Source organism: Oncorhynchus masou, chromosome 10 (genome assembly GCF_036934945.1).
Source record: "Oncorhynchus masou masou isolate Uvic2021 chromosome 10, UVic_Omas_1.1, whole genome shotgun sequence".
Taxonomy (NCBI): domain Eukaryota; kingdom Metazoa; phylum Chordata; class Actinopteri; order Salmoniformes; family Salmonidae; genus Oncorhynchus; species Oncorhynchus masou.
Genome location: NC_088221.1, coordinates 7,810,316 through 8,098,673, shown reverse-complemented (window position 1 = coordinate 8,098,673; position 288,358 = coordinate 7,810,316). Strand labels below are relative to the sequence as shown.

At 42.3% G+C, this 288,358-nt stretch overlaps 1 protein-coding gene across 3 annotated transcripts in view; it reads right to left on the bottom strand.

Moving 5' to 3' along the window:
* slc39a10 (solute carrier family 39 member 10) overlaps nt 1–75 on the bottom strand; it is a 72,308-nt gene extending 72,233 nt beyond the window's left edge. For 2 of the 3 annotated variants that reach the window (XM_064975740.1, XM_064975744.1), the window contains exon 1: nt 1–75. This exon is cut by the window's left edge and continues 3 nt beyond it. The gene's annotated coding sequence lies outside the window, so the exon portion shown is untranslated. The other variant, XM_064975741.1, reaches the window with a different exon arrangement.
* Nucleotides 76–288,358: the final 288,283 nt, after the last annotated feature.

Sequence of the window (288,358 nt, the reverse complement as noted above, 5' to 3'; positions counted from 1 at the left end):
ACTCGAGTGCCGTGTGCATCTCCTCTCAGCTCCGTACTCAAAAAAAAAAGCAACCCGTTCACTGAGCAGCAACGCACAAACAGCCAATGAGTTTCCAAGGGGGCCTGCTTCCCACGACAATCAAGAGGGCCTTTTCGGTACTGCAGTTTACAGGCCTAGAAAGACAATTCTTATAGACCGCCCGAAAGAGAAGTCACGTTTTTTAATTCCAAATAAGACACTTTAGTCATCAACTTTGTGAACAAAACATCAATTGAATTATTCAAGTAATTGTCTCGGAGGCAGGTTTTATCCCATCATTCACAGACTAAGTTATTAACATTTTAGATTCCATGCTTTGAAGTTGCGATCTTCTGTCACATGAACACGCTGAAGGGAAATCATTCACGCGTTCTCGTGCTGGGGGATTCTTTGCACCTGTTGAACATTGGCAGAAGAATAGAAAGCAATAGGAAGAGAAGCAGCAAAAACCTGAATGTACTGTCATGTTCAGCTTTCAACTTCACCAAACATGCTAAGCAGTCAAAAATCTACACACAAATTTGTGATCGCATTTTTTGTATGAATGTTGTCATGCATCTGTTTTAAGATCGATGGGTGATTTGTGTTAGCTTGCTTTAGCACCTTGACAAGGCATCTTGAAAACGCTCATGGTTGTTTTGCTTGTAATATGTGCTATTGTAGTTATAAACACAATGCTTGATAAGATAATTATGACATTATCTAAGTGACTGTTCAAATGCTGTCAATAAGCAACCAAACAGGCGGCATAACTGGTGGTGGCACAGCTGTCTGTGTGGGTCGCTACACAGACCCCCCACCACAAAGTCCCTCGTCCCTGAGAGAACAAACAAAGTCTCTGAAGCAACCCGGAGGTCTCCTTTGCCTGCATGGCCGCGATTGTCGCAGTGTGGCCAGATGTGAAACGGGGCACAGTCTGTGGCAGGGGGCTGCCCCTCTGGTGCCCAGGGGATGAAGACAGGGATATGGGGGACAAGGATGCGGGAACGGGGAACCACGCTGTGGAACACAGGGAGGGAGACTGTTGTCTGGAGCCTTGTCAGTGGTGCCTGGGGGTGGGTGCCTGGAGAATGTCATTGCCAGAGAGGGGAATTGTGGGGGTCCCTGGGGTTTGGGGAGAAGAGGCCCCTCTGTATGGGGCAAACCTGTCCCGGTGCAGTGCCACCTTTCTCCTCCTGGGAGAATGCTGCACCCGGTAAACAACCTCCCCTACCTTCTCCGGGATGCTGCAGGGCCCCAACCAGTGGCTGTCCAACTTGGGGCGTCTGCCTTTCTTTCTTAGGGGGCTATAGACCCAGACCAGCTCCCCAGCCACAAAGTGCCTTCCCCGGGTGTGCACGTCATAGTTCCTCTTTTGCCTCACACCTGCATTCACCAGCTGCTCTCTGGAAGGAGAAAGGAGCTCCCGCCGGGTGAAACAGTAGCGGCGCTCATGTTTGTCAAATGTTTTGCTGAAGTACGCCACCACTCTCTCCCCCTCTGGCCCCAACTGGGTCAGCACCCCACCCATGCCCACATTGCTCGCGACTGTGTCCAGGATAAAGGGCAAGGTAATGGCACGGTGGCCTCGATCACCTTTGAGGCTGTTGAAGGCCTTCTCACACTCCGCTGTCCAAGTGAAGGCCTTGTCCTTCAGCAGCAGGCGATTCAAGGGAACAGCAACGCTTGAGAAGAACCGTACAAACCTCCTGTAGTACCAGGCCAGGCCCAGGAAGCTCTTCAGCTGATGCTGGTCAGTGGGGGTGGGCCAGTCTTGGATAGCCCCCACCTTGTCCTCTATGGTGCTGGTACCCTCCTTCCCCACTCGGTGGCACAAGAAGGACACCTCTCTCCTCATGAAGTGGCACTTCTTGGGGTGAAGCTTCAGGCCTGCGGCAGCCACCCTCTCCAGCACACGCCGTAGCGCCCCCATGGCTGACTGGAAGGAGCTGCCGTGGGCCAGGATGTCGTCAAGGTATACCAGACACTGCTGTTGGGGGATGCCATCCAGAACCCTGTCCATCAAACGCTCAAAAGTAGCTGGAGCGTTGCACATGCCAAAGCACAGGACCTTGAACTACCCGTGTCCTCTCTTAGTGGAGAACGCAGTTTTGGCTCTGGCCTCTGGGGAGAGGGGCACCTGCCAGTAGCCACTGCGGAGGTCTGGTGAGGAGAACCAAGAGGACCCCCTAACCAGTTCCATCAACTCACCCCGTACCACGTATCGATATGAGTTCTTCCTGGTTACCTCATTCAGCTGCCTGTAGTCCGCACAGAACCTCCGCTTGCCCCCCTTCTTAGGAACCATGACGACAGGGGCTGCCTGAGGACTTGATGAAGTCTGCCCGCTGCATCTCCAACACAACCTTGTCTGCCGGCTGCTGGCGTGCCGCCGGGATACGACGGGGACGCATCTTGATGGGCCGAGCATCACCTGTGTCGATCTCATGCTGCACCAGATGAGTCTGACCCACCACTTCCTCACTCAGTGCAAAGCTGTCTTTGAGTTCAAACAGCAACTGCCACAACTGTTTCTGCTGCTCAGGTTCAAGACCAACACAGTTCCTCCCTCATATCTCCCTCACTGCAGACAATGTCCTCTCCTCTCCCATCTGGGTAGCTGGGCTGGGGGGAAAAGTCACACACATATGTGGGGGAGGCAGGGCAGCCATTAATCTCTGCTGCTTTAACTGTTGGAGTAAAGGGGTTGTTGTGTGAATGTCACATTAGGAGGGGCATGGTGACTGCCAGCCCTCCCTGGGGGACATTGGGCAATCCCGGCGCAGATAGCCTGGCTGGCTACACACCCAGCAGACCCCCGGGACCAGGGTGTGTGTTTCGTCCTGCCTATAGCGACACAGCACAAATTAGTTCAGTCATTTCAGCCGCCCATGCAGGTTTTTCTGGCTCTGGGCTGCTCTGCCCAGTGGGTCTGTCTCCCTGCACCCCAACCGAAGCCCCAGCCCACACAAGCTCCCTCTCCAAAGCCATCTCCGAGGCTATCTGCAGTGACTCAGGATGAGCCAGCTGGTCTGTATGCGCAGCTCCGTAGGAGAGAGCACCTGTATCTACTGGTCCCGTGCTAGCTCGCTCTGCATGGAGGGGGGCATGTGAGGATACGCCTGCCGAGAGAGGGCATTTTAAATCCCCATTCTCACGTACATAAGCGAGCCACGGTAGTCAGCTAGCTAGCTGGCTAACTTTTATCTATGTTTTTCTGACACCAATGTAATGGCTGGCTAGATCATAAAGGAAACATTGGCCAGAGGGTTGAGTTTACGATTTGTTAACAGGCTGTTTGGCTGTAGCTCACACCAAATGACTTAAAGGTACCCTATAAAACAACCGTGACATTCTCTTGTGAAGACCAGACGTAAGAGAGAGAACAATGGCTAAAAATGGTCTTAACTTACAATGCTCCATTCACCTACCAAACCACGCCATTCCACCAACCACCAGGATGCCCGGTGTTATGTTCTGTTAATTACTGATGTCCCCTGTAAGGATGGAGCACCCTTGGTCATACGCAGTGTTGTTCTATGTTATTCTGGTACTAACTAGTTTGAGTAATTGTGAAAGCTCCAGTTCAATTGCTTGTATTCAGTCTTTCTTATTACATAAATAAGTACTAAGTGTTAAGACACTACAATGGCGACGAGGATGATTACCTGCAGTGTGCATCACGAATACAGATGGAGTTCGTAGGAAGAGAGGAAGATTTTGACCCTGTAGCACAACAGCTAGCAAGCAGTGAAGATGAGGGGAGAGCTGACGAGAACGAGGCGGCAGATCAAAGACCCGTGGAGCCGGAGGTAAAGAGAATGGCTCGCATCGGGAAAATAGATGTGTTTGATGACACGCAAGAAAACTGGGCAACTTACATTGAACGGCTGGAACAGTACTTCATTGCAAACGACATTGCTGATAACAAAAGAGTACCAGCGTTGTTGAGTTTAATTGGCCCAAAAACATACGGTTTGCTAAGAGATCTGACTGCCCCTCTGAAGCCCTCAAATACAACATTCACAGAGATTGTGGAGATATTGCAAAATCACCTATCACCTAAACCAACCCTCATCGCGGAACGTTTTCGTTTCCACAAGAGAGATCAGAATGAGGGGGAGGGTGTTAGTACATATGTAGCAGTGTTGAAGAAACTGTCTGAACATTGCCAGTTGGGAGAGAACCTAAATGACACATTAAGAGATAGATTTGTTTGTGGACTGAAACATGAACACATTCATAAACGTTTGCTCACAGAATCAGAGCTCACGTATGCAAAGGCTGTTGAAATTGCTATGGCTATGGAAATCGCGACTAAAGATGCATTTGAGTTGCAAAGTAAAAGAAGTACTGATCTGTCACAAATTTCCCTGCACAAGTTTTCACGCAGTCGACAGCACCTCCGTGTGGCCGAAAAATGCAACAGGTGTGACAGAGATGGTCACAGAGCAGAGGACTGCCGTTTCAAAGACAAAATTTGTCACAAATGCAGTAGAAGGGGGCATATTCAAAGAGCATGCAAAGCAAAATTCAGTCACAACAGGAAAACTGAGAAAATTAAAGGGTCTGTGAATGCACTAGCAGAGAACAGTGGCAGTGATTCAGATGAACGATTAATTGGTACAATGGAGTTAAACACAGTGACTTCTCCCAGCAGTAGCATAATATGGGCGACACCAGATATCGAAGGCAAACCCCTCAAAATGGAGCTGGACACGGGATCTGCCGTGTCTATAATTTCCACTACTGTCTACAATGAGCACTTTAAGGCTATCAAGCTGAAGAACACAAATGTGTTGCTGAAGACATACTCAGGAGAGAGATTGAGCCCAATGGGGGCGTTGCAGGTCAGAGTGCATTATGGGGGGGCAAATACAGCAGTTACAGCTGTATGTGGTGCCTGGAACTGGCCCCCCATTATTTGGCAGGGAATGGCTTTCAAAAATAAAGCTGAATTGGTGTAACTTAAAAATGCTCCACACATTCCAGTCCAAAGAGAAAGGCACAGACCAAACACTGGAACACTTGCGAAAGAAATACAACACAGTTGTCAGTGATCAGATGGGAACAGTAAAAGGCTTCACAGCAAAACTTGTACTAAGAGATGACGCAACCCCAACATTCTGCAAAGCCAGATCTGTTCCATACTCCCTGAGACCAAAGGTGGAAGCGGAAATCGATCGCTTGCAGGATACAGGGATCCTGACGAAAGTGGACAGAAGCGAATGGGCCACACCCATAGTTCCTATTGTGAAGAAAGACGGGTCTGTTAGAATGTGTGGGGACTTCAAGGTAACTGTGAATTCAATGTTGCATGTGGACCAATACCCCCTACCACGTCTGGATGACATCTTTGCTGCACCAGCTGGTGGGAACACTTCAGTAAAATCGATCTGAAACAGGCTTACCTGCAGCTACTGGTTGAAGAGAGTTCCAAACAGTACCTGACAATAAACACACACAAAGGTCTATACAGGTATAACCGCCTGGTTTTTGGCATTGAGAAGCACTGGCACTAGTGTGGAGTGTCAAGAAATTCCACGCATACCTATATGGCAAGCGTTTCACACTGGTTACAGATCACCAGCCGTTGCTTTCCATTTTCAGTCCAAAAAAAGGCATTCCGGCAATGACAGCAGCCAGGTTACAGCAATATGCCCTGTTCCTTGCCAGTCATATGTATGACATTGAGTTTAAGCCGTCATCCCTCCACACAAATGCGGATGGATTAACCAGACTGCCGAGTACAAGAGAAAGACAAAGGAGGGTGGATGCAGTGGACTTGTTCCATACCGCTCAGCTCGAGGCCCTACCAGTCACAAGCACAGTTATCAAACAGGAGACAAGGAAAGATGTGACCTTGTCAAAAGTGTACACCTACACCATGTCAGGATGGCCAGCTACTGGCAGAAAGGAGCTGACTCCGTATTTCCAGCGGAGAAACGAAATTACAATGTACCAAGGATGTTTAATGTGGGGAATGAGAGTCATGATACCCCAGAAATGCCAACATCTAGTCTTGCAGCAACTACATGAAGGTCATGTTGGAATTGTCAAAATGAAGCTGCTCGCAAGGAGCCACTTCTGGTGGCCAGGTCTGGACCAACAGATAGAAAATATGGCAAAGAACTGTAGCGGATGTTTGGAAACCCTTCACATGCTTGCTCCTGTCCCAGTACACCCATGGGAATGGCCCGCAGCATCATGGCAGAGAATTCATGTGGACTACGCTGGTCCCTTTGAAAAGCACATGTTTCTGGTTATAGTTGATTCCCATTCCAAATGGCCAGAGGTGTTTTGCACTGACTCCTCCACCTCAGCTCAGACGATAGAGTGTCTCAGAACAACGTTTGCACGCTTCGTTTTGCCGCTGCAGCTGGTAAGTGACAACACGCAAGCTTTTGTAAGTGACGAGTTTACAAGATTCATGTCAGTAAATGGAATCAAACACTCAACCTCAGCTCTGTACCACCCTGCCACCAATGGGTTGGCAGGACGCTTTGTGCAAACCCTAAAGCAAGGACTCCGTGCAGCAAAACGAGACGAAGGGACTTTGCAAACAAAACTGGCCAAGTTCCTGGCCTCCTACCGAAACACCCCACATGCCACGACAAATGAAAGCCCAGCCACACTGATGTTCGGGAGGCCTCTCCGCACACAGCTGGACATCATGAAGCCAAACAGGCGTAATGAAGTGCTGAACAAACAAGCCAAGATGCTCTCCGGTGGCCGGGAGCGCCATCTCCAAACAGGACAGGAAGTGATGGTGCGAGACTACAGAAGAAGAGGGAAATGGACACAAACGGGACCCAGAACTTACCAGGTTCAAGATAGCCCAGACATAATGTGGCGGCGTCACATTAACCAAATGCATTCCACGGAAAACAGCACAACAATCGAGAGAGAACAGGCACAGAGAGCTCCTGAGAGTGACACACAGGGAACTGTAGAGGACGGTGGGTCAGTAAAGAGACCCCAGGCTGAAAGAAGGGAACGTGTTGATGAAGGTGCTGCTGTAGCAGAAGCTATACTGGAACAAGCACACACTGAGGATGTTCAGGAGCCTCCAGACAATCCGAGGCGCTACCCAGAACGAAGGCACCGTCCACCAGACAGACTAGACTTATAAACAAACAAACAAAAACGAACGGTTCAAGTTCAAATTAAAAGATGCAAAATAACTACAACAAGTTCTGGGAAATGTTTCAGTTGTGGTTCGGTAAAAGTAATTCTGATTGTATAAGAGAAGGAATGTTATGTTCTGTTAATTTCTGATGTCCCCTTTAAGGATGGAGCACCCTTGGTCATGCGCAGTGTTGTTCTATGTTATTCTGGTACTAACTAGTTTGAGTAAATGTGAAGCTCCAGTTCAATTGCTTGTAATTCAGAGTCTTTCTTATTACATAAATAAGTACTAAGTGTTAAGACACTACACCCGGCAGCAGAACTTTCCAGGCATTCCCGTGATTGACATATAGCAGGTTGATTGGCATGTTGGACCCCGTGAACACTGGGTACTGGTAAGTACAACACAACCAACTAATAGCATAACACAACACACAGCTGTCTGTGCGGGTTAGCCCACATAGTTAGCCCAAATTGAATGTCATTGATTTAGGAAAGCTATGTATCTATAGTTGGCTAGGTAAACACCATTACTATCTACACTAAACTAAAATATAAAAGCAACATGTTGGTACCGTGCTTCATGAGCTGGAAAATGAAATTGGAAACATTTTCCATACCAACAAAAAGCTTAACTCTCAAATGTAGTGAACAAATTTGTTTACCTCACTATTAGTGAGCATTTCTCCTTTGCCAAGATACTCCATCCACCTGACAGGTGTGAAATATCAAGAAGCTGATTAAACAGCATGATCATTACACAGGTGTACCTTGTGCTGGGGACAATAAAATGCCACTTGAAATGTGTCGTTCTGTCACACAATGCCACAGATTCAAGTTTTGAGGGAGCATGCAATTGGCATTGCAACTGCAGAAATGTCCATCAGAGCTGTTGCCAGAGAATTGAATGTTAATTTCTCTAACATAAGCTGCCGCCAACATCGTTTTAGAGAATTTGGCAGTACGTCCAACTGGCCTCAACCACAGACCACGTGTAACCATGCCAGCCGTGGACCTCCACATCCGGCTTCTTCACCTGAGGGATCATATGACGGGAGTTGGGGTGCTGAGGAGTGTTTCTGTCTATAATAATGCCCTTTTGTGGGAGGAAAACACACATGCCCTCCCAGGCCCACCCATGGTTGTACCTCTGCCCAGTCATGTGAAATCCATAGATTAGTGCCTGTTGAAATTAATTAAATGTAATGATTTTATTATTAGAACTGTAAATAAGTAAGATTTTTTAAATGGTTTCATGTTGCCTTTCAGGTATTTGTTCAGTATAGCTCAAATGTAAAGTAAAAATAAGACAGAGTGGAGTTACATTAATTAATCATTGTGTCTAAATTGCTTGACGGCAAAGTTATTTTAGAAGAATCAGGTAACGTGGTTTTAGGGGGAGTAGATATCCTGATAATCTAGACCACTGCCAGTTCTACCCAAACGTGGGGTCGGGGTCCCTTAAAATGGAAACGGGGTCAGACCCCTGGTAAAATCTGTAATGTTAACAAACAAATTACATATATAAAATGTTTATTAGAATGGACTTTGATGTCTTTATTTTGTGTTGGAACAGCCCTGGGGGACCTACAATGGAGTGAATATGATTATACAGCGCATTCGGAAAGTATTCAAACCCCTTGACTTTTTACAAATTTTGTTACGTTACAGCCTTATTCTGAAATTGATTCAATTTGATCTACATACTACCCCATAATGACAAAGTGAAAGCAGGTTTTTAGAAATGTTTCAAATGTATTAAAAATAAAAAACAGATACTTTATTTACATAAGTATTCAGAACTTTTGCTATGGGACTTGAAATTGAGCTCCTGTTTCCATTGATCATCCTTATGATGTTTCTGCAACTGGATTGTCCACCTGTGGTAAATTAAATTGATTGGACATGATTTGGAAAGGCACACAGCGTCTATATAAGGTCCCACAGTTGACAGAGAATGTCAGAGCAAAAACCGAGCCATGAGGTTGAAGGAATTGCCCATAGATTGCCCATAGATCTTTGAGACAGGATTGCGTAGGGGAAGGCTACCAAAAAATGTCTGCAGCATTGAAAGTTCACAAGAACATAGTGGCCTCCTTCATTCTAAAGCTCCAGAGTTCCTCTGTGGAGATGGGAGAACCTTCCAGAAGGACGACCATCCTGCAGCACTTCACCAATCAGGCCTTTATGGTAGTGGCCAGACGGAAGCCACTCCTTAGTAAAAATGCACATGACAGCTCGCTTGGAGTTTGCCAAAAGGCACCTAAAGGAAACGGAAACAAGATTCTCTGGTATGATGAAACCAAGATGGAACTCTTCGGCCTAAATGCCAAGCGTCACGTCTGGTGGACACCTGGCACCCTACCTACGGTGAAGCATGGTGGTGGCAGCATCATGCTGTGGTAATGTTTTTCACCCGCAGGGACTGGGATACTAGTCAGGATCAAGGGAAAGATGAACGGAGCAAAGTACAGAGAGATCCTTGATGAAAACCTGCTCCAGAGCACTTATGACCTCCGACTGGGGTGAAGGTTCACCTTCCAACAGACAGGACTACGACCCTAAGCACACAGCCAAGACAATGCAGGAGTGGTTTTTGGACAAGTCCTTGAGTGGCCCAGCCAGAGCCGGGACTTGAACTAGATCGAACATCTCTGGAGAGACCTGAAAATAACTGTGCAGCGACGTTCCTCGTCCAACCTGACAGAGCTTGAGAGGATACGCAGAGAAGAATGGGATATACAGGTGTGCCAAACTTGTAGTGTCATACCGTAGATGGCACTCGGCTGTAATCACTGCCAAAGGTGTTTTAACATAGTACTGAGTAAAGGGTCTGAATACTTATGTGAATGTGATATATACACTACCGTTCAAAAGTTTGGGGTCAGTTCGGTAGTTGATTATCTTTGGAGAAATGCTCAATAACAGGGATGTAAACTCATTTGTGTACCAAATTTGAGAGCAATACATTTGGCAGTTGGTAGCAAATGTCAGGTGGATGAATTGGAAACCAACCCAACACTCTCGTCTCTGCCCTTCTCTTTGAAGATTAATGTTTTGGGCATGATAACAAGAGAAAATTCTACCTCATCCCGATTGCTGTGCCCACCATTTTTTTCCTTCGCTGAGTGGTCACAATTCCCCAGGGAAAGACAAGGAATACAGTAGGTACAGAGGTAAGTAGCTACATTGATCATGCAAAATCATCTGCTGCACAGGATCACACTTACTGTGTAAGTAGCGTAGATGAGGCTGGGGTACTTTTGTTATAGTCAGGTGCCCTGACTCAGAAGCAGTGCGGCAGCCTGGAATTGACTGGTGTCTGCCTTGGCAGGACGCCGCTGAGGAGGAAGCCCTGCAGAGGGATGATTTTTCATTGTTGTGAGTGTCAGTTGTGTTCACATGCCACTCACCTGAGGTCCTCCTGTGTGTTTCAGTCTCGAAGCAACGCTGCCGCAGCTGCTGTTTTCTTGCCTCTACCAGAGAACTACATGGCTTATTACAGTGGTGCTGCAGGCCTCTGACGTCACTAGGCGATGTTCCCACACTTCAGTGGATCCAATGACGACAAACCATTGATCTCCATCTCATTTGGCTGTGATTTTATTTTTTTCCATGCTTCTTTATTGCATAACCCTTACCCATGACCCTTTCTTTATTGGGTGTTATTTACCTTTTGTTTTCACATGCCACTTAACTGAGTTCTGCCTGTGTGTTCCAGCTAAAATTTGTAATCACATGCCAGTTCCAGGCCAGCTGCTGCTGATTCCTTGCTGCAGGCCGCTGATGTCACCAGGCGATGTTCTCACACCTCAGCTGAGCAAAGGATCCAATACCAACAAACCATGCTGGAGATCTTCAATGGCACAGTAGTACAGCTTCTTGGTTAAATACGAAGATTCTCTTTTACTCTCTACAGTTGGATTGACAATGGTGCTTGTGTGCATCTAAAATGTTTTATGATCTTTGATGAGAGCCATCATCATATGGCTTTAGAAGTACAACACAGAAACTTTTCATCAAGCTATCCACACATCTTACATACTGTTTTCTGAAAGTTATTTTAAAACTGTGTTGGTCCCTTTCCTACAGGAAATAATCCATCTCGAAAATGAATTGGACTACCGGTTTCTGTCAAAACACCCACACTGTGATCGAAGTGACCTTTGTGGAAAGCCTAGAGATGGAATAGCTTGGATGTCATCAGACTTTTGGGCAAGTCATGATGAGGTTAAATGATGTCCTCTGTCTTTCTCACTCCTATCCTCTCTGTCACCCCTCTCCTCTCTCTCTCTTCTGTGCTCTCCCCTGTCTCCTCAAATCAAATTTTGGCCACATACACATGGTTAGCAGATGTTAATGCGAGTGTAGCGAAATGCTTGTGCTTCTAGTTCCGACCATGCAGTAATATCTAACAAGTAATCTAACAGTTTCACAACAACTACCTTAAACTCACAAGTGTAAAGGAATGAATAAGAATATGTACATATAAATATATGGATGAGCTATGGCTGAACGGCATAGGCAAGATGCAGTAGATGGTAGAGTACAGTATATCCATATGAGATGAGTAATGTAGAGTATGTGAACATTATATAATGTGGAATTGTTTAAAGTGACTAGTGATACATTTATTACATCCCATATTTTATTATTAAAGTGGCTATTGATTTGAGTCAGTATGTTGGCAGCAGCCACTCAATGTTAGTGATGGCTGTTTAACAGTCTGATGGCTTTGCGATAGAAGTTGTTTTTCAGTCTCTCGGTCCCAGCTTTAATGCACCTGTACTGACCTCGCCTTCTGGATGAAAATGGGGTGAACAGGCAGTGGCTCGTGTGGTTGTTGTCCTTGACAATCTTTTTGACCTTCCTGTGACATCGGGTGGTGTAGGTGTCCTGGAGGGCAGGTAGTTTTCCCCTGGTGATGCGTTGTGCAGACGGGACCACCCTCAGTAAAGCCTTGCAGTTGATGGCGGTGCAGTTGCCGTACCAGGCGGTGATACAGCCCGACAGGATGCTCTCGATTGTGCATCTGTAAAAGTTTGTGAGTGTTTTAGTTAACAAGCCAAATTTCTTTAGCCTCCTGAGGTTGAAGAGGCGCTGTTGCTCCTTCTTCACCACGCTGTCTGTGTGGGTGGACCATTTCAGTTTGTCCGTGATGTGTACACTGAGGAACTTAAACCTTTTCCACTACTGTCCCGTCGATGTGTATAAGGGGGTGCTGCCTCTGCTGTTTCCTGAAGTCCACGATCATCTCATTTGTTTTGTTGACATTGAGTGTGAGGTTATTTTCCTGACACCACACTTCGAGGGCCCTAACCTCCTCCCTGTAGGCCGTCTCGTCGTTGTTGGTAATCAAGCCTACCACTGTAGTGTCGTCTGCAAACTTGATGATTGAGTTGCCATGGCCACGCAGTCATGGGTGAACAGGGAGTACAGGAGAGGGCTGAGAACGATTATTTTTGTAATCTGCGATTCACTGTAGACACTGTCACATACGTCTTGTGTCTGAGCCGTTGAATTGCGACTCTGCTTTGTCTCTATACTGACGCTTAGCTTGTTTGATTGCCTTGGAGAGGGAATAGCTACACTGTTTGTATTCGGTCATGTTTCCAGTTGCCTTGCCATGATTAAAAGCAGTGGTTTGCGCTTTTAGTTTTACTCGAATGCTGCCATCAATCCAGGTTTCTGGTTGGGAAGGTTTTAATAGTCACTGTGGGTACAACATCACCGATGCACTTGCTAATAAACTCGCTCACCGAATCTGCATATACATCAATGTTGTTGTCTGAGGCGATCCGGAACGTATCCCAGTCCACACGATCGACGCAATTTTGAAGCGTGGAATCAGATTGTTCGGACCAGCGTTGAACAGACCTGAGCAAGGGCATTTCCTGTTTTAGTTTCTGTCTATAGGCTGGGAGCAACAAAATGGAGTCGTGGTCAGATTTGCCGAAAGGAGGGCGAGGGAGTGCTTTGTATGCATTGCGGAAGTTAGTGTAGCATTGATCCAGAATTTTGCCAGCCTGGGTCGCGCATTCGATATGCTGATATAATTTAGGGAGCCTTGTTTTCAGATTGGCCTTGTTAAAATCCCCAGGTTCAATATATGCAGCCTCAGGATGTATCCTGAGGGAAAAAAGTATTTGATCCCCTGCTGATTTTGTACGTTTGCCCACTGACAAAGAAATCATCCGTCTATAATTTTAATGGTAGGTTTAATTGAACAGTGAGAGACAGAATAACAACAACAAAATCCTGAAAAACGAATGTCAAAAATGTTATAAATTGATTTGCATTTTAATGAGGGAAATAAGTATTTGACCCCTCTGCAAAACATGACTTAGTACTTGGTGGCAAAACCCTTGTTGGCAATCACAGAGGTCAGACGTTTCTTGTAGTTGGCTACCAGTTTTGCACACATCTTAGGAGGGATTTTGTCCCACTCCTCTTTGCAGATCTTCTCCAAGTCATTAAATCAGCATGGGATCAAATACTTTTTTCCCTCACTGTATGTGGTTTCCCGTTTACATAGAATCCAATGAAGTTCTTTCAGGGCCATTGATGTGTCTGCTTGGAAGGATATAAAAGGCTGTGATTATAATCGAGAGAAGAGAAGAGAATTCTCTTGGTAGATAATGTGGTCTGCATTTGATTGTAAGGAATTCTAGGTCAGTGAACAAAAGTGTCACGCCTTGGTCTTAGTATTTTGTGTTTTAGTTAATTAGTTGGTCAGGCCAGGGTGTGACATGGGTTTATGTTATTGTGTTGTCGTATTGTTTTTTTTTGTAGGCATTGGGATTGTGGTTGATTAGGGGTGTGTTTAGTTTAGGTTGGCTGCCTGAGGCGGTTCTCAATTAGAGTCAGGTGATTCTTGTTGTCTCTGATAGGGAACCGTATTTAGGTAGCCTGGGTTTCACTGTGTATTTCGTGGGTGATTGTTCCTGTCTCTGTGTAGTTTCACCAGATAGGCTGTATATAGGTTTCACGTTCCGTTTGTTTTTTTTTGTGTATTTATTAGTTATTTCATGTATCCTTCCGTTTTTCCTTCATTAAAGACATGAGTAACCACCACGCTGCATTTCGGTCCGACTCTCTTTCAACAAACGAAGAACGCCGTTACAGAATCACCCACCACACACGGACCGAGCAGCGTGTTAGCAGGCAGCGACAGCAGGAGCAGCGAAGGGAGGTCGTTATAGACAGCAGAAGCATGGAGTATATGACGTGGGATGAAATAGACAGGTGGGCGGTCGACCCAGAGAGAGTGCCGGAGCCCGCCTGGGATTCGCTGGAGCAGTGCGAAGAGGGCTATAGGAGAATGGAGTTGGAGAGGCAATCACGACGGCGCAGAGGAAAGCCCATGATTCAGCCCCAAAAATTTATTGGGGGGGGGGGCTCAGAGGGAGATTGGCTGAGTCAGGAGACAGACCTGAGCCAACTCTCCCTGTTTATCGTGAGGAGCCAAGGAGGAGACCAGAACCGGTGTTGGAGGTGAGCGAAGCAGAGACTGTGAAGGAGTTAATGGGGAAATTGTAGGAGAGAGTAATGAGGGAGTTGCTAGTTTGGTGCTTTAAGTACAAGATTCGTCCGACGGAGCGTGTCGGGGATTTAATGGCACCTGGGTCAGCGCTCCATACTAGTCCTGAGGTGCGTGTTAGTCGGCTGGTGAGAAATGTGCCAGCCTCACGTACTAGGCCTCCTGTGTACCTACCTAGCCTTGCACGTCCTGTGCCAGTCCTGCTCTCAGGCTCTCCAGTACACCTTCACGGTCCAGTCCATCCTGTGCCACCTTCACACACCAGTCCTCCGGTAGCAGCTCCCAGCACCAGGCTTCCTGTGCGTGTCCTCGATCCAGTAAAACCAGTTCCAGTACCACGCACCAGGCCTTCAGTGCGCCTGGCCTGTTCAACGCAGCCAGCGCTTTCTCCCTCTCCTGCGCTGTCGGATTCTCCTGCCCGTTCAGCGCTTCTAGAGCCTTCCTCCTCTACAGCGCTGTTGGAGTCTCCTGTCTGTCCAGCGCTATCAGAGCCTTTCTCCTCTCCTGCGCTACCGGAGTCTCCCGCCTGTTCAGCGCTTCTAGAGCCTTCCTCCTCTACAGCGCTGCCGGAGCCTCCTGCCTGTTCGGAGCAGCCTGAGCTGACAGTCTGCATGGAGCAGCCAGAGCTGCCAGTCTGCATGGAGCAGCCAGAGCTGCCAGTCTGCATGGAGCAGCCAGAGCTGCCAGTCTGCATGAAGCAGCCAGAGCTGCCAGTCTGCATGGAGCAGCCAGAGCTGCCAGTCTGCATGGAGCAGCCAGAGCTGCCAGTCTGCATGGAGCAGCCAGAGCTGCCAGTCTGCATGGAGCAGCCAGAGCTGCCAGTCTGGATGGAGCTGCCAGTCTGCATGGAGCTGCCAGTCTGCAAGGAGCTGCCAGTCTGCAAGGAGCTGCCAGAGCTGTTAGTCTGCATGGAGCAGTCATAGCTGCCAGTCTGCAAGGAGCTGCCAGTCTGCAAGGTGCTGCCAGTCTGCAAGGAACTGCCAGAGCTGTTAGTCTGCATGGAGCAGCCAGAGCTGTCAGTCTGTAAGAAGCCGCCAGAGCTGTCAATCTGCATGGAGCAGCCAGAGCCGCAAGTCAGCATGGAGCAGCCAGAGCCGTCAGTCAGCATGAAGCAGCCAGAGCCGTCAGTCTGCCAGGATCCGCCAGTCAGCCAGACTCTTCCAGATCTGCCAGTCAGCCAGACTCTTCCAGATCTGCCAGTCAGCCAGACTCTTCCAGATCTGCCAGTCAGCCAGACTCTTCCAGATCTGCCAGTCAGCCAGACTCTTCCAGATCCGCCAGTCAGCCAGACTCTTCCAGATCCGCCAGTCAGCCAGGATCTTCCAGATCCGCCAGTCAGCCAGGATCTTCCAGATCCGCCAGTCAGCCAGACTCTTCCAGATCCGCTAGTCAACCAGACTCTTCCAGATCTGCTAGTCAACCAGACTCTTCCAGATCCGCCAGTCAGCCAGGATCTGCCAGGACTGCCAGCCAGCCAGGATCTGCCGGATTCAACTGCGTGGCTGGGCTTCCTCTCAGTCCCGAGCTGCCCCTCAGTCCCGAGCTGGCCCTCAGTCCCGAGCTTCCCCTCAGTCCTGAGCTGCTTCAGTCCCGAGCTGCCCCTCAGTCACGAGTTACTCCTCAGTTCAGTGGGGTTCTGGGTGAGGACTATTAGGCCATGGTCGGCGGCGAGGGTGGATTATCCCAGGACGCGAAGGGGAGGAACTATGACATTTATGGAGTGGGGTCCACGTCCCGAGCCGGAACCGCCACCATGGACAGACGCCCACCCGGACCCTCCCTATGGTTTTGAGGTGCGTCCGGGAGTCCGCACCTTAGGGGGGTGGTTCTGTCACGCCTTGGTCTTAGTATTTTGTGTTTTAGTTAATTAGTTGGTCAGGCCAGGGTGTGACATGCGTTTATGTTATTGTGTTGTCGTATTGGGGTTTTTTGTAGGCATTGGGATTGTGGTTGATTAGGGGTGTGTTTAGTTTAGGTTGGCTGCCTGAGGCGGTTCTCAATCAGAGTCAGGTGATTCTTGTTGTCTCTGATAGGGAACCGTATTTAGGTAGCCTGGGTTTCACTGTGTATTTCGTGGGTGATTGTTTCTGTCTCTGTGTAGTTTCACCAGATAGGCTGTATATAGGTTTCACGTTCCGTTTGTTGTTTTTTTTGTATTTATTAGTTATTTCATGTATCGTTCCGTTTTTCCTTCATTAAAGACATGAGTAACCACCACGCTGCATTTCGGTCCGACTCTCTTTCAACAAACGAAGAACGCCGTTACAAAAAGGACGTGAGTTTCTGTATGTTGTTATGATCACACCATGACTCGTTAATCATAAGGTATTCAACCTCGCCCTTCTTCTTACCAGAGAGATGATTGTTGCTGTCGGCGTGATGCCTGAAGAAACCGGGTGGCTGTAGCTACTCTGATAACATATCCCGATTGAGTCATGTTTTAGTGAAACAGTGTCACGCCCTGACCATAGTATTCTTTGTTTTCTTTATTGTTTTGGTTAGGTCAGGGTGTGACATGGGTGATGTATGTGTTTTTGTACTGTCTGAGGATTTTGTAGGTTTATGGGGTTGTTTACCATCTAGGTGTTTATATATGCCTATGGTTGCCTAGATTGGTTCTCAATTAGAGGCAGGTGTTTATCGTTGTCTCTGATTGGGAACCATATTTAGGCAGCCATCTTCTTTGGGTATTTCGTGGGTTATTGTCTATGTTATGTTGCCCGTTAGCTCAGTGTTTCGTTAGAGGTCACGTTCATCTTATCTTTTTGTTGTTTTGTTTAAGTGTTCTTCGTGTTCTTCCTTCAATAAAGAAGAATGTATTCTAACCACGCTGCGCTTTGGTCTACTCCATACGATGATCGTGACAGAATAACCCACCATAAAAGGACCAAGCAGCGTGATTGGGAGGAACAGCACTCATTGGAGAAATGAACCCGGGAGAAGGAAGAATGGGTAACAACCTGGGAGGATATTGAGAGTTGGTTGATCGATTCAGGGAGAGTGTCAGAGCCTGCATGGGATTCTTTGGAACAGTGCGAGGAGGGATACAGGAGAATGGAGGAACGGCGAAGATATAAGGGTACACGGTTAGCACGGAAGCCCGAGAGGCAGCCCCAAGATATTTTTTGGGGGGCACATGAGGAGATTGGCTAAGTCAGGTAGGAGACCTGAGCCAAGTCCTCGTGCTTACCGTGGGGAGCGTGTAACTGGTCAGGCACCGTGTTATGCAGAGATGCGCACGGTGTCTCCAGTGCGCATTTCTAGCCCGGTGCGCTATATTCCAGCTCCTCGCATTGGTCGGGCTCGAATGAGCATCCAGCCAGGACGGGTGTGTCAACTTTACACTCCAGACCTCCAGTACGCCTCCACAGCCCAGTATGTCCTGTGCCTGCTCCCCGCACTCGCACTGAGGTGCGTGTCCCCAGTCCAGTACCACCAGTGCCAACACCACGCACCAGGCTTCCTGTGCGTCTCCAGAGCCCTGTACGCCCTGTTCCTCCTCCCCGCACTCGCCCTGAGGTGCGTGTCTCCAGCCCGGTACCGTCAGGGCCGGCACCACACACCAGGCCACAAGTGCGCCTCCAGGGTCCAGTACTCCCTGTTCCTGCACCCCGCACTCGCCCTGAGGTGCGTGTCCTCGGCCCAGTACCACCCAACTGGCACCACGCACCAGGCTTACAGTGCGCCTCGCCAGTCCAGAGCGTCCGGCAACAGTACCCAGTCCAGAGCTTCCGGCTACAGTACCCAGTCCAGAGCGTCCAGAGCGTCCAGGCAACAGTACCCAGTCCAGAGCATCCGGCAACAGTACCCAGTCCAGAGCGTCCGGCAACAGTCTACAGACCGGAACCTCCTACGACGGGCCGCAGACCGGAAACCTCCTACGACGGGCCGCAGACCGGAACCTCCTACGACGGGTCGCAGTCCGAAACCTACCACGACGGGTCGCAGTCCGGAACCTACCATGACGGGTCACAGTCCAGAACCTACTACGACGGGTCCTACCTACTACGACCTACCAGGAACCTACCGGATCCGCCAGAGTCTCCCTCCAGTCCGGATTCGCCAGAGTCTCCCTCCAGTCCGTATCCCCCAGAGTCTCCCTCCAATCCAGAGGCGCCACTCACTCCAGACTCTACCATCAGTCCAGTGGCATCCTCTAATCTGTGGTCGGCGGTGAGGGTTCCCGCTCCAGAGACATTAAGTAAGTGTGACGAGTCAAATGGAGCGGGGTCCACGTCCTGAGCCAGAACCACCACCTCGGAGTCATGGTGGTGGTCCAAACAGAGAATCCGCTTCAGGAAAGTTGTATTCCTGGATCGTAATGTTGGTAAATTGACGTTGCTCTCATATCCAATAGTTCCTCCCGGCTGTATGTAATAAGACTCTACAGGACGTGGATATTGCAGCCCTCCTGATCAAGTTAAAAGTGTTCAGTATTCTCTGATTCTTAACATGATTTTTTGCTCATAATGGTAGATGTGGTGGATATACAGTTGAAGTCGGAAGATTACATACTTAGGTTGGAGTCATTAAAACTCGTTTTTCAACCACTCCACAAATTTCTTGTTAACAAACTATAGTTTTTGCAAGTCGGTTAGGACATTACTTTGTGCATGACACAAGTAATTTTTCCAACAATTGTTTATAGACAGATTATTTCACTTATAATTCACTGTATCACAATTTCAGTTTGTCAGAAGTTGACATACACTAAGTTGTCTGTGCCTTTAAACAGCTTGGAAAATGCCAGAAAATTATGTCATAGTGTTAGAAGCCTCTGATTGGCTAATTGATATCATTCGAGTCAATTGGAGGTGTACCTGTGGATGTATTTCAAGGCCTACCTTTAAACGCATATTGTAGACCTCCACAAGTCTGGTTCATCCTTGGGAGCAATTTCCAAATGCCTGAAGGTACCACATTAATCTAAACAATAGTACGTAATTATAAACACCATGGGACCACACAGCCGTCATAGCGCTCAGGAAGGAGACGCATTCTGTCTCCTAGAGATGAACGTACTTTGGTGCGAAATGTGCAAATCAATCCCAGAACAACAGCAAATGACCTTGTGAAGATGCTGGAGGAAACAGGTACAAAAGTATCTATATCCACAGTTAAACGAGTTCTATATTGACAACCTGAAAGGCTGCTCAACAAGGAAGAAGCCACTGCCATAAAAAAAGCCAGTCTACGGTTTGCAACTGCACATGGGGAGAAAGATTGTACTTTTTGGAGAAATGTCCTCTGGTCTGATAGAACTGTTTGGTCATAATGACCCTTGTTATGTTTGGAGGAAAAAGGTGGAGGCTTGCAAACCGAAGAACACCATCCCAACCGTGAAGCACGGGGGTGGCATCATCATGTTGTAGGGATGCTTTGCTGCAGGTGGGACTGGTCCACTTCACAAAATAGATGGCATCATGAGAAAATAAAATTATGTGGATATATTGAAGCAACATCTCAAGACATCAGCCAGGAAGTTGAAGCTTGGACGCAAATGGGTCTTCCAAATGGACAGTGACCCCAAGTATACTTGGTTGTGGCAAAAGGACGTAAGGACAACAGAGTCAAGGTATTGGACTGGCCATCACAAAACCCTGACCTTAACCCCATAGAAAATTTGTGGGCAGAACTGAAAAAGCGTGTGCGAGCAAGGAGGCCTACAAACCTGACTCAGTTACACCAGCTCTGTCAGGAGGAATGTCCAAAATTCACCCAACTTATTGTGGGAAGCTTGTGGAAGGCGACCCAAAACGTTTGACCCAAGTTAAACAATTTAAAGGCAATGCTACCAAATACTAATTGTGTGTATGTAAACTTGTGACCGACTGGGATTGTGATGAAAGAAATAAAAGCTGAAATAAATCCTTCCCTCTAATATTATTCTGACATTTCACATTCTTACAATAAAGTGGTGATCCTAACTGATCTAAGACAGGGAAATTTTACTAGGATTAAAGTTCAGGAATTGTGAAAAACTGAGTTTAAATATATTTGGCTAAGGTGTATGTAAACTTACAACTTCAGCTGTTTAGATGTGTGATATATTTCTAGTTGCACAAATGTCTTACTTACAATGACGTAGTCTGCTCACTATAATTTCCATCCAGTATATTTTTTACACGCATGCCTGGGGAACCCCTTAACTCCTCCTCCTTCTGGCTTCTCATATCCGTGCCCTGTTGATGGACACTATGCCCCCAGATGCAGAGAAGAGCCATCACCAGTTCAGCTCATCAAACTGTCAAATCTCTGGAAGGGACAACAGATATTTCTCAATTTTCCCTTGATTTGGCCTGTTTGCTACCCAGCCGAACGGATTAATGTTTTTATGCACAAATCCTTTCGCTGTTGTATTTTCACATTTTGTGTGTGTTTCTTAGAAGCTGGCAGGTTAGTTGGCGGGCTGTTCTGAAGTTTAAACATTTTCATTGTATAATATCTTCTCATAATTGGTTATTTATTACATATGAATAGACTGTGGAATTTCACTCTATAATGATTGGTCGGAGAGTTACTAAACAGTCTCCTGTAGTCATGTGAAGTGGAGTTCCTCCTCCACCAATCCCTCAGGGCTGCAGTGTTAAACGTCCAACTCCATTCTCTTATATCAACTGACACCGGACCAGCAGCAGTCAGTAAGTAACCTGACCCCACTGGAGGTCTTGATGGCATTTGTGTAGAACAAGAAAGAAAACAATCAGGTGACTTTATTGAACTATTTACTGATAACGTGTAGAAGCAGATTAGCATGTAGTTTACATCAGGGTGCACAACCTTTCACTTCTGTAAGGAGTTCTTTATCTTGTCCTTTTTACTCTGATGCAGCACTTGTTTTTGAATAGCAGAACAGAAATAAAGTACCTCGTGCCATACTCATGTTGAAAAGGCAGGTCGAAGAGATCTCTTTGCAGGGGTTAGAAAGTATAGACCCCGTAATATCACAGCAAACAGTATATCTGATTTCACTCCTAATATTTGTTTGCCATAACTCACAATGTCAGTGGCTCTGTAAATATATAATGTTGTGATCATCTTCTAGAATCCTGGAGTTTGTATATTATACTTTTTGTACATAAAACCTTTATCACATACTGTATAATTTTGAATTTGTGTACATGTTATACACTAGGTAACCGTATTGATTAGCTGGGACACAGATCAAATTATTAACAGGCAAATCGTCACTGCAGAAACTTTTCACAAATGTTTCATTGTGTAACAAGTATCTATTGTTGTGATTGCATTGTGATGAATAGAACATATACAAATGCAAGGGCTCCTGAAGTGCACATATAGAGCCAGCTAGAGTAAGTTTGATTTAGTCCTCAATAAGTTACTTGCATACATCTTGTATGTTTAGAGTGCATGGTTGTGGTCCCCACCAGTGGTGCTGCAAAAGCAGATTTCCCCTCCCCAACTTGTCACATTCACGCAGATTCACATCCAGAAACAATGGCAGAATGGCCAAAAGCTTCCTGCGTTCATGCCTGTGATGTTTCTGCTCATGCACGCACTGCTCCGGTACTGGTGCGCAGGCAGAGTAGTCCCAGTAAAACTGGAACTAGCAAGTTTGGCGTATGCGACCATGAGTAGATTACGATGAAAACAGTTGGAGGTTGTCTAGTTCTTATTATAGCTCAGTGATGGGTATGTGCAAATACCATTCACCAATGCACTTTGCAAATCTTCTGTAGGGGTCAGCGGAATGGTTTATGCTGGTCTACGGACTTCACGCAATACCTGATTTACAAGTGTGGAAGATGTTGCTTAACACCACAAACATGTCTGGTGGGGATGGCCATGTGACCCATTGACCTCAGCAGCGCTCGAGGAGCCAATGCTATCTTTTGGAAATGATAGGGTGCTCAAGGATTTCCCAGTCTGTTTTGTGATTGAAGACTTGAGGAAGATCTCAATTGCGTACTCCTCACATCCTCTCTTCTGTGGGTTTATTGCCACCACCAACTGGACGGGGTTAAAAAGATTAAAAGAAAATCTATACGTGATAGGGAAAACGAACTTAATCCACCCCAAATAAAATAGTACACTGACAAAAACCAAAACTCCCACTTCTTCCATCCTTCAAATCTCCATATCTCTCTTCTCAGGGCCTGTTCTAGGGACTGAGAGTGTGGTACGGCTTGTGACAATACTCTGTGCGAAGTCTTTCAGTCCCAGAAACCTTTCCGCCGCATCAACGATGATCTCTATTTTCCTGGACTTCCTCTCCACCTTGGCAGTGCAATTAATCACCATAGCTATAAAGGCCACAAAGTCCACCTTTAAAATAGCTGGGTCCTGATGTGGAAAGGCAACCTCAGCAGCCTGCAGTGAAGGCCTATCCACCATCATGGACTCTTCAGGAGCACCATTCAACCCTCAACCTTTTTAACAGCTGCTGAAAATGAAATGGCAGCCCTGACTTTGGCCATCTCATTCTCTTTCACCCTTGTTGGGCATTCCAAAAACATGACTTCATGTTTCCCACCACAATTGCAACATGTCACATTTTCATCACTTTTAAAACACATATGATCTCGGCTTCCCCCTTCTGTAAACACTTGGAACATGTCCAAAAGCTTTACAGTGATCACACTGCATTGGTCTTTGGATAAATGCTTACACTCTAGTTTATACAACCAACTGCAATTGAGGGAGAGACTCCATATTAGAAAACAAAATAACAGATACTCATCACTTTTTCCTTACTCACCACACGAGTCATCCGACATGCATCAATCCATCCAAGAATATTTTTCATCTCTGCAACATCGACCAGATATTACCCCCATTGGCATTGCCCTGTTCCTGAAGAGACACACACGACACGTCAAAGTTTTCAAATCGGTTGAGACGCAACACATTCAGCCTGATCCTCAGAAGTACAAAAGATCTTTAACAAGCCCGCCTCTCCTGATCCTCACAGCCTTCACTTTACCCCGTATGCTCTCCAACAGTTTCGATATCTCAAATGGATTCTTCAAGATAGGATTACCAATCAGCTGTTCCTCATTAACAAACCATAACCCTATAACATTCTCACCACTGTATGCTACTTTGCTCCATTCTTTTAGACAATAGTCCAATTCTTCATGATTCTACCGCCATTAGATTCAAGATCCACATCAGCGTCCAATTCCGCCATCTTTTCCTTCTTGTCAAAAAACCTAGCATCCTCGTCTCCTCAAAACACATTGGAGGAGGTCAGAGGGGGGCGATCTCTGGCTTTCTCATCCAATAGGTTTTGAGAAGGAGAAGGTAAGAGGTAATCTTCCCCTAATCAAAACCAGACTTCTTAATTGAACAAGAGCCACGGGGCGACACTACTTCAAGTCAGGCTGGGTGATGTCACCGCATGATGCTCGCGCTGGCTCCCGGCTAACCAGCTAACCAGGTATAGTGATACTGTCAGCAACCAAGTTTATAGAGTTTAGGACTCTTACGCAATACTCTCACTAAATACACAGGTTATTTAATTCTGGTGGGAAGTAACCCAGACAAGAGGCTGATACTGGAGTAAAATACCAATTAAAATGTATGTGAATGTCCCTAAAGGTCTGTGGTATAAAACCAAGAATGAAAAGTCCTGAGCTGTTCAACACTCCCCGCTCTATGGTGTCCGGTCGGCCCAAGGAGTGCTGTTGGTAATGGCTGTCCTCCAAGAAGCGGCCTCTGGGGGGGTTCAGAGTTCTAGGGAAGTCGTGTCAAGGGTGTTGACAATGTCCACATAAGAATTGGTGAAAGAGAAAACTGGGGACAGTAGGCTGTCTCACAATCGCTGGGTACCTCCTGTCTTAATGCTGTGACACTTGAACTTGACAATTATCTCTAATTTATCAAAAACAATACCGGATACAGAATAAATGTCAGTTCAAAGTGCTTGCTCGCACCCAGCCACCCACAAACACAGCAGTCCCACCATCAACTCCACCACCAGCGATAGCCTACAGCCAGGGCTGTGCACAGACCTTTCAGTGGGTACCATGTGTAAAAGCTGCTTTCTTGAGATTAAGGTAGTGTTTTGGTTATTTGTAACCCATATATTGTTGTTAGGGAAATTACTTTGCTGTTAGATAAAGTTGGCAACTATAAGTTGCATAGTACCAAATGACAAGGGGTAAAACATTATCTCCCAAAGGCTATGAGAAACACAGATCTGTCAAATGGGAGGAACTTTCGTTGCTTTTTAGTTACATGGAAGAAAAGCACACAGTAGGCGAAACCGTACCTGCTATATCAAGAAGTATGTCAAGGTCTGCTCCTATGTTCTCGGTTCTAAAATGAGCTCTTGATATCTGTTACATTACTCGCTCCTTGATCTTCCTCTTTTTGATATGATGGTAAAAATACAAACTGTCATGCTAATTCTGTCTGCAAACTAGCCCCGCTCCCCCCGCACACCAAAATCTGTGCACCAAGAAGCAATTTGATGCGTGGTAAATTTACTGTTGAAGAAAAATCCCCTTTATAATAAACCCATAATAACATTTGCGATGTGGCATGCGTTACATTTAAGCAGAGTCGTTTATAGGATTTCCACACATGGGGATTTTATTTTACCAAGGTCCTGAAATTTTGTTTGCCTTTTAAAAATGCATTTCATGCAATTCTACAGAATTTACATGACAGAAGGAAGTAGCTGAATATTTTTTAATACCACACAAATGACTGAAATAAGTGGCTGCTCAGACACTGACGAACTGAGATCAATCTGGTCTTGAATTCAAACAAACAATAGCCCAGGACAGTGAAGCGACACACAGATTGTGTATATTGCACAGAGTGTACAAAACATTATGGACACCTGCATATTGAGGTCACTTGTTAAATCCACTTCAATCAGTGTAAATAAAGGGTAGGAGAGGAGTTAAAGAAAGATTTTTAAGCCTTCAGACAATTGAGAAATGGATTCTGTATGTGAGCTGTTCAGAGGTATTAGGCTACAATAGAGATTTAAACTGAACAAGAATATTATTATTATTATTTTACTAGGCAAGTCAGTTAAGAACAAACTCTTTTTTTCAATGACGGCCTAGGAACAGTGGGTTAACTGCCTGTTCAGGGGTAGAAAGACAGATTTGTACCTTGTCAGCTCAGGGCTTTGAACTTTCAACCTTTCGGTTACTAGTCCAACGCTCTAACCACTAGGCAACCCTGGCGCCCCACAAACTCAACATGCAACAATATCATTTTTTTTACTGAGTTACAGTTCATAGAAGGAAATCAGTCAATTGGAATGAATTTGTTTGGCCCTAATCTATGGAATTCACATGCCTGGGCATTGGCACAGCCAGGGAGGGCATTGGTCCACCCACTGGGGAGCCAGTCCCGGCCAATCAGAATGAGTTTTTCTCACAAAAAGGCGTTATTGCAGACAGAATTTTGCTCTAAAATTCACTGTCAATTGTGGGACCTTATATAGACAGGTGTGTCTATATAGACAGGCTCAAGCTCAGGTGTGGCAGGTAGCCTAGTGGTTACAGCATTGGGCCAGTAACTGAAAGTTTGCTAGATCGAATCCCTGAGCCAACAAGATAAAAATCTGTTGTTCTGCCTCTGAACAAGGCAGTTAACCCACTGTTCCAAGGCTGTCTTTGTAAATAAGAAGTTGTTCTTAAATGACTTGCCTAGTTAAAGAAAGGTAAAATATATATATTTTTTAAATCATGTCCAATAAAATGAATTTACCACAGGTGGACTCCAACCAAGTTGTAGAAACATCTCAAGGATGATTAATGGAAACAGGACGCACCTGAGCTTAATTTCGAGTCTCATAGAAAAGGGTCTGAAAACTTATGTAACAAAGGTTTTTTGTTTTTTTATGTTTTCTAAGTTTGCAAAAAGTTCTAAAAACCTGTTTTCGCTTTGTCATTATAGGTCATTATGTGTAGATTTATGAGGAAAAGCATTCATTTAATCCAATTTAGAATAAAGCTGTAACGTAACAAAATGTGGAAAAGGGAAGGGGTCGGAATACCTTCCGAATGCACTGTAAATCATTATTTGAATATGTTTGTAACCTGTTGTTTAAAAGTGATAATGCCCCCGAAGCCAGTGTTTGGAGGATATATTGGAACGGTTTGCCGGCCCTCGACAATACCGTGCCAATATAACCTCCAAACACGCCTTCTCTGGCATTATCACTTAAATATACAGTACCAGTCAAACATTTGGACACACCTACTCATTCCAGGGTTTTTATTCATTTAAAAAATATATATACATTGTAGAATAATAGTGAAGACATCAAAACTATGAAATAACACATATGGAATCATGTAGTAACCAGAAAAATCTTTAAACAAATATATTTTATATTTGAGATTCTTCAAAGTAGCCACCCTTTGCCTTGACAGCTTTGCACACTCTTGGCATTCTCTCAACCAGCTTCATGAGGTAGCCACCTGGAATGCATTTCTATTAACAGGTGTACCTTAAAAGTTAATTTGTGGATTTTCTTTCCTTCTTAATGCGTTGGAGCCAGTTGTGTTGTGACAAAGTAGTGGTGGTATACAGAAGATAACCCTATTTGGTAAAAGTCCAAGTCCATATTATGACAAGAACCGCTCAAATAAGCAGAAGAGAAAGCGAAATGACAGTCCATCATTACTTTAAGACATGAAGGTCAGTCAATCCGGAAAATAACTTTTTCTTCAAGTGCAGTCGCAAAAAGCTCCATGATGAAACTGGCTCTCATGAGGATCAAAACACAGGAAAGAAAGACCCATAGTTACCTCTGCTGCAGAGGATAAGTTCATTAGAGTTACCAACCTCAGAAATTGCAGCCCAAATAAATGCTTCACAGAGTTCATGTAATAAACACATCTAAACATCAACTGTTCAGAGGAGACAGTGTGAATCAGGTCTTCATTGCCAAATTGCTGCAAAGAAACCACTACTAGAGGACACCGATAAGAAGAGAGACTTGTTTGGGCCAAGAAACATGAACAATGGACAATTAGACCGGTGGAAATGTGTCCTGAAATGTGTCCTGATGAGTCTAAATTTAAGATTTTTGGATCCAACAGCTGTGTCTTTGTGAGACAGAGTAGATGAGTGGATTATCTCTTCATGTGTAGTTCCCACCGTGAAGCATGGAGGAGGAGGTATGATGTGCTTTGCTGGTGACACTGTCTGTGATTTTATTTAGCATTCAAGGCACTCTACCACATCATTCTGCATCTATACACCATCCCATCTGGTTTGCGCTTAGTGGGACTTTCATTGACCCAACACCTCCAGGCTGTGTAAGTGCTATTTGACCAAAAAAGAGAGTGATGGAGTGCTGCATCAGATGACCTGGCCTCCACAATCACCCAACCTCAACCAAACTGAGATGGTTTGTGATGAGTTGGACCGCAGAGTGAAGGAAATGCAGCCAACAAGTGCTCAGCATTTGTGGGAACTCCTTCAAGACTGTTGGAAAAGCATTCCAGGTGAAGATGGTTGAGAGAATACCAACAGTGTGCAAAGCTGTCATTGAGGCAAAGGGTGGCTACTTTGAAGAATCTCACATACAAAATACATTTTGATTTATTTAACATTTATTTTGGTTATTACATGATTCCATGTGTTATTTCATAGCTTTGATGTATTCACTACTATTTTACAATGTAGAAAATACCAAAAATAAAGAAAAACCTTCGAATGAGTTGACGTGTCAACTGTTGACTGAAACTGTATATATATATATATATATATATATATATATATATATATATATATTTTCTTCTGTTTATACTGACATTTGGGCCCACCATGGGCCTTCTACCAAGTGCTTCATCACCTGTAAACCCCTGCATTAATCCCTGCATTAATCCACAGGCCTATGGTTGTCACAGACAGTTTTTAAGAGCTGAGGGTTGTGGTGTGCTTGAGAAATGGAGAAATGGACACTATCACAACTGATGACAGCTACCCTCTTCACACACAGCACTTACCTTAGGATGGGGGCGTGCTCTCATAATACGGACAAACCTCTCCAACTCGTCCTAGACCCGATATGATCTTTATCAGCAAATTTGCTCTTCTGGTTAACAAATAGGTTTTTATATGTCGGCTAGGCATTCTATATGTCAATAAATGCAGCGTTATTAGTGTAAAATAAATACGCTATAGGCTATGCAGAGTCGTGGTCGGGTGGATTCGGGTCCACTCAATCAAACAGCATTGTCAGATCGGGCCCAGGTCTCTGCTATTTTGGGTCCACCCAGACCCGTGAAGACCTCTACTCCAGAGACTCCTCTTCGATGCGCCCTACATCCTTTATACACCCGTTATACAGTATGCCATAAACTTGTAGATAATGTGTGAAGCATCTATGTGCTTATGAAGACTCTGTGTGCTTATGATGACCAAAAGTATGTGGTCACCACCTGCTTGTCAAACATCTCATTCCAAAATCATGGGCCTTAATATGGAGTTAGTCCCCCCTTTGCTGCCATAACAGCCTCCACTCTTCCATTACGCCACGTGAGCATTAGTGCCACAAGAGCACTGATATTGGGCAATATGGCCTGGCTCGCAGTCGGCAATCCAATTCATCCTAAATGTGTTCTATGGGGTTGAGGTCAGGGCTCTGTGCAGGCCATTCAAGTTCTTCCACACCAATCTCAATAAACCATTTCTGTACGGACCTCGCTTTGTGCACGGGGGCATTGTCATGATGAAACAGGAAAGGGCCTTCCCTAAACTGTTGCCACGATGTTGGAAGTATAGAATTGTCTAGAATGTCAGTGTATGTTGTATAATTAAGATTTCGCTTCACTAGAACTAAGGGGCCAAGCCCGAACCATGAAAAGCTGCCCCAGACCATTATTCATCATCCACCAAACTTTACAGTTAAAATCAAATCAAATGTATTTATATAGCCCTTTTTACAACAGCTGATATCTCAAAGTGCTGTACATAAACCCAGCCTAAAACCCCAAACAGCAAGCAATGCAGGTGTAGAAGCATGGTGGCTTGGAAAAACTCCCTAGAAAGGCCAAAACCTAGGAAGAAACCTAGAGAGGAACCAGGCTATGTGGGGTGGCCAGTCCTCTTCTGGCTGTGCCGGGTGGAGATAACAGAACATGGCCAAGATGTTCAAATGTTCATAAATGACCAGCATGGTCAAATAATATTAAGGCAGAACAGTTGAAACTGGAGCAGCAGCATGGCCAGGTGGACTGGGGACAGCAAGGAGTCATCATGTCAGGTAGTCCTGAGGCATGGTCCTAAGGCTCAAGTCCTCCAAGAGAGAGAAAGAAAGAGAGAACGAGAGAACTAGAGAGAGCACACTTAAATTCACACAGGAAACCGAATAGGACAGGAGAAGTACTCCAGATATAGCAAACTGACCCTAGCCCCCCGACACATAAACTACTGCAGCATAAATACTGGAGGCTGAGACAGGAGGGGTCAGGAGACACTGTGTCTCCATCCGAGGACACCCCCGGACAGGGCCAAACAGGAAGGATATAACCCCACCCACTTTGCTAGAGCACAACCCCCACACCACTAGAGGGATATATTCAACCACCAACTTACCATCCTGAGACAAGGCTGAGTATAGCCCACAAAGAGCTCCGCCACGGCACATCCCAAGGGGGGTTGTGCCCCCTTTAGCAGTTCTGTCTTGTCGCAAAATATTTTAGTTAGGGATGGAAATTTCAGGATTTTTGGTGGCCTTCCTAAGCCAGGATTCAGACACGGCTAGGACATCCGGGATTGCCGAGTGTGCTAAAGCAGTGAATAAAACAAACAGGGAGGAGGCTTCTAATGCATGCATGAAACCAAGGCTTTTACGGTTACAGAAGTAAAAAAATGAGAGCGCCTGGGGAATTGGAGTGGAGCTAGGGGCTGCAGGGCCTGGGTTAACCTCTACATCACCAGAGAAACAGAAGAGGAGTAGGATAAGGGTACGGCTAAAGACTATAAGAACTGACCGTCTAGTGTGTTCGGAACAGAGAGTAAAAGGAGGAGATTTCTGGGAGTGGAATAATAGATTCAAGGCATAATGTACAGATGTACAGTATGGTAGGATGTGAATACAGTGAAGGTAAACCTAGGCATTGAGTGACGATGAGAGAGGTTTTTTCTCTAGAGGCACCCTTTAAGTCAGCTGAGGTCACTGCATGTGTGGGGGGTGGAACAAAAGGGCTAGCTAAGGCATATTGAGCAGGGATGGAGGCTCTACAGTGAAATAAGACAATAATCACAAACCAAAACAGCAATAGACAAGGCATATTGACATTAGGGAGAGGCATGTTTAGCTGAGTGATCATAGGGTCCAGTGAGTAGCTAGGCGAGCTGGAGACACGGCGATTCAGACAGCTAGCGGGCCGGGGCTCGCAGGCTAGCAGATGGGCCTCGGGGGACAACGCAACGGAAAAGCCTGTTAAAACCCCCTCGGACGGTTAGGTCGGCAGACCAGTCGTGATGGATCGGCGCAATTAAAGGGTCCAGGCCAAATGGTAAAATAGGTATTGTAGCCGAAGAATTGGCTGATGGACCTCTTTGGCTAGCCGGGAGATGGGCCTAGCTCCAGGCTAGCTCCAGGCTAACAGGTGCTTGCTTCGGGATAGAGACGTTAGCCAGGACTAGCAACTCAGATAGCAGCTAGCTAGCTGCGATGATCCTTTGTAAAGGTTCAGAGCTTGCATTAGGAATCCGGAGATGTGGTATAGAAAAAGCAGTCCGATATTCTCTGCGTTGATTTCGCGCTGATGTCCAAGTTAACGGTGATGACCGCTAGCTAGTAGCTACTTAGCTGGCTAGCTTCTGATGGGGGTTCCATTTCTAAAGTGTAAAAAAATAGCAGGTCCATACCACATTGGGTGAGGCAGGTTGCAGGAGAGTATGTTCAGTCCGTAGATGGAAATTGAGATAAAATAAAATAAATATTCACAAAACATATACGAAGAAAAATACTCCAATCTCCGCTGTGGAGCTTTGCAGCCCCTTCAGGGTTATCTTTGGTCTCTTTGTTGCCTCTCTGATTAATGTTCTGCTTGCCTGGTCCATGAGTTTTGGTGGGCAGCCCTCTTTTTGGCAGGTTTGTTGTGGTGCCATATTATTTCAATAATTATTTTTTAATAATAGATTTAATGTGACACTTAGATTGCACACAGCTGGACTTTATTTAACTAATTATGTGACTTCTGAAGGTAATTGGTTGAACTATATCTTATTTAGGGGCTTCATATCAAAGGGGGTGAATACATATGCATGCACCACTTTTCCGTTTTTTTTGTTTTTTGAAACAAGTAGTTTTTTTCATTTCACTTCACCAATTTGGACTATTTTGTGTATGTCAATTGCCTGAAATCCAAATAAAAATCTATTTAAATTACAGGTTGTAATGCAACAAAATAGAAAAAATGCCAAGGGGGATGAATACTTTTGCACTGTAGCTGTTCTGGAAAGAGCCAAGAACTTGAGGAACATATCTTCCTCAACGAGGACTATCCCGAAGCTGTGCGCCAGAAGAGGAAAGAACTTATCCCAGCCATGAAAGCTGCCAGAGAGCGTGGGGACCTTGCTTAGCTCCACTATGACAGGCTCATTGTCCACCCTCCCTCCCAAAAGCCTGGAAGGGATGAGAGTGCTAAGCACATATATTATTTCTATATTTGATAATCTACCCAGCAAAGGGCTGAAAATAGCCCATATTAATATGTGTAGCCTTAGAAATAAGGTTCATGAAGTCAACTTTCTAACATCAGATAATGTTCATATCCATATATACATTTCTGAGACTCACTTAGATAGTTAATTTGATAATACAAAGACACTCCTCAGTAAAAGGCATATGACAGCCCACTTGGAGTTTACCAAAAGGCACCTAAAGGACTCTTAGACCATGAGAAACAAGGTTCCCTGGTCTGATGAAACCAAGATTGAACTCTTTGGACTGAATGCCAAGCGTTATGTCTGGTGGAAACTTGGCTCCATCCCTACGGTGAAGCATGGTGGTGGCAGCATTATGCTTTGGGACTTTTTACAGTGGCAGGGACTGGGAGACTAGTCAAGATCGAGGGAAAGATGAACGGAACAAAGTACAGAGAGATCCTTGACTGGGGCGAAGGTTCACCTTCCAATAGGACAACGACCTTAAGCACACAGCCAAGACAACACCAGAGTGGCTTCGGGATAAGACTCTGAATGTCCTTGAGTGGCCCAGCCAGACCTCAGACTTGAACCCGCTCAAACATCACCGGAGAAAGCTGAAAATAGCTGTGCAGTGACGCTCTCCATCCAATCTGACAGAGCTTGAGAAGATCTGTAGAGAAGAATGGGAGAAACTCCCCAAATACAGGTGTGCCAGTCTTGTAGTGTCATACCCAAGGAGTCTTGAGGCTGTAATCGCTCCCAAGGGTGCTTCAACAAAGTACTGATGAAAGGGTCTGAATAATACTTATGTAAATGTGATATTTCATTATATATTATATAATATATATTATATATATTTTTTTTGATAAATTAACAAATATTTAAAAAACAATGTTTTGCTTTGCATTATGGGTTATTGTGTATAGATTTATGAGGGGAAAAACTATTTAATACATTTTTGAATAAGGCTGTTACATAACAAAATGTATAAACGTGAGAAAACCTAAACAGCCTTATCTGGTGCAAACACAGAGACAGGAACAATCACCCAAAAACACACAGTGAAACCCAGGCTACCTAAGTATGATTCTCAATCAGAGACAACGAATGACACCTGCCTCTGATTGAATACCATACTAGGCCGAAACATAGAAATACCCAAATCATAGAAAATCAAACATAGACTGCCCACCCCAACTCACGCCCTGACCATACTAAATAATGACAAAACAAAGGAAATAAAGGTCAGAACGTGACAGCTGTTCTTGTCTATTAATGTTCTGTATTATGTCATGTTTTTTTTCCATCTACGTAACATTGCAAAAATCAGAAACTTTCTGTCCAAAAATGATGCAGAAAAATGTATCCATGCTTTTGTCACTTCTAGATTAGACTACTGCAATGCTCTACTTTCCAGCTACCCGGATAAAGCGCGAAATAAACTTCAGTTAGTGCTAAATACGGCTGCTAGAATCCTGAATAGAACCAAAAAATTTGATCATATTACTCCAGTGCTAGCCTCCCTACACTGGCTTCCTGTCAAGGCAAGGGCTGATTTCAAGGTTTTACTGCTAACCTACAAAGCATTTGTCAGGACCCGGTTACGAACCTGGGTCTCCGGAGTGAGAAACAGTCACTTAACCAACTGAGCCACAAATAGTCAGCAGAACCCAGAAGATGAGGCAGACACAGCAGTACTTAAGACGGTGTATTTAATAAAGTAAAAAGGAGAAGTCCTTCAATACAAAAAATGGCAAATCCAAAAGGTGGTAGGAATAGCACAAAAAGCCTCAAGAGATACTCAAAAATAAAAACAGAATTCCACAAGAGCATCCACCGGAATCAACAAGAATACACAGAACACTAGGGCTGGGTGCTAACATACAAACACAGAGCACAGAACTGAGGGAAACTAAGGGTTTAAATACAATCAGGGGAAACGAGGCACAGGTGCAAATAATAATGGGGAACAAGGGAAAAAACATGAGGTCAAAAAGCACAATGGGGGCATCTAGTGACCAAAACCCGGAACAACCCTGGCCAAATCCTGACAGAATCCCCCCCCTAGGAACGGCTCCTGACGTTCCTACCAGCTCTCTCAGGGTGGAGGGCCCTGAACTGACGAATGAGGTCAGGGTCCAGGATGTCTTTGGCAGGAACCCAGGAGCGCTCCTCGGGACCGTAGCCTTCCCAGTCCACCAGATACTGCCAGGACCGCTGCACCCGGCGGGAATCCAGTATCCGATGGACAGTATAAGCCGGCTGGCCTCCAATGACACGAGGCGGAGGGGGAGGTCTGTCTGCCGGGACAAGGGGAGAAAAAACAACAGGTTTTAACAATGAAATGTGAAATGTGGGATTAATCTTAAGGGATCTGGGTAAGTGTAGGTGATAAGAAACTGGGTTAACTCTCCTGGCAACCTTGAAGGGACCGATGTATTTTTGGGAAAGCTTGCGAGACTCCACCTGTAGAGGTAAGTCTCTTGTGGAGAGCCAGACTCTATGGCCTGGGCGCAGGGTAGGCCCGGGACGGCGACGTCTGTTGGCTTGTTGTTGGTACCTCTGTGAGGAACGCATAAGATTAAGACGGGTCTTCCTCCACATAAGCCGACAGCGTCTGACGAACTTCAAGGCTGAAGGCACTCTGACTTCTGCCTCCTGGTCCGGGAACAATGGAGGAGCATAGCCAAACTGACACTCGTGCGGGGACATACTAGTGGAGGAGGAGCGCAAGGTGTTGTGCGCGTATTCGGCCCAAACAATAAAGGATGACCATGTGGACGGGTTGTCACGAGTCATACATCGGAGGGTGGTTTCCAGCTCTTGATTCATCCTCTCTGTTTGGCTGTTGGACTCCGGATGGTACCCTGAAGATAGACTGGCAGAAGCCCCCATAAGTTGGCAGAAGGCCTTCCAAAACCTTGAGGCGAACTGGGGACCTCTGTCAGAAACCATATCTTGAGGAATGCCGAAGACTCGGAACACATGATTAATTACCAACTCAGCCGTTTCCTTGGCAGAAGGTAACTTAGTCAGAGGGACGAACCTGGCCGCCTTTGAAAACCTGTCGATTATGACTAGGATAGTAGTATTGCCATGGGATGGAGGAAGTCCAGTAATAAAGTCCAATGAGATATGGGACCAGGGTCTGTGGGGAACAGGTAAAGGGTGAAGGAGTCCTTGAGGGCGGAGGTGAGAAGATTTGCCCTGACAGCACACGGGACAGGCATTGACGAAAGTGGCAACGTCTTCTCTTATGGTAGGCCACCAGAACTTACGCTGGATGAACTCCAAGGTGCGACCTACGCCCGGATGACTGGTGAGGCGAGAGGAGTGCCCCCATAGAAGGACCTGAGTCCTCACTGCCTTGGGGACAAACAACCGATTGGCAGGACCTCCTTTCGGGTCCGGTTCGCTCACGTCTCACGGTATCCTCAACTTGCCACGAGATCGGAGCCACAATCTTAGCAGCAGGAAGGACAGGCATGTCCGTGTCATCTCGAATGGCAGGAGCGTAGACTCGGGACAGGGCATCCGGTTTGAGATTCTTCGACCCGGGCCGATAGGTGAGGATAAACTGGAATCGATTGAAGAAAAGAGACCATCTAGCTTGTCTAGAGTTCAACCGCTTCGCCTGCTGGATATACTCCAGATTTTTGTGGTCCGTAAGCACTTGAAACGGGTGAGAAGCCCCCTCGAGCCAGTGTCTCCATTCCTTCAATGCCATCTTAACCGCTAGGAGTTCACGATCCCCCACATCGTAGTTCCTCTCAGTCGGGGTAAGCCGGTGTGAGAAGAAAGCGCACGGATGAAGCTTCTTGTCTTCACCCTCTGAGACAGGACAGCTCCAACACCAACCTCTGATGCGTCTACCTCCACCACAAATGGTTCATCCGTAGTCGGTAGTATCAGGATGGGAGCAGAGAGAACGCGCTGCTTGAGTCCTTGGAAGGCCGTCTCAGCTTCTCTTCCCCACAAAAACCTTGCATTGCCACCCTTGGTTAAAGCTGAGAGAGGGGCTGCCACCAAGCTGAAGTTCTTGATGAACTTGCGGTAAAAGTTTGTGAAGCCCAGGAAACGTTGAACTTCCTTAACGGATTTGGGGGTGGGCCAATCCGCTACCGCCCCTACCTTCCTGGGGTCCATTTGGACTCGACCGGGTTCCACTACAAATCCCAGGAATTGTACTCGGGATGAATGGAATTCACATTTTTCCGGCTTAACGTACAGATGGCTGTCCAGGAGGCGTTTGAGTACTTGTCTGACATGCTTAGTGTGTTCTCGAAAAGCTCGAAAAGATGAGGATGTCATCCAAGTAAACGAACACAAATATGTTAAGCATATCCCTAAGCACATCGTTTATGAGCGCTTGGAACACCGCTGGGGCGTTGGTCAGGCCGAAGGGCATCACCAAGTATTCATAGTGACCAGTAGGCGTGTTGAAAGCGGTCTTCCACTCGTCACCAGGTCTGATCCGCACAAGATGGTATGCGTTCCGCAGGTCAAGCTTAGTGAAAACAACTGCTTCCTGGAGCAGCTCGAAGGCTGTGGCCATAAGGGGTAGCGGGTAACGGTTACGGACGGTTATGGCATTGAGTCCCCGGTAGTCGATGCAAGGACGTAATCCACCGTCTTTCTTGGCCACAAAGAAAAACCCTGCTCCCGCCGGGGAGGTGGATGGACGCATGAGGCCTGCTTCCAGAGCGTCCTTGATGTAGGTATCCATAGCAGCTCGTTCGGGTGGAGATAGGGAAAAGATCCGACCCCTGGGGGGCAAGTGCCCGGAAACAGGTCGATGGGGCAATCGTAAGGTCTATGGGGTGGTAGCATGGTGGCCCTCTGTTTGCTAAACACCAGTTTGAGGTCATGGTAACACTCGGGAACTCGGGTCAGGTCGATGGATTCTAAAGACTCGGGAGTAGAACTCGGGGAATTCTGGAAAATACAAGTAGCTTGGCACGTAGGACCCCACTGCTTGATAGTGCCCACAGACCAGTCGATGTGAGGGTTATGGCTGTGAAGCCAGGGGTATCCAAGGACGAGAGGGAACTCGGAACAGGAGATCAAATGAAAGTTCATCAATTCCTGGTGTTGTGAAACTGAAAGTCGCAAGGAGGTAGTGACATGAGTGACAAGTCCAGATCCCAAAGGGCTTCCATCCAATGTAGTGACCCTCATGGGTTCACTTAGAGGTTGAGGGAACGCCATTCTCCTTTGCCCAGACACCATCCATGAAGTTACCTGCGGCTCCAGAGTCTACCAAGGCTTGAAGGTGAAGCTTGTGGTTGTCCCAGGAGAGGGTGACTGGAATGAGCAGACGGGAGTTGGACGGATGGGAGGAGGTTATGTTTCCCGTTACAGTTCCCCCCGGTCTGTACGGGACAGAGCGTTTCCCTGGAGCCCGGGACACGTGGAACGGAAATGGCCCGGTTTGCCGCAATATAGACAGCGTCGCTCCCTCATCCGGCGGTCTCTCTCAGCCTGGGAGATGCGTCCAATATGCATGGGTTCCGATGGAGCCAGCGAGGATAAAGGTGGGGACTCAGAGCTGGGACTGATAGGGGCTAGAGGTCTACGGTTGAGTTCTCTCTCTCTCAGACGCTGGTCAATGCGTGAGGCCAACTTGATCAGGGACTCGAGATTGTCCGGTGGTTCCCGAGTGGCCAGTTCATCTTGGATAGTGTCGGAAAGGCCTTTCAGAAAGCACACCGTGAGCGCCTCGTTGTTCCAGCCACTTGCTGCTGCCACCGTGCGGAACTGGATGGCATAGTCCGTCACGCTGCGCCCACCTTGGTGGAGAGTCAGGAGCTGTTTGGCTGAGTCAGAACCACTGCTTGGGCCTTGAAACACTCGTTTGAATTCCTCAGCAAAGGCAGAGTAGCTGGCACAGCAGGAACTATGGGCATCCCACACAGCAGTAGCCCAGGCCAGGGCTTTTTCCGACAGCAGGGTGATGATATAAGCGATCTTAGACCGGTCGGTGGGAAACGACGAGGGTTGTAGCTCAAAGGAGAGAGAACATTGGGTGAGAAACCCTTTACAAGCACTTGGATCACCTGAGAACCGTTGGGGAGGTGGAAGACGAGGTTCAGCCAGGGGGTTAACTGCCATGGGTACGTGAATCTGAGGTACTGGGACGGGAACTGTTGCCGGGGTAAGACGATCAGATATTTGCTTAATGGAAGTCAGCATCTCCGACAGAAGATGAGAATGTCTAGCCATTAAGGCCTCTTGCTGAACCAGGGCGGCTTCGTGGCGTTGGACAGTCTCCTGGTGGTGGGACAGCATGGCAAAAAGGTCCTGGGAACTGGCTGCCTCTGGGTTCATTTTTGGCTCTGTGTTTCTGTCAGGACCCGGTTACGAACCTGGGTCTCCGGAGTGAGAAACAGTCACTTAACCAACTGAGCCACGAATAGTCAGCAGAACCCAGAAGATGAGGCAGACACAGCAGTACTTAAGACGGTGTATTTAATAAAGTAAAAAGGAGAAGTCCTTCAATACAAAAAATGGCAAATCCAAAAGGTGGTAGGAATAGCACAAAAAGCCTCAAGAGATACTCAAAAATAAAAACAGAATTCCAAAAGAGCATCCACCGGAATCGACAAGAATACACAGAACACTAGGGCTGGGTGCTAACATACAAACACAGAGCACAGAACTGAGGGAAACTAAGGGTTTAAATACAATCAGGGAAAACGAGGCACAGGTGCAAATAATAATGGGGAACAAGGGAAAAAACATGAGGTCAAAAAGCACAATGGGGGCATCTAGTGACCAAAACCCGGAACAACCCTGGCCAAATCCTGACAGCATTACATGGGCTTGCTCCTACCGATCTCTCTGATTTGGTCCTGCCGTACATACCTACACGTACGCTACGGTCACAAGACGCAGGCCTCCTAATTGTCCCTAGAATTTCTAAGCAAAAAACTGGAGGCAGGGCTTTCTCCTGTAGAGCTCCATTGTTATGGAATGGTCTGCCTATCCATGTGAGAGACGCAAACTCGGTCTCAACCTTTAAGTCTTTACTGAAGACTCATCTCTTCAGTGGGTCATATGATTGAGTGTAGTCTGGCCCAGGAGTGTGAAGGTGAACGGAAAGGCTCTGGAGCAACGAACCGACCCTTGCTGTCTCTGCCTGGCCGGTTCCCATCTTTCCACTGGGATTCTCTGCCTCTAACCCTATTACAGGGGCTGAGTCACTGGCTTACTAGGGCTCTTTCATACCGTCCCTAGGAGGGGTGCGTCACTTGAGTGGGTTGAGTCACTGTCTGGGTTGGCACCCCTTGGTCATATGCCATTGCGGAGAACTTTGTGGGCTATACTCGGCCTTGTCTCAGGATGGAAGTTGGTGGTTGAAGACATCCCTCTAGTGGTGTGGGGGATGTGCTTTGGCAAAGTGGGTGGGGTTATATCCTTCCTGTTTGGCCCTGTCCGGGGGTGTCCTCGGATGGAGCCACAGTGTCTCCTGACCCCTCCTGTATCAGCCTCCAGTATTTATGCTGCAGTAGTTTGTGTCGGGGGGCTAGGGTCAGTTTGTTATATCTGGAGTACTTCTCCTGTCCTATCCGGTGTCCTGTGTGAATTTAAGTATGCACTCTCTAATTCTCTCTTTCTCTCTTTTTTTCTCTCTCTCGGAGGACCTGAGCCCTAGGACCATGCTTCAGGACTACCTGACATGATGACTCCTTGCTGTCCCCAGTCCATCTGGCCTTGCTGCTGCTCCAGTTTCAACTGTTCTGCCTGTGATGATTATTATTTGACCATGCTGGTAATTTATGAACATTTGAACATCTTGGCCATGTTCTGTTACAATCTCCACCCGGCACAGCCAGAAGAGGACTGGCCACCCCACATAGCCTGGTTCCTCTCTAGGTTTCTTCCCAGGTTTTGGGCTTTCTAGGGAGTTTTTCCTAGCCACCGTGCTTCTACACCTGCATTGCTTGCTGTTTGGGGTTTTAGGCTGGGTTTCTGTACAGCACTTTGAGATATCAGCTTTGAAGGGCTATATAAATACATTTGATTTGATTTGATTTGTTTCATGTTTTGTGTAGACCCCAGGAAGAGTAGCTGCTGCTTTCATAACAGCTAATGAGGAACCTAATAAAATACCAAATAATCTGTTGTATCGCAGTACTCAGCATGCTAAAATGAATGGTGTGCTCTGTCATTTGTTGAGTTGTCCCAGCAAGTTAACACAAAGATATGGGTAAACACAAATTATCTCTAAAAAGGAACATCGGTGATTATAATCTCTTCTGCCCCTGACCATAATGCTTTTAAAATGATGCTCTCTAACCTTAAATGACAAAATTATTAAATAGGTGACCTAATCATTTTGTAGCCATTAGTTCAGTGCCTTGTTGCCAAATTTAATAGCAATTATGCAATTGATTATTAGAAAAAATTCAGCCTTTAGCAATTGCAACATTGCTGATGCCATTGATAACCCTCAGCAGCCACTAACCAATACATATTTCAGTAGGCCCTATACTACAAGATAAAATATGACATAGTTAGTGTAACTACACACCATCTATAAAGGCTGTAAACCTAAGGCTTTAAATCAAATCAAAAAAATCAAATCAAATTTTATTTGTCACATACACATGGTTAGCAGATGTTAATGCGTGTGTAGCGAAATGCTTGTGCTTCTAGTTCCGACAATGCAGTAATAACCAGCAAGTAATCTAACAATTCCTAAACTACTGTCTTATACACAGTGTAAGGGGATAAAGAATATGTACATAAGGATATATGAATGAGTGATGGTACAGAGCAGCATAGGCAAGATACAGTAGATGGTATCGAGTACAGTATATACATATGAGATGAGTATGTAAACAAAGTGGCATAGTTAAAGTGGCTAGTGATACATGTATTACATAAGGATGCAGTCGATGACATAGAGTACAGTATATACGTATGCATATGAGATGAATAATGTAGGGTAAGTAACATTATATAAGGTAGCATTGTTTAAAGTGGCTAGTGATATATTTACATCATTTCCCATAAATTCCCATTATTAAAGTGGCTGGAGTTGAGTCAGTGTCAGTGTGTTGGCAGCAGCCACTCAATGTTAGTGGTGGCTGTTTAACAGTCTGATGGCCTTGAGATAGAAGCTGTTTTTCAGTCTCTCGGTCCCAGCTTTGATGCACCTGTACTGACCTTGCCTTCTGGATGATAGCGGGGTGAACAGGCAGTGGCTCGGGTGGTTGATGTCCTTGATGATCTTTATGGCCTTCCTGTAACATCGGGTGGTGTAGGTGTCCTGGAGGGCAGGTAGTTTGCCCCCGGTGATGCGTTGTGCACACCTCACTACCCTCTGGAGAGCCTTATGGTTGAGGGCGGAGCAATTGCCGTACCAGGCGGTGATACAGCCCGCCAGGATGCTCTCGATTGTGCATCTGTAGAAGTTTGTGAGTGCTTTTGGTGAAAAGCCGAATTTCTTCAGCCTCCTGAGGTTGAAGAGGCGCTGCTGCGCCTTCTTCACGATGCTGTCTGTGTGAGTGGACCAATTCAGTTTGTCTGTGATGTGTATGCCGAGGAACTTAAAACTTGCTACTCTCTCCACTACTGTTCCATCGATGTGGATAGGGGGGTGTTCCCTCTGCTGTTTCCTGAAGTCCACAATCATCTCCTTAGTTTTGTTGACGTTGAGTGTGAGGTTATTTTCCTGACACCACACTCCGAGGGCCCTCACCTCCTCCCTGTAGACCGTCTCGTCGTTGTTGGTAATCAAGCCTACCACTGTTGTGTCGTCCGCAAACTTGATGATTGAGTTGGAGGCGTGCGTGGCCACGCAGTCGTGGGTGAACAGGGAGTACAGGAGAGGGCTCAGAACGCACCCTTGTGGGGCCCCAGTGTTGAGGATCAGCGGGGAGGAGATGTTGTTACCTACCCTCATCACCTGGGGGCGGCCCGTCAGGAAGTCCAGTACCCAGTTGCACAGGGCGGGGTCGAGACCCAGGGTCTCGAGCTTGATGACAACCTTGGAGGGTACTATGGTGTTGAATGCCAAGCTGTAGTCGATGAACAGCATTCTCACATAGGTATTCCTCTTGTCCAGATGGGTTAGGGCAGTGTGCAGTGTGGTTGAGATTGCATCGTCTGTGGATTTGGGCGGTAAGCAAATTGGAGTGGGTCTAGGGTGTCAGGTAGGGTGGAGGTGATATGGTCCTTGACTAGTCTCTCAAAGCACTTCATGATGACGGAAGTGAGTGCTACGGGGCGGTAGTCGTTTAGCTCAGTTACCTTAGCTTTCTTGGGAACAGGAACAATGGTGGCCCTCTTGAAGCATGTGGGAATAGCAGACTGGTATAGGGATTCATTGAATATGTCCGTAAACACACCAGCCAGCTGGTCTGCGCATGCTCGGAGGGCGGGGCTGGGGATGCCGTCTGGGCCTGCAGCCTTGCGAGGGTTAACACGTTTAAATGTTTTACTCACCTCGGCTGCAGTGAAGGAGAGACCGCATGTTTCCGTTGCAGGCCGTGTCAGTGGCACTGTATTGTCCTCAAAGCGGGCAAAAAAGTTATTTAGTCTGCCTGGGAGCAAGACATCCTGGTCCGTGACTGGGCTGGATTTCTTCCTGTAGTCCGTGATTGACTGTAGACCCTGCCACATGCCTCTTGTGTCTGAGCCGTTGAATTGAGATTCTACTTTGTCTCTGTACTGACGCTTAGCTTGTTTGATAGCCTTGCGGAGGGAATAGCTGGACTGTTTGTATTCAGTCATGTTACCAGACACCTTGCCCTGATTGAAAGCAGTGGTTCGCGCTTTCAGTTTCACGCGAATGCTGCCATCAATCCACGGTTTCTGGTTAGGGAATGTTTTAATCGTTGCTATGGGAACGATGTCTTCAACACACATTCTTATGAACTCGCACACCGAATCAGCGTATTCGTCAATGTTGTTATCTGACGCAATACGAAACATGTCCCAGTCCACGTGATGGAAGCAGTCTTGGAGTGTGGAGTCAGCTTGGTCGGACCAGCGTTGGACAGACCTCAGCGTGGGAGCTTATTTTTTTTGTTTCTGCCTGTAGGCAGGTATCAGCAAAATGGAGTCGTGGTATGCTTTTCCGAAAGGGGGGCGGGGCAGGGCCTTATATGCGTCGCGGAAGTTAGAGTAACAGTGATCCAAGGTTTTTCCGCCCCTGGTTGCACAATCAATATGCTGATAAAATTTAGGGAGTCTTGTTTTCAGATTAGCCTTGTTAAAATCCCCAGCAACAATGAATGCAGCCTCCGGATAAATGGTTTCCAGTTTGCAAAGAGTTAAATAAAGTTCGTTCAGAGCCATCGATGTGTCTGCTTGGGGGGGGGTATATACGGCTGTGATTATAATCGAAGAGAATTCTCTTGGTAGATAATGCGGTCTACATTTGATTGTGAGGAATTCTAAATCAGGTGAACAGAAGGATTTGAGTTCCTGTATGTTTCTTTCATCGCACCATGCCTCGTTAGCCATAAGGCATACACCCCCACCCCTCTTCTTATCAGAAAGGTGTTTGTTTCTGTCGGCGCGATGCGTGGAGAAACCCGTTGGCTGCATCGCTTCGGATAGCGTCTCTCCAGTGAGCCATGTTTCCGTGAAGCACAGAACGTTACAGTCTCTGATGTCCCTCTGGAATGCTACCCTTGCTCGGATTTCATCAACCTTGTTGTCAAGAGACTGGACATTGGCAAGAAGAATGCTAGGAAGTGGGGCACGATGTGCCCGTCTCCGTAGTCTGACCAGAAGACCGCCTCGTTTCCCTCTTTTCCGGAGTCGTTTTTTTAGGTCGCTGCATGCGATCCATTCCGTTGTCCTGTTTGTAAGGCAGAACACAGGATCCGCATCGCGAAAAACATATTCTTCGTACTGATGGTGAGTTGACGCTGATCTTATATACAGTAGTTCTTCTCGACTGTATGTAATGAAACCTAAGATGACCTGGGGTACTAATGTAAGAAATAACACGTAAAAAAACAAAAAACTGCATAGTTTCCTAGGAACGCGAAGCGAGGCGGCCATCTCTGTCGGCGCCGGAAGTAGAAAATAATAAGTGTACGCCCTCGTCATCAGGCTATTTAACAGTCTGATGGCCTTGAGATACATGCTGTTTTTCAGGCTCTCAGTCCCATCTTTGATACACCTGTACTGACTTTGCCTTCTGGATGATAGTGGGGTGAACAGGCCGTGGCTCAGGTGGTTGATGTCCTTAATGATCTTTTTGGCCTTCCTGTGACATTGGGTGCTGTAGGTAGAGGGCAGGCAGTGTGGCCCCGGTCATGCGTTGGGCAGGCCACACCACCCACTGGAGAGCCCTGTGGTTGCATGCGATGCAGTTGCCTTAACAGGCGGTGGTACAGCCAAACAGGATGCCCTCAATGGTGCATCTGTAAAAGTTTGTGAGGGTCTTAGGTGCCACGCCAAATTTCTTCAGTCTCCTGAGGTTGAAGAGGAGCTGTTGCGCCTTCTTCACCACACTCTCTGGTGGGTGGACAACTTCAGACAGTCAGTGATATGTACGACGAGGAATTTGAAGCTTTTCACCTTCTCCACTGCGGTCCCGACGATGTGGATAGGGGCATGCTCCCTCTGCTGTTTCCTGAAGTCCACAATCAGATCCTACAATTTATTGAGGGAGAGGTTATTTTCCTGGCACCACTCCGCCAGGGCGCTCACCTCCTACCTGTAGGCTGTCTTGTCATTGTTGGTATTCAGGCCTAATACTGTGGTTTCATCTGCAAATGTGATGATTGAGTTGGGGGTGTGCTTGGCCACCCGGTCATGGGAGAAAAAGAGTGCAGGAGGGTGAAGAGCTTTGAGGGCACAATGGTGTTGAACGCTGAGCTATAGTCAATGAATAGCATTCTCACGTAGGTGTTCCTTTTATTCATGTGGGAAAGGGCAGTGTGAAGTGCAATAGAGCCTTTCAAAGCACTTTCAAAGTACTTTATGACTACATACATGAGTGCTATGGGTCAGTAGTCATTTAGGCAGGTTACCTTGGTGTTCTTGAGCACAGGGACTGTGGTGGTCTGTTTGAAACATGTTGGTATTACAGACTCTGTCAGGGACAGGTTGAAAATGTCAGTGAAGACACTTGCCAGTTGGTCAGCGCATGCTCGGAGTACACGTCCTGGTAATCCGTCTGGCCCCGCGGCCTTGTGAATGTTGACCTGTTTAAAGGTCTTACTCACATCGGCTGCGGAGAGCGTGATCACACAGTCGCCTGGAACAGCTGGGGCTCTCATGCATAATTCAGTGTTGCTTGCCTCGAAGCGTGCATAGAATTAATTTATCTCTGGTAGACTCGGCTCACTGGGCAGCTCACGGCTGTGCTTACCTTTGTAGTCTGTAATAGTTTGCAAGCCCCACCACATCCGACAAGCATCGGAGCCGATGTAGTAGGATTCAATCTTAGTCCTGTATTGAAGCTTTGCCTGTTTGATGGTTGGTTGGAGGGCATAGCAGGAGTCCCGCTCCTTGAATGTAGCAGCTCTACCCTTTTGCTCAATGCGGATGTTGCCTGTAATCCAAGGCTTCTGGTTGAGGTATGTATGTACGGTCACTGTGGGGATGACATCATCGATGAAGCCAGTGACTGATGTGGTGTACTCCTCAATGCCATCCAAAGAATCCTGGAACATATTCCAGTATGTGCTAGCAAAACAGTTCTGTAGCTTAGCATCTGTGTCATCTGACCATTTCCGTATTGAGCGAGTCACTGGTACTCCCTGCTTTAGTTTTTGCTTGTAAGCAGGAATCAGGAGGATAGAGTTATGGTCAGATTTGCCAAATGGAGGGTGATGGAGAGCTTTGTATGCGTCTCTGTGTGTAGATTAAATGTGATCTAGTTTTTTCCCCCATTTGGTTGCACATGTAACATGTAACATTCTGGTAGAAATGAGGTAAAACAAATTTAAGTTTTCCTGCTTTAAAGTCCCCGGCCGCTAGGAGCGCCACCTCTCGATGAGCATTGAGTGCGGTTGAGTGCGATCTTAGTGCCAGCATCGTTTTGTGGTGGTAAATAGACAGCTATGAAAAATATCATGAGATGCTCTACCTAAGGCGATCAAAACCTTGAGACTTCATTAATTTTGTGCACCAGCTGTTATTGAAAAATAGACACAGACCACCACCCATTGTCTTACTGGAGGCAGCTGTTCTATCTTGCCGGTGCACGGAGATTCCAGCCAGTGTCACGTTGTGTATGTAGGTGGCAGGGAAGTCAAGCGCAGGAGAATTAAACTTGGTATAATTGGATTATTTTAATAACTTAAAACATAAACTCCAAAACCAAGTCCATAATAAAATAAATGTGGGTACAAGATCCCGTCTCACACCAAACCATAAAACATGAACATAACAATAAACAATCTCTGACAAGGACATGAGGGGAAACAGAGGGTTAAATACACAACAATTAACAAATGGAATTGGAAACAGGTGTGTAAGAAAACCAGACAAAACCAATGGAAAATTAAACATAGATCTATGATGGCTAGAAGACTGGTGAAGTTGACCACCAAGCACCGCCTGAACAAGCAGAGTTATTGACAGCCAGCTGTATGTTATCGATGTTGTCGTTCAGCCACGACTAGGTGAAACACAAGATATTACATTTTTTAATGTCCCGTTGGTAGGATATTCTTGATCGGAGCTCATCCAGTTTATTATTCCATGATTGCATGTTGGCTAATAGGACTTTTATTTATTTTTACCTTTATTTAACTAGGCAAGTCAGTTAAGAACAAAGTCTTATTTTCAATGACAGCCTAGGAACAGTTGGTTAACTGCCTGTTCAGGGGCAGAATGACAGATCTGCACCTTGTCAGCTTGGGGGTTTGAGCTTGCAACCTTGCGGTTGCTAGTCCAACGCTCTAACCACTAGGCTACCCTGCCGCCCTGATATTACATTTTTTAATGTCCCGTTGGTAGGATATTCTTAATCGGAGCTCATCCAGTTTATTATTCCATGATTGCACGTTGGCTAATAGGACTTTTATTTATTTTTACCTTTATTTAACTAGGCAAGTCAGTTAAGAACAAATTCTTATTTTCAATGACAGCCTAGGAACAGTTGGTTAACTGCCTGTTCAGGGGCAGAATGACAGATCTGCACCTTGTCAGCTCGGGGGTTTGAACTTGCAACTTTGCGGTTACTAGTCCAACGCTCTAACCACTAGGCTACCCTGCCGCCCCGACTGATGGTAGAGGCACCCACTTGCCGTCGGATTCTTACATGGCACCCCAACCTACGATGCCTATATCTCCTTCTCTTTTTCATGCGAATGACAGGGATTTAGGCCTTGTCCGGTGTCTGAAGTAAATCCTTAGCGCCCGACTCGTTAAAGAACAAATCTTTGTCCCGTAAACGCTGTTCTGATATCCAGAAGCTCTTTTCGGTCATACAGGACGGTGGCTGAAACATTATGTTCAAAATAAGTTGCAAATAATGTGAATAAACACACAAAATAGCACAATTGGCTCAGAGCGTCAGCCATCTCCTCCTGTGCCATTATATCAAATAGTTATATGAATAGTGTTTTTCAATTATGATATATTTAGCAAAACTGTCTAAATTAGTTTTTTTTTAATCATGAATTGTTGTGGCAATGTCAGACGAATCCAATTAAAACAAATGGAGCTGTTTGGTGGCCATATTGGGAAATGTGTATCCTATGGTTAAATCAGCAGTAGCTAGGCATCATTGTTTAGACTTTTTTGTAGCTTTATGTAAAGTTTGGTGCACTGCATGAAGGTATTTTGCAAAAATGGGTTACCTGTACCTCTTTGCTGGACATAATGTATTACTATGGGATTTCATATACGGTGCGATGTACAGAGCAGGTTTCACATCACGTCTTGATGTTAAGCAGGGGGACACGTCTGGCACTGCAGGATTTGAGTCCCTGGCGGCGTAGTGTGTTACTGATGGTAGGCTTTGTTACTTTGGTCCCAGCTCTCTGCAGGTCATTCACTAGGTCCCTCCGTGTGGTTCTGAAATTTTTGCTCACCGTTCTTGTGATCATTTTGACCCCACGGGGTGAGATCTTGCGTGGAGCCCCAGATCGAGGGAGATTACCAGTGGTCTTGTATGTCTTCCATTTCCTAATAATTGCTCCCGCAGTTGATTTCTTCAAACCAAGCTGCTTACCTATTGCAGATTCAGTCTTCCCAGCCTGGTGCAGGTCTACAATTTTGTTTCTGGTGTCCTTTGACAGCTCTTTGGTCTTGGCCATAGTGGAGTTTGGAGTGTGACTGTTTGAGGTTGTGGACAGGTGTCTTTTATACTGATAACAAGTTCAAACAGGTGCCATTAATACAGGGGAGGAGAGGAGCCTCTTAGAGAAGATGTTACAGGTCTGTGAGAGCCAGAAATCTTGTTTGTTTGTAGGTGACCAAATACTTATTTTCCACCATAATTTGCAAATAAATTCATGAAAAATCCTACAATGTGATTTTCTGGATTTTTTTTACTCATTTTGTCTGTCATAGTTGAAGTGTACCTATGAAGAAAATTACAGGCCTCTCTCATCTTTTGAAGTGGGAGAACTTGCACAATTGGTGGCTGACTAAATACTTTTTGGCCCCACTGTATATATATACATATATATACAGTGGGGCCAAAAAAAACAAAGTTGCGCCCTTGCTTTTGTCACCCCAAGGTGGATAAATATGTGAATCTTGGCCCGCTGGCCCATGGACTTTTGTGGTTGACTCATTGGCTCATTAATTTACTTTTACACAATTGTACATTTCATTACAAAGTCATATTGATTAGATCAAATTTCAGCGTCAGTGTGCAGTATTTCAACAGCTCAGCTATGGGTAGGATATATTTCTGTGTATGTTTGTGTGCCTAACGTCACAGGTAGGGTTTGGTATATTACTGGAATCTTTTCGAAGTTAAAAAGTAAACTACCAGAATTTTCCAGTTTTTATTTTTTTAGAAAAAGTGGCATTTTAGGGTGCTTCAGATTATCACAGGTGTCTGTAATTAACTCTGGGCCTCTGAGTGATTTTTAAATATAAATATAAACCATAAACTTGAATACCTTTGGTGTTTGATATGAGGGTTTCAGCATGAAATATCCTTTATTTTTCTTTTACGCTCTTATTTATTCTAATGTCAATATGTCTGCTGCAAATATTTTGATGCCAAACTGGTGTCAGTTGGAATAAAAGTCAATAGTTGGAGGAGTTGCAGAGTTAATTGAAAATAATGCCATTGTTGATTAGACGCTTTCTTAATTAATTTGCCTATTTTCTCTTGAACTGTATGGTCTATCCACTAGAAACACATGGACAAAATGGACACAGCTATAAAAAAAGGTACACTATGAATACATTTAAAAAAAAGTTATTCAAGTATAAATGACCATAATTACCATAGATTACCTGTTAATTACCAAAATCAATGACGATTCTGGTAACTTGGTAAATTACCGGTAGCTTTGTAGCCCTAGTCATGGGTCAGTGCCGCCCAGGCACTTGCTAGCACAGCTACTTTCTCCCTCCTTTTTGTCTGTTGCTGTTGATCAGAGTGAGATTAATCGAGGGGGGCTTGGCATCCATCTTCTCATATACTTCTCCAGTCATGAAGCCCTGAGGTTTTAGTGAGAGTCATAAAGCACAGGTGGGAGTGCTTTTCTGGGTCTCACTGTCATTTAGCCCCTGTATCTACCCCAGTAGGACCATATATGAAAAGGGCCAACAACTGCACTGAGTTACGAGGCCAGACTTAATCCGTGCCATATTTATGACACAGCGCGGGAAACCATTTTCCGCTGAAATGCCTCTTGCTGCAGATTACTGTGGTAGTATTTCCTGAACTGAAACTCTGTGGTTGTGACTTTGGAGGCAATCTACCTGACACAGCTTTAGTTGACAGACTCTGCACAGCTATAACTGGCTGAATAGCTGGCCAGCCCCTGACATTGACTGGTAAAAATGGCCCACTTTATCAAACAATGGTGGAGAGGTGCTTTTTATTGATGACGATAAAATACAACCTAACAAGACAAGCCTGTGGTACCAACCAACCCAAGCCTCTAGAAGCCTATCTATCACTTTTTTAAAAAAGAAATCAGGCCTATAAGGCCATTTTCCCAGACCCAAAATAAACCTTGTCCAGGACTAAAACACACTTTCAATGAATAATCTCCATTGGCTCTTTTAGTCCAGGACTAAGGCTTAATCTGGGTACAGAGAACCAACCCTTACTATAGACTTGAGGAGCAACAATCATAGATGTTATAAAATGCACACACATGATATGCCTCGTTAAGTACCTACATGAGTCAAATTCAGTTGACTATCTTTGATGTGGTTTCCTATATTTGATCCTGGTAAACAACGGGGACGTGCTGCTTTGGGGTGCCATGTTGGTATAAATCTTCTTTGCCACCATGCTGTTGTTACTGAGAGTTCTTGTCACTAGCAACCCGGCGGGCTCCCCGCGGCTCCCCATCTCTCCTGGAGGCCAGACAGAAAGGGAGGATGAGCGAAGAGTTTTATATTTTGGCTCATTAGCCACCTGTAACCCTATCTAACAACGGCCCATGGACTTTTCATTCCTTTTAATTGTGTTAACGCATTAGAAAGGCAAGTGCCATCGCTCATTTCCTCCCAGGCCGGTTGTCCTAGCCAAGTCTCTATCTCCCCCTCCTTCGATCGATGCAAGCAGGGAGGCTCCGCCAAACCATCTCCATCAGAGGTGGGAATTCGACCACTTAAATATCCATTGACAAAGTACCTGCTACACTTTGCCAGAAAAGAGTAGATCAAGATTTTATACTTGACCTTTATTTAAGCCCCACTGTCTGCAATGAAAAAATAAAGATGTAGAGTACAGTGACAGTGACAGGTGTGTGTGTGTGTGTGTGTGTGTGTGTGTGTGTGTGTGTGTGTGTGTGTGTGTGTGTGTGTGATGTAAATGGAGACATTATGATACAACCTATGAAATATCTGTTTTATTTGGATCTATCCAAATGCTGGGATTGAAAATAACTCACACATACTACTCGACACATCCGTCAAGGAATAGATTGTGGAGAAGGACCTATGGGTCATTGGTTTTCAGCCTGAGGTCTGGAGCCTCTTAGAGATCAATGAGAGGAATACATGGAGTCATTGAACACTACACTCTTTGAAGTTCATGTGCCATTTGGGTTGCTACACCGGCAGAAACTTTCCAGTTTTATTTCCTGTTTTACTTTCTGGCTGCTGGTCCACCCATCATGGCACATTGACTTGAATGGGTAGTCACATTCTAATAATTATATTTAGATGGTCACAAGACAAGACAGCTTGTGACTGTTCTGTCTTCCTTATCTTATTTCAAAGTTCCACTGTGCAATAATTACTTATTTGTAATTGAGATAAACAATTCAAACAACGGACTAAATTAGATTTTTTCCCCTGAATTTCCCCCCCTTAATTATCTGTTATTTGCAATATTGGTGATATTCATCAAAGCCATAAGGGCTATCTGCAGTATTGGATTAATGGTATAAAAACACACTGTATGAATTAGCAAATGAGTGTGCCAGGTACAGTGTAGGTACAGTGCATTCAGAAAGTATTCATACCCCATACCCATTGATATTTTGTTGTATTATAGCCTGAATTCAAAATTAATTTAATATATTTTTTCTTTCTCACCCATCTACACACAATAGCCCATAATGACAAAGTAAAAACATGTTTTTAGAAATGTTTTAAAATTTATTGCAAATGAAATACAGAAATATCTAATTTACATAAGTATTCACTCCCCTGAGTCAATACTTTAGTCTTTTTGGATACGTCTCTAAGAGATTTGCACACCTGGATTGTACACTATTTGGACATTATTATTAAAAAAAATATTTAAGCTCTGTCAAGTTGATTGTTGATCATTGCTAGATGGCCATTTTCAAGTCTTGCCATACACTTTTTACTTCAATCTACTTGAAAATGTAACTAGGCCACTCAGGACCATTCAGTGCCATCTTGGTAAGCAACTCCAGTGTAGATTTGGCCTTGTGTTTTCTGTTATTGTACAGCTGAAAGGTGAATTTGTCTCACAGTTTCTGTTGGAAAGCAGACTGTAACAGGTTTTCCCATAGGATTTTCCTGTGCCTATATCTGTATTCTGTTCCTAGCTCTATTCCGTTTCCTTAAACAAAAGTCCTTGATGATTACAAGCATACCCATAACATGATGCAGCCACCACCATGCTTGAAAATATGAAGAGTGGTACTCAGTGAATTGCCCCCAATTTCTTTTTCTTTTTTTTTGGGGGGGGGGAGTATTATTTAAGTGCCTTGTTGCAAACAGCATGCATGTTTTGGAATATTTGTATTCTGTACAGGCTTCCTTCTTTTCACTCTGTCATTTAGGTTAGTATTGTGTAGTAACTACAATGATTTTGATCCAACCTCAGTTTCCTCCTATCACATTCATTCAACTCTGTATCTATTTTAAAATCACTATTGGCCTAATGGTGAAATCCCTGAGCAGTTGCCTTCCGCTCTGGCAACTGAGTTAGGAAGGATGCCTGTATCTTTGTAATGATTGTATTGATGCACCATCCAAAGCTTAATTAATAACTTCACTATGCTCAAAGGGATATTCAATGTCTGCTTTTGTTATCCATCTACCAATAGGTGCCCTTCTTTGTGAGGTATTGGAAAACCTCCTTGGTCTTTGTGGTTGAATCTGTGATTGACATTCACAACTCAATTGATGGACCTTAATGGCACCTGTTTGAACTTGCTATCAGTATAAAAGACACCTGTCCACAACCTCAAACAGTCACACTCCAAACTCCACTATGGTCAAGACCAAAGAGCTGTCAAAGGACACCAGAAACAAAATTGTACACCTGCACCAGGCCGGGAAGACTGAATCTGCAATAGGTAAGCAGCTTGGTTGGAAGAAATCAACTGTGGGAGAAATTATTAGGAAATGGAAGACATACAAGACCACTGATAATCTCCCTCGATCTGGGGCTCCACGCAAGATCTCACCCCGTGGGGTCAAAATGATCACAAGAACGATGAGCAAAAATCCCAGAATCCCACGGGGGGGACCTAGTGAATGACCTGCAGAGAGCTGGGATCAAAGTAACAAAGCCTACCATTAGTAACACACTACGCTGCCAGGGACTCAAATCCTGCAGTGCCAGACGTGTCCCCCTGCTTAAGCCAGTACATGTCCAGGCCCGTCTGAAGTTTGCTAGAGAGCATTTGGATGATCCAGAAGAAGATTGGGGGGAATGTCATATGGTCAGATGAAACCAAAATATAACTTTTTGGTAAAACCTCAACTCGTCGTGTTTGGAGGACAGAGACTGCTGAGTTGCATCCAAAGAACACCATACCTACTGTGAAGCATGGGGGTGGAAACATCATGCATTAGGTCTGTTTTTCTGCAAAGGGACCAGGACGACTGATCCGTGTAAAGGAAAGAATGAATGGGGCCATGTATCGTGAGATTTTGAGTGAAAACCTCCTTCCATCAGCAAGGGCATTGAAGATGAAACGTGGCTGGGTCTTTCAGCATGACAATGATCCCAAACACACCGCCCAGGCAACGAAGGAGTGGCTTCATAAGAAGCATTTCAAAGTCCTGGAGTGGCCTAAGCCAGTCTCCAGATCTCAACCCCATAGAAAATCTTTGGGGGGAGTTGAAAGTCCTTGTTGCCCAGCAACAGCCCCAAAACATCACTGCTCTAGGGGAGATCTGCATGGAGGAATGGGCCAAAATACCAGCTACAGTGTGTGCAAACCTTGTGAAGACTTACAGAAAATGTTTGACCTCTGTCATTGCCAACAAAGGGTATATAACAAAGTATTGAGATAAACTTTTGTTATTGACTAAATACTTATTTTCCACCATAATTTGCTAATAAATTCATAAAAAAATCCTACAATGTGATTTTCTGGATTTTTTTTCTCATTTTGTCTGTCATAGTTGATGAATATTACAGGCCTCTCTCATCTTTTTAAGTGGGAGAACTTGCACAATTGGTGGCTGACTAAATACTTTTTTGCCCCACTGTATGTACTGAATGTGACCAGTTTATTTTTGGATGCAATGTTTAGACATTCACAGAAGTAGCATCAACATAACACAATCATCCAAACCAGAAAATGTAGACTACATCAGTCCTTGTGCTAACTGAGTAAATATTGATATAACACAAGCGGTCATACTTAGCTAACTCTTGCTGGACAGAAACCACAATATGAATTAGCTAATAGCAATTTACAATTCATAGCAATTTACAAGCTAATTACTATTTACAATTCATCACATCATGGGTGAGCTCACCATTGATCGAAATAATTTATTAAAACACTTTCTAAAAATGTAAAGTAATCCGACGATGGGTAGTTTGTGCGCGCCACCATGTTTGTTTTTTCATGTCAACCTAAGATAAGAAGAGGAGACAAGATGAGTTTGGACTGTTTGTAGAAGGTATGTCACTTCCCTTCATTCACTACCAGAAGTTTACTCAAAAGATGAGTGAACCATTCCCTCACCTCATTTTGTTATAACATCTTTGGTCTGACAAACATTTACTTGACACCCAGAATGCATTGTATAATGTCAACAAACATACCGTCACACATAGCTGGCAAATAGCTTATCATTAGCTCATCATAATCAGTACAAACTTCAAAAAAGTTTTTTACACACATCATAGGTGTCCATTACCATCTGTGCAATAATCAAAATGCATGATTTGTCATCAGTATTTGAAAACAAAACTGTAAGTACATTATGCACCATACATACTGTACATACATACTGTATGGTTCAGTAGATCCGAGAACACAATATATAAAAAATAAGGCACTTACTTTGATAGGAACGCACACATGTCCAAAGTTATTATTTGTAAGGAGAAGAACAATGAAGGCAATGCGAGCGCCAGCCAGAAAATGTCCCAGGTGAAGAAGTTAGTGCAAGACTGTGCAAATGTCTGCATACTTGGTCTGCTCCTGTGGAAACACTGGGAAAGTGCTTGGGCTTTCCTCAAAGAGAGAGAAGTTTGTCAGAAAACTCTCAAACATAAATTGTCTGCAACAGTGAAATGGGTTATTTCTATGTGAATTTATGAAGGGAGGTGGAATACACCTCAAATAAAACTGTTCTTAGAAAATAAACTTGTTAGAAAATAATTAGAAATGTACAAATTGAAACACAGCCTTTAGATAACTAGCAGGCAGAGTGTCTTGGTTTGAGGGCAGTTCGGGTTAACTGTCCTGTTGCGTAACAATAACATTTTGGAACAGTGAGTGAGTGCATTCTGACATCATGTGCATGAAAAAACTCACACTGGGGCAACCGTAAAAAAAAGACCAAATTGAAAGCTGAAATGTCTTTTGTCAGTAAGTATTCAAACCCTTTGTTATTTCAAGGCTAAACAAGTTCAGGAGTAAAAATGTGATTACCGAATCACATAATCATTTCAAGGGACTCATTCTGTGTTCAATAATAGGGGTTAACATAATTTTTGAATGACTACCACATCTCTGTACCACACACATACAATTATCTGTTAACAAGGTCCTTTGCTGTTGCTCTGGGATTGATTTGCACTTTTTGCACCAATGTACGTTTGTCTCTTTCCTGAGCGGTATGACAGCTGCGTGATCTCATGGTGTTAATACTTGCGTACTATTGTTTGTACCGATGAACGTGGCACCTTCAGGCGTTTGGAAATTGCTCCCAAGTATGAACCAGTCTTGTGAAGGTCCACAATTTTCTTCTGAGGTCTTGGCTGATCTCTTTTGATTTTCCCATGATGTCAAGCAAAGAGGCACTGAGTTTGAAGGTAGGCCTTGAATTACATCCACAGGTACACCTCCAATTGACTCAAAAGATGTCAATTAGCCTTCAGAACCTTCTAAAGCCATGACATCATTTTCTGGAATGTTTCAAGATGTTTAAAGGCACAGTCAACTTAGTGTATGTAAACTTATGACCCATTGGAATTGTGAGACAATGAATTACAAGTGAAATAATCTGTCTGTAAACAATTGTTGGAAAAATTGCTTAAATGTTAGAAGTAGATGTTCTAACCTACTAGCCAAAACTATAGTTTGTTAACAAGACATTTGTGGAGTGGTTAGAAAATTAGTTTCAATGACTCCAACCTAAGTGTATGTAAACTTCTGACTTCTGACAACTGAGCCCTATATTAAAGGCATGAGGCCAAGCCCCCCAAAAAAACAAATGATTGTGCTATTATTCAACACACATATGATATAGGTTACTGCACATTACAAGTGATGGGAAAAACATAAAACCCATAGATGTATCCATCTATTGTGCATTTGGAAAGTATTCAGACACCTTTATTTTTTACACATTTTGTTACATTACAGCCTTATTCTAAAATTGCTTAAATACATGTTTTTCCTCATCAATCTATAAATAATACCCAATAATGACAAAGCAAAAACAGTTTTTTAGTAATTTTAACAAATGTATCAAAAACAGAAACAGAAATACCTTATTTAGATAATTATTCAGACCCTTTGCTATGAGACTCAAATTTAATTCAAGTGCATCCGGTTTCCATTGATCATCCTTGAGATGTTTCTACATCTTGATTGGAGTTAACCTGTGGTAAATTCAATTGATTGGCATGATTGGGAAAGGCACACACCTGTTTAAATAAGGACCCACAGTTGACAGTGCATGTCAGAGAAAAAACCAAGCCATGAGGTTGAAGGAATTGTCAGTAAAGGCACAGATCTGGGGAAGGGTACCAAACATGAACACATTTCCCCAAGAACACAGTGTCTTCCATCATTCTTAAATGGGAAGAAGTTTGGAACCACCAAGACTCTTCCTAGAGCTGGCCGCCCGGACAAAATGAGCAATTGGGGGGGCCTTGGTCAAGGAGGTGACCAAGAACCCAATGGACACTCTGACAGAGCTCCACAGTTTCTCTGTGGAGATGAGATCACCTTCCAGAAGGACAACCAGGCGAAAGCCACTCTTCAGTAAAAGGCACATGACTGCCCGCTTGGAGTTTGCCAAAAGTCACCTGAAGGACTCTCTGATCATAAGAAACAAGATCTTATCTTGTCAGATGAAACCAAGACTGAAGTCTTTGGCATCTGAATGCCATGTGTCACATCTGGAGAAAACCTGGCACCGTCAGTACGGTGAAGCATGCAAATGGCAGCATCATGCTGTGGGGATGTTTTTCAGCAGCAGGACTGGGAGACTAGTCAGGATCGAGGGAAAGATGAATGGAGAAAAGTACATTGAGATTCTTGATGAAAACCTGCTCCAGAGCGCTCAGGACCTCAGACTTAGGGGCGGAGTCTTCCAACAGGACAACGACCCTAACGCACAGCCAAGACAACACTTCGGGGACAAGTCTCTGAATGTCCTTGAACCCGATAAAAAATCTCTTGAGAGATCTGATAATAACTGTGCAACGACACTCCCCATCCAACCTGACAGAGCATGAGAGGATATGCAGAGAAGAATGGGAGAAACTCTCCAAATACAGATGTGCGAAGCTTGTAGTGTCATACCCAAAAAGACTTGAGGCTGTAATTGCCAAAGGTGCTTCAACAAAGTTCCAAAGTAAACCATCTGAATATTTATGTAAGTGTGATATTTATGTTTATTTTTTTTAATTGGTTTGCAAACATTTTTAAAAACCTGTTTTTGCTTTGTCATTTATTCAATTTTAGAATAAGGCTGTAGTAACATAACAACATTTTGAAAAAGTCAAGGGGTCTGAATACTTTTTGAATGCACTGTATATGCTCTCTTGGGTAAATAAATGAAACAAAATCTTTTTGAGCGTGAACTGCATTACTGCACTGTATTATTTATTTACTTTTCTGCTCTTTTGCACACCAGTATCTCTACCTGTACATGACCATCTGATCATTTATCACTCCAGTGTTAATCTGCAAAATTGTAATTATTCGCCTACCTCCTCATGCCTTTTGCACACCATGTATATAGACTCTCTTTTTTTTCTTTTTTTTTCTACTGTGTTATTGACTTGTTAATTGTTTACTCCATGTGTAACTCTGTGTTGTCTGTTCACACTGCTATGCTTTATCTTGGCCAGGTCGCAGTTGTAAATGAGAACTTGTTCTCAACTAGCCTACCTGGTTAAATAAAGGTGGAAAAAAAATGGTATTATATTTTATTATATGGACTGGAATCGTTCAAACCATGATAAAGCAGGTGAGAACATGCGATTCTGGTGCAGAACATACAGTCTACAAAGTGACAAGTATAGTCTAGCAAATTTAAAAATATCATAGGGCCTATTTGTATAATTAGTAGGCTGAGGCATATATACCTTTCATAACATTTCCCCTAACTTCTTTAGCCTACCTCCTCTTTCTCTATTGTTGCTTCATTCCTTCCTCACTTTCAACAGTTAAATTAAATAATTATTGTTGTTCTTATCTTCATCATTCTAATGTATAATATAGGACTAGAATTAGATGCAGAAGGTTTTTACTTGTCTTCACAAAGATTGAATTGTTAGGGTCAATGTTCCCTCTAAGGTGCATGTGTGAGCAGGCGTGCAGTAGCCCAGAGACTGCCCTGCAGCTCCCCAGGACTGCTGCACAGAAGAAATACAGTATCAGCCCACAGAGAGAAGCACGAGATTGAACTTCACGCAACTTTCTAGCTTTCCCTGTGAGTTAACACTATCAACGTTTCCCTTTACGTTTGGCAATTGTGATCGAATCAACCCAACATTAGCCACTTTGAATGCAAGATAGCAAAACAAAACAAACTATGCAAGAGATTTTGTTGTAGGCAGAACACATCGGAGTAGGATTATATTGCATTGACATGCTCTACACAGACCTGTGCGGCATAACCAATCAGAGCTGCAGTAGGCTTATATGCAAATAGGACTTTGCCATATATTGATCTGTGCCATTTACTTTCAACTGGACTGTGTTTACAGGGATTCATTTTATCTCTATTTCTGAGATTTGTAACGCTTCTGCTTGGCTGGTTACTGTTTGTAATAATTTGTCAATTGGGCTATGTTCTGGGCTAGGTATGTTCTGGGCTAGGTATGCTTTCGCCGAAAAGCATTTGATAAATATGACACTGTGGTTGGTTTAACAAGAAGTTAATCTTTAAACCTATGTAAAATATGTTATGTTTTCTGAATTTTTATATTGAGCATTTCTGTAATTGAATTTGGCGCTCTGTAATCCTACTGGATGTTGGCCAGATGGGACGCTAGCGTCCCACGTACCCTAGAGAGGTTAAAGGACGGGAAACACGACTACAAATAGGAAACACGCCAACATTTTGCTCCTCCCCACCAACAAACAAAGACTTGTGGGAAGTTCTGTTTGTTAGGTCTGTGTTGGACTGATTGACCAGTGTTGGTCTGATTGGTCAGAATCCATGCTCCAAGACTGTTTTAACTACGTAAACTGGAATATGTTCAGAGTTGCCTCTGGGGCTAACATCAATGAATATGTCGACTCAGTCACCGAATTCATAAAAAAATGCATAGATGATGTGATACCGATGGTGTCTTTCAATTCTTACACAAATCAAAAACCGTGGATTGATGGCAGCCATGTAGGAAAACTGAAAGGGAGATGCTGCTTATAAACAAGGCAAGGTGACCGGGGACAATAGTATGGTTAAACAGTACAAATACGACCTACGCAGATCAATCAAGATGGCGAGACACAAGTTTAGAAACAAACTGGAGCAGCAATTCAGCGGTTCGGACACAAGGCGTATGTGGCAGGGTCTTCTAACAATCCCAGATTTCCAAAAAAGAAAGCCAGTCACTTCGCGGAAACCATTGCCGCTCTACCAGCCAAGCTAAAAACCTTTCTCTCACGCTTCGAGCAGATTGACTCTCAGCCGTCCCTGAGGACAGTGAGGGCTACATGGTTGCGGTCTCCACGGAAGACGCAAGTTCCTTTAGAAAATATTCACACCCTTTGACTTTTCTTACATTTTGTTATTTTACAGTCTGAATTTTAAATGGATTTAAATTGAGATTTTGTGTCACTGGCCTACACGCAATAACCCATTATGTCAAAGTGGAATTATGTTTTTAAATATGCTTACAAATAATAAAAAATGAAAATGTTGAATGTTCCTGAGTAGAGCACCATGAGATTGGCTCACATCATAGTTCTAAAACCTAGAGGGGTGCAGCTATCATTTCCATTTATTGCTTTTGTGATGACACAAGGTAGCACAATGGAGGGCTGCCGCCAGAAGTCAATTCTAATTTAAGTTGCTTCTAATTAAGTTACAGTTTTGACTAAAATCGGCATGAAAATCTATGGCAAGACTTGAAAAGGTCTGTTTAGCAATGATCAACAACCAACTTGACAGAGCTTGAAGAATTTTCAAAAGAATAATGTGCAATCCAGCTTCCAGAAAGACAGCTGTAAATTGCCTATTTGACCAAGAAGGAGAGTGATGTGGAGTGCTGCATCAGATGACCTGGCCTCCACAATCACGCCAAAGGTGATTCTTCCATTTCTCTCTAACATGACTCAGGTGTGTGAATAGTTATGTAAATTAGATATTTCTTTATTTCACTTTCAATAAATGTGCAAATATTTCATGTTTTCACTTTGTCATTATGGGGTATTAACTATTTTAATCCATTTTGAATTCAGTCTGTAACACAACAACATTTTGAATAAGTGAAGAGGTAAGAATAGCTTATTTTCATAATTCTTTTTACCCCTTTTTCTCCCCAATTGGTAGTTACAGTCTTGTTCCATCGCTGCAACACCTGTATGGACTTGGGAGAGGTGAAGGTCGAGAGGTCGAAACACGTCCCCGCCAAGCCGCACTGCTTCTTGACGCAGAGGAAGCAAAGGCCAAAGTTATAGTACGCTCCTGAAATCTGTTAGCTAACAAGCTAATGATATATGACACTGTCACAGCAGCGCTAAACAGCCACTTTCTGCCAACATGGAATGTGATTTTTAAAGAGCTCAAATTAATAAACACATTCAGGAAAGTGGGTAATCAGTGGACAGGTTCATCAGCTTTGCATGAGCTCAGTGAGCAATGTGATTATGGACAAGTACGTGATGATCTAATAAAGGACAGATTAGTGGTAGGTCTTTGTGACAGCCCTGTCAGAACAAATGCAGATGGATTCAGCCCCTCCCTCAGAGAAAGCTAAAATCATGGCTCGTTAAAAATAAATAATGAAGAAACAACAATTCTTACGAACAAAGACAAGTAGAGGCTATATTAGGAACACTAAGTTGCCTTTCCTCTAGGTGACCAAGATAAGAAAGCACTGCTAGTGACCAAACAGGGCTACACAGAGAAGTGACACACAGTGGAAAAACACAAATCAACAGACAAAATCATGTTCATGGTGTGGAAAGGGCCACCATTCTTTATGGTTTATCTTCTTTTTTTATGAGAAACATGATATGCATACAAGCAGGCAAAGTCAGTATTTCTGGAATCCCCCTCATTCCTTGATCTATAAAATGCAAGGACAGGTACAGTGCCTTAGGAAAGCATTCAGACCCCTAGACGTTTTCCACATTTTGCACAGCCTTATTCTAAAATGGATAAAATAAAACAAAATCCTCAACAATCTACGCACACGAACCCATAATGACATAAAACAGGTTGCTAGATTTTTCGCAAATGCATAAAATAAAACTGAAATACCTTATTTACACAAGTATTCAAACCCTTTGCATTGAGACTTGAAATTGAGCTCAGGTGCATCCTGTTTCCATTGATCATCCTTGAGATGTTTTTACAACTTGATTGTAAAATGGAAGAAGTTTGGAACCACCAAGATTCTTCCTAGAGCTGGACGACCGGCCAACCTGAGCAATCGGGCGAGAAGAGCCTTTGTCAAGGAGACGACCAAGAACCCAATGGTCACTCTGACAGAGCTCTAGAGTTCCTCTGTGGAGATGGGAGAAACTTCCAGAAGGACAAACATCTCTCCAGCACTCCAATCAGGCATATACGGTAGAGTGGTCAAACAGAAGCCAGTCCTTAGTAAAAGGCACATGACAGCCCGTTTTGAGTGGTCTGGTGAAACCAAGATTGAACTCTTTGGCCTGAATGCCAAGAGTCACGTCTGGAGGAAACCTGGCACCATCCCTATGGGGAAGCATGGTGGTGGCAGCATCGTGCTTTGGGGATGTTTTTCAGCAGCAGGGACTGGGAGACTAGTCAGGATCGAGGCAAAGATGAACTGAGCAAGGTACAGAGAGATCCTTGATGAAAATCTGCTCCAGAGCGCTCCGGAACTGAGACTGGGGCGAAGGTTCACCTTCCAACAGGACAATGACGCTAAACACACAGCCAAGACAATACAGGAGTTTCTTTGAGACAAGTCTCTGAATGTCTTTGAGTGGCCCAGCCAGAGCCCGGACTTGAACCCGATCGAACATCTCTGGAGAGACCTAAAAATAGCTGTTCAGCAACGCTCCCCATCCAACTGGACAGAGCTTGAGGGGATCTGCAGAGAAGAAGAGGAGAAACTCTCCAAATACAGGTGTGTCAACCTTGTAGCACCATACCCAAGAAGAGTCTAGGCTGTAATCGCTGCCAAAGGTGCTTCAACAAAGTACTGAGTAAAGGGTCTGAATACTTATGTAAATGTGATATTTAAATGTTTAAAAAAATTTCAACAGTTTTTGCCTTGTTATTATGGGGTATTGTGTGTAGATTGATGAGGGAATTTAAATAATCTTTTTTTTTGTTGAATATTATGTATTCTAAGCACGGAGCTAAGTACTCCCATGTACCAAATGGGCTATGTGCATGATGTGCCAGTCTGTGGGAAGAAATATTTTGGTGGTGGAGGTCACACACTAAATACTGCTTCCTGCTTCTTTGTTGATGCATTTTTCCTCATACTTGTGTAACTATACTGAACAAAAATATAAATGCAACATGCAACAATTTCAAATATTATACTGAGTTACAGTTCATAGAAGAAAATCAGTCAATTGAAATACATTTATTAGGCCCTTAATTTATGGATTTCAGATGACTGGGCAGCCATGGGTGGGCCTTGGGGGGCATAGGCCCACCTACTGGGGAGCCAGGCCCAGCCAATCAGAATTCGTTTTTCCCCTCAAAAGTACTTTACGACAGACATAAATACTCCTCAGCAGCACCCCCCGCTCCTTAGATGATCCCGCAGGTGAAGAAGCCGAATGTGGAGGTCCTGGGCTGGCATGGTTACACATGGTCTGCGGTTGTGAGGCCGGTTGGCTGTACTGCCAAATTCTCTAAAACAACGTTGGAGGCGGCTTTATGGTAGAAAAATTAACAATAAATTATCTGGCAACAGCTAGATAGCTGTTGGACATTCCTGCAGTCAGCATGCCAATTGCATGCTCCCCCAAAACTTGAGATAGCTGTGGATGTAGCGGCTCTCGTCGAAAGGAGTGGACCAAAGTGCAGCGTGGAAAGTGTTCATCATTTTATTATCAAAAAACACTCAAACAAAATAACAAAGCGAAAACAAAAGCGAACAGTTCTGTCAGGCACAGACACTAAACAGAAAACAAGACCCCACAAAACCCAAAAGTAAAATAACAACTTATATATGATCCCCAATCAGAGACAATGATAAAGGTCAGAGCGCGACAGTAAGGTCAGAGCGTGACAGAAACCCCCCCCCCCAAAGGTGCGGACTCCGGCCGCAAACGTGAACCTATAGGGGAGGGTCCAGTGTGGGAACCTATAGGGGAGGGTCCGGGTGGGTATCTACTCTCAGTAGGAGCTCCGGTGCGAGACGCAGACCACACTGTTTAATCAGATTCTTGATATGTCACACCTGTCAGGTGGATGGATTATCTTGGCAAAGGCAAAATGCTCACTAACTGGAATGTAAATACATTTGTGCACACATTTTGAGAGAAATAAGGATTTTGTGTGTATGGAACATTTCTGTGATCTTTCATTTCAGCTCATGAAACACAGGACCAACACTTTACATGTTGTGTTTATATTTTTGTTCAGTTACATAGCACCTATACTTTCAATTAATATAAAACAATAAAGAGTGTGTAAGGTCATCAGTTACTTACTGTGTAATGATGATTAAATTGTAAAGACCAAAATAATGAGAGTAATTATGGTATAGCAGGCCGTCGTTGTTATGCCGAATTTGTTCTTAACTGATTTGCCTAGCTAAATACAGGTTAAACAAAAAATAAAAAATTGGTCGATTAGATACACAGATAAGGCCATATTTATCACAAAGAAAGCAGAAGCCATGCGGCAAATCACAAAAAGAGTCTCTCTCTCCCGCTCTCTCTCTTCAGCACTCATTTTCCTATAAGACACCTGCAAAGCTGTGGTTTCCCTGGAGATCACACAGAATTTTTTATGAGATCTGTCACTCAGTGTAAGAATTTGTCCTATTCTTCATGCTCCCATCTTCTTTCTTTCTTTCTTTCTTTCTTTCTTTCTTTCTTTCTTTCTTTCTTTCTTTCTTTCTTTCTTTCTTTCTCGCTCTCTCTCGCTCTCTCTCTCACACCACCATACATTTTCACTGTACACATAATGCATTTAATGTGCCACATATACACTCACCAGACAGTTTATTAGTCACATGGTTGTGGTTTTCTATATAAAGCAGGTAGACAGGCATTGAGTCATTCAGTTACTGTTGGATTGAAGGTTATACAATGGGCAAAACAAGTGACCTAAGTGACATTGAGGGTCATCAATGCCAGGAATGCCGGATTCAGTATCTCAGAAACGGCAGCCCTCCTGTGCTTTTCACGCACGACACTGTAGAGTTTCTTAAGAATGGGGCAACAAAACAAAAACATCCTGTCAGTGGCAGTCCTATGGGTGAAAACAGCTCATTGATGAGCGGGATCAAAGGAGAATGACAATAATTGTGCAAGCTAAAAGGCATGCCACAAACAGACAAGTAATGGTGCAGTACAACAGTGGTGTGCAGAACGGCATCTCAGAATGCACAACTCGTCGATCCTTGTCACTGATAGGCTCTTGCAGCAGACGGCCACACCGGGTTCCACAACTATCAGCTAAAAACAAGAAGAAGCGGCAACAAGGGGCACGCGATCATCAACACTGGACAATTGAGGACTGGAAAAGCGTTGCCTGGTACTACGAATCCCAGTTCCTGTTGCATCATGCTGATAGCAGAGTCAGGATTTGGCATAGGCAGCATGAATCCTTGGTCCCATCCTGCCTGGTGCCAACCTTACAGGCTGGTGGTGGTGTACCGCCGTCCAATCTGCAGCAACTGCATGATGCTATCGCGTCAGCATGGACCAACATCTCTGTGGAATGTTTCTGGCTTGTAGAATCCATGCCTGAAGAATCCAGGTTGTTCTGGAGAAAAAGGGGGGTCCGACAATGTACTAGATGGGTATACCTAATAAGACTGCCTGTGAGTGTATATTATGTATAATACTCACATGTCTGGAAAATCATATTCTTATTATACCGATTTAAGCCAGTACATGTCCAGGCCTGTCTGAAGTTTGCTAGAGAGCATTTGGATGATCCAGAAGAAGATTGGGAGAATGTCATATGGTCAGATGAAACCAAAATATTACTTTTTGGTAAAAACTTAACTCGTCGTGTTTTGAGGACAAAGAATGCTGAGTTGCATCTAAAGAACACCATACCTACTGTGAAGCATGGGGTGGAAACATCATGCTTTGGGGCTGTTTTTTTGCAAAGGGACCAGAACGACTGATCCTGTAAAGGAAAGAATGAATGTGGCCATGTATCGTGAGATTTTGAGTGAAAACCTCCTTCCATCAGCAAGGGCATTGAAGATGAAATGTGGCTGGCTCTTTCAGCATGACAATGATCCCAAACACACCGCCCGGGCAATGAAGGAGTGGCCTGGTAAGAAGTATTTCAAAGTCCTGGAGTGGCCTAGCTAGTCTCCAGATCTCAACCCCATAGAAAATCTTTGGAGGGAGTTGAAAGTCCGTGTTTTATATATATATATATTTATAATTTATTTTTCAGATAACACTACAAACAGCCTACCCGACCGCTCGGAGGCATCCACATGGTCCTAAAGCATACCGTTGACCCATTTTGTATCACATTCCAATGATTAAAATGCGGGGGACAAAAATGGCATTTCAGAATGTGGGGGGACATGTCCCCTCTGCCACCAGTGACAGTTGCGCCCCTGGGCAAAAGTTGAATGATGATTTTCATTACGGGTGGGTTATATTTTGGGGTTATATTTTGGTTTGATCGCCAAGAATGAGGAGGTAGCTAAGACAGTCTTACATTCAAAAGCTTTCATTGTGCATTCATTCCATTTGTAGACATCTTTCACCACACAACCATTGATCCAAAATATAAGTTTACTGTGAAATATAATGAGTACATTGGTTTACTCATCAAAACACAACAATATCTTCTCAATTTAGTTATTTTAACTAGTTAATGCAATAGAAAGAAATGTAAGATACATGTTGGAAAATTGCCCTTTGAATGTAGTATGTTACAGTATTGTAAATTACAGAACATTGCACTTTTTCACATTAGGCAGTAATCATTCAAATAGACTGAACATCACATTTCCATAAATTCTTCACTGATGTCTATTAATAAAAATGATATGCAATATGATTTTATAAATTGTGTTAATTAAGAACTGATTCATATCCAAAGTAGGATTGATTACATTTTCGAAAAATACAGTTTAATACACATGTTATGAATCTACGTGATGAGGATTTTAGGTAAGATTTATTTTTCACTTGCATCAAAAATCAATTTCTTATCAATATTTTTCTCCAATTAAACCCTTACTCTCAGATTTAATTTAGACCAAATATGTATTCCTTCAACGAGGCTCCTCAGAAGCCATCCATGGCCCACAGCACAGCAATATAAAGCTCATTTGACATATACAGATTTCATTACGCTACAATCATTATCATAATTTTACGAGTTTTCTGTCACATTTGTTATGGAAATCTCTTTTCAGAGGGCCCCATCTCCCGACACACCAAATCCATTTTTCCACCTTCCGTCATGATCCATCAATTTAATTTGAATGATCACAAGTCTGCTTAGCCACGAGCAATTGCAGCGTTATTCAATAAGCCGGCGATGCCTCGTCATTATCTGCCAGTGGTGCCTGCTATCGTGGAGCAGGGATGACCCGACAAACAAGGAATATGTCTTCCAACACAGGCAGCTAGCTCATGGACATGCCACTTCACATGGAAATGTATGGATACAAGTTGAAGTGGTCAAAAGATTTAAGATTAAATCTTTATAGCATTAAAGATTCAAGGTCAATTGATCTCGTTCACCAATCATGTGTCTTATGATACACCAAGAGAGACCAGAGGTTTTGCATGTGATACTCAAGCCTCAATGAGAAAGACGGAATACAAAAAAGTGTTTTTGAGTTTGCCTGAGGCTGAGTAAAGAGAGAGGGACCATTTCCACTTCCTCTCCATTATGCATCAGTTGCAAAGCTTGTACCGAATTGTTCTGTAATTTAAAAAATTCATAGGCAATCTACGGCAGTCTATGGTAACTTTAGTAATTTATACTTGAATAATATTTGTATACAGTATGTGTGTCCATATTGTCAATGAGTTTTTGGTGGATAGCCCATATGGTTCAAGAGAAAATCAATAAAAGAAAAAGCATCTAATCAACAATGGCAACTCTGCCAACTATTGACTTTTTTCAATCAATTTGGGGGCAAAACATTTACATCAAAGACATATTGAGACACATTTACAACAAAGACACATGTTAAAATAAATAAAAGTGTGTAATTTTTGAAAATATACATATAAAGGATATTTCTTGCTGAAACCCTAAAATAAACACCAATGGTATTCACTATGTTGATGGTTCATATTAAGGAAAATGTTTTACAGATATATTATTCTACTTTACATTTTTAAATAATCTTATTCTTATACACTCTTAGTGTACAAAAAGATGACGTTGTTCCAAAAAACCTTGAAAGTTACATACATTTCGGTAGTTAACTGGTAAACTTAAACATACAGTGGGGCAAAAAAGTATTTAGTCAGCCACCAATTGTGCAAGTTCTCCCACTCAAAAATATGAGAGAGGCCTGTCATTTTAATTATAGGCACACTTCAACCATGACAGACAAAATGAGAAAAAAAATCCAGAAAATCACATTGTAGGATTTTTAATGAATTTATTAAAAAACTTAAGGAGGAAAATAAGTATTTGGTCACCTACAAACAAGCACGATTTCTGGCTCTCACAGACCTGTAACTTATTATTTAAGAGGCTCCTCTGTCCACCACTCGTTACCTGTATTAATGGCACCTGTTAGAATAACCAAATGTAAGTGTAACAGTGTTTCTTCCATCCCTCTTCTTACCCTATCCTGGGATCAAGCCAGGGACCTTCGGAACACATCATGTGACACCCATGAAGTAGCATTACCAGTTGTGCCACAAAAGCTAAGGCCCTTGCTGAGCAATGGAAACAACTATTTGTAAGTCTCACATCGTGTGATGTCACCGATTGAACGCAACTAGGGTACCGCTAACTGCCTACCTATTTCACATCGGTAACATAAGGTTACACACCAAAACAGACAACTCATTTTAGGGGAAGTTAATATCTCATCTAGCATCTATAACATATTCACCACAGTATGTACACCTGCAAGGACATTTAGCTGGATAAAAGTGCTGCATTAAGTGTTTCATGATGTCAGTTGACATTTGGATTGGAGGAAAAGGCTTTCAGCTTGAGTCCATTAATAAAAGTCCAAAACAAGAAGTGGAGGCGATAACCCAGAGTTATTCCTCCAAAGGTCAAGTTGAGCCTGGGTAATTACTGAGTGACGGGCCACATACAGCCTGGGAATTTGTTAGAGACAAGATAGCTGAAGAGAGCAGTGAAAAGGTAAGGACATAGTGAGTAGGGGAGAATAAAGAGAGGAAAAGTTTGCCCTTGAGTGATCTTCAACCATCTGGAACGAACAGTGTGCGCACGGGTGCGTGCACGTATTCGCGTGTGTGAAAAAGAATTGGCTTGGACTTCGCCAAAAAGGAACATGTACATACTTGGTATTCATATCACAAAATATATAAATGAGCTCTCCACAATGAATTTCAATAGAATAATAGACAAGATCCTGCAAACATGGAGATGAAAATACCTGTCTATTTATGGGGAAATTACATTGATTAACTCCTAAGTCATCTCAGTTTACTCACTTACTTATGGTGCCCCCTACTCCTGATGATTCGTTTTCAAATCATATGAGCAAAACATATTTAGCTTTATCTGGGCTGCTAAACCAGACACGATAAAGCATGCCTATCTATACAATGAGATTATTGTGGGTTGAGATTATTAAATATAAGAGTACTAAACCTCTTTCTAAAAGCTTCATTTATACAAAAGTTTTACTTGAACCCAAAATGGTTCTCAAGTAGATGACTAAGAAAAGCTCATCCATTGTTTAAAAATGTCCTTTTTGCCTTTGTGCAGATTGCCATATTTAATTTTCGATTAATTGAAAATGAAACTTTCTCTTTTTCAAACAAGCTGGTTACAATTTCAATGTCATCCCCCTTATAAGATAGAACAAATATTGCAACAAATATTATAGTTGTACTCAAATGTGCTGGGTTATAAAATACCTGTATTTATGGAAAATCTGTTTGACAAGGATATTTTGTTTTTAAATGATATTGTAAATGAGAATGGTACAGTTATGCCTTTCATGGAGTTATCGGAAGGTCTGCTCAATCCAAGATTACAACTAACTGATTACAGCATTACCCCAAAAATGGAGGAGGTACGAAGCAGCAGGAGGAGGTAGGCAACTGGTCTGTCTGCCCAATATACTTTAAAAGATCAAAACTGGTGGAGGAACAAAAATAGCATAAATAGGAAAGTACACCAGTTTAATTTGAGGACCAGGATGTTGACAGCTGTGTTTTACAGATTACAAAATAGCTGGGAAGAGATGTTTGATGTGCCGATTCCATGGCACAGGGTGTATGAGTTGATATATAAAATGACGCAAGTTTCAATCCTTCGTGCTCTTCAGCTACAATTATTGTACAGAATTCTTGCCACCAAGTTTGAAAATTTGTGGGCATACATTCATTGCAGCATAGCAGATTTTGTTGTGAGGATACAGAATGAATAGACCATTGGTTCTGGTATTGCCCTCAGTTAGTCTGTTTTTGGTCTCAGGTTCAGGAATGGCTGACAAAGCATAAAATTAATCTAAAATTTAACCTAGAAGTAGTGTTGTTGGGAGATCTGGAGGGAACTCATCAGTCAATTGCTAATATACTAAAACTCTCAGTAAAAGTATTTATCTTCAACTTGCTCTCTTTGGATTCTATTCCATATGATAGGTTCAAATTGTATGTTAAACATCAAAACATATTTGAAAAGGGTGAACAGCAGAGATAATTGGTGTAATGGAGTGCGTAATTGGCTGCAGGGAAGTCAGGCGCAGGTGAGCAGAAATGGGTAGCAAACAGAGCCCTTTATTGAGGCAAACAAAACACGGCACTCAGAAAACTAAACACACATGGGTTACAATAACCCGGTGCAAACCAGCCTGGAGTACACATACATTTACACATAACAATTCCACACACAGACATGGAGGGAAACAGAGGGTTATATGCAAGATGAGTAATGAGGGAATGCAAACCAGGTATGCGGGAAAACAAGACAAAACAAATGGAAAATGAAAGGTGGATCGGCGATGGCTAGAAGACCGGTGACATCGACCGCCGAACGCCGCCCGAACAAGGAGAGGGACCGACCTCGGCGGAAGTCGTGACAATTGGGATGGGCTGAGGGAAGCTGAAGGTTGGGATGTGGAACTGGAGACAAGCAGGAGTGGAGTTGCTGGACAGGGAACAGAATAATGGTCAAAGATAAAAGTAAAAAATAAAGTCAAAATAAACAACAACACAAAAGTAAGTTTGAATGACACTGAGGGGCAACTCTGTTACACCCCATGCCTATTTGCCTGAGACAGATGCCGCACGGGTGCTTGTACGCATGTACACGCATATATCCACACTCGCATTCAAACGCACACATGGCCTCCCGGGCTATTTGCATTGACCCCCCCCCCCCCTTTGTTTTTACACTGCTGCTACTCGCTGTTTATTATCTATGCATAGTCACTTTACCCCTACCTACATGTACAAATTACCTTGACTAACCTGTACCCCCGCACATTGACTCGATACCGGTATCCCCTTTATATAGCCTCATTATTGTTCTTTTGTTGTGTTACTTAATTATTTAAATTTTTTGATTTTAATATATTTAGTAAATAATTATTATTTGTATTTTTTTATTTTAGTATATTTAGTAAATAATAATGTTTCGTTTTGCTTAAAATGTCATTGTTGGTTAAAGAGTGTAAGAGTAAGCATTTCACAGTAAGGTTGTATTCAGCATATTATTATTTTTTTTACCTTTATTTAACTAGGCAAGTCAGTTAAGAACAAATTCTTATTTTCAATGATGGCCTAGGAACAGTGGGTTAACTGCTTGTTCAGGGGCAGAACGACAGATTTGTACCTTAACAGCTCGGGGGTATGAACTTGGACCTTCCAGTTACTAGGCCAACACTCTAACCACTAGGCTACCCTGCCGCCCCAAATACAATTGATTTTATTTTGTTGTGATGTGCGCACAAACGAACATACACACAGTGTCATGCCCTGACCATAGAGAGCTGTTTATTCTCTATGTTGGTTGGGGCGTGACATTGACTAGGGTGGGTTACCTAGGTGATTAATGATTTATGTTGGTCTGGTATGGTTCCCAATCAGAGGCAGCTGTTTATCGTTGTCTCTGATTGGGGATCATATTTAGGCAGCCATTTCCCCATTGTGCTTTGTGGGATCTTGACTATGTTTAGTTGCCCTTGAGCACTATTGTAGCAGTTTGTTCTGTTCGTGTATTGGTTTGTTTTGTTTTGCTTATAAAGATGTGGTCAAGTTATTATGACGATCGTGACACATAGTGCCACATATGCACTGGAAAGTATACAGTTGGCCTTGATGTTTTCTTTAATTTTTCACTGGTTGTTGGTGCATTGGACAGTGGAAAATATGTAAAGGAATTACCAAAAATGTTTAACCTCTTGAAACTCCCCATCCCGGATCCGGGATCGTGACTAAAGCCTCAGGCTCATTAGCATAACGCAACGTTAACGATTTCTGAAAATCGCAAATAAAATTAAAATAATGCGTTTGCTCTCAAGCTTAGCCTTTTCTTAACAACACTGTCATCTCAGATTTTCAAAATATGCTTTTGAACCATAGAAATTGACTAATTTGTGTAAGAGTATGCAAAGCTAGCATAGCATTTTGTGTAGCATGTAGCACGCAACATTTTCACAAAAGCCAGATAACCAAATAAATAAAATCATTAACTTTGAAGAGCTTCGGATGTTTTCAATGAGGAGACTCTCAGTTACATAGCAAATGTGCAGTTTTTCAAAAAATATTATTTGTGTAGGACAAATCGCTCCGTTTTGTTCACGTTTGGCTATGAAAAAACCCTGTATACAGTTATAGCCTGAAGCTCATTAGCATAATGTAACGTTAACGATTTCTGAAAATCGCAAATAAAATGAAAATAATGCATCTGCTCTCAAGCTTAGCCTTTTCTTAACAACACTGTCATCTCAGATTTTCAAAATATGCTTTTGAACCATAGAAATTGACTAATTTGTGTAAGAGTATGCAAAGCTAGCAATGCATTTTGAATAACATGTAGCACGCAACATTTTCACAAAAACCAGATAACCAAATAAATAAAATCATTTACCTTTGAAGAGCTTCTGATGTTTTCAATGAGGAGACTCTCAGTTACACACCAAATGCGCAGTGTTTCCTGAAAGCGTCTGTGTGTAGGAGAAATCGTTCCGTTTTCTACATTGCGCCTGGCTACTGAAATGAACCGAAAATGCAGTCACCTACAACGTAAAACTTTTTCCGGATTAACTACATAATATCGACCGAAACATGGCAAACGTTGTTTGGAATCAGTCCTCAAGGTGTTTTTTCACATATCTCTTCATTGACATGCAGTTCGTGGAAGCTTGCTTTACTCTCTGTATTGTTTGGAAAAATACTGGCAGGTGACTTTTGCGCACCAATTTCGGCGCAGGACACCGGGCGGACACGTGGTAAATGTGGTCTCTTATGGTCAATCTTCCAATGATCTGCCCACAAATACGTCACAATGCTGCAGACACCTTGGGGAAACGACAGAAAGGGCAGACTCATTCCTCTTGCGTTCACAGCCATATAAGGAGATCATGACAAACAGAGCCTCAAAAATCCTTGTCATTTCCTGGATGCCATCTCATCTTGGTTTTGCCTGAAGCTCACGTTAAAGGGCACGCACAGAGAAGATCTTTGTATTTCTGGACACGTCAGAGTGTTTTCTTTCGAACAGTAGCAATTATATGCATAGTCGAGCATCTTTTTGTGACAAAATATCTTGTTTAAAACGGGAACGTTTTTCATCCAAAAATGAAATTGCGCCCCTAGAGTTCCAAGAGTTTAAAAGAAATTACTGCAATTGAATTGGCTACAATGGGAAATCATAGTAGTCACAACCACAGTTGGGTCACCTGCTACTGTCCTCCCTTCCACTGGCATACTGTTATGTTCAGATCATAACAGTTTTTTTCTCTTTCTGGCGTCTGGTGGTTAAAGCAAGACCGTAAAAACATTATTTTATTATTTAACCTTTATTTAACCAGGAAAAGCCCATTGAGACTGTCACATTCTGACCATAGTTCTTTTGTGTTTTCTTTGTTTTAGTGTTGATCAGGACGTGAGCTGAGTGGGCATTCTATGTTGTATGTCTAGTTTGTCTATTTCTATGTGGCCTGATATGGTTCTCAATCAGTTAGTCATTGTCTCTGATTGGGAACCATATTTAGGTAGCCTGTTTTGTGTTGGGTTTTGTGGGTGGTTGTCTTCTGTCTTTGTGTTTATGCACCAGATAGGACTGTTTCTTTTTTTCACATTTGTTGTTTTGTATTTTGTAGTGTTCGCGTTTATTGTCCTTATTAAACATGTTGAACACTAACCACGCTGCATTTTGGTCCTACTCTCCTTCAACGGAAGAAAACCAATACAGAGACCCAGTCTCTTTTTCAAGGGAGACCTGACCAAGGCAGCAGCAACCATCAATACATTACAGAATTAAAACATACAACAACATGATCCAGCCTAAAAAAAGCATTTTACACTCCTCTGTTACCAAGTCTCCCATCAAAATTTTAAATTCATTCATTGGTACTAAGAAATCTAGATGAAGCACGGATTGTAGACTATTCCATGCCTGCAAGAAGAGAAGGCAGTCTTGCCTAATACTGTGAATGTCCTGGGGATTTTAAGTAGCAACCACCTAGCAGACCAGGTATGGTAACTGGTGGTGGTGAAGGAGACCAGACTACAGAGGTAAAGAGGGAGTTTACCCAAAAGGGCTTTGTAGATAAATACATACAAATGTAGCTTTCTGCGCACATAAAGAGAGGTCTAACCTATCATTTGGTACAAGGTGCAATGGTGGGTGATTGACTTGGCATTTGTAATAAAGTGCAAGGATGCATGATAAACAGTCCAGACTCTGTAAAACTGAGGAGGTTGCATGTATATACAACATGTTACCGTAATCAATTACAGTATGAAAAGTAGCCTGAACAAGCTTCTTTCTAGCCAATTTAAGCTTCCACACAATATTATCCATATGAACTTTAAAAGGACAACTTGTCATCAAACCATATACTTAGGTATTGGTAGGATGACACTTTTTCAATGCATAAGCCACCAGATGTTTCAATGCTAACCTTCTCTGGCAGAGTTCGAGCTCCTGTAAAATTAATGAATTTTGAAACGAGGCCTGCAGTGACTGAAAAGCAGTCTGGAGCTCTTAAACAGCCCGAACCAGAGAAGGAGCACATGAATATATGATTGTATCATCTGTATATAGATGTAACTTTGCTGGTTGCATCCAATTTCCCAAATCATTAATACAACTTGAGAACACACTCTCCTTCACACTCCTTCACACTCCTCTTCTTTCTTCTTTCTGTCCTGTCATTCTTCATGCTCCCATCTTCTTTCTTTCTTTCTTTCTCTCTCTCTCTCTCTCTCTCTCTCTCCTCATTAATGTCACCTAGCTCTTACTGACACCTACTACCTACACTCTTTCCATTTACTGTTAAAATAATCCTCACCCACTGAGCCCCAAATGACACCGGATTTCCATTGACGTTAAAAAATGAGTTGACATTTGATCAGTCCGCCCTGGCCAGACCAAATCTGATCCAGTCATAGATGTCTATACTTCACACATTTGGACAGCACAGTACAGTACAGCACAGTAAAGAAAAGTAGAGTACGGTAAAGAAAAGTTCAGTACAGTACAGTAGAGCACACTTGAATAGAGGACAGTATAATGTACTTTACTGTACTGAACTTTACTGTGCTGTACTTTACTGTGCTGTCCAAACTTACTTGTGAAACATTGATGTCTATGATTGTTTCAGATTTGGTCTTGTCCGGACTAACCAAATGCAGTCTTGTTTGGGGGGGGAGCTCATTACAATAATAGCCTGTGTGTAGAATAATACCCAAATATACAAAAGAAGGATATTGTATATTTCTACCTTTGTGTACCTATTCGGGATACATCTCCATTTATTTATTTTAATTTTTTTTACCTTTATTTTACTATGCAAGTCAGTTAAGAACAAATTCTTATTTTCAATACCGGCCTAGGAATAGTGGGTTAACTGCCTGTTCAGGGGCAGAACGCCAGATTTGTACCTTGTCAGCTTGGGGATTCAAACTTGCAGCCTTTTGGTTACTAGTCCAACCCTCTAACCACAAGGCTACCCTGCCGCCCCGACCATGAAGAGAATGATATTCATATCCATAATTATGCATTTCTGTATAGTACAGCTCAGAGACCCATGATGTCATTCTGTTACCGTAATTCTGTTACCGGATGTAAATTCACTTCACCTACTGTAGTTCAAAAAGCATAATAGTTTTGTTCAGACTCAAGGTTTCGTGTCATAGCTGACATCACCTTCTTTCTGCAGACATTTTTGAATCTTAATTCGAAGCAGATATTTAATTGTTAATTTGAAACAGAGTTTTTGGAGAAATTGGTCACATAAAAAACTAAGGGATATTTTAATTTGATATCAATGGTTTTTGTTTGGCATACATTTTAAAGTGATAAAAAAACACTATGTCACAGACGTGCAGGAAGTGCAAGAAGTTAATAAAATACCAGTCCTCCTTGTGACACAGGGTGGAACTAATAATTACCTCATATACCCACATTTACTCAAGGAACTGATGAGACATACCTTCTTTCCTCACACAGATTTAATGTGACACCCTCTCAGAAACACATCGGAGCAACTTTGCAAGTCTCACAAGCTTTAAATAAAGGTCCTTGCTCAGCCAGTCACTCACCCACTCAAAACACTTTGACTTCCCGCTAAGGAATTCACACAGAACTCAACACATCACTCTACTAGTCTGGTTATAATAAGAATATTTTTAAGATTGTGTCATTGTGTGTGATGTTGTTCCCCAAGATTATGCACCAAGTTGCATACAAGGACAAAATCAAATATTATATTTATTTAATTACAGCTGCATAGCTAATGTTATTCTTTGGTGTACAAACACTTTTTCATATCAATATTGTACATACATGTGATTGTAAAAGTTTTGTATATTTTGGTTTGGCCCATCGCGGGTTATCTGTATTTCCGTACCCCCCCTTTTGTTCTCTTTTGCCTGACCTTCGGCATAGCAAGGTGCCTGAGAGCTATGACTGCGCCAAGGGCTAACATATTGTGTATTGTCTCTTTGTGTGCAGGTCAAATAAAAATAATTGAACTAGCAGACCTCAAGTTGTGGCAGCGTCCTAATTAAAAGTACACAATGCAGAACGAACCACGCTACATTATGACATGACTATCATTAATGTGATGACATGCTATTTATCAAATATGTTTAATTATTACGTGATTAAATTAATCATGTAACAATTAACTCATTAGTAATTTGGGGCACCACAGGAAAAGTTTGTTTAATGAGTTACCATTTCTCAATTTAACTCAAGAATATATCAGACTATCTTGATATCATAACAGTCAATAATCAATAATTTCCTCATATCAGGCTCATTCTGAACGTTGCATAATCCCTAAATCTGCAGAAACCTGGGTCCCACTGATTATACCGTACCACACAAATTGATTTGACAAGCTAAATGATTTATTTAAGATAAACATACACGGTAAAGGTTATTGATTAGAAACTTAATACGATGACAACAGGTCCCAAGCGGACCAACACAATATGACACGTGTTACATAAGATGGAGATTTAAAGAGAAGAGAGCAAGAGAGAAAGCGAAACAGAACTTGGATACATTTGTAAACTACTCTTAATTTAGCCCTATTACCCCGAACTGGCCCCGAACTGCCACTCTTATGGGTAAGAAGTGCAATGCATGTATTTTCGTGTTGAAGATCTTCGTTGGGTATCTCTGTTGGGCCCTCTTCGAATGGCCTGTTCTTTCATTCTCAGGTGTAAGTCTCTGATTGTCCACAAGATGTGACAATGTCCATTCTCTTAGTTGTCTGTTTACTTGTACTAGTTCTGGAGGAGTCGTCTTCTGAGGACGGCTAATCAGCTGTGGATGATCCCAGCGTGGGAATGAAAGCAGTGTAGACAAACGATAACTTGAAGAGAATAACCAGATGGTTCTGCTTAAATTCACCTTCTTAGATACAGTGCTTTAGAACAGCTACTCAATCATAGCATTGATTGTTAAGAGGTTTCTTTGTCTTCTTCAACCTCGTGTTGCATTTCGGGTTTACGACTGTCCGTAGACCTTGGCAGCAGCGAGTGGTCATCCTAGTCTGATATGTTAATTCTTAACTCACATAACTCAACTCACCCTCTGGTAGAAAGGGGTCTTTATGTCTTCTGTCTTTATGACACATTCTGAGTTCCCAGGGGCATAGCTCGTTATGAGGCAAGGTATCACAATTTACTATAATCACAGTCTCATCATCACAAAAACATTATCTTTAATCTGGATATTTGCTCCACAATGTAAAGTATGTAAACATCATATACACATTATGAAATCTCTTCAAGTTACAATATTTTCATCAGAATGTCTTCATTTAACCTCTCTGTGCACGGAACCCACTAGCGGGCTGAAATTCCACAACATACGGTGATCGCTACATAAATAGTCATATTAAACATTCATGAAAATAGAAGTGTCTCACATGTATCGAAAGCCTAGAGTCTTGCTAATCCAACTGCGTTGTCAGATTGAAAAAAGGATTTACTGCGAAAGAATACGATGCTATTATCTGAGCATAGAGCCCCATAAAAAAATGTTTTTTAACCAGCACAGGCGTAACATAATCACAAACTGCATTAAAATAAATTGTTTACCTTTGACAATCTTCGTCTGTTTGCAATTCCAATGCTCATTGTTACACAATGAATGATCTTTTGTTTGATAAAATCCGTTTTTATAAGCCTAACACAAAACATTTTGTGAAACGCTTGTGTCATGAATTCCGTTTCATTCCATTTTCAACGACACATTCCAGGTAAATAACCCACACAGAACATGACTTTTCCAGTCATGTTTGGTTTCACTGCAATCAACTGGTTTGTTTGTAACACAATCAAACGTGATGGGCCATGACGTGGGACGTATTGACTGAAAGAAACCGATTTGAAGACAACAAGTCATGACATCATTGTGCACCAATGATTTGCCCACTCTTTCGTTGATTGACTGTCTTTTAACCCAATGACCACTGATTGTCTTGAAATCTAGCTGGGTAGATAGCCAATGAGCTGAGCTAAACAGCAATACGCCATGTTTATGTGTTGCAAGACCAACCCATGTAGTAAGCTCCAGCGTAACGAGAGTCATTCGCTATTGAAGTTTCATACCGGAAGGAGAAGCACATATTACGCACTGCATTGTTTGGAGAACGCGCAGATTCAGCTGTTTATATATGAATCATTATGGCGACTAAGTCAGGGAAAGCTAAATCTAAGTCAAGATATACAGATGTACACACAATTTTAGAATAAATTGATTGGGAAGGTGAGACAGAGATTGTTGTAAGACGCTTCATTTAGCGATTGTGGAGGAATTTTTTTTGAATGGGAGAGGACATCATTTGGACTGGTAAGTTCTTATCATGCTAATGCCCTTGTTTGAAATTTTGAATATAAAATATTATGTGATTTTTTAATTTATTTTCTAAGCAATATATTAACATGTAATTTCATGAAATGTGAGATGCGTGTGTCTGCCTCCCCACCCCAACCCACATGAAATAGCCTATTTGAGGCTGTTGAGGAGAGGGCACGTCCACATCAATGGCCAAAGTGAAATGGAGACAGTAGATACAGCTGGCCTGTTGTAATATAATAAAGACAGTAGATCTGGCTGGTCTGTCATAATATAATAGAGACAGTAGATCTAGCAGGTAATAATATATTCAACCTAATATATTCAACCTTCAACCTTCAACTCTCTATATATATCTGTTTATTATACCTGTTGATACCTGTTGATACAGGGCTCATATGTGAAACTATTCTAACTGAACATCTAACTGAATGGGAGTCTAATCCGGTGTCCTGTGCGAATTTAAGTATGCTCTCTCTAATTCTCTCTTTCTCCCTGTCGGAGGACCTGAGCCCAAGGACCATGCATCAAGACTACCTGGCATGATGACTCCTTGCTGTCCCCAGTCCACCTGGCCTTGCCGCTGTTCCAGTTTCAACTGTTCTTCCTGCGACTATGGAACCCTAAACTGTTCATTTTTACTCTTGAGGTGCTGTCCTGTTGCACCCTCTACAACCACTGTGATCTCCACCCAGCACAGCCCGAAGAGGACTGGCCACCCCTCATAGCCTGGTTCTTCTCTAGGTTTCTTCCTAGGTTTTTGCCATTTTAGGGAGTTTTTCCTAGCCACCGTGCTTCTACACCTGCATATTGCTTGCTGTTTGGGGTTTATGAATAGATTTGATTTGATAGAGGACTGAGGGTCTTCCAAATATTGAAAGTGTGTAAATAGTTACCCGTGTTATTTTGTAAATGTATATATATATATTTTTTCCATATATTTTTTAATTAATAATTTATTTATTTTTTTTTCCAAATTTGTTTTGGGGGGGGTTGTGTGTTAGAATACCATTTTGGTATTTTGTATATAGTTATTTGTTTCAAAATGTATACCTTCACCAATTTGTCCACTTGGGTACATTTGGGCAACTTGTGTGGGACACTTGGGTGACTTCACGATAAATGTCATGTAGCACACTCATTTTGGAAGTTATCATTCTGAAACTTTGCACAAGTACTGTTGCCCTCCTATATTTTTCACTGAAATTGTCCGCATCATCCTATCTGAATGTTTGTTTTATCTTGTTCATTTTAAAGATGATACAAAAATTAAAATAAAAAACGTATGTTTTTTTCATTGTTTTATCTAAACCAGATCTATTGTGTTATATTCTCCTACATTCAATTCACATGTACATAAACTTCAGAGTGTTTTCTTTCAAATGGTACCAAGAATATGCATATCCCTGGTTCTGTGCCTGAGCTATAGGCTGTTAGATTTGGGTATGTCTTCAGGTGGAAATTGCACAAAGTAGGGGGGAGCTGTAAGAGGTCATTAAAGATATCAACATTCATAAGGCCACAGGGCCAGACGGATGACCAGGCATGTACTCTCCAAGCATGTGCTGACCAACTGACAAGTGTCTCCACTGACATTTTCAACCTGTCCCTGACTGAGTCTGTAATACCAACATGTTTCAAGCAGACCACTATAGTCCCTGTGCCCAAGAACACTAAGGTAACCTGCCTAAATGACTACCGAACCATAGCACTCACGTAGGTACCCATGAAGTGCTTTGAAAGGCTGGTCATGGCTCACGTCAACACCATTATCCCAGAAACCCTAGACCCACTCCAATTTTCATACCATCCCAACAGATCCACAGATGATGCAATCTCGATTCCACTCCACACTGCCCTTTCCCACCTGGATAAAAGGAATACCTACATGAGGATGCTATTCATTGACTCCAGCTGACTACAGCTCAGTGTTCAACACCATAGAGCCCTCAAAGCTCATCACTAAGCTTAGGACCCTGGGACTAAACACCTCCCTCTGCAATTGGATCCTGGACTTCCTGATGCGCAGCCCCAGGTGGTTAGGGTAGGTAACAACACATCTGCCATGCTGATCCTCATCACGGGGCCCCTCAGGGGTGCATGCTCAGTCCCGTCCTGTACTCCCTGTTCACTCATGACTGCATGGCCAAGCACGACTCCAACACCATCATTAAGTTTGCAAACGACAAAAATGAGACCTGGCCGTGTGGTGCCAGGATAACAACATGTCCCTCAACGTGATCAAGACAAAGGAGATGATTGTGGACTACAGGAAAATGAGGACCGAGCAGTCCTGATGAGTCCTGTCTCTGCCAGTTCTGTGAAGAGTGGTTCAGACCATGAGTCAGATGATTACAATCCTTTTGAGCGAGGATGGAAGCCCCTCACAAAAGCGTCAAAGATGATAATGCAAAAAATGTACATTCATAATTCATTCTTCAATTCACTTGCCATCAAATAGATTTTTCACTGCTGTTTTTTTTAAATATTATTATTTTTACAGCTAATAGAGAGCATACTGAATAAAAAGGCTGTTGTAGAGGTTGTCATCAAGGAATACTCCAAAATATGATCAACATTCTTGTTTTGGTGATGACAGAGACACACAGGTAAGTTAACAGGAAGGATTCGTAATGACAATGGTCGAGCATTACTTGCCCCCATATCTGCTGAATGTTAAAACAACTTCTGTATCAGTATTTCAGTCACGTAATTGGTTCGGCTACTACTGACCATCCACTGCTACTGGTAGAAGATGTGTCTTCCATCATACTCGATGGGCATGATACTGCTTCATAAATCACTTCTGAAATTTAGCTGACTGGGAACCAATGCTGCTTGTGGAGATTCTGATTGCCGCTGTAGAGGCCAATCAATTCAAACATGACACGACAAAGAACTTTGAATTTAATGATAGACTTTTAATACACCCGTATCACAAGTCGGAGAGCCCCACGGGACCCACGACCTCTAGAGCTCTCCCTCTCCCTTTTATCTCCATGCATACATCTTTAGTTCATCCCCCAATGCAAATACAGTTACATCCAATCCGTGCGTCTTCTTTGTTCAGACCAGTAACGCCCACATCTGCTTTCGGCAGATTACAAGACCCTTGCTGTTCCTAAAACTAATATACGTCCCTCTAACCTATGACCTATGCTTTGACCCTGTAATTAGCTCCATGTGTTCTTTTGTATGTGTGTCTTTATCTCGGATCAGCAGACTGTGTGTTTTCTCTAGTTTTTGGTGTGTCCAGCCGTCTTGGCGCCTACATGTCTCCTTCTCTTCATGTGGTCTGTTTAGTGTTCAACTATTCTATACATCTATGGCCTCCTCTGGTCACCTCTCCTATACAATGGACAATGTATTTTACCAGAATGGCAAATGCACTCTATAAGTGTATCTCTTTCTTGTGTTACTATATTTATGCTCCTCCATATATGTCTATTTCCCAAATAACCCTCCTCTGGTGCTTAATAAGCACCAAAAACATATATGGAGCATAATTCCAACAGTTGATTAACAAAAATAAAGCTTCCTAATTAACTTAAACCAAACATCTCTAGTATTACATAAGAGTAAAATATCTAGTTAGAAACAATAAAAGAAATACATAACATTTTGTTGAAGCATGAGCATGTAGGTACAAAAGGTACTGTCTTTTTACCTCGTTCGACAGGTTCCTCTCTTCTCTTCCTGCTTTTATCATTTATCTTGATTGTGAGTGCGTGCATTATCTTCCTATTGTCCTCAGTTGCTCTTAGTCTGTCATTGTCACTGTTCTTTCGTGGTCCTAATTCCAATGGTTCATTATGGAGATCAGGTAAGAGCTGAAAAGTCAATTGTGGGGAAATCCTTTCTTTCATCTTGTAGGATTTCTGTTCTTCCTTGCACGATTTCTCCCTCTGCTCTTGGTTGGTGCTCCTCCTCCACTTTCTTCGCCTGTTGTTCCTCCCTCAGGCCGAACTGAGCCTCCACCTGGGAAGGCTTCCATTTCCGGGAAGAGATGTTCCCATTCTTTAGGTGATACCTCGGGGTCCCACTGTAGAGGGCTTCCGTCAACAGAGTCTGCCCCAACAAGTATATCATCAGAAGTAACAGACATGTTACCCCCCCCCACTTCTGGGCTTTCTGACCATACTGGAGGAGGCTTTGGTTGTTTGTCTCTTTTCTTTTCAGGCTCTTTTCCCCTGGTGCTTCTTCTGGGTGCGTTAGTTGGTGCACTCATCGTATCTTGGCTTGTAGCTGGTCTGCCATTTTCTTGATTCCTCTCTGGCGTTTTGATTGTCTCCGCTGCTCCTGCTCCCTCCAGGATCCCCTCTGGTGAATCAGCATCCTCTGTGTCCCCATCTCTGTATGGTTGTGTCCTTCTCTCCGTCGGGACTCGGATACAGTGGTTTAGATGACACCACGTCTTGCTTCCTTTCTCTTGGACGGCCATGTTTTTGGCTGCTGCCACCTCGTAGGGTCCTTCCCTCCTCGGCTGATCCCACTTCCTTCGGAATACTCTCGAACGTAGACTGGATCTCCTGGTATCACTGGGAGAGGTCCTTCTGGTCCCCTTGGATCATCAGATGTGGAACCTCTCGTCCTGGTTCAGGTTTCTGCCTTCTTTCTGTGGGGCATTCATACTTAAAGACTGTTCTATGATTACACCATACATTCTCTCACTTCCATCACTCATCACACAAACTGACATTCCAGCTGAAGCTGGAGAACCATTCTCCATCTGGTTTCCTAAACAAAAGACAAAACAAAAAACACAACATAACAGTATTGACAATGTTATGTGTTATGCATGACTGTATTCATAAATACTGAAATCTAAGACCATGACAATTCCCACTCTCTCTTCAGCTGACTCTATGCTTCCAGGATGTGTTTCTGCTGGACTCTACAAAAACGGAGGCCCTAATTAGCTTCCTCATGCTTTTATCCAGTCTTCCCCTTTCAGCCACAGGTTCTGAGAGGTGTTCCCAAATCATGTCATTTTTTACTTTTTTTTAAAACTCTATATCAACTGATAAGCCTGTGCATAACCTTAATCAACATCATTTCTTCTTGAATTAATTCAACACTGAATACAAATACCATCTATCCTTATTCACATGATACATTATCAAATAAAACAAATAACCCCCAAACTCAACCCATTATGTCTAGAGTGGAATCTAGTTTCTCTCTCTCTCTCTTTTGTTTTGTTTCACGTTCTCTGTCATGGTGTTTTCAAGCTCACCCATTATTCAGCTGGACCTTACTTCTTGTGAAACTTATGCACCCATCAAAGAGAGACATGACGATCTTTACCACTGCAGGTGCTGTGAGAGGTATATCCCCAGCCTGGTGTATGTTGATGTACACTCAGTCTCCAGAATTCAGCCCATGCCCTTCCATCTGACGTTTTATGTGCTGTCTTTTCCTGGGGGCATACATACTAACACATGGGTTATTTCCTGACAACAGACTTTCTTCTTATAGCAGGATCACTAAATCTTAATTTTTAAATAACAGCCCTATGTAAACATTCTGTTATGTAAACATTCTGTCTCAAATACCTGGCCTCTTGCCACAAAAATATTCATAATAATAGCCAAATTATGGTCCCTACAACACCTGCTGTAAGAATAATCAGTCAAGTGTCTTCCAGTTGAAAGAACATCCAATCCTAACAAAACTAAGTCCTAAGCTTCTCCAACTTTTGCTCTAGTGTTCAAAATGCCACTACTTATTATTTTTACCATAATCTAGGTGTGTGTAATGTTCTATTTACTTTTAGAATTGTCCCTATATTTTAATTGTCCCTACAAGACCAACTGTCCTTCCTTATCTGTTAATTATCCCGTAGGTCACATCCTATCCTAGAACACCATTTACCCACCCCCCCTTTGTTACCTGGCTCTGCCCAGGCAACAACCTTGCCTACTCTTAAACAATGACTTAGGTAAGATTAGTAAATTATCCTTATATCTGACATCATCATGTAGGAGCCCCTTTTAATTTTCCACATGTCCAATTCTCCCTTTAATCGTCAAGTTCTATGCTACATTAGACATATTAAAGAACCCTTTATCCTTAAAATCAAAATTCACTTGTGTAATTTAAAACTCATAAAATAAAAACTCATAAAATTCCATATTTGAGTGTGCCTCTTTAAAATACCTTTGCACCAAAACAAATAGTCCTAACAATGGTTTTAGGTGTATATACTTGCAGACCTGTTTTAATTTGGTCGTTTATGGCCTCATTCTCCCCAAGATTATAATCACAGGAAACATCTAAAATTGAGACACCTAAACATCAATATTCCCAGAAGAACACAACACTCCTAACTAGCATTCACTATGCTAATTCCGATTCAGAAACTCAAAAGTGAACTATAAACTAAACCTAAAGATGATTCCCCTTTAACTCAAATCATTAATCATAAGTTTTAAACAATGTCAATGTATATGATTACTTAAATGAACATGCTATCCTTAGATACAATTAACCCGATAACGTTATTGTATTACTTCTTCACCTCTGCCGCAAATGTCGTACATTTCTCAGTGTAAGAAATCCTAATCCCAGATATTTAATAAAAATATAAACGCGTTTTTCCTTGGCTCCTTCAACTCACATATTTTAGATAACTTCCATCCGTCCTGGTATGAAGAATCCTACTTAAACACACCAGAACTAATGCTTAATTAAGTTGAATCAACTCCTAGAATAACCAGTCTCATAGGAATCAAACAAGTAGGTATATGGACTTCTGAAAAGTGACTCAAAACAATAATGCACACATTTTCCTTCTAAAAGACACAAACAATTTTCTCCGGTACCCCCAGTCCGTGGCGACAACAGTGCCTTGCGAGTGATGTCATCAACAAGCGCTCAACCTTGGCTCAATCCGTAACAACTTTCAATGAATTGTTGGCTGTCTACAGCAACAGTATTTCGGGTTCGATGAACCAACCCTAATTTATCACATCTGTTGAATCCTGAATTAGAGTTTACAACATCAATCAACATTTCTCATCTTCCAATTCGCTAAATTTATTTCGATGGGCACAAATCTATCGTAATTATTTCCCCGTTATTATTCAGAGCATTTTAATTACGACTCTATTCCCAATATATTATTCCCAACAGATAATTTAGTGAACAGGCATCACTTCACCCTTATTTTAAGTTGAATGAGTTAGTCTTTCAATTTGAACCAAACAAACTATTTAATACGTTCAGTTTATATCTTATACCAATACTAGTGACTATAACTTTCTCTGCAAAAAATGTAATTACCACCAAGAACTCAGATATATATATTTTTAATTAACGCCTCGGCTGGGAACCGAACCCTTGATCGCAGTTTGTAAGACTGCTCCGCTCACCACTATAACAGCAATGCTATGAACCTGACTGAGATTCTCCGCAAATAGACCCATTTTACAGTTATCTATAGTTGTTTATCCAGCATCTGGACAACAGAAAATAGTCCTAATTTAAACGCTCAAACTTTTCCCTCAGTTGGGATTTACCCAAAGACCATAACCCCAAGGAACTGATAATTTCTCCTATGAACCCATGTTAAAATTAAAATAAACCAATTTGAATAACTAGTCAATTCAAAAAATAATAGAATTTCAAAGTGATGGTACACTTTGAATAGAGACTGGTGTTTCTCAATCATTTTATAATTAACTCCCACCTGTTCCAACAATTTCTAGTGAAGTTGATCAGTCTTCATGGGAAATTCTTAGGATCCAGGGCATTTGACACCATTAAAATGTTTCCACTCTCCTTTCTTTAGAAACAACTTAAATATATTTTCAAAAACATTTCCATCCTTCTGCATACCCAATTTGAAACCGAACTGAAAACCCATTGAAAATGTAACCCCTTCTTTCTGGAAAAGAAATGTACATTTCGTTAACATTCACCATGCCACCCTCTAAATCAGCAAGCCAACAGTAACACACATACTAAAATCCCCTCACTTTTCCCGAGCATGCGACAAAAGCTCCAGCCATGCACAGAACGCACAATTCCTCCCTGCTCGGCCATATGTATCCTACCCTTAGAAATTGAAAACACCCATACACTACAATTTGCTCTTCTTCTTAACTAATTCTACCACTTTTGTGATTTCTCATATACGTTTATTTTCCGTATTTTGACGCCAATAACAACTTCTCCACGCATTCAATCACCATTAAAACCCTAGTAAAACCTACTCTATAATGTCTACAACTGTATTACTGAATATTACAGAAGCCTTAATGTCTTATTCTAGTACAGCACCTCAAATATCACTGTGTTTTTATCTTTGCTTATACTAATACTTTAACTTTATTCAGTGTATTAAATCCCATTTCTTATTTATAATATAATGCACTTTCTTATCTCTTTATTTATCCTCTTGCTATTTTCTCTTTTAGCCTATTTTACTATTTAATTCCTGAGACTGTTTTTAAATTGCAGCTTCCTATTTCGTTTACAGGGCTCGTGATACTTTTTTAATACGTGTTCTAGACTTCTATTTTCATGCACTTTTCTCACTTTATTCTTGACCTCCTAGATTTATTTTAACCAGTATATTTTTTTAAAGTTATTTCTTCCTACTTCGCATTGAGAGTTAAATGCGCTCTCTTTCTCAAATTACACTTAGTTAACTGTCAGAGAGGCCAGCGCATTCCCAGTTGGTCACAGACACACAGCCTGTTCTTCCTCTTCTTTCTAATCTGCTCATTCATCACAAAGAATTATATTACCGCATTCATTCAATCCCTTTGTTTTTACCTAAAAACAAAACAGTTTATTACCTAACTTAATTCACTTCCTCTACATAAGCTGGTATTATCCTATAGGATTTTTCACGCATACCCTTCGTTTTTACCTAAAATCGACCTATAGTTTATCCCCTAGCTTAACCTGTTGCGTCGCGCAATCCCGGATCCGGGATTCTATTTATAGCCTCAAGCTCATTAGCATAACGCAACGTTAGCTATTCATGAAAATCGCAAATGAAATGAAATAAATATATTTGCTCTCAAGCTTAGACTTTTGTTAACAACACTGTCATCTCAGATTTTCAAAATATGCTTTTCAACCATAGCTAAACAAGCATTTGTGTAAGAGTATTGATTGCTAACATAGCTATAAGCCTAGAATTCAGCCAGCAACATTTTCACAAAAACAAGAAAATCATTCAAATAAAATCATTTACCTTTGAAGAACTTCAGATGTTTTCAATGAGGAGACTCTCAGTTAGATAGCAATTGTTCAGTTTTTCAAAAAAATATTATTTGTGTAGGACAAATCGCTCCGTTTTGTTCACGTTTGGCTATGAAAAAAACCTGTATACAGTTATAGCCTCAAGCTCATTAGCATAATGTAACGTTAACGATTTCTGAAAATCGCAAATAAAATGAAAATAATGCGCCTGCTCTCAAGCTTAGCCTTTTCTTAACAACACTGTCATCTCAGATTTTCAAAATATGCTTTTGAACCATAGCAATTCACTAATTTGTGTAAGAGTATGCTAAGCTAGCTTAGCATTTTGAGTAGCATTTAGCACGCAACATTTTCACAAAAACCAGATAAACAAATAAATAAAATAATTTACCTTTGAAGAGCTTTGGATGTTTTCAATGAGGAGACTCTCAGTTACATAGCAAATGTTCAGTTTTTCCTGAAAGAATCTTTGTGTAGGAGAAATCGCTCCGTTTTGTACATCACATTCGGCTACCGAAATGAACCGAAAATTCAGTCACCAACAACGTCAAACTTTTTCCGAATTAACTCCATAATATCGACCGAAACATGGCAAACGTTGTTTGGAATCAATCCTCAAGGTGTTTTTTCACATATCTCTTCATTGATATATCGTTCATGGAAGCCTGCTTTCTTCTCTGAATTCCATGGAAAAATACTTGCAGCTGAGGTTTGCGCACCAATTTTGGCGCAGGACACCGGGCGGACACCTGGTAAATGTGGTCTCTTATGGTCAATCTTCCAATGATATGCCTACAAATACGTCACAATGCTGCAGACACCTTGGGGGAAACGACAGAAAGGGCAGGCTCATTCCTCTCGCATTCACAGCCATATAAGGAGACAATGGAAAACGGAGCCTCAAAAATCCTGCTGATTTCCTGGATGCCGTTTCATCTTGGTTTTGCCTGTAGCTCACGTTCTAGGGCACGCACAGAGAATATCTTTGCAGTTCTGGAAACGTCAGAGTGTTTTCTTTCCAAAGCTATCAATTATATGCATAGTCGAGCATCTTTTTGTGACAAAATATTGCGCTTAAAACGGGCACGTCTTTTTATCCAAAAATGATATAGCGCCCCTAGAGTTTCAAGAGGTTAATGTCACTGATGATGGAATTTACCATTTTAATCAGGATCTCTTCTTTGTTTAGGATGGGACAATGACCTTTCCTCCATTCTTCTCCTGCTCCAATTGATTCATCCTCCATCACAAGGCCGCAAAAGACCAGGCAAAATGTCTGCATGTTCCAAAAGGGTTTGTATTGGCATTCTTATTTTTGGACAGTGCTGCAGCCGTTATGATGAACTAATGGTGCTTACTTCATCATCCTGGATTAGCAAGCCTTGCCATGCAAGTCAATGAGTGCTCTTGGTGCCTTCGATGAGCTTTTCAAGGCTCACTCTGTTTGTGGTACTGCTTTCAATACAATGCTGCGTAACATGTACACCTTCATACAAACAACTGTGTACAGCATAGACATTGGGAAGGTTAAGGAGACTCCAAGGGTTGCTGAGCTCAGAGCAAGACCCCTGCACTAATGTTGATTAACTTCTTATGGTATAGGCGACGCTTGCGTCCCACTTGGCCAAAAGCCAGGGAAAATGCAGCGCGGCAAATTCAAATAAAATTATAGAAAAATCTAACTTTCATTAAATAACACATGTAAGATACTAAATTAAAGCTGCACTTGTGAATCCAGCCAACATGTCTTATTTTAAAAAGGCTTTTCGGCGAAAGAAGCTATTATCTGACGATAGCACAACAGTAAACAAAGAGGGTAGCATATTTCAACCCTGCAGGCACTACACAAAAAGCAGAAATAAATTATAAAACATGCCTTACCTTTGACGAGCTTCTTTTGTTGGCACTCCAATATGTCCCAAAAACATCACAATTGGTCTTTTTGTTCAATGAATTCCGTCCATTTATATCCAGAATGTCCATTTATTTGGTGCGTTTGATCCAGAAAAAAACAGCTTCCAAATTGCGCAACGTCACTTCAAAAGTTGCCTGTAGTAAACTTTGCCAAAACATTTCAAACCACTTTTGTAATAAAACTTTAGGTATTTTTAAATGTTAATAATCGATCAAATTGAAGACGGGTCTATCTGTGTTCAATAGAGGAAGACTACAAACCAAGCTACTTTTCAAGTCTTGCGCAACTCTCAACAGTGTTACGCAGTTCCTAGATGGCCGTACTTCTTCATTTCACAAATTAACAACCTCAACCAAATTCCAAAGACTGGTGACATCCAGTGGAAGCGGTAGGAACTGAAAACAAGTTCCTATGAAATATCGTTTCCCAGTGAGACTCACTGAACAGAGACCTCAAAAAAAAAATCTGAACGGTCAGTCCTCAGGGTTTTGCCTGGTACATAAGTTCTGTTATACTCACAGACATGCTTCAAACAGTTTTAGAAACTTCAGAGTGTTTTCTATCAAAATCTACTTATAATATGCATATCTTATATTCTTGGCTTGAGTAGCAGGAAGTTGAAATTGGGTATGCTATTTATCCAAAAGTGAAAATGCTGCCCCCTATACCATAGGAAGTTAAGTTATGATGATGTGTTTTGTTTGCCATGTTAGTCATGGAAGTACCAACTTGCTCGTGAGGCATTTCAAGTTGATGCATGGAATGTGCCCTGGTAGAACTCTTAGACTAAAATGTGGTCAAGCAGATTGTTGTTGTGTATTTAGTGCATTTTCAGGCTTTAGGAAGCATTTCAAATTTTGTTAAATGCTAACTTGGATGCTAATAATCAGCCCAAAAGAATGCTGATTTTCCTTCAAATTGTAGTTGTAACCGTGTTGTATCAATATCTAACAAGAACACACTTGATATGTGTGCATCTGCTATTGCACACCTGCAGGCTGCAGGTGTATGTCAGACAACTGTAAATCATTTTGTATCTTCCATGGAAGAAGCAGTTCAAGAGATACAGGGTCAAGCTAAAGCGATATACAATATATCTTCAAAAGACACAGAAACTGTCAAGATATTGAAAATCCCTTCACATTGTTGAATTCGGTATCAAAAGAAACTGTTTATTTCATACAAAAATGGGGAACAGTTCAACCAGTTGAGAAAGTCCTTGGTGTTAGATTTGACAATAGAAAAAACAAAACTACTGGAACTCATGATCAAATAGTCATAACTGATACATTTTCTTACGTTCCAATTCAAGGCCATGCAGTCAATATTTAAGAACCCAAACACAAGTGGCATGTTTAACTCAGGGCACAATTTTAAAGATGGAGTTTACTTTGATTTGGAAGTTGGACTATATATGAAGAGACATCTCCTCTTTTCTAAAGAGAAACGGCATTGCAAAATCAACTATTTTATGACCACTTTGAGACTGCTGATCCATTGGGATCAAAAAAGGGTATTCAGGTAGGGAGGTATATATTTTACTTTGAGAAATATTCCCCCAAAGTTTAATTCAATTTTGGTAAATAATCACTTATGTACACTCTTCCGTACCCAGGACCTTAAAACCTTAAGGATTTGATTCCATTCTTGAGCCAATAGTAAGTGATTTGAAAGTTGAGACTGAAGGTATTGAAGTTCCCTTCTTCAGTGGTCATATACATGGCACTGTTGTCCAAGTAACTGGAGATAATCTTGGTATACAATACCTGTTTGGTTTTGTGGACTCATTTAGTGCTTGTTATTGTTGCCATTTTTGCCCCATTGAGAAAGTGGATTTTCATACTGTGTTCTCTGAGTATTTTTAATTTTACCTTTATTTAACTAGGCAAGTCAGTTAAGAACAAATTCTTATTTTCAATGACAGCCTAGGAACAGTGGGTTAACTGCCTGTTCAGGGGCAGAATGGCAGATTTGTACCTTGTCAGCTCGGGGATTTGGACTTGCAACCTTCCGGTTACTAGTACAACACTCTAACCACTAGGCTACCCTGCTGCCCTTTGACCCAAGAGTGACTTCATGAACAAAACACATGCACTCAGACCATTGTCAAACTATTCAGTCAAAACCAACACTACCTCATGTGTACGGTGTGAAGCATGCTTGCTTATTGAGCCCTCTGCAGTTCTGCAATAATACAAAAATGTTTCTCTTGATATAATGCATGGCATTTTAGAAGTAGTTGCACAATTGAAGCAAAACACAATTTATTTAAAAAGCAACCGAAGAGTTTTAAGAATGTCACTATGACCTTAGCCAAGAAACGCCAAAATTACATGGCATATAATTGGGAAACGTTCAGCCAGGATAGACTAGCTATAGGTCCAGGAAAGATGTCAAGGCTCAATGAGCTGAAAGAAAGCCACGAGATTGCTGACAAGTTGAATGTCTCAGTGCACACAAATGTTTTGTCAGTTAAAAATGGGTAATGTACCATGGTAGAGAATTGCGTCTCGATTTGGTCATATATGGTGAAGTAGTCATTGAAATGCCTCTATTTTACAACATTAAGGCTATTTTTCTGAAAGACGATTTTTTTGGGGGGGGATGGGTCAGCTCTTGAAACCTTATGATGATCATTTGCAATGATTTAAAGATGTTTTGTTGAGAAGTCCAACATGCAAGGTATTTCATGTAAATGACAGGTACCACAAACCTTTTGATTTGCTCATATCATATGGAGCAATGGATTGTTTTGACTACATTGTCCACTACTGTCACTTGATAACAGTTTAAGCCAGAGCTGAGACTTGTGTTTAAGGTTGTGAGAAACATATTTGTTTTTAATGTAAATGTCATAATTTTCCAACAAACAAATTGATTTGCTCATCTCATATGGAACAAGGGATTATTTTGACTACATTGTACTGTCACTTGATAACAGTTTAAGCCAGGGCTGAGACTAATGGTTTGGTAATAATAAACATATTTGAATGTTGAAACAGCTCTGCTTGAGTTTGTGAAATTCCAAGTGTTTCTACAAAATATAATTTCCATTTACATGGGGGAGGACTAAATTAATTAACACTGAAAAGAGTAAACACATTTTTATTCTAATAGGAGTCACCCTAGATCAACACTAGTGAGTGTCACTATAACACTCAGTGTTGATTACCTCTTAGTGTTACATTTGATCAACACCGGCCAGCGTAGTGCAGTGTTAACTTTTTGCACTCCCTCAGTGTTAAATCAACACTAGAAATGTAACACTTTCATGAGTGTACCTTTTAACTGTGTAGAGTGGGATCATATGTACTCGCTGACAGTGCTACATTTAACACTTAAAGTGTTGATTTAACACTTTCAAATTTACTGTGTACAGTTGAAGTCGGAAGTTTACATACACTTAGGTTGGAGTCATTAAAACTCGTTTTTGAACCAGCCCACACATTTCTTGTAAGCAAACTATAGTTTTGGCAAATCGTTTAGGACATCTACTTTGTGCATGACACAAGTAATTTTTCCAACAATTGTTTACAGACAGATTATTTCCTGTATCACAATTTCAGGAGGTCAGAAGTGTACATACACTAAGTTGACTGTGCCTTTAAACAGCTTGGACAATTCCAGAAAATGATGTCATGGCTTTAGAAGCTTCAGATATGCTAATTGACATCATTTGAGTCAATTGGAGGTGTACCTTTCGGTGTATTTCAAGGCCTACCTTCAAACTCAGTGCCTCTTTGCTTGACATCATGGGAAAATCACAAGCAATAAGCCAAGACCTCATAAAAAAAAGGTAAAATCCAGAAGTCTGGTTCATCCTTGGGAGGAATTTCCAAATGCCTGAAGGTACCATGTTCATCTGTACAAACAATAGTACGCAAGTATAAACAGCAGCCGTCCACGCCGCCATCACACCGCTCAGGATGGCGATGCGTTCTGTCTCCTAGAGATGAACGTACATTGGTGCGAAAAGTGCAAATCAATCCCAATGAATTATAAGTGAAATAATATGTCTGTAAACAATTGTTGGGAAAATGACTTGTGTCATGAACAAATTAGATGTCCAAACCGACTTGCCAAACTATAGTTTATTAACAAGAAATTTGTGGAGTGGTTGAAAAATGAGTTTTAATGACTCCAACCTAAGTATGTAAACTTCCGACTTCTCAAGTCGTTCAAAGTGAAAACACTACACAAGAAGTGGGGCAGCATAGGGTCACCCACAACCTGCAGATTTCTGCTTTAAAAAGGTCCAATGCACTCGTTTTTATCTCAATATCAAATAATTTCTGGGTAACAATTAAGTACCTTACCGTGATTGTTTTCGATTAAGAAAATTGTAAAAAAAATCTACAAAAATGAATACTTAGCAAACAGCAATTACTCAAGCAAGAATTTTGCTAGGACTTCTGGGAATGATCTCAGTGGGGAGGGAAAAACTGTAAATGAGCTGTTGGCGGAGATAGGGTTTATACAAAGGTAAGGGACACCCCTTCAAATTAGTGGATTTGGCTATTTCAGCCACATCCACCAATGACAGGTGTATACAATCGAGCACATGCGATCTCCATAGACAAACATTGGCAGTAGAATGGCCTTATTGAAGACCTCAGTGACTTTCAACGTGGCACCATAATAGAATGCCCTCCTCTCTGCCCTCCGGTGGATAATCGGAGACCCCTGAACAGAGCCATGAACCCCTCATAGGAACCCAACTCCTCTCCCAGACTGTCTTAGGGTCAGCAGGGAAATATTTGTCCGGGAGGGACAAACGGGCATCGCTGACATGGGTGGACTGTTGGATGGTCTGGGGTGCTGGCTCGACTTGTGATAAGAAAATCCTCCACACTTCCATAGAAGAAAACAAAAGTGTTAAAACAAATCAAAATATATTTTACATTTGAGATTCTTAAAACTTCTTGAAACTCCCCATCCCGGATCCGGGTTTGTGACTAAAGCCTCAGGCTCATTAGCATAACGCAACGTTAACGATTTCTGAAAATCGCAAATAAAATGAAAATAATGCGTCTGCTCTCAAGCTTAGCCTTTTCTTAACAACACTGTCATCTCAGATTTTCAAAATATGCTTTTGAACCATAGAAATTGACTAATTTGTGTAAGAGTATGCAAAGCTAGCATAGCATTTTGAGTAGCATTTAGCACGCAACATTTTCACAAAAACCAGATAACCAAATAAATAAAATCATTTACCTTTGAAGAGCTTCTGATGTTTTCAATGAGGAGACTCTCAGTTACATACCAAATGCGCAGTTTTTCCTGAAAGCGTCTGTGTGTAGGAGAAATCGTTCCGTTTTCTACATTGCGTCTGGCTACCAAAACGAACCGAAAATTCAGTCACCTACAACGTAAAACTTTTTCCGGATTAACTACATAATATCGACCGAAACATGGCAAACGTTGTTTGGAATCAATCCTCAAGGTGTTTTTTCACATATCTCTTCATTGATATGCAGTTCGTGGAAGCTTGCTTTCCTCTCTGTATCGCATGGAAAAATACTGGCAGGTGACTTTTGCGCACCAATTTCGGCGCAGGACACCGGGCGGACACCTGGTAAATGTGGTCTCTTATGGTCAATCTTCCAATGATCTGCCCACAAATACGTCACAATGCTGCAGACACCTTGGGGAAACGACAGAAAGGGTTGACTCACTCCTCTCGCATTCACAGCCATATAAGGAGACAATGGAAAACAGAGCCTCAAAAATCCTTGTAATTTCCTGGATGCCATATCATCTTGGTTTTGCCTGAAGCTCACGTTCTAGGGCACGCACAGAGAATATCTTGGTATTTCTGGACACGTCAGAGTGTTTTCTTTCGAATGGTATCAATTAGTCGAGCATCTTTTTGTGACAAAATATCTTGTTTAAAACGGGAATGTTTTTCATCCAAAAATGAAATAGCGCCCCCATAGATGTAAGAGGTTAAATGTAACCACCCTTTGCAAACTCTTGGCATTCTCTCAACCAGCTTCATGAGGTAGTCACCTGGAATGCATTTCAGTTAACAGTTGTGCCTTGTTAGAAAGATATTCAACAAATTAACTTTTTTCTTAATGTGTTTGAGCCAATAAGTAATACGCTGTGTTGTGACAAGGGAGGATTTAGTATACAGAAGATATTGTTGTGGAAATATTCGCTCAATCATATTTCTCAGATACCGGAACTTGTGAATTCAAATAGACTTTATTACAAAGTAACAAGCCGAGCTGGCCCATGGACCAAATCCCGGACTCATTCTCAGTCCACTCTTTTTATACAGTTTCATAGTCCCTCCACTTTATGATAATAACCATGTCTCCTCGGCTTTAGTCCACCAATGTTTCCAAATCTAAATGATTTCCTCTAGGCGGCGTTTCCCCTCCCCTCTAGTTCTTTGGATCAATGATATTGGTGGCACGCCAATACAATATTTCCAGAAAATAATAAGCACATATTACTATAGGAAATTATAAGATTGCTACATGCCATTATTGGACCATAATATTATTACAGGCCATTATAGGATTACATATAACTATAGTCCATTATAGAATTATACCAATAAGTACACTCGATCCCAGGATTACACATAGTGCCTTTGCTTACTCCCTTTAGTGCTATTTAGCCTTTTAACAAGAAACACATTATCATAACAGAAAACACCCATAATATCCCTATTTGGTAAAAGACCAAGTCTATACAATGGAAGGAACAGCTCAAATAGGCAAAGAGAAACAACAGTCCATCATTACTTTCAATACGGACATTTTCAAGAACTTTGAACATTTCTTCAAGCATCAAGCGTTAAGACGAAACTGGCTATCATGAGGACTGCCACAGGAATGGAAGACCCAGAGTTCCCAAAGTTCATTAGAGTTACTAGCCTCAGAAATTGCAGCCCAAATAAATGCTTCACAGAGTTCAAATAACAGACACATCTCAACATCAATTGCTCAGAGGAGACAGTGTGAATCAAGCCTTCATGGTCAAATTTCTGCAAAGAAAACAAAACTAAAGGACACCAATAAGATGAAGAGACTTGCTTGAACCAAGAAACACAGCAATGGACATTAGACCATTGAAAGTTTGTCCTTTGGTCTGGAGTCCAAGTTGGAGATTTTTGGTTCCAACCAATGTGTCTTTGTCAGACGTGGTGTGGGTGAACGGATGATCTCCACATGTGTATTTCCCACCATAAAGCATAGAGGAGGTGTTATGGTGGGGGGGGGGGGGTGCTTTGCTGGTGACACTATCTGTGATTTATTTAGACCTCAAAAGGCACACATAATCAGCATGATGTTGTGTCTTTGGCATCATTAAGGATTAATCTTTATCAAATGACTCTGTAATTATTATTACACGATTAAACTGATTAATCATGTAACTGTGATTAACTAGGAAGTCGGGGCACCAAGGAAAATATACAGATTACGAAGTTATAATTTTCCTAATATAACTTTTCAGATATTTTCATATCTGACCAATAGTCTTCTGATTAATGAATTCCTCTTTACCTCACGTTTACCTAGTCTCATTCCAAACGTAGTAAAAAATGTTGGTTATCTGCATGAACCCAGTCTTCACTATGAGCCATCCATACATCAATTGTCTTAAATAATTTATTTATTAACTAACTAAACAATCACAGAAGTGCACACACAAACAAACAAAGTAAATATGGTTACAAGAAATGATAGGCGAATGTGCCCTAGTGGGCTAAACCGGCATGGCGGCTTGTAAGACAAAAGGGGAGTGGGGGTCAGCTGAGAAGTCACTACAGAGTTGATAATTCTAAAAATTGAAATGCTAAACCTTTGCACATGAAAGCTCACTCATTCGGGAACAATTTCAATCAATATATATATTTACGCTCAGTGTGTCATCTGGCTTGCAGTACCCAAAAAGGGCAACGTCATGACAACGACAACCACAGCACTCTGCAGCAATATGCCATCCCATCTGGTGTTGGCTTAGTGTAACAATAATTTGTTTTTCAACATGACAATGACGCAACACAACTCCAGGCTGTGTAAGGGCTATTTTACTAAGAAGGAGAGTGATGGAGTGCTGCATCAGATGAATTGGCCTCCACAATTCCCCAACCTCAACCCAATTGAGATGGTTTGGGATGAGTCCGACTACAGAGTGAAGAAAAAGCAGCCAACAAGTGCTCAGCATATGTGGGAACTCCTTCAAGAATGTTGGAAAAGCATTACTGAAGCTGGTTGAGAGAATGCCAAGAGTGTGCAAAGCTGTCATCAAGGCAAAGAGTGGCTTCTTTGAAGAATCTCAAATATGAAATATATTTTGATTTGTTTAACACTTTTTCAATTACTACATGATTCCATGTGTGTTATTTCATATTTTTGATGTCTTTACTATTATTCTACAATGTCGAAAATAGTAAAAATAAAGAAAAACCCTTCAATGAGTAGATGTGTCCAAACTTTTGACTGATTCTGTATATTATGCCAAGTGATCATGTATAATGCTCCAGTTAGCAGAACAACCCATGATTGCAGTTCATATGAGAATGTGAGTACACCCTAAATAAATCACACACACAGTTAAAGATTGCCCGGTAGCTTGTTTACTAACAAAACAGTATGAAGCAGTAGAAAGGGCATGGGCATTTTATCATGATCTCGTTATGCAGCGATGCTGACTAGTGAGTCAGTGATCATTGATCCCTAATGGTGACATCCATTATGCTTAGAACGAGTACTGACAAAAGAGAGAAAGGAAACCAATTAAGCCATTGATGAAAGTTAAGTTTGCACAAAAAGTTTGCATACAATCATACTCGAAACTCAACACACTATGCAAAAAAGGTGTAAAAGCATAGCAAGTTCAGTATATTTACTGAAAATACAAGGAACTTTAACTCAAAATAAAGCCTCAATATTGAACAATTTATTTGAAGACAGTTGGCAACCTGCCAATAACATTTGGCCATAGAAATAACTAATAATTTCACCTCACTATACCTCTCCTGTTTTTAACACAGCTGAAGTGCCTGAGCAGGAGATCATGAAAATCCTAACTAACTAGTCCAAGGCACAGGATGTGTATGGAAATAATTCCGCACTTCCGAAGAAAAACTCCAGCACCTTGTGCTCTCCAGTCACTAATCTGGTAAATCTGTCAATTAAAGAAGTGTTCCCTGATGACTCGAAATATGCTGTCATAACACAAATCTTCAAGGCTGGAGATCCAACTGATGTGGCCAATTATAGGCCCTTCAGCATTCTCACAATTATATCCAGAAAATGTGGTGGCCAACCAACTCATAGCCCACCTAAACTCAGGTCACTCTCCTCTCCATCCAATGCAATTTGGTTTCAGGACACATCATTCAACTGAAACGGCAAAACTGTTTCTTTGTTGAGGAAATAAAGTCCAAACTTGCCAAAGGAAGAGTTGTGCGAGCTATTTTCCTGGATTTAAAGAATACATTTGACACTGTCAACCACAATGTGCTTGTTACAGGTTTTGTTTTTTCCATTTTTGGGAACAATAACTGACACTGACAGAGGGAACAGAGGGCACATATGTAACATACTAATCAGTGGAAATGGGAACCAGATGTGTTTAATCAAACAAGACAGTGACGATAACGAATCCCATTCAGTGAAGCCATTCAGTGACCTCCGGAACTGGTGAACAGAATGAGCAGCAGTACCTGGGGGGGATATGTGACACAACCCCATGACGCGCTGCACTAGCAGCGGGACGACACCGGCCTCAGGGACGACCACAGGGGCACAGTGCAGGTCGGTCCCCAAATACAGGTCTGGGCGTCGAAGGTGAAAATCCCTGGTCAGCGAAGCGTCCAGGATGTCCGCAGCAGGAACCAGGCACCGCTCCTCTGGTCTTACCCTGCCCAGTCGATGGGGTATTAGCGATGCGCAACCCCCCCCCGATGCCTCAAATCCAGAACCTCCTGGATTGAGTACGCCAGACCTCCCTCGATGTCCAGAGGAGGAGGCGGGGCATCACTGGGTCCAGCCTCAGCAAGGGGACCAGCCACCACCGGCCTAAGGAGAGACACATGAAAGGTTGCGTTAATGAGGTAATCAACACGGAGTTGTTGAAGGAACCCCTTGCATCTTACTGGTGTGCCATCGATGTTCTCCGGGAGGGACAGGGTTATTCCATGGACCGGCTCCGATGGAAAGGAGGTAGGTTGTGGTGTGGGAGCTGGTATCGGGATCGGTGCTGGAGACTGGAGGGACTGCACACTCCCCTCCAATCGCAGGATGGTTGCCAGCACACTGTCCATGGCGATACCAAGTCGATAGACCGTCCTTGTGGTGCTGTACAGTCCCTACAATGGTCGCCAGCTCGGCGTTTCCTGCTGTCTCCATTTTGCGGGTTGATTATTCTGTCACGCTGGTATAACGGATTTGGAGACAGGAGCAAGAATACACAATATGGGTTTTTGATACACCCAAAACAAACACATATACAAAAACACTGGGCTGTACCCCAAAAAAAAGAGTGAGGGTAAACCTCTTTGAACGATACAAGACGATACCCGTAATACACAATATCTAGCATGCAGGAAAACAGCTGCACCAATGCATAGGTACTCACACGACCAACCGACATGGGAACAATAACCAACAAATACAGAGGGCACATAGATAACATACTAATCAGGGGAAATGAGAACCAGGTGTGTATAATCAGGCAAGACAGTCCCGAGGTTGATGATAATGTGTCCCATTCAGTGAAGCCTAGAAAGCTGGTGACATAGACCTCCAGGAACTGGTGAACAGAATGAGCAGCAGTTCCGGGGGATCCGTGACAGATTGTTTAAAAAAATCTGACAAATCCGAGAGAGTTCCTCTGTGGAGATGGGAGAACCTTCCAAAAGGACAACCCTCTCTGCAGCACTCCAACAATCAGGCCTTTATGGTAGAGGGGCCAGAGAAGCCACTCCTCAGTAAAAGGCACATGACAGCCCGTTTGGAGTTTGCCAAGAGGCACCTAAAAGACTCTCAGACCATTAGAAACAAGATTCTCTGGTCTGATGCAACCAAGATTGAAGTCTTTCGCCTGAATGCCAAGCGTCACATCTGGAGGAAACCTGGCACCATCCCTATGGTGAAGCATGGTTGTGTCTCCCCATCCAACCTGACAGAGCTTGAGAGGAGCTGCAGAGAAGAAATACAGGTGTGCCAAGCTTATAGTGTCATACCCAAGAAGACTTGAGGCTGTAATCGCTGCCAAAGGTACCAGGATGACAAGAGCTTCAACAAGAGGGGATTGCTAAGGAGGCGGTTAGGGTGGGGTTGGTACAACCCTGGGAAGGACGAAGTTTGGTGGGAGGGAGGCGGGTAGGGTGGGGTTGGTACAACCCTGCGAAGGACGAAGTTGGGTGGGTGGGTCTCATTATATGTGCTGGTGGTCATACTGCAAATTAACTTGCAGCCTTGACTCACTCCCATATTGTGATGCTGAATTAAATCAAAATGAATATTGAACTGTTTCCGATCAACAAAAATGTTGTTGTATTGTACAGGAACAAATGACGACAAACATTTTAATGGGTTCAATTAATACATTTCTAATAGGATTCTGATTGGGGTGAATAAATACTACAAGTCTTATCAAAAACCTATACAAACCAATAGGATTACTTTTGATTTCCAATAGTTAAAAGGTAGTTTTATAGGATTCTGATAGAGGGGACACAAAATCCTATAATATTGCGAGAATCCAACAGGATTACTTTAGATTTCCAATGACAAATACGTCCAATAGGATTCTGATAGGAGTGACACGAAATCCTATAGGGTTGCGAGAATCCCATAGGATACCTTTTGTAGTCCAATAAGATTTCGATACAATTCTGATAGAGGTGACACAAGATCCTATTGATAGTGAGAATCCTATAGGATTCTATTGGCAAAATCACTGATCCTATAAGATGCTTTTACTAGGGTAAACAATAGGGCTGTAACAATACCAGTATTGCAATGTTTTTTTCCATGGCAAAAATTTAAAAATTAAGCAGATTGTCCTTTAAAAATCTGCTGTATGTACAATGTTGTGTGCTATAGCGTGGAACATAAATAAACATGACTCTGCTTGACAACATAATGATCTTTGTTTCTAACATTAGTGCTGTTTTTCTAAAGAAGTTAAATTCGCTTAAATACTAACAAGTATCGCAAAACTGGTATCGTCCAGGCACTAGTAAACAAGTAGTTTTGCGTCATACCCGTGGTATATTGTCTGATATACCACGACTTTCAGCCAACCAGCATCCAGGAGCCAAACTACCCAGTTTATAATTTGCAATATAGCCTAAGTCATTAGCTTGGCTTTTATTTCATATAATGCTTAGGCAGACAGTCAAAGAACAAGAAGAAGCACATAATGACAGCAGAGAAGATGCTGAGACAGACAGTACAACAGGGGGGCAAACATAATGGCTAGAGCAGGGGCACAGTTATAGCTATAGTGGTGAGTTGTATTTCCAGTGCTGAGTTGACGCCTGGCTCAGTGATGTAGGCTGGTAAAAAGACTGAATCTGACATAGTGTGGGAAGGCCGAGTCAAAAAACCTTTAGGATTAGTATTTTTCCATGATTCTACTGGAAATATACTAATTCTAAAGTTTTTTTGACTAGGGTAAAGGCCTTCCCACACTATGCAGTGGTGTAAAGTACTTAAGTAAAAATACTTAAGTAGTTTTTGGGGGTATCTGTACTTTACTTTAATATGAATATTTGTTGACCACTTTTACTTGACTACATTCCAAAATAAATTATGTACTTTTTACTCCATACATTTTCCCTGACAGCCAAAAGTACTCGTTACATTTTGAATGCTTAGCAGGACAGGGAAATGGTCTAATTCACACACTTATCTGTTATGTACTTGAGTGAAGACCCAAAAGCGGTTTAACAGAAACAGAGTTCTTTTAATGAAAAAACAGGAATGGCATAGATCCTCTTCCGACGTTGTCAATGGCACAATAGACTACCCGCAGAGAGGGCGACAAATGAAACATAAAGTCCCTCTGATGAATAGCTGGGTAGCGGCGACAGGCTGCAGGTCGCTCTGGGTCGGTGCGGGTCACAGAGGAATGGTAGTAGCTGATCACACGGAGCATATGATGAACTGGACACGGTGCAAACAAAAGATAGTTAATAGTGTACAGGATGCACCTGCCAGGCAGACTCCGACAGGATAGGACTAGGAGGAAGCAAACGAGACGATAGCTTGCTTCTGGCATGAGAAACACAAACGAGAATCTGACACCGAAAGTAGCAGGAACAGAGAGAGAAATAGAGACCTAATCAGAGGGAAAAAAGGGAACAGGTGGGGAAAGGGTGAACGAGCTAGTTAGGGGAGATGAGGAACAGCTGGAGAAGGAGAGAAAGAGAAGGTAACCTAATAAGACCAGCAGAGAGAGACAGAGTGAAGAGAAAGGACAGGAACAGACATAATAAGACATGACAGTACCCCCCCCACTCACCGAGCGCCTCCTGGCGCACTCGAGGAAGAAACCTGGCGGCAACGGAGGAAATCATCGATCAGCGAACGGTCCAGCACGTCCCGAGAGGGAACCCAACTCCTCTCCTCAGGACCGTACCCCTTCCAATCCACTAGGTACTGATGACCACGGCCCCGAGGACGCATGTCCAAAATCTTACGAACCCTGTAGATAGGTGCGCCCTCGACAAGGATGGGGGGGGAGGGACGAGCGGGGGCGCGAAGAACGGGCTTAACACAGGAGACATGGAAGACCGGGTGAACGCGACGAAGATATCGCGGGAGAAGAAGTCGCACTGCGACAGGATTAATGACTTGAGAAATACGGAACGGACCAATGAACCGCGGGGTCAACTTGCGAGAAGCTGTCTTAAGGGGAAGGTTCTGAGTGGAGAGCCATACTCTCTGACCGCAACAATATCTAGGACTCTTGGTTCTACGCTTATTAGCGGCCCTCACAGTCTGCGCCCTATAACGGCAAAGTGCCGACCTGACCCCCTTCCAGGTGCGCTCGCAACGCTGGACAAAAGCCTGAGCGGAGGGGACGCAGGACTCGGCGAGCTGAGATGAGAACAGCGGAGGTTGGTACCCGAGGCTACTCTGAAAAGGAGATAGACCGGTAGCAGACGAAGGAAGCGAGTTGTGGGCGTACTCTGCCCAGGGGAGCTGTTCTGACCAAGACGCAGGGTTACGAAAAGAAAGACTGCGTAAGATGCGACCAACAGTCTGATTGGCCCGTTCGGCTTGACCGTTAGACTGGGGATGGAAGCCGGACGAGAGACTGACGGAAGCCCCAATCAAACGGCAAAACTCCCTCCAAAATTGAGACGTGAACTGCGGGCCTCTGTCCGAAACGACGTCTGACGGAAGGCCATGAATTCGGAAAACATTCTCGATAATGATCTGAGCCGTCTCCTTAGCAGAAGGGAGCTTAGCGAGAGGAACAAAATGAGCCGCCTTAGAGAATCTATCGACAACCGTAAGAATAACTGTCTTCCCCGCTGATGAAGGCAGTCCGGTAATAAAATCTAAGGCGATGTGAGACCACGGTCGAGAGGGAATGGGAAGCGGTCTGAGACGGCCGGCAGGAGGAGAGTTCCCAGATTTAGTCTGCGCACAGACCGAACAAGCAGCGACAAATCGACGCGTGTCACGTTCCCGAGTGGGCCACCAGAAACGCTGGCGAATGGAAGCGAGCGTACCCCGAACGTCGGGGTGGCCGGCTAACTTGGCAGAGTGGGCCCACTGAAGAACGGCCAGACGAGTAGGAACGGGAACGAACAGAAGGTTCCTAGGACAAGCTCGCGGCGACGGAGTGTGAGTGAGTGCTTGCTTTACCTGCCTCTCAATTCCCCAGACAGTCAACCCGACAACACGCCCCTCAGGGAGAATCCCTCGGGGTCGGTGGAGACCTCAGAAGAACTGAAGAGACGAGATAAAGCATCAGGCTTGGTGTTCTTTGAGCCCGGACGATAAGAAATAACGAACTCGAAACGAGCGAAAAACAGAGCCCAACGAGCCTGACGCGCATTAAGTCGTTTGGCTGAACGGATGTACTCAAGGTTCCTATGGTCAGTCCAAACGACAAAAGGAACGGTCGCCCCCTCCAACCACTGTCGCCATTCGCCTAGGGCTAAGCGGATGGCGAGCAGTTCGCGATTACCAACATCATAGTTACGTTCCGACGGCGATAAGCGATGAGAAAAAACGCGCAAGGATGGACCTTGCCGTCAGAGAGGGAGCGCTGAGAAAGAATGGCTCCCACGCCCACCTCTGACGCGTCAACCTCAACAACAAACTGTCTAGAGATGTCAGGTGTAACAAGAATAGGTGCGGATGTAAAACGATTCTTGAGAAGATCAAAAGCTCCCTGGGCGGAAACGGACCACTTAAAGCACGTCTTAACAGAAGTAAGGGCTGTGAGGGGAGCTACCACCTGACCGAAATTACGGATGAAACGACGATAGAAATTCGCGAAGCCAAGAAAGCGCTGCAGCTCGACGCGTGACTTAGGAACGGGCCAATCAATGACAGCCTGGACCTTAGCGGGATCCATCTTAATGCCCTCAGCGGAAATAACGGAACCGAGAAAAGGGACAGAGGAGGCATGAAAAGTGCACTTCTCAGCCTTCACATAAAGACAGTTCTCTAAAAGGCGCTGGAGGACGCGTCGCACGTGCTGAACATGAATCGGGAGAGACGGTGAAAAAATCAGGATATCGTCCATGTAAACGAAAACAAAAATGTTCAGCATGTCTCTCAGGACGTCGTTAACTAGTGCCTGAAAGACAGCTGGAGCGTTAACGAGGCCGAAAGGAAGAACCCGGTATTCAAAGTGCCCTAACGGAGTGTTAAACGCCGTCTTCCACTCGTCCCCCTCCCTGATGCGCACGAGATGGTAGGCGTTACGAAGGTCCAATTTGGTGAAAAACCTGGCTCCCTGCAGGATCTCGAAGGCTGAAGACATAAGAGGAAGCGGATAACGATTCTTAACTGTTATGTCATTCAGCCCTCGATAATCCACGCATGGGCGCAGGGACCCGTCCTTCTTCTGAACAAAAAAAAACCCCGCTCCGGCGGGAGAGGAGGAGGAGACTATGGTACCGGCGTCGAGCGATACAGACAAATAATCCTCGAGAGCCTTACGTTCGGGAGCCGACAGAGAGTATAATCTACCCCGGGGGAGTAGTTCCCGGAAGGAGATCAATACTACAGTCATACGACCGGTGTGGAGGGAGAGAAGTGGCCTTGGAACGACTGAACACCGTGCGCAGATCGTGATACTCCTCCGGCACCCCTGTCAAATCACCAGGCTCCTCCTGTGAAGAAGAGACAGAGGAAACAGGAGGGATAGCAGACATTAAACAGGTCACATGACAAGAGACATTCCAGGATAGGATAGTATTACTAGACCAATTAATAGAAGGGTTATGGCGAACTAGCCAGGGATGACCCAAAACAACAGGTGTAAAAGGTGAACGAAAAATTAAAAAGGAAATGGTTTCGCTATGATTACCAGAGACAGTGAGGGTTAAAGGCAGCGTTTCACGCTGAATCTTGGGGAGAGAACTACCATCTAAAGCGAACAAGGCCGTGGGATCCCTTAACTGTCTGAGAGGAATGTCATGTTCCCGAGCCCAGGTCTCGTCCATAAAACAGCCCTCCGCCCCAGAGTCTATCAAGGCACTGCAGGAAGCAGATGAACCGGTCCAGCGGAGATGGACCGGAAAGGTAGTGCAGGATCTTGAAGGAGAGACCTGAGTAGTTGCGCTCACCAGTAGCCCTCCTCTTACTGATGAGCTCTGGCTTTTACTGGGCATGTGGTGACAAAATGACCAGCGGAGCCGCAGTAGAGACAGAGGCGGTTGGTGATTCTCCGTTCCTTCTCTTTGGCCGAGATGCGGATACCCCCCAGCTGCATAGGCTCAGCACCCGAACTGGCGGAGGAGGGTGGCAGTGATGTGGCAGGTGGCAGTGATGCGGAGAGGGGGGCAACGGAGAACGCGAGCTCCTTTCCACGAGCTCGGCGACGAAGATCAAACCGTCGCTCTATGCGAATAGCGAGAGCTATTAAGGAGTCCAGGCTGGAAGGAACCTCCCGGGAGAGAATCTCATCCTTAACCTCGGCGAGGAGACCCTCCAGAAAACGAGCGAGCAAAGCCGGCTCGTTCCAGTCACTAGAGGCAGCGAGAGTGCGAAACTCAATAGAATAATCCATTATGGATCGATTCCCCTGACATAGGGAAGACAGGGCCCTGGAAGCCTCTTCCCCAAAAACAGAACGGTCAAAAACCCGTATCATCTCCTCCTTAAAGTCCTGATACTGGTTAATACACTCAGCCCTCGCCTCCCAGATTGCCGTGCCCCACTCACGCGCCCGTCCGGTAAGGAGAGAAATGACGTAGGCGATGCGAGCTGTGCTCCTGGAGTAAGTGTTGGGCTGGAGAGAAAACACCACATCACACTGAGTGAGGAATGAGCGGCACTCAGTGGGCTCCCCAGAGTAACACGGTGGGTTATTGATCCTGGGCTCCGGAGACTCGGAAACCCTGGAAGTGGGCGGTGGATCGAGGTGGAGTTGGTGAACCTGTCTTGTGAGGTCGGAGACTTGGGCGGCCAGGGTCTCAACGGCATGTCGAGCAGCAGACAATTCCTCCTGGTGTCTGCCTAGCATCGCTCCCTGGATCTCGACGGCGGAGTGAAAAGGGTCCGGAGCCGCTGGGTCCATTCTTGGTCAGATTCTTCTGTTATGTACTTGAGTGAAGACCCAAAAGCGGTTTAACAGAAACAGAGTTCTTTTAATGAAAAAACAGGAATGGCATAGATCCTCTTCTGACGTTGTCAATGGCACAATAGACTACCCGCAGAGAGGGCGACAAATGAAACATAAAGTCCCTCTGATGAATAGCTGGGTAGCGGCGACAGGCTGCAGGTCGCTCTGGGTCGGTGCGGGTCACAGAGGAACGGTGGTAGCTGATCACACGGAGCATATGATGAACTGGACACGGTGCAAACAAAAGATAGTTAATAGTGTACAGGATGCACCTACCAGGCAGACTCCGACAGGATAGGACTAGGAGGAAGCAAACGAGACGATAGCTTGCTTCTGGCATGAGAAACACAAACGAGAATCTGACACCGAAAGTAGCAGGAACAGAGAGAGAAATAGAGGCCTAATCAGAGGGAAAAAAGGGAACAGGTGGGGAAAGGGTGAACGAGCTAGTTAGGGGAGATGAGGAACAGCTGGAGAAGGAGAGAAAGAGAAGGTAACCTAATAAGACCAGCAGAGAGAGACAGAGTGAAGAGAAAGGACAGGAACAGACATAATAAGACATGACACTTATCAATGTCATCCCTACTGCCTCAGTTCTGGCGGACTCACTAAACACATGCTTTATTTTTTAATTATATCTGAGAGTTGGAGCGTGCCCCTGTTTATCTGTAAATTAAACAAAAAAACTAGAAAATGTGGCCGTCTGCTTTGCTTAATATAATGAATTTGAAATGATTTATACTTGTACTTTTCCATTTGATATATGAGCACATTTTAGCAATTACATTTACTTTTGGTACTTAAGTAGTATTTACTCAAGTAGTATTTTACTGGTTGACTTTCACTTTTACTTGAGTCATTTTCTGTGAAGGTATCTTTACTTTTACTCAAGTACTTTTTCAACCACTGACTATGTCAGATTCAGTCTTTTACAATTATTACATGTCACACTGTGCGACATGACCTAATTAAAATCTTGACATCAACCTGGCCAGATTGTAAAATTTATTAGGAATAGGAGTTATTCATTCCCATGCACCACATAATGTCCGTATTTCCTACAGGGGAGACATTCAGCTCATTAAGTTCTCCTGGAGATCTGTAAGGTGCTGTATCATGTTCCCAAGGATGAGTACATGAAGGTAAGACATGCATGGCTGTTAATCACCACTTGGTATGTTGTATAACACATGGTAAACAGTCAACATTATGTACCCATTTGATGCTTTGACATTGCTGGCATTATGCCACTTGTTCTGACAGATTAAACTGAATTACTATAGGATGTGGAGGCTGCTGAGGGGATAATGGCTCATAATATTGGCTGGAATGGAGTGTAATGGCTGGAATAGAGTGAATGGAATGCTTATAATTTTTTTGGACCTTTATTTAACTAAACAGGTTAGTTAAGAACTAATTCTTATTTACAATGACGGCCTACCAAAAGGCAAAAGGCCTCCTGCGGTGGAGGGGGCTGGGATTAAAAATAAAAATAAATAAAAAATATAGGACAAAACACACATCACGACAAGAGAGACGACACACATAAAGATAGACCTAAGACAACATAGCATGGTAGCAACACAACAACATGGTAGCAACACAACATGGAAGCAGCACAACATGGTAGCAGCACAAAACAGGGTACAAAGATTGGGGATCAATCGCATGAAACCATGTGTTTAACACCATTCCATTCACTCTATTCCAGCCATTATTATGAGCTGTCCTCCCATCAGGAGCCTCCACTGGTATGTATGTGTAAAGGGAGAAAGAGAGAGAGACTATGAAGCACATTTGACATATTGTCTTCTTTCTAGACACCGACAACAGAGACGGAGTGGAGAGAAGTGGCAAAAGGTTTCCAAGACAAATGGCAGTTACCTCATTGACTCGACGTTATGGATGGAAAACACATCACTATTCTGACCCCTGACAAAAGTGGAAGCACATTCCATAATGCAGGCCTCTCTGCCGTACGTCCCCCCAGCGGAGTGCAAAATTGCTTAACAGCTGTAAACATTCACAGTATGGAGTTCTTCCATAGATTAAAAATTGAACATTTGTTATAGAATTTTTTTAGAAAAATAGAGTGACATTTGGTTTCACATTTTACAAAAATAACATATTTGGCCTGCCAATATAAGTACTGTATGTTGGCATTCAGGATTCTCAACTTAGAATTTCTTCTGTCTCATTAACTACTGCCAGTTGACAATCCAGCAAATGAACTTGCTCTGAGTCCACTGAATGGTCAGCACCCCCAAAAAAGAACACATTAGTTCTCTAAGTAACAGTCCCTCTCTGGATTTTAAGGCTCATTGCGCAAGCTTGTGAAGGTCATAGGCGGAGGAGGAGGTGGAGGCCGATTGAAATATTGAGGATGAAAGAAAGGTGTGTGTGTGTTTCTGTGCGCTCTCTATAGGGCCTGTACATTGGCTGTGCAGTGGGAGGATATGCCATGTAACGTTCCTGTTTATCATACAACATGGTTGTTATGTCTTGTCGAAGTTGCATCTTCAATGCTGGATCCTTTATTAGATGTATCTCACTGGCCACCTGTTTCCCACATATTTCCTCGCTACCTGCATTGTAACAGAACACGTTATCAGCTACTTGATTTAAAATGGCAACTTTCTCCAGCTCTAGCTTATTGTCATGATCCATTTTTGCCCTTTGGTTTTGGATTGCTTCTCTGAAAAGTTGTGCGGAGATGTGTCCTTTCCTCTGACCTGCTTGTAGATGATAGATCAGAAGCAACTTTTGTGGTGATCTCAGGAGTTAAAGGGCGTGAGGCAGGGTGGTGATGATCTATGCAGAGAGAATGTTGGTGATGCATGTTCTTCTGTCTTCTCTTCCTCTTAGTCCAGCTCGTCTTGATTATCAGCTGTAGGCTTGGTGGTGTGTGTAAGCAATAGTGCATCCAGCTGGAAGAAAATGTTGCTGCATTTGACCAACAATTCAATGCTGCATGATCGGTACAGGACATAGGGGAGAGTGGGGTAAGTTTAGCCAACGGGGAAAGTTGATCAAACTAAGTAGAGAATCAATCTTCAGGATGTTATTATCATATATACCCAATAACGTTCCAACCGGAGCATTAGTTTTTGTGTACAGAGTAATGGAACGCATGACGATATAATGAGTACTGCGCATAACCAGGAACTGGCATTCTGCCAGACCAGTGACTCATTCCCCTCCCATCCGGCCCCACATCACACTAGAGGCTTCATTCCACGTTCTACTGACTGTTGACATTTAGTGGAAGGCATAGGAAGTGCGAACAGATTCATATCTTACTTGATTGTAAATAGGCGATGAGCTGAAAATCAACCAGCCCCAGAATTTCCACTTCCTGTTTGGAAGTTTGCCTGCCCTATAAGTTCTGTTATACTCACAGACATAATTCAAACAGTTTTAGAAACTTCAGAGTGTTTTCTATCCAATAGTAATAATACTATGCATATATTAGTATCTGGGACAGAGTAGGAAACGCAATTCATCCAAAGTGAAAATTCTTCCCCCTATCCTTAAATGGTTTTAAACCCTTTACAATGAATATCTGTGAAGTTATTTGGATTTTTACGAATTACCTTTGAAAGACTGGACGTTTGTTTTTTTGCAGAGTTTATATACACTACCGGTCAAAAATTTTAGAACATCTACTCATTCAAGGGTTATTGTTTATATTTACTATTTTCTACATTGTAGAATAATAAACTATGAAATTACATATGTGGAATCATGTAGTAACTCAAAAAGTGTTAAACAAATCAACATATATTTTAGATTTGAGATTTTTCAAAGTAGCCTCCCTTTGCCTTGATGACAGCTTTGCACACACGTTGCGCATTCTCTCAACCTGCTTCACCTGGAATGCTTTTCCAACAGTCTTGATGGAGTTCCCACATATGCTGATCGCTTGGCTGCTTTTTCTTCACTCCACGGTCCGATTCATCCCAAACCAACTCCATTTGGTTGAGGTCGGGGCATTGTGGAGGCCAGGTCATCTGATGCAGCACTCCATCACTCTCCTTCTTGATAAAATAGCCCTTACACAGCCTGGCTCATTGTTATGTTGAAAAACAAACAATAGTTCCACTAAACCCAATCCAGATGGCTGCAGAATGCTGTGGTAGCGGTGCTGGTTAAGTGTGCCTTTTGAGGTCTAAATAAATCACAGACAGTGTCACCAGCAAAGACCCCCACACTACAACACCTCCTCCTCCATGCTTTACGGTGGGAAATACACATGCTGAGATCATCTGTTCACCCACACCGCATCTGAGGTTGGACCCAAAAATCTCCAACTGGACTCCAGACCAAAGGACACATTTCCACCGGTCTAATGTCCATTCCTGTGTTTCTTGGGTCAAGCAAGTCTCATCTTATTTGTGTCCTTTAGTAGTGGTCTCTTTGCAGCAATTCAACCATGAAGGCTTGCTTCATGCAGTATCCTCTGAACATTTATTTGGGTTTCAATTTCTGAGGCTGCTAACTCTAATGAATTTATCCTCTGCAGCAGAGGTACCTCGGGGTCTTCCATTCTTTTGGCGGGCCTCATGAGAGCCAGGTTCATCATAACGCTTGATGCTTTTTGCAACTGCACTTGAAGAATCTTTAAAAGTTCTTGAAAATGCACATATTGACTGACCATCATGTCTGCAAGTAATGATGGACTGATGTTTATCTTTGCTTTTTTGAGCTGATCTTGCCATTATATGGACTTGGTCTTTTACCAAATATGGCTATCTTCTGTATAACACCCTACCTTGTCACATCACAACTGATTGGCTCAAACACTTTAAGAGGGAAAGACATTCCACAAATTATCTTTTAAAAAGGCACACCTGTTACTTTAAATGCCTTCCAGGTGACTACCTCATGCAGCTGGTTGAGAGAATGCCAGGTGTGTGCAAAGCTGTCATCAAGGCAAAGGGTGGCTATTTGAAGAATCTAAAATCTAAAATATGTTTTGATTTGTTTTACACTTGATTTTGTTACCACATAATTCCATATGTGTTATTTCATAGTTTCATACAATGTAGAAAATAGTAAAAATAAAGAAAAGCCCTTGAATGAGTAGGTGTTCTAATACTTTTGACCGGAAGTGTAGATACTTTTCAGATTGTTCTATACAAAATGTGGGGTCTCTGTGAGGTCCTAAACCAAGCATAAGTGAAAATGATTGCCTTGGGGTAAGTTGAGCCAATGGCTATGGGTTAAGCTGAGTCAATGTTTGAGCAAATGTATGTGTTTTCTTCCAAGCCGTTATGTAAGGCATTATCCTTGGGATATGAGGTTAAATGTGTAAAAAAAGTGTTTGTTAGGTGTGATGCCTGTGTTAACAATAAATAAATATACTTTATATACATTGAGTATACCAAACATAAACATAAGGAACACGTTCCTAATATTGAGTTGCCCCCACCCCCCTTGCCCTCAGAACAGCTTAAATTTGTTGGGGGATTGACTCTACAAGGTGTCGAAAGCGTTCTACAGGAATGCTGGCCCATGTTAATTCCAATGCTTCCCACAGTTGTCAGGTTGGCTGGATGTCCTTTGAGTGGCGGATCATTCTAGATACACACGGTACACTGTTGAGCTTGGAAAACCCAGCGGTGTTGCAGTTCTTGACACAAACCTGTCCACCTGTCACCTAATAACGTAACCCGTTCAAAGGCACATACATTTTTTGTGTTGCCCAAACTACCTGCCCTCCAGTACACCTACAGCACCCGATGTCACCCGATGAAAACAACCAACCGAGCCACTGCCTGTTCACCCCACTACCATCCAGAAGGCGAGGTCAGTACAGGTGCATCAAAGCTGGGACCGAGAGACTGAAAAACAACTTATATCTCAAGGCCATCTGACTGCTAAACAGCCATCATTAGCACAGAGAGGCTGCTGCCTATATACAGACTATTCACTTTTATAATGCCACTTTAATAATGTTTACATATCTTGTATTACTCATCTCCTATGTATATATTGTATTCTATACTATATATTGCATCTTAGCCTATGCACTCTGACATTGCTTATCCATATATTTATATGTTATTATTCCATTCCTTTACTTAGATTTATGTGTATTAGGTATTTCTTGTGAAATTGTCAGATATTACTTGTTAGGTAGTGCTGCACTGTCAGACCTAGAAGCACAAGCATTTCGCTACACTAACAATAACATTTGCTATCCATGTGTATGTGACCAATACATTTTTATTTGAATTGTCTGAAGGCTTAAAAATCCTTATTTAACCTGTCTCCCCATCTACACTGATTGAAATTGATTTAGCATGTGACATCAATAAGGGATCATCATCATCCATGATCACCTGGTCAGTCTATCATGGAAAGAACATGAGAATTTCGCACTCAAGACATTCGGCACTCGTTTACAACCTAAGAATTTTCCCACGACATGGAGATTTTGTCTGCGATGACACAATTGTGGCTTGAGACGGTTAAAATCATACATGGTCTTGAGGTAAAACGTATCAAGGCTTGAATCCTAAATTAAAGTAACACTAAATACAAAGAGGAAATGACTGAATCGGGCACCTTGAGGAAACCACACATCAACACAACCAGACAAGCTTTAACCCGGAACCAACAGGGGAAAAGGAAACTGGGAAGATCCAGGAACAGCTGCAGAAGGTCTGTTGAGGCAGAACTTAAAGAAGCAGGAACATCTTTAAAAGAAGTGGAGAAAACCGCCCAACAACAAGCACACTGGGAAGAAAGAGCCATCGCAGAGCCATCACTCGAGCTGCACAGGTAACTTGCTTGGCAGATGAGACCACAGAACATTGTCAGAGGGGCTGGGTAGGGTGGAGGGGCGGAGTGGTTTTTATTCACAAACCTCATTAATAGTCCAAAGCAAAAGCTCCATCTAATTATGAACCTCGTTCATCAACCACAACAAGGGCCTGTCATTGATATTTAGCCCTGCAGTTTAAAAAAAAGTCTGCTTTATATGCTAAGCGAGTAGCCACAATGTATTGGCAAGTTCCCAATCTTGACACTAATGGTTTTCCATAATCTAATGAATGATGTATTAAGCTGGAGAAAACGAGGAGGAAGAGGCAAACAAAAGTAATTTAGTCAAACTCTTTGGTGGAGCGAGTGATAGAGTGAGAGGGTGAGAGAGAGTGGGTCATGTGACCTCTGGATGAGTCCAGCTAGCAGGAAGTAGGGTATTGTGATTGTAAATGAAAAATGTAGTAAAATGTTATTTGTCACATGCGTCGAATACAACTGGTGTAGACTTTACAGTGAAATGCTTGCTTACGAACCCTTTCCAACGGTGGAGATTTAAAAATTATGATAGTAAAAAAATAGTAACACACGAGGAATAAAATACACAAGAGTGGAGCTATAAAAAGAGAGTACAAGTAACAGATAATTTTGCAGCGGTATGAGGTATTTGCTGTAGATATGTACATGAAGGCAGGGTAAAGTGACTTGGCATCAAAACATATAATAAGTGTAAAATAAATAACAGAGTAGCAGCATTATTTGCTAAGTGTAAAAGTGTGTGTGTCAAATAAAATGTAATTACATGTCACTTGCATCGTAAAGAAGAGGTGTGGACTAACAGTGCATACTAACAGTCCTTTTCCAACAATGCAGTGTTACGTTACCCAATTTCTGTGTTATAGCTTGTGTATTTGAGTGTGTTTCAGGAGATGGCTTCCTGAATTCTCCCCAAGCAGCTGATTGGTCGACTTCATGGCTAATTGGAGAGCTGACCCCGCCCCCTTGTCAGGACGCAGCTCTCTCCAATTACCCATTTCTTCTGAAGCTATATAAAAGCCAGTGTTCTGTTCAGGAGGGAGATCATTGCTGAGAGATTGAATGTGATATAGATCATTGCTGAGAGAGGAGGTTGATGGCTGAGGTTTATAGCATGTTGGTATGTACTATGTTAGTTGTTGTTTTTTCTCAGTTTTGTCGTAAAGTGGAATGTTTTTTTCTGTTTCACTTGTTCCCAGGGGGGGAAGGGGAAGGCACCTAGGGAGTGATTAGGCAAGAGGCCCGCGGGTATACATATACCCGTAGTATATTCACTGTCTAGGCACACTAGGTAAGACCGGGGCGGACCACCCCTTGTACTTTGATTAGCGCACCAGGTGATGCTAAGTTAGATAGGTAGTGGTTAGGTAGGACAGGGGGCTTTGAGATTTACTTGCTTTGGTTCCGTCCAGCCCCTTTTCCCCATATTACCGTGTGAAGGAATAAATTCCTAGTAAACGGTAAATTCTCTGCCTTTTGTCATCCTTACTCACACCTACAGTCCATATCTCTTTCACTTCATGGAGAGTTGAGTTGTAGCAGGGTGTTGCGTTCCCTCTTCACAGAGGCGTGCGTAACACAGAAAGATAAAACATTTAATAAAAAAATATAAACATGAGGAATAGCAAGTAAAAATAACGTGGTTATTTACAGGGCGTGCGAGTCGATGTGAAGGGGTACGAAGTAATTGAGGTAACTACAGTGAGGGGGAGAAAGTATTTGATCCCCTGCTGATTTTGTATGTTTGCCCACTGACAAATAAATGATCAGTCTATAATTTTAATGGTAGGTTTATTTGAACAGAGACAGAATAACAAAAAGATCCAGAAAAAAGCATGTCAAAAATTTTATAAATTGATTAACATTTTAAATAGAGATAAGTATTTGACCCCTCTGCAAAACATGACTTAGTACTTGGTGGCAAAACCCTTGTTAGCAATCACAGAGGTCAGACGTTTCTTGTAGTTGACCACCAGGTTTGCACACATCTCAGGAGGGATTTTGTCCCACTCCTCTTTGCAGATCTTCTCCAAGTCATTAAGGTTTCAAGGCTGACGTTTGGCAACTCGAACCTACAGCTCCCTCCACAGATTTTCTATGGGATTAAGGTCTGGAGACTGCTAGGCCACTCCAGGACCTTAATGTGCTTCTTCTTGAGCCACTCCTTTGTTGCCTTAGCCGTGTGCTTTGGGTCATTGTCATGCTGGAATACCCATCCACAACCCATTTTCAATGCCCTGGCAGAGGGAAGGAGGTTCTCACCCAAGATTTGACGGTACATGGCCCCGTCCATCGTCCCTTTGATGCGGTGAAGTTGTCATGTCCCCTTAGCAGAAAAACACCCCCAAAGCATAATGTTTCCACCTCCATGTGCTGCCTTGGGGTCATAGGCAGCATTCCTACTCCAAACAAGGCGAGTTGAGTTGATGCAAAAGAGCTCCATTTTGGTCTCATCTGACCACAACACTTTCACCCAGTTGTCCTCTGAATCATTCAGATGTTAATTGACGAACTTCAGACGGGCATGTATATGTGCTTTCTTGAGCAGGGGGACCTTGTGGTCGCTGTAGGATTTTAGTTCTTCATGGCGTAGTGTGTTACCAATTGTTTTCTTGGTGACTATGGTCCCAGCTGCCTTGAGATAATTGACAAGATCCTCCTGTGTAGTTCTGGGCTGATTCTTCACCGTTCTCATTACCATTGCAACTCCACGAGGTGAGAACTTGCATGGAGCCCCAGGCCGAGGGAGATTGACAGTTTGTTTGTGTTTCTTCTATTTGCAAATAATCGCACCAACTGTTGTCACCTAACCAAGTTGCTTGGCGATGGTCTTGTAGCCCATTCCAGCCTTGTGTAGGTCTACAATCTTGTCCCTGACATCCTTGGAGAGCTCTTGGTCTTGGCCATGGTGGAGAGTTTGGAATCTGATTGATTGATTTATTCTGTGGACATGTATCTTTTATACAGGTAACAAACTGAGATTAGGAGCACTCCCTTTAAGAGTGTGCTCCTAATCTCAGCTCGTTACTTGCATAAAAGACACCTGGGAGCCAGAAATCTTTCTGATTGAGAGGGGGTCCTTATATAGGTAACGGTAAAGTCCTTATATAGTCCTTATATAGGTAACGGTAAAGTGAGTTAGTGCAAAAAAGGGTCATTGCAGATTTTTTTATTTAACTCGGCAAGTCATTTAAGAACAAATTCTTATTTACAATGACGGTCTACCCGGGCCGAACCCTAATGACTTTAGGTCAATTGTGCACCGCCTTATGGGACTCTCAATCATGGCCTGTTGTGATACAGCCTGGAATTGAACCAGGATCTGGAGTGATGCCTCTAGCACAGAGATGCAGTGCCTTAGACCACTGTGCCACTCGGGAGCACAAATAGTCTGGGTAGCCATTTGATTAGCTATATAGCAGTCTTAAATCTTTGAAGTAGAAGCTGTTCAAGGTCCTGTTGGTTCCAGACTTGGTGCACTGGTACCATTGCCATATGGTAGCAGAGATAAGTCTATGGCTTGAGTGGCTGGAGTCTTTGACAATTTTGGAGGGCCTTCCTCTGACACCCATTGCATAGAGGTCCTGGATGGCAGGGAGCTCGGCCCTAGTGATGTGCTGGGCCGTACTCAGCACCCTCTGTAGCGCATTGTGGTGTGTTTGTGTTGTGTCAGTATGCGTATGTGAGTATATATATATATATATATATATATATATATAAGTCTTGTGAGTGTGCATAGAGTCAGTCAAGATGCTCTAGATGGTGCAGCTGAAGAACGTAGGGCCCATGCCAAATATTTTCAGCCTCCTGAGGGGGAAGAGGCACTGGTGTGTCCTCTTCTCAGCTACGCGTTTTGTGTGGACCATGTTAATGTAACGACAGCCAAACGGACTGTGACAGAACACAGGAGGGCTCTATTTCTCAAAAGAGGACACACACACATACAGTGTATTGGTGTAATACTGTATCTTGGCAACAGCAGTTCTTTAAAGGATCTCTAGCAATGATAAAATAAACTCCTTCCACTTTTGCCTTTTTGCCCAAATTCGTGGGGCATGGACAATGTCGTGACGTTGTATTAGTTAACGTGACAACTGCTGCTCATCGAATGATTAACGGTTTATAATTGCGTGATTAAATGAATCAGGCAATTATTAACTCATAAACCAGTGGCACCACGTGAAAATTTGTTTGAGTTTCTATTTCCCAAATTAATTCAAAGAATATCAGAATATCGATTTTACAACAGTCGCTAATTAACTTCTTGCGACGAGCAATCCTGTATCCGGGAGCGTAATCATAGTCTCAAGCTCATTAGCATAACGCAACATTAACTATTCATGAAAATCGCAAATTAAATAAAATAAATCTATTTACTCAAGAGCTTAGCCTTTTGTTAACAACACTGTCATCTCAGATTTTCAAAATATGCTTTTCAACCATAGCTAGACAAGCATTTGTGTAAGAGTATTGATAGCTAGCATAGCATTAAGCCTAGCATTCAACAGGCAACATTTTCACAAAAACAAGAAAAGCATTCAGATAAAATAATTTACCTTTGAAGAACTTTGGAGGTTTTCAATGAGGAGATTCTCAGTTAGATAGCAAATGTTCATTTTTTTCCAAAAGATTATTTGTGTAGGAGAAATCGCTCCGTTTTGTTCATCACGTTTGGCTAAGAAAAACCCCCCGAAAATTCAGTCAATACAACGCCAAACTTTTTTCCAAATTAACTCCATAATATCGACAGAAACATGGCAAACGTTGTTTAGAATCAATCCTCAAGGTGTTTTTCACATATCTATTCGATGATAAATCATTCGTGGCAGTTGACTTTCTCCTCTGAATCAAATGGTAAAATGCGAGCATCTTTTCATGACAAAATATCTTGTTTAAAACGGGAACGTTTTTTTTATCCAAAATTTAAAAGAGCGCCCCCTATATCGAAGAGGTTAATCAATTTCCTCTACAGTCTCATTCTGAACATCACATAATCCGGGAATCTGTACAAACCCGGGTCCACCAATGAGTTCGTATTACACCAATTTTAGTTGATTTATTTACTAGAAAGCTAAAATGATAAAAGATACACAAAAACACAGTCTAGGCTATTGATTAGACCTTAGTATAAAGGGCCAACACACTATGAAGGGCTGTTGCCCAAAATGGGGATTTCAAAAAAAGAGAAAGTACACGAGAGAAACATACATTTGGGTGTGTGCTTATTTTACGCCTAACATTGCCCCGAACTGCCTCTCTTATGGGTCAGAAAATCACGTGTTGAAGGTCTCCGTGGATCACCGCGTGGACCGTTTAGGCTTCTCAAAGACACTTCTCTGGTGCAACTCTCTGGTTGTCCTCACGATGTCAGTGTCCTTTTGGCTTAGTGGCCTGATTCCTCACCCTTGTTCTGAAAGGGATCTTCAGAGGACAGCCAGCTCTGTAGCTCAGTAGGAATGGAAATAGTGTAGATACCACGATTCGATGGGCAGTAGAGGCCGGGTGGTCTGGTTGGAATTCACCCGCTTAATTTCTTAAGGCTAGGGTGCAGTATTTTGGAACACTCAAAAGTTTCCAAAACGGTTAAAATAATGTTGGTGAGTATAACAGAACTGATGTAGCAGGCGAAACCCTGGAGAATCCATCCGGAATTTTGTTGTTGTTGAGGTGACACCGTTTAAAATGCCTGTCTATGGGAAAATCAAAGGACGACCTCCCAGATTGCAGGTCCTAGAGCTTCCACTAGATGCCAACAGTCTTTAGAGTTTCAGGCTTGTTTTTTGAAAAATGAGCTAGAATTTTTAGTTTTTTTCTAGGTGGCTCCCATTTTGGCTGCAGTATTGTGGTGCATGTGGATGAGAGTGTGCATTTCGTTATTTATCTCCGGTAATGAACATACTATTCTCCGTCTTACATTTGATAGTTTATTTACATATTAGGGTTCCCGAGGATTGATTAGAAACGTTGTTTGACTTGTTTGGACAAAGTTTATTGGTAACTTCTGGGATTCATTTATATGCATTCTGAACGAGGGAAACCGGTGGATTACTGAGTCAAGACTTTTTTGGGATATAAAGAAGGACTTTATCGAACAAAAGGACCATTTGTTATGTAGCTGGGACCCTTGGGATTGCAACCAGAGGAAGATCTCCAAAGGTAAGTGATCTATTTTGTCGCTATTTCTGACTTTTGTGATGCCTCTGCTTGTTTGGAAAATGTTTAATGCTTTTGTATGCGGGGCACTGTCCGCATGGTATGCTTTCGCCGTAAAGCCTTTTTGAAATCTGACAAAGCAGCTGGATTAACAAGAAGTTAAGCTTTTAAGGTAAGACGTTTGTATTTTCATGAATGTTTAATATTACGAATTTTGAATTTCGCGCTTTGCAATTTCATCCGATGTTGGCCAGGTGGGTGGGACCTAGCCCAAATTAATGACAAAACAAAAGCTACAATTTAATATAGCTACATGTTACAATGTGACTAAGGCAAAATGCTAAATGTCCATTAAGTTACATGTCCTTGACAGAAGTCCACAAAAACATCACAATTCATGCTAACACGTAAAACTCTTATGTATTATAATAGTTGTCCAACTTAGAACAAGGTATTTATCAAATAAATATTCAAATACAGGGGACAGCTTGGTGCACAATACTTACAGTGCCTTCAGAGTGTATTCATACCCTTTTACTTTTTCCCAATTTAGTTGTATTAAAGCCTGAATTTAAAATTAACTCAATTGAGATTGTATGTCACTGGCCTACACGCAATAACCCACAATGTCAAAGTGGAATGATGTTTTTCAAAATCTTTACACATTAAAGAAAATGAGAAGCTAAAATGTTGAGTCAATAAGTATTCAACCCCTTTTGTTATGGCAAGCCTAAATAAGTACAAATTTGCATGGACTTACTCTGTGTGCAATAATAGTGATAAAATACAATTATTTAGAAGATCCGTCAGGTGAGCAATGAATTTCATACACAGATTCAAAAAACCAGGGAGGTTTTCCAACACCTCTCAAAGAAGGGCACCTATTGGTAGATGGGTAAAAAAAAAGACACTGAATGTCCCTTTGAGTTATTAATTACACTTTGGATGGTGTATCAATACAGTCAATCACTACAAAGACACAGGCGACCTTCCTAACTCAGTTACTGGAGAGGAAGGAAACTACTCAGGGATTTCACCACGAGGCCAATAGTGACTTTAAAACAGAGTTTAATAGCTGTGATAGGAGAAAACTGAGGATGTATCAACAACATTGTGGTTACTTCACAATACTAACCTAAATGACAGAGGGGAAAGAGGGAAGCCTGTACGGAATACAAATATCACAACTTGCATCCTCTTTGCAATGAGGCACAAAAATAAATCTGCAAACAATGTTTAAAATAAATACATTTAATGTTCTGAATACAAAGCGTTATGTTTAGGGCAAATCCAACACAATACATCAGTAAGTATCATCCTTCATATTTTCAAGCATGATGGTGGCTGCATCATGTTATGGGTACAGTATGCTGCATATCATCGGCAAGGACAAGGGAATTTTTTTTTTGATAAAAAGAAACAGAATAGAGCTAAGCACAGGCAAAATTCTATAGGAAAACCTGGCTTTCCAATAGACACTGGAAGACAAATTCACCTTTCAGCAAGACAATAACCTAAAGCACAAGGCCATATACACACTGGAGTTGCTTACCCAGATGACATTGAATGTTCCTGAGTGGCCTAGTTACAGTTTTGACTTAAATCGTCTTGAAAATCTATGGCAAGACTAGCAATGATGAACAACCAACTTGATAAAAAAAATAATGTGCAAATATGTACAACCCAGGTGTGCAAAGCTCACCCAGGAAGACTCACAGCTGTAATCGCTGCCAAAGGTGATTCTAACATTCTCATGAATGAGAATACTTATGTAAATTAGATATTATATTTTCAATAAATGAGCAAATATTTCTAAACATGTTTTCACTTTGTCATTATGAAGTATTGTGTGTAGATGAATGAGAGAACATCTATGTAATTCATTGTGTGTTCAGGCTGTAACACACGTGGAATAAGTCAATGGGTGTGAATATTTTCTGAAGGTACTGTACCTCCAGCAATGATAAAATGAACTAAACTTGAGGGCGCGAAGAACAGGATGTAACCACAGAACTGCAGCACCACATTATGCCAGTAAATATCACTCTTAACACATGCATAACATGACAAATTAATCATTTTGTAGAAAGTGACAACTCAACAGGGATATTTCTAATTATTTCACATGAAGTCCTTAGTGATGTGGACACTAAGGAACTTGAAGCTCTCGAACCACTCCACTACAGCCCCATTGATGTGGATAGGCGAGTGCTCTCCCCTCTTTCTCTTGTAGTTCACGATCAACTCCTTGGTCTTAGTGGTGTTGAAGGAGAGGTTGTTGTCCTGGCACTACACTGCCAGGTCTCTGACCACCTCCTTGTAGGCTGTCTCATCGCCATCGGTAATCAGGCCTACCACCATTGTGTCGTCAGTAAACTTGATGATGGTGTTGGAGTCATGCATGGGCATGCAGTTGTGGGTGAACAGGGAGAACAGGAGGGGACTAAGCACACACCCATGAGGGGCCCCTGTGTTAAGGGTCAGTGTAACGGAGGTGTTGTTGCCTACCCTCACCACCTGGGGCCTGCCCGTCAGGAAGTCCAGGATCCAGTTGCAGAGGGAGGTAGCTTCAGGGTCACTCGCTTCGTGAGGAGTATGGTGGGGACTATTGTGTTGAATGCTGAGCTGTAAGTATGAACAGCATTCTCACATAGTTATTTCCCTTCTTGTCCAGGCGGGAGAGGGCAGTGTGAAGTGCAATTGAGATTGCATCATGTCACGTAGAGTAGACCAGAAGGCTATACTGGAAAACCTAACCTCTATCAAAAATAAAAAGATGGCGGAGCCACAAAAGTTCTTCTGTGGAAGGGTGTTTATTTACATAGTGATTCCGGAACAAAAACAACAGTACTGCCATCAAACCTATACCTTATGGGACAACTAAAAACAATGCTGCCCCATTCACAGCTCAATCCAAAATGGCCTCCCCATGAATTGAAAGAGAGGCTGCGAAAGTATTCGGCCCCCTTGAACTTTGCGACCTTTTGTCACATTTCAGGCTTCAAACATAAAGATATAAAACTATTTTTTTGTGAAGAATCAACAACAAGTGGGACACAATCATGAAGTGGAACGACATTTATTGGATATTTCAAACTTTTAACAAATCAAAAACTGAAAAATTGGGCGTGCAAAATTGGTGGTCTCTTCAACTCTCTCTCTCTCTCTATATATATATATATATATATATATCTGTTTATTATACCTGTTGATACAGGGCTCATATATGAGACTATTCTAACTGAACATTTTCTTAACTGACATTGACTCCGAATGGGAGTCTTATCCGGTGTCCTGTGTGCATTTAACCTGTTGAAACTCTGGGGGCGCTATATCATTTTTGGATAAAAAGACGTGCCCGTTTTAAGCGCAATATTTTGTCACAAAAAGATGCTCGACTATGCATATAATTGATAGCTTTGGAAAGAAAACACTCTGACGTTTCCAGAACTGCAAAGATATTCTCTGTGCGTGCCCTAGAACGTGAGCTACAGGCAAAACCAAGATGAAACGGCATCTAGGAAATCTGCAGGATTTTTGAGGCTCCGTTTTCCATTGTCTCCTTATATGGCTGTGAATGCGAGAGGAATGAGCCTGCCCTTTCTGTCGTTTCCCCAAGGTGTCTGCAGCATTGTGACGTATTTGTAGGCATATCATTGGAAGATTGACCATAAGAGACCACATTTACCAGGTGTCCGCCCGGTGTCCTGCGCCGAAATTGGTGCGCAAACCTCAGCTGCAAGTATTTTTCCATGGAATTCATAGAAGAAAGCAGGCTTCCACGAACGATATATCAATGTAGAGATATGTGAAAAAACACCTTGAGGATTGATTCCAAACAACGTTTGCCATGTTTCGGTCGATATTATGGAGTTAATTCGGAAAAAGTTTGACGTTGTTGGTGACTGAATTTTCGGTTCGTTTCGGTAGCCAAATGTGATGTACAAAACGGAGCGATTTCTCCTACACAAAGATTCTTTCAGGAAAAACTGAACATTTGCTATGTAACTGAGAGTCTCCTCATTGCAAACATCCGAAGCTCTTCAAAGGTAAATGATTTTATTTATTTGGTTATCTGGTTTTTGTGTAAATGTTGCGTGCTAAATGCTACTCAAAATGCTAAGCTAGCTTAGCATACTCTTACATACCTTAAGGGAACATTTCGACATTTACCGTATGGTTAGTGAGAAAGTCCATATTGCAAATGTACCGTCCCTTACTAGACGTCCGAAAACATTTTTAAAATTCGGGGACGGCGTCGGGCCGAGCGGCAGGGCCAGACCTACCGGGAAGTCATCAAATGAACTTTGTCGGACATTCGGTTTTCGTTTTATAAAATAATCAAATTTTGGTCCATTTTTCCGATAAGCCGGAAAATCCCACGAGGGCATAAGCAATCATATTGCAATTTGACAAAACATCACGAATCACGACGGGCCATATCTCGAAAACTGAAAATATTTCGAAGCCGAAACTTGGTGAGCATAGGTTTGGCATAATGGGCAGTTGGCCCCGAACAAGATGGCGTCTAGGCCTCAACGGTTTTTGAGTTATGGCCATATTTCTGGGATTAAAGGTCCAAAATGAAAATAGAGAAATTATTTTTTCACTTCACGTCAAAGTCAAGGAGCCTCCGGTGTCAATAAAAAAAAATCAGCCATTTATCTATCGTCATTTAGGAGAAATCGTACGATGACAGATTTGTGATGTTCAAATATAGGTTTTTTTTTTTCAACAGTTACAGATCCAGTTGCAGGGTGTTCATACGAATATTTTTAAAGTGTGCTGCGGAGCTCTGCGACATTTCTGTGATTTTCTATGATTTTCTGAAATAACACACACTCACTAAACCCTCCGTATATAACTCAGTTCTTAACGTAAAGACTTAAAACTCAGGATTCTGTAAAGGCATACCCCAATGAGGATATGCGTTTATTTATAGCTTCCTGTGCCAACAGGAAGTGCCTTAAATGGTGTCATAGTGGCTGTATCCAAGGGTTATTCAAAACTTCATATGTGATTAGGCAACCCTCCTGAACTGTAAAATCACTCATTTCTCCCAACAGATGTCAAAGAAAAGCTCTCACACACACAGCAAGGATGGAGTGACAAAGCGCGGTGTTTAAAGACACAGAGAGCAGGCAATGGCATAAACATAATCCCAAGGCCGTGCCGAGTTCAACGAGATATCCCGCTTGACCGTAGCTCGCTCGGTCTAAGCGCAGCGACCATGAGAAAAGTAGGCCCAATATGAAGCCTGCACCAGAATGTCATTTGATTTTGGGTGACAGCGGCGGAACCGTTAGGTTTAGAAGGACAATTCAAACACAGGACTGTTCCTAAGGTCCTCCCGATCTGTGCAAGCCTAACCTTGACCGTGTGACATTAACCCTTCACAGGTAAAAGAAGGTGTTTACATAAAAACAGTTTGCATTGACTTCTCTACCCATAGGAATACATTGCCTGCTCCCCTAAATACAACCTGGAGTCTATATGGGTTATGAATGCTGTATGAACCTGTCTTCGGTACCAGTCCATCAGGCCACTATAAGGTCTACCTGTGTCGATTCTAGGCTTCCTGGGCCAACCGGAAGTGCTTAAAACCACCCTAAAAGTGTATATCCATACCCTGCCTGCAATTTGATGGACATAGTGCATTGAACCCTGTGTAAATCAGTCAATTCTTAACGTAAAGACTTAAAACTCAGGATTCTGTAAAAGCATAGCCCAATGAGGATATGTGTTGACTTATAGCTTCCTGTGTCAACCGGAAGTGCCATAATTGGTGTCTCAGGGGCTGTTTGGAAGGGTTAAAAAAATCAGATCTGTCCAAAACTTCATATGTGTGATTAGGCAACCCCCATGAACTGTAAATCAGTCATTTTTCCCATAAAAATTCAAAGGAAAACTAAATCACACAGATTCACAACTTGGATGGAGGGACTTATTGGGGTGCGTAGAGACTGACAGTGCCTCCAATAGTTAGCTTTGTTCGAGCTAAAAAAGAACCGTCAGACCTAGAGTTTCGAAACTTTAGAAACCTGTTCTAGACCTCAGGTCGATAGTGCGTGGTGAGTTACGGCGCTCTACAAGGTTCTCGGTCCGAGGAACAGCCTCGAACATTTGCAATGACTTCAATTCATTTTGACCATTACGAAAATGGCGACATTTAGAAAAGTCTCAGAGACACAAGACTAGGTGCATTGAAACCGGCTCGGCCCATAGACACGGACCCCAACGTTTCTGTCCGATAGCTCATTCAAGGACCCCATAGCAAGGCATGGAAAAAGTGGATTTTCAGCACCAATTAGAGTTTTACTCGGACACCAAATGACCTATCGAGCCGAAACTCGGGATTCGGGGTCGCCTCACATAGGTCTACACATAATGTCCGAACTGGCCCCGCAGCTAGAAAGTAACTATGTGTTTTATGGTTTTTTTATGGTTTGTACCGAAGGCCTTGTGAATTTTGGGCCAGCTCTGAAGTATGTGATACTTGGCTCCTAAACGAGTTGGGAAAAGTGGGTTTGGTGTCAGTTTGTATCAGTTTGGTGTCAGAATGATATCAAATTGACTGATGGACGGTGACTTGCAGGTGACTCTTGTCCATTTGCAATATGTTTAAGCGGTGAGGTACCATCACCAAAAGCGACATTCTGAAATCAACCATAACGAGCGATGGAGAGGTACCAGTATCACTGCCCAGCCATCCCGAGTTCATTGGGCCAGTCAATTTGGCATTCCTGCATGATTTTTATAGCATGACAAATTGGTGATGGTGAATGCCCAGTTAACCATATTGCAAATGCACAGTGACTTTGAAAGAGTGAGAAACATCACCAAATGGACATTCTGGAATCAACCCTAACGAGCGATGGAGATGTACCAGAATCACTGCCAAGCCATCCCGAGTTCATTGGGCCAGTCAATTTGGCATTCCTGCATGATTTTTATAGCATGACAAATTGGTGATGGTGAATGCCCAGTTAACCATATTGCAAATGCACAGTGACTTTAAAAGGGTGAGAAAACATTACCAAATGGACATTCTGAAATCAACACAAAAATGGCATCACCATAGTGTCCAGACTGTTCCGAGTCCAACGAGGCACCCCACTTGACCGTAGCTCGCTCGGTCTGAGCGCAGCGAGCATGAGAAAATAGGCCCACAATGAAGCCTGCACCACAATGTCATATGATTTTGGGTGACAGCGGCGGAACCGTTAGGTTTAGAAAGACAATTCAAACACAGGACTGTTCCTAAGGTCCTCCCGATCTGTGCAAGCCTAACCTTGACTGTGTGGCATTAACCTTTCACAGTTAAAAGAAGGTGTTTACATCAAAAAGTTTGCATTGACTTCTCTCCCCATAGGAATACATTGGCTTCACCTCGAAATTCAACCTGAGGCCTATGTGGGTTATGAATGCCTTATGAACCTGTCTTCTATGACATTCCATCAGACCACTATGAGGTCTACCTGTGTCGATTCTAAGCTTCCTGGAGCAACCGGAAGTGGTTAAATTCACCCAAAAGGTATTTGGATGTACATCACCACCAAAGGTGAAAATGACTCTGCATTCAACCCTGTGTAGATCAGTCAATTCTCAACGTAAAGACTTAAAACTCAGGATTCTGTAAGTTTCTATGTCAATCAAGACATGTGTGTATTTATAGCTTCCTGTGCCAACGGGAAGTGCCATAATTGGTGTCTCGGGCTGTTTGGAAGGGTTAAAAAAATCAGATCTGTCCAAAACTTCATATGTGTGATTAGGCAACCCCCATGAACTGTAAAATCAGTCATTTTCCCCATAAAAATTCAAAGGAAAACTAAATCACACAGATTCACAACTTGGATGGAGGGACGTATTATTGGGGTGCGTAGAGACTGACAGTGCCTCCAATAGTTAGCTTTGAATGATATCAAATTGACTGATGGACGGTGAATTGCAGGTGACTCTTGTCCATTTGCAATATGTTTAAGTTGTGAGATACCATCACCAAAAGCGACATTCTGAAATCAACACTAACGAGCGATGGAGAGGTACCAGTATCACTGCCCAGCCATCCCGAGTTCATCGGGCCAGTCAATTTGGCATTCCTGCATGATTTTTATAGCATGACAAATTGGTGATGGTGAATGCCCAGTTAACCATATTGCAAATGCACAGTGACTTTGCAAGAGTGAGAAACATCACCAAATGGACATTCTGGAATCAACCCTAACGAGCGATGGAGAGGTAGCAGAATCACTGCCCAGCCATCCCGAGTTCATCGGGCCAGTCAATTTTGCATTCCTGCACGAATTTTCAGTGACTTTGCAAAAGTGAGAAAACATTTGCAATATGTTTTAACAGTGAGGTACCATCACCAAAAGTGACATTCTGAAATCAACCCAAACGAGCGATGGAGAGGTACCAGAATCACTGCCTAGCCATCCCGAGGTCATCGGGCCAGTCAATTTGGCATTCCTGCACGATTTTTATGGCATGACAAATTGGTGATGGTGAATGCCCAGTTAACCATATTGCAAATGCACAGTGACTTTGCAAAAGTGAGAAAACATAAACAAATGGACATGATGAAATCAACACCACGAGTGATTGAAAGGAACAACAATCACTGCCCGGCCATCCCGAGTTCATCAGGCCAGTCAATTTTGCATTTCTGCAGGATTTGTGAGCATGTCAAATTTCTTATGACATTTGGCCCCCACAAAACATATGCCTTATGCACAAGTAAAAAAAAAAAAAAAATTATGATAATAAAATATGACTAAAGTATGTTGATACAGTTCTTATACGTGTGTAATTGACACAAAATTCGAAAGAATTTCGAACAACGGTCCAGAAAGCACTTTTTTAGGGGTGTGTGAAGTTTTTTATGAAATTTTGCAATTATTGACTTTTGACTTCTGACTTCCTATGAAATCATATTGCAAATGGAGAAAACACATGCAATAATGCGCAAGTAAAAAAATAAAAATAATTATGATAATAAAATTGGACAAAAGTATATTCATACAGTTCTTACACATGTGTAATTGACAAAAAAAGCGAAAGAATTTCGAAAAACAGTCCAGAAAGCACTTTTTTAAGGGGTGATAAGTTTTTGACAAAAAATCAATTTTTTCAAAATTTGGCTTTTGGATGTTGACTTGGAGTCCATTTTCAATATGAAAAACCACGGTGGAGCGCACACGCCACCTGTTGGATTTTTGAAGTGTTACAACTGGCAATAGCCATATGGCATTTGAAGTACATTTTGCATGAATCAACGCCGATTTGGGTGGTATTGGCAAAAATGAATGGCAAAAATGAATGGCAAACCATTGGCATAGTACAAACCATGTACACAATGGTGTACATGGTTTGTACTATGCCAATGGTTTGCCATTCATTTTTGTCCAATACAGGGGGGTATTCCCTTACATCAAAGTTGGATCAGCCTGTAGTGTGGTTTTCCACTTTAATTTTGAGTGTGACTCCAAATCCAGACCTCCATGGGTTGATTAAATTTGATTTCCATTGATAATTTGTGTGTGATTTTGTTGTCATCACATTCAACTATGTAAAGAAAAAAGTATTTAATAAGAATATTTCCTTCATTCAGATCTAGGATGTGTTATTTTAGTCTTCCCTTTATTTTTAATCAATAATTATTTTCAATTTTTTTTCAATTTTGAGGGGGTGTGTTAGAATACCATTTTGGTATTTTGTATATAGTTATGTTTCAAAATGTATACTTTCACCAATTTGGCCACTTGGGTACGTTTGGACTACTTGTGTGGGACACCTGGGTGACTTCATGATAAATGTCATGTATCACACTCATTTTGGAAGTTATCATTCTGAAACGTTGCACAAGTACTGTTGCCCTCTTATATTTGTCAATGAAAGTGTCCCCATCATCCTATCTGAATGTTTGTTTTGTCTTGTTCACTTTAAAGATGATGATACAAAAATAAAAATAAAACATTTTTTTTCCATTGTTTTATCTAAACCAGATCTATTGTGTGTTATACTCCTACATTCAATTCACATTTACACAAACTTGTCTTTCAAATGGTACCAAGAATAGGCATATCCTTGGTTCTGTGCCTGAGCTACAGGCTGTTAGATAAGGGTATATCTTCAGGTTGAAATTGCATAAAGTGGGGGGGAGCTGCAAGAGGTTTTAACAGGTACATTACAATTTCCAATCAACGACAGGGTGTCAATCATTGCAGAAAGACTTTTACCATTCACTTTAACAGGTACCAAGCCTGACTCTTCCCTAGTCTGTCTATTCTGAACAACATCCCCCTCTCTGGGTACATAACAGTAACCTGAGAGCTTGGATTGATGTAGCGGACACATTGAAGCTTTGTGCCACTGCTGCCGGCAGTAAAAACAGGTCAGACCCCTCCCATCAGAGCGAACTGCATGATCCCTTACCTCCCTCCTCCCAGACACATAACCCCCAGAGTTACCTCCACCATCTTTGGTATCTCTGATGTCCCTTGTGTCTCTGAGACTCCTTTGAGTGGGTGCTGCAGGTCGTGGTGGTCCCCCTTTACGTGGTCCCCTTTACTGCAGTGCAAGCTTGGCCGCCATAAGCCAGTCCATGGGCTCGTGTTTTCGGACCCAGGTTTGAATGTCGTGTGGTAGAACTTGTAGAAGTTGCTCGAGGATGACGACCTCAACGATTTCGTCCTGTGTCTTCTCCTCCTCCTACCCATCGTCGGTAAAGACCCTTAAGGCGGTGGTACATCTCTGTCGGCGACTCACCCGATGGCGTCAATGCAGCTCTGAAGTGTTGACGGTAGGTCTCTGGGGAGATGTCGAACTTCACCAGCAGCGCTTCCTTCAAGCCCTTGTAGACATTGGACAGCCCCTCATCCATTGCTGTGTAAGCCTCTAAGGCCTTGCCCGTGAGCAATGGGACAAGCCTGCAGGCACACTCTACCTCCGTCCACTGCCACGTCTTGGCCATGCGCTCAAACCTCAGCAGGTAGTTTTCAATGTCCTCCCCCCCTGCTGGTATGAGGGCATCTTTGGTTCCTTCCTCAGGAATGCTGGAAGATGGATGTTAACACTACTGGACTGGTCTCCTGGTGCTGGGGCTGGCCTCATTACTGCTTGGGGATCCTGCTGTGGAGTTGAAGTCCCTGCTGCGTTGAGCCTTTGTCATCATGGTGTTGGCAGACCCAATCTTGGGCTCTCACTGACGAGTTCCACTTGGTGAGGAGCTGTGAGGATAGATTGGCGTAGGCCCCGTAAATCCTGCTTGAGGTCTTCGTCCCTCCCCTCAAGGCAGGTGAAAAGTTGCAGGAAAAGGGCTACCACTGTTGGGTGTTGTTCTGGTCCACCAACTGCTCCTTCAGTCTGCTGGTCTTTTATGGCTGTATCTGCTGGTTCAACTGGTAGCTCAAACGGTTCTGGTTGTGTTTGGCCCCTTGGTCGGGCTCCTAGTTTCTCATACTTGACCTCTTCTTCACCAGACGATTCCATGGTATTCCACCCCGGTTCAACTTCAGGTACCTTTTCTGACAGTTGATGCTGCTGCTGAGAATGCAATCCTGTACGCATTCCTTTACCTCTCTTGTTGGAATTCACTGATTTGCGGTGCGCGTTCCCACCAATGCCACCATATGTCACGTAGAGTAGGCCAGAAGGCTATACTAAACCTAGCCTCTATCAAAATAAAAAGATGACAGAGCCGCAAAAGTTTTTCTGTGCAAGGGTGTTTATTTACATAGTGATTCCGGAACAAAAGCAACAATACTGCCATCAAACCTATATCTTACTGGGCAGCTTAAAAAAACAAAAAAAACAATGCTGCCCCATTCACAGCTCAATCCAAAATGGCCTCCCCATGAACTGAAAGAGAGGCTCCTTTTGTAGGGTTAGCCCCTCCCCTCAGAACAATTAACCCAAATTAATTAAGCAATTACCTAGTCAAACCTAAATTTTCCATTAACTAAACATACAAAAGGATATACATTGCAACACGTTTTTTAAACAATATCACCACATAACATTTACAAAATGACATCACTACTGACAGTGTCTTTCAATATTACATTTACATTAATGAGCCATTTGGGACAGGCACTACAAAGTCAGCCCAATTCTCTTTGCTTGGGTCCTTATCCAGCATACCCGGAAACTACAGAGATGGAGAGAGAGAGGAACAGAACAAACAAATGCGATCATCCATAACATCGATAAGTAAAATACATATTGCTTGTATTAAATACGAACATTGACATAATTGTGAAATGTATGTACTAAGACAGAGAAGTTAACTTGTGTGTCGACCCACATTGTTACCTTATCTGATAATGGAGCAGGGAGGAGTGATGAATGTGTGCGTGTGTTAAAGAACCAAATGCTGCCCCCGGCCAGTGACGGAATTTTGCGTCACACATCATCCGTGGATCTTTTGTGGCTGTATGCAAATTGGAGTGGGTCCAGGGTGCCTGGGATGATGGTGTTGATTTGTGTCATGACCAGCCTTTCAAAGCACGTTGTAATTACAGATGTAAGTGCTACAGGGCAATGGTCATTTAGGCAGGTTGCCTTGGAGTTCTTGGGAACAGGGACACTTCGGAGAAGAACCCTCTCTGTCTTGCGTTCATTAGCACCTCTTAATTAAAATGAGTTTAGTGATCAACCATGCATTGTGGGTAACAATACAAGAGAAGAATGCAGCAGAAAACGACACTTATACTGAACTGAAACACACAGCAAAACACAGTAACTGATATTACTGTTGTCTTGCAGTGCTTTACACTATGCCGCATTGTAAAATGATGACTACGCGCAACTTTGATTTCACAGTCATTTTCATTGCGTATCTGCAAATTAATTTTAAATTTACTGTGTCTTGAAACTGGAACTTAAGTAACCCATGATGAAGCTTGTGATCGAGCTATCTGAATTTGAAAACAACAACAAAAACAATAAACACTATTGTTTCTTTTGCAACAGCTGAGGCCAGTCATAGAAACAATTTGTATCTTACCAAAACAAAATAAAATGTTTATTGGATATTATCCTGCATAATACTATTTTCTATGCTCGTATTTTTTTAGTGCATACAAAGTCTTATATTATATTATATTAAAATGTTGCTCATAGCTCCACAATTTGCCCCCTAATTCACCTATTATTTTGCCTGTATCAAGTTTGATATGGTAAGGTTAATGGTTTCATTAGGCAACAAATCGACTGCCCAGGACTGCAAACGGCTTCGCCTCTTCTGTCCCTGCTATATTTCATAATTTGCCATTTACGCTTATGAAAATATTAAATTACAGGAAACATATTAGCCTGAGCTAACAACAGAGTGCTTTTATGGCAGCCAATGATTCAAGTCCTTCTATTTATAATACTGACCCGTGTCTATGGCAATGATTTACGGGAACAGAGAGAATCATTCTCCAACCACGTTTTAGTCAGGTAATCTGGTGGATTGTCTATCCGTCTCTTTATATAACATTTACAGGAGCCACACATCTCTCCCCTCACCCCACCCCCACATTTGTTATTTATTTTAACACATCAGGCATCAGAGAATCGAATACCTAATTTGTAGCATTGCAATGTGATATCATGTGCAGTGCTCAGCAATTGCCAAGTTATGTCTATGTATCAAAATGGCAGAATTGGGCCTGTCTATCTTTGTAAATATGGACGGTACATGGTTTAGCAAGCAGACAAACTCTTGCAGCTAACTCTGTGTGTGGCCATATGTTTAATTCATATCGCTGTGCTACATTTATTTTAAGGAGATGCAAGCCTGAGTGATCACAGTAACTGTAATAGGAGTCATAGGTGTTCCATGGCAATGAGGAGAAAACAGAAATAAGATTCAAAGATGAAGAGAGGGCATATCAAGTCAAGCTGGAGGTATAATCTGTCATAAAGTACCGACTACGCTACCTGGTGGAGGGTTTGCGCACCAGGACCAGAGCAGTGTTTCCCAAACTTGGTCCTGGGGACCCCAGGGGGTGCACATTTCCCCCCTAGCGCTACACAGCTAATTCAAATAATCAAAGCTTGAAAATAAATGTTTAATTTAACTTTTTTTTACCAAGTTAGTCAAGAGAGACCTGGATCAAGACAGTGCCATCAACACATCAGTATTAGACAAACAGGCATATGACATTAACTACATATGACAGAATGCAAACAGTCTTACAGCATATTAAGAAAACAGATTACAGTGCACATGATAGACAGTTAGTTGGTGGTCAGATCACGTCTCCGGAGCCGGTGAGTCGGAGGCATATATATTATTCAGGATGTAAAATTCATTGCGGCCAGCAGGTCAAACGAATGACTAAAATGAACGAGTCACTCAGAAAAACGAAGTATGACTCTCAAGTTAGTAAAAATAGTTGTTCACAAAGAAAGAATTGTTCGTGTTCTGCACATCACTACTGGATCCCAATAGGAATTACATATCACTTTGCAAGCCATCATAACGTGATGTTGCCTGTATAAACCAGGAGATTTCTATCACCACTGTGTTAGGATATAACAAAGGATTCTACCTAGCGTCAAAAAGGGTTCCTCTATGGGGACAAACCAAAAAATATATATTTTGTTCTACTTGGCACTGAACTGGTATGGTATGTTATGTGACAAAGGAAGTGGTTTTGTATGATATGTATTGTCCCATTATTCCACCACACACTTACTCATTGGAGTGTGGGTGTGTGTGACGTCTGGACTGCCTGCTTGCTGCCTCTCATATTGCCTGCTCATTGGTTCTCTCGTTATGCCCATTCATATTCAGTAACAGCCTCTGCTTCTCTTTGATTAATGCCTCACTTCATTCTCTGCTATGACTGGGCCCCCCACAATGCATTGCAAACCACTGCCTAGAGACCCCGTTTTCCCTTCTCACTCGTTACCAGGTATGTTTGATGACGACTCCCTGCTGACCAGACCGCCAATGCAGCCAGTAATAGTGTCACAATGGTGATAAATCAAACACAATGACCCAGTGAAGCTATTTCAGCTGTTTGAAAATAGATCCTCTGTTTTTTTGTATTGGGAGGTTACAGGTACAAAATTTAAAAGTATTATTATTTTATTATTTCATACATTGTACCTGTGGCTCGGAAGAAGAAGAAGAAGAAGAAGAAGAAAAAAAAAGAAGAGAAGAGAAAATGAAAACATTTCAAAAAGGTACATAACTGCAAAGTATTGAGGCGGCGCTCAGACGTAAGCAATATTTCTGCGCTATGTTGGAGTCAACAGAAATATAAAATTACAACATAAATATTCCCTTACCTTTGATGGTCTTCGATCAGCATGCTAACAGCTTCAGCTGAAACTAAGTGCAGAATCAAGTGCAAAATCAAGCTTTAGGACGTTATTAACGTACAAAACAATTGGCGATTCAACCGAAAGAACACAACTCTTCTCAGACGAGCTGGAACAAAGAATGCCATGTGTACAATTTGCGCCAGGACGCGCAGCTAAATTCTCGTGACACTTCAGTATTTTGCTCGCCAACGGGCCAAAACTCGCTGGAGTTTCTCCATTACTCGCCCTATTGAAAGAACACATCATGCTGAAGACACAGAAACTGTTCCCAGATCCGTAGCTGGTTGGGAAGGGTGGGGGCGATGACGTCAAAGTTGGGCCAACTTTCCTGATGAGAGAAATAGTTTGGGAGAATGGCTGCCCTGTGAGTTCTGCTTTACATACAGACATAATTCGAACGGTTTTAGAAGCTTTAGAGTGTTTTCTATTCAATAATAATTATTATATGCATATATTAGCAATTTTGGACAGATTTTTTTTCTGTTTACTATGGACACGCAATTCCTCCAAAAGGGGGCAGTATTGTCCTGAGCCTTAACAGGTTATTAAGTAATAACACATTTAGAATAATCAGGAAAAATGTACAGTGGAAAAATGATTGGAACAATTTCCTTGTTTGACAGATAGTTTTAATATTATGACTTATACTGTGGTACTATATTGGGTGTCAAGTTAAATCTTAAGTCCATGCTAAGGTCATAAAACAATTACCGGAGACATTTTGTTGAGCTATTAGATTTTTTTCGAGTCGTTACAGGAAATAAATACATTTTGGCAGAAGTTACCCACAATCGCCCTTGTGGTCCTGCAATTATGTTGTTAAGCCATGGGCTTTCACCGCCCTTGGAGGAAAACAATTGAAAATAAATTAATACAAATCTAATTCTTCACCCTCACATTTGTCTATAACTTGTTTATTCTGACAAAAGTCCATGCAGCGTTGAATTAAAATACACCAAATTAGCCAGAGCTTGCGATGAATCCATTTTTGTCCACAGAGTTTGAAAATTCAGCAGAGGGCAAAAAGCTTTTCAGCTTATATATAAGGGCAGCACTTAAAATCAAGCCCATCTACGAGGCCGAGCATCCAATGTATTTTTTTAGGGGGGGAAATTAATTTAAAACATTTTGGGAAAGAGTGTTTTTATCATTTGCACTTAAAATGGCTGAATATAGAATTATTGAAATCTTGGGCATGCATCTTTGTAAGTGGCCTTTATTGCCTCCCATTTTCTTTTAAGGCCACTATAGAAAGGAATTGTGGTAATGGCAGGCATCAATATGGCTGTAATGTCATTGAGTGACGCATCCCGGTCATTACCCGGGCAGCTAGAGAGGGGTTCCCGCTCTCGGTAATAACCGAGATGTCAGGAAAACAAACATTACTACCCAGGCATTATTTATGGCAGTGATTTTTTTCAGCATAAGTCGAGGAATAGGGCCATCGGTTGCCTGTCTGAAATTTCTGTCAGAAAAGTGAATGCGAGATCATGTGGGGTTGAGATGAATGTGAATGAATGAGGCTGTCTGTTTGCTTGTCTGGCAGCTGCCATGAAGGTCCATGGCTGGCAGTCCCCACTCCCAAGAAGCAGTCACTTGGGTTAAATGCAGTTCTTAGTGGAGAATTGTGTGTGAGTGTGTGGTGGACACAGCCAGAATAGGACTGGCCGCCCCTCAGAGCCTGGTTCCTCTCTAGGTTTCATCCTAGGTTGCTCCTGTTGTAGAGGGTTTTTCCTAGCCACCGTGCTTCTACATCTGCATTACTTGCTCTTTGGAGTTTTAGGATGGGTTTCTGTATAAGCACATCTGCTGATGTAAAAAGGGCTTTGTAAATACATTGTATTGACTGGTGTATGTGTGTGTGTGTTTGTGTAAGGGATATAAGAACATAAATCAATTTCGGAGAGACAGCCTATACAAAATAATGAGTTCTCAGTTCACATGGCAGTTTGACATACAATATCTATAGTCACGGTTGGGTAGGTTACATTCTAATTGCAATCCTTAATAGTTACTAGTTACTTCTCCAAAATTCTAATCAGTAATGTAACTTTGGATTACCCAAACTCAGTAATGCAATCTGATTACTGTCAGTTACTTTTGGATTACTTTACCCTTAAGAGGCGTTAGAAGAAGACAAAAAGTATCCATCAAACGCTTTCGTTGTGTCACCATAGTGGTCTAAACTTGGGTGTCATAATGTATTTTTTCCACAAACATTCTTTACGAATGTAAAAGTAATCCAATAAGTAAAAGTATCGTCAATCCAATTACAATATATTTGTTGGTAATATAACTGATTAGCTACAGTAAATTTTTTTGTAATCAGATTACATTATGAGGCTGTGTTGTCAATGTTTTTGTTCTACAAAGCTATGCCCAATTGATAAGTCAAAATCAATGAATTTCATTAATTCTTGCCCCACACAATCAATTATCAGTTCTAAACATGTATTTTTCTTCTCTATGCTACCTACAGCATGATCTAGGTATGCGCACACATGATAGACAGTTGGAGGTCTGAGCACGTCTCTGGAGCCGGTAAGTCAGAGGAGCATGTATTAATAATTCTGTAGAATTCGTTGCGGCCAGCAGGTCAAACAAACAACTAAAATGTACTCAGAAAAACGAACCATAACTCTAGAGAGTTATGATTGCGTGGTGCAAGAATTAATGAAATTCATTGATTTTGACTTATCAATTGGGCATAGCTTTGTAGAACAAAAAAATTGACAACACTACCTCAATAATGTAATCTGATTACAATTAACTGTAGCTAATCAGTCAGTAAAAAGAGTTCTTCAAAAATAAACATGTGTTTGCAATCTTGCCACCAATATAACTAGGCCCTAAAAATAAAGGCCTTGTGATATATGTAATGTATAGTCATGAAGAGTTTAATTTTAAATCCTAAAAAGGCTTGAGGAACCATTCATAGAGTCTTCTAGGATTAAACTTTTAGATAATAAAAGGGTTATTGGTAAAACCATTTATAGAGGTATCTAGGTAGCACCAAAAGGTGTTCCCCTATGGGGACAAACCAAAGAACCCAATATGGTTATACTTAGCATTTGTTTTACACTGAACTGCTATGGTATGTTACATAGAATGTGTTTATGTGTGATATGGCTTCTGTATAGGCCCATTATTCCACCAAACACTTACTCATTAGAGTAAGCGTGTGTGTGAGGTTTGGCCTGCCTGCCTGCTGTCTCTCTCCTTGCCCGCTCGTTGGTTCTCTAGTTATGCCCAGTCGCGTTCAGTAACAGCGCTCAGGCGCCGGGCCTTGTTAAGGCTTCGACACACAGCTGACGGTCATTGCTGTGCATTATTTATGGTGCACTTTCCCCTTTGTGTAACTGGCTTTGGAGCCTCTTATTAAAATGGACGTCACCTACCTGAGAGCCGAATGGATTTGTGACAATCCCCCAAGGCTAATTACGAAGTGCCACCCCCCCCAGCAACACAGCAACAGTCATCCTACATCAAGGCACCAGTAAAGAAAGCAGCTACCATTGAGGTGACAAAGTTAGAATGGAATTAATACAGGAGACCTTAATCCGAGCACTTCCAGGGATATGGTGAAGTGGAAAAAGGAATACTGCTAGCTACCTCACCTAGGTGCATGAATAAAGGAGCAACCTGGAAATAGGAAAGATATTCAGAATCTCTTGTAGCATACTATACATGAAGAATTTTTTGCTAGTCAACTTTCATTGTCCTCCAAGAGTTGTCTACAGGTATTTCACATTCCCAGAATGATGGTGAACTCTGGAAGGAGGTGCAGTTAACTCTAATGAACTTATCCTCTGCAGCAGAGGTAACTCTGGGTCTTCCTTTCCTGTGGCTGTCGTTATGAGAGCCAGTTTCGTCATAGCTCTTGATGGGTTTTGCGACTGCACTTGAAGAAACTTTAAAAGTAATTGAAATTTTCTGCATTGACTGACCTTCATGTCTTAACCTACCCAAATCTAACTGCCTGTAACTCAGGCCCTGAAGAAAGGATATGCATATTCTTGATACCATTTGAAAGTAAACACTTTGAAGTTTGTGGAAATGTGAAAGGAATGTAGGGGAATATAACACAATAGATCTGGTGAAAGATAATACAAAGAAAAAAACAACCATTCTTTTGTATTTTTTTGTACCTTCATCTTTGAAATGCAAGAGAAAGGCAGTAATGTATTACTTCAGCCCAGCTGCAATTTACATTATATGTGCAACGTTTTAGACTGATCCAATGAACCATTGCATTTCTGTTCAAATCTTTGTATCAAGACTGCCCAAATGTGCCTAATTTGTTTATTAATCATTTTCATGTTCAAAACTGTACACTGTGCATTTCCCTGTAATAGCTACTGTAAATTGGACAATGCAGTTAGATTAACAAGAATTGAAGCTTTCTGCCAATATCAGATACTGTATGTCTATGTCCTGGGAAATGTTCTTGTTACTTACAACCTCATGCTAATCGCATTATCCTAAGTTAAAGTAATGATGGACTGTCATTTCTCGTTGCTTATTTGAGCTGTTCTTTCCATAATATGGACTTGTTATTTTACCAAATAGGGCTATCTTCTGTATACCACCCCTATCCTGTCACAACATAACTGATTGGCTCAAGCATATTGAGAAGAAAATAACCTTTTAACAAGGCACACCTGTTCATTGAAATGCATTTCAGGTGACTACTTATTGAAGCTGGTTGAGAGAATGCCAAGAGTGTGCAAAGCTAGCTGTCATCAAAGGAAAGGGTGGCTACTTAGAAGAATCTAAAATATATTTAGATTGGTTTTACACTTTTTCAGTTACTACATGATTCCATATATGATATTTCATAATTTTGATGTCTATACTATTTCTTTACCTTTATTTTACTAGGCAAGTCAGTTAAGAACAAATTCTTATTTTCAATGACAGCCTAGGAACAGTGGGTTAACTGCCTGTTCAGGGGCAGAATGACAGATTTTGTACCTTGTCAGCTCGGGGATTTGAACTTGCAACCTTTTGGTTACTAGTCCAATGCTCTAACCACTAGGCTACACTGCCGCCCCAGTATTATTCTGCAAATAGAAAATAGTACAAGTAAAGAAAAACCCTGGAATAAGTAGGTGTGTCCAAACTTTTGACTGGTACTGTACATTTTGAAACATTTTTGCTACAATGCATATAAGGTTTAAAATTCATTCCAGAGATGTATGTAGATACATTTGCATCTTTGCTCAAATGCATATAATGACTGACAATATTCCAGAGATTTACATTTACATTTAAGTCATTTAGCAGACGCTCTTATCCAGAGCGACTTACAAATTGGTGAATTCACCTTCTGACATCCAGTGGAACAGCCACTTTACAATAGTGCATCTAAATCATTAAGGGGGGTGGTGAGAAGGATTACTTATCTTATCCTAGGTATTCCTTGAAGAGGTGGGGTTTCAGGTGTCTCCGGAAGGTGGTGATTGACTCCGCTGTCCTGGCGTCGTGAGGGAGTTTGTTCCACCATTGGGGGGCCAGAGCAGCGAACAGTTTTGACTGGGCTGAGCGGGAACTGTACTTCCTCAATGGTAGGGAGGCGAGCAGGCCAGAGGTGGATGAATGCAGTGCCCTTGCTTGGGTATAGGGCCTGATCAGAGCCTGGAGGTACTGCGGTGCCGTTCCCCTCACAGCTCCGTAGGCAAGCACCATGGTCTTGTAGCGGATGCGAGCTTCAACTGGAAGCCAGTGGAGAGAGCGGAGGAGCGGGGTGACGTGAGAGAACTTGGGAAGGTTGAACACCAGACGGGCTGCGGCGTTCTGGATGAGTTGTAGGGGTTTAATGGCACAGGCAGGGAGCCCAGCCAACAGCGAGTTGCAGTAATCCAGACGGGAGATGACAAGTGCCTGGATTAGGACCTGCGCCGCTTCCTGTGTGAGGCAGGGTCGTACTCTGCGGATGTTGTAGAGCATGAACCTACAGGAACGGGCCACCGCCATGATGTTGGTTGAGAACGACAGGGTGTTGTCCAGGATCACGCCAAGGTTCTTAGCGCTCTGGGAGGAGGACACAATGGAGTTGTCAACCGTGATGGCGAGATCATGGAACGGGCAGTCCTTCCCCGGGAGGAAGAGCAGCTCCATCTTGCCGAGGTTCAGCTTGAGGTGGTGATCCGTCATCCACACTGATATGTCTGCCAGACATGCAGAGATGCGATTCGCCACCTGGTCATCAGAAGGGGGAAAGGAGAAGATTAATTGTGTGTCGTCTGCATAGCAATGATAGGAGAGACCATGTGAGTTTATGACAGAGCCAAGTGACTTGGTGTATAGCGAGAATAGGAGAGGGCCTAGAACAGAGCCCTGGGGGACACCAGTGGTGAGAGCGCGTGGCGAGGAGACAGATTCTCGCCACGCCACCTGGTAGGAGCGACCTGTCAGGTAGGACGCAATCCAAGCGTGGGCCGCGCCGGAGATGCCCAACTCGGAGAGGGTGGAGAGGAGGATCTGATGGTTCACAGTATCGAAGGCAGCCGATAGGTCTAGAAGGATGAGAGCAGAGGAGAGAGAGTTAGCTTTAGCAGTGCGGAGCGCCTCCGTGATACAGAGAAGAGCAGTCTCAGTTGAATGACTAGTCTTGAAACCTGACTGATTTGGATCAAGAAGGTCATTCTGAGAGAGATAGTGTTTTGGAGAGAAAAGAAAGAAGGGATACTGGTCTGTAGTTGTTGACATCGGAGGGATCGAGTGTAGGTTTTTTCAGAAGGGGTGCAACTCTCGCTCTCTTGAAGACGGAAGGGACGTAGCCAGCGGTCAGGGATGAGTTGATGAGCGAGGTGAGGTAAGGGAGAAGGTCCCCGGAAATGGTCTGGAGAAGAGAGGAGGGGATAGGGTCAAGCGGGCAGGTTGTTGGGCCGTCACAAGAAGCGAGATTTCATCTGGAGAGAGAGGGGAGAAAGAGGTCAGAGCACAGGGTAGGGCAGTGTGAGCAGAACCAGCGGTGTCGTTTGACTTAGCAAACGAGGATCGGATGTCGTCGACCTTCTTTTCAAAATGGTTGACGAAGTCATCTGCAGAGAGGGAGGAGGGGGGGAGGGGGAGGAGGATTCAGGAGGGAGGAGAAGGTGGCAAAGAGCTTCCTAGGGTTAGAGGCAGATGCTTGGAATTTAGAGTGGTAGAAAGTGGCTTTAGCAGCAGAGACAGAGGAGGAAAATGTAGAGAGGAGGGAGTGAAAGGATGCCAGGTCCGCAGGGAGGCGAGTTTTCCTCCATTTCCGCTCGGCTGCCCGGAGCTCTGTTCTGTGAGCTCGCAATGAGTCATCGAGCCACGGAGCGGGAGGGGAGGACCGAGCCGGCCTGGAGGATAGGGGACATAGAGAGTCAAAGGATGCAGAAAGGGAAGAGAGGAGGGTTGAGGAGGCAGACTCAGGAGAAAGGTTGGAGAAGGTATGAGCAGAGGGAAGAGATGATAGGATGGAAGAGGAGAGAGTAGCGGGGAGAGAGAGCGAAGGTTGGGACGGCGCGATACCATCCGAGTAGGGGCAGTGTGGGAAGTGTTGGATGAGAGCGAGAGGGAAAAGGATACAAGGTAGTGGTCGGAGACTTGGAGGGGAGTTGCAATGAGGTTAGTGGAAGAACAGCATCTAGTAAAGATGAGGTCGAGCGTATTGCCTGCCTTGTGAGTAGGGGGAAGGTGAGAGGGTGAGGTCAAAGAGGAGAGGAGTGGAAAGAAGGAGGCAGAGAGGAATGAGTCAAAGGTAGACGTGGGGAGGTTAAAGTCGCCCAGGACTGTGAGAGGGGAGCCGTCCTCAGGAAAGGAGCTTATCAAGGCATCAAGCTCATTGATGAACTCTCCGAGGGAACCTGGAGGGCGATAAATGATAAGGATGTTAAGCTTGAAAGGGCTGGTAACTGTGACAGCATAGAATTCAAAGGAGGCGATAGATAGATGGGTAAGGGGAGAGAGAGAGAATGACCACTTGGGAGAGATGAGGATCCCGGTGCCACCACCCCGCTGACCAGAAGCTCTCGGGGTGTGCGAGAACACGTGGGCGGACGAAGAGAGAGCAGTAGGAGTAGCAGTGTTATCTGTGGTGATCCATGTTTCCGTCAGTGCCAGGAAGTCGAGGGACTGGAGGGAGGCATAGGCTGAGATGAACTCTGCCTTGTTGGCCGCAGATCGGCAGTTCCAGAGGCTACCGGAGACCAGGAACTCCACGTGGGTCGTGCGCGCTGGGACCACCAGATTAGGGTGGCCGCGGCCACGCGGTGTGGAGCGTTTGTATGGTCTGTGCAGAGAGGAGAGAACAGGGATAGATAGACACATAGTTGACAGGGTACAGAAGAGGCTACGCTAATGCAAAGGAGATTGGAATGACAAGTGGACTACACGTCTCGAACGTTCAGAAAGTTAAGCTTACGTAGCAAGAATCTTATAGACTAAAATGATTGAAATGATACAGTACTGCTGGAGTAGGCTAGCTGGTAGTGGCTGCGATGTAGCTAACCTAGAAAATCGCTCTAGGCTAAACAATTGACTTAGATACAAAGACGGCTATGTAGCTAGCTAGCTACGATCAAACAAAACAAACCGTTGTACTGTAATAGTTACTACAGTGCTGCTATTCGGGGGCTAGCTGGCTAGCTACGTTAAAAGAACGACAATAGCTGGCCAGCTAACCTAGAAAATCGCTCTAGGCTACACAATTGTCTTAGATACAAAGACGGCTATGTAGCTAGCTAGCTACGATCAAACAAAACAAACCGTTGTACTGTAATAGTTACTACAGTGCTGCTATTCGGGGGCTAGCTGGCTAGCTACGTTAAAAGAACGACAATAGCTGGCCAGCTAACCTAGAAAATCGCTCTAGACTACACAATTGTCTTAGATACAAAGACGGCTATGTAGCTGGCTAGCTACGATCAAACAAATCAAACCGTTGTACTGTAATGAAGTGAAATGAAAAATGTGATACTACCTGTGGAGCGACGCGGAATGTTGACCGGGTAGTTGGAGTTCAATTCGGTAGAGGTTGGCTAGCTGTTGGCTAGCTAGCTAGCAGCATTTCCTACGTTAAGGACGACAAATAGCTGGCTAGCTAACCTCGGTAAATTAAGATAATCACTCTAAGTCTACACACTCTAAACTGCACAATTATCTTGGATACGAAGACAGCGAAGACAACTATGTAGCTAGCTGACACTACGCTAATCGAGTCGTTCAGTTGAGTGTAATAGTTTCTACAGTGCTAGTGGACAGTGGATGTTAGCTAGCTGCTTAGCTAGCTGCTGGGCAGATACGTTAGGACGACGAAATACGATAATATGCAATTGTCGTTGATACAAAGACGGCTATGTAGCTAGCTAAGAAGAAATTGCTAAGATAAGAGATGCATGGATATGGGTGGCCAAAGTGGTTCCTAATTCAGCTTTTTAAATTACTCTTTACATATTGATCAATGGAGATCATGTTTTTGGTGACCAAGCTAAAACTTTGGGAGTGATAATATTGAAATTGTAATGGTAAATTGTGATGAGAACAATAACTTTTGATTTCACAATTTTTTTTTTACATTCTGTCATAAAAAGTACATGTTCAACTTAATAAAAAATATGTTTTCCCATCTCAAAAGGTACAAAAAAACTACTATGGTACGTTTAATTAAAGAGATCGTGCACTAGGATGTTTTTTTATATTTTCAGCTGTACAACACTCCACAATATATCAAAGCGTAGTTAGTTAGTGGTGTTCTGGTGCATTCATAACCAGGTGGGAATTTGCCCTTCTGGAAAGAAAATCCACTTGAACAGACCTACAACTGGTAATTACTGGTTAAATCAGCCATGAATCCCTTGTTGCAGGGGAATAAGAAGCTTGTTGTGTGCAACAAGGAGGGGTAGTTGAATGCAAGATAAAAAAATGTTTAACTTGTTAAAACATTTCTAGCCTGTCTATCTATGGGTAACATGGATGACATCTTATGCTCGACTCGCTCAGTTTTCCAACACAAAATGTCCAAAAAGAGTAGAACCAGCTCATCACCTTTTACGCTATGATTTGACTATTAGATGTTCAATATTTCTTTTTGGAATAATTAAAAAAATATAGTTTAATCATATTAAACATGAGAGTTCAGTTCACGTAACAGGGTTGACCTTAAAATGAGGGACAGATGTAAAGAAATCACTAAATTTTGTCAAAGCAACAAAATAACTAGGGCTTGACAATGATGGTGAAAATTATTATTAGAATTATATTTTTAGGGGTTAGTGGGTTAAAATCTTTCTGGAAATCACAGAGGGTGCTTGGAGGGGCATGTCAAAATATAGAAGATTTATTGAATTCCCCATGTGGTCTTTATTTCATATAACATGCTTTTAAAGTTCAATGTTGACGCAACATTTCTACTTAACATATCAAAGGGATGCAAAAGGACCATTAATTTCATGGAATGACCTTGTACACGTTAAGTTCTGCCCATTTGACGTTGGTTGCAATGCTCTCATCAAGTTTGTTTATTTCTCATATACACATGAAAGGCATGGAGTCACTTCATGACCGATAATGTATCATGTTTGTAGTCCTTTTTGTAGTAATTTAAATGCATGTCCGTGCTTTTGGTATGTGTCAAGTACAATACAAATGCATTTTGACAAAATGTATTGTAGCAGTGGCAGCCTATTAGAAGCCTCTGAGGGTTGGCTTCTGGGGGCGTGGCTTTGAAGTGATGCTTGTTGGCGTCCTATGAGATGGATTGTCATGCCAGTTAATTTGTTATGCTGTGTTCTGAGTGAAATTAGAGCATATATGGTCAGTTCTGCAGTTTGACATATGGGCATGTGACACTAGTGTTAATTTAATACTGTTGTAATTTTGCTATGATATCATTTGCTGTTCTTTTTACATTGCCATACATTTAAATAAAAAATATGCTGGAAAATGTTTTTGAAAATATTTACATATACATTGAAAAATATATTTACCAAAGATATTCTAAATATATTCTAAAATGCTATACATAATATTTAACATGTAAACTAGGTTTTCCAAACTAGGTGGGTGCACTTTTAGTTTTTTGCTATAGCATGACACTGCTGATTCAAATTACCAACTCATCATCCAGCCTTATTATTTCAATCATCTGTGTAGTGCTAGGGCAAAAAACAAATTGTGCACTCAGGGGGGCCCCATGACAGAGTTTGGGAAACCCTGTTCTAAACAAATGTATCTAAAAATATATTTGAAATGTATTATTTTTTTTCCGTATTGGTGTACCATATGTTTCTTTGGATAAAAGGGCATCCCAAGTATCTTATATTATTATCATTATATTATAGATGGAGAAAGAATGCAGAGTGATGCATGTGTTTTATATCAAAGGAGTGTTACAGGACTGGAATTAGCCTTGGTAGACTATGGTGTTCAAGGCATGATTAGTTGTACAATCCTCAGAAAAGATGTGTCAAATATTGTTGAACAACAGTAGAGTAATGTACTGTAGAGTAGTCCTGATCTACACAGGGTTATTACTATGCAGAACTTTACCATAAAGGATTTGAGATATATTTTCCTCCAAATTGTCTTGTTATTGGCACTGTGTAAACCAAATTGAAGAAATAGAGAATTTATGTAAAATACGCAATTCAATATTTTTGCATAAATCATCCATTGCAATGTATCGCTAAAAGGGGCTTTCTATAAAATGGGTTGAAGTAGTTGATGAAATAGGTGACATCCATTCATAAAACTACAATTTATGAATCGTCTTACACACACCAAAGTTCTATTTAGATCCTAAACATGAGAATAGTGTGCTATTAAAATCAAATGCAATCTGATTTGCAACCAGCAACCAGGTGGCCTGGTCGCAGATCTGTTTGTGCAGTCTTGCCAACTCCAGTGGTCAATCTTTGACATGGTTGACTGTACACCGCAAACAAATCTGGGACAAGGCAGATCAGGAGATTTCATCACATTATTTTCTTGACTGAACAAAATGATACTTTCTCTTTTATTCCTCTGAAACATACAGTACATCACTTTTAACATAGTTTTGGTTGATCATTATCAATTTATCACAATCAATAACACAAGTCCCTAATGTTTAAGCACACTTTGCCCTAACAATCAACCCATAACTTTGTGCCTAAATTAATTGGAATCTCCTAATGCAAAGAGAAGTGGAATGCCAGTCTACAAGACAAATCTCCACTCGCTGACCCATCAGCTCCCGATTTAGGTGTCCATGGCAACGATAGACTTGAATAAGCACGAGCGAGGAGGTACGTCATTAGGAGGTGCACTTTCTTTGCTCATCGTGTCTGCTGTAATAATAAAGAGTGGTAAACAATTTTCAAGGGCTCCAGTGCTTTGCGGTACCTCTGTGGTCTGTGATCTGACAGTGTATTCATTAACGAGCCACCTGTCATGGTGGATTCCTGCCTAATGCGGGATTACGCTATCAGTGCTGGCTGCAACAGCAGGTATATGTGCCGAAGCGTCATAGTAGCTCATATGAAAAGAAACGCTTCCCCAAAAGGATCCACGCCTCCAAGACCAGGGCTCTCCAAACCTATTCCTGGAAAGCTTATGTCCTGCCACAGTTTCGGCAAAAAGTTAAGGGATGGGGCTGGAGAAATGCAACCACTCAAGTCCATAGACTACACTATGGATGCAAGGACATAACCATCCATGATATCAACATGTAAGTTGCAGTTGCATATGTGATTTTTTTCACATGTTAAAATTTCACTTTCCAATGTGGAATTGCAAGTTGCAAAGTTTTTCACATATGAAATGGAAATTAGATTGTTGTACCCACATGTGAACTTGCAATTTCACATGTGAAAGTGAGGTTTTCATATGTGGTACTTTACATGTAAAACAGCTAATGTGATTTTCACATGTGAAAATCTAAATTTCAATTTCATATGTGAAAAACATGTCAATTGCTGTTTTTTGGGAAGCGTTTCCTTTCATATGAGCTTTACGCTTCGGCACATATACCTGTTGTCGCAGCCAGCACTGTTACCAGAAGTAAACTCAGTTTATTTTCAGCAAACTTAACATGTGTAAATATTTGTATGAACATAACAAGATTCAACAACTGAGACACAAACTGAACAAGTTCCACAGACATGTGACTAACAGAAATGGAAAAACGTGTCCCTGAACAAAGGGGGGACAAAATCAAAAGTAAGTCCGTATCTGGTGTGGCCACCAGCTGCATTAAGTACTGCAGTGCATCTCCTTATGGACTGCACCAGATTTGCCAGTTCTTGCTGTGAGATATTACCCCACTCATCCACCAAGGCACCTGCAAGTTCCCAGACATTTGTCGAGGGAATGACCCTAGATCTCATCCTCCGATCCAACAGGACCCAGACGTGCTCAATGGGATTGAGATCCAGGCTCATGGCAGAACACTGACGTTCCTGTCTTACAGGAAATCATGCACAGAATGAGCAGTATGGCTGGTGGCATTGTCATGCTGGAGGGTCATTTTAGGATGAGCCTGCAGGAAGGCTACTATATGAGGGAGGAGGATGTCTTCCCTGTAACGCACAGCGCAAATACGACCATCACCCTGGTGAGACAAAACCACGACTCGTCAGTGAAGAGCACTTTTTGCCAGTCTTGTCTGGTCCAGCGACGGTGGGTTTTTGCCCATAGGCGACGTTGTTGCTGGGAATGTCTGGTGAGGACCTGCATTACAACAGGCCTACAAGCCCTCAGTCCAACCTCTCTCAGCCTATTGCGGACAGTCCAAGCGCTGATGGAGGGATTGTGCATTCCTGGTTGTTGCCATCCTGTACCTGTCCCGCAGGTGTGATGTTCGGATATACCGAGCCTGTGCAGGTGTTACACGTGGTTTTCCACTGCGAGGAGGATCGGCTGTCCTTCCTGTCTCCCTGTAGCGCTGTCTTAGTGATCTTACAGTACGGACATCGCAATTTATTGTCCTGGTGACATCTGCAGTCCTCATGCCTCCTTGCAGCGTGACTAAGGTATGTTCATGCAGATGAGCGGGGACCCTGGGCTTCTTTCTTTTGGAGTTTTTCAGTGTCAGTAGAATGGCCTCTTTTAGTATTCGTAGTTTAAGTTTTCATAACTGTGAACTGCAATTGCCTACCATATGTAAACTGTTAGTGTCTTAACTACTGTTCCACAGGTGCATGTCCGTTAATTGTTTATGGTTCATTGAACAAGAACGAGAAACAGTGTTTTATGCCTTTACAATGAAGATCTGTGAAGTTATTTGGAGTTTTACAAATTATCTTTGAAAGACAGGGTCCTGAAAAAGGGACATTTCTTTAAATGCTGAGTTTAGATGGAAGTGGTAAAAAAAATATTGCATGAATCCATATTTGTTATTTCATAGTTGTGATGTCTTAACAATGTCTCTACAATGTTGAACATAGTAAAAATATAGAAAAACCCTGGAATGAGAAGGTGTGTCCAAACTTTTGACTGGTACATTATATATATTATTTTTATACATGAGGGATTGGAAAGGATTCAGACATATGGCTCCTGAGTGGCGCAGTGGTCTAAGGTACTGCATCTCAGTGTAAGACGCATCCCAACCGTCCCTGGTTCAAATCCAGGCTGTTTCACATCTGGCCATGATTGGGAGTCGAATGGGGTGGTGCACTATTGGCCCAATGTTGTCTGGGGTAGGCCATCATTGTAAATTAAATAAATTGTTCTTAACTGAATTGGCTAGTTAAATAAAGGTAAAATAAAACATTGATAGAAGCTGCAGTGATCAACCCCCTATATATTTTTATTATGTTCTTTCACCTCAGCCATTGCACACTAGCTTTTTTATTCACCCTTGGTATGACGGTGAAATCTTTGATAAGTTTCCTTCTTCTCCATCAGCTAATTTTCAAAGGAAGGTTAGATGTGGATGTTATACACCATGTGACACACATCCACATCTTAACACCACCATTTTGAAATGTCAGAGGCTGTAGGGGGTGAAAATCATCAAATGAGTAGGAGTTGATTTGGGAACTGGGTTGATTGGGAACATGTCTATAGAACATCCAGCAAACTTGCCAATTTTTCGTTATGGCAAAATTCTCCTCATAGCATCCCCATAACATATAGGCTCCAATATATAGCTATTGGTAACATACTTTGGTAACATACCTTGGTAACATACCTTGGTAACATATCTTGGTAACATACTGGGGAACCTCTGTCATGCTCTTCGGGAACGTTTAGATGTCTCAGAACATCTTTACTAACATTCAAAGAGTTCAGTACTATATAAGACAGTTTTCTGGGTTGGACCAAACCCACAACGATGCATTCTTATGGCTGAGACAATATTAAGACAATGTGAAGTCGGTGCATTTGATCACAACAAAAAAATATTTTAAAGATATAGTTTTGTGAGAAACATATGTATTCTGCAGCATAAACACTGAGATCATACTCATGTACTGACATGCCTGTACCCACAGATACTCAAAGCAGGCAGCACATGTTGCTGGGTTGCCAACGTCTTCCTTGGAAGTACAAATCCATCTGTTGCAGAGGCCTCCTCTTCTCAATCATATAAACTCATGCAGATGACTGTCCAGTAAAAAATTACCCTGATCTGTATATCAAATCTATTAGATTGAGTTAATGCACTTTCTTCACATTTTGCTGCCTTAAAATTTAATCTAAAAAGGCATTAAATTAGTTTTTTTCCATACAGATCTACACAACCTACTCCACATTTTTGAAAGTGAAAAAATATATATCAAAAATGTTAACAAAATAATGAAGATTTCTCAATTGTATGTCTTCACAACCCAGAGTGGAAGCACCTTTGGCAACCATTACAGTTGTGAATAATTTTGAATAAGAATCTACAACTTTGCACAACTCTTAGAGCAACTGTTTGTGACCAACCGCCTCGATCTTATGTAGAAATGGTGTATTTTACATTTGATAAAAGTAGAGACTTAGAGCTAGACAATTGTATATCATACACCACAGATGAGGAACAAATGGGAAAGTAATTCTGCTTTGAAAGTTGACAAACTTGTAACCCCACTTCAGAAAATTGCCCTTCAATAGTTTTGGACACCTACTGGAGAGCTCTTATTTTACAACACCCATTCAGCATCGTTCACACCCACTTAAGCTTGAGCCCCACCAATCTCATGTGAGGCCATGTGCTAAATAGTAGCACATGGAGAGTATCATAGTGTACAACCAAAGATTTCAAGACAAATGGCTGGTTCATACTGCTTCTATCGACATATCTGTATACAGTCGTCGCAGTGACATTATAAAAATTCTAATGTCGTTCGACATCAAACGTTGTCGTTATGAAGAAGTACAAACACAAAAATGACAGGCAGCATGACATCAGCCTCGGGTACAAAACAGCATAACTGGTGCAATTTAACACCAATAAACCTATCAGTTTAAAAATGAATGTAGTATGTGTCAATCTAGCAAACCAGTCAACTAAAATAAACTTTCTAAACAATGTTTTTGGCTATTTTCTAGCTTGTTAGATGGTGTAAACCGTACAGTGAAATGGTTACTTGCATAGTGGAGTATTTTGTTCAGACATCTAGCGAGCTAAACAGCTAGCTATCTAAAAAAATTAACCATAAGCCCAAGTCATAACGCTACTACCCAGCATGAATCTACAGGTAGCTAAAGCTAACCAACTAGCTAGGTTCAATGTTAGCTAGCTAACCATAGGCTATAACTAGCAATGCAAATGGCTCTGAGATACGAATAACATTAATACACAGTGTCACAGATCATACACGTAATGTAAGCTAGCGAGCCAGCCAGCTAGCTAACAGTACACTCTAACTTTATAACAAAATTAAAAATGTATAATATCTGAAAATGTAGCTAGCTAGACTCTCTTACCGTATACACGGAGAACGATTCTCCCCCTCTGTCACTGATGCCATGGTTACCCTTAGTTTAAAGATTGAATCCAGACAGGTGTTTTATACAACAGCCTTCTGTGTTCTCTTTTCAACTTCATTTGCAATCAAATGCTCCAATTTTCCCCATCTACCTAGCTATCATACTCTACTTCCTCTGGGCATTCCTCTGATTTCAAAACTCGGTCCTCCAAAGTGAGCACCTGAGAATCACTTGAGCAGTTCTTCATGATATTTTGCAAAAATGCTGATATAGAAAAGATGACCTACACATACTATGCAGCTCATGTTACAGACAGAAGCGTGCTACATGACAGACCAATCAAAACTCATCTCTCGGCATGTCCAGCCCATCCATTGCCTCAGCCAATCATGGCTAGCTGGAAGGTTCCTATCTTTCCGTGGCTAAACCAACTAGACTAGTAATTATTTTTTCATGTTTACAGATGGCATACACGTTTGTTTTTAACGCACATGAAAAATCACATGTCCCGGAAAGTATTTCTGCCAAAAAAAGCATTTACGCTGAAAACGTTATGTATGTCCCAGCCACTATAGTGGATATCAACAAAGTAACCATAAGAACGGGGGTGCTTTTTGCCCTTCTCTTTAACTAAAGGTATGGCATCTCCTCAGGTCCCCCCTCAATTCGAGCCCTGGTTCTGGGTTCCAAGATTTCTCTTCATCAGACAAGGGGTTATTTGCAGGTACACACAGGATGTGAGAGACCCTTCAACTATTCTACTTCAGTTTTGATTTTCCTACACACCTGTGAAAATACCTTACTTCAGGTGTGTAAAGGTGAAATTAAGTCAGGGTTTCTCTATTCAAGTCTGAAAACTTACAGAACTTATTGCAGCAATGGACATATGTATTACCCATTTACCATTTTATGTATCGTTTTGTAGCCTTGAACAGATACACATTACCATCACAAAACAATGTATTTTTGTAGTGATCTAAGCACAGTATTCCTTTAGAGCTGCATGTATTCCTTTTAGAGCTGAATCATGTTTCACTCACATGGACAGAATCATACGCTGCCAGAGACCTTGTCACAAGGGGGTGGGTGTGTTGTAACAAATTGAGGTCATCCGTAACCTGCCATGACCCATCACTAAGTGTCCACCTTGGGCCTCGGCAATGACAGCAGATGATTTCTGACACAGGGATGTGGCTTGCAGGGGAATGGCAGCTCCTCCTGACTGTACACCTCTAACCTGTGACATGGCCATTCCAGGCTGTGCCCCCACATCAGAGGGCACTACATTAGCATGAGGCAAACAATGGAATGTACAGATGAAAGCAAGTACACATGAAGCATTCATTTCCTATGTCTGCAAATACAGTGCCTTCGGAAAGTATTCTGACCCCTTGACTTTTTCCACATTTAGTCTTATTCAAAAAATGTATTACATAAATCCTCAGCAATCTACACATAATACCCGATAATGAAAAAGCGGAAAACCATTTTTTAGAAATGTTTGAAAATGTATTAAAAATAAAAAACAGAAATGTCTTATTTACATAAGTATTCAGACCCTGTGCTATGAGACTCGACATTGAGGTGCATCCTGTTTCTATTAATCATCCTTGATGTTTCTACAACTTGAATGGAGTACACAGGTGATAAATTCAATTGATTGGACATGATTTGAAAAGACAACTACCTGCCTATATTAGGTCCCACAGTTGACAGTGCATGACAGAGCAAAAACTAAGACAAGTTGTAGAAACATGGAGTTTGGAGTTTGCCAAAAGACACATACAGACTAATACCTTGAGAAACAAGATTCTCTGGTCTGATGAAACCAAGATTGAACTCTTTGGCCTGAATGCCAAGCGTCACGTTTGGAGGAAAACTTGCACCATCCCTACGGTGAAGCATGGTGGTGGCAGCATCATGCTGTGGGGATGTTTTTCAGCAGCAGGGACTGGGAGACCAGTCTGGATTGAGGCAAAGATGAATAGAGCAAATTACAGAAAGATCTTTAATGAAAACCTGCCCCAGAGTGCTCAGGACCTCAGACTGGGGCAAAGGTTCACCTTCCAACTGGACAATGACCCTAAGCACACAGCCAAGACAACGCAGCATTGGCTTTGGGACAAGTCTGTGGAATGTCCTTGAGTTGCCAAGCTAGATCCCGGACTTCAAACATCAAATACAGGTGTGCCATGCTTGTAGTGTCATACCCAAGAATACTTGGAGGCTATGATCATTTCCAAAAGTGCTTCAACAAAGTACTGAGTCAGAATACTTATGTAAATTATGTAAACATTTCTTAAAACCTTTTTTTGCTTTGTCATTAATGTGAAAAAAGTCAAGGGGTCTGAATACTTGCCGAAGGCACTGTAAGTGCCTATTCCCTCCGCAAGGCTATCAAACAAGCTAAGCGTCAGTATAGAGACAAAGTAGAATCTCAATTCAACGGCTCAGACACAAGAGGTATGTGGCAGGGTCTACAGTCAATCACGGATTACAAAAAGAAAACCAGCCTCGTCAAGGACCAGGATGTCTTGCTCCCAGGCAGACTAAATTACTTTTTTTCCCGCTTTGAGGACTGTGCCACTGACACGGCCTGCAACCAAAACATGCGGCCTCTCCTTCGGCCCAGACGGCATCCCCAGCCGCGCCCTCAGAGCATGAGCAGACCAGCTGTCTGGTGTGTTTACGGACATATTCAATCAATCCCTATCCCACTCTGCTGTTCCCACATGCTTCAAGAGGGCCACCATTGTTCCTGTTCCCAAGAAAGCTAAGGTAACTGAGCTAAACGACTACCGCCCGTAGCACTCACTTCCGTCATCATGAAGTGCTTTGAGAGACTAGTCAAGGACCATATCACCTCCACCCTACCTGACACCCTAGACCCACTCCAATTTGCTTACTGCCCAAATAGGTCCACAGACGATGCAATCTCAACCACACTGCACACTGCCCTAACCCATCTGGACAAGAGGAATACCTATGTGAGAATGCTGTTCATCGACTACAGCTCGGCATTTAACACCATAGTACCCTCCAAGCTTGTCATCAAGCTCGAGACCCTGGGTCTCGACCCCGCCCTGTGCAACTGGGTACTGGATTTCCTGATGGGACGCCCCCAGGTGGTGAGGGTAGGCAACAACAACTCCACCCCGCTGATCCTCAACACTGGGGCCCCACAAGGGTGCGTTCTGAGCCCTCTCCTGTACTCCCTGTTCACCCACGACTGCGCGGCCACGCACGCCTCCAACTCAATCATCAAGTTTGCGGACGACACAACAGTGGTAGGCTTGATTACCAACAACGACGAGACGGCCTACAGGGAGGAGGTGAGGGCCCTCGGAGTGTGGTGTCAGGAAAATAACCTCACACTCAACGTCAACAAAACTAAGGAGATGATTGTGGACTTCAGGAAACAGCAGAGGGAACACCCCCCTATCCACATCGATGGAACAGTAGTGGAGAGGGTAGTAAGTTTTAAGTTCCTCTGCATACACATCACAGACAAACTGAATTGGTCCACTCACACAGCCAGCATCGTAAAGAAGGCGCAGCAGCGCCTCTTCAACCTCAGGAGGCTGAAGAAACAGCCTTTCAATGAGATACACCCAAAAAACAATTTCAGACCCCAAGTCAATAAGGTTTAATCGTAAATTCACAAGTCACTGATTTCATTTGGGAAGAGTGACATAAGTTCCCACCTGTGCAGTCTAAATTTTTCCAAACCCAGTGGTGGGTACAATCATACCAGTTGCAATTATTAGGGGTTCCCAGTGAAGCTGTTGTTATTATTAGAATATTTTACTTTCCTTGACATCTTCAAATAACTCAAGCATAGACTTTTCGTCTATAATTTGGCACCGAGATACTAGAGGCAATGAGTAACTTGGTCAAAAATTGGACTGTATCCTTGTCACAAATTGCGTACATAATAATATCATCTACATATAGATATATATTTTTTTTACAGAATTACCAATAGCATTTATATAAATAGTGAAAAAACACAGGTCTTAGTACCGACCCTTGTGGAACACCTTTATGTACTTCAAGACATTCGGACTTAACCCTATCAATCACGATGACCTGAGTTCTGTCACTAAGATAATCATGAAACCATGAGCAGGAGTCAGAACCCAGGCCAATCAAGAACAACTTGTTAAATAAAATAGCATGATCAACAGTACCAAACGCTTTTGACACGTCAAAAAACAAGGCACCACAATTAATTTTAGTGTCTAAAGCATTGGCAATGTCATTGACAACTAATACGGTTGCTATGATAGTGCTGTGCCCTGGCCTAAACCCAGACTGTTTTACATTCATAATACCACAATCATTTCAAACTTTGTAAGCAAGGTTTTAAATGATTATGTTTAAGTCATATGATATCTGTTTTGGATTCTTGCGATCAATTTGCAGTCTACAAATCATTTGTAAATGTTCCGGCACTAAGACATTGGCTCAAGAAAATATTGTCCTGCAACTGAATATAATTGATGATCCCTGGTCTATGTCATGGAAAGTGCAGGTGTTCTTAATATTTTGTATAGTCAGTATGCATCTGGCATTTTGCATTAATTCCGGATGTAATATGTTTTTGGCAACTGTTTGGTTTTGTGGCACTAAACCATTTCCTATACAGAGATGAAGTCGTAAGCTTACATACACTTAGGTTGGAGTCATTAAAACTTGTTTTTCAACCACTCCACAAATGTCTTGTTAACAAACTATAGTTTTGGCAAGTTGGATAGGATACCTACTTTGTGCATGACACAAGTCAGTTTCCCAACAACTGTTTACAGGCAGATTATTTCATTTATAATTCACTGTATCACAATTCCAGTCAGTCAGAAGTTTATATACACTCAGTTGACTGTGCCTTTAAACAGCTTGGAAAATTCCAGAAAATGATGTCATGGCTTTAGAAGCTTCTGTTTGGCTAATTTACATAATTTGAGTTAATTGGAGGTGTACCTGTGGATATATTTCAAGGCCTACCTTCAAACTCAGTGCCTCTGTGATTGACATCATGGGGAAATCAAAAGACGTCAGCCAAGACCTCAGAAAAACTTTTGTAGACCTCCACAAGTCTGGTTCATCCTTGGGAGCCATTTCAAAATGCCTGAAAGTACCACGTTCAAACAATAGTACGCAAGTATAAACACCATGGAGCCATCATACCGCTCAGAAAGGAGATGCGTTCTGTCTCCTATTTTGGTGCGAAAGTGCAAATCAATCCCAGAACAACAGCAAAGAACCTTGTGAAGATGCTGGAGGAAACAGGTAAAAAATAATCTATATCCACAGTAAAATAAATCCTATATCGACATAACCTGGAAGGCCGCTCAGCAAGGAAGAAGCCACTGCTGCAAAGTTGCCATAAAAACGCCAGAATACGGTTTACAACTGCGCATGGGGAAAAAAATCATACTTTTTGGAGAAATGTCCTCTGGTCTGATGAAACAAAAATAGAACTGTTTGGCAATAATGACCATCATTATATTTGGAGGAAAAAGGGGGATGCTTGCAAGCTGAAGAACACCATCCCAACCGTGAAGCACAGGGGTGGCAGCATCATGTTGTAGGAGTGCGTTGCTGCAGGAAGGACTGGTGCACTTCACAAAATAGATGGCATCATGAGGTAAGGAAAATTATGTGCATACACTGAAGCAACATCTCAAGACATCTGTCAGGAAGTTAAAGCTTTGTCGCAAATGGGTCTTCCAAATGGACAATGATGCCAAGTATACTTCCAAAGTTGTGGAAAAATGTCTTAAGGACAACAAAGTCAAGGTATTGGTGTGGCCATCACGAAGTCTTGACCTCAATCCTATAGAAAATTTGTGGGCAGAACTAAAAAGCGTGTGCGAGCAAGGAGGCCGACAAACCTGACTCAGTTACACCAGCTCTGTCAAGAGGAATGGGCCAAAATTCACCCAAATTATTGTGGGAAGCTTGTGGAAGGCTACCCAAAACTTTTGACCCAAGTTGAGCACTGTAAAGGCAATGCTACCAAATACTAATTTAGTGTATGTAAACTTCTAACCCACTGGGAATGTGATGAAAGAAATAAAAGCTGAAATAAATCATCCTCTCTGCTATTATTCTAACATTTCACAGTCGTAAAATAAAGTGGTGATCCTAACTGACCTAAAACAGGGATTTTTTACTAGGATTAAATTTCAGGGATTGTGAAAAACTGAGTTTATATGTATTTGGCCAAGGTGTATGTAAACTTTCAACTTCAACTGTATATACACTACCGGTATATATAGAACTGTTGACGGGTAGTGTATACTGTACATACTGTACCAGTCAAAAGTTTGGGGTTCTTCTTCATTTTTACTATATTCTACATTGTAGAACAAAATGGAAGACATTAAAACCATGAAATAAGTCTTGTGATTTTGGAGGCCAGGTCATCTGAACCATCACTCTCCTTCTTCGTCAAATAGCCCTTACACAGCCTGGAGGTGTGTTGGGTCATTGTCTTATTGAAAAACTAATGATAGGCTAAATTAATGCAGACCAGATGGGATGGCGTATCGCTGCAGGATGCTGTGGTAGCCATGGTTGTTGAGTGTGCCTTGAATTCTAAATAAATCACAGACAGTGTCACCAGCGAAGCACCCCCACACCTTCTTCTCCTTGCTTCACGGTGGGAACCACACATGCAGAGATCATCAGTTCACCTACTCTGCGTTTCACAAAGACACAGCAGTTGGAACCATAAATCTCAAATTGTTCCACCAGTCGGATATCCATTGCTTGGTTTCTTTGTCACAATTCAAAGGCCATGAAGGCCTGATTAACACAGTCTCCACTGAACAGTTGATGTTGAGATGTGTCTGTTACTTGAAGGCTGGTAACTCTAATGAACTAATCCTGCAGCAGAGGTAACTCTGGGTCTTCCTTTCCTGTTGCGGTCCTCATCAGAGCTAGTTTCATCATAGCGCTTGATGGTTTTTGCGACTGCACTTGAATTTTTTTTTAAAGTTCTTGACATTTTCCAAATTGACTGACCTTCATGTCTTAAAGTAATGATGGACTGTGGACTCCCATGTCTCAGCCGGTCCTACACCTCTGCCAGCTCTTCGGGCTTCTACACCTCAGCCAGCTTGTCTGGCGCCCATGCCTCGGCCAGCCCGTCAGGCTCACGCAGGTGGTACACCAGTTGGCTCCCATAAAGGGGCGGGGTACTGTCACGCCTACTACTGCTCTCCCTCTCTGGTGCTTGAGAGCACCAGGCTGCCCTTCATTACGCACACCTGTCACCATCATTACGCACAACTACGCAATTTTAGACTCACCTGGACTCCTTTACATTGTTGATCACCCCCTCTATTTTTGTCTGCTCCTCAGTTTATTCCCTGTGACAGTATTGATGTTGTTATTTTTCCCCTGTCCAGACGCTGTTCCTGTTCTGTTTCATTCATGTCCGTTGTTTATTAAATGTTCACTCCCTGTACCTGCTTCTCATCTCCAGCGTCAATCCTTGCAGAAATGGCAAGTCGGAGCGAGCCAACCAGGACCTAGAAACTACTCTGCACTGCCTGGTCTCTGCCAACCCCACCACCCGGAGCCAGCAGCTTGTGTGGGTCGAATACGCCCGCAACACCCTTCCCTGCTCTGCCACGGGCCTAACACCCTTTGAGAGTTCCTGGAGTATCAGCAACCGCTCTTCTCTGAGCAAGAAGAAGTGGTCGGCATAGCTTCAGCCCAGATGTTTGTCCGCCGCTGTCGTCGTACCTGGAGGAGAGCCCGGTTGACCCTCCTCAAGACCAACTCCAGGTCTCGACGACAAGCGGATCGCCACCAGACCCTGGCTCCCTGGTATTGTCTGTCTGAGCAGACGGTAAGGCTGTCCACCTGGGATCTACCCCTCCGAGTGGAATCCCGGTTTATTGGCACTTTTCCCATCTCCAAAGTCATTAGCCCCTCTGCTGTTTGTCTTCTGTTGCTCCGTACCCTCCATATACATCCCACCTTTAATGTGTCCAGAGTAAAACTTCTTGATATTACCCATCCCGCATGTGGGAGCGTAATCATCGCCTCAAACTAATTAGCATAACGCAGCGGACATAAATATCCCAAGAAAATGTTCCTAGTCATGAAAATCACAAATGAAATATATTGAGACACAGATCACCCTGTCATCTCAGATTTTCAAAATATGCTTTACAGCCAACGCTAGACAAGCATTTGCAAGTTTATCATGGCATAATGCTATGCTAGGCTCTGCTAGCAGCAGGCAACATTTTCACGAAAGTAAGAAAAAGCAATCAAATTAAATAATTTACCTCTGAAGAACTTCTGATGTTTTCACTCAGGAGACTCCCAGTTAGATAGCAAAATGTTCCTTTTTTCCAAAAAGATTATTTTTGTAGGCGAAATAGCTCCGTTTGTTCTTCACGTTTGGCTGAGAAATCGACCGGAAAATGCAGTCACTACAACGTCAAACTTTTTTCCAAATTAGCTCCATAATATTGACAGAAACATGGCAAACGTTGTTCAGAATCAATCCTCAAGGTGTTTTTCACATATCTATTTGATAAAATATCCACCTGGACAATTGGTTTCTCATAAGAAGCGATTGGAATAATGGCTACCTCAGTACTTTACGTAAGATCTTCTGCAGGAGCCATTTGCTCAATGTGGTCATTTATGGCTATTCTTCCATATAAATGCGTAGAAAGACGTCACAATGCTGTAGACACCTTGGGGAATACGTAGAAAGCAGTCATTGGCATGCAGGGCTTTCAAAATATGGGGCACTTCCTGGGTGGATTTTTATATGGGTTTCGCCTGTAACATCAGTTCTGTTGCACTCACAGACAATATCTTTGCAGTCTTGGAAACGTCAGAGTGTTTCCTATCCAAAGCTGTCAATTATATGCATAGTCGAGCATCTTGTCGTGACAAAATATCCCATTTAAAACGGGAACGTTTTTTATCCAAAAATGAAAATACTGCCCCCTAGTTACAAAAGGTTGAACCCATGTCTCACAGACATTTGTCTCCTGTTTCCAGGCCCACCCCTCTCCCCGGTCTCATCAACGGCCAACCTGCATACAAAGTTCAACCTCGGGGCAGGGGGTTCCAGTACCTGGTTGACTGGGAGGGTTATGGCCCGGAGGAGAGGTGCTGGGTCCCCGATCGGGACATCCTGGACCCAGGCCTCATTGTCGATTTCTAACTGCAGCACCCCGGTCAACCAGGTATAAGCCCACATAGGACGCCAGGTGGTACCCCTAGAGGGGGGGGGGGGTACTGTCACACCCTGATCTATTTCACCTGTCTTTGTGCTCGTCTCCACCCCCTCCAGGTGTCACCCATCATCCCCTGTGTATTTATACATGTGTTCTCTGTTCGTCTGTTGCCAGTTCATTTTGTTTGTGAAACCTACTTGCGCTTGTTCCCCTGCTCCGGTCTGTTCTTGCCCCTGTTTTCTAGTCCTTCCCAGTTTTGACCGTTCTACCTGCCCTGGCCCTGAGCCTGCCTGCCGTTCTATACCTTGCCCCACCTTCTGGATTATTGACCCCTGCCTGACCTGACTCTGAGACTGCCTGACGTTCTCAACCTTTCGCACCTTCTCTGGATTACTGACCTCTTTCAGCCTTTGAACTGTCGTTTGACTGCCCTTCTAGAAATAAACCTTTGTTTCTTCGACACTGTGTGCATCTGGGTCATACCTAAACCTGATAATTCATTATATTCTTCTTTGAAGCCTCATATCATTATTTCTCTGTATTCCACACTAAAGGTTTGGCAAGGCTATTCTTGGTGGCTGTGGACAGCATCCTCAACAAGAGCATCTGAATAAAATATTGGGAAATCATATAATCTTCACACCCCCATATACACTGCTCAAAAAAATAAAGGGAACACTTAAACAACACTTCAAGTCAATCACATTTCTGTGAAATCAAACTGTCCACTTAGGAAGCAACACTGATTGACAATAAATTTCACATGCTGTTGTGCAAATGGAATAGACAACAGGTGGAAATTATAGGCAATTAGCAAGACACCCGCAATAAAGGAGTGGTTCTGCAGGTGGTGACCACAGACCACTTATCAGTTCCTATGCTTCCTGGCTGATGTTTTGGTCACTTTTGAATGCTGGTGGTGCTTTCACTCTAGTGGTAGCATGAGACGGAGTCTACAACCCACACAAGTGGCTCAGGTAGTGCAGCTCATCGAGAATGGCACATCAATGCGAGCAATGGCAAGAAGGTTTGCTGTGTCTGTCAGCGTAGTGTCCAGAGCATGGAGGCGCTACCAGGAGACAGGCCAGTACATCAGGAGATGTGGAGGAGACCGTAGGAGGGCAACAACCCAGCAGCAGGACCGCTACCTCCGCCTTTGTGCAAGGAGGAGAAGGAGGAGCACTGCCAGAGCCCTGCAAAATGACCTCCAGCAGGCCACAAATGTGCATGTGTCTGCTCAAATGGTCAGAAACAGACTTCATGAGGGTGGTATGAAGGCCGATGTCCACAGGTGAGGGTTGTGCTTTCAGCCCAACACCGTGCAGGACGTTTGGCATTTGCCAGAGAACACCAAGATTGGCAAATTCGCCACTGGCGCCCTGTGCTCTTCACAGATGAAAGCAGGTTCACACTGAGCACATGTGACAGACGTGACAGTCTGGAGACGCCGTGGAGAACGTTCTGCTGCCTGCAACATCCTCCAGCATGACCGGTTTGGCGGTGGGTCAGTCATGGTGTGGGGTGGCATTTCTTTCCTCCATGTGCTCGCTAGAAGTAGCCTGACTGCCATTAGGTACCGAGATGAGATCCTCAGACCCCTTGTGAGACCATATGCTGGTGCGGTTGGCCTTGGGTTCCTCCGAATGCAAGACAAACCTCATGTGGCAGGAGTGTGTCAGCAGTTCCTGCAAGAGGAAGGCAATTATGCTATGGACTGGCCCGCCTGTTCCCCAGACCTGAATCCAATTGAGCACATCTGGGACATCATGTCTCGCTCCATCCACCAATGCCACGTTGCACCACAGACTGTCCAGGAGATGGTGGATGCATTAATCCAGGTCTGGGAGGAGATCCCTCAGGAGACCATCCGCCACCTCATCAGGAGCATGCCCAGGCGTTGTAGGGAGGTCATACAGGCACGTGGAGGCCACACACACTACTGAGCCTCATTTTGACTTGTTTTAAGGACATTACATCAAAGTTGGATCAGCCTGTAGTGTGGTTTTCCACTTTAATTTTGAGTGTGACTCCAAATCCAGACCTCCATGGGTTGATAAATTTGATTTCCATTGATCATTTTTGTGTGATTTTGTTGTCAGCACATTCAACTATGTAAAGAAAAAAATATTTAATAAGAATATTTCATTCATTCAGATCTAGGATGTGTTATTTTAGCGTTCCCTTAATTTTTTGAGCAGTGTATTTAAAAGCCCCACTCTTGTAGCTCTTTCCCACTTACGTGTACAGGTCAAATGACCCCCATCCCCCCGACATTTTATGGTAGCGATGCTCAAAGGAAGATGACACAGAGGTGGTCTGGTTATCCTCTGTAACAGGCAAAAGGAACTGAGTGGATTGCGTGTGTGTTGTGTACTGTAGGTACAATCCGCTGGATTGCCTGTTTGTTACGTTTATGCAGAGCTACCCTTATGCTCTTGCAATCATCTAATGCTGAAAGAATGTGGGTGCCTCTTGTAATCCATCAGTGTCCAAATAATACAATTTCAAGTGTACTGCTCTTAGCCGATGCTTTCACATGAGCCATGTCATTTTGACTTCCTATTTAAAGACCTTACCAGACCCTGAAAACGATTGTTAACTTGTCTAACTGGTCTTACTTAGTTAACATCAGTCCAAAGATGTTATAATAAACAGGTAATTTGACTTATGGTGCTTTCACGCCAACTGAGAATGCCGAAAAATATGAGGTAAAATCATGACGCCAGTGATCTTCAGGTTGGAAAGTCGGAGCGCTAGAAAGAGGCCTGAGTTCCAGAATTGGAATTCCTAGTTGGATGACCGCTCAAAAATATCTTTTGCAGAATGAGCTTGTTTTTTTCCCCAGAGTTCCCAGTTGACTTGAATGCACTGAAGTCAGTGGTCGGAGATTTCTGTGTTCCCAATTCCTAGTTGTTTTGAACAGGGCATCAGATTTTAAGTATGGTATCTCAAGGTTGCCAGCTCAGACCCCCCTTCAAGGAGTTTCATTTTTATTTAGTGTACAAATTTCTCCTGTGTTTGCCCCCCATTTATTGATAAATCCCCCATCACAGTAATATTTCCTGCATCATATCCGCCCACGATACATTCCCCCATTTCTACCCCCCATTGATTTAAATGAACCCCCCCACAAATGCCACTAAAATAGTTTCATCCCTGTTTAGCGTTTGCACTACAGTTAGGCTAGGCAGTAGGCCTGTATTTGTTTTGATGATCTATGAGATGAAAACATTGTGATTTGTCAAAAATGGTAAACTACTTCTCAAGTCGTTTGCTCCGGTTCTTGTATACACTGTAACAAGTACATTGAAGATTTGTAATATGCTGAAAAGTGAGCAAACTAAGTTCATATTTATCAGGCAATGGGCACAACCATCTTTGACTTTGTTTATGTGTGTCTTTTACAATAAAAGGTGAAATTGAGGAATGAAGTTGTGAAGACCTTTTATTTCTCATTAGTACAAATATTGCTTTGATGCTTTTCAGACAACAATGGTGTTTAGCCGCGATTGTTGCATCATACGTTCTGTTGCTACTTTTCCATTCACATATTTGCGATGGTACAATGCAGGGACCACTCAACTATGATCAAAACATACAGTTTGTGATCCTACGCGTCAAAGGGTTAATGGTTATTTAATAATTTGTATATGCATTCTAAACCATTAATAAATGGTTTATAACAAATTGGTCAAAACATTGCGATAGCCAGTCAGTCCTTGCTAAATAATAAGCCACTGTTCCCTCCAGCTATTAACCATTTATAAATGCACTTACAAATGCGTATAATATTGAACCCTTATATATCATCATTCAACAAAATTTTCAATGGTTGCACAGAACTACCCATTCTGGATACGGGTTTGAATTCGACAACATACGGTGTACCCTACAAATAGTCAAGTTAAACATTCCTGAAAATACAAGTGTCTCACATGCTTCAAAAGCCTAGAATCTTGCTAATCCAACGGAGTTGTCATATTAAAAAAACTATTTATTGCGAAAGAATACGCTGCGATTATCTGAGCACAGAAACCCATATCAAACTGCTTATTCAACCAGCACCTGCGTAATAAAATCACAGATTGCATTGAAATAAATCGTTTACCTTTGAAGATCTTGCGCTGGTTACAATCCCAAGGCTCATTTTTACACAATGAATTTTGTTTAAATACATTTTTTATAGCCTAACACGAAACATTTTTCGAACTCTTATCTCGTTGAATTTCGTGTCATTCAATTTATTTATTTTTATTTTTTTATTTTTTTTATTTTACCCCCTTTTCTCCCCAATTTCGTGGTATCCAATTGTTTAGTAGCTACTATCTTGTCTCATCGCTACAACTCCCGTACGGGCTCGAGAGAGACGAAGGTTGAAAGTCATGCGTCCTCCGATACACAACCCAACCAAGCCGCACTGCTTCTTAACACAGCGCCATCCAACCCGGAAGCCAGCCACACCAATGTGTCGGAGGAAACACCGTGCACCTGTCAACCTTGGTTAGCGCGCCCGGCCCGCCACAGGAGTCGCTGGTGCGCGATGAGACAAGGATTTCCCTACCGGCCAAACCCTCCCTAACCCGGACGACGCTAGGCCAATTGTGCGTTGCTCCACGGACCTCCCGGTCGCGGCCGGTTACGATAGAGCCTAGGCGCGAACCCAGAGTCTCTGGTGGCACAGCTGGCGCTGCAAAACAGCGCCCTTAACCACTGCATCAAGCGGGAGGCTGTGTCATTCAATTTTCGACATAACATCCAACGTAAATACACAGACTTTCCCTGACTTTATCCAGTCATGTTTGGTTTCCTTGCAATCAACTGTTTGTTTTTCTAACACAACCAAACTTGATGGGTCATTTTGCGGGATGTATTGACCCGAAAAAAACGATTGGAAGACAACAAGTGACGAGCCCATTGTGCACCAATTATATGACCACTGTCTCATTGATTGACTGTATTTTAACCCAATGTCCACTGATCATCTTGAAAACTAGCTGGGTAGATAGCCAATGAGCAGAGGTAAACGGCAATATCCCATGGTTCTTTGTTGTAAGACAAACCTATGTATTGAACGCTAGCGTAAGGAGCTTTCTTTCGCCATTGCCCATTCTACCGTGAAGGAGCGACGCTTATTACGCACAGCAGTATTTAGGTGGCTTCAGCATCTTCAGCTGTTAAAAACCTCTTAAGGATAGGGGGCAGTATTTCCCATTTGGATGAATTGCGTGCCCATAGTGAACTGCATCAAAATCTGTCCTAAATTGCTAATATATGCATCTTATTAATATTATTATTATTGGATAGAAAACACTCTGAAGCTTCTAAAACCGTTTGAATTATGTCTGTGAGTATAACAGAACTCACAGGGCAGGCAATCTTCCAAACTAGTTTTGGAATCCTGAAAGTTGGGCAACTTTGACGTCATCGCCCCCTCCCTTCCCAAAAAGTTATGGATCTGGAAATACTTCCTATGTCTTCCACTAGATGTCCTCATTCAGTAGAAAGTGTAATCGAGCATTTGCTGTGAACTTTGACCTAATGGGGAGGAATTTGCTACAGTGTCGCAAAAGATTCACGTGCTTGAGGGCGCATATGCGTTGGAGGGCTTTGTCTGTTCCAGTCAGCCCCAGATGAACTAGGATTGTCCGGTTGGAATGCCATTAGTTTTGTACGTTTATAACATCCTTAACTTCATGCGACGAGCAATCCCGTATCCGGGATCCTATTTATAGCCTCAAGCTCATTAGCATAACGCAACGTTAACTATTCATGAAAATCGCAAATGAAATGAAATAAATATATTTGCTCTCAAGCTTAGACTTTTGTTAACAATACGGTCATCTCAGATTTTCAAAATATGCTATTGAACTACAGCTAAACAAGCATTTGTGTAAGAGTATTGATAGCTAGCATAGCTATAAGCCTAGAATTCAGCCAGCAACATTTTCACAAAAACAAGAAAAGCATTCAAATAAAATCATTTACCTTTGAAGAACTTCAGAAGTTTTCAATGAGAAGACTGTTAGATAGCAAATGTTCAGTTTTTCAAAAAAATATTATTTGTGTAAGGACAAATCGCTCCGTTTTGTTCACGTTTGGCTACGAAAAAAACCTGTATCCAGTTATAGCCTCAAGCTCATTAGCATAACGCAACGTTAACTATTCATAAAAATCGCAAATGAAATGAAATAAATATGCTAGCTCTCAATTTGCTCTCAAGCTTAGCCTTTTCTTAACAACACTGTCATCTCAGATTTTCAAAATATGCTTTTCAACCATAGCAAAACAAACATTTGTGTAAGAGTATTGATAGCTAGCGTAGCATTTAGTGTAGCATTTAGCGGGCAACATTTTCACAAAAACCAGAAAAGCATTCAAATAAAATAATTTTCCTTTGAAGAACTTCGGATGTTTTCAATGAGGAGACTCTCAGTTAGATAGCAAATGTTAAATTTTTCCCTGAAAGATTCTTTGTGTAGGAGAAATCGCTCCGTTTTGTACATCACATTTGGCTACCAAATAAAAACGAAAATTCAGTCACCAAAACGCCGAACTTTTTTCCAAATTAACTCCATAATATCGACTGAAACAGGGCAAACGTTGTTTAGAATCAATCCTCAAGGTGTTTTTCACATATCTCTTCATTGATATATTGTTCGTGGAAGTCTGCTTTCTCCTCTCAATCACATGGAAAAATACTTGCAGCTGAAGTTTACGCACCAATTTCGACGCAGGACACCGGGCGGACACCTGGTAAATGTGGTCTCATGGTCAATCTTCCAATGATGTGCCTACAAATACGTCACAATGCTGCAGACATCTTGGGGAACGGCAGAAATTGTAGGCTCGTTCAGGGCGCATTCACAGCCATATAAGGATACATTGGAAAACAGCGCTTCAAAAATTTAGCTAATTTCCTGTTTGAAGTTTCATCTTGGTTTCGCCTGTAGCATCAGTTCTGTGGCACTCACAGGAAATATCTTTGCAGTTTTGGAAACGTCAGAGTGTTTTCCTTCCAAAGAAAGAACGTTTTCTTTGTCAATTATATGCATAGTCGAGCATCTTTTCATGACAAAATATCTTGTTTAAAACGGGAACGTTTTTTTATCCAAAAATGAAATACTGTCTTTCCCCATGACTGTTATGTCCTGCAAAAGGTTTCTAGTTCTCTCACAGGCGCTTCATATCAGTGACCCAAAGGTTGATGAAGAGAATGAGAAGATGAGAGGCACAGCAACGTTTGATAGACTGTGAAAAATCAAACCTCTCTACCACAGCATTGTTGAGGCCTGCAAGACGTACTTTCAGCCAGCCCAGAACTTGTCAATCAATGAGAGGATGGTAGCCTCAAAGGCCAGAATTGGCCTCAAACAATACATGAGAAACAAACCAACCAAGTGGGGTTACAAGCTGTTTGTGTTGGCTGATTCTCTGTATGCCTACACATGCAATTTATTTGTATGGGGAAAAACAGTTTTGCTACCGGTAAGGGACTTAGCTATGACTCTGTAATGGAGTTATTGGATTTTCAACTGCTAGGGAAGGGCTACAAACTGTTTGTGGATAACTTCTACACTAGCCCTACCCTGTTTGCAGAACGCGAACTAAGGAAGCTGGATGTGTGGGCTTATGGCACCATTCGTACCAACAGGGTGGGCTTTCCGAAGATGAAGGTGAACGACATGCCTAAGCATGCTGAGCGGGGGATGGATCCATGACGATGGCCTGCTTTTTGTAAAGTGGATGGATACCAGAGAGGTGGTGATGTGCACAACAATCCACCAGGCCTTCAATGGGGATCATGTTATCAGGCGTGTGAAGGAAGATGCCGGGGTATGGACCACCAAAAATGTCCCCATTCCAACTGCAGTAAAGGACTACAACAAGAACATGGGAGGTGTAGAACCTATCAGATGAGCTGATAGGCTATTACAATGTTCTACATAAGACATTGAAATGGTACAAGACCTTCTTCTATCATTACATCGACATTGCTGTGGTGAATGCATTCATCCTACACAAGCAAATGGCTAAGAGCTGTGGAAAGCCCTTCCTCTCACAGAAAGCCTTCAGAGAGCAGCTCATCAAGGAGCTTGCTGTCTACAGCACCACTGCACCAAGCCCTGTCCCTTCTGCTCCTGCAACAAGTGTTCATCTGCCCAAAAATATTTGTGCAGGCATGGATGTGCCTAAGGGCCAAAAGGGCACAGCATGGCGGCGTTGCTGTGTTGTTTGCAAGATGAAGTCTCCCATCACATGCTCAGTGACCCTCTGTTTTACATCAGAAAGAGACTGCTATGGCATCTGGCATCATCAGCAGAATATTGTCTAGAGTTTTGGCAAAGTTGGTGGGGTTATATGGCAAAGTGGGTGGGGGCTAGGGTCAGTATGTTATATCTGGAGTACTTTTCCTGTCTTATCCGGTGTCTTGTGTGAATTTAAGTCTGCTCTCTCTTTCCTTCTTTCTCTAGGAGGACCTGAGCCCTTGGACCATGCTTCAGGACTACCTGCCATGATGACTCCTTGCTGTCCCCAGTCCACCTGGCCTTGCTGCTGTTCCAGTTTCAACTGTTCTGCCTGCGACTATGGAACCCTAAACTGTTAATTTTTACTCGAGGTGCTGTCCTGTTGCACCCTCTACAACCACTGTGATCTCCACCTGGCACAGCCAGAAGAGGACTGGCCACCCCTCATAGCCTGGTTCCTCTCTAGGTTTCTTCCTAGGTTTTTGCCTTTCTAGGGAGTTTTTCCTAGCCACCGTGCTTCTACAACTGCATTGCTTGCTGTTTGGGGTTTTAGGCTGGGGTTATATAAATAGTTTGGATTTGATAGAGGCCTGAGGGTCTTCCAAATATTGAAAGTGTGTAAATAGTTGCCCATGTTATTTTGTAAATGTATATACTGTATATATTTTTTTTCATATATATTTTTTCTATTTTTTTTTCTTCACATTGCTTTTCTCTATTTTTTTTTGGGGTGGGGGTGTGTTAGAATACAATTTTGGTATTTTGTATATAGTTATTTGTTTCAAAATGTATACCTTCACCAATTTGGTCACTTGGGTACATTTGAGCTACTTGTCTGGGACATAATAAATATCATGTAGCACAATCATTTTGTAAGTTATCAGTCTGAAACTTTGCACAGGTACTGTTGCCCTCTTATATTTTCCACTGAAATTACCCCATCATCCTATCTGAATGTTTGTTTTATCTTGTTCATTTTAAAGATGATGATACAAAAAAACAAAAACAAATGTTTTTTTTTCTTTGTATTACCTACACCAGATCTATTGTGTAATATTCAATTCACATTTACACAAACTTCAGAGTGTTTTCTTTCAAATGGTACCAAGAATATGCATATCCCTGGTTCTGTGCCTGAGCTACAGGCTGTTAGATCTGGGTATGTCTTCAGGCGGAAATTGCACAAAGTAGGGGGGTGGCTCTAAGAGGTTTTAAACAATAGTTTTCTCACGTTTGGGTGTGGTGCATTGTTGCTCTGTCCCAGGAACATAAATGGTTGGTTTTCAGACCAATGGCCAACTCCCATTATGTGTCTTGCCCATCATTTGAAACCCTGATGATGCATTGGTACACTTACTTATTCCAGGAATGAAAGCCTCATCTGATGATCTCAAACCATATTATTGATGTGGTTTGCTGGTTTCAGAGAAATTTCCCTACTTTGTGACATCTGCTCATCTGTTAAATGTGCTTGATATAATAACCACCTGGAATGTGCTGCTCAGCAAGCTAAGTAGGTAGCTAAGTTGCCATGCAAATGTATTCTTCCCCCTTGGCGTTTCTCCTATTTTGTTGCATTACAACCTGGAATTGAAATGTATTTTTATTTGGATTTCATGTAATGGATTACACAAAATTGGGGAAGTGAAATTAAAAAAATTACTTGTTTAAAAAAATAAAATAAACAGAAAAGTGGCGCATGCATATGTATTCACCCCCTTTGCTATGAAGCCCCTAAATAAGATCTGGTGCAACCAATTACCTTCAGATGTCACATAATTAGTTAAATAAAGTCCACCTGTGTGTAATCCAAGTGTCACATGATCTGTCCATTGATCTCAGTATATATGCACCTGTTCTGAAAGGCCCCAGAGTCTGCAACACCACTAAGCAAGCGGCACCACTAAGCAAGCGGCACCATGAAGACCAAGAAGCTCTTCAAACACACCAGGGACAAAGTTGTGGAGAAGTACAGATCAGGGTTGGGTTATAAAAAATATCAGAACTTCACACGGAGCACCATTAAATCCATTGTAAAAAATGGAAAGAATATGACATTACAACAAACCTGCCAAGAGAGGGACGCCCACCAAAACTCACGGACAAAGCAAGAAGGACATTAATCAGAGAGGCAACAAGACACCAAAGTTAACCCTGAAGGAGCTGCAAAGTTCTACAGCGGAAATTGGAATATCTGTCCTTAGGACCACTTTAAGAGGTACACTCCACAGAGCCTGGCTTTACGTAAGAGTGGCCAGAATAAAGCCATTGCTTATAGAAAACAAATAATCAAACACATTTGTTGTTCGCCAAAAGGCATGTGGGAGACTCCCCAAACATATGGAAGAAGGCACTCTAGTCAGATGAAACTAAAATTGAGATTTTTGGCCATCAAGGAGATGCCATGTCTGGAGCAAACCCAACACCTCTGATCAAGTATGGCGATGGCAGCATCATGCTATGAGGATGTTTTTCATCGGCAGGGACTGGGAAACTGGTCAGAATTGAAGGAATGATGGATGGCACTAAATAAAGGGAAATTCTTGAGGGGATCCTGTTTCAGTCTTCCACAAATTTGAGACAGGGACGGAGATTAACCTTCAAGCAGGAAAATGACCCTAAGCATCCTGCTAAAGCAACACTCTAGTGGTTTAAGGGGAAACATTTAAAGGTCTTGGAATGGCCTAGTCGAAGCCCAGACCTTAATCCAATTGGGAATCTGTGGTATGACTTAAATATTGCTGAAAACCAGCGGAAACCATCCAACTTGAAGGAGCTGGAGCAGATTTTCCTTGAAGAATGGGCAAAAAACCCAGTGGCTAGATGAGCCAAGCTTATAGAGAAATAACACAAGAGACTTGCAGCTGTAATTGCTACAAAAGGTGGCTCTACAAAGTATTGCTTTTGGTGGGGTGAATAGTTATGCATGCTCAGGTTCAGTTTTTTTGGCTTATTTCTTTATTTGTTTCACAATAAAAAATATTTTGCGTCTTCAAAGTGGTAGGCATGTTGTGCAAATCAAATGATTCAACCCCCCCAAAAGCTAGGTAACACTGCATTATGTATAACCTAAAACATGTATTTGAATATAGAAATTCTGCCAAACAATTTAGCACAATATAAGCTTTGGCATGATATAATTAACTTGCTAAGTAGATCATGTTTTCTGACTAGTGAGCTTCACTAGCTAGCAAACGTTAGCTGACAACTTCCTAGCTACCACCATCATAACAGAATTTCCATGTAATTTGTTTAGCTATCTTTTTTTGAATTAGCATGCTAGCTAGCTTATCTATCCTTTGAACACAGGTACTGTCTCCATTTAGGTTGCTGATAAGATAGCTAGCTAGCATCGTTTGTCAGCACAGTAGTGGTTCCAATTTTAAGACAACATTTCTATGTAGCTAACTAGATAACTACATTTGGATAACTATCTAACCTCTTTAATCCTTGGTAGCTAGCTATTAGTGTTAGCAAGTAATGTTTGAACATTAGCATAGGAAGCTATTATCATTATTGTGCAGCAGCAACTTAATCCAGACCACATTTTAAAGTTTGAACTGAATGTCTTTCTTAAACAGTGTAAGAGGAGTTTCATGCTAAACAATAGCCCCTCCCATATGAATGGAGGGAGGTGTTTATATATTTTTTAATTTCAACTTTATTTAACCAGGTAGGCAAGTTGAGAACAAGTTCTCATTTACAACTGCGACCTGGCCAAGATAAAGCAAAGCAGTTCGACACATATATAACAACACAAAGTTACACATGGAGTAAAACAAACATACAGTCAATAATACAGTAGAAAAATAAGTATATATACAATGTGCGCAAATGAGGTGAGTTGAGGGAGGTAAAAGGCAATAAATAGGCCATGGTAGCAAAGTAAATGCAATATAGCAATTAAAACACTGGAATGGTAGATTTCACAGTAGATGAGTGTGCAAAGTAGCAAAATAAATAAATACAGTAGGGGAAGAGGTAGTTGTTTGGGCCATTTTTACAGTGGGGCAAAAAAGTATTTAGTCAGCCACCAATTGTGCAAGTTCTCCCACTTAAAAAGATGAGAGAGAAGCCTGTAAATGTCATCATAGGTACACGTCAACTATGACTGACAAAATGAGGGAAAAAAATCCAGAAAATCACATTGTAAGATTTTTAATGAATTTATTTGCAAATGATGGTGGAAAATAAGTATGTGGTCACCTACAAACAAGCAAGATTTCTGGCTCTCACAGACCTGTGACTTCTTCTTTAAGAGGCTCCTCTGTCCTCCAATATTTACCTGTATTAATGGCACCTGTTTGAACTTGTTGTCAGTATAAAAGACACCTGTCCATAACCTCAAACAGTCACTCTCCAAACTCCACTATGGCCAAGACCAAAGAGCTGTCAAAGGACACCAGAAACAAAATTGTAGACCTGCTCCAGGCTGTGAAGACTGAATCTGCAATAGGTAAGCAGCTTGGTTTGAAGAGATCAACTGTGGGAGCAATTATTAGGAAATCGAAGACATACAAGACCACTGATAATCTCCCTCGATCTGGGGCTCCACGCAAGATCTCACCCTGTGGGGTCAAAATGAAGAACAGTGAGCAAAAATCCCAGAACCACACTGGGGGACCTAGTGCTGGGACCAAAGTAACAAAGCCTACCATCAGTAACACACTACGCCACCAGGGACTCAAATCCCGCAGTGCCAGACGTGTCCCCCTGCTTAAGCCAGTACATGTCCAGTCCCGGCTGAAGTTTGCTAGAGAGCATTTGGATGATCCAGAAGAAAATTGGGAGAATGTCATATGGTCAGATGAAACCAAAATATAACTTTTTGGTAAAAACTCAACTCGTCGTGTTTGAAGGACAAAGAAGGCTGAGTTGCATCCAAAGAACACCATACCTACTGTGAAGCATGGGGGTGGAAACATCATGCTTTGGGGCTGTTTTTCTGCAAAGGTACCAGGATGACTGAGCCGTGTAAAGGAAAGAATGAATGGGGCCATGTATCGTGAGATTTTGAGTGAAAACCTCCTTCCATCAGCAAGGGCATTGAAGATGAAACGTGGCAGGGTCTTTCAGCATGACAATGATCCCAAACACACCGCCCGGGCAACGAAGGAGTGGGTTCGTAAGAGGTCCTGGAGTGGTCTAGCCAGTCTGCAGATCTCAACCCCATAGAAAATCTTTGGAGGGAGTTGAAAGTCCGTGTTGCCCAGCAACAGCCCCAAAACATCACTACTCTAGAGGAGATCTGCATGGAGGAATGGGCCAAAATACCAGCAACAGTGTGTGAAAACCTTGTGAAGACTTACAGAAAACGTTTGACCTCTGTCATTGCCAACAAAGGGTATATAACAAAGTATTGAGATAAACTTTTGTTATTGACCAAATACTTATTTTCCACCATAATTTGCAAATAAAATCATTAAAAATCCTACATTGTGATCTTCTGGATTTACAGGCCTCTCTCATCTTTTTAAGCGGGAGAACTTGCACAACTGGCGGATGACTAAATACTTTTTTGCCCCACTGTAGATGGGCTATGTACAGGTGTAGTGATCTGTGAGCTGCTGCTTCAAGGTAGTGAGGGAGATAAGTGTTCCAGTTTCAGAGACTGTTGTAGTTCATCTCAGTCATTGGCAGCAGAGAACTGGAAGGAGAGGCGGCCAAAGGAGGAATTGGATTTGGGGGTGACAAGTGAGATAAAGCTGCTGGAACGCGTGCTACGGGTGGGTGCAGCTATGGTGACCAGCGAGCAGAGACAAGGCGGGACTTTACCTAGCAGGGTTTTGTAGATTACCTGGAGTCAGTGGGTTTGGCGAGGGCCAGCCAGCGAGAGCATACAGGTTGCAGTGGTGGGTAGTATATGGGGCTTTGGTGACAAAATGTTGAATGGGGATGACCAGCTCGGACACCAAGGTAACATCCATGAGACTCACATCGGCCCCCGAGTCGATGTGGGTTAAGCCAGGTATGCATTTTTGAAATTGAAGACAAAATCCCCATGTCCTTACCTACTCCAGCAGCATGGCCTTCACCAAAGCTCATTTAATGTGAGCTGGTCAGAGATGCAATCTGAGGGCTACAGATCCCGTCTTTGAGCGTCCCAAAATTTTTTTACATTAAAAAAACAATCTGCAATGCTCTTCTAATATGAGATGTGCAAATAAAAGTTTTGAGAACGATGATCAGCAATAGACAATGAGAGCTTGACAGAGAAGAAGCCAGTGAGATGTTGAGGTTGTTTTGCATTACCCAGAATGTGTAGACTAGCAGGAGCGATGACTAAGACTAGTTGTAAACGTCTGCTTCCAACTCACACTCTCAAACACATAGATCCCCTGAACGCAGCTCAATTTCCAACCCACTTTCCAGCTCACACTCTCAAACACATAGATCCCCTGAACGCAGCTCACGCTCCAGATCCCAATCACCTGAATTCTGATCACCTATTCACACACCTGAATGTCATTATCACACACTATTAGTTCCATTCTTTGCACCCTATCATTGTAAGTTATTGTTTGTTTTGTTACATGCTTCCATAAGGAGCTCTGTTATTACTGTAATTTAATCCTCCCGTGTATGATCGTTTTTGCCTGCCTCACTAATAATGTTTTTTCCCTGCCTGTAATCTTTCTTTTTGAATGCCCTGTTTGACCTTCTGCCTGCCCCTGGACCCAGCTACCTGCCTCCTCCTGTGGTCCTTTACAAATTAACACCTACTGCAGCCTGCGCTTGAAACCAGCTCTCTGTCTCCCATCGTGTTCATTACAGAATAACTCAACAAAAAAATGACAGATGGATTCAGCAGAGCTGCAGCTACGTCTAGCCCAACAGGAGGAACAAATCGATCAACTCTGCGACCTCCTTCGCCAGTCCACTCCTGCATCACCGACATCAGGTGTCACATCCTCCTCTTGTACATCTCCCCCCATATCCATGCCTAATAAATATGACGGCTCCCCGGGGAAATGTCAAGGATTTCTTATGCTAACAGGTCACACCGGGGACCTGTTATGTGAGCTACATAGACCATCACTCCGCTGACTTCACCTCTGACAAAGACAGGGTTAACTTTGTCAGCCCCTACTCACAGGCAAAGCTCTGGATTGGGTCACAGCCCTGTAGTTTCCACACCCTCTTCAAGGAGGTGTTCGACCATTCAGTTTCAGGTCGTCACACCTGTTCGTCTCACCTGTTATGTGAGCTGCGATAGGGCCGTCGCTCCACCACTGAGTATGCCCTTGAGTTCCGCACCATGGCTGCCGGCAATGGATTGAATGAACCAGCTCTCCTTACAGTCTACCGGAGGGGTCTTAATCGGGAGTTACAGACTGAACTGGCCCGCAGAGGAGATTTAACGGACCTAAATCCATATCCATTGACAACCTACTGGTGGACCGCAGACCTATACAGTCGCCCATGGCCTGCGAGTCTTCCATGCCATTCTCTTGTCCACTACGGTCTTATAGCCCCCAACCCATGCAACTCGGCCACGCCCCTCTCACGCCTGCCGAGAGACATTGGAGGTTACATTGAAATCTATGCCTCTATTGTGGAGAGAAAAACCACCTACTAAATAGCTGTCTGATTCGCCCCCTTACGAAGGGGTGACCACAACTCCTCCACTTCCGCACGGGTAAGCACCTATAGATTTTTGAATATTACCAAAAGGCAGTTTGGTATCCCGGCTCTTCTTTCTGCGAAAGGAGTCACTCAGTTTGTGGGGGGACTAGTGGACTCAGGGGCTGCAGGTAATTTAATTGACGAACAATTGGCACAACAGTTAAGGGTCAAACTAATCCCTGTTAATCCTCCTTTTAGGATTAATGCGCTGGATGAACAACCTCTCGGAACTGGTCTTGTGACATGCATGACCGAAAATATCACCCATCAGATTGGTTTCCTTCACTCTGAGGTCATTCAGATAATGATGTTATCTTCGCCCAAAGGACTCATCCTCCTAGCTTAACCCTGGCTCAGCTTGCACGAACATGCCATCTCCTGGCGGAAAGTGGAACTGCTGTCAAGGACTTCCACCTACTTTAACTTCTTGGATATAGGGGGCGCTCTTTTAAGTTTTGGATAAAAAAACATTCCCGTTTTAAACAAGATATTTTGTCACGAAAAGATGCTCGACTATGCATATAATTGACAGCTCTCTGACGCACTCTGACGTTTCCAAAACTGCAAAGATATTGTCTGTGAGTGGCACAGAACTGATGCTACAGGCGAAACCAAGATGAAATTTCAAACAGGAAGTGCCCCAGATTTTGAAGGCGCTGTGTTCCAATGTCTCCTTATATGGCTGTGAATTGGTCAGGAATGAGCTTACACTTTCTGTCGTTTCCCCAAGGTGTCTGCAGCATTGTGACGTATTTGTAGGCATATCATTGGAAGATTGACCATTTTACACTACGTATACCAGGTGCTCGCTTGGTGTCCTCCGTCGCAATTATTGCGTAATCTCCAGCTGCGTGTATTTGCTTCCGAGGAGAAACCCAACTGCCACGAATGATTTATCATTGAATAGATATGTTAAAAAAACCTTGAGGATTGATTCTAAACAACGTTTGCCATGTTTCTGTCGATATTATGGAGTTAATTTTGAAAAAAGTTTGGTGTTGTAATGACTGAATTTTCGTTTTTTTTTCTTAGCCAAAGGTGATGAACAAAACGGAGCGATTTCTCCTACACAAATAATCTTTTTGGAAAAAATGAACATTTGCTATCTAACTGAGAGTCTCCTCATTGAAAACATCTGAAGTTCTTCAAAGGTTAATGATTTTATTTGAATGCTTTTCTTGTTTTTGTGAAAATGTTGCCTGCCGAATGCTAGGCTTAATGCTATGCTAGCTATCAATACTCTTACACAAATGCTTGTGTAGCTATGGTTGAAAAGCATATTTTGAAATTCTGAGATGACAGTGTTGTTAACAAAAGGCTAAGCTTGTGAGTGAATATATTTCTTTCATTTAATTTCATTTGCGATTTTTATGAATAGTTAACGTTGTGTTGTGGTAATGAGCTTGAGGCTATGATTACGCTCCCGAATACGGGATTGCTCGACGCAAGAAGTTAAGAACTGCTTCAATCTACCCTGTCGAGCCAACTCTATAGAAGGATCGGAATCTGCCAATCCAACCCACATCCCACCTGTATATGCCCAGTTCAAGAGTGTCTTCAAGAAAAAGGTGTCCAGTCTGCCCCTTTATCTCCCGGAGGACTGCGCGATCAACCTCCTTCTTGGGGCATCGCCCACTAAGTGTCGGATCTACCCCTTATTCATCTCAGAGAATGAGGCTATGGACATAGGAGAGGCCCTCGACATGGGATTCATCCATCCATCCACATCTCCGGCTGCGTCCAGTTTATTCTTTGGGGGGGAAAAGGATGGTGGTCTCTGTCCCTGCATAGATTACCGACCCCTCAAAGACCTTACCATCAAGAATCGCTTCCCTCTTCCTCTGATTCCGGCCGCGCTAGAACAAGTTGAACAGGCTACCTTCTACTCCAAACTGGACCTACGTAGTGCTTACAACCTGGTCCGTATCCGAAGTGGGAATGAGTGGAAGACGGCGTTCATCACCGCTAGGTATCACTACGAATACCTCTCACTCCATTGCAGAACACGTACAGCATATGCAAGAGGTCCTCCAATGGCTACATGACCACCATCTTTATGTCAAGGCTGAGAAGAGCACCTTTCACATTACTATGGTAACCTTCCTAGGTATCGTTTTGACACCAGGAGGGGGTCAAAATGGACGAAGGAAAGGTCACGGCCGTGCTTAACTGTCCCAAACCTACCACCCGATTCATCCAAAACTGCAGCAGCACTACCGCTCCTCTCTCAGCTCTCACCAGTCAAAAATCCCATACCTTCCAATGGACCAACACCGCCCTTACTGCATTTGAAACCTTGAAAAGCCTCTTCACGTCTGCACCCATCCTTACACAGCCAGATCCTAGCCTTCCTGTGGTTCTGGAGGTTGATGCATCTGAGGTTGATGTAGGAGCGGTTCTCTCTCAGCGGATAGGGACACCTCCCAAATTACACACATGTGGCTTCTTTTCCAAGAAACTGTCACCCACTGAGAGGAACTATGATGTCGGGAACCGAGAGCTCCTCACCATTAAGTTGGCTATCGAAGAGTGACGCAACTGGTTAGAGGGAGCTCATCACCCATTCCTTGTCCTTACCGACCACCACAATCTGGAGTTCTTAAGAAGTATTACATGACTAATGCCATACTCCACCTACTGCCAGAATCAGTTTAATATCGAGTTATTTGTGGGCATGTAAACATACTCATTGTTTTCATGAGACAGGTGGTATCGAGAATCCTCATGACCAAGTGAAGTACACTACACAACTTTATAAATCCTAACATCGCTGAGCCTCTAACATTAAACGACTGTCTTTCCTGTATTTTTTTGTCTTGCCAACGTATCGGTGCACACACTAAACTATATGGCACAGACAGGGGGTTACCCATTGTTTTGAGAAGGAGGCAAGGAGAGAGGAGGTGAGGAATCAAGGAAATGCAAATGAGATCCTCCCCATGTCTCTGTCTCTATCCCATCTCTCCTCTCCAAAACTCTGTGTCAGTGGCATGTCTGTTGCATACCTGCAGAGGGAGCCGTGGTACTTTTCAATTGTTGCCATTGCTTTTGACATGGGAGACTGCTCCAATGAGTAAGGACTGGTTTTCCATTAGATAAGCCCATGGCTCGCTGACGTTGATGGAACAATGATGGTGCAAGGGCACAAGTAGTCGAATATACCATTAGACTTGATGAAATTATCTTATAACACTGCGTAGGGCTACATTAAAAGCTTGATCATATAACATGGAATGGGGGGAAATACTGATATCACGCACGTGTAAAATGTCAGAGAGCTTACAGTTGATAGACAGATGGACTGACAGATATATACATTATATCTATACATACACTACCTTTCAAAAGTTTGGGGTCACTTATAAAATTCTTTGTTTTTGAAAGAAAAGCAAAAAATGTTGTCCATTAAAACATCACATTGATCAGAAATACAGTGTAGACATTGGTAACGTTGTAAATGACTATTGTAGCTGGAAACAACAGATCCTGGAATATCTACATAGGCATACAGAGGCCCATTATCAGCAACCATCTCTCCTGTTTTCCAATGACACGTTGTGTTAGCTAATCCAAGTCTATCATTTTAAAATAATAATTGATCATTATAAAACCATTTTGTAATTATATTAGCACAGCTGAAAACTGTTGTGCTGATTTAAAGAAGGAATACACCTGGCCTTCTTTAGACTAGTTCAGTATCTGGAGCATCAGCATTTGTGGGATTGATTACAGGCTCGAAATGGCCAGAAAAAAAGTCCTTTCTTCTGAAACTCGTCAGTCTATTCTTGTTCTGAGAAATTAAGGCTATTCCAGGTGAGAAAATGCAAAGAATCTGAGGATCTCATACAATGCTTTGCATGACTCCCTTCACAGAACAGCACAAACTGGCTCTAACCAGGATATAAAGAGGAGTGGGAGGCCCCAGTGCACAACTGAGCAAGAAGATAAGTACATTAGAGTGTCTAGTTTGAGAAATAGACAATAGCGGTATCCTGTCCTGTGTAGCCTATATCCTGTCTATCATTCCAAAGTAGTAATGTATATATTTTACATTAGTTTGCTGGTAAAATGTGGATATATATTCTGTGAGACCACCAAATTCTCATGGCCATTGTTACTTTGTCTCTAAATGTAGTCGACCTGTGTCCCACTGTTTGCATAGCAAAGGCTAATATTTTGCTTTTACATTGCAGTAACGTCGTTTTTGTTATAGTTGTGGTATGAGTTTTTGTGTTTTGGACAGTATGTATGGCTTCAGTGTGTCCTGTTTGTTCAATATATCAAATTACTTTTCCACTGGGAGGCAGGGGCGTAGATATGGGTAGGCCTGGGTGGAAACAGCCCCCACCCCCAGTAATTGAAGATTGTGGAGCCAGTACCACTCAGGTTCAGACCCAAAAAACCTTTTGTCCCAAAGTCAGACAGCACTCAAACATACTACACCCTCTTCTAGCTGGTAAAGCTCTACTTCACCACCTTTGTGCTGGGGACACTAGTGCCTTTTGGGTAGTCTAATTTTGTCAAAATAACTATGTATTTGACCTAATTTTCTTATTATGCCATAAATAGCACATGTTCAACTTTACAACAAACATGTTTTCCCATCTCAAGAGGTTACATTCAGAAAAAATACGATAAAAGTGACTCCTACAAGGTTTACCATAACAGGGTGTACCGTAACAAGGTTGACAATTTCAACTTATCAGCCATTACACCCTTTCATGACCCAGATGCAGACACAATAGGCGGATAGTACAGTTCTCAGATGATTTACTGTATACACGGGGAAAGCAAGGGGCAGGTCGAGGACAGGCAAGTGTTCGTGATTAGGTCAGAGTCAGGCAGATACAGGACGGCAGGAAGGCTCAGGGTCGGGAGACAAAGGGCTGTGAGACATTTAATTCTGGACACATGAAAAGTGGGATGTGTACGGAGGATACAGGGCAACAGAAGACAAACAGCAGAGGGGCTAAGGACTCTAGAACTGGGAAAGGACCAATTAATTGGAGGGGAGTTTACGTGACTCTACCTGGAGGGGAAGATCTCGCGTGGACAGACATGCTCTCTACTCAAAACAGTAGTGGGGAGCAGGGGTCTGGTGGCGGTCTGCCTGTCGTTGGTACCTGGAGGTTTGCTTGAGAAGAGCGGCCAAGGCTCTCTTCCAGGTGCAGAAACAGCGACGGACGAACACCTGGGAAGAAGGTGTGCTGACCTCTGCCTCTTGCTCTGGGAAGAGCGGGGGCTGACGTAGGGAACACTCAAAAGGCAAGAGACCCGTAAAAGGGAAGGGTGTTGCAAGAATATTTCACCCACACGAGTTGCTGGCTCCAGGTGGTGGGATTAGTGGAGACGAGGCAGCAAAGAGTCGTCTCCAGGTCCTGATTGGCTCACTCCGATTGGCCGTTGGACTGCGGATGAAAACCAGAGGACAGGCTGGCCGACGACCAAAAAAGGGTGTAGAACGCCTTCCAGGACCGGAACGAGAACTGGGGACCACGATCGGAGATCATGTCAACTGGCAGTCCATGGATCTGGAAGACGTGCTACACCATGAGCTGGGCCATCTCCGTAACTGAGGGCAACGTAGGAAAGGGAAAAAAATGGGCGGCTTTGGAAAACCGGTCCATCACACGGCGGGAGGCCCTTGACGAAGTCCAAGGATATATGGTACCAGGGGCGGTGAGGGACAGGAAGTGGTTGAAGGAGGCCAGCTGGAGCTTGCCACTGAGTCTTGTTCTGTGCACACACAGTACAGGTGGAAACTAATACAGAGACATCAGGAAACATGGTGGGCCACCAAAAATGTTGTCGGACGAAATACAAGGTCCAACGGGAGCCAGGATGACAGGTGAGTCTCGAGGAATGTGTCCCCCCAGACTCTCGATTCCCCAGACAATAGCAGCCGCTAGATGGGAAGTAGAGAGGATGGTCTCGGGGTTCGAGGGTGTAGTAGCGGGGCTGTACAGACGTGAGAGCGCATCAGGCTCAACATTCTTGGACCCTGGGCAATAGGAAATAGTGAAATGGAAGCAAGTGAATATCAGCGCCCACCTCGCCTGCCTGGAGTTGATGCGCTTGGCGGTGCTGAGATATTCCAGGTTCTTATGGTCCGTCCACACCAAAAATGTCTGTTCCGCCCCTTCTAATCAGTGCCTCCACTCCTCCAACGCCATCTTGACAGCGAGTAATTCTCGATTTCCCACGTTGTAGTTCCTCTTGGCGGGGGTAAGGCAATGAGAAAGGAAGGTACATGGATGCAGCTTCTGGGCCTGGGCAGAGCGTTGGGGCAGGGCAGCCACCACTCCGACATCTGAGGAGTCGACCTCCACCACAAACTGACGGGACAGGTCCGGATGTATTAAGATGGGGGCTGTAGTGAATCACTGCTTGAGGTCAGAGAATGCCCAGTCAGTTGCTGGAGACCATGTGAATGACACCTTGGGAGAGGGGGGAAGCAAGGATGCTGTAACCTCGGATGAACCAACGGTAGAAAAATCTAAATCAAAGATGATCCAAAATCCCCAAAAATCGAAGATGTCATAGCAGTCGGGCATTTTTTGTCTTCGTCTTGTCATGTCCCGTGTATATATCTTTTTTATTTATTTTTCTCCACATATATTTATCTTAACCCCAACTTCAACATACTCTCCTGCAACTCACCTCACCCAATGTGGTATGGATCTGCTATTTTCTTTACTTTAGAACCGGAAGCCCCAACAGAAGCTAGCCAGCTAACTAGTTACGAGCTAGTAGTCAGCTAGCCACTGCTAGCTGTCATCAGCCAACCTTTAGCAAGGACAACTTCTGCCAGTCTGTACAGCGTGTTTCAACCCAGAGCTTATTGGACTCCTTTTCCTCCATATCACCGGATCCCTACCGCAAGCTCTGAACCTCTTAACCAGGATCATCGCAGCTAGCTAGCTGGCTAACGTCTCTGTCCCGAAGCAAGCACCAAATATCCTGGAGCTAGCCTATACTAGGCCCATCTCCTGGCTAGCCGAAGAGGACCATCAGTCACTCCTTGGGCTACAATATCTATTTTGCCAATTGGCCTGGACCCTTTAACTGCCGATACGGAGCCCCGCCGATCCATCACGACTGGATTACCGACGTAATTCCGCCTGAGGGGGTGCCCATCTGCTAGCCTGCTAGCCGCTGCCCACTAGCTGTCTGAATCGCCGTGTCTCCAGCCCGTTCAGCTACTCATTGGATCTTATGATCACTCGGCCACACATGCCTCTCCCTAATGTCAATATGCTTTGTCTATTTCTGTTTTGGTTAGTGATTATTGTCTTATTTCACTGCAGAGCCTCCAGCCCTGCTCACTTTGCCTCAGCTAACCCTCGTGTCCCAACTCCCACACATGCGGTGACTCCACCTGGTTAATTTGATATCTATAGAGACAATACCTCTCTCATCGTCACTCAATGCATAGGTTTATCTCAACTGTATGCACATACCTTTGTCTGTACATTATGCATTGAATCTATTCTACCTGCTCAGAAACCTGCTGCTTTTACTCTGTTCCAAATGTACTAGAGGACCAGTTCTTATAGCCCTTAGCCGTACCCTTATCCTACTCCTCCTCTTCTCCTCTGGTGATGTAGAGGTTAATCCAAGCCCTGCAGAGCCTTGCTCCACTCCCATTCCCCAGGCCCTCCCATTTGTTGACTTCTGTAACCATAAAAGCCTTGGTTTCATGCATGTTAACATTAGAAGCCTCCTCCCAAAGTTAGTTTTATTCACTGCTTTAGCACACCAGCTGTCCTAGGTCGTGTCTGAATCCTGGCTTAGGAAGGCCACCAAAAACCCTGAAATGTCAATCCCTAACTATAACATTTTCTGACAAGATATAACTGCCAAAGGGCAGTTGCAATCTGCTGAAGAGATAGCCTGCAGAGTTCTGTCTTACTATCCAGGTCTGTTCCCAAACAATTTGAGCTTCTACTTTTAAAAATCCACCTTTCCAGAAACAAGTCTCTCACCGTTGTCGCTTGCTATAGACCGTCTTCTTCCCCCAGCTCTGCCCTGGCCCATCTTCTTCCCCCAGCTCTGCCATAGGTGAATTGATTGCCCCCTATCTATCTTCAGAGCTCATGCTGTTAGGTGACCTAAACTGGGACATGCTTAACCTCTTTGAACTCTAGGGGCAGTATTTCATTTTTGGATAAAAAACGTTCCCGTTTTAAACAAGATATTTTGTCACGAAACGATGCTCGACTATGCATATAATTGACAGTTTTGGAAAGAAAACACTCTGACGTTTCCAAAACTAAAAAAAGATATCTGTGAGTGCCACAGAACTGATGCTACAGGCGAAACCAAGATTAAACTTCAAACAGGAAATGAGCAAAATATTTGAAGCGCTGTTTTCCAATGTCTCCCTATATGGCTGTGAATGCGCAAGGATAGAGCCCACAATTTCTGTCGTTTCCCCAAGGTGTCTGCAGCATTGTGACGTATTTGTAGGCATATCATTGGAAGATTGACCATAAGAGACCACATTTACCAGGTGTCAGCCCGGTGTCCTGCGTCGAAATTGGTGCGTAAACTTCAGCTGCAAGTATTTTCCCATTTAACTCAGAGAAGAAAGCAGACTTCCACGAACAATATATCAATGAAGAGATATGTGAAAAACACCTTGAGGATTGATTCTAAACAACGTTTGCCATGTTTCAGTCGGTATTATGGAGTTAATTTGGAAAAAAGTTTGGCGTTTTGGTGACTGAATTTTCGTTTTTTTTTGGTAGCCAAAAGTGATGGACAAAACGGAGCGATTTCTCCTACACAAAGAATCTTTCAGGAGAACTGAACATTTGCTATCTAACTGAGAGTCTCCTCATTGAAAACATCCGAAGTTCTTCAAAGGAAAATGATTTTATTTGAATGCTTTTCTGGTTTTTGTGAAAATGTTGCCCGCTAAATGCTACGCTAAATGCTACGCTAGCTATCAATACTCTTACACAAATGTTTGTTTTGCTATGGTTGAAAAGCATATTTTGAAAATCTGAGATGACAGTGTTGTTCAGAAAAGGCTAAGCTTGAGAGCTAGCATATTTATTTAATTTCATTTGCGATTTTCATAAATAGTTAACGTTACGTTATGCTAATGAGCTTGAGGCTATAACTGGATACAGGTTTTTTTCATAGCCAAACGTGAACAAAACGGAGCGATTTGTCCTACACAAATAATATTTTTTTGAAAAACTGAACATTTGCTATCTAACTGAGAGTCTCCTCATTGAAAACATCTGAAGTTCTTCAAAGGTAAATGATTTTATTTGAATGCTTTTCTTGTTTTTGTGAAAATGTTGCTGGCTGAATTCTAGGCTTATAGCTATGCTAGCTATCAATACTCTTACACAAATGCTTCTTTAGCTATGGTTGAAAAGCATACTTTGAAAATCTGAGATGACAGTGTTGTTAACAAAAGTCTAAGCTTGAGAGCAAATATATTTATTTAATTTCATTTGCGATTTTCATGAATAGTTAACGTTGCGTTATGCTAATGAGCTTGAGGCTATAAATAGGATCCCGGATCCGGGATTGCTCGTCTCATGAAGTTAACACCCTGGCCATTCTCCAATCTAAGCTTGATGACCTCAATCTCACACAAATGATCCATGAACCTACCAGCTACAACCCCAAATCCGTAAACACAGGCACCCTCATAGATATCATCCTAACCAACCTGCCCTCCAAATACACCTCTGCTGTCTTCAACCAGGTTCTCAGCGATCACTGCCTCATTGCTTGCGTCTGTAATGGGTCTGCGGTCAAACGATCTCCCCTCATCACTGTCAAACGCTCCCTAAAACACTGATGAGCAGGCCTTTCTAATTGACCTGACCTGGGTATCCTGGAAGGATATTGACCTCATTCCATCAGTAGAAGATGCCTGGTTATTCTTTAAAAGTGCCTTCCTATTAAATAAGCGTGCCCCATTAAAAAAAATGTAGAACCAGGAACAGATATAGCCCGTGGTTCACTCCAGACCTGACTGCCCTTGACCAGCACAAAAACATCCTGTGGCGTAGGACATTAGCATCAAATAGCGACCCGATATTCAACTTTTCAGGGATGTTAGGAACCAATACACACAGGCAATTAGGAAAGCAAAGGCTAGCTTTTTCAAACAGAATTTTGCATCCTGCAACAGAAACTCCAAAAAGCGAAGGGAAAATGTAAATTCCAAGGAGAATAAGAGCACCTCCCAGCTGCCCACTGCACTGAGGCTAGGAAACACTGTCACCATCGATAAATCCATAATCATTTAGAATTTCAATGAGCATTTTTCTTACGGTTGGCCATGCTTTCCACCTGGCCATCCCTACCCTGGTTAACAGCCCTGCACCACCCACAGCAACCTACCCAAGCCTTCCCATTTCTCCTTCACCCAAATCCAGATAGCTGATGTTCTGAAAGAGCTGCAAAATCTGGACCCTACAAATCAGCAGGGCTAGACAATCTGGACCCTCTCTTTCGAAAATTATCAGCCGAAAATGTTGCAACCCCTTTTACTAGCCTGTTCAACCTCTCTTTCGTATCGTCTGAGATCGCCAAAGATTGGAAAGCTGCTGCGGTCATCCCTCTCTTCAAAGGGGAGACACTCTAGACCAAAACTGCTACAGACCTACTGTATATATATCCTACCCTGCCTTTCTAAGGTCTTCGAAAGCCAAGTTAACAAACAGATCACCACCGACCATTTCAAATCCCACCGTACCTTCTCCACTATGCAATCTGGTTTCCAAGCTGGTCATGAGTGCACCTCAGCGATGCGTAAGGTCCTAAACGATATCATAACCGCCATCGATAAGAGACAATACTGTGCAGCTGCCTTCATCAACCTGTCAATCACCACATTTTATCAGACTCAACAGCCTTGGTTTCTCAAATGATTGCCTCGCCTTGTTCACCAACTACTTATCAGACAGAGTTCAGTGTGTCTAATCGGAGGGCCTGTTGTCCGGACCTCTGGCAGTCTCTATGGGGGTGCCACAGGGTTAAATCCTCAGGCCGACTTTTTTCTCTGTATACATCAATGATGTTACTCTTGCTGCTGGTGATTCTCTGATCCACCTCTACGCAGACGACACCATTCTGTATACTTCTGGCCCTTCTTTGGACACTGTGTTAACTAACCGTCAGGCGAGCCTCAATGCCATACAACACTCCATCAGTGGCCTCCAACTGCTCTTAAACGCAAATAAAACTAAATGCATACTCTTCAACCGATCGCTGCCTGCACCTGCCCACCCGTTCAGCAGCTCTACTCTGGACGGTTCTGACTTAGAATAAGTGGACAACTACAAATACCTAGGTGTCTGGTTAGACTGTAAACTCTCCTTCCAGACTCACATTAAGCATCTCCAATCCAAAATAAATTCTAGAATAGGCTTCCTATTTCAAAACAAAGCATCCTTCACTCATGCTGCCAAACATTCCCTCGTAAAACTAACTATCCTGCCGATCCTTGACTTCGGCAATGTCATTAACAAAATAGCCTCCAACACTCTACTCAGCAAATTGGATGCAGGCTATCACCGTGCCCTCCTTTTTGTCACCAAAGCCCCATATACTACCCAACACTGCGACCTGTATGGCTAGCCCTCGCTTCATATTCATTGCCAAACCCACTGGCTCCAGGTCATCGATAACTCTTCGCTTGGTAAAGCCCCGCCTTATCTCAGCTCACTGGTCACCATAGTAGCACCAACCCGTAGCACGTGCTCCAGCAGGTATATTTCACTGGTTCCCCCCAAAGCCAATTCCTCCTTTGGCTGCCTTTCCTTCCAGTTCTCTGCTGTCAATGACTCAAACAAATTTCAAAAATCATATCTCCCTCACTAACTTTAAGCACCAGCTCAAAGCAGCTCAGAGATCACTGCACCTGTACACAGCCCATCTGTCAATAGTCCATCCAACTACTTCATCCCCATACTGTTTTTTTTCTCCTTCGCACCCCAGGTGTTCTACTTGCACATTCATCATTTGCACATCTATCACTCCAGTGTTTAATTTGCTAAACTGTATTCATTTCGCCACTATGGCATATTTATTGCCTTTCCTCCCTTATTTTACCTCATTTGCACACACTGTATATATACTTTTTTTCTCTATTGTGTTGACTGTATGTTTGTTTATTCCTTGTGTAACTCTGTGTTGTTGTTTGTGTCGCACTGCTTTGCTTTATCTTGGCCAGGTCACAGTTGTAAAGGAGAACTTGTTCTCAACTATCCTTCCTGGTTAAATGTAGATATTTGTTGGGTTGCCAACCAAACACAAAAGCTAAAGTTATCTTACAAACGAATGTAACATTCAATCTTAAAATGAGTTTCACATCCATGGCCACATTTTGAGGTTACTTTTAAATGTCTTATTATGTAATCATATAAAACATGCCTATTCAAAATAGCATGCATAGGTTGTCACAGGTCTGGTGAGATCTTCACAAATGCTGTAATAATCTGTGCAGAATCTCGAACGGCATTGATCGCTCTTGCACCATTTACTTTAAATGTAATCTCAACTAAAATGCAGTTCATTTGGTACTGCTATTAGATCAAAATCTGACATTGTATTCCCATTTGAACTTTGCCTTTAAATGGTTGAAAGTTCAGTCAGGTGGCAACTAAACCAAAATGGTTTTTCTATTGGAATTTGGTTGTGGTTTTTGATGGTTAAAAGCTTTGTGACAACACATTGGATATTGAACTTTCTTTGGACCTTCTTTTTGAGTGGGTGAATATAAATCCTAATCTCATTGATCAAATATTACCCCATTATCCACATTTAAATTATGTGGTGTGCCCTGTGGGTAATTGGGTAAATATGACACAACATGGATAGACATTGTTTTATTATATATGGACAATAGTTTTATGAATCAAATGTCTATTCCCTCAGCCTCTCCAGTCTCCTCTGAGATGCAACACAATCAAAATGCCTGTTTTTATTTTACCTTTATTTAACCAGGCAATTCAGTTAAGAACAATTTCTTATTTTCAATGACGGCCTAGGAACAGTGGGTTAACTGCCTGTTCAGGGGCAGAACGACAGCTTTGTACCTTGTCAGCTCGGGGGTTTGAACTTGCAACCATCCGGTTACTAGTCCAAAGCTCTAACCACTAGGCTACCCTGCTGCCCCAAATGCCTGTAACTGGACTGATTCAAAATATGCCCATGTCATCCAAGTTCTGTCACATCGGGATCCATATGTCACACTGTCCATTTTCACTGTGAACTACGTTATTCTCCAATTCGCCATTAAGGTCCACACAAACTCGTTCAACCTTCACACCTCAGTGTCAGTCCCTGTACTCAGGATGAGCCAAGCAGCATTCAAAAGGGCTACGGGAGTCTGCTCTCTGCTAAGCACCCCTTTCTCCACCCCCTATTCATCCTCCCCCTATTCCCCCCACCATTGCCCTTCGGACAACTGCCCCCAAAGAGGAGCTTTTACAGACACTATCGGGGGCCCGCTCACTGTGAAAGTGCAGAACCCATGGTGAGCGGAAGGCTGGTGGACCGTGGCGGCTTCATTAGGGCTGGTACATTAACCGTAAATCCTCCCGGGTCTGCTACTGGGAGCCTGTGGGTAGTAGCTGGGGGGTCAATCTGCAATAAAAGGCATCCATTTTTACGGCCCGGGCGCCGGTGGAGACCTCCCACTCCACTCTGAGCCATTAACTCCTCTTTATGGCAAGTAGGGGGCCAGTCACCGAGCTCCCCAAAATACCTCACTTCACCTTCACCTGACCTGACGCCCGGGGTGGGAGCATTGATGACTTCATAAGGTACAGGTGCCGGAAAGGCAGCTGTTGACTGTCATTTTAAGCAAGAGAGATAAACTCAGGAAAACTCCTTCGATAAAGGCCTCTCTTGGTCTCACAAACCCATAGACAAACTACTTGTAGTGGTTCAACTGTAAATAATTCCTCAATGTTAACCTAAATCTTTATTTGTGATGATTGTGTTTAGATGTCCAGATTTCAACTTGGCAATATCATTGTAATGACCTTGTGATGACCTTGCAAACACAGATATAGCTCTTTCCTGTTGCAACAATATAAAAAGCCACTTTTTCGGAACCCCTGAGGGTATAAAATTGACTGAAGATTTAAAAGTGCAGTCTTTGGGGAAGGAAGCTAACCGGTCTTCGGAAATAACATGGAATAAGGAATCCTGTGGGACAGATCCAGAGAGTCCCATAGTGCCACAGTGCACTTTCAGTTCCAGTTGCACCGCTCACCTCATGTTAGCACAGACAAATGGATGTGCATTAGCTGGGAGGAGGAAAAGGCTACATCAGCAGTAGGGCCAAACGGAGCCATGCCACCTCTCTAAAGAACCTCTATCCAAAAACAAAAAATGCAACAATATTGCTTCCACTTCTCTGATCAAACCTAAATGTGTGTGTAAAACATGCAAATGAAAATGTAATGACCAAGAAAAAAATGTTTTTTAAAAATGTATAAAAATAAATAAATATCGCATTTACTTAAAGTATTCAGACCCTTTACTTATTACTTTGTTGAAGCACCTTTGGCAGCGATTACAGCCTTGAGTCTTATTGTGTATGATGCGAGAAGCGTGGCACAACTGTATTTGGGGAGTTTCTCCCATTCTTCTCTGCAGAAGAAATGGGACATTTCTAGCTTCCAGGAATTGTGTACAGATCTTTGCAACATGGGGCCATGTATTATCATGCGGAAACATGAGGCGATGGCAGTGGATGAACGGCAAGACAATGGGCCTCAGGATAGCGTCACGGTATCTCTGTGCATTCAAATTGCCATTGATAAAATGCAATTTTGTATTTTACATTTTAAAGTCACCTTTTATTGCCCCCAGAACAAGGCTTTTTAATCAGCTTCTTGATATGCCACACCTGTCAGGTAGATGGATTATCTTGGCAAAGGTGAAATGCTCACTAACAAGGCAAATTTGTGCACAAAATTTTTCAGAAATATGGAACATGTGTGTGATCTTTTATTTCAACTCATGAAACATGGGGACCAAAACTTCAAGTTACATTTATATTTTTGTTCATATATATATATAAATCTTGCTTGTTTGTTATTGCCAAAATACTTATTTTCCACCATAATTTTTTAATAAATTAAATAAAAATCCTACAATGTGATTTTCTGGATTTTTTTCACATTTTGTCTGTCATAGTTGAAGTGTACCTATGACGAAAATTACAGGCCTCTCTCATCTTTTTAAGTGGGAGAACTTGCTCAATTGGTGGCTGACTAAATACTTTTTTGCCCCACTGTATATATAAACGTGCTATCAGTGTCAACTGCGTTTATTTTCAACAAACTTAACGTGTGTAAATAATTGTATGAACATAAGATTCAACAACTGAGATATACACTGAACAAGTTCCACAGACTTGTGACTAACAGAAATGGAATGTGTCCCTGAACAAAGGGTTGGTCAAAATCAAAAGTAACAGTCAGTATCTGGTGTGGCCACCAGCTGTATTAAGTATTGCAATACATCTCCTCCTCATGGACTGCACCAGATTTGCCAGTTCTTGCTGTGAGATGGTACACCCACTCTTCCACCAATGCACCTGCAAGTTCCCAGACATTTCTGGGGGGAACGGCCCAAACCCTCCCCCTCCGACCCAACAGGTCCCAGACGTGCTCAATGGGATTGAGATCCAGGCTCTTCGCTGGCCATGGCAGAACACTGACATTCCTGTTTTGCAGGAAATCACACACAGAATGAGCAATATGGCTGGTGGCATTATCATGCTGGAGGGTGTGGTGGCATATTTCTGCTTTACCAAATGAGGAGAGTTACAAACTTCACACACCAGTCAGAGTTCTTCTTAAACTACATATTTAATAACAATAGCTTTGCAATAGCAATTTGACTCTCAATGATGCGCTATCTCTAATAAACCATTGAAAGTGACAACAGAAAAGTACAAAGGTCTTATATAGCCAAGATACACCCCTCTCAACCTACATAACGAACCACAGGTCTTAGGAACAGTTCACAAAGAAACAATTTTACTTGAGAGAGAGGAGTATCCCTTAGCCTGATAACATTCACAATAAATTATCGCTCAGTTTAGTCCCTCAGACGAGGTTCTAATCTAATTTCTGGTACTTCATAGCACAGAACCATTACCTCATGTTATCTGGAATGCTCATTAGGTTTTATCACCCAAAGACATCATAAATCTCCTCTGTCAGTTCTATCTCATAGAGGCCCATCCTCAGAAGAACACACACACAATAATTAAAAGACTCCATTTTACACTCCGTTTGACTCTCCTGCGCCTGACTTCCCTGCCACCTATACACACGACACTCTGAATCTCTGACCTTAAAAATATGAAGTCAGCAGGAGAGGACACTACACTCATTGAGGTGGAGGAACACGTCGGGAACAAGCAGAGGAGATTGACTGTTTGAGCACCGTCATGGATCCCATTGTCCAGAATATGCACCACTGGGAGAGACGGGAGTTTCTCCAGCGCCTCCACCACCACAACCGGGATCTCCCTTGAATGTTTTCCCCCCTCCTGAACCGAACAAGATCCATTTAACCCTACCCACGGGATACCATGGAAATACTGCCGGCTGCTAGGGTTTCCTCCTTAAACTAAACTTGTATCTGGCCACGGTCTCCCCAGTACCATCGGACCGTGAGAAGAGTTGCGCCCTCGTCTAATGCCTCACCGGGAAAGCCCTGGAGTTGGCCATCGGTGTGTGTAGAGAGGAGGATGCGGCGTTGGACCATTTTGAGGAGTTCACCCGCCATTTCCGGATAGTATTCGACCACCCACCCAGGTGAGCGCCTCTATCATCTGAGGCAGGAGACGAGGAGTGCACAGGAGTTTGCTTTGGAGTTTAGGATCTTGGCTGCCACCGCTGGATGGAGCGACAGGGCGCTGATCGACCATTTCCGTTGTAGTCTACGCGAGGACGTCCGTCGGGAGCTGGCCTGTAGAGACACCACCCTCACCTTCAACCAGCTGGTGGACATGTTTATGCTGGACAACATGCTGGCTACTCGTGGACGTCTAGATTGGGGTCTGGTTGTTCCATCCTCCCGCACCCTCTCTCCCGAACCTATGGAATTGGGAGGGATGGTGCTCAGGGAGACCGGAGGGGGTTCCCGCTCGAGCACCATCTATGGTTGCAGAGAGCACACTTCTGGTTGGTGCCGGGTTGGTTCCTCTGGGAATAGAGAAGGCAGGCAGGGCACTCTGGCATCACCCCAGGTGAGTAGGCACCATTCTCATCCAGAGCCCTCTGTTGCACAAATGTTTCTCTCTGTCACTTTTCTGGGGTTTTTCCCTGCATTCCGAGTATAAGGAGCTAGTAGATTCAGGTGCGGCTGGGAATTTCATTAACCTCTTGAAACTCCCCATCCCGGATCCGGGATTGTGACTAAGCCTCAGGCTCATTAGCATAACGCAACGTTAACGATTTCTGAAAATCGCAAATAAAATTAAAATAATGCGTTTGCTCTCAAGCTTAGCCTTTTCTTAACAACACTGTCATCTCAGATTTTCAAAATATGCTTTTGAACCATAGAAATTGACTAATTTGTGTAAGAGTATGCAAAGCTAGCATAGCATTTTGTGTAGCATGTAGCACGCAACATTTTCACAAAAGCCAGATAACCAAATAAATAAAATCATTTACCTTTGAAGAGCTTCTGATGTTTTCAATGAGGAGACTCCCAGCCACATACCAGATGCGCAGTGTTTCCTGAAAGCGTCTGTGTGTAGGAGAAATCGTTCCGTTTTCTACATTGCGCCTGGCTACCGAAATGAACCGAAAATGCAGTCACCTACAACGTGAAACTTTTTCCGGATTAACTACATAATATCGACGAAACATGGCAAACGTTGTTTGGAATCAATCCTCAAGGTGTTTTTTCACATATCTCTTCATTGACATGCAGTTCGTGGAAGCTTGCTTCTCTCTCTGTGCCCCATGGAAAAATACTGGCAGGTGACTTTTGCGCACCAATTTCGGCGCAGGACACCGGGCGGACACGTGGTAAATGTGGTCTCTTATGGTCAATCTTCCAACGATCTGCCTACAAATACGTCACAATGCTGCAGACACCTTGGGGAAACGACAGAAAGGGCAGACTCATTCCTCTTGCGTTCACAGCCATATAAGGAGATCATGAAAGACAGAGCCTCAAAAATCCTTGTCATTTCCTGGATGCCAAGTCATCTTGGTTTTGCCTGAAGCTCACGTTAAAGGGCACGCACAGAGAAGATATTTGTATTTCTGGACACGTCAGAGTGTTTTCTTTCGAACAGTAGCAATTATATGCATAGTCGAGCATCTTTTTGTGACAAAATATCTTGTTTAAAACGGGAACGTTTTTCTTCCAAAAATGAAATAGCGCCACCATAAGTGTAAGAGGTTAATAAAAATGTTGCTCATAATTTAGGGATCCCTATTGTTTCTGTGGATATGCCTTTCCCTATTCATGCCTTAGATAGTCGACCATTATGGTCAGGGTTTATCCTCTCGTGACTCCCCATCCCGCTGCGGGAGCATAATCATCGACTGACACTAATTAGCATAACGCAACGGACAGAAATATTCTTAGAAAATATTCCTATTTATGAAAATCACAAGTGAAATATATTGAGACACAGCTTTGCCTTTTGTTAATCACCGTGTCATCTCAGATTTTCAAAATATGCTTTACAGCCAAAGCTAGACAAGCATTTGTGTAAGTTTTTTTCGATAGCCTAGCATAGCATTTTGTGCAGCTAGCTGCAGGTAACTTGGTCACGGAAATCAGAAAAGCAATCAAATTAAATCGTTTACCTTTGATGAGCTTCGGATGTTTTCATCACTAACTCCCAGTTAGGTAGCCAATGTTCCTTTTTTCCAAAAATATTATTTTTGTAGGCGAAATAGCTTCGTTTGTTCTTAACGTTTGGCTGAGAAATCGCCGGGAAATTGCAGTCACGAAAACTCCGAAAACTATTCCAAATTAGCTCCATAATATCAACAGAAACGTGGCAAATGTTGTTTATAATCAATCCTCAAGGTGTTTTTCAAATATCTATTCGATAATATATCCACCGGGACAATTGGTTTTTCAGTAGGACCAATTGGAATAATGGCTACCTCTGTATTTTACGAGAGAATCACTCTGGGAGCCATCAGGTGACCAGTTGTAGCCGCTTACGGGTATTCATTTACATTACATTTAAGTCATTTAGCAGACGCTCTTATCCAGAGCGACTTACAATATTCTTCAACATAAATGCGTAAAACACAGTCACAATGCTGTAGACACCTTGGGGAATACGGAGAAAAAGTAATTTGGTTGATAGCCCATTCACTGCTCAATAGGGACGCATTGGAACGCAGCGCTTTCAAAACATGAGGCACTTCCGGATTGGATTTTTCTCAGGCTTTCGCCTACAATATCAGTTCTGTAATACTCACAGACAATATTTTTACAGTTTTGGAAACTTTAGAGTGTTTTCTATCCTAAGCTGTCAATTATATGCATATTCTAGCATCTTTTCCTGATAAAATATCCTGTTTAATACTGGAACGTTATTTTTCCAAAAATGAAAATACTGCCCCCTAGTCACAAAAGGATTTATCAGGGAGGTCACCGTACCTTTGTGTATGATAACACAGGAGGGTCACAAGGAGAAGATTAGGCTTTTCCTTATTGATTATTAATTGGCTGACTCCAACCACGGTCTTTTCGAAGAAGCACAGCCCGGCGGAGCGAAACTTTGATGTGGGGGACCAGGAGCTGTTAGCTGTCGTAAAAACCTTGAAGGCGTGGAGGCATTGGCTTGAGGGGGCTAAACACCCTTTTCTCATCTGGACTGACCACCGCAATCTGGAGTACATCCGGCAGGCGAAGAGACTGAATCCTCGCCAGGCAAGGTGGGCCATGTTTTTCACTTGTTTTGTGTTTACCCTTTCTTACAGACCAGGCTCCCAGAACGTCAAGGCAGATGCATTGTCTCGGCTGTATGACACAGAGGAGCGGTCCATGGATCCCACTCCCATACTCCCAGCTTCGTGTTTGGTGGCGCCAGTAGTGTGGGAGCAGGATGCAGACATTAAGCGGGCGTCACGTGCAGAGCCGTCTCCCCCTGAGTGTCCAGCTGGTCATCTGTACGTTCCATCTGCCGTCTGCGACCGATTGATCTATTGGGCTCACACGTCACCTTCTGGTCATCCTGGGATAGGTCGGACGATGCGCTGTCTTGATGGGAGGTACTGGTGGCCCACTTTAGCTAAGGACGTGAGGATTTATGTGTCCTCCTGCTCTGTGTGCGCCCAGTGCAAGGCTGCTAGACACACGCCCAGGGGTAGGCTACAACCTTTACCCTTTCCTCAACGGCCGTGGTTGCAACTGTCGGTGGATTTTTTGACTGATTTTCCACCTTCACAGGGTTACACCACGATCCTTGTTGTTGTGGATCGGTTTTCGAAGTCCTGTCATCTCCTCCCTTTGCCCAGTCTCCCTATGGCCTTACAAACTGCAGAGGCCCTGTTTACACACGTTTTCCGGCACTATAGGGTGCCTGAGGATATAGTGTCTGATCGGGGTCCCCAGTTCACATCAAGGGTCTGGAAGGCATTCATGGAACGTCTGGGGATCTCGGTTAGTCTTACCTCAGGTTTTCACCCCAAGACTAATGGGCAGATGGAGAGAGTTAACCAGGATATGGATAGGTTTCTGCGGTTTTATTGCCAGGACCGGCCTGGGGAGTGGGCGAAGTTCATGCCCTGGCCAGAGATGACCCAGAACTCGCTACGTCACTCCTCCACTAACCTTACTCCTTTTCAATGTGTATTAGGGTATTAGGTTCCTTGGCATCAGAGTCAGACCGAGGCTCCTGCGGTGGACAATTGGTTTTGGCGCGCTGAGGAAACCTGGGAGGCAGCCCACATCCACTTTCTGCGCGCCATAAGGCTCCAGAAAATTGACGCCGCAGTGAGGCCCCGGTGCTCGCACCAGGGGACATGGTCTGGCTCTCGACCCGAAACCTGCCCCTCCGCCTGCTCTGCCGGAAGCTGGGTCCACTGTTTGTGGGGCCATTTAAAGTCCTGAGGAGAGTGAACGAGGTATGTTATAGGTTACAACTGCCCACTAATTACCGTAATAACCCCTCGTTCCATGTGTCTCTCCTCAGGCCGGTGGTGGCTGGCCCGCTGAAGTGCGTGATGTTCCTCCACCTCCTCTAGACATTGAGGGGGTCCCGGCGTACTCTGTTCGATCCATTTTGGATTTGAGACGTCGGGCGAGGGGCCTTCAGTACCTCGTGGACTGGGAGAGGTACGGGCCGGAGGAGAGATGCTGGGTTCCGGTGGAGGACGTGTTAGATCCTTCCATGTTAAAAGAATTCCACCGTCTCCATCCGGATCGCCCTGCACCTCGCCCTCTGGGTCGTCCCCGAGGCCGGTGTCGACGCTCTGCTGGAGCCGCGCGTCAGGGGAGGGTACTGTCACGACTTCTGCCGAAGTCGTTGCCTCTCCTTGTTCGGGCGGTGCTCGGCGGTCGACGTCACCGGTCTTCTCGCCATCATTGATCCATTTTTCATTTTTCATTGGTTTTGTCTTGTCTTCCCACACACCTGTTTTCAATCCCATACACATGTATTTCCCATCATATCTTTGTCAGAGCTCCCAGCATCTGTATCTGACTCACTAAGAATTTCCTCCAAAGTCTCTTTCCTGGTATACCTGGCTTTTGTCATCTTTTTAACCCCTGTTGGGTAGTTTGCTTGTTGTTTCTTTCGTTTTAACATCCCAAATAAGACATTTTTATGCCAAAGCGATGAATCCGTTCAAAATACTGTGATGTGCTCTGTGCGTTCTGAGTACATCGTTTCACAATGCCGGTAGCAGTGGGCCGCATTACCTAAAAAAACTACTGAAGCCCTACGCAGTCCCACCCAAGTCATCTGTACTGATTGTAAAGCACATCTTATTGGCTACATGACTACATCTTTCATTTTACCCACTCCCCAGTCTAATGCTATACCCCAGGTCAAAAGATAAAAACATCACACTTTTTGTGCACAAATATGTAGTCACAGGGTGGACATTTGATGTTCTAATTCAGCCATACAATATTGGAGAACATTGACAATAGACTACTTTTGTTCATAAGAACCTAACCCATGTAGCTCTAGCTCAAACACAGACCAAATCTAAGCTTACCTTGTAAGATGTTTCTTGTTTAGTGAAAACAAAGTATAAAATTAGCTTCTTGACTGTCTGGAATGTGAATAAATAATTTTAGGTCGCAGGTCGACAAATAAAATATTGTTCGCATCTGTGGAGACTTTCACCACATATCAATGTGTGACCTGCCCTTTTTTGGCTATATGCTCACATACAGTGCCTTGCGAAAGTATTCGGCCCCCTTGAACTTTGCGATCTTTTGACACATTTCAGGCTTCAAACATAAAGATATAAAACTGTATTTTTTTGTGAGGAATCAACAACAAGTGGGACACAATCATGAAGTGGAACGACATTTATTGGATATTTCAAACTTTTTTAACAAATCAAAAACTGAAAAATTGGGCGTGCAAAATTATTCAGCCCCCTTAAGTTAATACTTTGTAGTGCCACCTTTTGCTGCGATTACAGCTGTAAGTCGATTGGGGTATGTCTCTATCAGTTTTGCACATCGAGAGACTGAAATGTTTTCCCATTCCTCCTTGCAAAACAGCTCGAGCTCAGTGAGGTTGGATGGAGAGCATTTGTGAACAGCAGTTTTCAGTTCTTTCCACAGATTCTCGATTGGATTCAGGTCTGGACTTTGACTTGGCCATTCTAACACCTGGATATGTTTATTTTTGAACCATTCCATTGTAGATTTTGCTTTATGTTTTGGATCATTGTCTTGTTGGAAGACAAATCTCCGTCCCAGTCTCAGGTCTTTTGCAGACTCCATCAGGTTTTCTTCCAGAATGGTCCTGTATTTGGCTCCATCCATCTTCCCATCAATTTTAACCATCTTCCCTGTCCCTGCTGAAGAAAAGCAGGCCCAAACCATGATGCTGCCACCACCATGCTTGACAGTGGGTATGGTGTGTTCAGGGTGATGAGCTGTGTTGCTTTTACGCCAAACATAACGTTTTGCATTGTTGCCAAAAAGTTCAATTTTGGTTTCATCTGACCAGAGCACCTTCTTCCACATGTTTGGTGTGTCTCCCAGGTGGCTTGTGGCAAACTTTAAACAACACTTTTTATGGATATCTTTAAGAAATGGCTTTCTTCTTGCCACTCTTCCATAAAGGCCAGATTTGTGCAATATACGACTGATTGTTGCCCAATGGACAGAGTCTCCCACCTCAGCTGTAGATCTCTGCAGTTCATCCAGAGTGATCATGGGCCTCTTGGCTGCATCTCTGATCAGTCTTCCCCTTGTATGAGCTGAAAGTTTAGAGGGACGGCCAGGTCTTGGTAGATTTGCAGTGGTCTGATACTCCTTCCATTTCAATATTATCGCTTGCACAGTGCTTCTTGGGATGTTTAAAGCTTGGGACATCTTTTTGTATCCAAATCCGGCTTTAAACTTCTTCACAACAGTATCTCGGACCTGCCTGGTGTGTTCCTTGTTCTTCATGATGCTCTCTGCGCTTTTAACGGACCTCTGAGACTATCACAGTGCAGGTGCATTTATACGGAGACTTGATTACACACAGGTGGATTGTATTTATCATCATTAGTCATTTAGGTCAACATTGGATCATTCAGAGATCCTCACTGAACTTCTGGAGAGAGTTTGCTGCACTGAAAGTAAAGGGGCTGAATAATTTTGCACGCCCAATTTTTCAGTTTTTGATATGTTAAAAAAGTTTGAAATATCCAATAAATGTCGTTCCACTTCATGATTGTGTCCCACTTGTTGTTGATTCTTCACAAAAATTACAGTTTTATATCTTTATGTTTGAAGCCTGAAATATTGCAAAAGGTCGCAAAGTTCAAGGGGGCCGAATACTTTCGCAAGGCACTGTATGGTACTAAGTTGCACCAAAGCTTTCAGGAGACACCCTGTATTCATGGATAGGGGATACCGTTCTCATTTTGGATGATATTGAATAAAAAATGGATAGAAGGTTCCCTATTTAGGGGACCCTACATTCAAGTGGTTCACGCCATGTTAAATTTACAGGAAGTTTCCACGAGAAAAACCTCTTGGTTTTTCATCCTCTCTGGTAAGGCTCATGTTATTTGCAATCTCAGTTGAACTGACAGCAATGGTAGACTATGTCATCAGATGCAACTGACAAAGTGGCTGTCTTGCCATAAGTTAGTGTCTACTACTTGAAGTTAAATTGTAGTCTTGTGACATGTCCCTGCCAAGGTTCTCGGCAGTGCACATCAACCAAAAGCTCTGATTATACAGTTCCCCGACCTGTCATCTAAGTCTGTCATGCATGGTCTAACATGAAATATGGAGTGACTCTTATGTTAGTGATACCTGAGGGAGAAAGAGACAGAGAAACTAGGCTGTCCTTCAATACTCCACTGTGCAACACGGAATGGGGGCTCGTTGGTAAGTCACATATTCAAAGTTCATTGCACATCAGGGAAAGACACTGTGCACAGAGCTAAAATTCAAGCTGTCACAAGTTGACTCATAATCGTAAATGATGCTCCACCTCTAGCTCACCAACACACAGCAACACACAAGAGAAGGTGAGATATTGTTTTATTACCTATTGTTACCCATAGTTGTATGAATCGAAGTTGCAATTACAGCAAGGTACAATAGAAGGTTGAGGGACAAGATTTTAATTTGAGAACGAATGCGTAAAACTATTCTTAATACGAATAATAATATGCCATAACCTAACATATGCTAAATTGTGTGAGGTCAGTAGAATGATATGACCAGATTATTTCTGGCTTTGAGAAATTTAGCATTTTGACATGTAAGGCGGTTGTGGATATATTTCATCATTATTTATCACTGCATTACCTCCCAATATTATATATATAACCAGGTGCAGATGGCCCAATACATTCCAGCTTTGGGGCTTTCACAGCTAGCACATTTGTCAGATACCTGGACATCGGCCACCAGTGTGTCACAGCAAGATGGTGTGTGCATGTGTGTGTGTGTGAATGTTTTCATGCATGCTCCTGTATGTATGTGTTAGTTTGTACCTATGTATGTATGTGTGGCATGTGCACATGCGCTGTATGTAAATTGTGTGTGTGTGCGACTGCCTCTGCAAACATCTAGCCACAGGTTTGCCCCGCCCACCTTCTGCCCTGCAGCACCTGGCCTTTGTGACTAGCCAAGATGCTGTCACCTTAAAGCAGAGTCTGAGGCCATCTGTCAACTCCCATCAATGGCAGCACCTGCAGAACCACCTGTCTACACAGTCTTGTCACCTCAGGAGGCCAGAGATGGGGACAGGTTTGGGGAATCTCACAGGTTGAGATGATGACCTGAATTAGAATGTTGGGTTTTGACATCCTAGAGTAGTTGATATGAAAGTATGAAAAGTGGTATACAGTCCTATGTATTTATGCACTGTAACAAACATTTAATTGCGGCTCTTTGCTCAAGCATTTTGGATTTGAGATCCAATTATTAATATTCTGCGACAATACAGAATGTCACCTTTTGAGGGTCTTTACTATTTAGTCATAAAAGCACTTTATGTCTCTAGTACCCCCTTCGAAGAACATAAAATATTTAGACATATTCACTTATAGTTTATTAAAGTAGTCAAAATGTTAGTATAAATTCTCATTTCCCTTGCATACACCTCTACAAACTCATTGGGTGCATTTGCCGTTTATTTTGGTTCTGTTTTGGGTCATGTCTTGCCCAATAGTAACTGAATGGTGAATGATGTTGGGTGTCAATTTGGAGTCATTCTTTGAAAATAGAAGATGTTTCTCAACACTCTTACAGATGTGCTATCTTAATTTCATCATGTTGTTGTTGCAGAGAATTTAGCAAATGCAAATTGTAGTGTTTTCAAGGTTTCTAATTTTCACTTTCACAATTCATTTCGATGCTGCCATGATCATAAAAATCATGAATTAATCATGAATAATGAGGAGTGATAATGTTACAGAGGCACAAGATGATAAGTTTATTTTTATTTTTTATTTTAATATTACAAAAAACACAAGGAAGGGGTAACATTAAAATATTAGAAAATGAATGACAAATAATACAGCATCAAGACACTATCAAACATGTATCAGTCTTTCCGCAACAGAGCCATCCTTATGTGTGAGGGTGCATGTGCATGATAGTGATATAAAATATATCATAGTTTCCTTTTTCATGATCACAATCTTGTGAAACCCGAACCCTCCAAGATCCACCTCACAGTTCCCCAATAGCTGTCCCTCAACCATTCTGGACCCCTCCCACAGTCCCCCCCACGGGAAAAAATAAATAAGGTAAATTCCCATTCCCCACCCCCAATAACCCCCCAATGCACCAACAACCAAGAGAATGAACTAAAGAGAAAAAAGGAAAAGACAGAAGAAAACAGCAAACAACAATGCAAAAAAAATACAAAAAAATTATACATTTAAAACAAAGGACACAAAGGACAACTGAAATCATTACAGCAAAGCCAACTGTATATGTTTGTGTGCATGTCTGGCACTACTACATGTATGTGTCACGTTCTGACCTTTATTTCCTTTGGTCAGGGCGTGAGTTGGGTGGGCAGTCTATGTTTGTTTGTTCAATATTTTGGGTATTTCTATGTTTCGGCCTAGTATGGTTCTCAATCAGAGGCAGGTGTCATTAGTTGTCTCTGATTGAGAATCATACTTAGGTAGCCTGGGTTTCACTGTGTGGTTGTGGGTGATTTGTTCCTATCTCTGTGTCTGCGCCAGATAGGACTGTTTAGGGTTTTCATATTTCTTGGTTTTTGTAGTCAGTTGTTCATGTGTACATTTACGTATTAAAAAGAACCATGGACATTTACCACGCCGCATATTGGTCCTCTGATCCTTTTCGACCTCTCCTCTTCGGAAGAAGAGGAGGAAATCCCTCACAGTATGTATGTGTTCTTGTATGTGTTTATTTGAATGAGAGTGTGTGTATATGCATGTGTACGAACACCTGCACGGCATCAGCCTCAGGCAAACCGGCATTAGTTGTAAAAACACTGCCACTTAGTGTCATTCAAATGTACTTTTATTAGCCCATCCCATCTATCTCTGCTGGCCACCCACTTCGTGTTTCTACGCAACACATATCTTTCAACTATGCTATGATGTTTGACATACAATTTCGATCTATCTAATCGAATAGAATCTACAGATTGCGTGTTGAAGATAAATAGTTTTACTTAGAGTGTTAGTATATTAGTAATTGACTGACTTGACTGACTCCTAACACTACTATTTCTACGGTCAATTTTAGATCAATTCTATGCATTTCAGCCATTCCTGAACCTGAGACCAGAAACAGGTTATCCGAGGGCAATACCAAAATATATGGTCTATTAATTCAGTATCCTCACAACAATATCTACAGAGCTTAGATGATTTTATGCCCCAAATATTCAACATTTTGTTGTTGCAAGAATTCTATATAATAATTTTAGCTGAAAAGCACGAAGTCTTGAATCTTGCGTTGTCTTATATATCAATTCATAAACCCTGTACCATGGAATCGGTACATAAAAAATCTATTCCCAACTGTTTTGCAATCTGTATTGCACAGTTGTAAATATCCTGGTCCACAAATGAAACTAGTATACTTTCCTATTTATGCTATTTTTATTCCTCTGCCAGTTTTGATCCTTTAGACAGACCATTTCCCTACCTCCTCCCGCTGCCACCCACCTCCTCCATTATTGGGGTAATGCTGTAATCAATTGGTTGTACTCTTGGATTGAGCAGACCTTCCCGTAGAATTCTGATAACTCCATGAAGGACATAACTCTACCATTACAATATCATTTAAGAACAAAATATCCTTTTCAAACAAGACGATAAGTTAGTATTTTGTATAATTTAGCTGGCTAGCTCCAGAACATTGACCCCTAATTTTTCATCTTGTGTGGATATTTTTTGTGTGTGGATAATTATCCACAGGGTAACTGTCAACTTTTGAGTCTGAAAATGGACACATGTGAGGTTAAGGAATCTACATTGTAAGTATCAATTTGATGTTCATGAACATTTGTCACAACCTGATTTGGTTGGGGTGCTTAGTGGATAAACTTTACCCTAACCTTTTTCCTAACCGTAACCTCATTCTCCTAACCTGCCACATGAATTCACCTAACCTGGCATGATAATTCACCTAACTTGATATGTTAATTATCACAACCTGGCTATTTAGTTATCCTAACCTGGAATTCACCTAACCTGCCACCAGGGTCTACGGAACCATTGCTAACAGTGGAGCCTGACCAATTCAGGTAGCCCAACCTCATTGGGTCATCACACATTAACCCCTAATTCTTCATATTGTGTGGATTTTCTTTCACTGACTCTGTCACATTATCCTCAGGGTAACTGTCAACTTGTTTATATACCTTATTTTCAAATACGGATGACAAGTCCACAGAGGTAATTTGTAGATTATATTTTGTTTTTCAGAAGCGACCTTCCATTGACTTTCTGAGATCACAAAAGGAAACAAAACATTTTTGAGTATTATTGTTTGTATTTTGTGCCTTTTTGTATGTATTTGACATGCATTTAAAAAAATGTCTTGCACTTATATCACCATATATTATGAAATATGTATTACTCATATACAAAAATATTTGTATTATGTTAAATGTATTTAAAACAAATGCATCTAAAAATACGAATAACACATGTATGTAAAATGAATACTACCACATACTCTGTATGTAAGAAATATTAAAACATTCATAAAACAGCCAAAGTTGAATAAATGAATAAATGAATACTACCACATAATAGTAATAGATGTATTTAGATATGGGGCTGCAGGTAGCCTAGTGGTTAGAGTGTTGGGCCAGTGACCAAAAGTTTCCCTGAGCCCTGAGCTGACAAATCTGTCCTTCTACACTTGATCAAGGCAGTTAAATAGCATTGTTCCGTCATTGTAAATAAGAATTTGCCTAGTTAAATTAAAAATATATATTAATTCAAATATTAGTACATGTATTTGAAGTATATGTCAAAATATTAGGCTGTGGCGTGGGCGTAATAATTGATGTACTGTAACAGGCCCACAATGTGGTTACTAAATTCTGATTTGGATATATTTGGCTGTTTTTGCTGCATATTTTTTTTCAGGTTTAGAAGTGACTGTGAAATGCTAACTAAAGTTTGTATAAGCTGGTAGCATAGCTAGCATACCACAATTGGTGGTGGAAGTCAAGGTTGTTTTTAACTGTAATGCAGTTGATTGCTAAAGATGAAATGAACATATATTGGAGTTGACATCCATGAAAGCATTACATGATTTTTACCTCAACATAGTGAACTACACATATAGTACAAGTCAAAAGTTTGGACACCTACTAATTCAAGGGTTTTTCTTTATTTTCACGATTTTCTACATTTTAGAATAATAGTGAAGACATCAAAACTATGAAATAACACACATGGAATCATGTAGTAACCAAAGTGTTAAACAGATCCAAATATATTTTATATTTGAGATTCTTCAAAGTATCCTCCCTTTGCCTTGATGACAGCTTTGCACACTCTTGGCATTCTCCCAACCAGCTTCGTGCGGAATGCTTTCCCAACAATTTTGAAGGAGTTCCCACATATGCTGAGTACTTGTTGGCTGCTTTTTCTTCACTCTGCAGTCCAACTCATCCCAAACCATCTTAACTGGGTTGAGGTTGGGTGATTGTGGAGGCCAGGTCATCTGATGCAGCACCGTCACTCTCCTTCTTGGTCAAATAGCCCTTCCACAGCCTGGATGTGTGTTTTAGGCCATTATCTTGTTGAAAAAACAAATGATAGTTCCACTAAGCACAAACCAGATGGAATTGAGTATCACTGCAGAATGCTGAGGTAGCCATACTGGTTAAGTGTGCCTTGAATCCTAAACAAATCACCAACAGTGTCACCAGCAAAGCACCCCCACACCATCACACCTTCTCCTCCATGCTTCACAGTGGGAATCACACATGCGGAAATCATCCATTCACCTACTCTGCGTCTCACAAAGACATGGCGGTTGGAACCAAAAATGTTAACTTTGGACTCGTAGACCAAAGGACAAATTTCCACAGTTCTAATGTCAATTTCTCGTGTTTCTTGGGCCAAGAAAGTCTCCTCCTCCTATTGGTGTCTTTTATCAGTGGTTTCTTTGCAGTAATTTGACCATGCAATTTCACTCAGTCTCCTCTGAACAGTTGTTGTTGAGATGTCAGTTACGTTGTGAAGCATTTATTAGTGCTGCAATTTCTGAGGCTGGTAACTCTCTCATTAGCAAAGGGTCTGAATACTTATGTAAATAAGGTATTTCTGTTATCTGATTATTTTTAACGTTTTCAAACATAAAAAATAACTGTTTTCACTTTGTGTGTAGATTGATGAGGGAAAACATTTATTTAATCCATTTTAGAAGAAGGCTGTTATGTAACAAAATGTGGAAAAAGTCAATGGGTCTGAATATTTTCCAAATGCACTCTGTATCATTAATTTAAAAGTAAAGAAAATGGATGTACCAATCGCAGATGGCCTCTTTAAGGCATGCATAGCCTGTTCTATTGTAAAGATAACCTGCATTTCAAACCTGTCAGTTATCAACGTTTATTGACAAAGAGAATGAATTGGAATTATACCATAATGAGCATTCTTGTACATGTACTCTTTTGTAAATATTTTCTGTTAATAGTTCACAAAAATGCATTGGCTGCCTATGCATCTTCTTTCTTGGATTACACACAGGAGGCACTGTTTTCCCGCAGTTCTGTTAACGACGGCAAGCTAGCAAGTTAGTACACGGGCTAGCTAACTATCATAGCAGGCGGGAGGCGACACTATGTGCTATATAGATAACTAGCAAGCTAGTACATGGGTCCCTAACTGGCAAGCTAGCTAGATAGCTAGCACACTGTGTTGTTCCAGCCTTCACCCAATGTCTTTCACACCCACCTGTCGGGCACTGTTTTTCCACAGTTCTGTTGATGAAGGTGAACGCAGATGCAGGAATGCCCACATGCAGGAACGTCCAAAATTTTAATATAATATAATTTTTATATTTATGGAAGCCATCTATCTTTCGTTCTCAGAATTGCACTATTGTGTTGTAGTCTACCATGTAAAGCAACACTGTAATAGATTATACTCCAGAAGTAAAGTACAAAATCTATCTTAATCGTCTCATAGAAGGATCATTTTTCTTTTAAAACATAGATGAGTTTTTCTACATCCTGTCAAAAAGCCTTTAACCTTTGGCTAGATTCAATACTTTTAAATGGCCTATGATAGATAAACGGTTTGGAATAACCTTTTTTTGCTTATTTTGTGTTGTTTCATAACCCCTGTCACAAGACAACTCAGTACAAAATAAACCCAAAAGCATTAATTACTTCAATTTGGCATGGTGAAAGCAATTTCTTATTCCAATTTCATTAGAATGTGAATGGGATACAAAATAAATAAAGCTGATTTTGTGGATTGCACAGAACTACCATGCGCCAGTGATTTCTGAATTCGCTGTGCAATTTACACCCCCTACTGCAATTTAAGGACTGATTACGCTTTCACGCTTCTGCAATTTTAATATTTTGCGGGCACCCCAAACTACACTCACAATCCTCCACCCCTCATTTGAATACTGATTCACAGGCCCATAGGGTGGCGAGCTCTGAATAAATACAGAGTGTAATCAGCATTCGCAAACCCTGAGTAGAAAATTAGTGTGGACCTCTTGGCCACGGAATGCATTGCATCATTTTCTGTCTAAAATTGGTCAGGAAAGGTCACACATAATACCCCTGAGACCACAAAATAGACAAATATCAATAATGTGTGATTACTTCATTATAAGATACTACAGGCTACTGTAATTAAGCAAAAAGGATTGAGGTAATTGTATTTCAAAAAGTCGTAAATGTCTGATTGCAATCTTATGCTTTATGTCATGATTATTGTGTATAACAACAACATGGATTCTTGATAGGGGTTTATATTGGTATTTTATTCACTCTTAGAAAATATGTGTTGTTGAACACAATTTATGTGTATTCACGGAATTAATCTGTAAAAAGCTGAAAACCATACAATACACCCTAACTGTGGCCCACACTCTGAGAAGTGAAGTGACAACTAAAAGCCTGGAGTGAGCCAGCCAGCACAGTTGGGGGAATACAAAACAAGAAAATAGGTAAACATACTCTCCATGTGAATGATATGACTATTTGATAAGGCTATTACGGAGCCGACACGGTCACAGCTGTTAGTTGGTCATTGTTGGTCATTGCTCTCATAACATGTGAGGATGACACATAGCTTGGTTAAATCTCTCAATATGCAGAGCCAATTCCAGGTATAAGAGACATAAGCGGCCGCACAGGGCCCCCGGACTCTAGGGGGCCTCCGTATTGAGAGTAATAATAGTAGACAACATCAGGTGCAATTTCGAAATGTGTTTTTTGTATCAGCAGTTTTTCTTTTGTTATGTCAGTCATTGATAGTCACTCAATTAGCCATGTCAGCTAACCATTTTTTGATTGGTAATTAGTCTAGACAACTATCTAAATGTGTAATTATGGCCAAATACCGACTGGGCAAACAGGGCACATGCTCAAAGGCCCTAACCTCCAGGGGGCCCACATTGATTTTGTTAGTCATTCTCCCTCAGATATCATTGTTAACATATTAACGTCTCTCCACCCCATGGCAAATGGGTTGAATTGTAGGAGATTAGCTGTAAATGTTTTCTGTCTGCCCTATGGCTAAATGTGTAGAAATACAGGAAATTACCTATAAAACTTAAATGATTCTCTCCAGCATCAGGAGGGGGGTGACTAAAATGTTTTGCCGCGAGGTGCGGGGTCCCCCAACCAAATCTTGCTTAGTATGCATCTGTGAGGCATCCCAGTATATATACTGTATTTTAACAATGTTTATGTTTATTTTTGTGTAAAGGTACTGTGACGCTAACTTAACTAGCTAGCTGGCTAGTAGTGACACGAGGAGCAGAGCTGCACGATGTCGTTGTCATCTCTTGGTAAATTGTCCTTGAAGCTACCAAGTTAGCTAATGTTATCCTGTTAAAGGTTGCTGGATCAAATCCCTGAGCTGGCAAGGTAAAAATATATCGTTCTGCCTGTGAGCAAGACAGTTAACCCACTGTTTCCCAGGCATGGATATCGATTATGGCAGCCCCCCGCACCTCTCTGATTTAGAGGGGTTGGGTTAAATGCGGAAGACACATTTCAGTTGAATGCATTCAGTTGTACAACTGACTAGGTATCCCCCTTTCACTTTTCTTTAACTGTTATTTTCCTAATGTAGCTCGTTAGTATTTTAAAGACATTTCGTGTTTGTTTATGTTTTCCAGCCTTGATCCTCCGAACAGACCAGTCCACCAGAACATAACGTCCCCTTTCATTCCAACGTTCCACTCTGGTCCCCACCTTGAGTGCTTAAGATCATCTGAGGACTTAAAAAGGATCAGGATGTCCTTGAAATATTGTCATAATTTGCTGTCTAAAATTGGCATGTACACAGGATCAGAAATGATAAATAAATAAGTAAAGATACATGAATAAATAAATGAAGTGTCTATTCTCACAGCAGTAAAAGGAAGAAAGGCAGGGAATGGCCCGGGCCACTGATGGATGGGAGCGCCAACTTTCTCCTCAAGAAGTTGACACTTAAACACGGTCAGTAAATAACTCATGAACAAGTACATCACAAACTGGGTCAATGGGAGTCACAATGGTTGTGTTGTTTATAAATATATAGATGCTACAAATGTGTGATTTTTGTGTTAGAGGGAAGACACTGACTCCAGACAAAGTATGAACTCAACCCCATGTGATCAGTTTGAATGGTTAAAACATTTTTTTTTATTCAGTATCTTGATTGCAAGTAGACCAGGATATCTTTGTAAAGGCCACTTAAAAATGTCAGACTGGGAAGGTCGTGCTATACGTCGTTTGAACAGCTAAACTGAATTCTCTCTGCCGGTGCCTGAATACTTGTACTTGCATCCCAAATAGAAGGCTTTGTGTATATGCTAAAATAGAATGTTTTACAGTAGGTGAAAATTGGAATATTGAGTATGCTTGAAATGCCAGGATATCATACTCATCCCTGCTTTTCATCTACTAAACTAATTATATTTTCAGACCCACGTGTGTTTGGACAACAGCTAATAATTAGATATGGGAACTTACTCACTTCGTCCACTTCATACCTATGTGTAACATAAGGGGATAAAATGAACGAATTCGGGGAAAAACCCAATTGCGCATTACAGGACCCATTCTCAGTATGGACGAGCCAGTATGTTGATTTGCTTGCTGCATACATTTGTACCAAACAGTATGTTCTAAATAGAATAAGTGCATACTGTTATTTAAGTAAGCAGTAGGCAAGAACAATTTCCGATACTGCCTCTGACACATTATGTATATACTCACTTCATTATCATGATTGTAGCTAACAAAAATGTGTGAATTAGAAATAGAGTGACTTTGTCAAACATGATTTACCTCTGAATCCAAGATTGCCAGTCACAATCATATTCAAGTCAACATAGGCTATGTGTCAATGTCCATACAGCATACTACTTAGAACACATGCTCAATACATTACTTCATTCTTAGTAGTATGTGAGTGTAAACACTGAACTAGAGGCTATAGGCTAGATACCCTTCATTAAGTGACAAACACTCCATGAAGGTAATAGTCAAATCATCCCTGGTGTGGTCGGGATATCTCAAGTGCTTGACATTTTACATTAAACCTCTGAACATGGTTTGCAGATATACTGTATCACCACCACACATGGTAAATTGGAGAGGTGTTACACTGTAGCTCTTAACATGATTGGCAAAGAACAGTGGGTGGGTGGGTAATGCATCGATTCAGTTGTTACTATTCATCCGTTGTATGCCAATCAACTCATCTTTTCCATCTACGATCTGCCCTACAGTTTCCAATTACACTAACATCTTTCAGTGGAGATCAACTATTTCAAACCAAGTGTCACACAATTGTAGACAAGATTATGCTCTAAAAATAGCCCTAAAATCTAAATTAGAGCATGACAGACGTAGGTTTACCATGTTGAGAAATAAGGTGATGAAAGAAATCAGACAGGCCAAGGCAAACTTTTTTATTAACATAATTGGTGAAGCAAAGGGAAATTCTAAATTGATATGGGAGAATCTAAAAAAGTTAACAGGGAAAGACCATAGTAACACTGCAAAAAGACTAGAAATCATGGTGAATAACAATCTAACACAGGATGCAGTCGAAATAGCAATAGCCTTCAATTCCTACTTTATTGACTCTGTCAGGGTACTGACGCAGATCCCCTCCACTGGTTTCTTGGGCTCAGTGCTAGTGAATGACACTCAACCTGTCTTCATCATAAGGGAGGTTTCTGAGTCAAAGGTGAACAAGGTGATTAGCTCACTAAAGAACTCTAAAGCCAAAGATGTGTTTGGGATGGACTCTACCTTTCTTAAAAACTACAAAGAGTCACTCATTGGCCCCATTACTAAGGTCACCAACACATCTATTGGTCTCGGTGTGTTTCCAAGGGTATGGAAGTCGGCCATAATAACGGCCATCTTTAAATCAGGCGACCCTGCTGACGTGAGTAACTACAGGCCCATTAGTATACTACCTGTGGTGTCAAAGGTTGTTGAAAAGTGTGTAGCAGAACAACTGATTGCCCACCTCAACAACAGCCCTTTCACATTACACTCCATGCAGTTTGGCTTCAGAGCGAAACACTCCACAGAAACGGCCAACTGCTTTCTTCTGGAAAATGTGAAGTCCAAGATGGACAAAGGGGGTGCTGTTGGGACTGTGTTTCTGGACCTAAGGAAGGCTTTTGATACTGTTAACCATGAGATTCTCATCACAAAATTGTCCCAAGTTCAACTTTTCCCCTGATGCCTTGAGATGGATGAAATCATACCTTGAAGGCAGAACTCAGTGTGTCAGAGTGAGCAATGAGCTGTCGCCCACTCGTAGCTATGATGTGGGCGTGCCCCAAGGGTCAATACTGGGGCCCCTCCTGTTCAGCCTGTACATTAATGATCTGCCTTCTGTCTGTACTGGGTCTGAAGTTCAAATGTATGCAGATGATACAGTGATATATGTGCATGCAAAGAGCAAACAACAAGCTGCACAAGAACTCACTACTGTAATGGTCCAGGTTACAAAGTGGCTCAGTGACTCGTGTTTGCATCTCAATGTGAAAAAACTGTTTGCATGTTCTTCACAAAGAGGGCAACAGATGCTACTGAGCCAGATGTCTATGTGTCAGGGGAGAAGCTCCAGGTGGTATCCGATTTTAAGTACCTTGGCATCATACTTGCTTCCAACCTCTCTTTTAAAAAGCATGTGAAAAAGGTAATTCAAATAGCTAAATTCAACCTAGCTAATTTCCGATTTATACGAAATTGTTTTACTACAGAGGTAGCAAAACTGTACTTCAACTCTATGATACTCCCCCACTTAACATACTGCTTGACTAGTTGGGCCCAAGCTTGCTGTACAACATTAAAACCTATTCAGTCTGTCTACAAACAGGCTCTCAAAGTGCTTGATAGGAAGCCCAATAGCCATCATCATTGTCACATCCTTAGAAAGCATGAGCTCTTGAGTTGGGAAAATCTTGTGCAATACACCGACGCATGTCTTGTATTCAAGATCCTTAATGGCCTGGCTCCCCTTCCACTCAATATTTTTGTTAAACAGAAAACCCAGACATATGGCTGCAGATCCACAAGGTCTGCCATGAGAGGTGACTGTATAGTTCCCCTAAGGAAAAGCACCTTTAGTAAATCTGCATTCTCTGTGAGAGCTTCCCATGTCTGGAATACACTGCCATCAGACACACATAACTGCACCACATATCACACTTTCACAAAATGCTTGAAGACATGGCTAAAGGTCAATCAGATTTGTGAACATGGTCCTTAGCTGTGTGTTGCCGCTTTCCATGTTGTCTGTTGTCTGTAGCTTGTGAGGTGTGGAAACACTTTGTTGCTTTTATGAAATTTGTCTTGCTGCTTTTTGTCCTATGTTGCTCTGTCTGTATGATATGTCTTGCTTGTCCTATGTTGCTATGTCTTGCTTGTTCTATGTTGTTATTGTCTATATTGTAATTGTTTTTAATAACCTGCCCAGGGACTGCGGTTGAAAATTAGCCGGCTGGCTAAAACCGGCACTTTTACTGAAACGTTGATCAATGTGCACTGTCCCTGTAAAAATAAAAAATAAACTCAAACTCAACTCAAACTAAACAGCTTACTTTTCAGCACCAACAGACAAATTATTAGACAGAAGATTTCGAACAAGAGTAGGAAATAAAGCTCTCACACACACAGCAATATTCAGCCATATTACTGCCACGAAGATGATCCCCAAGGGATCTCCCAAAAATGTTTTTTTCCTAATCAATCTGCATGATGGGGTGATTCTGTGTTTGTTTGTTGATATCCTTACATATTTATGGGTGTTCCTAGTGCAATGGAGGACGACAAGAAACATCCTGATGTAAATTACAGAATCAATATTTGGTTTTAGATGCCACTGTCACGCCCTGGTCGAAATATATTGTGTTTGTCTGCATTTATTTGGTCAGACCAGGGTGTGACATGGGTTTATTGTGGTGTGTTTTGTCTTGGGGTTTTTGTTAGGTATTGGGTTTGTGGCTTAGTGGGGGTATCTAGCAAAGTCTATGGCTGTCTGGAGTGGTTCTCAATCAGAGGCAGGTGTTTATCTTTGTCTCTGATTGGGAACCATATTTAGGCAGCCATATTCTTTGAGTGTTTTGTGGGTGATTATTCCTGTCTCTGTGTTTATTGTCACCAGATAGGCTGCATAGGTTTTCACACATTTATTGTTTTGTTTAGTAAGTTCATGTCGAGTTCATTTATTAAAGAACATGAATAACCACCACGCTGCATTTTGGTCCGCTTCTCTTCCACCAGACGAAAGCCGTTACAGCCAGTATTTCCTCTGTGGAGACTTGGTTTCCTGCCATACAGGTTACCTACACTACACTGATATAAGATGCACCAAACCCCACTCCAAAACCCCCACAGAATACTAACACAAAGGGAAAGAATAGGCTATCTGTCATGTATGAAGTTATTTATCAATATACAGTGTGTGTGGCCTCAAGCTATGGGCATGCACTCTACCACTGAGCTGTGACGTTTAGTCTTGAAATGTGTTTGCAGTTGTAAAATATTAGAGCACGAACAATGTTTGGGCTGCCTCAGTATAAAAGTTGAAGAACATAGGCACATCCAGGTACTTTTTTGCAGGTGCTGGAGTTATAGGTGAACACATTAAATATAAAACATAAAACGCTGCACACTCCTCATTAAGGCCAAGAGGAGACAGTGTGTTGAGCCTGTGGATCCAGAAAGATTCCCTTTGAAAAGTTTCCTCTCCTGCATGACATCTAGACCAATTCTATTCCAATGTATATCAGACAGCTATTAGGATGTCCAGCTTGTGCAAAATTAACATCAACAGTGGTTTTTGGCTCACCTGTCCGTATATTGCTGCGGTGCTCACTGATCTGTGTTTTAGCGCTTCTGCAGGTTTTCCCTATGTAGAACAGACCACAGGGACATTTCACCATGTAAACATTGGTGGACATGCAGGTCTGCCACAGTGACACGAGAGCGTTCTCCAAAACTTCTCACAACTACTCAACATCAAAAAATGATCATCCAAAAGATTCAGATTTATTTTATATGAATTCAGTTGTCATTTTTATTAACTATGAATGTGCCTTTCCATTGGGCACACACTGATTGAACATTGTTTCCACGTCATTTCAATTAAATTACATTGAACCAACATGGAATTGACGTCTGTGCTCAGTGGGTAGTCAACTGGAAAAAACAATGGATGTAATATGCATGTGTAATCATCTCATGTTTTCATATCATTTTCATGTATGGTTTATGAATAGGGATAGCTAAAAACATATTGACACATTACCTCTGGCTCCCACTATCCCTGAACCACCACTCCCATTTACCAACCTCTAGCAACCCATCTATCTGTCTCTCTGTGGCCCTTAGGATTCAAAGTCCAATAAAGCCGCGAGGCCAGACACATCAACCTCAATTCCTCAAACTCAGCAGGAAGCAGACACCACATTCACCGACGCCTGCTGGGAGCCTGAGCTAGCTCAAATTCGAACATTTTATTACGAGAAAGCTACCTGCCACCCTCCCAGGGTGTTTAACAAAATTTAACACACTTCCAGGCGAGTTGAACAAGTGAAGTGGGGGCCTTTATTGTTCGCATGCCCTTTTCTCTTTCACTGCTACTGCTTTATCACACATTTCAGTGTTGCTGTGTAATTCTGACATTAAACTGCATAGTAAAAATGAAGTAACAATACCTTCTAGAAATATCGCAAGACCAGTTCTTTATGTGCATTACAAACACGCTGCCTAACATATTTCATGTAGTTCTTATTATATCCCATCTTTGCCTTCCCCTAGATCCAAACCTGATTTTAAGTCCACATAGCCCAAAGTCCCATATTGCCAAAGTAAAAAAAATCATACCCAAAATCATACCCATTCCAACATTATTTTAAGTCCATATAGTCCCCGGTTGCATACTGCATGAATAAAAAGTCTTAAATTTTTTTTGTCAATCATTTGCAAAAAAAAATTGGAGAAAAAACATAAAATTAAAAATGTAAAAATTTCAAACATCATCGCAATGTGTAATGTGGTGCAATGTATATCGGGGACTACCTAAGCAGGAGGTAGCTATCACTCACAGCCACATTGTAATCTTTGAGTCTTTCAACACTTGGTTTATCTATGGTTTGTGTGGTTGTTGGTTTAGATTTCTGTAACTTTGTAGCAATAAGCGGAGGATCATCTTTCCTTAACCCATTGAGTCCCACCATAATGCCGGCACGTTTTAGACTTCTAACTTCTTCTAACCCCACCGTGTGTTTGAGCTACAGACTTCTGCGGGGTAGGCTACACAAACTCAAAACTTCACATAGTTGTTACTGACTAGTTGGATATGCATTTCCAGATGAGCAAACAATTTCATTCATATACATTTTTGGTGTTGCTTTGGCTGACCTTTTTTTATTGACATTTGTCAATGAAACTCATGAATGCAACTGTTTATGTCCAGTCCACTTGTTGTCCTGAAAAGAAAATGGTAAAACACTTCATTGTGAGTCTATATATAAGGGCTCGACATGCAGATTAATGAAAGTCAGATAAATGAAGAGGGATTATTGCCGGGGTCTCGGGAATGATAGCTGATGTTAACCTATCTGAGAAACTGCCGAAAAGCAAGGTCACATCCCACAAGAAATAAGTCCACTGCTCAAGCCAGTGCTCAAGCCATTACTCTCTGAGCCGCACTGACCCCCAGAGCAAAGCATAGTAAGAAACGAAGAAAGCAAAGGTTGAACCAAAATTATCACCAGAAGGATTACAGAACTCCAGTGGCTTCCTCACGGCAGTTCAAAGGCTTGAGCACACACGGTCAGGGTTAGGGGCCAGCTATGAAGTATTCATCTCCTCCCCTGCTCGTTTTGACAAGTTTTTACCCAAGGTATAAAGCGAAAGTTATCAAAGAAACGAGCTGAAACCCACTTATCTGCAGGAGTGAAGGGACATGTGGAATTCCATTTCAGCTCTTCGCAACAAGCCTAAACCTGCAATGATGAGTGCAGATTATCTATTGATAAATGTGAATAAACACATTGATAGTTATTATATCTCAATAACTAGAACCAAAAAATGTGATCATATTACGCCAGTGCTAGCCTCCCTACACTGGCTTCCTGTTAAGGCAAGGGCTAATTTCAAGGTTTTACTGCTAACCTTCAAAGCATTACATGGGCTTGCTCCTACCTATCTTTCCGATTTGGTCCTGCCGTACATACCTACACGTACGCTACGGTGAAAAGATGCAGGCCTCCTAATTGTCCCTAGAATTTCTAAGCAAACAGCTGCAGGCAGGTCTTTCTCCTATTATAGAGCTCCATTTTTATTGAATGGTCTGCCTACCAATGTGAGAGACGCAGTCTCAACTTTTAAGTCTTTACTGGAGACTCATGTCTTCAGTGGGTCATATGATTGAGTGTAGTCTGGCCCAGGAGTTTGAAGGTGAACGGAAAGGCTCTGGAGCAACGAACCGCCCTTGCTGTCTCTGCCTGGCCGGTTCCCCTCTCTCCACTGGGATTCTCTGCCTCTAATCCTAATACAGGGGCTGAGTCACTGGTTTACTGGTGCTCTTTCATGCCGTCCCTAGGAGGGGTGCATCACTTGAGTGGGTTGAGTCACTGATGTGATCTTCCTGTCTGGGTTGGTGCCCCCCCCCCTTGGGTTGTGCCGTGGCGGAGATCTTTGTGTGCTATACTCTGCCTTGTCTGAGGATGGTAAGTTGGTGGTTGAAGATCTAGTGGTGTGGGGGCTGTGCTTTTGCAAAGTGGTTGGGGTTATATCCTTCCTGTTTGGCCCTGTCCGGGGGTATCATTGGATGGGGCCACAGTGTCTCCTGACCCCTCCTGTCTCAGCCTCCAGTATTTATGCTGCAGTAGTTTTTGTGTCGGGGGGGGCTAGGGTCTATTTGTTATATCTGGAGTACTTCTCCTGTCTTATCCGGTGTCCTGTGTGAATTTAAGTATGCTCTCTCTAATTCTCTCTTTCTCTCTTTCGGAGGACCTGAGTCCTAGGACCATGCCTCAGCACTACCTGGCATGATGACTCCTTGCTGTCCCCAGTCCACCTGGCCGAGCTGCTGCTCCAGTTTCAACTGTTCTGCCTGCGGTTATGGAACCCTGACCTGTTCACCGGACATGCTACCTGTCCCAGACCTGCTGTTTTTAACTCTCTAGAGACAGCAGGAACGGTAGAGATACTCAATGATCGACTATGAAAAGCCAGCTGACATGTACTCCTGAGGTGCTGACTTGCTGCACCCTCGACAAATACTGCCTTATTATTATTTGACCATGCTGGCCATTTATGAACATTTGAACATCTTGGCCATGTTCTGTTATAATCTCCACCCGGCACAGCCAGAAGAGGACTGGCCACCCCTCATAGCCTGGTTCCTCTCTAGGTTTCTTCCTAGGTTTTGGCCTTTCTAGGGAGTTTTTCCAAGCCACTGTGCTTCTACACCTGCATATTGCTTGCTGTTTGGGGTTTTAGGCTGGGTTTCTCTACAGCACTTTGAGATATCAGCTGATGTTAGAAGGGCTATATAAATTAATTTGATTTGATTTGATATGAATAAAAGATTTTAGGGTTTTCCCCCATAGGCTAACGAATGATTGAACCTATATACGGTCTCAGATATGAGAATAATATCCTCAAATACTATATCTAATATAATGTAATCTATATGAGAATATTATTACAAGGCATGTTTAATATTGTAAGGGAATACCCCCCTGAAATGGACAAAAATGAATGGGAAAACATTGGCATTGGACAAACCATATACACGGTGTCCAATACCACCCAATCTGGCGTTGATTCGTGTAAAGTTGATTGCAAATGCCATATGGCAAATGCCAGTTGTAACACTTTAAAAATCCAACAGGTGGCGTGTGCGCTCCATCTTGGTTTTTCATATTGGAAATGCAACACAAGTCAACATCCAAAAGCAAAATTTTGAAAAAGTGAATTTTTTTTCAAAAACGTATCACCCCCCCAAAAAGTGCTTTCTGGACCGTTTTTCAAAATTCTTTAGATTTTTGTGTCAATTACACATGTATAAGAACTGTATCAACATACTTTAGTCATATTCTATTATCATCATTTTTTTTTTACTTCTGCATAAGGCATGTGTTTTCTCCATTTGGAATATGATTTTCACAGGAATTGATAGGTCAAAAGTCAAAAATTGCAAAATTGTATAAAAAACTTCACACACCCTTAAAAAAGTGCTTTCTGGACCGTTTTTCAAATTCTTTCAAATTTAAGTCAATTACACACGTATAAGAACTGTATCAACATACTTTAGTCGTATTTATTGTCATAATTATTTATTTTTTTACTTGTGCATAAGGCATATGTTTTGTGGGGACCAAATGTCATAAGAAATTTGACATGCTCAAATCCTGCAGAAATGCAAAATTGACTGGCCTGATGAACTCGGGATGGCCGGGCAGTGATTGTTGTTCCTTTCCATCACTCGTTGTGTTGATTTCATCATGTCTATTTGGTGACGTTTTTTTCACTATAGAATCATATTGCAAATGCATGTACATTTGCAATATGTTTCAATGGGCATTTACCATCACAAATTTGGCATGCTCAAAAAAAATGCAGAATTGCAAAATTGACTGGCCTGATGAACACAGGATGGCCTGGCAGTGATAGTTGCTCCTTTCCATCGCTCATTGTGTTGATTTCATTATGTCCATTTGTTTATGTTTTCTCACTTTTTGCAAAGTCACTGTGCATTTGCTATATGGTTCAATCGGCATTTACCATCACAAATTTGTCATGCTGTATAAATCGTGCAGGAATGCGAAATTGACTGGCCCGATGAACTCGGGATGGCTGGGCAGTGATTCTGGTAACTCTCCATTGCTCGTTAGGGTTGATTTCAGAATGTCACTTTGGTGATGGTACCTCACTGTTTAAACATATTGCAAATGGACAAGAGTCACCATCAAGTCACCGTCCATCAGTCAATTAGATATCATTCTGACACCAAACTGATACAAACTGACACCAAACCCACTTTTTCCAACTCGTTTAGTAGCCAACTATCACATACTACAGAGATGGCCCAAAATTCACAACCATTCAAACCATAATAAAAACGTAAAACACGTAGTTATGTCCCAGCTGCGGGTCCAGTTCAGATGTCATGTGTAGGCCTAGCTGAGGCGACCCCGAATCCCACGTTTCGGCTTGATAGGTCATTTGGTGCCAGAGCAAAACCCTAATTGGTGCTGAAAATCCACTTTTTTCCATGACTTGCTACGGGGTCCTTGAATGAGCTATCGGAGAGAACCGTTGGGTTCCGTCTCTATGAGCCGAGACGGTCGTAATGCACCTAGTCTTGCGACTCTGGGACATTTCTAAATGTCGTCATTTTCGTGATGCAAAAATGAATTGAAGTCATTGCATATGTACGAGGCTGTTTCTCGGTCCGAGAACCTTCTAGAGCCACATAACTCACCACGCACTATCGACCTGATGTCTAGAACAGGATTCTAAAGTTTTGGAACTCTCGGTCTGACGGTTCTTTAAAAGTTCCAACAAGGTTAACTAATGCAGGCAGAGTAGGTCTCTACGCACCCCAATGGGTCCCTCCTTCCAAGCTGTGTGTGTGTGATTTAGTTTTGATTTGAAATGTTATGGGAAAAATGACTTATTTACAGTTCATAGGGGTTGCCTAATCACATATATGAAGTTTTGGAAAGATCTGACTTTTTTTAACCCCACGAAACAGCCCCTGAGACACCAATTATGGCACTTCCAGTTGGCACAGGAAGCTATAAGTCAACACATATCATCATTGGGGTATTCTATTACAGAATCCTGAGTTTTAAGTCTTTACCATAAACACTGACTGATTTACACAGGGTTGAATGCACTATTTCTATCAAACTGCAGGCAGGGTATGGATATACACTTTTAGGTTAATTTTAACCACTTCCGGTTAATCCAGGAAGCTTAGAATCAACACAGGTAGACCTCATAGTGGCCTGATGGACTGGTACCGAAGATAGGTTCATACGGCATTCATAACCCATATAGGCTCCAGGTTGAATTTAAGGGAGCTGGCAATGTATTCCCATGGGGAGAGATGTCATTGTAATCTGTGAAATCAAAAAACCCTGTTTTACTGTTAAGGGTTAATGCCACACGGTCAAAGTTAGGCTTGCACAGATCGGGAGGACCTTAGGAACATTCCTGTGGTTGAATTGTCCTTCTAAACCTAACGGTTCTGCCGCTGTCACCCAAAAGCAAATGACGTTGTGTAGCAGGCTTCATTTTGGGCCTACCTTTCTAATGGTCGCTGCGCTTAGACCGAGCGAGCTACGGTCAAGCGGTCTCGATGAACTCGGCACGGCCTAGGGATTATGGTAATGCCATTGCCTGCTCTCTGTGTCTTTAAGCACCGCACTTTGTCACTCCATCCTTGCTGTGTGTGTGTGAGAGCTTTTCTTCGACATCTGTTGGGAGAAATGACTGACTTACAGTTCATAGGGGTTGCCTAATCACACATATGAAGTTTTGAAAAGATCTGACCTTATTAACCCTTGGAAACAGTCACTATGACACCATTTAAGGCACTTCCGGTTGGCACAGGAAGCTATAAATAAACTCATATCCTGATTGGGGTATGCCTTTACAGAATCCTGAGTTATAAGTCTTTACGTTAAGAACTGAGTTATTTACGGTGGGTTTGGTGAGTGTGTGTTATTTCAGAAAATCATAGAAAATCACAGAAATCTCGCAGAGCTCCGCAGCACACTTTAAAAAGATTCGTATGAACACCCTGCAACTGGATCTGTAACTGTTTAAAAAAACACCTATCGTTGAACATCACCAATTTGTCATTGTACGATTTCTCTTACAACCTGTTGAGGCTCGGGACAATACTGCCCCCTTTGGATGAATTGTGTGCCCAGAGTAAACTAAAAAAAAAGTGTCAAAAATTGCTAATATATGCATATAATAATTATTATTGAATAGAAAACACTCTAAAGCTTCTAAAACCGTTCGAAGGATGTCTGTATGTAAAGCAGAACTCACAGGGCAGCCATTCTCCCAAACTCTCTCTCTCTCCTAAGAAAGTTGCTCCAACTTTGACGTCATCGTCCCCACCCTTCTCAACCAGCTACGGATCTGGGAACAGTTTCTATCTCTTCAGCGCTCTCTCGTCTTTCAATGAGATGTGGAACGGAGAAAATAGCACGAGTTTTGACTGCTTGGCGGGCAAAATACTGAGGTGTCACAAGTTTTCAGGTGCGCGCTCTGTGAAAAGGGTCTTTTTGTTCCAGCTTGCTTGAGGAGAGTTCGTTATGTTTGATTTAATCGCCAATTGTTTTGTACGTTAAAAACATCCTAAAGCTTGATTCTGCACTTAGTTTGACCAGTTTAGTCGACATATAATATGTAAATTTGAAGTTTTGATGCGCAATTTTCGTGATCAGAAGTCCTTTTTGGGGTAATTCACCTGAAGATGTTATCATTTGCTAATACAAAGACACACCAACAGCAACCAAACATTATATTAGGTAAGTATAACTCCTTCCACGACATTCTTGTCGAAGACCATCAAAGGTAAGGGAATATTTATGTTATAAAATTGTATTTTTGTCGACTCCAACATAGTAGAGAAATAATGCTAATGCCTGAGCGCCGTCTCAGATTATTGAATAGTGAACGAATTCTGTAACGTTAAAAATAAATGTAACACAGCGTTTGCATTAAGAAGAAGTGTATCTTTCTAAATATATGTAGAACATGTATATTTAGTCAAAGTTTATGATGTTTATTGCTGTTATCTGGCGTTAGCTGCCGGAGCTATTTAAATGTCTCCGGACATTTCTGCTGCATTTTTTGAACATGGCTCAATGTAAACAGAGATTTATGGATATAAATGGCATATTATTGAAAAAAACATAAATGTACTGTGTAACATGTGCTATTACTGTCATCTGATGAAGATTTTCAAAAGGTTAGTGAATTATTTTTCATTTAATCCTGCGTTTGTGATTGTGCTATTTTGCATAGCAATGTGGCTACATATTGTATGCTTTCCTAGTGGTGGTTTAACATAAATATGTGCTATGTTTTCGCTGTAAAACATTTTAAAATTCTGACACGCTGGGTAGATGAACAAGGTGTTTATCTTTCATTTAAGCTTTTGGACTTGTTAATGTGTGGAGGTTAAATATTTTTAAGAATATTTTTGCTTTCCCTGCGCCACCGTTTGAGCTGAACGGGGGGGGGGGTGTTCCCAGTTGGGAACCTGCAGCCCCTTCAGGTTAAATGACGATAGATAAATGGCTGGTTCTTTTTTTATTGACACCGGAGGCTCATTGACTTTGACGTGAAGTGGATAAATAATTTCTCTATTTTCATTTTGGACCTTTAATCCCAGAGAAATGGCCGTTGAGGCCTAGACGCCATCTTGTTCGGGGCCAACTGCCCATTATGCCAAACCTACGCTCACCAAGTTTCGGCTTCGAAATATTTTCAGTTTTGGAGATAAGGCCCCGTTGTGATTCGTGATGTTTTGTACAATTGCAATATGATTGCTTATGCCCTCTGGTGGGATTTTCCGGGACAGCGGAAAAATGACCAAAATTTGATTATTTTATAAAACGGAAACCGAATGTCTGAGAAAGTTAGTTTTATGACTTGCCGGTAGGTCCGGCCCTGCCGCATGGCCCGATGCCGACCGCAAATTTTAGAAACGTTCTCGGACGTCTAGTAAGTACATTTGCAATATGGACACTCTCACTAATCATACAGCAAATGTCAAAATGTTCCCTTAAGGTATGATAGTGTCTTTCTTCCCCACGTAAGTAATACTGATCCTGAAATCAATGATAGACTTTAACTGGAATGACTTCAGGCAACTGGGGTTCATGCAGTTTTAATGGAACCGAAGATTACCTAAAGTTTACCCGTATTGAAATACATTATTCCTTCTCATCTTTTATGAAGCTATTTGTTTTAGAATGCTTCACAAAGAGGCATTGTTTTAAACCCTATGATAAAGCAAGTCTAAGGGGAAAAAGACAAGAAAAAAATCCCTGAATTGGCTGCAATCCCATTAATGGGATGATATGACAACAGCCAGTGAAAGTGCAGGGCACCAAATTCAAAATAAAAATCTCATAATTAAAATTCCTCAAACATACATGCATCTTATACCGTTTTAATGGTAGTCTTCTGTCTGATTTCACAAGACTACAGTGTCTGACTACAGTGTCTGATTTCAAATAGAATTTACGGCGAAAGCACCACAAACGATTACGTTAGGTCACCACCAAGCCACAGAAAAACACAGCCATTTTTCCAGCCAAAGAGAGGAGTCACAAAAAGCAGAAATAGAGATTAAATGAATAACTAACCTTGGATGATCTTCATCAGATGACACTCATAGGACTTCATGTTACACAATACATGTATATTTTGTTTGATAAAGTTCATATTTATATTGAAAAAATCTGAATTTACATTGGCGCGTTACATTCACTAGTTCCAAAAACATCCAGTGATTTTGCATAGCCACATTGGTTCAACAGGAATACTCATCATAAATGTAGAAGATAATACAAGTTATACACATGGAATTATAGATATACTTGCCCTCTTGGGGATAGTGAGACGCTAGCGTCTCAAGTGGCCAATTGCACCGGGAAATGCAGAGCTCCAAATTCAAATAAAATGTTATAAAACTCAAACTTTCATTAAATCACACATGCAGGATACTCAATTACAGCTACACTCGTTGTGAATCCAGCCAACATGTCAGATTTTAAAAATGCTTTTCGGCATAAGCATGAGAAGCTGTTATCTGATAGCATGCACCCATCTGAACCAGTTGTAAACAAAAGAACTAGCGTAGCAGGCGCTACACAAAACGCTGAAATAAAACATGTATTACTTTGACAAGCTTCTTTGTTGGCACTCCAATATATCACAATTGTTCCTTTTTATCGATTAATTCCGTCCATGTATACCCAAAATGTCCATTTATAAAGCAGGTTTGATCCGGAAAAAAACAGCTTGCCAAAACACAACGTCACTACAAAACACTTCAAAAGTTGCATATAAACTTTGCCAAAATATTTCAAACTACTTTTGTAATACAACTTTAGGTATTTTTAAACGTTAGTAACCGATCAAATTGTAGACGGGTGTTGAATTTATTATGGATAAATGAATAAACAATATTCCAATTTTAAATAGAATTGTAACTAAGTAAACTTATACTCTGTTTTATAAGTGATTAACAATATGAGTTCCTAAGAAGGGATTGTGTGACACGGACAAGGAGTAATAAAAAGTTCATGAACACCATTCCAACTAGGCAGAAACAAATGGGACTGTGTACTGTGGACTGTGTAAACACATACGGTCGTTAGCCTATGGGTGACCCTACAGAAACTTAGCTCTGTTTTTTTTTAGATAAGACATTGAGTGCATTCCTAGGTTTTCTGTTAATTAAAACTGTCAGTTCTGTGGTGATCGATAATGTTGAGGGGTCAAAAGTTATCTGGGAGTATGTTAGTAAGTTAGAATGAACTTTTCACCTTACTTTGTCCCGGTCGAGAGGAGGGGATTCTGTTAAAGCAATCAAATGACGTCATGATCTGTATATAAACTGCTGCACGTGATTAAGTGGGAGCGCGCTCCGAGAATAAATTCTATTACCTATTATTGAAAGACTGGTCTGCGTCTATTTTATGCAAACAAGAAATCTTACAAATTCTCATAAAATAGATTAAGGGCTTTCAATTGATGAAAGTACATTGGCATAATTAAATTACAGTAACAACGGGGCAATCTGAGGAAGTAAACAAACCATGCACCTTTTTTCCTCTTGCGTAACTCTTGCGTTACAGGATGTGCCTCTTCTTCGTTGCACCAATGATTAACTTCAACCCAATTCCAAAGACTGGTGACATCCTGTGGAAGTCGTAGGAACTGTAAAATGGTCGCTATCAAATATCCCTTGGCAAAGACAACTGAGGGAATGGTCAGAGGCAAAAAAATAATAATTCTGAACAGTTTTTCCTCTGGGTTTTGCCTGCTACATAAGTTCTGTTATAGTCACAGACACGATTGAACCAGTTTTAGAAACGTCAGAGTGTTCTATCCACACCTACTAATCATATGCATATAATATATTCCTGGCATGAGTAGCAGGAAGTTGAAATTGTGCATGCTATTTATCCAAAAGTGAAAATGCTGCCCCCTATCCTTAAGAAGTTTTAATGCAACCACTGTGACAGATTTCAAAAAAACTTTACGGAAAAAGCAAACCATGCAATAATCTGAGACGGCGCTCAGATCTATCAAGTCGAATTAGCCGCCATGTTGTCTTTGTCACGTTCTGAACTTAGTTCGTTTGTTTGGTCTTTGTTTTAGTATGGTCAGGGCGTGAGTTGGGGTGGGCAGTCTATGTTCTTTTTTCTATAATTTGGGATTTCTGTGTTTGCCCTGGTATGGTTCTCAATCAGAGGCAGCTGTCAATCGTTGTCCCTGATTGAGAACCATACTTAGGTAGCCTGTTTTCACCTTTGGGTGTTTATTTTCTGTTTTGTGTCTGCACCAGACAGAACTGTGTCGGTTTAATTTCGTTCTCTTTGTTGTTTAATTCTTTAGTGTTCTGAGTTATAATAAATATCATGAACACTTACCACACTGCACATTGGTCCTCCGATCCTTCCTACTACTCCTCCTCGTCAGAGATTTGTTCAGTAATGTCCATAAATGTATGTCCAATTAGCTACTGTTTTTAGCTCGTTCTGGTCAGCGTTACGTCAGACAAAAACTTCAAAAAGTTATATTAGAGGTCGAAGAAACATTTCAAACTAAGTACAGAATCAATCATTAGGATGTTGTCATTGATCTTCAATAAAGTTCCAACAAGAGTATTGCTTTGTATCTTCAGGAGCCATGGAACGCAGGTCGCTATCATGTGAAATGTGCGTGACCAGAAAATGGCTGACTGCCAGAGACCTGATTCATTCTGCTGTCATTCAGTCCCACAACACAGTAGAAGCCTCATTCTGTCACGTTCTGACCTTTATTTCTGTTGTTTTTGTCATTATTTAGTATGGTCAGGGCGTGAGTTGGGGTGGGCAGTCTGTTTGTTTTTCTATGATTTTGGGATTTCCATGTTTCGGCCTAGTATGGTTCTCAATCAGAGGCAGGTGTCATTAGTTGTCTCTGAATGAGAATCATACTTTGGTAGCCTGGGTTTCACTGTTTGTTTGTGGGTGATTGTCAATGTTAGTTGCTTGTGTCAGCACAGTCCTTATGATAGCTTCATGGTCATTATTTGTTTATTGTTTTTGTATTCAGTGTTCAGTACTTTCTTTAATTAAATATTCATCATATGAACACATACCACGCCGCATTTTGGTCCTCCAATCCTTATCGCCTCTCCTCTTCAGATGAAGAGGAGGAAGACCATGACACATTCAAATTTCTATAGACGGTTGACATCTAGTGGAAGCCCTAGGAAGTGAATCTTCATTAATATCTCAAGGGGATTTCAATGGGAACTGTGTTGAATACATACCAACCTCAGATTTCTCACTTCCTGTTTTGATTTCTCCTCAGGTTTTTGCCTGCCATTTGAGTTCTGTTATACAGACATCTGTTATACAGACAACTGTTTTAGAAACTTCAGAGTGTTTTCTATCCAATACGAATAATAATATGCCTATATTAGCAACTGAGACTGAGGAGCAGGCCATTTACTTTGGGCACCTTATTCATCCAAGCTACTCAATACTGCCCTCAACCATAAGAAGTTTTTAAAGTGAGTCCGATAAACAACTTCAAATGAACCAAACACATACAGAGAGACCACCCTCATCTGGTCCTGTATTCACAGTGTCTCAGAGTAGGAGTACAGATCTAGGATCAGGTTGCCCATGTCCATATAATCTTATTTATTATATTTAAAAGGAAAAACTGATCCTAGATCAGCACTCCTAAAAAAACAAAAAACATTGGACTTCTGGGCACTTAGTATGTTTTTTCTATTGTTGTAAACATACAATGAGTGTACAAAACATTAGGAACACCCTCCTAATATTGAGTTGCACCCCGTTCTGCCCTCAAAACATCCTCAATTCATGAGGGCATGGACTCTACAAGATGTTGAAAGCATTCCACAGGGATGCTGGCCCATGTTGACTTCAATGCTTCCCATAGTATTGTGGAAAGTTGGCTGGAAGTCCTTTGGGTGGTGGACCATTCTTGATACACATGGGAAACTGTTGAGTGTGAAAAACCCAGCAGCGTTGCAGTTCTTGACACACTCAAACTGTTGCGCCTGGCACCTACTGCCATACCCCGTTCAAAGGCACTTACATATTTTGTCTTGCCCATTCACCATTTGAATGGCACACTTACACAATCCAATCGTCTCAAGGCTTAAAAATCCTTCTTTAAAACCTTTTCACATGTGAATATCGCTAACAGACACACCAGAGTGAGGTTTCTATGCGTGTGATGTCAGAATGCACTCACTATTCCAAAATATGACGCTGCCTGCTAATTATCTATAGGCTATGTTTCAACTTTTCAATATCAAATTATTTATGTTCTAACAACAGTTTGAATTGAGGAATGTTCCGCCTCCTCATTAATTCACATAGAAGCAGCCCATTTCACTGTTGCGGACAATTTATGTTTGAGACTTAGCTGAGCTGGACAAACGTCTCTCTTTAACTAGAGCCCAAGGACATCCCCAGTGTTTCCCCAGATCAGGCATGCAGACATTTGCGCATTTCCAGTCAGAAAAGAACGTGCACATACTTTTTCCCCGTAGCACGTTTCCCGGCTGACGCCCGGAAAATGTGCTAGATCTGTTTCCCTTACTAATCAAAACTTTGGAAATGTGTGAATTCGTATCAAAGTACCTTATTTAAAATATATATATATATTTTTTAAATTTAATTTTATTATAAATTAAATACAAAATACATGTATAATTTTTAAATTATATTTTCCTTCATTATTTTCCCCTAAGCCTACCATCCCTCCCCTAATTGGAGTACACTAAAGGACAACAAAACTTAGGCTTCTCAATCAAATCAAAGTTTATTTGTCACGTGCACCGAATATAACAGGTGTAGTAGACCTTACAGTGAAATGATTACTTACATGCTCTAACCAATAGTACAAAAAAGGTATTAGGTGAACAATAGGCAAGTAAAGAAACAACAGTAAACAACAGTAAAAGGACAGTAATAAAAACAGTAGCCAATGCTATATACAGTTGCGAGGCTATAAAAGTACCGAGGTTACATACAGACACCGGTTATTCAGGCTGATTGAGGTAGTATGTACATGTAAATATGGTTAAAGTGACTATGCATACAGTATATGATGAACAGAGAGTAGCGTAGTGGGGTTGGCTGGACACAATGCAGATAGCCAGGTTAGCCAATGTGAGGGAGCACTGGTTAATCGGCCCAATTGAGGTAGTATGTACATGAATGTATAGTTAAAGTGACTATGCATATATGATAAACAGAGAGTAGCAACAGCATAAAAGAGGGGTTGGGGGGGCACACAATGTCCGGGTAGCCATTTGAATACTTGTTCGGGAGTCATATGGCTTGGGGGGGAAAACTGTTGAGGAGCCTTTGTGTCCCAGTACATCACAACATCACATATATCTGACACTGTGAGGACAATCAGCTGTCCGTTCTGTCTCCCTGTAGCGCTGTCTTAGTCGTCTCACAGTATGGACATAGCAATTTATTGCCCTGGCCACATTTGCAGTCCTCATGCAGCATGCCTGGGATGTTCACGCAGATGAGCAGGGACCGTGGGAATCTTTCTTTTGGTGTTTTTCAGAGTCAGTAGAAAGGCCTCTTTAGTGTCCTAAGTTTTCATAACTGTGACCTTAATTGCCTACCGTCTGTAAGCTGTTAGTGTCTTAACGACCGTTCCACAGGTGCATGGAACGACCGTTCCACAAGCATGGGAAACCGTGTCTAAATCCTTTACAATGAATATCTGTGAAGTTATTTGGATTTTAACGAATTATCTTTGATGGACAGGGTCCTGAAAAAGGGACGTTTCTTTTTATGATGAGTTTATTTAGGGCTCAGAGGGGGAATGACAGTTGAACTAAGCTCATGAGGCATTTATAAGTTATATTCTTCAAGAACCAATGGGTGCTTATCAATAATTTACAAGTCCAAAAATTGATGTAGCAACTGCTGATTGCCCCTTTAAAGCTTAATGGCACTCATCTGCCATTCACATAGTTTGTTGTCTGGTAGTTCTGCTGTTTTGGGGATTGTTATAGCTTACCTTGCTCTTTACCTGTAATTATTATTATTATCTTAACATTATGCATGTATCTATAGTAATCTTTTCTAATAAACGGTTAAACGAACACATGGTGTATCCTGTATGAAATCAATTACAGAGTACAGACAGGAAACCTGGGTCACTCTATGTTGGTAAGGTGGTCAATTTAGTCCAGGTTCTGCACACACTGATGGCTGCCGTGTGCAAGTTAGATGTATGCGGTGGTGTTACTCGCATTGTCACAGTCTGACCATCGTTCGTGTGTGTTTTCCTTGTTTTAGTGTTGGTCAGGACGTGAGCTGGGTGGGCATTCTATGTTGTGTGCCATTAAACCCCTACAACTCATCCAGAACGCCGCAGCCCGTCTGGTGTTCAACCTTCCCAAGTTCTCTCACGTCACCCCGCTCCTCCGCTCTCTCCACTGGCTTCCAGTTGAAGCTCGCATCCGCTACAAGACCATGGTGCTTGCCTACGGAGCTGTGAGGGGAACGGCACCGCAGTACCTCCAGGCTCTGATCAGGCCCTACACCCAAGCAAGGGCACTGCGTTCATCCACCTCTGGCCTGCTCGCCTCCCTACCATTGAGGAAGTACAGTTCCCGCTCAGCCCAGTCAAAACTGTTCGCTGCTCTGGCCCCCCAATGGTGGAACAAACTCCCTCACGACGCCAGGACAGCGGAGTCAATCACCACCTTCCGGAGACACCTGAAACCCCACCTCTTCAAGGAATACCTAGGATAGGATAAGTAATCCTTCTCACCCCCCCGCCCCCTTAATGATTTAGATGCACTATTGTAAAGTGGCTGTTCCACTGGATGTCAGAAGGTGAATTCACCAATTTGTAAGTCGCTCTGGATAAGAGCGTCTGCTAAATGACTTAAATGTAAATGTAAATGTGTGTCTGGTTTGTCGATTTCTATGTTAGGCCTGATATGGTTCTCAATCAGAGGCAGGTGTTAGTCATTGTCTCTGATTGGGAACCATATTTAGGTAGCCTGTTTTGTGTTGGGTTTTGTGGGTGATTGTTCCTGTCTTTGTGTTTGTGGCACCAGATAGGACTGTTTTGGTTTTTCACGTTTCTTGTTTTGTAGATTGTATTACGTTCATCTTTATTAAAGATGCACAAAACTAATCACGCTGCATTTTGGTCCGCCTCTCTTTCCCCACAAGAAAACCATTACACGCATGCATGTTTGTTTTCTGCTTTCCTGCTGCACATCCCAGCCTTCACCTGTTTGGTTCTGCTTTTCCTTCCTGCAGGGGGATTGGTAAAATATACGTTGCTCTCTGCCTGTAATTATTATTATCTTAACAAAATGAATGCCCTGGCAGTGAAGGAGCAGAGCGTAACGGCAAGACTAACGTATTGTAATCTTTTCTATTAAAACGAACACGTAGCGTTTCCTGTCTGAACCAACAGGTTTATAAAATAAGTTTGTTGAAGAGAGAGAGGAAGGAAGAGGAGAGGATACAGTCAATAGCAGGGGGATGGAATGAGGGTCGGAGGGAGGAAGGAGATTGGGGGGGGCAGGTCTCTTGATTATATGATCATCGCCATGTAGACTACTTCCATGCAATTTGCTAAGAGTAACACATTTTGAAAGTGTCTTGGCTGTGCATAGTAATGTGGCTAGTTGCCCGGGGGCTCAGAATGATGTTGGAGGTCAATGTAAAAAAGTGCTGTTGGCGACGCCAAGCCACTCACAAAATAAGAAAACACTATGTTCCAAATGCCACCTCCAGGCGTTAAATTGTATGGGGGTTTCAGATGATAGCGAAATATGCAAATACAACAACTAGAGCTGAATAATACGACTTAGATGGATACATTTCTTTCTGAAAGTATTCAGACCCTTTCACTTTTTCCACATTTTGTTACGCTACAGCCATATTCAAAAATGTATTAAATCATTTTTGTCGTCATCAATCTACACACATTACTCCACAATGACAAAGCAAAAACAGACATTTTTGCAAATTAAAATAAAATATCACACTCAGAACATTGTTGAAGCACCTTTCACAGCAATTACAGCATTGCGTCTTCTTGGGTATGATGCTACAAGCGTGGCACACCTGTATTTGGGGAGTTTCTCCCATTTCTCTCTGCAGATCCTCTCAAGCTCGGTCAGGCTCTTTGGGAAGCGTTGCTGCACAGCTATATTCAGATCTCTCCAGAGATTTTTGATCGGGTTCAAGTCTACGCTCTGGCTTGGCCACTCAAGGACATTCAGAGACTTGTCCCCAAACCACTCCTGCATTGTTTTGGCTGTGTGCTTAGGGTCATTGTGCTTTACTGAGGGGTGGCTTCCACCTGGCCACTAACATAAAGGCCTTATTGGTGGAGTGCTGCAGAAGGTTCTCCCATCTCCCATCACTGGAGGCTCCGGACCATGGATCATCACTGGAGACTCCGGGCCATGGATCATCACTGGAGGATTCATGCGTGGAGCCGGCACAGGACGTACCAGGCTGGAGACATGCAGGGTGCATGGAGCTGGCACAGGACATACTGGACCGCGGAGGTGCCCTAAAGGTCTGGAGCGTAGAGCTGGCACAATGCGTCCTGGACAAAGGACCACCTTCGCATGACAAGTGCGGGGAGCTGGCACAGGACACCATGGGCTGTCAAGGCACACTGGAGATACAGCGCGTAGAGCCGGCACAAGATATCCTGGACCGAGGAGGCGCACTGGAGACCTGGCGCGCTGAGCCGGCACCACAGATGCCCACTTTCACACGGCAAGTGAGGGGAGCTGGCACAGAACGCACCGGGCAGTGGATGCGCACTGGAGACACAGTGCGTATCACCGCAAAACATGGTGCTTGACCGGTCACATGCTCCCGACGGTGAGTACGGTGCTCTGGTTCAACCCCTGGCTCCGCCAACCACCCCGTGTTCCACCCCCCTATTTTTTTTGAGGGGGGGGCTGCCTCTCGGGCTTCCATCGTGGTCGCGAACCCCGGTGTCGTCGTTGTTCCTCCCTCGCTGCCTCCGTCTGCTCCAATGGGAGGTGATCCTTTCCGGCCAGGATCTCCTCCCACATCCAGGATCCCTTACCACCCAAGATGTCCTCCCATGTCCAGGATCTGTGCTCCTCCTGGCCACGCTGTTTGGTCTGTTTGTGGTGGGATATTCTGTTACGTTTGGAAGGATCGGACCAAGGTGCAGCGTGGTAGGAGTTTTAATTTACATTTTAATTTATTAAATGAACACCGAAAAACCAACAAATACAAAACGAAATGTAACGTCTAAACAGCACAGTACCAAAAACAAGATCCCACAAACTACAGGTGGAAAAAAGGCTGCCTAAGTATGATCCCCAATCAGAGACAACGATAGACAGCTGCCTCTGATTGGGAACCATACCCGGCCAACAAAGAAATAGAAAACATAGATTGCCCACCCCAGTCACACCCTGACCTAACCAAATAGAGAATTAAAAGGATCTCTAAGGTCAAGGCTTGACAGCTACGGACAATTCCTTCAACCTCATGGCTTGGTTTTTGCTCTAACATGCACGGTCAACTGTGGGACCTTATATTTCCAGTACCAGTCAAAAGTTTGGACACACCTACTCATTCAAGGGTTTTTCTTAATTGTTTTACTATTTTCTACATTATTGAATAATAGTGAATACATCAAAACTATGGAATCATGTAGTTACCAAAAAAGGGATAAACAAATATATTTTTTATTTTAGATTCTTCAAAGGAGCTACCCTTTGCCTTGATGACAGCTTTGCACACTCTTGGCATTCTCTCAATCAGATTCACCTGTAATACTTTTCCAAAAGTCTTGAAGGAGTTTCCACATGTGCCGAGCACTTGCTGGCTGATTTTCCTTCACTCTGCAGTCCAACTCATCCCAAAGCATCTCAGTTGAGGCCAGGTCTCTGATGTAGCACTCCCATCACTCTCCTTCTTGGTCGAATAGCCCTTACACAGCCTGGAGGTGTGTAGGGTCATTGTCCTGTTGAAAAACAAATGAAGAGTGGCTACTTTGAAGAATCTCAAAAATAAAATATATTTTGATTTGTTTCACACTTTTTTGGTTACTACATGATTCCATATGTGTCACGTCATAGTATTGATGTCTTCACTATTATTCTACAATGTATAAAATAGTAAGAAAAACCCTTGAAAATGTAGGTGTGTCCATTCTTTTGACTGGAACTATAGATAGGTGTGTGCTCAATTTGATCAATGTAATTTACCATAGGTGGACTCCAATCTAGTTGTAGAAACATCTCAAGGATGATCAATGGAAAAAGGATACACCTGAACTCAATGTTGAGTTTCATAGCAAAATGTCTGAATACATGTATTTATTTTGTAAAATTTGCAAAAATGTCTAATAACCTGTTTTCACTTTCTTATTTTGGGCTATTGTGTGTAGATTGCTGAGTTTGTGGAAAGAGTGAAGAGGTCTGAATACTTTCTCAATGTGCTGTAAGATATGTTTTTTATTTTTAATAAATTAGCAAACATTTCTAAAATCCTGTTTTTGCTTTGTCATTATCGGTTGTTGTGTGAAGATTGATGAGGAAATGTTTTTATTTAATCTGTTTTTGAAGAAGTCTGTAACTGAACACAATGTGGAAAAAGTGATGGGTCTGAATACTTTCCATATGCACTATTTGTACCGTAGTTGGCAACGTTAATTTGCAAGTGAGGGATTTGTGTTTGTTGGTTTGTGTTTTAGAGGGCCTATTCTTTTTGATAATTGATATTGCTATTTGGAAATTCTTACACTTTGAATACTGACCATGACTTCCAACACAAATATTTGAATATAAATAAAAATACGAGGTGCGATCACACTAGAATAGGGGTGATTACTGCCAATGTTTTGAACCAGATAACTTAAGAGGAAATAAGATGAGCACAGCCAAGTTTCCCCCCCAAGCCATAATCACAAGAAAATAGATTTGAATAGGACCACGAGCCTTCATCCACTGTCACAGCAGCTGCATGACTCTGAACACACATGTATGCACACAAAACCAGTTGGGTGGGACTGGTGTGCATTTACAGCGACTGGTCTCCCATCTTATTGCCCACAGCACACTCCTGGCACATCATGAAACACTGTGACCAAATCCAACTCACTCCATTTTTTCATAAAAAAAGTGTCTATCTCATAAATTTCCAATGAGTTTTGAAAATGAGGATATTGAGTCTCCTAGTTAGCAGTTTAAAATCTGGGTGAGTGAAAAAGTGAATTAATTAGAGATTGGCATTGGCAATCATTACATATTCTATGTTATATCTGCTTATATTGTAGGCTAAATAGTGAATGGAGCATACCCATGCCTGCTAAAACTACTACTATATATACACACACACACACACACACACACACACACACACACACACACACACACACACACACACACACACACACACACACACACACACACACACACACACACACACACACACACACACACACAATAAATTAAAGCCCATGAGATGAGTCACAAATGCCACTTTTCAATTAAGGGAATATGCCGACTAAGTGTGGGTAACCTCTTTCCAGCTGACTTCCTGTTGAAGTCAGAGAGAGGAAGTCATATTCATATCACGTTGGTGTGCTCCACTCACTCTCACACCTCTAGGCATTAGCATCACTTATTCATCAAGCCAAAGATTAACCAACCACAACACAAAGTGGCACGCACACACACACTTTCTATCTATTTTCTACTTCCAGTACAACATTGCAATCTGCCTAACACACATTCACACACACATGAATAAACATGTGTACACTGCACACACGTATACATTCATACAGTACACTCAAATATGGCCACTCACCATGAAGACTTAAATACAAACTAGTGTGAAAGGTTGATATTTAGTATTTTACTGGTGTTTAATGTGCTCTGGGTTTGATTACGTTTGTCCGGTTACTTTCATGTTAATAAGCTGATTTATCGCTTGTGGGGATATTTAATATTTGAATGATGCTTGACAGACAACACTGTCTCCCAGGCCGCATACCGTCTCCAAAACCTCAGCTGATCGCATGCAAGGAACAATGCAGCTAACTTGGCTAGTCTTGTGTCATAGCTAGTTAGCTAGCTCGTCCTGTTAGTTAGCTAGCAAGCTAGCATGTAACCTATGCTGTTTGTTAGCTTGCATAGCTGATACAGTTGAAGTCGGAAGTTTACATACACTTAGGTTGGAGTCATTAAAACTCGTTTTTCAACCACTCCACACATTTCTTGTTGACAAACTATAGTTTTGGCAAGTCGGTTAGGACATCTACTTTGTGCATGACGCAAGTCATTTTTCCAGCAGTTGTTTACAGACAGATTTCATTTATAATTGTAAGGGTTCTCGTCCTCCTCTTCTGAGGAGGAGTAGCGAGAAGGATCAGAGGACCAATGCGCTGAGTGGTAATGAATAATGATAATGATTTTAATTATATTAATGATTAATGATAATGATTTTTAAGAAAGACCGAATACAGAAACCACATAGAAAAACAAACAGACTGCCCACCCCAACTCACGCCCTGACCATACTAAAACAAAGACAAAACAAAGGAACTAAGGTCAGAATGTGACAATAATTCACTGTATCACAATTCCAGTGGGTCAGTTTACAAACACTAAATTGACTGTGCCTTTAAACAGCTTGGCTCCTGATAGGCTAATTGACATACTTCGAGACAATTGGAGACCTGTGGATGTATTTCAAGGCCTACCTTCAAACTCAGTGCCTCTTTAAATGACATCATGGGAAAATCAAAAGCAATCAGCCAAGACCTCAGAATTCTTTTTTGTAGACCTCCACAAGTCCGGTTCATCCTTGGGAGAAATTTTCAAACACCTAAAGGTACCACTATCATCTGTACAAACAATAATACGCAAGTATAAACACCATGGGACCACGCAGCCGTCATACCGCTCAGGAAGGAGACGTGTTTTGTCTCCTAGAGATGAATGTACTTTGGTGTGAAAAGTGTAAATCAATCCCAGAACAACAGCAAAAGACCTTGTGAGGATGCTGGAGGAAACAGGTACAAAAGTATCTATATCCACAGTAAAACGAGTCCTATATCAACATAACATGACAGGCCGCTCAGCAAGGAGGAAGCCACTGCTCCATAACCGCCACAAAAAAAGCCAGACTACAGTTTGCATCTGCACATGGGGACAAAGATTGTACTTTTTGGAGAAATGTCCATTGGTCTGATGAAACAAAAATAGAACTTGTTTGGCCATAATGACCATCGTTATGTTTGGAGGAAAAAGGGGGATGCTTGCAAGCCGAAGAACACGATCCTAACCGTGAAGCAAGGGGTGGCAGCATCATGTTGTGGGGGTGCTTTGCTGCAGGAGTGACTGGTGCACTTCACAAAATATATGGAATCATGAGGTAAGGAAAATTATGTGGATTTATTGAAGCAACATCTCAAGACATTATTCAGCAAGTTTTAAAGCTTGGTGGCAACTGGGTCTTCCAAATGGACAATGACCCCAGGCATTCTTCCAAAGTTGTGGCAAAATGGCTTAAGGACAACCAAGTCAAAGTATTGGAGTGGCCATCACAAAGCCCTCACCTCAATCCTATAGAACATTTGTGGGCAGAACTGAAAAGTGTGTGCGAGCAAGGAGGCCTACAAACATGTCTCAGTTACACCAGATCTGTCAGGAGGAATGGGCCAAAATTCACCCAAATTGATGTGGGAAGCTTGAGGAAGGTTACCGGAAACATTTGACCCAAGTTGAACCTTTTAAAGGCAATGCTACCAAATACTAATTGAGTGTATGTAAACTTCTGACCCTCTGTGAATGTGATGAAATAAATAAAAGCTGAAATAAATAATTCTCTCTAATGTTATTCTGACATTTCACATCCTTCAAAGTAAGTGGTGATTCTAACTGACCTAAAACAGGGTATTGTTACTAGTATTAAATGTCAGGAACTGTGAAAACCTCAGTTTAAATGTATTTGGCTAAGGTGTACGGTAACTTCCGACTTCAACTGTATGTGTATAATTGTAAGGGGCACTTCATGTTTTTAGGATAATGTTTAAAATTACAGAGTGGGTGAGCTCCACTTCTAACAGCTTGATTAGATTGACAGTCAGTGCATTAAAGGCTGATACAAATGATCCAGAGTGGGTGAGCTCTATTCCTGGCAGGCTGATCAGATTCAATAGCAGCCTCAGAGGCTGATGGTGCCTTGTAGGCTGTTTCATAGGTCAAGCTCCTTGAAGGCAGATTAGCTGTCAGTGCCTTATAGAGAGAGAGTGCAGAAAGCCTACAAGGCATCCTGACTAATATCAGCCTCTGAGTCTCATATTGAATCTATATTCCAGTCTCCCAGGAATATAGCTCACACATTCTGGATCATATGCATTAGTCTGTAAGGCACTGACTGCTTAATCTCCCTGCAAGGGGCATTACAGGCAACATCCGCACTGAGCAAATGGCAAGAGTGCAGCTTTCAAGGAGACACTAACCAGGACACTTATAAGAAATCCCGCTATGCCCGCCAATGAACCATTAAAAAGGCAAAGCGTCAATACATGACTAAGAATCCTACTACACAATGGCTCTGACGCTTGTCAGATCAAATCAAAATGTGTCTGTCATATGCGCTAGACAAGTGTAGACTTTACCGTGAAATGCTTACTTACCTAACCAACAATGCAGTTCAAGAGTTAAGAAAATATTTACCAAATAAATTAACCTCTCTGGACAACCTGACGCGCTAGCGTCCCACCTTGCCAACAATAAATGCAAATGCGCTACGCCAAATGCTAATAGCACTCGTTAAAACTCAAACGTTCATTAAAACACACATGCAGGGTACTCAATTCAAGCTACACTCGTTGTGAATCGAGCCAACAAGTCAGATTTTTAAAATGCTTTTCGGCGAAAGCATGAGAAGCTATTATCTGATAGCATGCAACACCCCGATATACCTGAAGGGGACGTAAACAAAATAATTAGCGTAGCCGGCGCTACACAAAACGCAGAAATAAAATATAAAACATTCATTACCTTTGACAAGCTTCTTTGTTGGCACTCCTATATGTCCCATAAACATCATAATTGGGTCTTTTTTTCCGATTAAATCGGTCCTTGTATACCCAAAATGTCCATTTATGAAGACTGTGTGATCCAGGAAAAACGCAACGTAATTTTTTTAAATTAAAAAAGTTGCCTATAAACTTTGACAAAACACTTCAAACGACTTCTGTATTCCAACTTTAGGTATTAGTAAACGTTAATAAACGATCAAATTGATCACGGAGCGATCTGTATTCAATAGGAGCAAGTTTGGAAAACGACGTCCACTTTCCCCCTTCCATAACTTCCTGTTGTGTACCCGAAGACAGGATGTGCCTATTACTCATATGACCAAGGATTTACCTGCATAGAATTCACAACACTGGCGACATCGTGTGGAAGCTGGAGGAACTGTAAACCGGTCGCTATCTATTATACCTTGCAATAGACAATACAGAGACTGGCGGATTGATTTTTTCTTCGTCGATTTTGTGATCAGGTTTCCTTGCGATTTTGACCACGAAACACGTTCTGTTATAGAACCAGTTTTAGAAGCTTCAGAGTGTTTTCTATCCACACATACTAATCATATGCATATACTATATTCCTGGCATGAGTAGCAGGACGTTGAAATGTTGCGCGATTTTTAACAGAATGTTGAAAAAAGTAGCCCGATCTCTAACAGGTTTTAAAGTAAAAAATACTACAAGTAACACAATAAAATAACAATAACAAGGTTATAAACAAGGGGTGCCGGTACTGTGTCAATGTGCGGGGGGGGGGAGGGTACAGGTTAGTCGAGGTAATACGTACATTTAGGGAGGGGTAAAGTGACTATGTATTGATAATTAACAGCGAGTAGCAGCAGCGTAAAGACAAAATGTAAATAGTCGGGGAGGCGATTCGATTAATTGTTCAGCAGTTTTATGGCTTGGGGGTAGAAGCTGTTAATGAACCTTTTGACGTTTTTGACAATTTTTTGAGCTTTCCTCGGACACCGCCTTGTATATAGGTCCTTGATGGCAGGAAGCTTGGCCCCAGTGATGTACTGGCCCGTACGCACTACCCTCTGTAGCGCCTTTCGGTCGGTGAGATGCCGAACAGTTGCCATACCAGGTGGTGATGCAACCGTTCAGGATGCTCTCGATGGTGCAGCTGTAGACATTTTTGAGGATCTGGGGAACCATGCCACGTCTTTTTGGTCTCCTGAGGAGGAAAAGCTGTTTTCGTGCCTCCTTCATTACTGTCTTGGTGTGTTTGAACCATGATAGTTCATTGGTGATGTGAACACCAAGGAACTTGAAACTCTCGACCCGCTCCACTACAGCCCCGTCCATGTTAATGTGGGCCTGTTCGGCCCGCCATTTCTTGTAGTCCACGATCAGCTCCTTTGTCTTGCTCACATTGAGGGACTGTCACGTCCTGACCTTAGTTCCTTGTTTTTGTTTCTATTTTAGGTTGTATGGGGTGGGCATTCTATGTGTTGTTCTAGTTTTGGTTTTCTATGTGTTTGGCCTGGTATGGTTCTCAATCAGAGGCAGCTGTCATCGTTGTCTCTGATTGAGAACCATACTTAGGTAGCCTGTTTTTCCCACTTAAGTTGTGGGTGATTGTTTTCTGTGTCTGTGTTTCCTCCATACAGAACTGTTTCTTTTTTGTTTGTGTCTTTCACTTTGTTATTTTGTATTTTCGTGTTCAGTGTCTTTTCATTAAACATGACGAACACTTACAACACTGCACATTGGTCCGATTTTTCATACTCCCCGTCAGAGGAAGATGAATCGCGTTACAGGTACAGGTTGTTGTCCTAGCACAACAATGCCAGTTCTCTGACGTCATCCCTATAGGCTGTCTCATCATTGTCTGTCATCAGGCCTACCACTAATGTGTCGTCAGCAAACTTAATGATGGTGTTGGAGTTGTGTTTGGCCACGCAGTTGTGGGTGAACAAAGAGTACAGGAGGGGACTGAGCACACACCCCTGAGGGGCCTCCGTGTTGAGGATCAGTGTGGCAGACATGTTGTTGCCTACCCTTACCACCTGGGGGCGGCCCGTCAGGAAGTCCAGGATGTTTAGTCCCAGGGTCCTTAGCTTCGTGATGCGCTTTGAGAGCACTATGATGTTGAACGCTGAGCTGTAGTCAATTAATAGTGTTCTCACATAGGTGTTCCTTTTGTCCAGGTGGGAAAGGGCAATGTTGATTACAATATAGATTCCATCATCTATGGATCTGTTGGGGCGGTATGCAAATTGGAGGGGGTTGGGGTTTCTGGGATAATGGTTTTGTTGTGAGCCATGACCAGCATTTCATAGCACTTCATGGCTACAGAAGTGAGTGCTACGGGTCAGTAGTCATTTAGGCAGGTTACCGTAATGTTCTTGGGCGCAGAGACCATGCTTGAAACATTTCTTCCTCAACAGAGGTTGAAAATGTCAGTGAAAACACTTGCCAGTTGGTCCGCGCATGCTTTGAGTACATGTCCTGGTAATCCATCTGGCCCCTCGTCTTTGTGAATATTGACCTGCTTAAAGGTCTTGTTCACATCGGCCACAGAAAGCGTTATCAGACCGTCATCCGGAAAAACTGGTGCTCTTATACATGCTTCAGTGTTGCTTGCCTCGAAGCAAGCATAAATGGCATTTAGCTCGTCTGGTAGGCTCTCGTCACTGGGCAGCTCGCGCCTGGGTTTCCCTTTGTAGTCCGTAATAGTTTGTAAGCCCTGCCACATCGAACGAGCGTCAGAGCAAGTGTGGTAGGATTCAATCTTTATCCTATATTGGCGCATTGCCTGTTTGATGGTTCGTCTGAGGGCGTAGCAGGATTTCTTATAAGCGGATTAGTGTCCCGCTCCTTTAAAGCGGCAGCTCTAGCCTTTACCTCGATGCGGATGTTGCCTGTAATCCATGGCTTTTGGTTGGGATATGTACATACTGTCACAGTGGGGACGTTGTCATTGATGCACTTATTGATGAAGCCGATGACTGAGGTGTCAGAAGGTGAATTCACCAATTTGTAAGTCGCTCTGGATAAGAGCGTCTGCTAAATGACTTAAATGTAAATGTAATGTAATGTGCTATACTCCTCAATGCCATTGGATGAATCCCAGAACATTTTCCAGTCTGTCCTAGCAAAACAGTCCTGTAGTGTAGCATCCATGTCACCTGACCACTTCCGTATTGAGTTAGTCACTGGTACAACCTGCTTTAGTTTTTGCTTGTAAGCAGGCATCAGGAGGTTATAATTATGGTCAGATTTGCCAAATGAAGGACGAGGGGGAGCTTTTTATGGGTCTCCGTGTCTGGAGTAAAGGTGGTATGGAGTTTTTTGTCCTCTGGTTGCACATGTAATATGCTGGTAGAAATGAGGTAAAATGGATTTAGGTGTGCCTGCATTAAAGTCCCCGGACGCTAGGAGTGCCTCTTCTGGATGAGCATTTGCTTATTTGCTTATGGCCTTATACAATATAGATGAGAACTCTCCTGGTAGGTAGTGTGGTCTACAGCTTAGAATCCTGACTACAACCAAAATTTGATCATATTACTCCAGTGCTATAGTGTCCCTACATTGGCTTCCTGTCAGGGCAAGGGCTGATTTCAAGGTTTTTACTTCTAACCTACTGTCACAACTTCTGCCGAAGTCATTGCCTCTCCTTGTTCGGGCGGTGCTCGGCGTTCGACGTCACCGGTCTTCTAGCCATCATTGATCCCTTTTTCATTTTCCATTGGTTTTGTCTTGTCTTCCCACACACCTGTTTTCAATCCATTATCTGTTGTGTATTTAACCCTCTGTTTCCCCTCATGTCTTTGTCAGAGATTGTTTATCGTCAGTGTAGTGTTTTGTATAGGTGCGCGACGGGTCTTCCTACCATATTTATTTATTATTCATTTGTCTATTTAGTGTTATGGAGCATGTTACTTGGACTTTATTAAAAGACTCCATTTTACACTCCGTTTGACTCTTTACATTTACATTTAAGTCATTTAGCAGACGCTCTTATCCAGAGCGACTTACAAATTGGTGAATTCACCTTCTGACATCCAGTGGAACAGCCACTTTACAATAGTGCATCTAAATCATTTAAGGGGGGGGGGTGAGAAGGATTACTTATCCTATCCTAGGTATTCCTTGAAGAGGTGGGGTTTCAGGTGTCTCCGGAAGGTGGTGATTGACTCCGCTGTCCTGGCGTCGTGAGGGAGTTTGTTCCACCATTGGGGGGCCAGAGCAGCGACCAGTTTTGACTGGGCTGAGCGGGAACTGGACTTCCTCAGTGGTAGGGAGGCGAGCAGGCCAGAGGTGAATGAACGCAGTGCCCTTGTTTGGGTGTAGGGCCTGATCAGAGCCTGGAGGTACTGCGGTGCCGTTCCCCTCACAGCTCCGTAGGCAAGCACCATGGTCTTGTAGCGGATGCGAGCTTCAACTGGAAGCCAGTGGAGAGAGCGGAGGAGCGGGGTGACGTGAGAGAACTTGGGAAGGTTGAACACCAGACGGGCTGCGGCGTTCTGGATGAGTTGTAGGGGTTTAATGGCACAGGCAGGGAGCCCAGCCAACAGCGAGTTGCAGTAATCCAGACGGGAGATGACAAGTGCCTGGATTAGGACCTGCGCCGCTTCCTGTGTGAGGCAGGGTCGTACTCTGCGGATGTTGTAGAGCATGAACCTACAGGAACGGGCCACCGCCATGATGTTGGTTGAGAACGACAGGGTGTTGTCCAGGATCACGCCAAGGTTCTTGGCGCTCTGGGAGGAGGACACAATGGAGTTGTCAACCGTGATGGCGAGATCATGGAACGGGCAGTCCTTCCCCGGGAGGAAGAGCAGCTCCGTCTTGCCGAGGTTCAGCTTGAAGTGGTGATCCGTCATCCACACTGATATGTCTGCCAGACATGCAGAGATGCGATTCGCCACCTGGTCATCAGAAGGGGGAAAGGAGAAGATTAATTGTGTGTCGTCTGCATAGCAATGATAGGAGAGACCATGTGAGGTTATGACAGAGCCAAGTGACTTGGTGTATAGCGAGAATAGGAGTGGGCCTAGAACAAGAGCCCTGGGGGACACCAGTGGTGAGAGCGCGTGGCGAGGAGACAGATTCTCGCCACGCCACCTGGTAGGAGCGACCTGTCAGGTAGGACGCAATCCAAGCGTGGGCCGCACCGGAGATGCCCAACTCGGAGAGGGTGGAGAGGAGGATCTGATGGTTCACAGTATTGAAGGCAGCCGATAGGTCTAGAAGGATGAGAGCAGAGGAGAGAGAGTTAGCTTTAGCAGTGCGGAGCGCCTCCGTGATACAGAGAAGAGCAGTCTCAGTTGAATGACTAGTCTTGAAACCTGACTGATTTGGATCAAGAAGGTCATTCTGAGAGAGATAGCGGGAGAGCTGGTCAAGGACGGCACGTTCAAGAGTTTTGGAGAGAAAAGAAAGAAGGGATACTGGTCTCTCCTGCGCCTGACTTCCCTGCCACCTATACACATATGCCTGACACCTACAAAGCATTACATTGGCTTGCTCCTACCTATCTATCTGATTTGGTCCTACCGTACATACCTACACGTATGCTACATACCTACACGTATGCTACGGTCACAAGACGCAGGTCTCCTAATTGTCCCTAGAATTTCTAAGCAAACAGCTGGAGGCAGGGCTTTCTCCTATAAATCTCCATTTTTATGGAATGGTCTGCCTCCAGTACTTATGCTGCAGTAGTTTATGAGATATCAGCTGATGTACGAAGGGCTATATAAATACATTTGACGTGATTTGATTTGATATCATAAGGTAAGCTATACCTCAAGACTTTCCTATTAGACATCGCGCACCAGCTGTTATTGACATATATACACACCTCGTCTTCCCAGACGTAGCTACTCTGTCATGCCGATGCATGGGAAATCACGCCAGCTCTATATTATCCATGTCGTCATTCAGCCACGACTCTGTGAAACAACAAAAGATATTACAAGTTTTAATTTCCCGTTGGTAGGATAGTCTTGCTTGTATATCATACATTTTATTTTCCAATGATTGCACGTTGGCCAATAGAATGGATGGTTGTGGAGGTTTACTCACTCGCCTACGAAGTCTCAGAAGGCAGCCTGACTGCCGCACTTTTCCCCCCATCTTTTCTTCACGCAAATGACGGAGATTTGGGCACGTTCCAGAGAAAGAAATATATCCCTCGCGTCGGACTATAGGAAATATTTGTCCAATTTGAGGTGAGTAATTGCTGTTCTGAAGTCCAGAAGTTATTTGAGGTCGTAAGACATGGTAACAGCAACATTATGTACAAAGCTAATGGGAATCCATAAAAAATACAAATACAAAACCGACGAATTTCTGCACAAACTGTCAGAAACTGTCTTAGGAAGCTCATCTGCATGCTCGTCATCCTCGCCAGGGTCTTGACCTGACTGCAGTTTGGTGTCATAACTGACTTGTTCACCTTCGTTGGCCACTGGCATGCTGGAGAAGTGTACTCTTCGCGAATGAATCCCGGTTTCAACTGTACCGGGCACATGGCAGACAGTGTGTATGGCGTCTTTTGGGTCGAGCGGTTTGCAGATGTCAACGTTGTGAACAGAGTGACCTATTGTGGGGTTTTGGTATGGGCAGACATAAGCTATGGACAACAAACACTATTGCATTTTATAGATGCCAATTTGAATGCATAGAGATACCATGACGAGGCCCATTGTCATGTTTCAGCATGATAGTGTATACCCCCATGTCGCAAAGCTCTGTACACAATACTTGGCAGCTTAAAATGTACCAGTTCTTCCATGGCCTGCATACTCACCAGACATGTCACCCATTGAGCACGTTTGGGATGCTTTGGAGCAACGTGTACAACAGCGTGTTCTAGTTCCCGCCAATATCCAGCAACTTTGCACAGCCATTAAAGAGGAGTGAGACAATAGGATATGTGTCACACTACACGGCAGAGGGTCGTCACACCAGATACTTACTGGTTTTCTGATCACCGTAACTTTAAAAAGTTATCTGTGACCAACGGATGCATATCTGTATTCCCAGTCATGTGAAATCCATAGATTAGGGCCTAAATAATTTATTTCAATGTAGTGATTTCGATATGAACTGTAACTCAGTAAAATCTTTAAATTATTGCACGTTGCGTTTACATTTTTGCTCAGTGTAGAATATATTTGAGAACACAGCCTATCATGCTAATCCCCTTGTTTCATTGGAACTTGCAATGTAATTCTGTCTCCATGGCCTTGTACCCAGTCGTAGTCCTTGTTGAGCATAACAAACAAAATCACATTCAACTGACTACAGGTAAAATGGCTTCCTCTACCTGCTTGTGCTACCTGTCTCAGTTTGACACAAAATTAGGGAGCCTGAAGACCACATAAATACTCTACATCAAATATGTGATCATGCTGCCGCTAAAACGTTTGCCTTCGATGTGAGTGGAACTCCCCTGACAAACAGTATTGTGTACCCTGCTGCCCCAACTCACAACCCCCCACAATCAGATTTTGCCCTCTTAAAACATCCGACTGGCCCATGCTTGCTTCTAATATACAATTAAATAAACATCCTGTAATAAGCCAGCACGCTTCACCAAAATCTCCACCCCCCACATGACAGTCCACTGACAGTCCACTGTTTACCTTGTGTCAGAGACACCAACATACTCTCTAGCCTTCTGCTGCTTGCTAAAATCACAGCTGGAGTGGTGCTCTGGTCCTAAACAAAAACATGGCACAGATGATCTCTATCTCCCAGCCCAGACCCCAGTCACTCAACAGATAAATGGGTCACTCAACAGATAAATGGTCCCCTACTGTTATGTGAGCTTCAAGGTGCCTGAGCTGAGATTTTTTTCATCCGGATTCCTATCCCATTGAGACTATTAAATTAAGGCATCGAAATTCTTCAGTTGGCTGGTGCCGAGCCGAACTCGGCCGAACCAAACGTGTGTACTTGCATACTCCCTTAAAAGACCTTCGCTTGAGAAACTAGAAAAATGCATTGAGAGTAGTTTGTCCATTTTGAGTTGCCAGTAAACACTTCTTCAAAATAGTCTGCCTTTAATTTTTATGTTTTTGCCCAAAGAGATCTTTGTCACGCAATTTTACATCAACATCTAAAATATTTGCAGCATTACTTTTCAATGAAACAATGTGCATGAAAACTAGTTGTCTCTTGTTGAATGACAACAAAAACTTTATTGAAGAATTCTTAGACCAATCACCGACGAAAGGGCTGTGTACTTTGGTTGCAAATATCGGCTTGCCCCAACAGTTGAAGAACTCTCACCGAATTCCAAAATGAACAAAAACATCACTAAATGTCATCACAAGATATGAACCCTACTGAACTGTTTTGACTGGGAATCATGCGTCCTCCTTTAGTCTCCTGTGCAGTTCTTGGCAGGCCCACCCATCCCAGGGGTATTTATAGTAGAAACCTCATGAAAATGTAGCTCTGAGCTGTGGTTCCTTAATATATTACCTTACCAGAAATCAAACTCAAATTTGGATTGTTGAACAAATTTGACCTATAAAGTACAATACTTTTGACGAGAGCCCCAATGGGCTCTGGTCAGATGTATTGCACTATAAAGGGAATGTGGTGCCATTTGGGTTGCAGTCAAGGTACAGGGGCATACTTAACTTTGCCTCGAGGCTGGCATCTCTCAGAAGCACTTTGCAATGCAACCGACATCCTCGAACAAGCTCTAAACAAACATGTGAGATCCATTCTCAAGGGATTTAATATTGATCAAAACCGAACCCAATGAATGACTCATTTGAAAATGCAAACTGACTCGTTTTGTCAAAGTTCATGTCGAAGTCACGGTTAACAAGCGCCGTGGTGAATACCTACCAGCTGATATGCTTAATCATGCTTAAACACAACAGTAATGTATTTTTCTCTGCGATATAAGAGCGTGTGAGAGTGTGCTCAAGGGAAAGTGTGGAGGGGACTCAAGCTTATGCAGCTTCATGTATGTTTGGAGAAAGTACGAGTGTTTATTGGAAGAGGTTATTACCTGTGTATTTAGTACAGAGTTTCGCAAACTTGGTCCTGCCCCCCGGATGAAAGTTTTGGTTTGTGCCCTACCACGACACAGCTGATTAAAATAACTAACTCATCATCAAGCTTTGTTTATTTGAAGTGTGGAATCAGATTGGTCGGACCAGCGTTGGACAGACCTCAGCATGGGAGCTCTGTCTGTAGGCAGGCATCAACAAAATGGAGTCGTGGTCAGCTTTTCCGAAAGGAGGGCGGGGCAGGGCTTTATATGCGTCGTGGAAGTTAGAATAGCAATGATTCAAGGTTTTGCCAGCCCTGGTTGCGCAATCGACATGCTGATACAATTTAGGGAGTCTTGTTTTCAGATTAGCTTTGTTAAAATCCGCAGCTACAATGAATGCAGCCTCAGGATGTATGGATTCCATTTTGCAAAGAGTCAAATAAAGTTCGTTCAGAGCCATCGATGTGTCTGCTTAGGGGGGAATATATACGGCTGTGATTATAATCGAAGAGAATTCCCTTGGTAGATTATGTGGTCGACATTTGATTGTGAGGAATTCTAAATCAGGTGAACAGAAGGACTTGAGTTCCTGTATGTTTTTGTGACCACACCACATCTCGTTAGCCATAAGGCATATGCCCCCACCCATCTTCTTACCAGAAAGATGTTTCTTTCTGTCGGTGCGATGCGTGGAGAAACCAGCTGGCTGCACCGACTCTGATAGGGTCTCTCCAGTGAGCCATGTGTCCGTGAAGCAAAGAACGTTACAGTCTCTGATGTCCCTCTCGAATGCTACCCATGCTCGGATTTCATCAACCTTGTTGTCAAGAGACTGGACTGTGGCGAGAAATACACTAGGTAGTGGTGCATGATGTGCCAGTCTCTGGAGTCTGACCAGGAGACCGCTTCGTTTCCCTCTTTTACAAAGTCGTTTTTTTGGGTAGCCAGCTGGGATCCATTCCGTTGTCCTGGGTGAAATGCAGAACACAGGATCCGCTTCGCGAAAGTCATATTCTTGGTCGTACTGATGGTGAGTTGACGCTGCTCTTATGAACTCTTGATGTAGTTCTTCTCGACTGTATGTAATGAAACCTAAGATGACCTGGGGTACTAATGTAAGAAATAACATGTAAAAAAACAAAAAACTGCATAGTTTCCTAGGAACGCGAAGCGAGGCGGCCATCTCTGTCGGCACACTCCAAGACTGCTTCCATCACGTGGACTGGGATAGGTTTCATATTGCGTCAGACAACAACATTGACGAATACGCTGATTCGGTGTGCGAGTTCATTAGAACGTGCGTTGAAGATGTCATTCCCATAGCAACAATTAAAACATTCCCATACCAGAAACCGTGGATTGATGGCAGCATTCGCGTGAAACTGAAAGCTCGAACCACTGCTTTTAATCAGGGCAAGGTGACCGGAAACATGACCGAATACAAACAGTGTAGCTATTCCCTCCGCAAGGCAATCAAACAAGCTAAGCGTCAGTATAGAGACAAAGTAGCATCTCAATTCAACAGCTCAGACACAAGAGGTATGTGGCAGGGTCTACAGTCAATCACGGATTACAAAAAGAAAACCAGCCCCGTCACGAACCAGGATGTCTTGCTCCCAGGCAGACAAAATTACTTTTTTGCCCGCTTTGAGGACAATACAGTGCCACTGACACGGCCTGCAACCAAAACATGCGGCCTCTCCTTCACTGCACCCGAGGTGAGTAAAACATTTAAACGTGTTAACCCTCGCAAGGATGCAGGCCCAGACCGCATCCCCAGCCGCGCCCTCAGAGCATGCGCAGACCAGCTGGCTGGTGTTTTTACGGATATATTCAATCAATCCCTATCCCAGTCTGCTGTTCCCACATGCTTCGAGAGGGCCACCATTGTTCCTGTTCCCAAGAAAGCTAAGGTAACTGAGCTAAACGACTACCGCCCCGTAGCACTCACTTCCGTCATCATGAAGTGCTTTGAGAGACTAGTCAAGGACCATATCACCTCCACCCTACCTGACACCCTAGACCCACTCCAATTTGCTTACCGCCCAAATAGGTCCACAGACGATGCAATCTCAACCACACTGCACACTGCCCTAACCCATCTGGACAAGAGGAATACCTAAGTGAGAATGCTGTTCATCGACTACAGCTCGGCATTTAACACAATAGTACCCTCCAAGCTTGTCATCAAGCTCGAGACCCTGGGTCTCGACCCCGCCCTGTGCAACTGGGTACTGGACTTCCTGACGGGCCGCCCCCAGGTGGTGAGGGTAGGCAACAACATCTCCACCCCGCTGATCCTCAACACTGGGGCCCCACAAGGGTGCGTTCTGAGCCCTCTCCTGTACTCCCTGTTCACCCACGACTACGTGACCACGCATGCCTCCAACTCAATCATCAAGTTTGCGGACGACACAACAGTGGTAGGCTTGATTACCAACAACGACGAGACGGCCTACAGGGAGGAGGTGAGGGCCCTCGGAGTGTGGTGTCAGGAAAATAACCTCACATTCAACGTCAACAAAACTAAGGAGATGATTGTGGACTTCAGGAAACAGCAGAGGGAACACCCCCCTATCCACATCGATGGAACAGTCATGGAGAGGGTAGTAAGTTTTAAGTTTCTCGGCATACACATCACAGACAAACTGAATTGGTCCACCCACACAGACAGCATCGTGAAGAAGGCGCAGCAGCGCCTCTTGTCACCAAAAGCACTCACAAACTTCTACAGATGCAAAATCGAGAGCATCCTGGTGGGCTGTATCACCGCCTGGTACGGCAACTGCTCCGCCCACAACCGTAAGGCTCTCCAGAGGGTAGTGAGGTCTGCACAACGCATCACCGGGGGCAAACTACCTGCCCTCCAGGACACCTACACCACCCGATGTTACAGGAAAGGCCATAAAGATCATCTAGGACAGCAACCACCCGAGCCACTGCCTGTTCACCCCGCTATCATCCAGAAGGCGAGGTCAGTACAGGTGCATCAAAGCTGGGACCGAGAGACAGCTTCTATCTCAAGGCCATCAGACTGTTAAACAGTCACCACTAACATTGAGTGGCTGCTGCCAACACACTGACTCAACTCCAGCCACTTTAATAATGGGAAGTGATGGGAAATTATGTAAAATATATCACTAGCCACTTTAAACAATGCTACCTAATATAATGTTTACATATACTGTACTCTATATCATCTATCATCATCTACTGCATCTTTATGTAATACATGTATCACTAGCCACTTTAACTATGCCGCTTTGTTTACATACTCATCTCTTATGTATATACTGTACTCGATACCATCTACTGTATCTTGCCTATCCTGCTCTGTACCATCACTCATTCATATATCTTTATGTACATATTCTTCATCCCCCTACACTTGTGTGTATAAGACAGTAGTTTTGGAATTGTTAGTTAGATTACTTGTTAGTTATTACTGCATGGTCGGAACTAGAAGCACAAGCATTTCGCTACACTCGCATTAACATCTGCTAACCATGTGTATGTGACAAATACAATTTGATTTGATTTGATTGATTTGAATCAGCTGTGTAGTGCTAAGGCAAAAATGTGTACCTGGGGTGGGCCCTAATTTAGTACATTAGTACACCTGCATAGGCAGTTGACACTTTAGGTAGACTGTACACAAAGAACCACCGGTACAGAGACCTGCTTAAACAAGGATGTGTGTTTCACCTACTAAGTAAAAGCTATTTTCCATAAAATATCTTTGAGTGACTGTAGTAACAATTTTATGAATGCTATTGTCCGCCCACCCAAACACACTCTCTCTCTCTCTGTCTTAGCACCATCCATTGCTTCATTTTATTTCATGATTTGATTGCGACACTATGATTAAATTAAAAAGGGACCTTTTGTCCTCATTATATCAATGTGAATGGGGAATTCATTAGCTCACAGGAAACATGAAGTTGCATGGAGTAGAAAATGCCCTTTAAACTTAATTTTTGTATATGCAGCCATACATCAGATAATTACATGTATTACCACAACATCAGTGTGTTTATGGACGTATAAATGCTTCATGCTTCAAAAATGTCTGTTTTGTTTCGACGCCTTGACTTCTGTAAAAAGAGCAGATGCCTCGTCCTTCGCCAGCGCTCTCTGAAATCTTCCATTATACTTGTTTGATGTCGATGTTGTCCAGTTAAAAAATACACAGGTATTGTGTGATAATGCACCTCTGTTCAAAATTCACTGATGTACCACAAACAAACCTCATCACTTTACGATAGGAGCATCTATCTCCACCACGGCAGAAGGGTATACGTACCTAAACTAAAAACTGTGAGAGCAAAATCTACCTTCAAAATATATTTGGACCAAAACATAAGCCCTGAAAAATGACCAGAGCTGTGTTTGAATACCCATACTAACATAAAGTATACTACATACTTAATGAATACTACTTACTATTAGTTCATTTTAGTATACTGTAAACAATCGGTATCCTTTCAGTTGAGTGTAATAGCTCTTAAGCTGTCTACCGGAGGTTGATGCTGTTGCTATGCAACCTCTTGCGAGCTAGATAGTGTAACAAATTGCTAATTAGACTTAAATTCATTCTGGAGTGCCAGATTGCACTGTAAATTCAGAATGTTGTCAAATTGTCCATTTGTAAATTCAGAGCGTTTCACTCTCGGAGTGCACACTGGACGCTCGGGCCGAGGAGTAGGGTTGATTTGAGCGTTCTGATCTAACAATGGCAGTGAAGCACCCAAGGTAATGTTGGCTAGCTTGCTAGCTACTTCCAGACACAAATGAGACCACTCTGAAAATACTTGTCCCAGCTAAGCTGGTTAGGCAGTTTTCATGTTATCAAGAGCATTGGTGACTGTAACTGTGCTGCTGGCGACAATTTAATTACGCTTTTTTGCCGACGTTTACTGACTTCGGCCATATTCAATGGGTGTTGAGCTCTTGTAAATTCATTATTTTGAGCTCTGGTACACTCAGACGAGAGTGATCAGAAATCGGATGAAATATAGCAAAAGCAAATTTACGAAAGGACCTGAATGTCCATTGATAACGCACAAACAATGACGGGAATGATCAAATCAATAAACATTGGGTAGTTAGATATCCTAGGATATCATAGGATACCATAGATATCCTATGGTTAATATATTGGCAAGTTTGATGTATAAGTAGCTAGCTAACATACCTGTACATACTGTAATGATATGCTATGTGGCTCATAAGGACAGCATAGCTAACAAATTGTCAGCCAACATAACATGTAAGGTAACATTTGAAAAGTCATGACTTTATTACATTGCTAAACATTTTCTTAACATTTGTCATAATTAGTTAAAGCAATACATTTCTGTCCATTTTCATTGTACTTTGACTGCATATTCTCTGCCATTTTCTTCAAATCTGAAAGCGATGTGAAGCCACACCCATTTGCTGAAGAATTGCATTATGGGCCCCAAAACAGTGTTTTGCGAATTTAGTACAACATCCAGGAACTTTTGGCATACTGACTATATCCATACTTTGACCGATAACCACACTATTTACTCAATACACGACGCAAATAGTACAGCTAGTGTTGTAAATATGAGTATTCGAACACAGTTCCTGATATTGTGCTTTTACATCTCACTTCATAACCCCTTATTAACATTAAAATCTAGCAATTTTATTTATATCCCCAATATCTGATGAGTCATCCCAGGGGCATGATGCACCCCAACAGCTGAGGTTCACAAAGTACCTGACGATGACTGGAAGTGGTACTTAAGGTAGCCCCCTATCCTAAAGTTAGAGAATTTAGCATTTTTCAAACACCTGAAACAGCCTTTTCCTGCCATCTATAGCCAATAATTACATGTCTAAATAGGTAATTATGCATGTCTAAGCATACCTCTTGAACTGTTTTTATCATCTTGACTGGTGGTTCTTTTCCTAACCTGTTACATCTATGGGGGCGCTATTTCATTTTTGAATAAAAAGACGTGCCCGTTTTAAGCGCAATATTTTGTCACAAAAAGATGCTTGACTATGCATATAACCACACTATTTACTCAGTGATAGCTTTGGAAAGAAAACAATCTGACGTTTCCAGAACTGCAAAGATATTGTCTGTGAGTGCCCCAGAACAGATGCTACAGGCAAAACCAAGATGAAACTTCAACCCGGAAATGAGTAGGATTTTTGAGGCTCTGTTTTTCATTGTCTCCTTATATGGCTGTGAATGCTCAAGGAATGAGCCTGCCCGATCTATCGTTTCCCCAAGGTGTCTGCAGCATTGTGACGTATTTGTAGACATATCATTGGAAGATTGACCATAAGAGACTACATTTGCCTGTTGTCCGCCCGGTGTCCTCCGTCGAAATTGGTGCGTCATCTTCAACTGCACCTCTTTTTCCAAGCGATTCACCGGAGAAAGGAGACTACCACGAGCGATATATCAATGAAGAGATATGTGAAAAACACATTGAGGATTGATTATAAACAGCGTTTGCCGTGTTTCAGTCGATATTATGGAGTTAATTTGGAAAACAGTTCGCCGTTTTGATGACTGAATTTTCATTTTTTTTGGTACCCAAACGTGATGTACAAAACGGAGCGATTTCTCCTACACAAAGAATCTTTCAGGAAAAACTGAACATTTGCTATGTAACGGAGAGTCTCCTCATTGAAAACATCCGAAGTTCTTCAAAAGTAAATGATTTTATTTGAATCCTTTTCTGGTTTTTGTGCAAATGTTGCCCGCTAAATGCTACGCTAAATGCTACGCTAGCTATCACAAATGCTTGTTTTGCTATGGTTCAAAAGCATATTTTGAAAATCTGAGATGACAGTGTTGTTAAGAAAAGGCTAAGCTTGAGAGCTAGCACATTCATTTCATTTCATTTACGATTTTCATAAATAGTTAACGTTACGTTATGCTCATGAGCTTGAGGCTATAACTGGATACAGGTTTTTTTCATAGCCAAAAGTGAACAAAACGGAGCGATTTGTCCTACACAGTTAATATTTTTTTGAAAAACTGAACAATTACTATCTAACTGAGAGTCTCCTCATTGAAAACATCTGAAGTTCTTCAAAGGTAAATGATTTTATTTGAATGATTTTCTTGTTTTTGTGAAAATGTTGCTGGCTGAATTCTAGGCTTATACCTATGCTAGCTATCAACACTCTTACACAAATGCTTGTTTAGCTATGGTTGAAAAGCATATTTTGAAATTCTGAGATGACAGTGTTGTTAACAAAAGTCTAAGCTTGAGAGCAAATATATTTATTTCATTTCATTTGCGATTTTCATGAAAAGTTAACGTTGCGTTATGCTAATGAGCTTGAGGCTATAAATAGAATCCCGGATCCGGGATTGCGCGACGCAACAGGTTAACGGCCGTGGCATATCAGTTTGTCTCTGAGGATGGTTTGTCATTTGACAAATCAATTGTACATTTCGGTGTTCCTCAAGGTTCCATTTTTGGACCACCATTTTTTTCACTATATATTCTACCTCTGTGTTTCCGAATGACATCTACCAAATGTAAACTTTCACTGATATGCAGACCCAGCTGTACATTTTGATGAAACATGTTGACGCCCCAAATTTGCCTGCCCTGGAAGAATTTACCTTTGAAGAGCTTCGGATGTTTTCAATGAGGAGACTCTCAGTTACATAGCAAATGTTCAGTTTTTCCTGAACGAATCTTTGTGTAGGAGAAATCGCTCCGTTTTGTACATCACATTTGGCTACCGAAACGAACCGAAAATTCAGTCACCAACAACGTCAAACTTTTTCCGAATTTAACTCCATAATATCGACCGAAACATGGCAAACGTTGTTTGGAATCAATCCTCAAGGTGTTTTTTCACATATCTCTTCATTGATATATCGTTCGTGGAAGCCTGCTTTCTTCTCTGAATTCCATGGAAAAATACTTGCAGCTGACTTTTGCGCACCAATTTCGGCGCAGGACACCAGGCGGACATCTGGTAAATGTGGTCTCTTATGGTCAATCTTCCAATGATATGCCTACAAATACGTCACAATGCTGCAGGCACCTTGGGGAAACGACAGAAAGGGCAGGCTCATTCCTCTCGCATTCACAGCCATATAAGGAGACAATGGAAAACGGAGCCTCAAAAATCCTGCTGATTTCCTGGATGCCGTTTCATCTTGGTTTTGCCTGTAGCTCACGTTCTAGGGCACGCACAGAGAATATCTTTGCAGTTCTGGAAATGTCAGAATGTTTTCTTTCCAAAGCTATCAATTATATGCATTATCGAGCATCTTTTTGTGACAAAATATTGCGCTTAAAACGGGCACGTCTTTTTATCCAAAAATGATATAGTGCCCCCAGAGTTTCAAGAGGTTAAAGGAACATTTTTTCATTTGCCATATGGTTAGTGAGCAAATGTACGGTCCCTTACTAGACGTCCGACAACGTTTCTAAATTTCGCGGAAGGCGGCGGGCCGTGAATCTTCCAGGAAGTCATCAAACGAAGTCTCTCGGACATTTGGTTTCCGTTGTATAAAATTTACAAATTTGTCATTTTTTCTGCTGTCCCGGTAAATCCTACAAGAGGGCGAGTGGAATCATATTGCAAATGTACAAAACATCACCAATCACGACGTGGCCTTATCTCCTAAATGGAAAATACTCTCTTGATGAGCATAGGTTTGGCATAATGGGCAGTTGGCCCCAAACAAGATGGAGTCCAGGCCTCAAAGGTTTTGAGTTATGGCCATTTTTCTGGAATTAAAGGTCAATAATTAAAATAGAGCAATAATTTTTCCGTTTCACGTCAAAGTAAATGAACCTACGGTGTCAATAAAAAAAGAACCAACCATTTGTCTATCGTAAGTTAAGATAAATTGTACAATGTCAATGTTTTTTTTTAAAGTGACAGATCAAGTTACAGCGTGTTCAGACAAATCTTTTTAAAGCAGTCATTTCTCCCAACAGATGCCAAAGAAAAGCTCTCTCTCACACACGCACACACACAGCAAGGATGGAGTGACAAAGTGTGGTCCTTAAAGACACTCAGAGCCTGCAATGGCATTACCATAATCTCTAGGCCGTGCCGAGTTCAACGAGATGCCCCGCTTGACCGTAGCTTCATCAGTCTAAGCGCAGCGACCATGAGGAAAAAGTAGTTCCATAATGAAGCCTGGCCCTAATTTTCATTTGATTTTGGGTGACAGTTTATTTTACCTTTATTTAACTAGGCAAGTCAGTTAAGAACAAATTCATATTTTCAATGACAGCCTAGGAACAGTGGGTTCACTGCCTGTTCAGGAGCAGAACAACAGATTTATACCTTGTCAGCTCAGGGGTTTGAACTTGCAACCTTCTGCTTACTAGTCCAACACTCTAACCACTAGGCTACCCTGGCAACAGTGGGAGAACCTTTAGGGTGAAAAGCACAATTTGACCTCAGGAACCTGTTCTAGAGCTCAGTTCGAGAGTGCATGGTGAGTTATGGGGCTCTAGAAGATTCTCGGACCGAGAAACAGCCTCGTACATTTGCAATAACTTCAATTCATTTTGACATGACGAAAATGACGACATTTAGAAATGTCCCATAGTCGCCAGACTAGGTCCATTGAAACCGGCTCGGCCCATAGAGACGGACCTCAACGTTTCTGTCCGGTAGCTCATTCAAGGACCCCATAGCAAGGAATGGAAAGAAGTGGATTTTCAGAACCAATTAAGGTCTTGCTCGGGCACCGAATGACCTTTCGAGCCAAAACTTGTCATTCGGGGTCGCCTCACCTTGGCCTACATATCATGTCAGAACTAAAACCGTTTTAAATAGGGTGTGAACAGAAGGCTCTGTGAATTTTGGGCCTATTCTCTGAAATATGTCATAGTTGGCTTCTCAATGAGTTGGAAAAAGTGGGTGTGGTGTCAGTTTGTATCAGTTTGGTGTCAGAATGTTATCTGATGGACGGTGACTTGCTGGCTGACTTTTGTCCATTTGCAATATGTTTAAACAGTGAGGTACAATCATCAAAATTACATTCTGGTGATCAACACCAATGAGCCATGGAGCGGATCCAGAAACACTGCTCGGCCATCCCGAGTTCATCGGGCCAGTCAATTTCGCATTTCTGCAGTATTTTTGAACATGACAAATTCGTGATGGCAAATGCCCATTGAAAGATATTGCAAATGCACAGTGCATTTGCAATATGATTCAACAGTGAAAAAACATCACCAAATGGACATGATGTAATCAACACAACGAGCGATGGAGAGGAACCACTATCACTGCCCGGCCATCCCGAGTTCATCAGGCCAGTCAATTTTGCATTTCTGCAGAATTTTTGGGTATCACAAATTCGTGATGGTAAATGCCCATTGGAACATATTGCAAATGCACGCAGCGCACCTGGTGATTGGAACGGGTTATGGGGAGAACATCTTTAAAATGTTTTTTAATGCCCTTACGGAGTAGCAAGGGGTCCATGGTTGGGTAGGGAGCACCCCCCATCCGTGCCCATCCAATAGGGGGCGCACCTTGTCATTTTGGACATATAAAAAACCCTGTTAAACAACAGTCCCACTTCTCCCTCATCATACATGACATATAGGTTAATTCATGGCTTAACAGTGAAATTTGCCAAGGCAAGATACTCTGAGCGCAGCCCAACACAGAAAGATGGAAGTAGCATCTGATTAAATTCCATTTTCACAAAACCGCTTGTTGCAATTTCGATGAGGCTCACTTGTTCAGATATCGGTAAGTGGACTAGAGGCAGGGCATGAAAGGGATAATGAATCCATTGTTTGTGTCAACCATTTCGGGGAAGGTACTGCGTAATTGCACACACAACTCACTCAGGTGCTTTGCTATATCACATTTGACATTGTCCACAATGATGGAAAGACCTGTGTGTTGTCCTGCAACAGAGAAGAGCTCCGACTTCTTTATCATAGCCTCAATTTTGTTCCACACATTGAATATAGTTGCGGAGAGAAATCCTAGAACTCAGATCATTCAGATCAATCTCAGATCATTCAGACGAGAAAAAACATCACCCAGATAGGCCAATCGTGTGAGAAACCCGTCATCATCCAAGACCTCAGACAAGTGAAAATTATGGTCAGTAAAGAACTTTAAACTTGTCCCTCCCTTGTTGTAAAAGCGTTACATGGTCGTTGCCCATATCATTGCATAGTGCAGAAAATACAGAAGAGTTCAAGGGCCTTGCTTAAACAAAGTTAAACATGTGGAGTCCAAAACCTTTTTCAAGCGGTCAGACATTCTTTTGGCAGCAAGAGCCTCTCATGGATGCTGCAGTGTACCCAAGTAGCGTCTGGAGTAACTGCTTGCATGTACGTTATGTCTCCCTCATGGATTTTTAACCATCAGTACAGATACCAACACATCTTGACCACCAAAGTCCATTTGATGTCACAAAGCTGTCCAGCACTTTAAAAATATCCTCTCCTGCTGTCCTGGTTTGCAGAAGAGGATGCCTTCCTTACTTAACCCCCCAGAAACATAACGGACATAGGCCAGGAGCTTTGCCAGGCCCGCCACGTTTGTTGACTCCTCCAGCTGTAATGCATAGAATCACTGGCTTGTATGTGAAGCAGTAATTGTTTCAAAACATAACCTGCCATGTCACTGATGCATCATGAAACAGTGCTGTTTGATGAAGTTATTGTCTGTATAGTTTTTTGGGCCTTTTCCCCCAGTACTGTCCCATCCATATCCACAGCAGTGGGGTTCTCTTGCTAAAAATTAAGTTCTCCACAGTAGTATGGGGCTTGCCTGTCCGAGCCCCATGCTCACCATATAAGATGCTCCTAGCCTCTTCTTATTCATGTTCTGTTACTTTTATACATGTCTTACTACCCGAAAGTTGTCTTAATTTTCGCTCCAATAAATCCTGTGAATTATTTTTCAAATTGGCATGTTTTGTTTCTAAATGTCTGCACATGAATGAAAGGTTTCATCAAGTTGTGAGATATTACTTTTGCACATATAACACACTGTGGCTGAGGAAAGGCAATACTCCCAATGTAAGTTAACCCCAAATTGTACCTTTATTTATTTTTACCAGGCAAGTCACTTAAGAACAAATTCTTATTTCCAATGTGGGCCTAGGAACAGTGGGTTAACTGACTGTTCAGGGACAGAACTACAGATTTTTACCTTGTCAGCTTGGGGGTATGAACATGCAACCTTCCGGTTACTAATCCAATGCTCTAACCACTAGGCTACCCTGCCACCCCAAATCAATGTAGTTCTCATAATATTTGTGCCTCTTCAATGGTCCAACTTCCCTGTCTGTTGTTCGGTACTTTACCTGGTTAGGGGGCAGAAGCTCTTCGGCTGCATCAGATTCACAACTGTCAGTGTCCATGCTAGCTGGGCTAACAACACATTTAGAATTACTACCATTAGAGCTGGTATGTGTCTCTATGGATGTGGGCCTTTTTATAACCATTCACCCATTTTCGAGCAAATGGAATGAGCAGCAGCTACGTTTGGCTACATACGGACCTTAAGTGAAATTCACGCGAGAGAGTAACGGTTAACGTGATTGGATGTCAGTTATTTGACTAGGCTACCTGTATTTGACATTGTGTTGTTATTTCGCTGAACACCAGATGGTTTAATTTTATTTTTGGCAGTGAAACGGGGCTACTCAGGTGAGAGAAAAAAACACACCCAAATGTCAGGCCCCGTTGGAAAATATAGATGGAATGTTTGAAAACTTAAAAAAAAAAATATATATATATATATATATATATATATATATATATTATAATAAAAGATAATGTTTTACCACATTTTTATTTGCCGTACCCCAGACGGCACTGCGTGTACATACAGTTGAAGTCGAAAGTTTACATACACTTAGGTTGGAGTCATTAAAACTCGTTTTTCAAACACTATAGTTTTGGCACGTCGGTTAGGACATCGACTTTGTGCATGAGACAAGTAATTTATCCAACAATTGTTTACAGACAGATTATTTCACTTATAATTCACTGTATCACAATTCCAGTGGGTCAGACGTTTACATACACGAACTTGACTGTGCATTTAAACAGCTTGGAAAATTCCAGAAAATGTCATGGCTTTAGAAGCTTCTGATAGGTTAATTGACATCATTTGAGTAAATTGGAGGTGCTCCTGTGGATGTATTTCAAGGCCTACCTTCAAACTCAGTGCCTCTTTGCTTGACATAATGGGAAAATCAAAGGGAATCAGCCAAGAGATCAGAAAATAATTTGTAGAACTCCACAAGTCTGGTTCATCCTTGGGAGCAATTTCTAAACGCATGAAGGTACCATGTTCATCTGTACAAATAATAGAACGCAAGTATAAACACCATGGAACGCCGCCGTCATACCACTCAGGAAGGAGACGTGTTCTGTCTCGTGGAGATCAACGTACTTTGGTGCGAAAAGTGCAAATCAATCCCAAAACAACAGCAAAGGACCTTGTGAAGATGCTGGAGGAAAACAGGTACAAAAGTATCTATTTCCACAGTAAAACGAGTCCTATAACGACATAACCTGAAAGGCAGCTCAGTAAGGAAGAAGCCACTGTTCCCAAACAGCCATAAAAAAGCCAGACTACGGTTTGCAACTGCACATGGAGACAAAGATCGTACTTTTTGGAGAAACAGAAACTGTTTGGCCATAATGACCATCGTTATGTTTGGAGAAAAAAGATTGACGCTTCTAAGCTGAGGACACCATCCCAACTGTGAAGCATGGGGTGGCAGCATCATGTTGTGGGGGTGCTTTGCTGCAGGAGGGTCTAGTGCACTTCACATAATAGATGGCAGGAAAATTAAGTGGATATATTGAATCAACATCTCAAGACATCAGTCAGGAAGTTAATAAAGCTTGGTCGCAAATGGGTCTTCCAAATGGACAATGATCCCAACACACTTCAAAAGTTGTGGAAAAAGGGCTTCACTTCTTGGATATAGGGGGCGCTATTTACATTTTTGGATGAAAAATGTTCCCATTTTAAACAAGATATTTTGTCACAAAAAGATGCTTGACTATGCATATAATTGACAGCTTTGGAAAGAAAACACTCTGATGTATCCACCAAAACTGCAAAGATATTGTCTGTGAGTGCCACAAAACTGATGTTAAAAGCGAAACCCAGATAAAGATCCAATCAGGAAGTGCTGCATTTTTTGAAACAGCCTCATGCCAATGACTCCTTATATGGCTGTGAAGCAGCTAGGAGTCAGCTTACATTTTCCACGTTTTCCCCAAGGTGTCTGCAGCATTGTGACGTAAAATATTGAGATTTTTCCAATAGTTTCTTATGAGAAACCAACTGCCTCCACGGATATATTATTGAATACATATGTTAAAAAAACTTTGAGGATGGATCCTAAACAACGTTTGCCGTGTTTCTGTCGATATTATGGAGCAAATTTTGAAAAAAGTTTGGCGTTATAGTTGAAGTATTTTCGGTCGATTTCTCAGCCAAGCAGGATGAACAAAGTGACGTTTTTCGCCTCCAAAAATATTATTTTTGGGAAAAAAGGAACATTTGCTATCTAACTGGGAGTCTCCTGAGTGAAAGCATCTGAAGTTCTTCAAAGGTAAATGATTTAATTTGGTTGCTTTTTTTATTTTTGTGAAAATGTTGCCTGCTGCCAGCACAGCCTAGCATAGCATTATGCCATGCTAAAATTCCACAAATGCTTGTCTAGCGTTGGCTGTAATGCATATTTTGAAAATCTTAGATGACAGTGTTGTTAACAAAGGGCTAAGCTTGTGTTTCAATATATTTATTTCATTTCATTTGCGATTTTCATGAATAGGAAACGTTGCGTTATGGTAATGCACTTGAGGATATGATTACGCTCCCGGATACGGGATTGCTCGTCGCTAGAGGTTAAGGACAACAAAGTCAAGGTCTTGGAGTGGCCATCACAAAGCCCTCACCTCAATCCCATAGAAAATGTGTGGGTTGAACTGAAAAAGCGTGTGCAAGCAAGGAGGCCTACAAACCTGACTCAGTAACACCAGCTCTGTCAGGAGGAGTGGGCCAAAATTCACCCAACTAATTGTGGGAAGCTTGTGGAAGGCTACCCAAAACGTTTGACCCAAGTTAATACAATTTAAAGGCAATGCTACCAAATCCTAATTGAATATGTGTAAACTTCTGATCCACTGGGAAAGTTATGAAAGAAATGAAGCTGAAATAAATAATTCTCTCTACTATTATTCTGACATTTCACATTCATAAAATAAAGTGGCCTAAAACATGGAAAAGCTGAGTTTAAATGTATTTGGCAAAGGTGTATGTAAACTTCCAACTTCAACTGTACTCCAGTTTGGGAATACCTGGTCTACACCCGTTCAACATCATTCACACCCTCTTAAGACTTAGCCCCACCCATCTCTTTAAGTATTCAAATGTAAGGCCATGTGCTAAACAGTGAGTATGGTATTGGTGTTAAAATACACCAGTTATGCTATTTTGGACCATCAGGCTGCTGATGTCATTTTTGCGTTTAAACTTCTTCAAAACAACAGCGAAAAGTTTCAAGTTCGGATGACAAGAGAATGTTCATGAGGTCTCTGCTACAATTGCAGCCTGATGGTCCAACATAGCATAACTAGTGTATTTTAACACCAATAAACCCACAGCAATCTAGCAAACCAGGCGACTAAAAGCAACTTTCTAAAAAAAAAACGTTAGCGTAACGTTAGCTAGCGAGCCAGCCAGCATTAGCTACCTAGCTTATAGTACGCTTTAACTTGCATTGAAATTATTATCTGACAAAATTAGAAACTTATAATATCTGAAATGGTAGCTAGCTCGTCTCTATATCTGTATACATGGATGAATGCCTCTCCCTCTGTCTCAGAAGCCATGGTTGCCCCTAGTTTGAAGATGTAATCCGGAGATAGGTATTTTTGGTTCCCTCTGCATTTGCATGCATTTTCTACATTTCCTTAGCAATCATACTCTGCTTCCACAGGGCATTCCACTGATTTCAAAACTCAGTCCTCCAGAAAGTGAAGAGCCTTAGCAACACTTTTGCAGGTCTTTGTGACATCTTTCAAAAAAGCCACTTTAGAAAGGATTACCTACACATACTAAGCAGCTCATGTTATAGTCAGAAGCATACTACATGGTAGACCAATTCGAACTCATCTTTCGGCATGTCCAGCCCATCTATTATCTCAGCTAATTATGGCTAGCGGAAAGGTTCCTTCCTTTTTTTCCATGGCTAAACTAACTAAGCTCGTAATTTAACATTGTATTTACAGATGACATTGTAGTTTGTTATTAAGGTACATGACAGTTCACATGTTCCAGAAGGTATTTCTGTAAAACGATTAAAAATATATATGTTTACATTCAAATGCTTCTCCTGTGAGGTAGGGATGCGTGACACAAGCCTAGTTTCCTGAAACGAGTCACGGGATGGAAGGGGATTTCCATGCACTCATGGCTTTGTATAATACTGTATGTTTCCTTGAATTTGTTCTGGACCTGGGGACTGTGAAAAGACCTCTGGTGGCATGTCTGGTACAGTAAGTGTGTGTAAATTGACTATGCAAACAATTAGGATTTTCCAACACTTTGTTTCTTATAAAAACAAGAAGTGACACAGTCAGTCTTTCCTCAACCCTTAGCCAAGGGAGACAGGCATGCATAGTAGTAATATTAGCCCTCTGATTACAAAGAAGATCAAGACATGCCGCTCTGTTCTGGGCCAGCTGCAGCTTAATTAGGTCTTTCTTTACAGCACTTGACCATAGGACTTAGGGGGCACTATTTTTATGTTTGGAAAAATAACGTCCCCAAAGTAAACATCCTATTTCTGAGGACCAGATGCTAGAATATGCATATAATTGACAGATTATGATATAAAACAGTCTAAAGTTTCCAAAACTGTCAAAATACTGTCTGTGAGTAAAACATAAATGATATTGCAGGCAAAACCCTGAGGAAAATCCAGTCAGGAAGTGCCACTTATTTTGAAACCCTTCTGTTCTTTTGCATGCCTATCCTCCATTTAAAGGGATATCAACCAGAATCCTTTTTCTCTGGCTTCCCTAGGGTGTCAGTCTTTAGACATAGTTCCAGGTTTTTATTTTGAAAAATGAGCGTGAAAGATCACATTGCGTAAGTGGATAGGTGCGGGCTCTGAGTGAGTTTTTGCGCTACAGAGAAAAGCTGCCATTGTTCCTCCCGCTGTTATTGAAAAACCTACACACTCGGTTGATATATTATTGAATATATATTTTAAAAACTACCTAAGGAATGATTATAAAAAACGTTTGACATGTTTCTGTGGACATTATGAAGACTATTTGTAATTTCATTCAAATGCATTAAAATGTATCCCCAAAAAAAGACTGCGTTTTCGTTTTATTCATAAAATCTATGCAGCTAACTCAATCACTTTTTATAGCTACAGGCCTCCTGGGCCGTATATGGCATTCCTCGCTGAGTTCCCTGAATTCCTATCGGCCCTTGCAAGTCATGGCAGATAATATTTACATCTTGGTGACTTCAATATTCACATTGAAAAGTCCACAGCCTCACACAAAAGGGTTTTGTCCAACATGTCGATGTACCTAAGCATTGCCACAGTCATACCCTGGATCTGGTTTTGTCCCATGGAATTAATATTGTGGATCTAAATGTTTTTCCTCATAATCCTAGACTATCGGACCACCATTTTATTATGTTTGCAATTGCAACAAACAATCAGCTTAGACCCCAACCAAGGATCATCAAAAGTCACCCTATACATTTTGGACAAACCAAAGATTCCTTGATGCCCTTCCAGACGACCTCCACCTACCCAAGAATGTCAGAGTACAAAAAAAAATACTAAAATATATATTTTTTTAAGACAAAAATAAAATACAATTACAATCGGTTAACCACCTAAATGAGGATCTAAACATAACTTTGCACAATACCCTAGATGCAATTGTACCCATAATATATATTTTTTTACATTTTCTTCACATTTGTCACAAGAAATTAGCTCCCTGGTATACAGAAAATATCAGAGCCCTGAAAATTGGAACGCAACCGGTGCTCCACCAAACTGGAAGTCTTCTGAGTAGCTTGGAAAGACAGTAACGTGCAATATCGAAGAGCCTTCACTGCTGCTCGATCAGCCTATTTTTCCAACCTAATTGAGGAGAATAAGAACAATCCCCCCCAAAATGTTGATACTGTCACAAAGATAAAAAGCTGAATTCTCCAAGAGTGGATGGCTTTCTCTTTTAGCAGTGATTAAATCATGAACCTCTTAGATGAAAAGATCATGATCATTAGAAAAAAATGATGGACTCCTCTTTGAATCTGCATATTTCTCCAAACGCAATTGTCACGAGTCCGCACAGAACTGCCAGGACCTAGGATCAATAGAGACACTCAAGTTTTATAATCATGCAACTCTTGACCCATTCAAGAAAATGTTCACGGCCTCTAAAACTTCCAGCTGCATACTGGACCCTTTTCCGATTACACTACAGAAAGAGCTAAGTCTTGTGCTTGGCCCTCCTATGTTGAACATAATAAACAGCTCCCTATACTCCGGATGTATTCCAAACTCACTAAAAGTATAACGACACAAGGCGAGACCCAGATGCAGGAACGGGAGGCAGATGGTTTAAGCTCTGATATTTATTATAGTCCAAGGGGTTGGCAAAAGGCAGGTTGGGGACAGGCAAGAGTTCATAACCAGGTCAGAGTCCAAAACGGTACAGGGCAGCAGGCAGGCTCGAGGTCAGGGGCAGGCAGAATGGTCAGGCAGGTGGGCACAGAGTCAGGACAGGCAAGGGTCAGAACCAGGAGGATGAGAAAAACAGAGACTGGGAAAAACAACAGCTAGGAGAAAAACGCTGGTTGACTTGGCAAACAAGACCAACTGGCACAGACAGACAGAAAACACAGGTATAAATACAAAGGGGATAATGGGGAAGATGGGAGACATGTGAAGGACAGGTGAAAGAGATCAGGGTGGGACAAAAAGTAGGAAATAAAGCCTGTCCTGAAAAAGCATAACCTTGACCTGGAAAATTTAAAAACAACGATCAGCCTATATCAAATCTCCTATTCCTCTCCAAAATATTTGAAAAAGCTGTTGCATAGCAACACATTGCCTTCCTGAAGACAAATAATAAATACAAAACACTTCAGTCTGGTTTTAGACCCCATCATAGTACTGAGACTGCACTCGTGAAGGTGGTAAATTACCTTTTAATGGAGTCAGACCAAGGCTCTGCCGCTGTGCTTGTGCTCCTCAAATCAAACGTATTGGTCACATGCAGGTGTAGCGAAATACTTGTGCTTCTAGCTCCAACAGTGCAGTAATATCTATCAAGTAATATCTAACAGTTTCACAACATATACCCAAAATACATGTAAATCTAAGTAAGGAATGGATTAAGACTATATACTTACATGTCAGAGCGGCATTGGACTAAGATACAGTGGCATAGTATAGAATACAGTGTATACATATGAGATGAGTAATGCAAGATATGGAGACATTATTAAGTGGCTAGTGTTTCATTTCCTTGAAGTGGCCAGTGATTCTGGTCGCAATTGTAAATGAGAACTAAAAATACAATTCTTTATCTACGTATGTCTATAGGCAGCTGCCTCTGAAGTTCTGGAGATGGCTGTTTAACAGTCAGTGATGTAGTATAAAATACAATACAGTATATGCATATGAGATGGGTGATGCAATATGTAAACACAATTTGACTAAGATACGAAGTGACTAAGTCACAAAGTGAAAAAAAAGTCACAAAGTGACTAAGATATAGTGTGGAGTGCAGTTTATACATATGATATGAGTAATGCTAGATACGGAAACATTATTCAAGTGGCTAGTGGTCCATTTCTAAAAGTGGCCAAAGATTCCTAATCAATGTCTATAGGCAGTCATTGATGTGCTATTGATGGCTGTTTAGCAGTCTGATGGCCTTGAGATAGAAGCTGTTTTTCAGTCTCTCGGTCCGAGCTTTGATGCACCTCTACTGACCTTGCCTTCTGGATGATAGCGGGGTGAACAAGCAGCCTTCCTGTGGCATCTGGTGCTGTAGGTGTCCAGGAGGGTGGGAAGTTTGCCCCCGGGAATGTGTTGGGCAGACCTCACCACCCTCTGGAGAGCTTTGTGGTTGTGGGCAGTGCCGTTGCCGTACCAGGCAATGATACAGCCCGACAGGATGCTCTCGATTGTGCATTTGTAAAAGTTTGTGAGGGTTTTAGGTTTAAAGCCAAATCTTTTTAGTCTCCTGAGGTTGAAGAGGCGCTGTTGCGCCTTCTACACCATACTGTCTGTGTGGGAGGACCATTTCAGTTTGTCAGTGATGTGTACGCCGAGGAACTTGAAGCTTTCCACCTTCTCCACTGCTGTCCCCTCGATGTGGATAGGGTGGTGCTCCCTCTGCTGTTTCCTGAAGTCCACAATCATCTCTTCAGTTTGACATTGAGTGAGAGGTTATTTTTCTGGCACCACACTCCCAAGAGCCCTCACCTCCTCCCTGTATATCATCGTTGTTGGTAATCAAGCCTACTACTGTTGTGTCATCTGCAAACTTGATGTTTGGGTTGGATGAGTGCATGGCCACGCAGTCATGGGTGAACAGGGAGAACAGGAGGGGGCTGAGCACACACCCTTGTGGGGCCCCAGTGTTGAGGATCAGTGAAGAGGAGGTTTTGTTTCCTACCTCCACCACCTGGGGGCGACCCGTCAGGAAGTCCAGGACCCTGTTGCACAGGGCGGGGTTCAAACCCAGGGCCTCGAGCTTGATGATGAGCTTGGAGTTTACTATGGTGTTGAGTGCTGAGCTATAGTCAATGAACAGCATTCTTACATGTCCCATTCTTGTCCAGATGGGACATAGCCCTTATATGCTGACCAGACCGCACGAGCCATTGCTCATGTTGATTTTGTCCCGCTACACCAGACACGATCAGGACACGCAGGTGAATTATATTAACTCTGAAATATATTATTTTGGGGACAGGTAAAAAATTATGAAACATTTATGGCAATTTAGCTAGTGACGCGAGCAGTGTGGTCAGCATGTCAGTGTCACTTTTGACAGCATCGATCAGCACATTATTTTGGAGAGATTGGAAACCCTAATTGGTCTGCACGGACAAGTTCTTGCCTGGTTTAGATCTTATCTGTCAAAAAGATATCATGTCACGCCCTGACCTTAGAGATCCATTTTATGTCTCCATTTTGGTTTGGTCAGGGCGTGAGTTGGGGTGGGTATTCTATGTTCTATGTTGTGTAGTTCTATGTTTTGGCCGGGTAGGGTTCTCAATCAGGGACAGCTGTCTATCATTGTCTCTGATTGAGAACCATACTTAGGTTGCCCTTTTTCCCACCTGTGTTTGTGGGAAGTTGACTTTGTTTGGGCACATAGCCTTTAGCTTCACGGTTTGTTTTGGTAGTGTTTATTGTTTTGTTCGGCGTCATTTTCCAAATAAAGAGAAAATGTACGCCCACCACGCGCTGCCTTGGTCCTCTTCTTTTAACTTCTTGACGCTACCCATCCCTTAAGCGGGATAATTATCATCAGCAACCGCTAAATAGCATAGCGCCACAGTCAAATACTATTATTAAAAATATTCATATTCATGAAATCACAAGTGCAATATTGCAAAAAACATCTTAGCCTTTTGTTAATCCCCCTGTCATCTCAGATTTTGAAATGATGCTTTCCAAGCAATCCAAGCGTTTGTGTAAGTTTATCGATCGCATGACAAAACATTAAGTACACTTAGCATCAGTTAGCTTGGTCAGAAATCTGAAAAGCCATCAAATTAATTGTCTACCTTTGATGATTTTCGGATGTTTTCACTTACGAGACTCCCAGTTACACAACAACTGTTCCTTTTGTTACAGAAAGATTATTTTTATATCCAAAATACCTCTGTTTGTTTGGCGCATTATGTTCAGAAATCCACAGGAAAAGAGCGGTCACGACAATGCAGACAAATTCCAAATAATATCATTAATGTCCACAGAAACATGTCAAACATTTTTTATAATCAATTATCAGGTTGTTTTTAAAATATATAATCGATAATATATCAACAGCAAATGTCTTTCACAGTAGGAGAGGGGAAAACAATAGCTGTCCTAATGAATCTGGTTGATACCCTTTTAAATGGAGTAATGGGAGGCTATGGAACATGTTTTCAAAATAGAAGCCACTTCCTGGTTTGATTTTTCTCAGGGTTTCATCTGCAATATCAGTTCTGTTATACTCACAGACAATATTTTGACAGTTTTGGAAACTTTGGAGTGTTTTCTATCATAATCTGTCAATTATATATTCTAGCATCGGGTCCTGAGAAATAGACCATTTACTTTGGGAACATTATTTTTCCAAACATAAAAATAGTGCCCTCTAGCTTCAAGAGGTTTTAATTAACCTCTTGAAGCTAGGGGGCACTTTTGGAAAAATAACGTTAATATTAATATCCATAATATCGACAGAAACATGGCAAACGTTGTTTATAGTCAGTCCTCCAAGGTGTTTTTCTAATATCTATTCGATAACATATCCGTCGGTACAATTCGTTTTTCAGGAGGACCGATTGGAGTAATGGCTACCTCTGTATTTTACACAAGAATCTCTCGGAGCCACCATGTGACCACTTACGCAATATGGCCGCCAACAGCTATTCTTCAACAGAAATGCGTAAAACTACGTCACAATGCTGTGGACACCTTGGGGAATACGTAGAACGCGTAAGCTCATTGTCGGCACATTCACAGCTGAATAGGGACTCATTGGAACGCAGCGCTTTCAAAACCTGGGGAACTTCCGGATTGAATTTTTCTCAGGCTTTCGCATGCAACATCAGTTCTGTTATACTCACAGACAATATCTTTACAGTTTTGGAAACATTAGACTGTTTTCTATCCAAAGCTGTCAATTATATGCATATTCTAGCATCTTGTCCTGACAAAATATCCCGTTTAAAACAGGAACATTTTTTTTCCAAAAATGAAAATACTGCCCCCGAGTACCAACTGCCCTTTGGAATGACTCGATAGCAACAGTGAATCTATTTATTTTTTTCCCCAGTGACTGACTGATCGGCTAAGCAGGTACTATATTGATTTACATGCATCTCCTGATACGATCCAAAGTTTTCCAACATAATTTTGAAATAAAATTATTAATAATTAGGTCCGCTAGTGCTTTGTAGTCATTTTTCAACCAAAACCAGACACCTCTTGTGCTGTCAAAAGAAAAAAGGGAAGATATTTGTATCCCTGTTTTGAGAATATTTCTTTTGGTCCTTGACATATTGATGAAAATAGAAATTAGATGTCAATCTTTTGCCACCAAAGAGTGACGAGATATTTAAAGTTAGATATTTTTACAATAGTTATGCCTCATGTTGAGCAGCAGTTTGTTAACTTCTTGCGTCGAGCAATCCCGGATCCGGGATTCTATTTATAGCCTCAAGCTCATTAGCAAAACGCAATGTTAACTATTAATGAAAATTGCAAATGAAATGAAATAAATATATTTGCTCTCAAGCTTAGACTTTTGTTAACAACACTGTCATTTCAGATTTTCAAAATATGCTTTTCAACCATAGCTAAACAAGCCTTTGTGTAAGAGTTTTGATAGCTAGCATAGCTATAAGCCTAGAATTCAGCCAGCAACATTTTCACAAAAACAAGAAAATCATTCAAATAAAATAATTTACCTTTGAAGAACTTCAGATGTTTTCAATGAGGAGACTCTCAGTTAGATAGCAAATGTTCAGTTTTTCAAAAAATATTATTTGTGTAGGACAAATCGCTCCGTTTTGTTCACGTTTGGCTCTGAAAAAAACCTGTATCCAGTTATAGCCTCAAGCTCATTAGCATAACGTAACGTTAACTATTTATGAAAATCGCAAATGAAATGAAATGAATGTGCTAGCTCTCAAGCTCAGCCTTTTCTTTAACAACATTGTCATCTCAGATTTTCAAAATATGCTTTTGAACCATAGCAAAACAAGCATTTGTGTAAGAGTATTGATAGCTAGCGTAGCATTTAGCGTAGCATTTAGCATAGCATTTAGCGTAGCATTTAGCGGGCAACATTTGCACAAAAACCAGAAAAGGATTCAAATAAAATAATTTACCTTTGAAGAACTTCGGATGTTTTCAATGAGGAGACTCAGTTACATAGCAAATGTTCAGTTTTTCCTGAAAGATTCTTTGTGTAGGAGAAATCGCTCCGTTTTGTACATCACGTTTGGGCACCAAAAAAAAAACTAAAATTCAGTCATCAAAACGGCGAACTGTTTTCCAAATTAACTCCATAATATCGACTGAAACACGGCAAACGCTGTTTAGAATCAATCCTCAATGTTTTTTTCACATATCTCTTCATTGATATATCGTTCGTGGTAGTCTCCTTTCTCCGGTGAATTGCTTGGAAAAAGAGGTGCAGTTGAAGATGACGCACCAATTTCGACGGAGCCACCGTAGCATCTGTTCTGGGGCACTCACAGACAATATCTTTGCAGTTCTGGAAACGTCAGAGTGTTTTCTTTCCAAAGCTATCAATTATATGCATAGTCAAGCATCTTTTTGCGTGACAAAATATTGCGCTTAAAACGGGCACGTCTTTTTATCCAAAAATGAAATAGCGCCCCCATAGATGTAACAGGTTAAAAACACTTGTGAGGTGAAATTGAAGGACACCCAAAGAGAGGACATGACTAGATAATGAGGAACCTGTTCGGATGCTTTCCTTTTTGCATTCTTCTTCTTGATTAGGTCAGTGTCTCACCATTATATTTCACATCAATATTTTGAGTTTTGTATTGCTTTTTGCAGTGCTCTCCGAGGGTGATGGTCCTTGTCTCTTTGGTGGGGAGAACACATATGCAATGATCTTCATCATCAAACTCCCTCTGTGACCTCCCACAGTGTTGTGGCATTTTGGAGTAGAGCGAAAGCAAACATGACGTGTACTGAAATCAAATTTCAAACGCCATGTGCAAAATGGGGAACATCCTTTCAAATATACACCCACGCTTACAGAATTGAATGCTTGCACCGCTGCGAGGATCAGTACTCAAATGAAGTCAGCACAGACAAGAAGGCCAGTACAGAATGGTTGGTGTACCCATAGGGCTCTGTACGAAAAAAGTGCACTATATAGGAGAATCGGGAGCCATTTGGCACAAAGCCTGTGTGTTGTAAGATGTCCAGGTGCTGAGATGTTGTTGCTCACCTGGTTTTGCTTTGATGTTTGAGGTAGTGATTAACAATGTAATTGTTCCTAATTCATGCTGTTATGTCTAAATCATGAACAGAGGACCATGGCAGGATGGGCGTGTGGTCATCTTAAACCAGTGATCGTCAACTACATTCAGCTGCGGGACAATTTTTTTCTTGAGCGGATGGTCAGGGGCAGCAAATTGACCACAAGAATCAAATATATTTCACTAAAACATAATAATTTCAGACCTTATTTACATTATATATTTATTTTTTGCTCAGAAAACTTGGGGGGCCAAATGAAATCACAAGTGGGCCAAAATCCCACTGGCCGCCAGTTGGGGAACCCTGTCTTAAACTATTATTCATCCCGTTGAGGGTACATTTGAAGACCCCTTCAAATTTTTGGATTCAGCAATTTCATCTCAACCATTTTTGACATTTTTGATAAAATCGTGCACACAGACATGCAATCTCCATAGACAAACATTGGCAGTAGAATGGCCTTACTGAAGAGCTTAATGACTTTCAACGTGGCACTGTCATAGGATGCCACCTTTCCAACAAGTCAGTTTGTCAAATTTCTTCCATGCTAGAGCTGTCCTGATCAACTGTAAGCGCTGTTATTGTGAAGTGGAAACATCTAGGAGCAACAATGGCTCAGCCGCCAAGTTGTGGTAGGCCACACAAACTCACAGAACGGGACTGCCAAGTGCTGAAGTGCGTAAAAATAATCTGTCCTCAGTTGCAACACTCACTACCGAGTTTCAACCTGCCTCTAGAAGCAACAAGAACTGTTCATCGGGAGCTTCATGAAATGGGTTTTCATGGCCGAGCAGAAGCACAAGCCTAAGATCATGCACAATACCAAGCATCAACTGGAGTGGTGTAAAGCTCGCCACCATTGGGCTCTGGAGCAGTGGAAATTCGTTCTCTGGAGTGATGAATCACGCTTCACCATCTGGCAGGCTGACGGACGCATCTGGGTTTGGCAGATGCCAGGAGAACGCCTACCTGCCCCAATGCATAGTGCCAACTGTAAAGTTTGGTGGAGGAGGAATACAGATCTGGGGCTGTTTTTCATGGTACGGGCTAGGCCCCTTAGTTCCTGTGAAGGGAAATCTTAATGCTGCAGCATACATTGACATTCCAGACTATTCTGTGCTTTGTGGCAACAGTTTGGGGAAAGCCCTTTCCTGTTTCAGCATAACAATGCCCCCATGCTAAAAGTGAGGTCCATACAGAAATGGTTTGTCAAAATGGGTGTGGAAGAACTTGACTGGCCTACACAGAGCCCTGACCTCAACCCCATCGAACACCTTTGGGATGAATTGGAATACCGACTGCCCCAGATCTTTATTCCAAAATCAGTGCTCGTGGCAGAATGGAAGCAAGTCCCCGCAGCAATGTTCCAACGTCTAGTGGAAAACCTACCCAGAAGAGTGGAGGCTGTTATAGCAACTACATATTAATGCCCATGATTTTGGAATGAAATGTTTGACGAGCAGGTGTCCACATACTTTTGGTCATGTAGCGTATTTAGAATTGTGGTCTAGATAATAGAAAAGAAATAAGTGAAAGACCCATTTTTCTTCCTCTTTCTATTCTGTTAACTACTGTCTCCACCTCTCTATCCTTCACCTTTATCCTGTACCTCATTCTCCTCAAACTGATAAAAAACAGTTTTAACCCTAAAACCAACTTGGCATGAGACTCCCATTTTATCACCTGACAAAACCACCCAACTTTTCCTCTATCCAAAAACTAATTAAAGTTGTGACTGAAAGTCAGACCTGAAGAGAATGTGAAATGGCATGAAAAAAAGAGCGAGTGAGGTTGGGGGAGAGAGATTAACAAGTGTAGCCTCGTGCAGACAGAACATTGTCTCTCCACCGCTAATCCTTTATGTAACAGATAGGCAGCTGGGCCCTTGTCTGGCGAGGCTGTCCTCTGATCTGCCCGTCTCCTCGTCTGTTCCTGTGTGTCTACCATCACTTACCCAGACCTTCTGTGCTCCTCGGATCAGGGATAAACACTGGAGCTCTCTCTCCCAGACTAGAAGGGTGTAGGGTTGAAAGAGGTGGCTCGATGCAACCAGGACGGCTTTCCATAGTATGAGACAGATGAAAGTGAGGGGGAAAAAAGAAGCTGCTTTTAAAGAGACTGAATCTCCAACAGTGTTTACATGTCACAAGTTGACTGAAACATATTTTTTCCCCTCATTAAAACTTCTTCCACTTCCAGGGAGAGATGTTGCAAACTTAAAACTCGTTCTGCTGTTTTGTGGGAGTAGATGCCTCAATGGTAAAACCATCTGGAACAGTGCGCTACAATGGAGACTTGACCATAATGATTGGCGTTTAGTGTTCAACAAACAACCCTTTGGAATTGATTCATGACCTCAACATTTTTGGGGTCCACAGTCATTAAATGTCTCAAGACTAACTGTTAAAGAGAACTATAATTTGATGTTCAATTATAAACTGTTGTGAACCTGGGGCCATACGGTCAATATGCCTCTTAGACTATTTATTGGCATATAGCTCTTGATTTAAAGGGACTTATCCCTATCCATCTAAACTCAATGTTTCCTTAGTGCATTACTCTCCTATACCTAAATGAACTGGAGCTCATTCTACTGGGTGTGGATTATACAGCATCAGAGCCAGAACAAGCAGGTGGCAGGAACCTATATTAAGCTAAAACAACAAGGTATTTAATCCCTGTGGCTTGAAATATATCATAAATTGCATAATCCTGGGAAACAATTGCATAGAATTTCCACGAATGCATTAGCATACAATAAAGCAGAGTTGGCTATCGCAGCTAATGAGTCAAGAGTGTTTGTTTGGCATTTTCTAGGATATACACTGAGTACACCAAACATTAGGAACATCGGGAAAATGTTGTGAGTTAAAACCCCAGCAGTGTCGCAGTTCTTGACACAAATCGTTGCGTCTGGCATCAACTACCATACCCTGTTCAAAGGCACTTACATTTTTTTGTCTTGCCCATTCACCCTCTGAATGGCGCACATACACAATGCATGTCTCAATGCTTAAAAACATGTTTTTAACCTGTCCCCTCCCCTTTATCTACACTGATTGAAGTGGATTTACCAAGTCACCTGGTCAGTATGTCATGGAAAGAGCAGGTGTTCTTAATGTTTTGTTTATTCAGTATAATACACAGGCCTCATGCTAGCCAAGCAATGTCAATCATTCAGTGATTGCAACCCATATGAAAATCAACACTTAAAAAGGAGTTCACCCATATTAGATAACACAATCATTTACCTTGAACACAGTCTGTGGGTATGGATAGGCACAGCTATAAGAAAATAGCATCATCCTCAAACTATAGAGGGTCACGTGTCTGTTTTTCTTACTCCTGTTAGCCACTTTAAATCAATGAGCCATGCTACAACTGTCATAGAAGCAGCATGTCAGTGAGGCAAGGCTTGCGCTGCTGAATCGCACACAATTTCACCTTTTTCCCGCATTCGAGCCCCATTCAAAAAGCCAGCGTGGGGTCACTCTATTAGCAGAGTAACTCATTGGTGTTCAACAAGCAACTAGCACTACCAGCTAGCCATACCGCTTGAACCTCAGCAGGAGGGATAGATTAAGCTGGCCCATATTCTGAGAGTCCTCTTGAAGATTTGGTATTGTGTCCAAGCCTGCTTGCAGCAGTAGCAACATGGTTTACCTCGCAATGAATTTGAATACTAGGACGATGGCTTTCTTCGTTCTTCCCGCAGGGGGGTCAACACCTAGGTGGGGTTTCAGCTCCTGGATAATTTCCCATTTGAGACCCTTCATTTGGTCCTCAACACCCTGCATGATTTCTCTCGAGAGCCTGCCATCAGTCAGCTTCTTGTGAACGAGACCTTTGACACCTGCTGACGATAGAGACAGGGCCGGATTAATGCATGGTTTTATAAGGGCTGGGCCCGAGAGGCAAGTATATACAGTACCAGTCAAAAGTTTGGACACACCAGGGTTTTTCTTAGTTTTTTTCTATTTTCTACATTGTAGAATAATAGTTTAGACATCAAAACTATGAAATAACACATGGAATCATGTAGTAACCAAAAAAGTGTTGAACAAATTCAAGTATATTTTATATTCTTCGAAGTAGCCACCCTTTGCCTTAATGGCATTATCTCAACCAGCTTCATGAGGTAGTCACCTGGAATGCATTTCAATTAACAGTTGTGTCTTGTTAAAAGTTCATTTGTGGAATTTCTTTCCTTCTTAATGCGTTTGAGCCAATCAGTTGTGTTACGACAAGGAAGGAGTGGTATACAGAAGATAGCTCTATTTGGTAAAATACGACGTTTATACAATTGGGCTCCAAAGTGGGGCAGTGGTCTAAGACGCTGCATCTCAGTGCTAGAGGCATCACTACAGACAACCTGGTTTGAATACAGACTGTATCACAGCCGGCCGTGATTGGGAGTCCCCACAGGGTGGCGCACAATCGGCCCAGTGTCGTGTCTTTGGCCATGCCGGATGAAGTGATATGACATGCTATTCTATAAAATAATTTATCCGTAATTAATATTACCTGATTGAGCTAATCATGTAAATGTAATTAACTAGAGAGTCGGGTCACCACAAAATAATATTTATAGAGCTGTTATCTTCCAAAAAACTCTTAAAGACCTAGTAATATTTTACATCAATAGCAGTCAATATTAATTCAGTCTCATCTGAATGTTGTAGATTCTTGGTTATCTTCACGAACCCTGGTTGAATCAGCAATACAAAATTGGATGTAATTATTTATTATTTATTTACTAAATACCTAACTAATCACACAGAATTACACATACACGTATTTAAATCATAATTTGATTTCAAATGACGTCATAAAGGAAAACGGGTGGAACAGATATGCCAGCATGTTACACAAAAGAAAAGTGGCTGGGTTTGAGTGAAAGAGCGGGAAGACTGAGGAACAATGGGTGAAGCTGTGCTATCGTAAATACAGTATCGTATGCATTCTAAATTACCGCCCATTTGGAAAAGGAAAATGCAATAAATATTTACTCTGAGCTGCGCTTCAGTAGGTTGGTGGTAGATGGAAGGCCGTGTTGCCCAACCTAGTCCTTTGAAGAATGTCTCTGGTGGTCAATTAGATAAGTTGTCGTAACGTTGTTGGGTGATAGACGGGATACTCTGTCTGTTCCTTCCAAAACCTCGTTTGCATCTGCTGTTGCTAACTCAACGGTGCTAACTCAACTCAACATCACGCTGATGTTGGCTTCGTTCTGTAGTTATTATTTGAACCATTCTGACATCGGACTGTCATCCTCACATCCCCGGAACAGGAGGTTATATTGTTTGCAAAGTTTTATAGCCCATGTCCCTTCACAGGTGCGGTCACTGATTATGCAGGGCCCTAACCTTATGAAAACCCAAATCTCACATTTTAGAAGCTAAATTCACATTTCATCCCATCACGAATAATTTCATATTCAAACAATTAAATTGAACAACAATTCCATGTGAATCCGATAACTCTGATGTATAGACTTTCCACTGTAGTTTGTCATCTTATCATTGATGAGAATGTCTCAGATGACAACCGAACTGACAACCGAACTGACATCATATTCATTAACCTGTCTGGCCCACCCGGGACGCAACCGCACCCCCTGCCAACAATAAATGCAAATGCGCTACGCCAAATGCTAATAGCACTCGTTAAAACTCAAACGTTCATTAAAATTCACATGCAGGGTAGTCAATTCAAGCTACACTCGCTGTGAATCAAGCAAACAAGTCAGATTTGTAAAATGCTTTTCGGTGAAAGCATGAGTAGCTATTATCTGATAGCAGGCAACACGCCGAAATACCAGAAGGGACGTAAACAAAGGAATTAGCGTAGCCGGCACTACACAAAACGCAGAAATAAAATATAGAACATTCATTACCTTTGACGAGATTCTTTGTTGGCACTCCTATATGTCCCATAAACATCACAATTGGGTCTTTTTTTTCCGATTAAATCGGTCCTTGTGTACCCAAAATGTCAATTGATGAACACCGTCAGATCCAGTAAAAACACATTTTTTAAACGCGACGTTATTTTTTTTAATTAAAAAAAGTTGCCTATAAACTTTGACAAAACACTTCAAACTATTTCTGTAATCCAACTTTAGGTATTACTAAACGTTAATAAACGATCAAATTGATCACAGAGCGATCTGTATTCAATAAGCACGAGTTTGGGAAGCATAACTAACTTTTCCGGTTCCATTGTTTACAGCTGTGGACTTGACAACCGGATGTGGCTATTACTCAGATGACCAAGGATTTAGTTGAATCGAAATCACAACACTGGCGACATTGTGTGGAAGCTGTAGGAACTGTAATCTCACCCTTAATTATTTTTCCTTCCAATAGACAATACATGGGCTGGCGGATTGATTTTTTCTTCGTCGATTTAGTGACCAGGTTTTCTGGCGATTTTGACCACGGAACTCGTTCTGTTATAGTCACAGACACCATTGAATGTTTAGTGTTTTCTATGCACACATACTAATCATATGCATATACAATATTCCTGGCATGAGTAGCAGGATGTTGAAATGTTGCGCGATTTTTAACAGAATGTTGAAAAAAGTAGCCCGATCTCTAAGAGGATTTATTAACCTCTTGAAGCTAGGGGGCACTATTTAAAAAAAAAAGAAAATAATAAATAACGTTCCGAAAGTAAACTGCCTATTTCTCAGGACCAGATGCTTAAATATGCATATAATTGACAGCTTAGGATAGAAAACACTAAAGTTTCCAAAACTGTAAAAATATTGTCTGAGTATAACAGAACTGATAATGCAGGCAAAATCCTGAAAAAAATCCAATCAGGAAGTGATCCTTATTTTGAAACTCCTGTCTTTCTATGCATCCCTATTGCCCATTGAAAGGGATATCAACCAGATTCCTTTTTCTACGTGTTCCCTAAGGTGTCTACAGCCTTTAGACGTAGTTTTACGCCTTTATGTTGAAGAATGAGCGTAAACGAACACATTGCGTAAGTGGCCAGCTGATGGCTCTCAGTGTTTCTTGCGTAAAAGAGAGAAGTAGCCATTTTTCCTCCCGGTCCTACTGAAAAGCCAACTGTCCCGGTTGATATATTATCGAATAGATATTTGAAAAACACCTTGAGGATTAATTATAAAAAAACGTTTGTTATGTTTCTGTCGATATTCTGGATATAATTTGTAATTGTCAAGCTGTCGTGACAAACAAACAGAGGTATTTTGGGTATAAAAATAATCTTCATGGAACAAAAGGGACATTTGCTGTCTAACTGAGAGTCTCGTCAGTGAAAACATCCAAAGATCAAAGGTAAATAATTTAATTGCTTTTCTGATTTTCGTGACCAAGCTTCCTGCTGCTAGCTGGACATAATGCTATGCTAGGCTATCGATAAACTTACACAAACGCTTGTCTTGCTTTCGCTGTAAAGCATAATTTCAAAATCTGAGACGACAGAGTGATTAACCTCTAGTGACACCCCATCCCGTGAACGGGACCGGTGTCATCATCTGACACTAATTAGCATAACACAACGGACATAAATCTTCCTAGAAAATCTTCCTATTCATGAAAATCACAAGTGAAATATATTGGAACACAGCTTAGTCTTTTGTTAATCACCTTAATCTCAGATTTTCAAAATTTGCTTTACAAAGCTAGACAAGCATTTGTGTAAGTTTATCGATAGCCTAGCATAGCATTATGCCTTGCTAGCAGCAGGCAACCTTGTCACGAAAATAAGAAAAGCAATCAAATTAAATCGTTTACCTTTGTTGAACTTTGGATGTTTTCACTCACGAGACTCCCAGGTAGATAGCCAAAGTAAATTTTTTCCCAAAAGATGATTTTTGTTTGCGAAATTGCTCCATTTGTTCTTCACGTTTGGCTGAGATATCGACCGGAAATTGCGGTCACGTCAACGCCGAATTTATTTCCAAATTAGCTCCATAATATTGACAGAAACATGGCAAACATTGTTTAAAATCAATCCAAGGTGTTTTGAAATATCTATTCGATAATATATCAACCGGGACAATTGGTTTCTCAGTAAAAGCGATTGGAATAATGGCGACCTCTGTATTTTACGCAAGAATTTCTCTGTGAGCATCAGGTGACCACTTGCGCAATGAAGCCGCCTACGGGTATTCTTCAACATAAATGCGTAAAACTACGTCACAATGCTGTAGACACCCTGGGGAATACATAGAAAGCGTAATCTGGTTGATAGGGGATTCACAGCTCAATAAGGCATTCACAACACAATAGGGACATATCGGAACGCAGGGCTTTCAAAAGATGAGTCACTTCCGGATTGGATTTTTCTCAGGCTTTCGCCTGTAACATAAGTTCTGTTAAACTCACAGACAATATTTTTACAGTTTTGGAAACTTTAAAGTGTTTTCTATCCTAAATTGTCAATTAAATGCATATTCTAGCATCTTGTCCTGACAAAATATCCCGTTTAATTTGGGAACATTATTTTTCCAAAAATGAAAATTCTTGTACCAACAGGTAGTTGGCTAAACTGGCTAAACTGTGCTTTGCTGTATTTCACTTGTGATTTCATGAATATGAATTTTTTCTAGTAATATTATTTGACCGTGGCGCTATGCTAACTAGTGTAGTTGCTGACAATTCTCCCGAATCCGGGATGGGCAGTTCCAAGATTAAGTACCACCATATGTTCAGTTGGTCAGGTTACCAGAATATAGTTTATTTCCTCTTCTGATGTTTTTAGAATCTCTATGTTAATCAAGGGGTTTGCAAATGTAATATCAGTAGGGTAGAGATAGGAAAAAGGGGGGAAGAGGTATTTATGACTGTTAGAAACCTATCCCCAGGCCAACGTCATGACACCAGCATCGTCTGAGTTTGGCCGTTGTAGAACACCATTGTAAATAAGAATTTGTTCTTAACGCTACCCATCCCATTATCGGGATCATTTTTGTCAGCAACCGCTGAATAGCATTGCGCACACAATCAAATAATATTACAAAAAATATTCATATTCATGAAATCACAAGTGCAATATTCCAAAACACAGTTTAGCCTTTTGTTAATCCACCAGTCATCTCAGATTTTTAAATTATGCTTTACAGCGAAAGCAATCAAAGCATTTGTGTAAGTTTATCGATAGCATAGCATAACATTATGTACACTAAGCATTCAGTAGCTAGGTCACGAAAATCAGAAAAGCAATCAAATTAATCGTTTACCTTTGATGATCTTCGGATGTTTTCACTCACGAGACTCCCAGTTACACAACAAATGTTCATTTTGTTCCATAAAGATTATTTTTATACCCAAAATACCTCTGTTTGTTTGTCGCATTATGTTCAGAAATCCACAGGAAAGAGCGTTCACGACAACGCAGACAAATTCCAAATAATTTCCATAATGTCCACAGAAACATGTCAAACGTCTTTTATAATCAATCCTCAGGTTGGTTTTTAAAATATACACTGCTCAAAAAAATAAAGGGAACACTTAAACAACACCATGTAACTCCAAGTCAATCACACTTCTGTGAAATCAAACTGTCCACTTAGGAAGCAACAGTGATTGACAATAAAATTCACACGCTGTTGTGCAAATGGAATAGACAACAGGTGGAAATTATAGACAATTAGCAAGACAGCCCCAATAAAGGAGTGGTTCTGCAGGTGGTGACCACAGACCACTTCTCAGTACCTATGCTTCCTGGCTGATGTTTTGGTCACTTTTGAATTCTGGCGGTGCTTGCACTCTAGTGGTAGCATGAGACGGAGTCTACAACCCACACAAGTGGCTCAGGTAGTGCAGCTCATCCAGGATGGCACATCAATGCGAGCTGTGGCAAGGAGGTTTGCTGTGTCTATCTGCGTAGCGTCCAGAACATGGAGAGCGCTACCAGGAGACAGGCCATTACCTCAGGAGACGGAGAGGAGGCTGTAGGAGGGCAACAACCCAGCAGGGGGACAACTACCTCCGCCTTTGTGCAAGGAGGAACAGGAGGAGCACTGCCAGAGCCCTGCAAAATGACCTCCAGTAGGCCACAAATGTGCATGTGTCTCCATGACTCCATGAGGGTGGTATGAGGGCCCGACATCCACAGGTGGGGGTTGTGCTTGCAGCCGTGCAGGACGTTTGGCATTTGCCAGAGAACACCAAGATTGGCAAATTCGCCACTGGCGCCCTGTGCTCTTCACAGATGAAAGCAGGTTCACACTGAGCACATGTGACAAACGTGACAGAGTCTGGAGACACAGTGGAGAACGTTCTGCTGCCTGCAACATCCTCCAGCATGACCGGTTTGGCGGTTGGTCAGTCATGGTGTGGAGTGGCATTTCTTTGGGGGGCCGCACAGCCCTCCATGTGCTCGCCAGAGGTAGCCTGACTGCCATTAGGTACCGAGATGAGATCCTCAGACCCCTTGTGAGACCATATGCTGGTGCGGTTGGCCCTGGGTTCCTCCTAATGCAAGACAATGCTAGACCTCATATGGCTGGAGTGTGTCAGCAGTTCCTGCAAGAGGAAGGCATTGATGCTATGTACTGGCCCGCCCGTTCCCCAGACCTGAATCCAGTTGAGCACATCTGGGACATCATGTCTCGCTCCATCCATCAATGCCACATTGCACCACAGACTGTCCAGGAGTTGGCGGATGCTTTAGTCCAGGTCTGGGAGGAGATCCCTCAGGAGACCATCCGCCACCTCATCAGGAGCATGCCCATGCGTTGTAGGGATGTCATACAGGCACGTGGAGGCCACACACACTACTGAGCCTGATTTGGACTTGTTTTAAGAACATTACATCAAAGTTGGCTCAGCCTGTAGTGTGGTTTTCCATTTAAAATTTTGAGTGCGACTCCAAATCCAGACCTCCATGGGTTGAGAAATTTGATTTCCATTGATAATTTGTGTGTGATTTTGTTGTCAGCACATTCAACTATGTAAAGAAAAAAGTATTTAATAAGAATATTTAATTCATTCAGATCTAGGATGTGTTATTTTAGTGTTTATTTTTTTGAGCAGTCTATATTCGATAATATATCAATCGGGTGTGTTGGTTTTTCAGTAACACCGGGAGAAACAATGGCCGCTGTACTCTAGCACAAAACTCACTCTGAGAAACCCCACCTATCCACTTACGCAATGTGATCTTTCACACTAATTTTTCAAAATAAAAGCCTGAAACTGTCTAAAGACTGTTGACACCTTAGAGAGCCATAGAAAAAGGAATCTGGTTGATATCCCTTTAAATGGAGGATAGGCATGCATAGGAACAGAGAGGTTTCAAAATAAGAGACACTTCCTGATTGGATTTTACTCAGGTTTTCACCTGCAATAAAAGTGTTTTCTATCCTAATCTGACAATTATATGCATATGCTAGTTTCTGGGGCTGAGAAATAGACAGTTTCAAATGGGTACATTTTTTTTGCCAAAAACATAAATACTGCACCCTACACGCAAAAGGTTAACTGACTTGCCTAGTTAAATAAAGGTTACATTTAAAACATATATTTATTGGAGTCAGATTCCCTTTTTTTGTGTTTTATATGGTATTACCCCTTTGAGATTGAAATAATACTGTGAAATTTAAAGAGTGAGCAAACCTCCCCCATCTTTTCTTTTAATGCTTCATTCGGTCATTGGTAAACACAGGAAGACCCCACTGCTGAAAGATCCACAATAAACTCTGTTTGAACTTAGCAGCAACCCACCTAAATAAGCCTAAATCCTGGGCGAAATGTTCTGTGGACCGATAAAAGAAAATTAGACTGAAGCATTCAAAGCAAAGAACACCCTCACTATGAGCAAATATATTTTCTCATTTATATTCCCATTTATAATCCCTTCAGAAAGTATTCACACCCCTTGACTTTTTCCACAATTTGTTGTGCTACAGCCTGATTTTAAAATGGAATTATGTTTTTCAAAATGTTTACAAATTAATACTGTACTCATAATGCTCTAAAACAATGGTGTTCCATCTCCTTATTAAGACATGGTCTGCTGCACTATTTCTCGTTCAGGTGTCTCTCACCAATGACATTTACATGTGGTATTTTGGAGAAGCTTCCATGGGTCTTTCATCTTCTTTACAAATTAATACAAATTAATACAAATTGAAAAGCTAAAATGTTTTAAAACA